Raw genomic sequence first — 288358 nt, forward strand, 5'->3', positions numbered from 1 at the left:
CACTTTTTAAATACCACATTTTAGCTGTCTTTAAGCCACACCCCAAAGCTTTGTGCTGAGGGGCTGAGAGCAGAAGAATAGCTTATATTTGTCTTCTCTTTGGCTTTTGATGAGGATAATAACTCCATCCTCCAAGCCTTTCACTCATTTTTGTTAAACATATTATAAATGGCTGCCTATTGCATTCTTAGCTCTGTAATACCATTCACTGTAAACGCGTTGGCCATGAAATGAGACGTGACACAGAATTTCAGCTTTCAAAAGACAATTTTCAGAGTATTAAATAAACAGCTGAATGTGTTTGCTGCATGTTTGATTCACAGTGAAGATTAAAGCTAGTTTAGTGTTGTTAAATCAACTGGGGAGGAAATATTTCATGACTGCTAAATTTTTAAAATAATTCACCCTTTCGATAGAATTAATTTAACATGAAGGCTTTAAATCGAACTCTTTATGCATATCAAGACATATGGAGGATATCTTGATCTTGGGAAAGACCTGTTCTCCCTCATGAGAAAATGGGACAGAGAGATAATGAATATTGAATGAGCATATCTACTTCAAGCAATCATCCTCATTGCCCAAATCCCATTGGCACACAAATCATCTGTATAGTTATGCCAAGTTAATTAAGATTTAGTATGTGGAATTAATCGAGTCATGCCATTGCAAATGTCTTTGATCAAGGCACCTGCACTGTCATATCTGTGATTAGGTTTATTACTATGAAAAGAGGAATGAAAATGATGACATAATACAGAAAATAATCACAATAAAAATGTGGAATCTTTACAGAAGGCTAAGGCCATCTGAATGAGACAGAGGAAAATGCTTTGACCCTCTTTAATTCAAAACAAACTAACAGTGATATCAAATGAAGATAGTAAAGGTTGTTATATTGCGTTGGTGTTTAGGTGAGTGGAATATAGTTTGGGGTTTTATCTGGGGAAATACTGTACCCACTCAGGCTTCTTGGACTTCCAGAGATAAGAAAAATTAGTGCGATTATAACTCGTTTTTCTCCTCAATGCCAACATTTTCCTTTCCATTGCCAGTTGTAATTGTGCCCTCCAGACATTTATACAGTGAGAGCAGAAAATGGTTGGCCAAAGGAAAAAAACAGCCCTGGCTCAACAAAATGCCCCAATGAGCCATTTGCTGGAGTTGTGACACATGAAGCAAAGCAATCACATTTTATTGAGTTAAGTTAATAAGGAAAGTGCTAAAAAGCAGGAATATGATCTCAGTTTTTATACAAAATCTCTGTGTGCATAATTTATGTTTAATTGTTGTGATAATTTATCACTTGTCAACTGTGAAAACACAATTACGCATGTAAGATACAAATACTGCAACTTTGAATACCATTTACTGCGGACTGAAAAAAGTCTTTATGCCATGAAGACACAAAGACAGATTAGAAGGCATGTTAGTATGTTAGTATGTTTTCTCTAGTAATGTCACAGTTTGTGTATGTGAGGTAAATGCAATCAGTGAAGGAAAAATGTAAATGTTGATTGTTCATACGTGTCGCTATGACAGTTTGTGTTCAGCCATTTCCAGTAATCAAGCTTATTTTCTAGAACTGATTTGATCAGTTTAAAACACATTAATTTACAGTACAAAGCTGGGTTTGCTGACAGTGGGCATCTTTCTGAGCTCATTTTGACCACTGTTTTTGTCATTATTATTGGAACACACACACAGTAGGCAAACAGAGGTGTGATCCAAACTCCTGTTTGAACGTGGCATGCTATGTCTTGACCACTGCCATGCATTTGAGCACAAACGAATGCATACAGCTATGTGTAGGTCAAGGTTAAACTTCATTTAGTTGCACATTTTAGTGCAGTTTAATTTGACTTTCTGTGTAATAACCACTGAAACAAAAAGGCAAATGTAACTCTTGGGTTGTGTTGTGATCCTGATTATAACTGGCTGAACCATTAGTTTCATAAATCCATCACAATATATTATTACCACCTGATGTGTTAGATAACGTTAATAAACTTTTAATTATATGTTTTGCAGTTCTCTTTGGAATCTGTCATTACTGCATTGAGCTGAATATGTTCATCTTGTTTTTGAGTAGCTGAAATATCATTTATGCATTAGAGGAAATATATTGTGTCGTTTATTACAGACCACTTAGACTACAAGTGTAGACAGGACATTTATTTTGAAATCCCTTAATCTTTTAAACTGCAAAATTATATCTATCAAAACATAATAGTAATGAAAGGATGTTACTCAATTAGAAAATTTGATTCTGAACAGTACACAGCAACAGTAACAACAATGACTAAAGAATAGAAAAATCGGTCAGGGATAACAAGCTGTTAATCACTCAACCATTACATTGTGGTTACATTATGTATAATATTATGTACTGGAATTTGTGTGAACCTGCACAAAATTGAGAATATGTGATGGTTATTATATTCAATTTCAATTCAATTTTATTTGTATAGCACTAAATCACAATACAAATCATCTCAAGGCACTTCAGAAAACAAAAAAACCCAACAAATCCATTATGAGCAAGCACTTGGTGACAGTGGAGGGTTGGGGTGAGTGGATAGAACAGAGAGAAAAGAACAGCAACAATAAACAACAAATAGACACTGCAGGTTGGTGGGGCCAATAACTGCACATCAGCGATATACAGCTCCAGGACCAGGGACACCTGCAGAAGTTACAGAGAGAGAGAGAGAACAGAGAGAGAGAGAACAGAGAGAGAGGGAGAGAGCACAAAGTTAGTGACATTCAATGGTGGAATATACATGTGAGGTGGGAGGAGAGGAAGAGAGGGGAGGGGAAAGGGGGGGGGTTAGGGTAGGGGAGCTCAGTGCACTGATGGTCCTTGGGCAGTCTAGGCCTATAGCAGCATAACTAAGGGAGGTCCAGGGTTACCTGAAGCCAGCCCTAACTATACGCTTTGTCAAAGAGGAAGGTTTTAAGTCTAGCCTTAAAAGTACAGAGAGTGTCTGCCTCCTGAACCCAGGCTGAGAGCTGGTTCCACAGGAGAGGAGCTTGATAACTAAAGGCTCTGCCTCCCATTCTGCTTTTGGAAACTCTGGGAACCACAAGTAGACCTGCACTCTGAGAGCGAAGTGGTCTATTGGGATAATATGGTACTATGAGGTCTTTAAGGTATGAAGGAGCTTGATTATGAAGGGATTTGTATGTGAGAAGAAGGATTTTCAATTCTATTCTATATTTTACAGGGAGCCAATGAAGAGAAGCCAATATAGGAGAAATATGATCTCTCTTGCTAGTTCCTGTCAGGACTCTGGCTGCGGCATTCTGGATTAACTGGAGGCTTTTTATGGAGATACTGGGACATCCAGATAGTAATGAGTTACAGTAATCTAGCCTTGAGGTAACAAATGCATGGACTAGTTTTTCTGCATCATATTGAGACAGGATGTTCCTAATTTTGTTTTGTTGAGTGACAGTTCTAGAAATTTGTTTTATGTGTGAGTTAAAGAACATGTCCTGGTCAAAAATAATTCCAATCGTGAAGGTGACTTTCTCGACATATTTCCCTCATTTTTCTTAACCTTTCTAAACTGATACTCTGATGCTATATCTTTACTTTGTTTAGGAATAAAAATCAATAATCACATAGAACATTATACTCTATATGCATTGACTGTATATTTCTTTGTTTCTGTATATCTTTGCAACAAGCACATTACCTTCTACAAAGTTTTAGTTTTTTTTTAAAGCTCATTGTTTTGGCATCTTGCCTTAATGAGATTGATCACGGTAAAGATGGAGACAGGAAATTGTGAAGACGTAGGAGACAGCAATGTGACCTGCAAATAAAGTGTGAGACCGGGGACACTGTGATCACACAGTCTGATCTACATCACGTTATTTACTGGAAACACTCATTTACACGCTCGACATGAAACAATAGTATTACTGGGATTTTCAGTACAGTGTCTCTTGAATAACTTTGAATATACAGAGGTTTAGGATGGTTTAGTTGCTTTGTGGACACCAGCTGGAAACTAGAAGAAATCACTTCTCTTTTGGGATGACAGCTTCTGCCTAAATAAACATTATTGCAAGCTGCTTTTCTTACAACAGATTGGACACTGTTATTGTCACTATCTACATTGTTTATAATCTATGGGTTAAAGACAGATTTTTTTGGGTAAACAAACCTAAAGGCTGCCAGATCATTTTGCTCTTTATATGTCCTATCTATTTATCCTAACATGCTACAAAATCTATTAAGCTTTTCCCCACAAGGTAAGTTCAAATGCCATTTCAAAGTTGTCATTATCCAAACCAGAGCAATAGAAAGACAATACTTTTTTTCTTTTTTTAACTTACATTGTAGTCAATTTTAAAATTAATACTTAATATTTTCTAAGCTGTTATGAAAGTTGGTTACCTTAATGCAAGAGGAATTAGGTTGGACCTTCAAGCAACTTTCATGTCCATTACTTGTAGTCAATAGAGTTCCTAAAATGATTGGAATATTGGCAGACTGCATATGAATAAAACAAATAAATAATTAATACACTGAACATGCAATTAAGATCCCTACTAACATTTTCCATATCAGCACAAGTTTACTTGCAAATTTCTAAATTTCTCAAGAAAGTCATATAGCGGTCAGTGAAGGAGATTTTGTGTCTGCATATCTGTACAACACACCAATTCTGCGAGGACAAGGAATATTACACCTATTGATAATAGGATGTCTGACCATTCAAATCTTGTAAAGGTACTGGCTTCTTAAATAATTCATGCCATCATGCCACACATTCATTGACTGACTTTACCACAAAATTCAGGACATAGTGGACCTCAGAAGGAGATTAGAGGGTTAGTTATCTTTTGGCTTAACCCAGAGTTTCTGGGATCACAATGTGGTCTGTCTTTTAACTGTAGATCACCATGGTAACCTATGCTAAACAGCTAGCCCACTTCAGAACAGGATAACTTCAGAGGATCATATAAATATCTGCCATCTACTGACTGATAAAAGGTTGTTAATTTCTTTAAATCATGACCACAATCATTCCATAACCTCATGTTTATTATTGTAAAAATGATGAGAGTCCTTCTACCTTTACAAAGTACTTATTTTAACTAAATTAATTAAATCATGATCTTCCCTAACTCTGAGTTGTTTTTGTTGCTAAACCTCACCAAACATTTCGTATAGTACTGTCACACTGTAAAAAGATTTTTTAGCAGTGATTAACAGTCAACATCTTAACATTTTCTGCAGCAAATTTGCTGAACCTATGAGTCGTATCAGAGGATAAAGAAAAACCTTTTGTATATCATAACTTTGATTCAAAGATATTACATGGAAACACTGAGTTACCACTTTAACCTGTCTTAAGCATTAAAAGGTGTAGAATAGCTTGTCCATCAGAGGGTTAAAGCAATCACAATGACAGAAACAAAATCTACAGTCCCTGCTCTGTGCAAAAGTACATTCCAAATTTCAACAAAAGCTCATATGAGTCTACAGCTTATGAACTCCAAAATGTTCCAAATTAAATAAAGAAATAGGACATTATGAAATAACTAATTTGAATAAAAACACACATTATTTAAATAAATATACACAATTTTATAATATGACCATGAACATATCTTTAAAATGTAGCTCATTATTATAAAATTTTAATTGTTTTAGAAATGTGCTCATTATTATGAAATTTTTCATTATGCGTGTTCACAGTAACAGAGTTTATTGCAAAACTATTTTTTAAACTGCAGCAGTTTTTATTTCAAAATGTTGTTTTTCTAATGTTGACTTTAATTTCACAATACTCTTCTGTGAGTAACACAATCTACCTTTTGTGCTGCTCCCTCTCCAAATAACTCCCTGATAACGTATTTAGTAGCTGGTAATGATAATATTTCGCCAACTGTGTGCGGCTTCTTTGCACGCGCAATGTGAAGGGATGCCAAATATGATGCTTTTAAAAACCTCTCAGGGACTGATGCTTGCTGCCGAAAATTACTAGCGCCCTCTTGCAGCCCACCTGGGGTCCGCGGACCCCAATTTGAAAACCCCTGTTGTAAACTATAACTCCTAGTGTAACACAAGTGAAAATACCACCCAAAAGAAAGAGCTATATAGTGTACCCCCACAAAATCGCGGTTCAGAGTTCGCGGCCTCAGTCATTTTTTCTTAGAACCTAACTAATAATTGTTCGCTGAAACCCCTGCAATTTATATAATTTTTCATGTGTTTTAACGCAAAATTATTAAGAACAATATAATTTACTGATTTGGGTCACTAATTTATTTACTAATAATGTATTAAGCTGAGTTTGAAATAAAATTAAAGTGTTTTGGGAGCATATTCAGGGGCATATTTATAGTTTTAACTGTAAAAATAGGCATTTTATGGACCACATCCAAAATGTGGGAATGTAAGTATTAATTTACAAATACTGAAAAATGTGTACCTGTCCTGTGAATATAGTATAGGCTACTGGTGCTGACCCAATCATCACAAAAATTAAAAGAAATATGTTGTCTCATCCAACATATTTATTTCTTCAAAAATGTCTGCAGCACTAATTAACTGAATACCGTTTTTGAATTGTTCCAAGAGAATTTCCTTACAGCAGAAAATTGTTTTTATTGTTACAATAATGCTATTTGCAGTTATACTGTACTTAAGCTGTGTGAATTACATGTTCATTTTATCATCAATAAATTTACTTTCGGCATGAGATACTTTGTAGATAAGTTTTTTTTTTACTGATTTTAAGTAGAATTTAATTACCTACCACTACTATAATCCAAAGATTCAATACATGAGTACATTTAGCTATTACCTTTAAAAAAACGTAAGGTATGCCATTCCAAATAATCCCACATACTACTGTTTTCAGAAAACATTCCACAAAACTTTGCTGAACTGTTCAGAATGTGAGGCTGTCATGGATAAATTGCGTGACATTACTGTTTGTGTGCCAGTCCAATCTAAGCCTCTGCAGCTGACTGAATCCATTGAGTGAGCTCTCTTTATTCAGTCTACCCATGTTTTTGCTTGGGTATTAGCTTGCTTTGGTCAGAGGCTGGTTCATTGTCTGCTAACTCTGCCCATCCTTGCATGATATGAATGAAGATTAGCATGGATTGTTTGAATAAACCATGCAGGGTTTGGTGTTAATGCGTCACAGTGGGAAATTACGTGAATGTCACTGCATGTATAAGTGAAATAAATGAGAAACACAATCTACCAGTAAGAGCTGGACTGTATATAGCTGCAACCAATCAAAAAGACGTTGATTTAAGTGAAATGGCTTTGTTCATTTGAGCGTGTTAAAATCAATACCTCCACATCATATTTTAGACCATTGGGTAGTTGATCTAGGCCACACAGTTTAGCCTTTTTTTTTGCTTTCCCTCTATGCAATATATCAAGAATGATTCATGTGGGCCGTGCAACAAACAATGCCATTCTAATTTATTATTTCTGCATGCTTTGCACCTTTGCTCAAGGTAGAGTTTTGGCAGGGTCATTGGATGTACCTGACCAAGGCAGACCATTGAGAGTCAAAAACATAATGCACATGACATGGATTGAAATGGATTGCAGTCTTATTTTATTCTCAAAACAACAAAGTATCAAACTGATTGCTAAAAATGCTGCACATACATTCCTGTGACTCATTCCTATTTTACTTGGACAAATGCTGCAGCCCTAATCGACTGAGGGGGTGCATGTGAACAAGCGCCTTAGCTCACCTCCTCCCTGTACTCTTGACTCTAATTAAGACCACATATCTTAGATTTTGCTGAGGTCAGGGAGGGGTTTTAATTTAAAAACCATTAAGACGTGCACATAGTCAGGACTTGTGTTGCATCCCAGCCAGATATAATTTTAATTAAGTCTTATCTTTGCCCAATTTCTCCAACATAAGACATCATCATAATTCCACAGTATGAGCCTATGGATAAACTAAACAACACTTTGGTAAATGTGATGGGCTGCTCATATGTTACAAGTGTTCACTCAGGCCTTTGCATAACAAATCATCTATGTTGGCTTGTACATTTTCTGGAATTTGAATCAGGGTTATAATGGTGTCTAGATGCTGTCTTAAAATGATGGAAACACAAGAAATGGGATATACACAAAGGACAGTGTGGATGATACATTTTAGTTTTAATGTTACCTCAAGGTCCACTTTCATTGTGCTTAGTTTTTGTGCTCTACTGCTGCAACTACCAGAAAGTGGGCAATAAAACCTCACACCTGCTAAAAGATAAAATTGTTTATCTGGCACTGTATCGTACATCGCACTTAGTGTTTATCTTAGAATGGCTATTATTGTGAAGTCAATTGCATATGAGATAAGATTGATGGACACACAACAGAATGCAGACAGTAAGCCTGCAAATCTGAGCCAGCATTGCTTTCGCACTTGCACAAACATTTGATACCAGACAAGAACAATGCCATGTGTCACTTGTATCTTTCCCCAGTCATGGCATCCAAAGCTGTCAGTGCGGTGTCATTTGTTGCCTCCCTTCCAATACCTTAACAGCATGCCAAATTGTTGTTAACGTAAAGAAATTATCTTGTTCAGTCTTCTCATGAGACTCAAAAGCTGTCACAGTAACTGAGTGCTGCTGTTAGATGTGCAGCAGAGTGCCACTCTCATCCCTAGTGGCCAGCAGTCTCTCTATGCATACAGATATGGACAGGGAGAGACAGTGCAGGACCACAGTGGTAAAGAAAGTGAATGTGGTTTGGTGAAGTTCAGACTGTCACACTAAAGTTATCTCTCCTCTTCAAACTAATCATCAAAGACATGAACTGAAAATGTCATTCACTTACAAAGTTAGTAAAAATGACTTCTTACAAAGACAGGGTTAGATGATTCCTAACAGCCTTTAAAAGAGGTTAGCAACAGCCACATGTATTCAATTTTACAACAATAGACAAAAATGACTTTTCAGATCAAAGGATCAGCTTCTGCTCTTGTAAGTCTACATGATGGTTATACAGCTTTTAATTAAAGACATCAATAGAGATCTCTCCAGGTGGAGGTCAATGGGACAATATTTAATCTATTTCATGTCATTTTGAATGTTCTTGACTTAAACTAAAGTCCCTGTAGCAGAATTTTCTTCTAAAGTTCATTATAGATTATTGCATGCCACACTTCTATTCATGAATATTCACAGGAAACATATAGGTAATCGCATACTAATCTGTAGGCCAATTTTTTGTTCAGCTCATTCAGTAAAATGTGTCATGATGCTCATGTGATTTTTGGCTTTATGGGTACTGACCGGGGGGATAGCGTGAAGTACAGTATATCTGAGGCTGCATAAACCTATTAGGGTTAAAAATGTGCAGTGTCTACAGCTACACTAGAATATAGCCTTGCTCCACAATTATGCTGTATCTCCTTCAAAAAAGCACATTTGTTATGCGTAAGTACACAATTCAAACAATGAAGGTCTTGAAACCAGATTGTAATATATTCCAAATACATTTTCATGGAGCATCAGATAGCCTGGAGCATTGTTTGTAACACATCCCTAGTTGAACTCCAGGTGATGTTAAGGAGACCAGAATAGATGTACATTAGCCCACAGACCTCCACTGAAAACTGTTTTACTACATGGAGCCAAATCAACTTCTTATTCTCTCATAAAGTGCCTTTTTTGAGAGATGATGAACATTTTCCTGACAGTTCACTTCCCTGGTCCTTGACCTGTTTCATGTTATGTTTGCCCAATAAATACACACTGGAGTCTCATTTGAACAGGTTTTGCCCCAAGGTCCCCTATTTTGCTCAATCATTCAAAGATGAATCAATAAAAACATGTGTCACGGTACTGATTGTTAACCTTATTAAAATGCATCCTCTGTCTGCTGTCTCAAGTCAGTTGCGTTACTGTGAAATTCAACAATTCGTAATTGTTCAGTAACCTCTGAGCCCCTGGTGCCCCTGCTGGTCATGCAGTCTGTCAGCCACAGCTCTAACTAGTGAGCCAGCAGGTCCATGGCTACTGTGCAGACTGCACATCAATGAAAACTAAATCAATAACCTATCTATGATTCTGTTATATTCATGGGTGTGTGCTAAAATGAAATTATAATAATTATAATAATGATGATGTTATGAGAGATTATCTATTACTTGCCAAATCACTATGACATCTCACTGTCCCCTGCAAACTTTCTTGTTTCAGGGACCTATGGTTTACCAGGTCCCTGGACCCAAGTTTGGGATCCAGCTAACCCCTATGAATGTTAGAATTTTGCAGAATACAGACTATATGGTCCTCATGGTACAGACAACTGATGATACCTGGCGATTAAGCGACATGGAGAGCGAGGTGTAGGAAGAGAGAGACACCGAGAGAGACAGAGAGAGAGAGGGAGAAACCGAGAGAGAGAGAGAGAGAGCGGGAGAGAGAGAGAGAGGGTACCTCAGGAGCTATAGCCTATTTAACGAAAAGAAACACTGACGTGAATTCAGCCGTTTTTGTTGAGTGTTCACGACAGAAAAATCCAGAGGGTGGATAAAGAAAAGCATACAAGGAGACCTGACTGATGCATCGTTGCGAGAGCATCCATTTCACGGCGATCACAGTTTGAAGCGGAGGAGGCGCTGCGCATATTTGCGAGAAACACGGTGCTTTTCTCAGTTTCCTAGAGCGGCTGGAGAGAGCAGGAGAGACTTTCCCCTGTGTTTATCGAGACAGACAGTATTTCATAACAAGCCTGTTTACTTGGAGCAAAACCAGGTCGACCACCGTTTCAGTAGGCAACAACAGCGTCTTGGTGGAGTGGAATTTGCGGTCCGTAGCTCAAGACGCAAAAGGAATATCATAGGGTTCAAGTTATCCTGGAAGTTGCGCAGTGACAGGAAAAATAAAAATCAAAAAGATGGGGATTTGTGGCTATTTAGCAGTGCCTGGGAGATGCCTTGTCGTCCTCGGACTTAGATTGTTATTCCTTGTACCTGCAGGAGTTCCAGCCAGAAGCGGAGATTCTGTATTAAAGGACAACATCACCGTCAGACAGGGGGACAGCGCCGTTTTAAAGTAAGTCTTTTCACTGTATTTCATTTTAGGATCATGTGCAGGCATGACTCACATCAGGCTGCCTCCTATATACGCCATGGACACTGACTCCTGCTTTAAACCATGTGTTGGTCCAAAGACCGGTGCAGTCGCTACAAAGGGTTATCATTAACCATGTAGACACGCAAGTGCTTGTTTTTACATGGGCCACAGCTACATGCGTGTCATTTGCAAGTTATGGTGTAACGTGCAAAACTCGGTGCGAAGCCTGATCATTGCCCTTGAATGTTATTGATCCATTTGGTTAATGTCTATTTGAGGATGCACAGAGCTACTCTAATTCAGCATTAGGGTGGCTTGTGTACGTATGATTTGATTAGCTTTATGCTACAAATCGAGGTATGTATGACTTTAATTTTCATCGCTGCGTTGTTTTAGTAACACTTCATAAAATGTTTTGGAAGACTGGAGTGTTCATCTGACCGCTTATTGCTCTGCTACTCCCTGAGACTATAGAGACTTGCTTTTACAACATATGTGGTAAATACAGTATATTTTCTTTGCATAGGGTTTTATTGAGAATTTTTAGTATATACAGTGTTTTTCATATCTTCTCTATGTATAGTATATAGCATATAGAATAGACCAGGTGTGCAGAAATTGAGAATCCCTGTGAAAGTATGTGAGATAGGGCCCCACTGCACCCACACATATAAATACACACATGCTCGTGCACACATACACACACACATACATGCACAGACAGCCTTACAGCATACAGAGGTTTATCATATGAACATACTATCAATTTTATTTCAATATGATACATTAAAAGGCAATGCTTGCTAAGATTATATATATGTATATATATGTATGTATGTATGTATGTATGTATGTATGTATGTATGTATCACTTAAATGTGGGTGTTGCTGTTGATTTTCAACATATGCTAAACAGTTAGGCTGTGAAACAGGCTGTGTTCAGTACTTCAAGTTGTCAGAGCAGGGCAGTAGAGTTCAGCTGGCTTCAGGCCAACTGTGATGTATTTGGACAAGTATTATTGTACACTCTGAAGACTGTCGACACAGATGAGCAGCTAAACAGCTTGCTGTTGCACCTTTGGTAGGTGAGATGGAATGTGATCATGTGCTATAGCTGCACCAGCTCACCATATACTGGAGAACATTTTAGTCTTCGTCTTTTCTCCTCTGCTATGTGTAGCATTAGAAAACAGACCTAGCCCCCTTCACCACTTTGTTAATCCTGTCTTTATTCTTAGTCATTTTAAATGTATGCGGATCTCCATTGATTACTAGAAGTTGTTAAGTTGTCTGTTGGATCCATTAAAACCACCTATTTCACTCTCCTTCTCCTGGAAGGTGACAGGCTGAATTCCACTCTGCCTATTTGTCCTGCTGGTGTTCAGCTACATATGGTGGACTCTACAGCATTTAGCAAAGCTCCTTTGGTAGCCTTATGTTCTCATTTTCTTTCTCTAAACTATACAAGTCCACAATATGGGAGTGCTCAAAGAACTTGTGGACCTGCCATGACCCTGAGTTGCATCTTAACAAAGAGTGTAGACCATGAGCTGACAGTATTGTTACCCTGGCCATCCCTGTGCTGCTTCACAGTGTATCCAATATGCTGTCCTGGAGGAAGATGAAGTGCTGCCTGTCAGTGAGCTAGTCAGTCCAAAATTTAGAATGCCATGCTATCCACCCTGCATTGCTTTGAGCTTCTCCAGGTCTGGATAGTGTTGAAAGCACCAAAGAAAACAGACATCATTCTCTTTCTGCTTTCCAGTCTCTGCAGATTGGAATAAGGCCTACAGAGCTAGTACAGTATATTGTATAATATCATTGTCCACACATTTTATAGGTCAGTGATATATGCCAGAAGCACCCTGAGGTTAAGGCTACGAGACCTGCTGCATTGCTAGTGCAGAACACCTCTAACTCTCTTATTAGTGAAGTGGCAGTGATGCAGAGGCTTGGAATGGCAGCAGACCAGTGAGGCTGGGACTCAGGGAGGTGGGTCAAGGTCAGCAAAAATTGGAGAGGAGTTCAGCTGTGTTGACCTTTGATTTGATCAACATAACACACTAAGACTTTACAGTGGCATTACAATATTCAGTGTTTTCATTTCTTCCTGTTCAACATTTTACTGATGAAATTGCAGCAATGATACACCTAATTTCTACCAGCATACACCTGTATTTCCATGTTTACAGCCTGCATTTTGCCACATTTTAAGCAACATTTTCTTGAAGCTAACAGAGTGCTCTGTAGTGATACATAAATTTAATTCCAGCCTGACCCAGTAAGCTGTTCAATCTTAGATTAGGAGTGGAAAACAGTGTTCTTAGCTCGTTCACAGAGACAAAATCAAGAGTTGAATGTTTTTAGGCCTGGGAAACTGCAACATTAGTGTGACCCTACCAATATACTTTTAATGAACAATTGTTTCATCTGAGCAATTTCCTGTAACTGGCATAATTCTTAGTGTTATTTTATTTGTACTGGGTTATGTTAGCATCTAAACAAAAAACAAAACAGTATTTTTCTCACATAAAGTGAACCACTGGCAACAGGAACTTATGCAGATGTGAGAGGCAGATTAATTAATATTGAACACAGCTTTAATAGCCCTTATAATTAGAAATAAAAAACATAAAATTATGCTAATATTTTATGCTCATCTGTACATGGATCATGGACTTACCTTTAAAATGGAATATTCAGGTACTAGTGATAATTATTTATCCTCTGACAATTTACGATACTGTGTGAATAATTGATTCTAGTTGCCTGTAATGATGGCAGTATTTGCATCAGTATCTAACTCTAATTAGCTAAAAGGTAGGAGGCTGGGTGACATACCTAATAGACATGTCTGGTCTTGAGGCAATGCTGGCAGTATACATCTAAGTGTAGTTCAATAAATGATATGTGGTAAGAATCAAACACCAAGTGTTGCGAGGAAGATGATGTCAGAATCTCATTGATATTAGTATTGTCATTGCTGTTACCAGGTGTGGAGCCAGACAGCATCGATCCCAGCAGTCAGTCAATGTAATGTCACATTACCAGTCGCTAATAGACATACAGGTGTACTGACCTTATTTGTTTAAACCTGCACAGTTAACACCCTCTGATAGATGTGAGCAGCCAAACACTTGCTTTTATTGCTTGGTAGATTGGGCACATAGATGTTCTTCGGATCCGTGACCCACCATCCATTAATGTACAGATGTATTAGTCATCTTTTTATTCAGCTAAAGTACACAGCATGGCTTTAACCAGTTAAACTCTGCTCAGATGCCCTCATGCTTTCATTGGCTGCCCTCGCTTTCCCCTGTTGCTATATTGCAGCCCTTCAACAAACATGGACATGGTATTACTGAAAACAGCAGAACCTACAAATCATAGAAATGTGTGTCCAAGTTTACTGGACACAGAGGACACAGAGGAAGTGAGAAAGGGAAAACAGCAGAGTTTAACATGTTAAATAGTAATGTTAATTATATGAGCAATCTTTGTTGTAAAATTACTTAAAGAAATACACAAGGAGCTTTCACCATCACCATCCAAAGTGCTATTTTGAGGAGGTATTAGAACATATGACATGTTGTTGATCAGTCTCTTGATAATGTATTTTTAATTCTTTCCAGTTAAATTTGTTCTATTTGTACCTTTTAATAAAGGGGAGTTTGTGTTTTATTTAAATAAATGTAAATGATATGATTGCATTTCTGTTATTATTACTTCTGTCACATCTGGTTTTACCTGCTGTTTATTTTCACCTGCAAGTGCTGAGCTTTACTAGCCCCCCAGCATGCAGATGTCCTGACCTCGAGTCCTTGCCAGTGAAACGACAAGGACAACAACTGTTCCTACGTTTCAAACTGATCATAGCCAGTTTGGTTTTTTGGGACACTGAAGGTGTGCAATACCTTTGGGCCATTTTGGTAATCTTTGCTCAGACACCTAAGTTGAGTTGCTTCAATCCCATGGGATCTGTCCATTTGCAAGAGTTACTGGCCTAACCACTTATCGGATCTTTATCCTTGCCTGTACTGACAGTCACAGTACAGTCATTGATGGATTGTATTGGACTGAACTGTCCTGCTTGGTAGCCCTCTCCAGCAGCGCCTTTTATTCCTTGTTTTTGGGCAAGCCACAAGCCACTGCTAGTATCCAGGATAATGGTACCAATCCTAGAGAAAAGTCTCTTCATTCATTTCTTTATACAGCAAGTCATTGAAAAGTAGTACCCAAGCGTATGTCAGTTGATGGTTACTGTTTTCACTGAATACCACTAGTTCCACTGCTGTGTCACTGAAAGGCCACTTTATATTTTGGCTGTCTGTGGCCTTTCTTCCAGGTCGACAGTTTAGCATCAGTGATGGCTGCTGACGCTTGACACAACATCTGTCTTATAAACCAGGGTGTGGAGAGCTGAGGTAAAGATACAGTTAAACCATAATTTGCACTCCGTTCTCCAAGAACTATACATTGTGACCTAAAAACCACCGTGGCATTAAAGCAAGTTTATCTTTATGTAATAAAGTTACACATTTTAAATGTAGGGTTCTGCTGTGCTGTGATTCTTTGGAAAGCAGAAATCACTAGTTTTTTGACCCAACATATGGACAAAAAAAGTTTTATATGTGTTTTGTACAATGATCATTACAGTTCTAGGCCAATAAGAAACCCTGTCAGTTTAACAATTATGTTGTTGAATGTAGAACTAATAAAAAACAATAATTGCATACAGCATCAAACCCTAAGAAAGGCAAGAATAAAACTCAGTGCTTTTTGCCATAAAAATATTTTTGTTTTTCTGTTTCGCCATTGTCTCCCTGTCTGAGAAATTCTTAACTTTTTCAATATTATGGATTTTGTTGAGACATAATTTTAGATTGCAATAGTCAAGAGTATTGATATTAAATTACCAGTTAACTTGGGTCTTAACAATTCCTAGGTGTTTTATATATCTCTTTCAGAAGTGATGAGAACTACTTTAATGAGCAAGTGAGTATTATTTCTAGCTCTCATTTTATTGTCTTCACTCAGCACTTATTACACAAGGTTCCTTGAAATATTCAGTGAACATATGCTTGGCATCCTAATCGAATGGCTGGTTTCAAATCAGAAGATACAAAGGCCTACCTTTAATTGTGACCTTTTCAGTGAGCTGTGTATAACTGTAATCCTGTTGGTTGTTCAGTAACAATATCATTAAATCTTCAAGGCTTTCACTGATTTCCAATACGTAACCAAGGACAAGTGTTTTATTTTTGTTTCACCACATACTGTACATCATTTAGTTTAGATAACTGAAACTGTAAAACTGCGTTCTTTTCCTCTTACTTTCAAATCAGGACTTGCACACAAAACCAAGGTTTTTTCTTGATGAAGGTTTTAGAGTATAAGAGCCACGTTAAATAATTTAGTGACAAAGCAAGCAACTGCTTTCACTGAATACGTTTCCAAAGGTCCATATATCTAACCTAGAGCGTTCGAGAGTTTTAAATGGTAGACTTCAAACAGGCATGGCATCTCTGCAATATGGAGTTTTCAAAAACATCAAATAAATTGTGCAGAATTACCAAAGCTGGGTCAAATGTTTAGCAAAACACATCTGTATCTCTTATGTTATAGACTGCCCTAATCTCTCTGAAATGTTTACAAGAATGAAAGAATTTTGATCTGACTTTCTGCTGTATAAGATTCCTTTTGTTTTGGATCAATTTATCATGACTGCAAGTCGCTAACTAGCTGTGGTATCTCTTGCTGATTGTACTTCAGACATTGACCTGAAACACTGCAGTGCACTCCTACTACAATAATTGGCAGTTAGGAAAAGAACTAAGACTGATTTTAGGATCATGTGCAGACAAGGGCATTTTGCAAAGGGAAGCCTAAGGGGAGGAAAATGGGAACAAACTGTGTTTTTTTTGCCCATGATCTTACCATGATGTATCACTTTAACCAATACTTTTCAGAAACCCTGTCATGAGCAAATGAGCCCAGATTTTCTTAAAGGGTAGATTTTATGCAGCTCTAAAAACAAAAGCCAAACAAACCAAAGCTTCAACAAGAACTAAGACAGAACAATAACTTTCTTGTTTAGTGAAGTGTAGGTGCTATGTTTTTTAGCAGTGCGTAAAAATAAGTCAGTCTAATTGCAAGAAAGATGATCTAACTTATTGCTTTGGGAATTAGTCATTTTACTAGATGCATATTTTATTATCCATATATTTCCTTGCATGTATCCTAAAACATGGTTCTTCTGAGTTTTAATCAAAATATATATAATATTTTACTTGTAGTTCAAGGGTTTTGGGTGTATTCCAACACACCATAAAAATCCTTACATAACCCTATACTTTTTATTTATTCATTGTGCCCTTAGCCCTTGTCTTTTTCTTCCTGTGCCACAGCTGCTAGGTTTGGTCTATATGGCCTTAGTAGTAGTTGAACAGAAACTGGTCAAGGATGTGTCACTGCAAATATTTCCATGACAACAAAAGGACTATACCATGTTTGATATATTTTATGTAACAAATTAATGTTGTTGTGATACCAAAATTATGACTTTGATACTAATACCTGCCTAACTATCTTGATGCCAATGCTGAAACCAAACCACAGAAACAGACTAAACCATTAGATAGTACATAGAACTTAACCACAGAGAAAAGCTCTTTTGACAATGTCAGCGCTGTAGAGAATATGAAAAAAGGACATAAAACAAAAGGAGTGAATTGTGTTAGTTACATTGGTGAGTTAACAGCTAAAAAGATTAAATTAGATTTGACAGTTGCACTTAATTTCCTTGTCAAACTCCAATAGTGACAAGATTTCACAAAATAAATGACACTCCTTTGATTTGGTATGTCATGGAGTTATGTTATCTATCACATTTGCTAATCGCTAACTTGTCGCTCTTTAAATTATTTCTACAAGTCAACATGTGCGTCGGTGAAGTGTGTTGCCAAGTTAGACATACTGGCCTCCTTAGTTTGTGTAGGTTTGAAACATCTTTTACTGACGGGCTGCAGTGTCCATGGGCTTGCGGCCATGTCTCACTTTTGTTCTACCATGAAAGCTGCCTACAGCGTACAGAGAGAAGCATGAGAATAAAAAGCAGGTGATACACTGAGTCTGCCTGAAGTGGAAGCAGAACATTGCACACATACAGCACTGCCTGCTGTCGCACAGCACATAACTTGGGATATACAGATCTTATTAAAACTGTCATTCAAGTATAGATACTTATAAAACAAGCTATTGTACTGCACTAAGTGGTTAAATCTAACATAAGGTTATAAAAGGAGGGGGTGGGGGGAAACCTAACATGGGGAGGCTTTTAAGTTCAAACTTTTGGAAGAGTCCTTCAGGTTTGCCCAATGTAATGGTCACAGGATGTTTGACTTATGACTTACTGACATAATAAAGTATTGTAGCTCACTCCACAGATCTGAAGATAGGGTCCTATTCCCCTGTCCCTTTCTCCAGTAGTCCAACAGGGTGACATCAGTCTTTTCTAGCATTCCCTGTACATCCATCTTACACAGCCTGGGTTTCAGCATCTTTTTGTTGTCGTAAATCACAGAGATAGTCATTAATTTTTAATATCCAGAAACCTATGCACTGTGCTGCAGTCCAACTAGAGCCTCTACTTCTGAGAGCCAGCCACATCCATTATAGCCTGTCTCTGCTGTCCCCTCTCTGTGCATGTTTGGCTGCACTTTTCTGATATCATTAATACTCATCAGCAACACCTTCCATTCATGCCACATTCTGCCAGGCAATTTATGCTCTACTGCTTTCACTCTTCTACCTACTTTTCTCCTTCCTCTTTTTTGGGACATTTTCATCCTTCTTACTCATCTGCCTCAAGACTTAATGCTCTGTATTGGCAAAAAGTATCCCCAAAGTTTCTCTGAAGCCAGGACTGCACAGTTATTGAGCTGATTATACTCTTGTGTCCAAGAAGTCAAAGTTTGGTGAGGACATTACTTTGTGTATTCAAATATACAACTATTCTATCTATCTATCTATCTATCTATCTATTAATTCCTTAACCAGGGTCACAGGGATCTGCTGGAGCCTATCCCAGCTCTCTTTGGGTAAAAGGCAGGGATACACCCTGGACAGGTCACCAGTCCATCACAGAGCCACATAGAGACAAACAACCTCACACACTCACACTCACTCCTATGGGAAATTTAGAGTCACCAATCAACCTATGTATATATATATATATATATATATATATATATATATAGGTTGATTGGTGACTATTATATATATATATATATGTGGTTATCTCTCATATGAGAGCGAACAGTTCAAAGAACTCAAATATCAACAACAGATATTAAAAGTCTGTATGTTTTAAAACTAAATTGCCAGTATTTTTGGCTTTGCATGGACTTGTGTTTTTTTTTTAACATACTAACTACAGTAACCAACATCATTCTCATCTATGACATTCAGATGTCCCTGTACCCTTTTCCAGCCCAATCTTTGGAAACATTGTAGTACTGATATTAGTATGGTAGGTCCTCACACAAGTGCAATGATGCATTTGACACACACTAGAACTATAGCTAGTGCAAAGCTTCAGTTAAATTACAGCATGGTAGATGCTAGCCTGAACCCTAACCTGTCTGTATGTCTGCCTGTCCCCATGCCCCACCAGTAAGAAAAGATTTGGTTATACTTTGGAGTGCTGAGCTGAATATATTTGCAAAATAATGAGTGAAAAGGGATTTTCTTCAATCCTTAAGGCTGTAAGACAGGAAGTTAATTTTAATATTCCCAATGTGTTATGTGAAGATAAGTATGTTGAGATCTTTTAATTAATGACTAAGTTAGCTCAATTACTGACCTCCCTATTGTAAATGGTTATATTTGATATATGTTGTTATCATTATGGGGGGCATATGGGAGCTTGTGTGCTGTTTCACGTAGTAATAGCTGTTATTTGTCCTTTTTGCTACCACAGTTCTTTCTGTTTAAGAATGTGACTCAGAGATTGAAAAAGTAGGACATCCTCTCCAGAGGTGATCAGGGTATTCCTAGAAAGGTTCTACACTTTGCATTAGCACACTCTTTGCTTGCTATGGCGAGGCGGGATGGCTTTTACAATTCAAAAATCAGTCTGCAGCACAACTAGAACCTTTAACTGCTTACTGAAGTCACTGGATTGCAGTTTTGCCCCTGCTTTAGGGCATGGTTGCAGGACTTCTGCAATGTTGGAATATTGCTTACATCAGTGCAGGCTTTCATGTGTAAGTACTGGAATATTAGTTGATGCACTGTTGTGCATTAATGCAGCTTGAAATATTGCATGCAATGTTTTTCATGTCTTCCACTTGAGATCTCCGTCATTTCAGAAATGAGATGTCTCCAACCATCTGTCAACACAAAGTACTGGCCTCCGGTGACCAGGCAACTCTAATTCTCCTGCCACTTCTCTGATCCTGGATACCAACCTTTAGTTCTTTAACAGAACAGATCCCCCTAATGGAAGAATATGGCAGAGAAAAGTGCCTCCCATTGATTCTGTTCCCTAGCCAATGCCGCCTCAAGGATAGTGCAGCTGAGCTATACTTAGAATCAAGGATGGGGCTGATGTAATATTGTTGTTCATTTATTGGTCTCAAAATGCTCTGTATGGGCAGTGTGGTGATGAGACTTAACTAATCCTGACGGAGCAATTTCACCATAAACCAAGCAGCTACAGTAGTCAATTAAGAGGAGAATGCAGTAAATATGGCTGTTAAATGGGACTTGGCTGCCAGCTTTAGCTTACAAGCTGATCACAGTCTGAAAGTCTTGCCATGAACATGTGTCTGTCATGTATCAAACAGTGCATTGCAGTCATTATGTTCAGATTAGCTACTTAATTATTGCTATCTAATGCCCAGGGCCTCTACTGTATATATGCTGTCTCCATTCACAGTATAATGACAGACATACTGAAAAGTCGACATGCTAGTTTGCTAAGTTTCTTAGCATGCAACTTGTTAAAGACATTTTGATTAACTTTTAGAAAAACTTTTAGGGAGGTATCTGTGAAACAGGTCTTTAAAGGCATTTTGGAAAATGCATTCCTGAGTAACTTTGCTTTGTACCTCCTTCCTTTCTATTTTAATACATATAGTTTGGGTGTGGTTGGTTTAGGTTCACTGAAATACCCTTAAATTTCTTATTGCACCCAGATTTCAGTATCTGAGGACAGGGAAGGAAAGAGAGAATTTGTCTCAGTCTGCCAGCCGATGGTGCTCATTATTAATCTAGATTTAACTGATGAGGAGTCATCTGGGAAGAATGTCATACTACATTAAACAAATAAGTGGCTGAAACCACTGGCTGTAATGAATTGATTTGCTTCACATTGATTCCCCCCTCCATGTCTTCTCCACTGTTAATCACATTTGGGAATCACGTTCATGTTCAGAATTTGTGCATTTATGGAATATTAAATATTATAAGTCAACTGAACATTAATGTGTTTGACTTTTACATCAATTTTTATACTTTTTTTTGGAAAGGTAACTGGGAATACTTTTCCAACTGCACAACAACTTCTATACCACCTTGCTTCACATTCACACAGTTAAACACTTTAACACTTGGGAGTTGCCCTACGGTCTTCTACTTTTGGCCACTGAGCAGCTCCAATAGAGCAGTCAGGAGTTCACTTCCTTGGTCAAGGACATATTTGAAGTGATTGTTGAGAAAGAGGAGAGTTAGGCAGCTTTTCTATGAGTTTTTGTAATGCATCACATCATGTGCAATATCTCTTGTATTCGAAAGAATACTAAGTGATGAAAGACTAGATGAAACACTAGAATACAGTCCAAAGAAATATCACAAAGCAGTCTCACTCTGAAAAATTAACACTAACACTTTGCAGAAAGGAATTGATTGTTAGGCCTCAGACTGAATCAGCCAGGTAATCTTGTAGAGTGTGCTAAAGAGAGATATATCTACATGTCTATATTCTACATAGCTGGTTTCAAAGTAAACTGTCTTCTAAAGGGGCAGCTGCTGAATGATCTATGTGAATACTCCTGTTCTCTTTATTTGTGACTGTCTGGCCATTAAGCCATTTTTCTGACCTGTGGAGTTCTGCAACCGTGTCACCAAACAAATTCTCTGGAGCGATTGCTTATATAATAAACAGAGGTCAGACTAGAGGAAAAAACAAGAAACTACTGTATAACATTTCTGACATACACTATTTAACTGTGGAAAATCAATATAGCCAATTTAGCAGCAGGCTTTTCTTGTTTATCAGAAATGGTCCACCTGAACCTGACCTGTTTTTTCTGTCTTTCTTTTGGAAGAATATTATCCCATAAAAGGTTTGAGCTTTCTCCTTGGTACTCACCATCATCTCTGCTCAAAGAAAGAACCTCCTCTGATGGGCACACTGGGAAGTTGTTTCACAATCTAATGCAAACTGTTGCTCCTGCCCAGCCATCAGCAGCTTAGACTGTTGTTTCACAAGTAACCTAAACCATGAAGCTGCTGATATAATATGTGATTAATCTCAACAATTGTCTGGGTTCACAATGTGATACAATAGTGTACTGTTCTGATATAAAGCAGTCACTTGATATATTAAGTAACAGCTCGGTTAGAGTCATAGTTTAACATGTTCACTGATTCACACTCGGGCAGTCTAGGCCTATAGCAACATAACTAAGGGATGGTTCAGGTATTAAATGTTCAATTTCGATGCCATAGGTCAGAACAAGATCAAGGGTGTGATTGAAACAGTGGGTGGGTTTATTAACGTTTTGAATGAAACCAATTGAATCTAATATAGAATTAAATGCAATGCTGAGACTATTATTTTCAACATCTACATGAATGTTAAAATCTCCCACTATAATGACTTTATCTGAACTAAGCACTAAATCAGCCAGGAAGTCTGGAAATTCAGTTAAAAACTCTGAGTAAGGGACAGGTGGACGGTACACAATGACAAGTAGAACTGGTTTTTGTGTTTTCAACATTAATTTTAGTGACCTCCGATTGGCGTAATCGGGTGTCATTGCTGCCGACTTGAATAACAATTTTTCCATATTTACGATTAGCCTTAGCCAGCAGCTTCAAATTTGACCCAATGTCGCCCACTCTAGCCCCAAGAATACATTTGACTATGGTCGCTGGTGTCTCTAGCTTCACGTTTCTGACTATGGACTTGCCAATTATCAGAGTCGGTTTCTCAGCGGGTGTGTTGCTGAGCGGGGAAAATCTATTAAAAATGTGATCCGTCAGGTGATGAGCCGTGGGCTTCTGCTTAGGAGTATGTTTCCGTCGGACCGTCACCGTGGCTAATTCTCCGGGCTGCTCTGGAGCTGCCCTTGGACCATTAACAGACCCTGAGCCTGACCTCGGTGGCTCCACACCGGCTAACGGGCTTTTGAAAGTGAAAAGTGAAGTGAAAGTGACTTATATGGCCAAGTATGCTCAGAATTTGTGCTCTGCATTTAACCCCCAACTGCACACACACAGCAGTGAACACACACACACCGTGAGCAGCGGGTAGCCAGTGCTGCAGCACCCAGCCTTGCTCACCTCACTCATGGACAGGGCGCTGGCTATTCTCTCCATGCCACCTGAGACTCGAACCTGCAATTTTCAGGTTCCAAGGCCAGTTCCCTATTCATTAGGCCACGACTGCCCACTTTTGTTCAAAGGTGTGGAGCCGCGCTTTCAAATCAGTGATCATGCCTCCAAAGCTAGCAGACCCTTACACTTATTACAGGTATCATTATCACTAAAGGAGGCAGAGGAATAACTAAACATGTGGCACACCGAGCAGGAGAAAGAGAGGAAGAAGCCATGTTACTAGCTAGCTAAGCTAACTGGTAGGTTAACAAACGCTGGCAGTCTGGGAATAGCAATAAATACCAGTCAAAGTAGAAAGGTACTTCACATTTCTGACTATGGAATCGCCAATTATCAGAGTCGGTTTCTCAGCGGGTGTGTCGCTGAGCGGGGAAAATCTAGAAACGTGAACAAGCAGGTGATGAGCCGTGGGCTTCTGCTTAGGAGTATGTTTCCGTTGGACCGTCACCCAGGCTAATTCTCATACTTATCATTCTCTGATACTATGGTGTCATAGCAAGTAAGACAGCTTCCAGCTGTTTCTTCAGTGTCAAACTACTACATATCTAATCAGCCTTTCCTTTCATTCCAGTGGTTCTACCATTTTCCTCTCTGCAACTGCTCACTGCATCACCGTGTGCCACAGCAAACAGTTACATCATTAGTTCTAACTACTGGATAAATACATTTGCTTCTAACTATAATCAGCTTTTTATTGACTAGTTGTTGCAGCCCTACTACTACTACTATTTCACTTCTGTGGCACAATAAAATGAATGAATGGAATTCAGCATTGTCATTGTAATGTGCACACATGCAATGCTCACAGGAGATGCAGAGTCAAGTAAGTCAAATTAAGACCTGAAACTCAGACAAATAAGTACATGAATGACAACTCCTGGCCCAGTGCATGTTCCCAGTCCCAGCTCTTATGGACCAGTGAAGGAAATCTAGCTCAGTACACAAGGCATGACATTAGCCGATTGAAGTGCAGTACATCCCTATGGTTGTTTTGAGAAGTTAATCTAAACAGGGGTGCGCTTTTCCTCACTACTGCACCTCTAGCTGCAGCTCTCTAGACTACAGGTTGCAGATGCATCATACTAGGATTTTCGGTGAAACGATCAAGAACACAATGACAAATGAAACCAGTCTTTCATAGCTTGAAGCTTATGCATTTGTGAATTTGTGTGAAGTACAAATATTTTGGCATTTCAAGCTGCAACTTTTTTCTACCATAAAAATAAAAGGAACACACTGTTGTCATTTAACAAACACAGAAACACAGAAACACAGAAAATGCATATTTGGCTGTAAGAAACAACAGTTGTGTTAAGAAGTGTGAGGTGCGGTGATGAAAGGGGAGAGGTAGGACCCGAATGCAGAACACAAAGTAGATTTTATTCCTGGATCTCCCAAGGCTCAGTCATAAATACAAAAAATCCCTGTCTGGGAACAAGACGCTACCCTGGCGAAGACGGGCAGGCAAACAGGTAAACCCTACAAACATGAAAAGAGAACAATTACAACTACTTTAACTAATGCTTTGACTATGAACAAAGGATAAGAGGGAGTATAAGTAGTTTCAGAACAAAGAACTAATTAAACACAGGTGAAAGTAATTTAGCTAATAAACATAAAGTTACCTGCGACTAATCTAGGGTGCAAGAGGAACTAAGGCACCAAAATAAAAGACAAACAAACGGAAACCTAAGACCATAACAAGTTATATGAAAATATTTTGATTATAGAAAGGATGATGTTGGTCATATTTTTTAGATATAGTATATATAAAAAATGTTGTTTATTTCCAGTATCATGCAGCTGTATTTTATTTAATGTATATTATACTGTACATTACACAATTGACACTATATAATGTGTATTTCTGACTTCTAATTAGAGTTTGATTGTGTTAATAAAAAAATATTAGTACATTATCAATTGGTGCTTTACATTAGCAGGGATAAAATATACATTGCCTGAAGACAGTTATTACAAACCAACCTCTATACTGCGTGCTTTCATTACTTTGTGCAGTACTAGTACTGTACATGTTTACTGTATTCTCTATGTTGTATGTGTAAAGTATCAGAAAAGATCTGAGCAGTGCATCTATATTAGAACAGATCACTGGTGTTGACCCACATATTTTGATTCCTGTTTTTGGATTCCTTTTTCAGGGCAGTTCAGTAAGAAGTACACTTTACATAATACATTTTATAGAGGTATGTTATTCATTGCTAGATTAGGGGCAGTAATAAGGTGTTCTATCACTAGTTAACTGGTAATCTTTATAGTTATGTTTTACTAAATTAATTTAGATCTGGATAAGTGTGGTTGGTGTTACAATAAAGGATTTTTTATGTGAAAACTTCTCTAAAAATGCATGGCTGATTTGTGCTTATATAGATCATTTACTAACTACCATTTTACTGAGATCAATAACATCACAGGATTGTTAAGACTGAATGTTTTTCACCAGGATACTGACTGTTATCTTTCTTTCTGTTAACTTCCACCTAGCAACACATGTGCATGCATTTTGATGTTATTAACCTTTAGTAGTAGTGTGTGGCAGGATAATATTCTGGTCTAAACTATAAGCCCGACAGGATCTAATTAAATTTTTCATATAGGCTACTATATAACCTTTACTTTTCACACTTTTGCAGTCTTGGCAGTCAAACCAAAGCCTAATGGTGTTCTTGAACCGCAATTAGACATAAGGAAGATATGGCTTTACAATGATCACTCAGTAAATGGATAGAAAATATGAAGTTAAGGGTTAAAGGCAAGTTATAAAGAGTACACATCTCACCCCAGTGTTATAAAAAGCAGAATGGTTACACTTAAAAAGATTCTTAATTTCCTGAACCTCAGAAAAAAAAACATATGCCAGAAAGTTAAGTCTTCAGAGGTTTTATACAGATGTGGATGAGTCCATTGTAAGATTATAGTTACATGTTCTTTTTGATTTAATTTCTGTTGCAACTAATGAACGACATGTGGCTGTCAGATATTTTATATATGAATCTGCAAAATAGATCATGAGATACAGTTGGCAACAATTTTGTGTTTTAAACAATATATACATACACTGAAAATATAGATAAAATAAATACATTCTTCATTCTATATCTTCCTATAATAATAGTGCTTTTGATTTTATGGCATTTTCTCTGCCTCATTTTTAAGCAGAATGTCATTTCAGGATTCAGGGAGAAAATTAGCCTCTTTGTGGGTGCTAAGGTTCCTCAGAAGGATAGTTTTTCTCTGTTGCCACAAAGACATTTTAATTTATTGTTTCAGTTAAAAATACAAACTTCAGATACCATATATGGTATCCTTTTCTTGGGTTATCCTTTTCACCTTCCCAGCAGGATCCCTTAACACAGCCTCTAAACATACCCCGTGTCTGCTTTCCAGAGGCCCTTTTAGGCTACCTCTTCCCAGAGCAGACATCTCTGTTACTGATTGGTAGTTACTAAAACACTTCACACCCTAAAAACCAAACCACAGATACCATATGCTCCCTCAGAAATAAGGTCACATGGCAATCTCAAGGAAATGAAGGATCATTAGGCAGCTCATTCATTCTGTCAGGAATAATAGAAATACAACACTTCAAATGTGGGCTAACATTTCAGCCGCACCAAGTAGCGATAGGGTAAACTAGCTTATCTGACAAGCAGAGGTTGTTAACCTTCACTACACTAAAGTGAAGAGTTTCAAATGTAATATAAAGACAGCTTGAAAAAGGTGAAGCAGACCTGTTGTCGGGATCAGTGACCAAACCCCAAAGGAGGAAATAAAGAAATCTGTGTTTGTGTGTGAAGAGGAGGAATACCTCCATTACTCATTTTGTCCCATTAAATTCAACAGCTCAGCCATACCAGTTTATCTCAGTCTCAGTTTATTTCAAATGAGCTTATCATTGACTTGATAGATATAAACAAATAGGATCTGAATAGGTGTGGCAGGAGAAAGATGACATTGACTAATTCTGAGTTATTTGCAGAAAATATTATTTTCAAATAGTAATTGACAGGTGTGGAAGTGGAGTAAATAATATTGGATATGTGAAAGGCCATAACAATGGCCAGACAGTAATGAGTGACGTGATTGACTGTTGCCAAGTCATCATGCTTTCTGGTATGCCTGGAAATCAGTGTTTTACTCCTGTTCAAAATGTGCTGTTTCAGCGTCTACTGAAACATTGCTTCCCTCCCAGTTTGTGCCTCTTATCAGCCACTTTGTGCAACAACACACCATGTGGGAAAATGATTTAAATTAGTTAAAACATCCGAACCACTATACTGCTGTCATACCATGAATATTTGCATAGGTCACAGCTGGCCTTAATCCTTCCTCCCCTTCCTGGAAAACCTCTGATTAAACTGCTCACCAGTACCACAGGACAGATACATATGTTGGAAACATTTAAAGTGCTAATGCTCTATGAACACAAGGTAGTTAATAATACAACAAATAATTACCATAAATTATTCATAATTATTCATTTGGTATTCATCTTTTCAAGGTCATTGGCACTGGTTAGTATATACAGCAAATGGATGCTACTGCATTGTCACAATTAATCATGAGAGACAGATAGCTGGTGGGCAGCCTCGATGCTCATGTCAAGGATTCCTCATCATTACAATGGTGGGTGCACACACAGTTTAGTGCTTAGTGGCAGTTTCATAATGGTCAGCACAGGCAATCGTTAACACTGTTAGAGTTGTTTCTTCTGGAAAATGGGTTAAAGCAAAGAAGAAAGATAGGGTTTATTAGTAATGTCAGAACTTACTGAAAAATGTCAGATGTTCAGCTACTAACTATCAAGAAAACATTGTGTCTCCAGCCACAAATAAAATTTAAACTCATATAAAGAACACGAGTGAGGGACAGTGCCCGCTGAAGTGGGAATGAATTACTCCTTCTTTACCCTGCTCTAAAATCATTTGATGCAGAACAGCTGTAGGTGGAGAGGAACAAGAGGTGCTTCATCAGCTAGAGTAACAGGGAGAATAATACCTGTAACCTAGGCATAATAATCTGAAAAATAGACAATTAGCAACATTTTGCACATTTCTTAATTCATAAAACTCTTTCTTCAGGTACTAGGTATTAATAGCATTTTAGCATTAAACAGAAAATATCACTGCTGCTTTTATAGGAAAAATTCCAACATCTGAAACCCATCTGAATCACAACTTAATTAAATATGCAGCTTGAATGTGAAGCAAATTAACTAAATAATACTCTTTGGTACATATCTTGTTTAACTAATCTAAAAATTCATGTTTCCATTGATTTAAAATCAATTCTTATGGTTAGAATATATTAAAAATATATTCTAATCATTTTTAGTAATAAACTTTACTGACACATTTTTAACAGCAAATTATTAAATGTGGTTTATATGGAAAGAAAAATGCTAAATGAGCAGGTTTACAAATGAAATGGTATAAATTCATTATTTATAATGATGTGCAAGTTTGATAAATGTTTCAGTGTGTGCATGCTCTATTTTTACTCAAAAAAAGAAAAAAAGCCAAGCTGCTGGAGACCTGTGTTTCATATAATTCTTAAAGAGTTTATGACTCCCATCACTACTTCTTAAGTGTCAAATCCAAGTTCTAAAAGCCCTACACCTAGCTTGCTAACTATAGCTTCAGCTCATTATTAGAAAAATGAAAAGACTACAACATTTCCCAGGTGTATGCTTAGGCTTTTATTACATCATAAGATTCTTCTTTATAAATTGCTCTCTAGTTTTAGGCCAAGACACATCTTTGACTTACTTTTACAATAAAAGAAAAAACAAAAAACAAAAAAAACAAGGGCAACACAGTGGCTGAGTGGTTAGCACTGTTGTCTCACAGCAAGAAGGCCCTGGGTTCACAACCTGTGAACAGTGTCTTGCAGTTAGCTGCACAAACTTGTTAGCATACAATGAAAAGGTGGTGGAGCTAAGTTTGTTCAAAGGGATTCACAGCACATCCAACAATTTGTGTTAATTATATCAAGACTGCATTAATATTAATGTTTCAAATTTTCTAGGAACTACTGTATCTTCTGCAAGGCCTTTATAGATATGCCAGATACTGTATTTTCATTTTAAATACATTTGTGTGATATTCAAAATATTCATAAATCATGAGCTTCTTGAGTGTTATGTTTTTAATATTTAATTTAATGTAATGTAGCAATATCCCTGAATATGTTGCCTTGTTCTATGGTAGAGGGAACCAAACCTAAATCTGCAGCTCTCCCCTTTGCCCACCCTTAAACCAGCAACAGTTCTCTTTGGTTTGACCTGCACAGTTTCTCCTGGTACTTTGCACCTTGGAGAAGCTGCTGCAGTTCTTCTATAGATTCAGGCTGTCCCAGTGTTTCTGTCTCTTAATTTGATCCCAGACTGACTCCACACTGCCCAGATCTGTGGGGGTCAAACCATCTGCTGTAGGACTCCTGGTTCTCCTTGCCCCCAAAAACAGTTCTTGTATGAACTATAATCGGTACTCTATGGACTTGTTGTCCTTCACAGGGGATGCACTATAAATCTGGGATCAGTCAGACACCTGATGGTGTCTAAAACATCTATCTAAAACATCTAATGACTAAAACATCTAATCTAAAACATCTAATGACAGGTAGTCTGACAGGTGGGCAATCCTATGGTTCACTTAGAAATAGAGTAACAAAATTAAATAGGTAAAGGAAAAAACAATATTATCAATTAAATTTGAGCAGTGTCATGAAAATTGTAAACAGTTATGGAGGACAATATATGAATTTATGAGTAGAGGTAACATGAGTAAAATGTCTTCGTATATTAATTTGAATGGCCCATTTATTACCAAACCTTTTGAAATAGCAAACTATTTCAATAATTACTACTGAAGCAGAGTAAATACAGTCAGAAATGAGATGCTCCCAGTGAGAGGTAAATTTTCCGAAACAATTATTAAAAATCAAATAATGTCTGTTAAAGACTGCTGCTTTGCTTTTATGTTACCCTATCAAGGGTCAGGCTAAGCCAATCCCAGCTGACATAGGGCAAGAGATGAGGTACACCCTGGACAGAGCAACAGTCTATCTCAGAGATGGCACATAAAGACCATTCACGGTGTATAAGGGGTGGACCTATATACTGTGACGTCACATGTAGCATTATGCACTGCGAGAATGAAGCTAATTCATTCGCCATCCATCTTCTTCCACGTAGCCGGGACCGGGTCGCGGGGGCAGTAGCCAAATCAGGGATACCCAGACTTCCTTCTCCCTGGACACTTCCTCCAGCTCTTCTGGGGGGACACCGAGGCGTTCCCAGGCCAGCCGGGAAACATAGTCCCTCCAGCGTGTCCTGGGTCTTCCCTGAGGCCTCCTCCCGGTGGGACATGCCCGGAACACCTCTCCACGGCGGCGCCCAGGAGGCATCTGAAACAGATGCCCGAGCCACCTCAACTGACTCCTCTCGATATGCAGGAGCAGCGGTTCTACTCCGAGCTCCTCCCGGGTGACCGAGCTCCTCACCCTATCTCTAAGGGAGCGCCCGGCCACCGTGCGGAGGAAGTTCATTTCAGCCGCTTGTATCCGCGATCTTGTCCTTTCGGTCATGACCCAAAGCTCATGACCATAGGTGAGGGTAGGAACGTAGATTGACCGGTAAATCGAGAGCTTCGCCTTCCGGCTTAGCTCCTTCTTCACCACAATGGACCGGTACACTGACCGCATTACTGCTGCTGATGCCCCGATCCGTCTGTCAATCCCGTGCTCCGTCCCTCCCTCACTCATGAATAAGACCCCGAGATACTTAAACTCCTCCACCTGAGGCAGGATCTCTCCCCTGGCCTGGAGATGGCAAACCATCTTTTTCCAGTTGAGTACCATGGCCTCGGACTTGGAGGTGCTGATTCTCATCCCAGCCGCTTCACACTCAGTTGCAAACCGCCCCAGCGCGCGCTGGAGATCCTGGCTCGATGGAGCCAACAGGACCTCATCATCTGCAAAAAGCAGAGATGAAATCCTGTGGTCCTTCAACTGGACTCCCTCTGGCCCCTGGCTGCGCCTAGAAATTCTGTTCATAAAATTAATGTACAGAACCGGTGACAAAGGGCAGCCCTGCTGGAGTCCAACGTGCACTGGGAACAGGTCTGACTTACTACCGGCAATGCGAACCAAGCTCCTGCTCCGTTTGTACAGAGACCGGATAGCCCTGAGCAAAGGGCCCCGGACCCCATACACCTGGAGCACCTCTCACAGGATGTCACGAGGGACCCGGTCGAATGCCTTCTCCAAGTCCACAAAACACATGTGGACTGGTTGGGCAAACTCCCATGAACCCTCGAGCACCCTCGAGAGGGTGTAGAGCTGGTCCAGTGTTCCAAGGCCAGGACGGAAACCGCATTGTTCCTCCTGGATCCGAGATTCGACCACCGGCCGGATCCTCCTCTCCAGCACCCTGGCATAGACCTTCCCCGGGAGGCTGAGGAGTGTGATCCCTCTATAGTTTTGCTGCCATCACCGCCTGGGAACACTTGGCCCGACGGTGCCCGTCAGCTTCTTCGGGAGTCCCACAAGCCAACCAAGCTTGGTAGGACTCCTTCTTCAGCTTGAAGGGCATCCCTTACCTCCGGTGTCCGGTGTTCGGGGATTGCCGCCACGACAGACACCCGAAACCTTACGGCCACAGCTCCTAGCCGCCGTGTCGACAATGGAGGTGGAAAACATGGTCCATTCGGACTCAATGTCCCCAGCCTCCCCTGGGATCTGGTAGAAACTCTCTTGGAGGTTGAGTTAAAGACTCCTCTGACAGCGGGTTCGGCCAGACATTCCCAGCAGTACGTTTGGGCGTGCCAAGTCTGTCCCGCTTCCTACTCCGCCAGTGGATCCAACTCACCACCAGGTGGTGATCAGTTGACAGCTCTGTCCCCAGTAGGAGCACCTTTCGGCACCCCCCCCCCCGAGAGACTCCAAAAAGGCTGGGTATTCTGCACTGTTGTTCGGCCCATAGGCCGAAACAACAGTGAGAGACCTATCCCTGACCTGAAGGCGCAGAGAAATGACCCTTTCACTCTGGGGGGAAGCTGGGGAGCTATGAGCAAGCCCACACCAGCTTGCCGCCTCTCACCGCGAGCAACTCCAGAGTAAAAGAGAGTCCAGCCCCTCTCAAGGAGCTGGGTTCCAGAGCCCCAGGCTGTGCGTGGAGGTGAGCCCGACTATCTCTAGTCGGTACCGCTTGACTTCCCGCACAAGCTCAGGCTCCTTCCCCCCCAGTAAGGTGACATTCCATGTCCCTAGAGCCAGTTTCAGCATCCAGGGATCGGGTCGCTGAAGTCCCCGTCCTCGACCATTGCCGATCCACTAAGCACCGGCCCCATATGGATCCTCCTGCGGGCGGTGGGTCCACAGAAGGGTGGCCCCATGTCGCTCTTTCGGGCTTTGCCTGGCTGGGCCCCATGGGGGGAGACCCAGCCACCAGGCGCTCGCCAACGGGCCGCAACCCCAGGCCTGGCTCCGTGGGTGGGGCTCCGGCTTTGCCATGCCGGGCGATGTCACGGTCCTCGGTTTTCGCTTCATAAGAGGTCAGTGAACTGCTCTTAGTCTGGTCCGTCACCTAGGACCTGTTTGCCTCTTCTGTCCTCTCAGTGTCCCACTTCTTCTTAGCTAACCTTTTCCTCTTAACACACTCCTGAACTTCCTCATTCCACCACCAAGTCTCCTTATCTGCTTTCCTCTTTCTAGATGAGACACCAAGTACCCTCCTACCTGTCTCCCTAATCACTTTAGCTGTAGCTGTGCAGTCATCTGGAAGAACCTCCTGACCTCCTGAGCCTGTTTCAGCTCCTCCCTGAAAGTCACACAACAGTCTTCCTTTTTCAACTTCCACCACTTCCTCACCACCAGAGTCATCGCACACACCACCATCCTATGCTGTCTGGCTACACTCTCCCCAACCACTACTTTGCAGTCACTGATCTCTTTCAGGTTGAGACATCTGCACAAGGTGTAATCAACTTGTGTGCTCCCGCTTCCACTCTTATATGTCACCCTATGCTACTCCCTTTTCTGGAAAAATGTGTTCACTATAGCCATTTCCATCCTTTTTGCGAAGTCTACCACCATCTGTCCTGCATTCCTGTCCTGCATACCAAACTGACCCATCACTTCCTCGTCACCTCTGTTTCCCTCACCAACATGTCCGTTGAAGTCTGCCCCAATCACCACTCTCTCACCACTAGGGATACCCTGAATCACCTCATCTATCTCCCTCCAGTCACATCCTACCTGTGGGGCATAACCACTGACAACATTCAGCATCACACCTTCAACTTCCAGCTTCAGACTCATCACCCTATCTGACACTGTCTTCACCTCCAGAACATTCCTAGCAAAATCCTCCTTCAGCAGAACTCCTACTCCATTCCTCTTTCCATCCACACCATGATAAAACAGCTTGAACCCTGCTCCTAATCTATAGGCCTTGCTACCATTCCACCTGGTCTCCTGAACATACAAGATATCCACTTTTCTTCTCTCCATCATATCAGCCAACTCTCTAGTTTTCCCTGACAAAGTCCCTGCATTCAAAGTCCCTACTCTAAGTCTTACACTCCTGCCCTTCCTCTTCTCTCTTTGCCTACGAACACGCCTTCCTCCTCTCCTTCTTTGACCAACAGTAGTCCAATTTCCACTGGTACCATGTAGGTCAACAGCACCAGTGGCGGTTGTTGTTAACCCAGGCCGTGACCGATGGAATTCATATTTGTGATTTGCTTGGGACTGGCACATGAAGACACTGGATTGTGCCCCCTTGTGGTTGTTTTATGCCAATGCTATGTACTATACACATATAAGTATTATTTATGTAATTGTCACTGTTGCTTCTGACTTGTCTTTTGATTCTGTTTGGATGTTTTATTAGGGATGAGGACAGAAAATTTGACTGGACACTTCAGATAGACAGACTCTACCTTACTTGTAGTACCTACCTTTGTTAAACTTTATATGTAAAGTACCTGTAAAACAAATAAATAAATACTCTATAATATATTACGTGTCTCATTTCTGCTGTTTGTTGTTTGACCATAAAGCATAAATGTAAGTCATTCAGAGCACTTCTAGTGCAGACATACTGCAGAATGATAGCATTCATGCAGTTCTGTAGTGCTAAATAACAACAGAGCAACTGGTGTAGCTTGTAGCGGGTGCCTGACATGAAACTGGATGATGTATAAAAGTTCATCTATGCTATTGTCTAGATATGGCTACTGCAATGTACCTTACTGTGGTCTAGGCAGGTGAAACATCCAAAGAGTACACACTATGTTGCTGCCTAAGGCTTCAACACATTCTAAGAGATGTAACCACATCACACTAAAACTTGCTGACCTTCTGATTACTTTAACCCCTGGCTTTTAGAATTTATTTCAATGTTTTACTGCTTGTTTTTAAAACGAAGTGGTCAGGTTCCTGCCTATATACTGCATTTGACTCTCTTGCAGAGCACTACTAATGGTTCCTAAATATTTACTTTTCTCTAAAGGTGACAGGTTTTTGCTGTCCCACGACTGCAGAACTGTGCCTGTGGAGATTAGGCAGGAAAACTGTTTTATTTTATTTTAATATACAGCTATCTTTATTTTTTAAAAGTGTGACTAAATGCTGCTAACTCACATCTTGGAGAGTGTCCAGTGACTGATTGAGCTTGTCACTGCTCTGTGTTGTTGTAGCCTAGCTGTGTTTTTTCTCCATTCTCCAAACTAGCTTAGTGTTTTATTTGAACACAGACAGACCAGAAGCAGTGTTGAATCCATGATCTCACTAAATATTTAAAATGCTTCTGCCTTTGAGAGTGTTTAGCTAAGCAATGTGTGTGCCTAAACATAACACAAGCATATTTAAAGGATTGTGATGTTAAAAGACTTCTGTGGTGGCCATTAGCAACAGACTGTTGTGTTAGCAGCTGACTTATCCATCCATCCATCCATTATCTATACCTGCTTATTCCTGTTTAGGGTCATAGATATCTGCTGGAGCCTATCCCAACTCTGTGGGTGAAAGGCAGGGGTACAGTCACCAATCAACCTGACATACATGTTTTTGGACAGAAAGGTCCCTGATGGGTTGTGAACCTGGGCTCTTCTTGCTGTGAGGCAACAGTGCTACTCACTAATCCAGCGTGCTGCCCATCTAATTTGTCATGACAGTTAATTCTCTCAATGTATGATCATGATGTCAGACCAACCTTTGGAGATGTAGCCTGAAGGGGGTCGGACGATCTCCTCCAACTGGGAACACATGGTGAGCGCTGCCGTGTAGTCGTCGGTGGCGTGCAGGACATCCCTCACGGCGCAGAGGAGTCCCGTTATAAAATCCTCCTCCTGCATTCTGTTATAAAACGTTGTGGGTGGTGGTGAAGGAAGAGAGGTGAGTACCCAAGATCATTCAGGGCGCAGGCACAAACACAATTTAGCTCCGCCACACGGCGGACAGACAGGCAGGCAAAATGCCACTCGGCATTATGAACACAAACAGAAAACCTTCCTTGCAACCAACATTACTTTATCATGTTAATGCTCCGACAGAGAACAAAGGAAACATGGGGTATATATGGACTAATAAACACAGGTGAACATAATCTTACTAATGAACCAAGCTACCTGGGAATAATACAGAACAGAAACAGGAAGTAACCAAAATAAGAGACCAAAACCGGAAACTCAGAATGCACATCATGACAAGTTGATTGTGACTTTTCAAATTTGGCCAAAGATTTTTGGTAATAAATCTGGAAACATATCTTTCTATAGGTCTGGGCCCAGGGTAGGTATTATAGCATACACAGAGACAAAGTGGTGTAATGCATTGGGAAAGCAGCTCAGTCACAACTTCTTCTACACTGGAGGAGCAGTACAACAAACACCCTATTTAAGGCAGAGAAAGGATGCATGCAGACACGGAAGGTTGTATTTAAAATTTGAGAGTGTTGATAGTTATACTCACTCTCTAAGACTAAGGTCTAAGCAGCGGAATTGTGAGATCTTGGTTGTGAAATGATGACTGAAATACTCCCCATTTGGAAAATGGAAGGCCGCTAAGGCTTCTGGGAGATGGAGTCTGAGACTGAAAAAGATCAATGACTACAGAGCAGGTAGTGAGTCTGGGTCAAAGGAGAGGTCTGCCAGGCTTTCTAGTGGAGAAAAGGTTAACTGACTTTAAGGATGAGAGGGTAACCAGATATAAGATTTTCAAAACTGCAGCGGGACCCCTTGACCTCTTTAATTTCTCTAGGAAGAGATTCATCAGGGTTGTTAAGGAGGAGGCTCAGAGCTTGTGTGATAAATTCCAGTGACCACATCCAATATACAGAATCCAGAGACAGGTCCAAAGGTTTAGGCAGAGATCAAAAATTAAGGCAAGAGGCAAAACTAGTCTAAAAGGGGAAGGTCAAAGAGGCTTAATCCATTAAGAAAAAGCAGGTACAGCAATCACACTTACTGTGCTGCTTTTCCACCTTGATGTCCTTTGTGTGGAGACACAGAAAATAAGAGTGAGTGTAGTGTGGACACTTTTCTCCTAAGAGGAACTACAGCATTGGTTGTCTTAGGAAGTCTCCTAAAAACAGACATTTATGCTCAAATGACGTAGTCCTACAGCAGTTGTAAGTGTAAGAGAAGCAAAAAAGGCATTCATTGACATTGTTAGGGGGATATAAAGTCCATGTAAAGAGGAGGTGGTGGATAGAATAGTCCACTAATCTAACAAAGAAGTCATTGTAACCCAAACAGTGATATTTCTGTAAACCTAATCATGCTCTTTAATTTGTAGTGCCTCCTTTATTTGGCACATGTAAGCGTGTATTTGTAATTCTATAGGCAAGGTCAAATGTTTTAATTTTACATTTAATTTGGAAGACCACCATTGGTGTTTCAGATGTGAAACCATAATCATATTCTAACTGGGTTTTGCAGAATTGTCTAACTTTTTTTTTTTTTTCAATTTTTAACATTTATTTATTTTTGTGGAGTGATAGAGGTACCTGTCTTTCAAGCTGCTACTCATGCAGTCAATCTCATTACACTTTGTTCTCTATAAAGGGCAACTTTCAGTTACTCCCAATTGGCAACTGGTGACAAATGAAAGGAAAAACTACAGTCAGGGGCTCTGTTCTGCTATGGGAGACAATGTGGCAATCACTGCAAATCAATACAAAGTTGTTCTGAGTGATCACCTTTATTCTACAGTGAAGAGGGAAATACTCAGGTGTACTTGTGCGTCTCCACCGGCACGAATTACACACCGCATTCCCCAGGATATTCCTCTCTAACGTGTGCTCACTATGCAACAAAATAGACGAGCTGACCCTGCAGATGAACACAAGCAAAGACTTTTCCTGTGTTTTGTGCTTCACAGAAATATGGCTGTGTGATCTTATACCGGACTCTGTGCTACAGCTGAGTGGACTGCAACTCTATAGAGTGGACAGACACACAGGGCTGTCCGGCAAAACATATAGCGATAGTACTGTCTCGGCACTGTTCCCCAGACCTGGAGGCCTTCACCATCAACTGCAAGCCCTTTTACTCGGCCCGTGAGTTCTCCTCATTCATTCTTGTCAGTGTTTACACCCGACCAGAGAGGGGAACATACTGGACCTCTGCTACTCCACCATCAGCGGTGCTTATCCTGCATTTCATTCCTGCATACAGGCAAAAATTAAACTCTGCAAAACTGTTGTAAGGACATCAAAGAAGTGGACCAGTGAGGCTGTGGGAGAACTTCAGTGGTGTTTGGACTGTACAGACTGGGATGTTTTTAGGTCTGCCACCAACAGTTTGGATGAGTACACAGACACTGATATCCTACATTAACTTGAGGACAGTGTCATTCCATCACGCACTAGGGTGAGTTATAACAATGACAAACCGTGCTTCACAGCTAAACTCAGCTAAACTCAGACAGCTCAGGTCAGAGAAAGAGACTGCATTCAGAATTGTGGACAAAGAAAAATACAAGGAGGCTAAGTACAGATTTAGCGAGGAGGTGAGAAGAGCTAAATCAGCGCATGGTGAGAGAATGGAACACCAATTCTCAGCCAGTGACTAACTCTGTCTGGAAAAGGCTTAAGGCGATCACCAGTTACAAGCCTAGAGCCCCCTACTCTGTGAACAACCTGTGCCTGGCCAACAGCCTGAATGAGTTCTTCTGCCGCTTTGAAAGACAATGGGACAGACCTGACCCTCTCCCCCCAAAGCCATTGATCAGCAGTGGCCCCATTTCCACTTCCATACCTGGTCACCCACACAGCTCCACAACTCAATGCCCCCCTCCCCCCACCCCTCACAAGTCTCTCCATCAAAGAGGGAGATGTGAATAGACTTTTTAAAAGACTATACCCCTGCAGGGCTACAGGCTCGGACTCTGTCTCCCCCTCCACCCTGAAACACTGTGCCAATTAGCTGTCTCCTGTATTCTTTCAGGAGTGAAGATGATGGCAGCTGAAGAGGTTTCACCTCCCTTCAAAGATGTTGGTGAACTTCAACATCATCGAATCTATCCTCATATCTTCCATCATGGTCTGGTTTGCTGCAGCCACGGCCAAGGACAAGGCCAAGCTGCAGCGTGTCATCCACTCTGCTGAGAAGGTGATCGGTTGCAGTCTCCCATCTCTCCAGGAGCTGTACGTCTCCAGCCAAGATTGCAGCCGACCCTTCTTATCCCAGACAAAGTGTCACATTTGGAGGGAATTGAGGACCAATAAATCACCCACACTGGTAACTCAGGTAAGAAAGCTGTTTTTATTCAGTGTATATTACAAGGTCTTTGAAGCAGGCGGAGATGATGACCAGAATGTAGGGAGGAGTGCTAGAAGGTTCTATGGTGGAGGCGGTTCAGATCTCGGCCAGTCCCGGTAGTACCGGTGCAGTTGGGAAGGATGTGGTGGATGAGCCGGGTGGTTTCCGCAGAGCAGAATCTGGCGGGTACAGGTCTCCCTGGTCAGGAGATCCGGAAATCTAAATGGACAGCTCGGAGGAGAGACAGGAGGTTAGAGCCTTGGCAATGTCTAGTTCCACAACGCACCCCAAAGTCCCTTGGGTCGGAACGTTCCTGTAGAAGCCTTGAGCAGAAACGTGCACGGTCAATTGCCCAATTGTACAGCCTTAAGAGTGTGAATATCATGAATGCTGGGTCTTGTTTGTTTTTTGAGTATCTACTGCACCTACTGGTAACTTGTTTGCCATGTAGCAATAAAAAATATACTAAAAACCTGGATTATTCTGGTTAGTCACATTGTACTGCTATTATTTTGAACAATACTGTATGTCTTTCAATGCAGCAAGGCTGAGGAGCTGAGGGTGGATTTCTGCAGGCACAGACACCCTTCACTGACACCAGTGAACACCCAGGGAACAGACATTGAGAGAGTGGAGTCTTATAAATACCTGGGTGTTCACCTCAATAATAAATTGGACTAATCATGTGACACAGATGCTCTTTATAAGAAAGGCCAGAGCAGACTCTACCTGCCCTAGGAGACTGAGGTCTTTTGGAGTCCAGGGGCCACTTATGAAGCCCTTTTTTGACACATTGGTGGCATCATCAATTTTTAATAGAGTGGTCTGCTGGGGCAGCAGCATCTTTACAGCAGACAGGAAGAGACTGTACAAACTGATCAAGATGGACAGCTCTCTACTGGGAAGTCCCCTAGGACCCAGTGCAGGTGGTGGGAGACAGGAGAGACAGAACGCATTCACCATGAATCATTCTTGAAGCAGACAACATCGAACAGTTTTTTTAAATATGGCCATGGATGGGGAATGTCTTGCTTTTCCGAATCTGCTGCATCGTCGTCAGACTCAGCAACACTCCCTGGATCCCTTTCTTCCTCCATGTCACACTGCAAGTTTTCTCTCTGTCATAACCTGTACACTCACTCGATTAACCTCTCTAGTTAGTTATGTCTTTTACATTGTGTTGTCATCCACAGAGGTTGAAAAAGTAACGAGCCTGTTTTGATAATGTAAGGAGTAGAAAATACAGATAATTGCATTTAAATGTAGGGAGTAAAAGTAAAAAGTTGTCAGAAAAATAAATACTCAAGTAAAGTACATCCATCCATCCATCTAGTTCCGCTAATCTGGGACCGGGTCCTGGGAGCAGTAGCCTAAGCAGGGATGCCCAGACTTCCTTCTCCCTTCTCCAGCTCATCTGGGGGGACACCGAGGCATTCCCAGGCCAGCCGAGTGACATAGCCCCTCCAGCGTGTCCTGGGTCTTCCCCAGGGCCTCATCCCAATGGGACATGCCTGGAACACCTCCCCAGGGAGGCGCCCAGGAGGCATCCGATACAGATGCCCGAGCAACCTCAGCTGGATCCTGTCGACGTGGAGGAGCAGCGGCTCTACTCTGAGCTCCTCCCGGATGACCGAGCTTCTCACCCTATCGCTAAGGGAGGCCCTGGCCACCCTGCGAAGTAAGCTCATTTCAGCCGCTTGTATCCAAGAGCTTGTCCTTTTGGTCATGACCCAAAGCAAGTAAAGTACAGATACTTGAAAAATCTACTTAACCCTCTGGGGTCTAAGGGTGTTTTGGGGCCCTAAACAAGTTTTGACATGACATTTGTGCTGTTTTCTGTTGCTTTTAAACATATTAATGGCTAAAGTCTGATAACACTGTAATCAGCAAAAACTGGGCTACAATAATATGTGAGCAGCATTTTTATACATGATTGTGTTTTTGAGAAAACAGCATTTATGCATGGTTAGTGAAAAAGTACAGTTTCAAATCACTGAAATATGGCCATAAAACACATACAGAAAATTGGTTCACAAGATTTTTGAGAACTGGATCTTGTAGCCTATAGTGTTTACTTTAAAAATCGTGTTCTCTCATTCACAGAAACCAATACACTGATTACACTTTTCTAAGGCTCTTTCTTAGTAGAAAAGACATATGCAGGGAGGCATGCATGATCATTAATAATTATGTGATTCACCGGATAAGACAGATAGTGAGCCTTTCAGTCAGGAATGTGGCTGAGAGGGAATTACTCCAATGCAATGCAATGCAGATGCTAACATTCATCATCTGAGTCAGGTTTTTCCTCTGAGGACAAAATAAACTCTTTGTCACTGTCTAGAACCATACAAAGCGCTTCTTCACCCACGTAGCATGCCATCATCCAAATGCACAGAAAAGTGAGTAAATACCATGATGAAGCTTGACGTTTTATGACATTTCTCAGGGGCGTGCACATAATTACCTGGCTCACCTCAGATTATTTCCATATGAACAGTCCGCTCAGTGCGAGGCAGGATCACATTAGCTATAATGTAGTGAGACAGGAGAAACTGTACCGCTTCTTACTTTCATACAGATTACATAAAAAGAGAAACATAAAAAATGTTTTTGACTTGAATTGTTTAATTTAAAAGAACACGTTTCAAGCTTTCTTTGAGCCAAGTATTGACCGAGATTCAGGTTGTTTGATTTACGTGTCTGTGAAGAGAGAATGCATGCTGTCTGCTTTCTTTATTTTACACAGTGTTTTGTTATTATTATGAGTGTATACAAATAAAACTAGACCCTTTACAGATTTGAATGATATATGGTTTTTATCTGTACAATCAAAACTGACAGAGTAATTTAAGTGTGTTTCGGCGTTATCAGAAGTGAGGGGTTAAGTACAGTAATAAAATATTTGTACTTCGTTATTTCCCACCTCTGGTCTTGGCACAACCATTGTTTTAATCCTTCACAAAATTCTTGATACTTGAAGCCAAAAAATAACATGTTAACATCTTGAATTTTAATTGACACAACAAAGGAATTCAGAATAAGCCTTCCAACAACCTTTGAATCTGTATAAAAAATTTGCTTATTCAAGTTAGTTTTTCTCAAAGCAGTTTGTGCCAGGACTAGAAAGTGTCTATTAAGTGTTTTAAATAAAAGTTGAATGAGCCTTGCAAAAAGACAGACATTGCAAACTAATGTACTATTTACATTACCAGTAGTATTATTAGACATATTTCTAGAGTTGATGTAGTTGGTGGTTTTTATTACAATGCCCATAACACTTTAGAAGATAAGATCAACTTTCATTCATCCCCAAGGGGAAATTAAATGCATTGTCCTTCCTTGTCTATACCTGTTACCCTATCAAGGGTCTGGCTAAGGCAATCCCAGCTGACATAGGGCAAGAGATGAGGTACACCCTGGACAGATCAACAGTCTATCTCAGAGATGGCACATGAAGACCATTCACGTTGTATAGGGGGTGGACCTATATACTGTGACGTCACCTGTAGCATTATGCACTGCAAGAATGAAGCTAATTCATTCGCCATTTTTGGCCATTATGAACGTTGCCATGTTGCTTTTGTGGAGCCAGAAGTACCATATTTGGACAACAAGGCATTCTCTAGAGAACGTTCCCATGGTGACCATGAGCTCCAACAGCAATCTGATCTGGCCTTAGCCATAAGGCTTAGCCTGAGGCTAAATATCAATATCTGTTATGCACAATTAATTCAACTATAAAATGGTGGGCATGATTTTTTAATTTTTTAATTTAATTGACTTAGTAATTGGCACTGATTTTTCAATGGAAGTCACTTGGAGCCAGGGCTATTTGGAGCCAACAGCTACTTCCTATATGGCTTGCTATGTCCACCCCTTCAACAGTCATTGATAGAGACAACACACTCACATTCCCCTACAGGCAATTTAGAGTCACCAGTCACACTAACCTGCATGTGTTTGGACTGTGCGAGGAGGCTGGAGTAGCCAAACAAAACCAACACATAAAGGCCCCAGGTTAAATGGGGTACAAACCCAGAACTTTGTTTCTGCGAGGTGACGGTGTAGTCTGGATAGCATTTTGGGAAATGAAACAAAAATGCTAGTATGAAAGTAAAAGCAGTTGGATTAATTTAATTACAAAATAGAAGGAATATGAGGGTAAGAATAAAATGTCTTATGCTTCAAACTTAAACAGGAAGCAAAATAATAGGATATAATGCATTTGTTGGAAACTATTACCAGCACAGTGTACTGAATGTATGATTGATTTAAAATGAGTGTGCATGCTCATTGCCAAAGTCACCTAGAGCAACAGTGTTGCTCACTAATGCGTTTTTAATACTTTGTGGACAACAATGATGCTCTATGGCACAGAGGAAGAAGCTGTATCAGGCTTTGGATACACACACAATATTGATATTAGTAGCAATATGTAGAGTAAGATGAGTAGTCAGTTACAGTAATTGATTAGTCCATCAACAGAAGATTAATTAATTGATAATTGATTATCTTTGAGTCATTTTACAAGTAAAATTTGATGGTTTCAGCAAGGTGTAAATGTGATACTTTTCTGTTTTTAATTTATTTTAACTTATGAAGACAGACAAATCTTTCCCAACTGAATTATGCACATAGTTTTGCTTAGGCTCCTATATTTATTAATTTACAATCTTTCAGTCTACTCGACCTTCATCAGGTATCTGGGGGATCATTCCAGTATTCCATCTATACAGATAGAGGTTCCCCTCACTTATGTAATCGATAAAGATTTGTCTGTCTGTAATTGTCCTTTGAAGCCTGTCTTGCTGTAAAAGTCAGAGACAATGCTGTGGGTCTCTGTATGAATGACTCAGATATACAAAGAAAATTACAGATATCAGCTAAACTCAGTAAGCCTTCCTATAGGAATATTTGAACACCCACTTCGTGATAATGGCTTATACAACTAAGACTTAATGGTCAACCAACTTATTTAGTAAAATTACACTCATTAAAGGGAACCTCTCTGTATACCTGCATGGTATGTAAGTATAACATTAATTAATACATTTTACAATATAGGTGATACAGTGAAGGATTTTCTCATGTTTTTGTTTATATGTAAAAAGTAATATTGTTGGGTTTCCTATTGTTGATGCAATTAGACACAATAGTGGAGAGGTCCAAACTCCAGAAATATTTGCAGTTCAAAGGCTTGTGGCCTTTGTCAGTGTAAAACACATTAAAGTAAAATGGGTATGAGATGAAAAAATAGACAGCTAATCATAAGTATAGAAACAAGCCCGGTATATGGTGATGTGGCAAGGAAGCAAGGGTGACACCTAGTTAAACAAGTGTCATATGCAGTGTGTATGTTCAGAATCTCCAACCTTTTCACAAGGTGCTAATTATTACAAATATCTTGGTGACCTGGTGACCAAGGTGTACCCCTGCCTTTCACCCAAAGAGAGTTGGGAGAGGTACCAGATAAGCAATAACCCTGGTTAAGGAATAAGGTATAGATAATGGATAGATGGATGGATCTTCAAAATGCAAACAGACAAAACAAAATGTAATAACATACAATATAATATTCAATATACTCAAGTCCAATCAAAAGAAGAGTAATAAACCCATAAGTAATAGATTTAAAAGCCCTCACACTAACTGAAAACTCCTGATTTATCTGGAAGTAAACTTTTAATGTAACAAATCTCAAATTGCTTCAACTTTTTCCTGAAAAAAAACCTTACCTTCTCATATTTTAGCAATGATCACCTTTGATAAGTAATGATAATGTGCTGTTTCAAGTTAACAGGAACTGCATATGCTGAATTTTTAAACTCCTAATACTGCTCCTGTGTTCCTAATGCATTTTTTAAGAGAACCAGATGGCAGTCCTAGCGATTGTTTTCCACATGGGAACCAAATCATCAGCATTGTAGCATAATCAAACAGCATTATATGTGTTTTCTTGCTTAAAAGATAACATTGTTTTGTAAATTAACATCTTTTGCAGACTTTTTAGACATCTTTTTTAGTTTACTGCTGGAGACTCCATAATGACAAAACAAGATATGCTGAGATATGATGGCTCTGAAAAGAGTGAAATACATTTTAAATTATTTTCTGAAGAAACAATTACTTGAGAAAATGATATTTATGATAGTTACAGTATTACTGCTGAGTTGAGCGCTTTCAATAGCCTCAAATTTTACCAGAGTTAAAATATAAGACCTTCACCAGCAGAGCACAGCTGCACAATGACATTTCAACATCCTCGTCAATATGCATTGAATGACTCAATGGCCACATATGTCTCTTTTCGCATTTTTACAGAAGGCTAAGGCTTTATCACCACGAGCGACTCCACCTGCATCTTCTCTCTTTATAAATATAGTAGTAAACACAGATGCTATGTCATGAAGTGTTAATCAACTCAATACTTGAGCTACAATTAAACCCACTATCAAATAAACATTTGCTTCTCCAGTAGTCCATGAGATTATTTGATTATGTATCTCTGTTTACAAATACGATACCTGCAAGTGAGAGTTATTGCTGTGTGTACAGAACACTGACACAGAGCAGCAAATGGGAAGTGTGTTTAATTTGTGTTGTGGGACAAATATGTTCTGGAGAAGCAGCGGATCAAAAGGAATTGACAACCCATAAAACTCATCTGGGAGTTGGCAGAAAGTTTACAGGTGCCAGATTTAGCCCTGGAACCTCATGTCCATCATGCAGTGTGAACCAAAAGCCTCGCCAGATCAAGACTTCAATTTAAAAGGAAATCATTTTGAAAAAAAAGTAATCTCTCACAGTTCTATCACTGCAGTGGTCTGTTGTTAGTCCTGCCAGCAATCACAGCCAATCCTTTCTCGAGAAGTTCAGCGTTTCTGGCAAGTTTAATAAAAATAGTCTGGGACCATTCTGTTATCTCTTGGATTTCTGCCGATTTAAGCTGTTCTCCACACACTTCACCACGTATGCTGGATGAGATTATATCTTGTACAAAGTCGAATACCTTTCCCCTGGTTGTTATGCCACACAAATCGCTCAAAAAGGTCACCAATACACACTACATACTTTAGCTGTCATCAGCTCACTTGCTACTTTAGTTTTACCAATTATAAATGTGTCTGAACGGCAAAAGTGTGAAAGTCTACTTAAGTGATTTGTATTATGCTCCATTCACTAAGCACTAAGTGGGACAAGGACTAAGTGAAGTGATTAATGATTTTAAAAAAATTTGTCATTCTGTCATCTGTCATACTATCCAGACTACACCATCACCTGACATGCTCTGTGACATCAGAATCATTTAATCACATTGAAATATTATTTTCCTGCATTGCTGCATTCAAATCTTGCCAGTTTAATTGGTAGATGTCTCATTGGGCAATCTTGTTTGTCTTACCTTTTTTGTTGTCTTTCCTTGCTGTAAGCAATTTAAAGATACAGTATGTAAAACTGCATTAACAGCATGATATTTTTGTAACGCTTTGCTTGCTACAGCAGATTCTGCTGAAACTTCCATCCTGTTATGACAGCACACAAGTGGATGATTGACTTGTAGGGTGGGTGTAGAATAAACTACAACATCTTTCTTTCACTCATCCTGATGAGAACAAGAAAGAGCCTTTCACTGAGAATGTGTGTGTGTGTTGACAAAAGATTATAATGCTACTTTTCTGAAACCGGATGATTTACCACATCAAGGAACATCTAGCATTTTGATAGAGACCTCTACAAGATATTTGATTTGTCTGTATGGCTCACAAATATTGCCAGTCAAAACAACAGGGGAATTGGAGAGGAACTCTCTGTACTTTTAAGGCTAGACTTAAAACCTTCCTCTTTGACAAAGCATATAGTTAGGGCTGGCTTCAGGCAACCCTGAACCATCCCTTAGTTAGTTATGCTGCTATAGGCCTAGACTGCCCGAGGACCATCGGTGCACTGAGCTCCCCTACCCTAACCCCCCCCCCCCCCCCTCTCCCACCTCATGTATATTCCACCATTGAATGTTACTAACCTTGTGCTCTCTCTCTCCCCTAGTTTGTGCTCTCTCCCTCCCTCTCTCTCTCTCTCTCTCTCTCTGTACCTTCTGCAGGTGTCCCTGGTCCTGGAGCTGTTTATCGCTGATGTGCAGTTACTGGCCCCACCAACTTGCAGTGTCTATTTGTTGTTTATTGTTGCTGTTCTTTTCTCTCTGCTCTATCCACTCACCCCAACCGGTTGAGGCAGATGGCCGCCCAAACTGAGCCCGGTTCTGCTGGAGGTTTTTTTCTTCCGTTAAAGGGAGTTTTTTCCTCTCCACTGTCGCCAAGTGCTTGCTCATAAGGGAATTGTTGGGTTTTTAGTTTTAGTTTTTGTAAAGTGCCTTGAGATGATTTGTATTGTGATTTGGCGCTATACAAATAAAATTGAATTGACTTGAATTGAATTTGAAACAGCTGGTCTCTTATTCTACAGCACAGCTATGTGTGCTGTGTCAGTTTGTGGATGATGATCTGTTCTGAAGAAAAAGAAAGCAGAGTCCTTTTCAGCATCTCAGCACAACCGTTTGAAATGCAGATGACAATGGCATATTGAAAAATTGAGGTCCTCTTGGGGTAGCAGGCGTCAGAGGCGCCATGTTTTAGTCCATGGAAAACTTTTGCATTCAGTGTGAAAAAATCATTATGCAGCTTTTTAATATTTTATCCTTCATTATGGCTTCCCATGTCTGTCAAAGAATTTCTGGCATTCTGGCCCTTCCTTTTTCTTGCTTGTTATGTATGTGGACAGTAAGTCTTTTTCTATGTTGTATTTATTTTAAATGTGATTTTAGATTTTTAGCTGGTTTGTTTGCATGGTCATGGAACACTGTTAGTAATTAACATTAACAAGGCATTTTTACCCCATGGCCATCAGCTTTACTGAACCAAACCTAAGCTCAATCCTTTGTTTTACGTCAGCAGTCACACAGGTGTCATAAACAGAGTACAATTTGTAGCTAAAACATCTGCAGTATGAAAATATTTTTAATTAGAAAAGAAAAACTGGAAAACTCCAATAGTCAGCTGTAATGCCTGCAATCTGAGCATTTCATGAGGTGGCAGTAACAGAGCTATGTTCAAACACCTAAAATATAAACATCACCAATAATGCAGCAGTAAGCAAAATTTCACATAATGTGAATGTTAAGCTTAAGCAGAAGAGAGACTGTGATGATATTACTCACTTCCAGTTTTACTACTACAGTAAGCTACACTAAATGGAAGTGAGCGACGTAACATATTTTACTTGTATTTTTACTTATTTTGTTAAAAAGCAAACAAAAACAAATGCTCCAGTTAGTGTAATTATCACTAGAGCCCTACAAAAATATATTTTGTTTACTGTAGTTTGAAAAAAAAAAAAACAAAATAACACATTAAGATAAAGCTTTGATAGAGGGGACTTGGTATTATTGTCCTCCAGGAGAGCTAGCTAGTTATTATTCATGACCCCTTTCAACCAAAGAGCTCAGATTAGCTTGAATGCATTCAAAAAGTAACAACATGAGCAACAAGAAATGCCCTCAGCATAAACTCAAACTGGGATTACAGAGGCAACAGTTCTGTAATGATACAACAGATATTTCTATAGAAAAGTCTCCAGAACATTCAATCAGTGCTGTTTTCTCTCTAATTAATAGGACAATTCAGTTCAATTCAATTCAATTTCAATTCAATTTTATTTGTATAGCGCCAAATCACAATACAAATCATCTCAAGACACTTTACAAAAACTAAAACTAACTCGCTCAGTGCACCGATGGTCCTCGGGCAGTCTAGGCCTATAGCAGCATAACTAAGGGATGGTTCAGGGTTGCCTGAAGCCAGCCCTAACTATATGCTTTGTCAAAGAGGAAGATTTTAAGTCTAGCCTTAAAAGCACAGAGAGTGTCTGCCTCCTGAACCCAGGCTGGGAGCTGGTTCCATAGGAGAGGAGCTTGATAACTAAAAGCTCTGCCTCCCAGTCTGCTTTTGGAAACTCTGGGAACCACAAGTAGACCTGCACTCTCAGAGCGAAGTGGTCTATTGGGATAATATGGTACTATGAGGTCTTTAAGGTATGAAGGAGCTTGATTATCAAGGGATTTGTATGTGAGAAGAAGGATTTTAAATTCTATTCTATATTTTACAGGGAGCCAATGAAGAGAAGCCAATATAGGAGAAATATGATCTCTCTTGCTAATTCCTGTCAGGACTCTGGCTGCGGCATTCTGGATTAATTGGAGGCTTTTTATGGAGATATTGGGACATCCAGATAGTAATGAATTACAGTAATCTAGCCTTGAGGTAACAAATGCATGGAATAGTTTTTCTGCATCATTTTGAGACAGGTTTAATAGATAGATATAACTGAGTGTCATCTGCATAGCAGTGGTAATTAATAGAGTGCTTCCTAATGATATATCCTAAAGGAAGCATGTACAGGGTGAACAGAATTGGTCCTAGCACGGAGCCTTGTGGAACTCCATAACTAACTTTTGTTCGTGTGGAAGGTTCATCATGGACATGAACAAACTGGAATCTGTCCGATAAATAGGATTGGAACCACTTTAACGCTGTTCCTCTGATACCAATCACATGCTCCAGTCTCTGTAATAAGATGTTGTGGTCAATGGTGTCGAATGCTGCACTAAGGTCTAGGAGGACAAGTATTGAAACAAGTCCATTATCTGAGGCTAAGAGAAGATCGTTGGTACCTTTCAACAGTACTGTTTCTGTACTATGATGTGCTCTAAATCCTGATTGAAAATCTTCAAATAGTTCATTCCTGTGTAAGTGGTCTGATAGCTGCTTAGCAACAGCTTTTTCTAGGATTTTAGAAATAAATGGCAGGTTGGATATTGGTCTATAATTAGCCAAGACTCCTGGATCAAGACTAGGCTTTTTGAGTAAAGGTTTGATTACTGCAGTCTTAAAGGCCTGTGGTGCGTAGCCTGATACTAGTGATAAATTTACCAAGTCCAATAAAGATGAGTTCATTAATGGCAGGGTGCCTTTAAGCAGTCTAGTCGGGATGGGGTCTAAGAGACACGTTGATGATTTCGATGAAGCAACTACTGATGTAAATTCAGAGAGATCTATGGGAGAGAAGCAGTCTAAACATAACTGAGGTCCTACAGATGATTCAAGAGCTACTGTAGTAGAAGATTCATTTATTACAGGTATAGGAAGCATCTGCTGAATTTTATCTCTAATAGTTGTGATTTTATTTGTAAAGAAACTCATAAATTCATCACTGCTGAGAGCTAAGGGAACACTGGGCTCAACAGAGCTGTGACTTTTTGTCAGCCTGGCTACAGTGCTGAAAAGAAACCTGGGATTGTTCTTATTTTCCTCTATTAGTGATGAATAGTATGCAGTTCTGGCTTTACGGAGAGCTTTTTTATCTGTTAGTAGACTGTTTTTCCAGGCTAGAAAAATTTCCTCTAAGTTTGTGGAACGCCACTTCCTTTCCAGCCTTCGTGATGCCTGCTTTAAGGTGCGAATATGTAAATTATACCATGGGGCTAGTCTTCTCTGATTCACTAACTTCTTTTTCAGAGGGGCTACAGAATCAAGCGTTTCACGCAGTGAGGTTACAGCGCTGTCAACAACATGATCAATTTGGTAGGGAGTGGGATTGAAGCAGCTGCCCTCCACTATGTTTATACTTGGCATAGATGTAAATAAAGATGGAATCATTTTCTTAAATTTATTAACAGCGTTGTCGGATAAACATCTGCTGTAGTGGAATTTTCTTCCAAACGCTGCATGATCCATCATTTTAAATTCAAAAGTTATTAAAGAATGATCTGACAAAACAGGATTTGGGGGAAAAACTATTAGATGTTCAATTTCGATGCCATAGGTCAGAACAAGATCAAGGGTGTGATTGAAACAGTGGGTGGATTTATTAACGTTTTGAATGAAACCAATTGAATCTAATATAGAATTAAATACAATGCTGAGGCTGTTATTTTCAACATCTACATGAATGTTAAAATCTCCCACTATAATGACTTTATCTGATCTAAGCACTAAATCAGACAGGAAGTCAGGAAATTCAGTTAAAAACTCCCTACTGAGTAAGGGACAGGTGGATGGTACACAATGACAAGTAGAACTGGTTTTTGTGTTTTCCAGTTTGGATGTGAGAGACTAAGAGTGAGGCTCTCAAATGAGTTATAATTGTTCTGAGGATGAAAGTTTAATAATAAGTTTGAGTGGAAGATTGTAGCTACTCCTCCACCTTGACCTGTGCTTCAAGGAACATGATAATTTTTATGACTGAGGGGGGTTGATTCATTCAGACTGACATATTCATCCTGCTGTAACCAGGTTTCAGTAAGATAAAGTAGGTCAATTTGGTGATCAGTTATCAAATCATTTATTAACAGAGATTTAGATTTAGAGACCTGATATTTATTAATCCACATTTGACAGTTCTGTTTTTCTGTTCAATAAGAGGAGTGGTCTTAATTTTTATTACGTTTTTATGAATAACTCCTCTTCTGTTAACTTCTGATTTATTTGATTTATATGTTCGAGGGGCAGACACAGTCTCTATGTGGTTTGAGGGGGGCGGCGGCTCTAAGGAAACTGCAGAGAGGCGTTTTAGACTGAGTCTCTGCATCCCGGCCCCCACCCTGGATTGTCAGGCTTTAGGTCGGCTAATAAACTCGGCCAAATTTCTAGAGATGAGAGCTGCACCATTCAAAGTGGGATGGATGCCGTCTCTCGCTATCAGACCGGGTTTTCCCCAGCAACCCAGGTGAAAAACAAACAAACAAAAAAAAGATATTAAACCACAGTTCTACTGTTCACTAAGATAAAGCTATAATTTAGGATGAACTGTAGGTTTGTACATGTAATTTAAATAACATTGTTATAATTGTATAGTTTTCATCAGTTTTTAGCTCCTGAAGAGACCAAAATAAACAATTAATGGCTTTTCCCGACTAACAAGTGTTTTACTGTGTGCAACTACAACATTACGTCTCTGTGCCACAACATGCCATTATTGCTGTGGAACTATTAAAACCCCATAAAACTCATAGGAGAGCCACATTGTTACAGAGTGACATATTCCTATATTACAACAAACATGGGCTGCGTAATTTATTATGAAACTACTCTGGAACAGCATCTTTGGAGAGCAGCTTGATATCAAGTGGAGATTACTAAGCATGCTGGAGGTGATGACGGTACTGCTTAGATGAATTAAAAAGTTACCTGATGTCTTTTTTATAGTTTTTTGGATGACAGTGATAATAGCTTTACAATGCTCTTGCTGCATAACAACCTGATAATTTTATTGTTGGCTGGGGTCTTTTCACAAAAATTGCATATTGCAGCACAACATATATATCCATTTTATTAACACCTATTCTTCTAGACAGGATAATTTCACATGTAAAACTACTTTCTCTCCATACAATCATAATTTACTGGCCTAGTACTGTATACTTGTATGTAATTACTATCCATTTCACTTTGATCCCACTTCAAGGAGCACCCTTAGCTTGTTGATGATTTGAAGTGGTTGACACAGGCATAGCTGGTCTTAAATGCCCGGGCAGGGTTGATAAATTACATGTCTGATGCTGGCAGACAGGTAAGATGACTATGTGCTCAAAGCTAGTGACCAGCTAAACCAGTATTCATGGCAAGAAAATGAATTTTAGTTTTTCTAACTATGGGTTGTGTGGGTCTTTTACACACACACTCACACACGCACACACACACACACACACACACATATATATATGTATGTATATATATATGTATATATAGCACAGTAGCTGGGACGATGTTTCCTGTGCACATACACTGACAAAAAAATGTATGTTTCATCGTCACTCTGTGGTGGTTTTAAAAAAAAAAACAATTATGTTTCTATTTGCATAATATAATGTTAATTTGCAACACATTTTCTCTGAAAGACAAAAGCATATGGAGGGTGAAAATCAGACTTAAGAGATGGGCAGTAATTGGAATAAAATAACCATTCTAAATAAAAAACAAGAACAAATGTGTTTGGAAATAATCAGGTTATGCACAGCTTATCAAAGCTTATGCAGTGCTTTTGCAGGCAAACTCATAAGATGAAGCCGACCTTTGTTGTTCAGACTTGACAAATGATAATTTTGTCATTTGGTCTGGAATTTTTCACATCATTTCACACATATCCTTGCTTAGAAGGCATAGCACTGGGATTTTCAGTTCTCTCAGTAACATGTGTGACTGAGGCAGAATAACTACAAGAGGTCTGAAATAGAAGCTGCTCTCCTCTCACAACTGTCAATTTAGCTAGGTCGGAGACAGCCAGATTTATCGGTGATACAGCTGCCCATCACCCCATACAATCAGTTTTCCTTATCTTTAATCAATCTGAATTACTGGAGACAGCATCTGATAACTTGAAGCAAATCCCTGTCCTGGGACATGAGCGGCCTAGGCTCCAGCTTGTACCACAATTTTCATTTCCATGGTTACTGGGAGAAAGTGACAGTGGGTGTGATATTTTCTGCAGATACATCCATCCACTGCAGGATAACCACAGTCTGTGATGGTAAAGTTGGTATGCTCATCTGTTCATGAGATCCAATATGCATATTTCTTTCTCCACCGCAGGTGCTGTGATCTGCGTTCTGCACTGCCCCTGAACATATTAATCAGATGAGGGGTGATATACCTAGATGTCTTATCTAAACAGTGGCAAGTGCACCTTCAGAGGTGATAATGAAAAACACTCTATCACCATATGCCATGAGTATGAGTAATTAATTTGAAATTAACAGGAGTGGGACTAGTGCAGACAGGTCTGGGAGGGGATCTTCAGCCTGTCTGTACACTGGCTAGCTGTTGGCAGGCTGCGCTCAATTGGATGGCTTCTTTTCTGATTCATCAGCTTTCGTTTGCTATTTCAAGTCCAGTGTTTTACCAGATGCTTCTTTCATGAAGAAACACCCACCGCTGCCAATCAAAACTTTAAGCTTTCACTAATTTCCCTACTCTGTGGTACAAACAACAGAATATCTTGCTTTGCCTGATAATATGTCATGTAAGTTGTGTTTACGGTGGAATTGGAGTGAAAAACTTTAAAAAATTTGAAAAAAAAAATTGCCAGCTATAAGGATATGTCTAAAAATTTAAGGCTTACTTATGTAAACATATGCTTATTTAATATACATTTTATGATATATGAAACATTACATTTTCTCTATTTTACATTGAGCTACTACATTTGTGTTTTGAAGTAACAAGGGAAGAAGGGCAGTAACAAGATATTTCAGATGCACACTTATAGACACATACACACCAGGGAACGAGAGGCAGACAGCTAATAACCCATTAAAAGAATAACTGTGGCTGCCAAAGCATATGAGTTCAAGCAGAGAAGACGAACACCAGAAGACCACTGTATCTGGTCTGGGCTCCAGGCTCCGGGCCGAGATGTCTCAATGCCTCACAACATGACCTCCATTTTACAGACAAATCAATCTGTGAACGACAGGCTAATTGCCAGGAAAGTCACAGCATGACCCATTAGCCCTCCCCCACATACACACACACACACACACACACACACACAGTGACATGACAAGACAGCACATGGTGTGGAAGAGCTTGTAGTTTGCTAAAAATATATAATAAAATAATATTACTTGTATCTTTAATTGGTAGTACTACTGTATTGCACACAGTTTTTGTTTCACTCTCTGCCCATCAAACCTAACTGGAATTTAAGACAGACAAGTCAGTCTTAAGATTTCAGATGAATAATGATTCCAAGTCACATTATCTGAAACTACACCCAAGTTGTATATGTACAGTATATGATAAATTACTTGAAAGGCCTAGTGGGATCATTTCAACTAAGAAATACATTTTATATTTTGTTATAGCCAGAGGTAAAATAATTCCCTGAACACGTTAGCTGGCTAGCAGGCTGTACTTTAACTTTTGAAATACAGCAAGTATTATTATCATAAGACTTTTCTATCATGCGATATGAAGCAGCAATACCCCTACAAAATAAGATGTAATTAAGGATTATTCTTAAAGAGCCAGTGAAGCTTATTAACTGCACCATTAGTTGATTAGTTTATTGGTTACCTTTAAGAAGTATTGCAAATGCAACTTCTTAAACACACATGTAACCATACAGCTAATGCTCTTAGAGACTTACAAGAGAAACCAACTAATGTTATTTAGTTCCCCGACTTTTGGTTAACGTTAGGTGGGAACAACATTTCTTTGGATAAGCATACCTTTGTCAGTTGTGTGCTGCAAACACAAGTCCAGTCCTTCCACGTTATTATGTTTACCCACAATTAGGATTAGCATTTGACCGTAGCACCCAACAGCACAGCAACACAACCTTTTCAGTAGCTGATGTAGCCTAAGTAGATTCATGTTTGACTCCAGTTCTCCTATGGTTTGCCTTCAACAACACAATGATGTAAGAGTCTATTGAAATTATCTAAAGTTTCTAACAAGGTAATCTGGTAGGACATTATATTTGTTTAGAGTTAATTAGTTAGGAACAGGCTCTATCAATTACTCTAAACCCAGTGACAACAATTAAATCTGAGCCTCAAGGAACAAACTGTAAATTTCATTCCCATTAAAATGACTTTCAAGCAATGGGCAGTAGATGTTATGCAGAGGAAGGTGGTTTCTGCTGTTCATGCCAGAATCAATAGACTAGACAGCTGCATACGTCCACAATGAACAAACTCACTGTCAAAGCATACTTCTCATTTTCTTAATCTCTCTCCTTCGTCATCGCTCCTCATTTATACATATACATATTTACATCATAAACAGCCAAATACAAGACACCTCTTCCAAATGTAGCACACACTGATGTGCAGTTTTCAAACACTTCTTGATCTAAGGACAGACCAGGCTTTCCAGCTGTGAAATAGCAACATGGCAGCACTCACTGAATTAAACAAGAATGTATGGATACCAATCAATAAAATCTTCGCATTTTCACCTTCACCAACGCTGTACAATGACTTGTGCTGTTATGCTCACAAGTCATTTTTTGGAAGTCCAAATCAAGTCTCAAGTCTCATGGTTGCAATGAACAATGCTGTACAGACTGCAAAGGTCTACAAAGCAAGTAACAAGCTAACATTAGATTAACTGATGTTGAGCATTAGATAGCCAATGTTAAGCTAAATCAAATATCAACTGACTGACCTCATGTTTAGATGTGGTGGATCCAGCATCTTTTATTTTTATATTGCTCACCTTGCATGTTACCATTCATTTGTTTAGGCTTTGCATGAAGTCATAATAACCAAACTTGATAACAAACCGTGTCAAATGTCCCAGCAAGTGCAGCCCCGGCAAGTGGACCAGACTTGCACTAATTCTGCCGTTTACAGTCACCTGTGGAAATGCACACCACGAATGGGTTGTGCTCACTACCAATAGAGGGTAACAACATGCCTTTTCTACATCTGCCACTCATTTACCAGAAGAAGAAAATAGTAAACACACTGCTTGTCAGCAATTGACATTTATGCATAAAATAAAATAAGTAAATATATAAACATTGTTCACGCGTCCCAAACATCAAATCCGAGTTGAGTCTTTTGAGGACGAGTCTCAAGTCAAGTCTCAAATTACTGTGTGTGCGTCTTAAGTGCAACTGGAGTGTTAAGTCGCAGATTTAGGGATTTGTGCCATTAAAGTAGTATTCATGAAGCTGTGAGAAAACATGTCTCTCTCGCCTCTGTAAAAGTTCTTTGTTCATAGCACCCCTCAGTTCAGGGTCCCCTTATCGGCCTGGCTCACTTCCGTTGTGTTCTCTCTTTTGCAGCGCGTTTCTCTTTTGCAGCGTTTCTCTTTTGCAGCGCGTTTCTCTTTTGCAGCATTTCTCTTTTGCAGCGCGTTTCTCTTTTGCAGCGTTTCTCTTTTGCAGCGCGTTTCTCTTTTGCAGCGCGTTTCTCTTTTGCAGTGTTTCTCTTTTGCAGCGCGTTTCTCTTTTGCAGTGTTTCTCTTTTGCAGCGTGTTTCTCTTTTGCAGCGTTTCTCTTTTGCAGCGTTTCTCTTTTGCAGCGTTTCTCTTTTGCAGCGTGTTTCTCTTTTGCAGCGCGTTTCTCTTTTGCAGTGTTTCTCTTTTGCAGCGCGTTTCTCTTTTGCAGTGTTTCTCTTTTGCAGTGTTTCTCTTTTGCAGCGCATTTCTCTTTTGCAGCGCGATTCTCTTTTGCAGCGTTTCTCTTTTGCAGCGTTTCTCTTTTGCAGCGTTTCTCTTTTGCAGCGCGTTTCTCTTTTGCAGCGCGTTTCTCTTTTGCAGCGTTTCTCTTTTGCAGCGTTTCTCTTTTGCAGCGCGTTTCTCTTTTGCAGCGTTTCTCTTGCAGCGTTTCTCTTTTGCAGCGCGTTTCTCTTTTGCAGCACACAGCGTGTTTCTCTTTTGCAGTGCGTTTCTCTTTTGCAGCGCGTTTGCCCTTGTGGGCCACCGTAGGGGGAATTTGCTTCAAGGATTTTTTGTAATCAAATTAATCGATTTCCTCAAGGATTCATTGCAGCTCTAATTCACATTTAGGGCTCTATATTCTTGTAGATATAATGCAGGCAGTAGTCCAAATGCGGGCTTGTGGCAGTGTGGGAGAAGAGGCATGGCTTAAACTGTGTTTATGCAGATTAGGTGGCACGGTGCAGTTCTGGTCCTCATTCTGAACCTGTATAGACACAAGGTAAAAGTAGTAAGTAAAAAGAAAAAGTAATAGCCAGGGTAATGAGAATATACACAGTACTAATAAGGTAATAAAAATGAACACTTATTATATATTACTTATATATATATATATATATATCAAAAAGTGCTAATTTATATATCCTATATATATATCATTTTATTTGTATGCCCCCAAATCACAATAGAATAATCTCTAGGCAAAAAAACCCAAACAATTTTACCACCCTCTGCTGGCAAGATTAAATGGTGGCTACTCAAGATGACTAAAATATGAAGCAAAAATTTTTTTTGCCTACTACATAATTCCATGTATTACATTGATACATATATCAATGTAATTCCATTTAAATATGTCTTAAATTTGAACCTAAAGTGTGTAAAATTTAAAAAAAATTGAATGAGAAAACATCCACATTTTTTACTAGTACTGTACATGGTGTATTGTAATTTTAAAAGCAGAAAACGGGTCAGATGTCAGATTTTGTCAACACGTTCTTGGAAGTTAGCTTGGTGTGTCAAAGCTCTAAAGGGCAATGCAGTGACTAAACTAAATTCAATTCAATTCAATTCAATTCAATTTTATTTGTATAGCGCCAAATCACAATACAAATCATCTCAAGGCACTTTACAAAAACTAAAACTAAAAACCCAACAATTCCCTTATGAGCAAGCACTTGGCGACAGTGGAGAGGAAAAAACTCCCTTTAACGGAAGAAAAAAACCTCCAGCAGAACCGGGCTCAGTTTGGGCGGCCATCTGCCTCGACCGGTTGGGGTGAGTGGATAGAGCAGAGAGAAAAGAACAGCAACAATAAACAACAAATAGACACTGCAAGTTGGTGGGGCCAGTAACTGCACATCAGCGATAAACAGCTCCAGGACCAGGGACACCTGCAGAAGGTACAGAGAGAGAGAGAGAGAGAGGGAGGGAGAGAGCACAAACTAGGGGAGAGAGAGAGCACAAGGTTAGTAACATTCAATGGTGGAATATACATGAGGTGGGAGAGAAGGGGGGGGGGGGAGCTCAGTGCACCGATGGTCCTCGGGCAGTCTAGGCCTATAGCAGCATAACTAACTAAGGGATGGTTCAGGGTTGCCTGAAGCCAGCCCTAACTATATGCTTTGTCAAAGAGGAAGGTTTTAAGTCTAGCCTTAAAAGTACAGAGAGTGTCTGCCTCCTGAACCCAGGCTGAGAGCTGGTTCCACAGGAGAGGAGCTTGATAGCTAAAGGCTCTGCCTCCCATTCTGCTTTTGAGAACTCTGGGAACCACAAGTAGGCCTGCACTCTGAGAGCGAAGTGGTCTATTGGGATAATATGGTACTATGAGGTCTTTAAGGTATGAAGGAGCTTGATTATGAAGGGATTTGTATGTGAGAAGAAGGATTTTCAATTCTATTCTATATTTTACAGGGAGCCAATGAAGAGAAGCCAATATAGGAGAAATATGATATCTCTTGCTAGTTCCTGTCAGGACTCTGGCTGCGGCATTCTGGATTAATTGGAGGCTTTTTATTAAGATATTAGGACATCCAGATAGTAATGAGTTACAGTAATCTAGCCTTGAGGAAACAAACGCATGGACTAGTTTTTCTGCATCATTTTGAGACAGGATGTTCCTAATTTTGGAAATGTTGCGCAGGTGAAAGAATGCAGTTCTAGAAATTTGTTTTATGTGTGAGTTAAAGGACATGTCCTGGTCAAAAATAACTCCAAGGTTTTTTACAGTAGTGCTGGAGGCCAGGGCTATGCCATCTAGAGTAGCTATAATTTTAGAAAAGTTATTTCTGAGATTTTTAGGCCCAAATATAATGACTTCTGTTTTCTCCGAGTTTAAAAGTAAAAAGTTACTGGTCATCCAAGCCTTTATGTCAGTTAGACAGGCTTGAAGTCTGGTTAACTGGTTTTTGTTAACAGGTTTAATAGATAGATATAACTGAGTGTCATCCGCATAGCAGTGGTAATTAATAGAGTGCTTCCTAATGATATATCCTAAAGGAAGCATGTACAGGGTGAACAGAATCGGTCCTAGCACAGAACCTTGTGGAACTCCATAACTAACTTTTGTCCGTGTGGAAGGTTCATCATGGACATGAACAAACTGGAATCTGTCCGATAAATAGGATTGGAACCACTTTAACGCTGTTCCTCTGATACCAATCACATGCTCCAGTCTCTGTAATAAGATGTTGTGGTCAATGGTGTCGAATGCTGCACTAAGGTCTAGGAGGACAAGTATCGAAACAAGTCCATTATCTGAGGCTAAGAGAAGATCGTTGGTAACTTTCAACAGTGCTGTTTCTGTACTATGATGTGCTCTAAATCCTGATTGGAAATCTTCAAATAGTTCATTCCTGTGTAAGTGGTCTGATAGCTGCTTAGCAACAGCTTTTTCTAGGATTTTAGAAATAAATGGCAGGTTGGATATTGGTCTATAATTAGCCAAGACACCTGGATCAAGACTAGGCTTTTTGAGTAAAGGTTTGATTACTGCAGTCTTAAAGGCCTGTGGTACGTAGCCTGATACTAGAGATAAATTTACCAAGTCCAATAAAGATGAGTTCATTAATGGCAGGGTGCCTTTAAGCAGTCTAGTCGGGATGGGGTCCAAGAGACACGTTGATGATTTCGATGAAGCAACTACTGATGTAAATTCAGAGAGATCTATAGGAGAGAAGCAGTCTAAACATAACTGAGGTCCTACAGATGATTCAAGAGCTACTGTAGTAAAAGATTCATTTATTGCAGGTATAGGAAGCATCTGCTGAATTTTATCTCTAATAGTTGTGATTTTATTTGTAAAGAAACTCATAAATTCATCACTGCTGAGAGCTAAGGGAACACTGGGCTCAACGGAGCTGTGACTTTTTGTCAGCCTGGCTACAGTGCTGAAAAGAAACCTGGGATTGTTCTTATTTTCCTCTATTAGTGATGAATAGTATGCAGTTCTGGCTTTACGGAGAGCTTTTTTATATGTTAGTAGACTGTTTTTCCAGGCAAGAAAAATTTCCTCTAAGTTTGTGGAACGCCACTTCCTTTCCAGCCTTCGTGATGCCTGCTTTAAGGTACGAACATGTAAATTATACCATGGGGCTAGTCTTCTCTGAATCACTAACTTCTTTTTCAGAGGGGCTACAGAATCAAGCGTTTCACGCAGTGAGGTTACAGCGCTGTCAACAACATGATCAATTTGGTAGGGAGTAGGATTAAGGCAGCTGCCCTCCACTATGTTTATACTTGGCATAGATGCAAATAAAGATGGAATCATTTTCTTAAATTTATTAACAGCGTTGTCGGATAAACATCTGCTGTAGTGGAATTTTCTTCCAGACGCTGCATGATCCATCATTTTAAATTCGAAAGTTATTAAAGAATGATCTGACAAAACAGGATTTGGGGGGAAAATTATTAGATGTTCAATTTCGATGCCATAGGTCAGAACAAGATCAAGGGTGTGATTAAAACAGTGGGTGGGTTTATTAACGTTTTGAATGAAACCAATTGAATCTAATATAGAATTAAATGCAATGCTGAGGCTGTTATTTTCAACATCTACATGAATGTTAAAATCTCCCACTATAATGACTTTATCTGATCTAAGCACTAAATCAGACAGGAAGTCAGGGAATTCAGTTAAAAACTCTGAGTAAGGAACAGGTGGACGGTACAAAATGACAAGTAGAACTGGTTTTTGTGTTTTCCAGTTTGGATGTGAGAGACTAAGAGTGAGGCTCTCAAATGAGTTATAATTGTTCTGAGGATGAAAGTTTAATAATAAGTTTGAGTGGAAGATTGCAGCTACTCCTCCACCTCGACCTGTGCTTCAAGGAACATGATAATTTTTATGACTGAGGGGGGTTGATTCATTCAGACTGACATATTCATCCTGCTGTAACCAGGTTTCAGTAAGATAAAGTAGGTCAATTTGGTGATCAGTTATCAAATCATTTACTAACAGAGATTTAGAAGAAAGAGACCTGATATTTATTAATCCACATTTGACAGTTCTGTTTTTCTGTTCAATAAGAGGAGTGGTCTTAATTTTTATTAAGTTTTTATGAATAACTCCTCTTCTGTTAACTTCTGATTTGTTTGATTTATATGTTCGAGGGGCAGACACAGTCTCTATGTGGTTTGAAGGGGGCGGCGGCTCTAAGGAAACTGCAGAGAAGCGTTTTAGACTGAGTCTCTGCATCCCGGTCCCCACCCTGGATTGTCAGGCTTTAGGTCGGCTAATAAACTCGGCCAAATTCCTAGAGATGAGAGCTGCACCATCCAAAGTGGGATGGATGCCATCTCTCGCTATCAGACCGGGTTTTCCCCAGAAAGTGGCCCAATTGTCTATGAAGCCCACATCGTTTGCTGGACACCACCTAGACAGCCAGCGACGGAACGACGACATGCGGCTAAACATGTCATCGCTGGTCAGATTGGGGAGGGGTCCAGAGAAAACTACGGAGTCCGACATTAATTTAGCAAAGTTACACACCGACTCAACATTAATTTTAGTGACCTCCGATTGGCGTAATCGGGTGTCATTGCTGCCGACGTGAATAACAATTTTCCCATATTTCCGATTAGCCTTAGCCAGCAGCTTCAGATTTGACTCAATGTCGCCCGCTCTGGCTCCAGGAAACATTTGACTATGGTCGCTGGTGTCTCTATTTTCACGTTCCTGACTATGGAATCGCCAATTATCAGAGTCGGTTTCTCAGCGGGTGTGTCGCTGAGCGGGGAAAATCTATTAGAAACGTGAACAGGCAGGTGATGAGCCGTGGGCTTCTGCTTAGGAGTATGTTTCCTTCGGACCGTCACCCAGGCTAATTCTCCGGGCTGCTCCGGAGCTGCCCTTGGACCGCTAACAGACCCTGAGCTCGGTGGCTCCACACCAGCTAACGGGGCTAGGCTAGCTGGCTTTAGTTCGAAGGTGCGGAGCCGCGCTTCCAAATCAGTGATCCTCGCCTCCAAGGCTAACAGAACCTTACACTTAATACAGGTATCATTATCGCTAAAGGAGGCAGAGGAATAACTAAACATGTGGCACACTGAGCAAGAAAGAGAGAGAGAGGGAGAGGCCATGTTAGCAAGCTAACTAGCTAGCTAAGCTAACCGGTAGGCCAACGAGCGCTAAGTCAGGAAATAGCAACAAACACCGGTCAAAACAGAAAGGTACCCGACCAGCACCGGAATGCAGCAGCCAGTGAACCGTTCAAAGTCTAGCCGGTTCCCAGGTGTGCCAAACCACAGCTAGTCTGCCGCCAGTCTGCAGACGAACCACACAACACACACAACACGACACGCCTGCAAGACAAAAGTGATTCGCTAGCAAGAGACATTAAGGGAAAATAAACAGACTAAAGGTTGACATTATGTAATATAATGCAATGTCTGAGTTAACCCCTACATGAGTAATCTAGATAAATATTACACATGCTTTACCAACATGATTCTGAAATAAAGTATTTTTATCGTTACATAATGTTACTTGTTTTGACTTTTTTCTGGACTAAAACCTGGTTACCTTGAAATGATGTTGATTGATATCGTCTGTTCCAAATGTTGATTTTAATAGCCAACGTATGGAAGATACGTGATGGACTGGTGACCTGTCCAGGGTGTACCCCTGCCAATCACCCAAAGAGAGCTGGGATAGGCTCCAGCAGATCCCTGTGACCGTAAATAGGAATATATAACGGATGGATGGACAGATGGAAAATAGAGTTAATTTCACATTTAGTCTGGAGCAAATGTTTTGATTTCATTCTTTTTGATTTTCAGATAGCTGAAAAAAGGAGCTGTTTTTAACTAAAAAGTCCTACTTTCCTTTTGTTCCACTATTCTTATTTATATAACCAGGACATTTAGTATGTTTGATTCTGACAAGTCGAAGCCCCAGGGCCATCAAACAAAGATAAAATGTTCAGTGTTGATGTCTGGGAAAAATTTTTTGAAAAGCTATGCACAATGGAGAATGTAGTCCTAATGTGTTTTTGTGAGCACCTGTCCACATGTCATCTGTATTTGCGATGCTTCCCAGCACCTCAGAAAAAGCTTTTTTTCTGTTTGGCTATTGTAAAACTGCCAGATTCTCTGCCCAGTGAAAGCGAACACATTGGCTTTCTAGTAGAATTTTCTCCAAAGAAGAGCGACTTTGTAATTGTCAGCAATATTGAGCCAAAAACATAATCAACTTTAGAATATACCCTGGCACTGGTGAACTGTCCCAGCATACAATGGTTTCCCCATGGACTGAAAGTAAACATGCACACACACAAAATCCTTTTAACTACAAGTACAAATGCATTACACACACAAATTAACATATCTAAACACTGAATGCCAGCTGCATAAAACTACTCACAATGCCCAAATGACCCCCCCCCCCCAAGTGTACATATATATATATATATATATATATATATACGTGTGTGTTTGTGTGTGTGTGTGTACCAGGCCATAATAGGGGATGGAGGAATTATTTCCCTTGTCCCATGGGCAATCTGGGGGGCTACAAATTGAAGATTGTTCAGTGTTGCTGTCTGGATTCCGTTTGCAGTCAAATCCCCCTTCACCCTGTGGTACAGCTTATCATTTTGCAATAACAATGTCAGAGAAAATAGTGCACCTGATGCTCAGCCCACCCTACCGCCAGATTCTTGTTATCTAGCATCATATTGTGTCACCACCTATATGAGTGAGTATGGTTGAAATTCCCAGCCCTGTATCAGACGGAAAATGTTGCTCTACAGTCTAAAAACCTTCACTAACATGGACAATGCTGGTTTGACAAAAGGATATACTTAACCCGTCTTTTAACGGAAATCTGCAGCAGCCCTTCACTTCTCAGTAAAGTCTATTCAGCTCTGCTCTGGGATTTTGGGAGCAGTTCCTCCTTAGGGCTCAGTTAAGGTTTGGATTAGAGGCTGTTGCTGAGTTCACCATGTGTGAGGCTCAGTCTGTTCAGCATCTGGATGGAGACAGTTGCTGTAATTTATATGCATTTCTCTTTCCTGAGGGGAAAAAAAATGTAATTTCCAATGTCACACATAACGAATGTTGGTTACACAGCACTTATTGTAGCTATTATAGCATTCTTGCATTATATTAAGTATCCACTATGAAAGGTTCTTACTGCACTTAAAAAAAAAAAAATCATTAGCCTGCTGATGAGCTGTTGACCCCTTACTTGTTCTCTGAAGCAGGTACAAGTTAGAAAAAACACAGCTCTCAGCTCCACAGGCCTGTAAGATATCAACACATCCAAAGCAAAACAATTTCAAAGAGAAACATAGGAAGTAGAAGAAAGCCACTGCAAAATTTGGTAAGGCACTGAAGCTGAAAACAAAAGGGCATCATCCCCTTTGCCTGTGCATCCTGCCAATCTGCCGCTGTCACCTCCTTGAGAAATCATCCTCTAGTCAATCAAAGACCCATTCAACCTTGGAGTATGAGTTAATACTAGGCCTGGCACTTTAACTGTGGCCGTCACACAGGTAATGCTGAGATGCGTCTCTTTGTGGATCATGGGTGGGCCTGAAAATTCAGTTTCTTCTGTCATTGAGTGGACATCATGCCTGCTGTTCTATTTAAGCTGTCAAGCACCGCAGCCTTAAAACAGGCCCAGATGGCTCCCTATGAGCCTTCCACAGTAAGATTGATGAGGGAAACCCTGGCAGAGTGAGGCCAACACAACCGAGCCTTTGTATTTTCCGGTACATACCATACCCATCATTTTCTTTCATTCCACGGTAGGATCAGCAACAGCAGATTAAATGACAGAATGAATCAGACCATTCATATTCGTTCAAGTGAATCTGTGTAACCATTCAGTGTAACCTGGAATTAATTAGGCACGCTTGTATTCCATCGCTGTAGGCTACTCTAGTACTGTGGACTAAATCATAATTGATATCTTCATGCAATATCTTACTTTATTACAATGGCAGATTGCAATTCTGTTATGCTTTTTATTGTCATTGTGCATACACTATAAATTACATTTTATATGTAAAGCAGGAAGTTGCTTCTGATAAAATACATGTAGTGTATATGTACACTTTAAATAATATAGAGATGATCGTGGTGTTTATTATTTCTACTAAAGCTTCACAAGGCACGGCATCTCAGTGCCATAATCTGAGAGGTCATCTGACAGATGACAAGAAAGAACTTCTTAACCTCTTACTAAAATTACATTTTTTGAGCATATAATGGTTTGTAGACATTTACAAAATAATTAAAACCATTACATTTATAGTGACTAAGCAGTTTATGAAATAACATTACAGTTAGTAACAAGTATCACAGAGAGCATAAAATAAATCTTAAACTTATTAAGAATTTCACTGTTAAATGAAGACTCACTTGTAGTCTGGTAACTCACAGGTAACGTCCTGTTGTAGTTCCTTTCTTGAAAAATGTAAAACAAAATTGGAAAAAACTCGCATTGCCACAGGGAGAACAAGCAAACTCCACACAGAAAGGATCCTGTGTGATCCAGTACTAACCACTGATCCACCATGTTGCCCTTAATGACTATGTTTTGTAATTTAAAAATAAGAATATATCACATATCTATTAAAATATTTTTCCTTCCACAAAAACTAATTTTTATCATAAAACATTTACTTCAAATACATTAGCAATAAAATTTGCTCTCTACTTTAAACTGATGTGCATTGTGATTCAACCTATGTTATAGTCAGCCTGTAAAAGCTTTTTGTCAATACTTTATTGAGAATAACTGTACAGCTAGTGTCAGGTCAGACCAAAAAACATTATACTCAAACAAACGTACCAACAGGAGCTGCAAAATACACTAAAAACAATTATCTATCATCCTATTTGTTTCTCATCTCTTGGTTACCTTGTTAAGCTTCCTTATCCATGAAAAAAATGGTTTTAATATTTTTGGTGTTGGCCTCTGGACCTTTTTTTGTCAGTATACCCCGCTATTTAAATAAAAAAAAAGTAAAATGAACCTCAAGAGAATCATATAACGAAATAAAAGGTTGTTGTGTTACCTGACTATTACTGAGGGGTATTAGAACACATCTCTTAAATAAATTAATTTAATTTATTTTTTGATTTTAATATTATTAACTGGTTTTTCTCAGGGATGCGCTCAAAGCTTTGCTTGTGTAAATCTGTAGATTCCAGGTATAGCTAGTTTGTGCATCACAGGCTGCCCAGATTTTCATGACGTACTTCCCTGGCTTACTGGGCATGTATTGCCGGAAGGGGCATTTTCCTTGGAAAGGGACAAGACACTTCTGGCCCAAGGTTGAACATCAGTGGAAGGAGCTGCACCCATTTCTCCCAGACATCCCTGATGGGGGCAAGCTTGTCAGATCTTGATCTGGCATCTCTGTTGTCAAATCTGAGGACTCTTGATATCATTTGAAAAGTCTGAAGTGACATTGTTGCCTGGAAAATATTTCTGCCTGTTGAAGCGTCCCAGAGACTATCAGTGGCTTCATTGCAGAATCAATACACTCCAGCAAGAAGAAGAAGACCAATATAAGCATCCATCAATGCCTTTCCATGTGTCGCCATGGACTTTTTTTCCTTGAATGTTTGTCATAGCAATGATGATTCTTTTTAGTGATAATGGCATAAATAGCTCAAAATATGTTTTGATGTCACTGACTCTTGTTACAGCAAACCTTGTGATTCCAGGGATCATTTTGATGACATTTGCTGCAGCTGCCCTGCCATGAACATCATGAGGTACTGAGCTCCAACAGATCTTCCCATTTTTGGACTTGAATCTGTCAGCGGGAGCAGCTTCACCACCAGTGAACTCCTCATCAGACTCATCAGATGTGTCTGTGTCTTCTGGATGATACTCCACATTGTCTTCCTCCTCAGAAACCAGCTCATCTGTATCGCTATGCCACTCTGTGTCCTCTTCCTCATTTTCACCAAAAAAAATGATAAAGAACTTGGCTCACTGTAAATCTTCTTCTCATTTTGGATGCTGCAAATTGGAGATGTGCACTCTGCAAGTCACCAACTCTATATTGAATTGACCTCACATGTCTGTACATGCCCATCTTTGTTTTGATTTTTTGCAGATATACTGGATAACAAGGCGAAATGAGAATCCCATTAAGCTCACATGATTGGGAAAGGTGCTGGCTGTCGGTGTGTTGGCTGACAGTACACTTATGATTTCAGTTTGGCTCTAATTATTGCTTAATAATCTTATTTTTATAACTGGGTCGGAAACGACCCAAACAATACAAATGTCATTATGTCAACTAGAGCACTTTATAATTTAGTGAAATCTTTTTTATTTTTTTTATTTTGTTGAAGTAGATGTTCCTGACAAAGTCAAAAAGCCTTAATGCAATAAACAAATGTATGCATTTTATGCATTTAAAACCTGAAACGGGTCGGTGCTGACCCTAACGCAAAAGGAAGGTTAAGTAGGCTGAGAGGATGTGACAGGCCACAGGTCAGTGTAATTGCGGTGATAATTAATATGTGAAGCCAGATGAAAAAGGAACAACAGGAAGTGGATTGAAAAAAACTGTGACTCTTGACATTTTCCTGCTACATGTAACTGACATAACTCAAAGGTTTTCTGCACAAACAACCATGAAAAACAAACTGAAGAGAAGCATTGAGAAGCATATTTTTTTTCTAATTGCTTTATATCATCACCTTTTACTAGTTGTTAATTCACTGTCCCATCTTAAACAAGACTTAGATCTGTGGATTGAGGGTGTGTGTGTAGCAATTCTTTACCTCCTCTTACCAAGCCAGCCTACAATTACGATAGCTGGGTTTTAACATATACTGTAGGAACACCTGGAATCGGACAATGATATATAAAATGGATAGAGTCCCCCTTTTAGTAACTGTGTCTGGGATGGGAAAGTGATGTGTGCATCTCTAGATTTAAACAGTGTGTTTAATATTTGAATTGCTTGCTGTGGTAGCCTGACCTAATTAATTTCCCTTCTTTCTCCTTCACCACAACAGGGATCAAAAAGCCTCCATATTTTTAAAGACGGGAATCATGAAGAATCAATCAGAAAACAGCACAGGTTACCTCTAGTCACCCTTTTCTATGTCATAATGTGTGCTTTAAGCCTGCATGACAGCTCAGATACTAAGATCATGTGACTAATGTGTTGTCTTTATGTCTTCCTTCATCAGTTCACTTTGACGTCACCACACGGTAAAGTGGCGTCATTCTGTGTATACCTATCCACTGTAGCTTTGTTACAAGGCCCTCTGCATCCAGTTTGACTGGGTACTCTAGGGCGTCTTTAATTAAGAGATCTCTATCTGAAATCCCACTGCCTCTCAGTTAGTAGTTCTTTAAATTATTCTCAAAGTTGTTAATCCAGAGGATATACAGTACTGAGCGTGGGTGGAGGGTGGGTAGGCTCTAGATTCTCTAACTAGTGTGATGTATAAGCACATAAATGAACATTCAGACCAAGGACCATTTTGTACCAAGATCATCAATATAATTATTTATTTGTATTCATTATCTATACATGCTTATTCCTATTCAATTCAATTCAATAAAGTGCTGTATTGTCATTATCAACACCGGCTATAAATAACAAAACATTGTTTGCACATCATACAGCTGATGATGTAAGAGAAGTGCAAAAGTGGTGCTGTCCAATAAATATTACTGTGATTACTACTTACTCAACAATGCAAAATCCAGGTCACAGTTTTTGTAGTGCTGTAGTGTGGTGTAGAATGATGGATAGGGTCAGAGAGGGGGGAGACTGTCCATTAAGCAGCCACACTCCCTGAGGGAAAAGGCTGTGAGCCAGTCTGGTGGTTCTGGTGCGTATGGACCTCTACTTTCTACCTGAGGGCAGTGGGTGGAGCAGGTGATGCGCAGGATGGTACTGATCGCGAAAGATGTTTTGCATTCGTTCCAGGTGGTATAGATTATGCTGATCTCCGGGAGAGTAGTTCCAATGATTTTCCCTGCTGTTTTGACCACCCAGTGGAGTGCCTGCTGATCAGCCTTCGTGCAGCTTGAAAACCACACTAAAAAACCATAGGTCAGTACACTGCTAATCGCACATTCATAAAAGTTCTTCATGAGCTGCTAGGGAATTTTGGCAGTATTCAATTTCCTCAGGTAAAAGAGGCGTTGTTGGGCCTCTGCAACAGCTGGAGGCAGTGTTGGTGCCCCAGAACAGGTCCTCTGTCACAGTCACACCCAGGAATTTGAAGTTGGTAACTCTCTCCAACACCTCACTGCCGATAGACAGGGGGATGGTTGTATTGTCCCCCTTGCAGAAATCCACAGTGATTTCCTTGGTCTTCCTGATGTTCAAGACCAAGTTATGGTTATCATATCATGATGCCAGATGTTGTACCTCATTTATGTATGCTGTCTCATTGTTATTGTTAATAAGGCTAAGTATTTAGGGTCACAGGGATCTGCTGGAGCCTATCCCAGCTCACAGAAAGGTAGGGGTACACCCTGGACAGGTCACCAGTTCATCACAGGGCCCAATATAATTATTAATGTTAATTCAATTCAGTTCAGTTCAATTCATTAGTGTAATGCTAAATCACAATACAATCATCTCAAGGCACATTATAAAAAACAAAAAACCCGACAAAGTGAAGTGGAAAAACTCCCTTTAACACGGGGCTCAGTTTGGGCGGCCACCTGTCTCAACCGGTGGGGTTAGTGGACAGAGGAGAGAGAAAAGAGCAGCAACAATAAACAATGAATAGGGCCTTTTTGGATGTATGAACCAAAAAAAAAAAAAAACAGAATGCATTTTTAAATACACATTCCCATCTAAATACTGCTGAGTACTGCACCAACACTAAAATATCAAAAGAAAAGTATAATAATTTTCTTTTCTTTCTTTCTTTCTAATAATTTTACTTGTCATTTAGCTCTTTAAAAGGGCTGGTCAAGAGGAAGGTTTGTTCACAGAATGTCTTATTAATAATCATCATGCCCATACAACAAAGAAATTACTGTTGTTTGCTGGTCTGTGTTCATTCCACCAAGTAAGTAAGCAAGCCATACTTGTGGAAGGCAGTAAAAGTTAGCATATCTTGTTGGCATTAGACCACCTCCTAATAATTTCAGAAAGATTTCTTTTTGACTATGTGCTCAGCTTATAGGGTAGTTTTTAAACAACAATCACATATTATACAATAATCATTTCTACACAGTGAACATGTTGATACCAAATTGGACTACTTAAACTACTGTATGCAACATGTCTGATATAATATTAATATAAATTAAAATGTGTTTGGATGAAAAAGGTACAGAAATTTAACTTCAACAGCATAAATTCACAACACAGTGGGCCAAAGTAGCATAAGCACCATTACATGTGGTATATTGGACATTGAATCCCAATTGATTAAAGGGCTATGAACCATCTGCCACCTTTTGAAGGCTGTACAAAGAGATTGATGATGTTTATCATGTTTTTATAAAACTCCAGAGGTGGCTTCAGAGCCAGCTCATAAATGGCTTGTAAATCGATATTTGTACGACAGACAAGGCAAAGCTGATGGAGGCATGATTTTAGTTCAACGTGTGTGTGTGTGTGTGTGTGTGCTTGCGTTATGGTCTGAATTTGAAGCATCTGCTACCAAGCACACCCATTCTAAGTGTGGAAATGAATGTACAATTGTAAACAATTTGTGAAATATTTCTACATGTTTAAGACTGGCAAAAACGTACACTGCATAAACATTGGCTGACTGAAATTTGAGTATAATTCAGAATTGATTTAGATTAATTCTTATTGCTTACTGAACTGTTCACCTCATCAGAACACCATTTATCCCCATTACATCTGCACCATTTTATGCAGATAAAGCCCTTTAATATTACCCACAGTGAATCACTGTTGTTTTGCATAGATAAGAAACCTTACACACACACACACACACACACACATATGTATATTTATATTTCAATTTACACAAACATTGGTGTGAGACATGTTTTATGTCATACATTTTAAAATGCAGCTTTAAGATATTTCTTAGATGGCTGCACCCTGAGATTTCCAAACCAATCTAAGGATTTCAGCTTATGTAACTGACGCTTCTACTGATGTATAAAATCCATCCTTTTGATAAAGAGATTATATACATATTGCATCAGAGTTTCTGACTCTCAAACACAAAGTAATCTCTTGTAACCTCCAATCCAATCCCTGCTCATATTGAATAACTATGTATACCAATCAATCAGAGCATGCACAAAAATTTGGATCACCTGCATCACCTCTTTCTAAGGCCTCATGCTTCACAAATGTGATCTGCAAACACAGTCCAGACTACAGTGATATTAAAAGAATCTTACAGATAAAATATTAATATTAATATTATTATCTTTCTTTAACTTTGCCACATTTGTCCATTCTCTCTCGCATATGTATTTGAAAAGGCTGTCTGTCATTTTTTTTAATAACTGGCATGTGTTGTTCAAAATTACATTTATCCCCCTAATGAACCTGCAAGTTTTTTCTTTGTCCAGAAAAACATTCAATTCAATTCAATTCAATTTTATTTAACATAAGCAGTGAATTACAGACCAATACCTTCAGATGTCAGTGTCATGTAAAAAAACGAAAGAAAGAAAAAAACTCTCTCTTTACATAAATAGCTGCAAACTTTCAGAACTTTTTTTCTAACTTGGGGGCTGATAGCACTGCACTAATCCACATGACATGGCTCATTTCACTTAAGACAAGCACATGGATTTAGAGCCGGGTGCTTAGTGTCCCAAAACTTTGAAAGTGCATTGGAAAGACAGACTACTATCAGGGATTACAAAGGTGGCACTGCCCTTGTTCCAGAGCTAATTTTATCAGCTGTACTACCATGTTCAGGAAGCATTCTATTTTATTTTCCAGGCAAATGTGCCACCTGTGAGGCAGACAAATGTGTGCAATAGACTTTGTGGAGAACAACATCATTGACCCTGCGCTGCCTCACAGCTATAGATTTTCCTCCAGTGTGAGCTCTATATCCATGAGGGCACAAACAAGGCCAGCCAATGATTAATTTAAGCACTTTTGTACCTGTTTAAGTATTGATATAGTGGGGCACCTTGCCAGAATATTTCATATGTCACAAAACTATCATACTATTTGTCCATACTAAAATGGATGCATTACCTCTTATTTACAACATCTAGTAGCACTCTGTCTTTCTGCAGTTACTATGGACGAGACAAAGAAATTTCTGAACAAAATTTGCTCCATCCCTGTTTGTGGGTTCCTCCACAATTTCTTTGAAATGGATTTCTACAAGACAGAAACACCATCAGGTGAAGAAATAAAACTCAGTAGATACACTGTGTAATATAAAGGCAGCACACAGACAGCCTGGTTCTAGTAATGGTTCACCCTTACACATTCAAGCAGTGGATGGTCTCTTAAAAGTTCAGCCCTGTGGTACTTTACACCAAATGATGTTAAGCTACTTGGTTATGAAGATTCTCATTGTTGTTTTTGGGTTCACTAAAACTGGAAACCACTAAAGAGAAATGCTTTTTTTTTTTTTTTTGCTCTATGCCCATGCAAGCTAAACATTTAATGCAGGAGATATACATAAGATATACTTAAGTATATAAGTATACTTAAGATATACATGTATATACAGTGTACAGTGGGTACGGAAAGTATTCAGACCCCTTTAAATTTTTCACTCTTTGTGTCATTGCAGCCATTTGCCAAAATCCAAAAAGTTCATTTTATTTCTCATTAATGTACACTCAGCACCCCATCTTGACAGAAAAAACCAGAAATGTAGAAATTTTTGCAAATTTATTAAGAAAGAAAAACTGAAATATCACATGGTCATAAGTATTCAGACCCTGTGCTCAGTATTGAGTAGAAGCACCCTTTTGAGCTAGTACAGCCATGAGTCTTCTTGGGAATGATGCAACATGTTTTTCACACCTGGATTTGGGGATCCTCTGCCATTCTTCCTTGCAGATCCTCTCCAGTTCTGTCAGGTTGGATGATGAACGTTGGTGGACAGCCATTTTCAGGTCTCTCCAGAGATGCTCAATTGGGTTTAGGTCAGGGCTCTGGTTGGGCCAGTCAGGAACGGTCACAGAGTTGTTCCGAAGCCACTCCTTTGTTATTTTAGCTGTGTGTTCAGGGTCATTGTCCTGTTGAAAGGTGAACCTTCGGCCCAGTCTGAGGTCCTGAGCACTCTGGAAGAGGTTTTCTTCCAGGATATCGCTGTACTTGGCCGCATTCATCTTTCCTTCAATTGCAACCAGTCGTCCTGTCCCTGCAGCTGAAAAACACCCCCACAACATGATGCTCCCACCACCATGTTTCACTGTAGGGATTGTATTGGGCAGGTGATGAGCAGTGCCTGGTTTTCTCCACACATACCGCTTAGAATTAACGCCAAAAAGTTCAATCTTGGTCTCATCAGACCAGAGAATCTTATTTCTCATAGTCTGGGAGTCCTTCATGTGTTTTTTGGCAAACTCTATGCAGGCTTTCATGTGTCTTGCACTAAGGAGAGGCTTCCGTCGGGCCACTCTGCCATAAAGCCCCGACTGGTGGAGGGCTGCAGTGATAGTTGACTTTGTGGAACTTTCTCCCATCTCCCTACAGCATCTCTGGAGCTCAGCCACAGTGATCTTTGGGTTCTTCTTTACCTCTCTCACCAAGGCTCTTCTCCCACGATTGCTCAGTTGGGCTGGACGGCCAGGTCTAGGAAGAGTTCTGGTCGTCCCAAACTTTTTCCATTTGAGGATTATGGAGGCCACTGTGCTCTTAGGAACCTTGAGTGCTGCAGAAATTCTTTTGTAACCTTGGCCAGATCTGTGCCTTGCCACAATTCTGTCTCTGAGCTCCTTGGGCGGTTCCTTCGACCTCATGAGTCTCATTTGCTCTGACATGCACTGTGAGCTGTAAGGTCTTATATAGACAGGTGTGTGCCTTTCCTAATCAAGTCCAATCAGTTTAATTAAACACAGCTGGACTCCAATGAAGGAGCAGAACCATCTCAAGGAGGATCAGAAGAAATGGACAGCATGTGAGTTAAATATGAGTGTCACTGCAAAGGGTCTGAATACTTATGACCATGTGATATTTCAGTTTTTCTTTTTTAATAAATTTGCAAAAATTTCTACATTTCTGTTTTTTTCTGTCAAGATGGGGTGCTGAGTGTACATTAATGAGAAATAAAATGAACTTTTTGGATTTTGGCAAATGGCTGCAATGACACAAAGAGTGAAAAATTTAAAGGGGTCTGAATACTTTCCGTACACACTGTGTATATATATATATATATATATATATATATATATATATATATATATATATATATAAGTGTGTGCGTGTATCTTGAATAGTCTTCTGATATGTAAGCATGCTACAATTAATGTTCTGATATATGACATAAAATGATAGAATTGGTCAGTACAATTGTAATTAACAAGTATTTTCATAATTAAATAGTCATGTTAGTTATTTTCTGAAAATGCTTAACACTTCATAGATCTAGCTCGTACAATGCAATCATGTGCTGAATCTGTGTTTTATATTGTTGCAAGTTGATTACTGTTGGTTTTGGTCGTTTGGTGTGCAACTTGATGGGGTCCAGTAAATTTTGGCATATTTCAAAAACAATTAGCTAAGAACATAATCAGCAACAATAATAATAATAATGATGATCTGACTTAATACCAGAATACACTGAATTCTACTAAGCACTGAATGGCCTCTCTTTGGTAAGCAATGCACTGCAATTTGTACACTGAACAGACCAGTCCATTACATTCTGCGTAATGATCCATTCAGTTTAGAAATTTCTCAAAACAATAGTCCAATACCACATACCACGCTTCATGGTATGTGGTACAAAGGCCAAGGTAACCTTTCTGTGGCCCCACATCACTTTTATGAAGTGAGGAAGATGTTTACTAAAAGCCTGTCACATAGCCATAAACTCAATTATAGTTGAAGCTATATTGAAATATATGTCCATCCATTTGTTATATAGGCAGAAATAGCAGAAATACCAATTATAAGAGACTTCCGTTTTGTTAAAGGCTAACTCAAAACTGTGATATACTCAACCACAGCTTGTATTTACCGTTAAATTTGATATAGTCAGTATACAACAGAATGTGTATCTGCATGTACTGAAGCTGTACTGGACCGTAATCTGTGTATAACAATGCATGACAGTGTGCACTTGATGGGTTCCCAGCCCTGTAATTAAACCTTTATGGCCGTGATAGCTTTGACCCCCACAGAAGCCAAGTGTGTCGTCTCCAATTGACAGCTATAAATTTAGTGCAGAGTCAAAGGGGTCACTGTCAACAGTCTGCTTTTCATGGTTCTCATTATCCTCAATGCCAAGTAAGGGACATCGGACAGACAGTAGAAGGTTAAATGTCCATAGCCTCAATATTCATGCCATGAAGCCCTGATATTGAAATTGGACTTGTCTTCCATGAGTTATGCTGCTTTATTTTCGCAAAATGGAGAGTAGAGGAGAGTTCCATTTAGCTGCTGCTACAGAAACATCCTGCAGTTTCATTTTGAATGTTTAACACTGTGCTGTCTGAGATAAGTGGGCCATGTGTCATAATTATCATCTCCCAGCGAGTATACTATTAGCAGCATACACACTGTTTTTTCTCCTGAAAGGAACAAATAATAATGATAGAATAATGATATTGAAATTCAATGCTCAAATTTATTCCATCTTTCCAAAAGTCTAGAGGCCCATTAAATGCTACACAGATCAGCCTATTTCTTAGGCTAGGTTAAATGCAGAGCTTTTGTATCATAGCCAAGATATTTGTTTGATTTATCCTTGCCTCTTTAAACATGTACACAAGGGCAGTTTCTCATTGACATGAGGAAATTGCTAATTACTGCTCTCTAATCTCTACCACTTTACTCCTGCATTTCAAAACCCTTTATGAGCTGCATACAGAAGTTCTCAAGTAAATACATAGAGTATGCTCAAATAGTATGGTGCTGTACTTATCTAATTTCTTATGATGATGACTATAAACCATGTGTTGATAGTTAACACATCACAGAATAAAACATCACAGAAAAAAGTCTCAATTTTGACTGATGAACCATATTAAACTGACACTAAGGTTCATTTTTTGTGTACTTTTAATACATTTACTATTGACAGATGTATATTCATGCCCAAAAATTGACCACATTTTGTAGTCATAGCTAAAAAGTCTCTGAGGCAGAGGTCTTTCTACATGATCTGGTTTCAAATGTGGACAAAAAGTCTTGACTTTTCATATTCCTGTGTATAGAGGGGAACTGACTGCATCATATTGGCAGACAAAAATATTGACTGGAAAATTACCAAGATTGGCAGCATGGTGGCTCGGTTGAAGACTAATACAAAGCAGCTTCTGGGTTTGAATCTGACAAAGTAGCAAAGATGCTTTCCAAAGCCAAGCATATCTTTTTAGGGTGATTGTTGTTGGGGTATTAGCCCCTGACTGACAGAAATAAAAGCATACATACTGTGCACTGTGATGATTGAAACAAGTTTTTTTTTATACTGCACTCCAATGACTGATGGCTCACCATGTGCTACCAGCTTAAGCTTTTATCCTGTTGATATGTAGACACTAATGCAGGGGGAACATAAAATGGCTTTTTGACAGTTCAACTATGAGACTGACTATTTAACCTAGGCCATATAACAAATGATCTAAATGACCCAATTCCAAGCTGCATCTTTAATGGTTTTTACTCATACTTATCTTTTTCGGGCATTTGTAATATCTCTGGCTGTTTGATACAGAATCTGGTGAACTGGGATAATAAAGCAAAAACCACAGTTTTTTCCATTGTCACTTACATGGCAACACATTACACATGTACAGTGTGCTACATGGTAATAAACCTGTTTATTTTCTCTTGGTTTATTTATTTGGTGGCATTGTTCAAGGTTATCCACTATTTTCATAGCAGGAGTCATTCTTATCACTAATATAGACGTGCTAATTAGATACTGTTAATTGATGTACTTACACTGTTACGTGTTGGTGGTGCTGAGAGAAGAAGGAGAGGTAGGACCCAAATGCAGGATGAGAAACAAGCCTTTATTTACTCCTGGGAATTCCAGGGCCCAGACACAAAGAAAATGACAGTACCGCATGAAACGGTAACCTAAAATATCCGAATGGAACGGAACACAAACTTTAACTGAATGTGATGGTAGCAGAAAATGGCAGCAGCAACAAAACACACAGTAGCACTACCAATGCTTTTGCAACACAAAAGGGGAAGCAGGGTACATAAATAGGAGGAGTAACAAAAGGTAGTTAAACACAGGTGAAAACTCTTGGGGCAATCAACACAAAGCTGCCGAGGACCAGTGCAGGGGGAAAATTGGAAGTCTCTACACAGTAAAGGTCCCCGGCAGGAAGTCCTAAAGGGGGATCATGACAGTACGGGAGGACGGCCTCTGAGGCGGACGAAGGTCTGGGCCGTTTGGGAGGACGGCCTCTGGGGTGGACGAAGGTCCGGGGCCGTTCGGGAGGACAGCCTCTGGGGCGAACGAAGGCGGCAATGGGAATGCTGAAAACACTGGCTGAGGAGGCGGCACTGGGGATCCTAGCTGCTGCGGCGCTGGCTGAGGCGGCGGTACTAGAGACTCTGGCTGATTGGGCTGCACTGGGGACTCTGGCTGAGTGGACCGGGATGGCGAGTGCTCGTCCGGCAGAGACTCGTCTGGCTGTGGCTTGAGAGGCAGAGGCTCATGCGCCGCTGAAGGCTCAGGCTGCTGTGGCTCTGGAAACTCAGGTACTCAGGGGAGAAGCCTGCCGGAAACTCAGATGAAGGGCTGGCTGGAGACTGAGGTGAGGGACTAGCCAGAGACTCAGGGTAGAGACCTGCTGGAGACTCAGATGAGGGACCAGCTGGAAATGGGAAGAGGATCTCAGTGGGAACGTTGTCGTCGACACGCTGAGGGTCTGGGATCCTGGACGGAACCTCAGTGGGGGCGCTGTCGTCCGCGCTCTGAGGTGCGGGACGCAAGACTGGAGCCTCAGCGGGGACATGGACGTCGGTGCCCTGAGACTCAGGAGTCAGGAATGGAGCCTCTGGAAGCAGGGGCACTGGAGACTGGGACACTGGAAACTGAGACGCTGGAGAAGGGGACGCTGGCAACCGGGGTGCTGAAGTCAGGAGGATTGGAGACTGGGCCTCAGCGTGGGCACCTTCACTAGGACCCCGAGGGACTGAGACTGGAATCTGGTGTGGAATCTCAGCAGGAACAGCCACGTTGATGCGCTGAGGCTCTGGGATCTGCCTCTTTGGACGGCGGCGACTCCATCATTGTTCTGTCTGCTGCGGTGCTGGGTTCTCGAGCTACTGCAGCGCTGGACGATCAGGCGGGGAGGAGGCAGCTCTGGATTCCTGCAGCGGGGAGGTAGCTCTGGACTCCAGCGGCGAGGAGGCAGCTCTGGGCTCAGCTGGGGGAAGAAAGAGAATATGAGGCAACCCAGACTGAGAGAGATGAATCTCAGGCTGAAAGAGGTGAAACAGCTCAGGCTGAGGGAAACTAATGGACTCAGTCTGAGAGGGTAAAGACTCAGGCTGAGTGAGTGAGGTCTCAGAATGAGGGGAAGAAACCTCAGACTGAGGGAGAGAAACCTCAGACTGAGGAAGTGAAAATTCAGGCTGAGGTGGAAAGGCCTCTGACTGAGGGGGAGAGAGCTCAGACTGCGGGAGGGAAGACTCAGACTGAGGGAAAGGAATCTCAGGCTGAGGAGGAAAATACCCCGGCTGGGTGAAAGGATCCCTAGGCTGAGGTAGAGAGTACTCAATCTGGGAGGAAAGAAGCCCAGGCTGATGGGGAGAGGCCTCAGACTGAGGGAAAGGAACCTCAGGCTGATGGAGAAAGTACTCAGACTGGGGAGAAATCAGAGAGTGAGAAATCAGACTGGGAAGTTGCGAATAGCCTGTGAGATAATAGCCTCAGAGAATAGCCTCAGGCTGAGGGAAAGAGAGCTCAGACTGAGGGAGGAAACACTGGATGACATGCCTGAGATTATGTTGACCCCCTACCCTGTCACCATCGGGTAGTGGGTGCGCTGCTACTAGCTGGGACGGGAGCAAGGTCCCATGGAGCCTGGGGCTACACTTTTAGCTCCTGCGAGATGGCGCACACTACTGCTGGCGTTAATGACTGAGGAGCTGGGGATGAGGATGGGAAAGCTGGCGGGGAAACCTGGAACAAGGCGAGAGAGCGACACATTTCCCAGGCTACATCGATGGGAGCCAGCTGGTCCAGGCACTCCTCCATCACCGATCGAATGGTGGCCACGAGGGCGAGCATTTGGTCAGCCCTCTCCCTCATCATGAAGCTGGGCGGATACGTGAGGCTTCTTGTCAGTACTGAGCAATAATCAAAAATATCCAGGTATCCCCAGGTGTTCTGGATAACGTCCGCCAGAGTTTCTAGGAACCCGGAGATCAGTCGGTCCTCCTTTATTGAGTCCGCTGGGTCCTTATCTGGCGGAAGCTTCTGTTATGTGTTGGTGGAGCTGGAGAGAAGAAGGAGAGGTAGGACCCAAATGAAGGACGAGAAACAAGCCTTTATTTACTCCTGGGAATTCCAGGGCCCAGAAACAAAGAAAATGACAGTACCGGATGAAACGGTAACATAAAATATCCGAATGGAACGGAACACAAACTATAACCAAATGTGGGGGGGGGGGGGGGTGGAACAGTTCTCCAGGACAGTTCTATCTAAGCAACAAAGCAAAAATGCCACTGCTGGGACCAGGAGGGGAAGGAGAGGCAATGCAGACTGTTAATGGCAATGCAGACTGTTAATCCTCATGCAGATTGCTATTTCTCAGTGCCTTAATGACCATACATCTTATGGACCCCTTTTTGTAATTTTGTAATATTAAATTATTGATGTTTTATGGGCAGCACAGTAGGTTAATAGGTTAGTAGGTTAGTGGTTAGCATAGTTGCCTCACAGCAAGAAGGTCCTTGGTTCGCAACCTGGCCTTTCTGTGTGGAGTTTGCATGTTCTCCCTGTACTTGCATGGGTTTACTCCAGGTACTCTGGTTTCCCCCCACAGAGAGGTTGATTGGTGACTCTAAATTGCCCATAGGAGTGAGTGTGAGTGTGTGTGGTTGTTCGTCTCTGTGTGTCTCTATGTGGCCCTGTGATGGACTGGTGACCTGTCCAGGGTGTACTCCTGCCTTTCACCCAAAGAGAGCTGGGATGGGCTCCAGCAGATCCTTGTGACCCTGGTTAAGGAATAAGTGGGTATAGATATTGGATGGATGTTTTTATCATGTTGTGATTATGTGTTCAATCTATGTGTGTATGTGAGCAGCAGGCTATATAATTTCCTTCGGGATTAATAAAATACATATCTATCTATTGATCCATCTATGAGTATCTCAAATTTGGAGCTGGAAGATGGGTAAAATTGCTCTGAAATAAAATTATATAAATGCAGTCCTTTCACTTTTCAGTCTGTGTACAAGTCAAACTGTACACACATGCAAAATTCAAAAAAATGTATTGACTACAAACTGCAATTTTACACAGTATTTCATGTTAAAATGAATTTTAATATGATATATATTTTAATATGAGTGTTTTTAGATTACCACAGGAACCACTGTTGCCTTCACCTTCCACATTTATTTGTCAAATTTCTCATGTTCCTTCCCAGTCACTTGGGATTGTTACATCTGTCACTACGGCCTTGTGCTCCTGTTTGTTCACTACTACTATGTCCGGTTGGTTAGCCATTACCAGTCCCACAGGATCTTAGCTTGGTCATTCTCACCCACTTTCGGGGTGTTTGCCACTCTGATCTTGAGACCTCCAGCCCATACTCGGCTTCTGTATGTTTCTCTACACTATACCACTTCATTGTGGTGTTCAATGTACAATCTGACTGCTAGCATCTTACATCGTGCTGTTATGTGCTGGATTGTCTCAGGGGTATCCTTGCACAGCCTGCCCCTGGGGTCCTGCTGTGCTGCCATGATTAGTGCATCTGTGCTGGAGATATACATACTGCATCTGGTTTATTCTCCTTGCTTCTATTTCTCTGATGTACCTCTTATCGTGGATGGCCAGAGTCTTTGCTTGGCAGTTTCCAATGCCTCAGTTATGGACAGTTTGTTGTACCTTTTCGGTAAACCTTTCTTTGTAACATCTTTCTCCAGTTCTGATAGTTGGCTAACTTCTCTTCGAGCTACCTGGATCTTGTATTCCAACCTCTTCCTCTATGGAGGATACTACTTCTTAAGGCAGTTCATCTTGTTCATGTCATAGCCAAGCATCTCACCTGTAGTGTATATCAGCTTCTTGGTCTCAGTGACGGTAGCCATAGGGATTGTTTGTATCGCTGCATTCACATCTTCTGCAAGACTTTCAAAAGGTACTTCACTTGGTCTTGGTAAGTGGCATCTGAGGTTCCAGATATCCATTCTCGCCATGATCTTCAATCTCAGATCACCTGTTCTTGTGTTCAACTTGCAAGCTTACTACTGGGGCATGGTACCCAATCTCAGAGTCTGTGGGTGATGATGACATCTCCCCTCTGAAATGTTGTCCTGGCTCCCCCTTGCTGTAGCATTTGTGTTGTACCTTGTCAATCGCTACAAGATTGCGTAATTTTGCAGAACACATCCTATCTTTTCCAGTTTAGTGCATCTACACAACATGTTAGTCAACATATGTGCTTTTAAATACACTGCAATTAAAATAAAGCTAATAAACAGCTCATTGTTGAAGTCACATAACTCATTTTCATGTTTTCCTTTTAAATGTTGCATAAATGAAGCTATACACAGAGAGATGGACACCCAGTAAGCTATGTGTTAAAAATACATGAGGGCTAAACAGAAAAAGTGAAGTGAATTAAATAATCTTTCCACTATATGGAGGCTGTTATAATCAAAACAATGGCAAAATCTATCTAATAGAGGACTTTAGTTTCCACAGTGCTATTTGATTTCTTGCTTTAATGGGGCCTTTTTTGTTTCCTCATTTAGGGTCATGTTGTGTCTCATAAATCTAATATTGATTCTCAGCACATACATGACAAAGAAAACTGCTAATTATTAAAACAAAACTGGAGTTAAGGCCATCTCTTGCCCCTACTATTTTTAAATAATATGCACATCACAGTTTTGCTTCTACATGTCAGTTTTTTTGTATTCATGTGATGAAGTGTTCATGTTTCACAGTTACTAAATGAGCAGCTCAAATCTCACTGACCATTAGTAGGCTTCATGAAACCATCATATTCTTTTTCAGTTAATTTGGCTCCTTAAAGACAGGTTTTTTACTGTAAGCTCCTCTTTTCTGATCTACTTATATGAAACACTCCCCACCTCTGTTCGATTAGCAGGGTCGACACTATTGTAGATCAGTAATTTATGATGATACCTTTATTCAAGCTAACATTTGTAATGAACCTATCAGCAAAATATTCAAAGTATTTCTGATTCACATCTTGACTTTGATGGACCACTATGTGATAGAACTAGAATCCTACGTGGCTGTCTCCTCTGACCCCGCATTTCTGCTGGAAATGACAGTATGAGTAATGCTATTCATTCAGTGTGGCCCATTGGACTGAAGGCTAGGCATTGTGTGGTGAGAAAACAATAATCTGTCTTTAATATGAATTCTTTGTCACCCGTTCTGTCCCAGGGACTCTGCAGGGCAGGATTTCCACCGTGTCATAACCTTGTCTTTTTCAGGCACATTTTCTAAACTGCTTTCCAGAGAATGCTAAACATATGCAAATTTGAGACTTGGCTGAAATTCATGGTAAATGGGAATTTTTACAGGTGCTGACATTTCAGGCAGTGTAGCGTGATGCACATTACAGAGTACATTCACTTCATATTTGGCAGTTGTTGGCTCTTCTGTTGCATACTGTGCAGGCAAATATTGTATTTAATCCTCATATCTCATAAACACACAGCATTTCACACAATAGATTTGACTTCCTTGTGACTACTTTTAGGTCAGCAAGGCCACAAGTGTCAACTATACTGACAGCCTGTATTAAACTTTACCTGTATGCCCATGAGGGGTGACGGAGCTGCATCACAGATATATCTGTTTTCAGTGTCTTTTTTAGTATGCAGTCGTCATAGTAGCATTGTGGGCAAAGAGTAGATGTGTATTATTTTTTACTGAATGCTGCTGAGAAAGGAGGGCGCACTTCTGGTTACTCCTTTTGTGTCTGGCACCTGAAATATTAATGTGACAGTGGTGTGCCAAAAAAAAAAAAATAAATAAAAAAAAGATTTTGGGAAAATAATAGCAGGGAGCATAGTTGGGTGGGTGAGCAGAATGTTAACAGTGTTTATGTGATTGTAATTCTGGAGATTCTTCTGTATATCAAGAGCTTGCAGTTGATACATTCTTGCGACATGCTCTGAGAGTTTAGCTAAGAAATTTTGAAAATATTACCACATGAGGAGAGCGCATTCTATTGTCATGTTTGTTCTAGTTTCCAGTAGTCATTTCCATTTCCAGTGTGCACAATTGTCCATGTTGCTATTGACAACAGTGTTGCCTTGATGAATATCCAAACCAGCATTTGACTTTCCCATTCACCCATGGCTGCTACTTTAACCAGTCAACAAATACTTTTACTGTGAAATTGTAAACCCACTTACAAATGCTGACAGCTGTATTCAGTAAAGTGCCAACACATTTGAGTAAATGTGTCTGGACACCATGACAGGCTTCATGGTGTGTTGTGCAATAGAATAAGATAAAATACACACCAACAAATCAAGTTTTTAGGACGACAGAAGCAAATGAGGACATATGAGTGCATCCAGGGTAAATAGTAGATTTGGATGTGTGGTAAAAATTGACAGGTCCTTTAATATACACTGGATAAATAGTACAGTAATACATAAGAAATCACTATAGCCACAATCAGGTTATGAATGAATCTTTGGCATAGGAACATATTTCTTTTTGTTATGATATGAATTTTTAACATACCTCAATACCAGTGTATGTCACACAAGGGTCAGAAAGATGAGGGGGCCCTTCTCACTTCTCACTGTTGCACTGCTAAACACGCAGGGTGAGGGCATAGCTGTCGTTGTGACAGTGAAGATGCAGAGGACAGATGAGAAAACGAGAAAATTTCCAGAACTGACACAGCTGACACAGAAGAACTTGTGCCAAAAAGAGGAGCTATGTCTGTTTGGAGGTACTTTGGTTTCAAAAAATCCGACCTCAACCAAACAACATTTTTTTGGAAATGCTGTCAGGCAATTTGCTCCACCACCTTAGCCGCAAGCATATCCAGTCATGCATGAAAAAAACATACTGTCATTTACGATGAACTTGGTATAATTTTGAAAAATACTGTCATATAAATTTTTGGTCATACTGCCCAGCACTGCACCAAAAGGAAATCCCGGTAGTCTGAGGGTGTTTTGGGGCCCTGGACAAGTTTTGACATGCCCTGACATTTGTGCTTTTTTCAGTTGCTTTTAAACATATTGTCTGATAACACTGTAATCAGCACAAACTGGGCTACAATAATAAGTGAGCAGCTTGTTTATACATGATAGTGTTTTTGAGAAAACTGTGTTTTTGCATGGTTAGTGAAAAACTACAATTTTTAAGTCACTGAAATAAGACCATAAAACACATACAGAACATTGGTTCACAAGACTTTTGAGAAATGCATCTTGTAGTCTAAAGTGTTTGCTTCACAATGATGTGAAAGTCATCTTGTTCACTCATTCACAGAAAACAATATACTGATTTAAATTTTCTACGACACTTTTTGTTTAGAAAGGGCATATGCAAGAAGGTGTGTCTGATCATGAATAGTCATGTGATTTACCTGAGAAGACAAAGACGCACTCAAAGAACCACAGAATGAGCCTTTCGGTCAATGTGGCTGAGAGGGGATTAGTGCAACACAATACAATACAATGTGGATCCAAACGTTTGTCATTTCCTGTTTTTCCTCTGAGGAGAATGTAAATTCTTCGTTTCTGTCTGGAACATACGAAACGCTTCTTCACCCGCATAGTGTGCCATCATCCAAACGCACAGAAAAAGTGAGTAAATTGTATTTTATGTCATTTCTCAGGGGTGTGCACATAATTACCTGGTTCACCTCAGATTATTTCCATGTGAACAGTGCGCTCAGTGCGAGGCGGGATCAAATTAGCTGTATTGAGGTGAGACAGGAGAAAACGTACTTCTCCTTACGTTCATATGGATTAAATAAAAAGTGATGATTTGTTTTCGACTTGAACTGTTTCATTTCAAAGAAAACATTTCAAGCTTTCTAGCCATATATGTCTTATTTTTATGAGGCAAGTATTCACTGAGATTCTGGTTGTTTTATTTACGTGTCTGTGAAGAAAGATGACAGAGAGAGAAGACAGAGCGCACCCTGTCTGCTTTCTTTATTTAACAAAAGCACAGTGTTTTGTTGTTATTATGAGGGTGTACAATTAAAACTAGACCCTTTACAGATTTGAATGATATATTGCTCTTATCTGTATGATCAAAATTGATGAAGTAATTTAAGTTTGTTTCGGCGTTATTGGGAGAAGATGCCACAAAATGTGTCAGCGCATTTGTCAACCCCTGAGGGTTAATAAGTTAGTCAGTAGTAAGAATAGTCAGTAGTCAGTCATCATCTTCCATTGTCTAAGGTGTTGTAGAGCCTGATGGCAGTGGGGATGAAGGATTTCCTGTATGGTACAGTCCTGCAGCTCAGTGAGGTGAGTCATCCACTGCAGCTGCTTCTCTGCTCCATTGGGATGTTGTGAAGGGGATGGTCAGTGTATTGCAGGATGGTCTCTACCTTTGTCTGTGAGCATCTCTCCACCACAGCCTCCAGTGAGTCCAGCCTCATTCCAGTCCCTGAACCAGCTTTTTGCACCAGTTTGTCCAGTTGCCATGCATCCTTCTGCTTTATGCTGCCTCCCCAGCAGACTGCAGCATAAAACAGCAAACTTACTACCATGGTTTGGTAAAACATGCAGCATCTTCCTGCAGATGTCAAAGGACCTAAGCTTACATAGTTTTTTCTGCCCTTTTTTATATATAGAACGTCTGTGTTCAGTGACCAGTCCAACTTATTGTCGAGGTGCACACCTAGATATTTGTAGGCTGGCACCACCTCAGTGTCCACACCACAGATGTTGACTGGATAAGGAGGGGGTTTAGACCTTTGAAAATCTACCAGTATGAGGGAGGTTTTGTGAGTTCAATCACTGAAGAATTTAATCAGGCCTCTGTACTCCTCTTCCCGTCCATTCCTGATGCATGCAACAATCGCAGTATCGTCAGAATATTTCTGAATGTAGTAACACTCAGAAATGTAAGTCTGCCAAAACAGTCCCCTATGGAGACTCTGTGCTGCTCAAAACTCTGTATATATATATATATGTGTGTCTGTAATATATATTTATTATGTCTGTTTTTTTTAATGATTAACAATTTTAGTTCATGTTGCTGCTGATAAAGCATTGTTCAACAGATCAAATTCAGAAGATACAGTATATTTAAGTCACCCACATATTATGAAATTCCCTACAGAGTGTTATTTGAATGCCAAGGATCAGCAGAGAGAACATCAGCTAGAGAATTACAAAGTGATACTCTTCAGACTTTTAGTGAAAAAGAGAAATGCCTAACTAATGTTACTGTAAACATGCAGTAAACAGCAAAGATTTCTAATGATTAGTCTTTGGAACTGAATAGATGGAGTACACTGTAAGATTTTCAATGAGTAGGATGAAAAAATTGTACTCTCTACAATGAAGGTTTATACCGAACAATTTTCCACTTCCAGCAAAGACCTAAACACAGTTTTTTTCTCATCTTATCTTATGGAGCAAGTATTTCATCACCATGGTGATGTTTTACTCATCACCTACAGACAGACAACAGAAATCTGCAGCCTTGTGAGCTTTTACTTGAGCATACTGGGGCTTGACGTGATTCTGCTTTAAAAATAAAAAACAGCCTGGTTTTTATCAGGATAGAATTACAATACCAACTGGAAATGTTAGGATAGTATTAGTAGTAACGCAATGTGAGAGTGAACTGTGAACATGGAGGCTCTTACCAATCAGGTAAAATTACAAACATGAACGTCTCATTACATCCTAAGTTGTCTCCCTTGAATCACTGCTACTAGTTATGATATTTGAATTAGTTAGTTTTATCCTACGGATGATGTGTTGTTGCAATAGTAATCCTCTTGCCTCTAAGAATGAAAAGTACCACACAGAAAGGTAATACATACAAATAAATTAATAGTAGGTAATAGTAATCAAGAAAATACCAACTATATGTCATAATAAAATGAGGCTTGATTTCATGGAAATACCCAGGATAATGGCTTTAAAAAAAAATAGAAATGCCAGCCTCATGGTGGCACCCAAAGATAAGTCTACTGACAACCACTGAGGACCATAAACATCATATTATGTACAAAAGTATAGTCAGAATCAGAATCGGTTTTATTGCCAGGTACAGCAAAGAACACTTTACAGTACTAGGAATTTGTCTTGGTGTGTGGTGCAGGCATATATACAGGTAAGGAGTAAGGAGTACACAGTTTTATAATAAACTAGAAAAAAGAATAAAGAATAAAAATAAAAGAACATAAAATAAATACTATGTATATACAGAAAAGTGAAGAGAATAAAAACAAAAAACAAGGCAAAGTAGAGCGCACCATCCTGAGTGACAGGGTAAATCTGCGTCACCATCTTGTTGGTCCATTGCAGTCCATTGAATAGTTGTTGAGATGTTTCATTCTAGACAAAAGTGGTGGACAGACTGACTGACCAACTGATATGGCTGTCCCCATTGCCATGCATGACTTATAACAAGAGAAGAAAGAGTGTGGAGAGAGTGTGAAAAAAATACTGGGATGATCCTTTAATCATCCACTTACTGTCTTACGATACTGATAGGGTTGACCTCTAAAGAGAGCATGAAGGATTTCTTTTGAAATACAACTCAAAGTACCATCACAAGTACCATCACTGAGCACAAATCATTTTGGCATGAAGAGTATTTGAGAAGTTGAGTGGTACTATTGGACAGCTTTTGACAGTGCCACCCACTGTTGGTCTATTTCCAAGAAATGGATCTCACATGTGCAGCCAATTTAAAAGCTGTCGGCAGTCTGATGTTAAGGTTTGAGACCTATGTGACATCTTGTCAGCAAGGTATCTTAGCTGGGGAAAACCCTGTCAAATCTATTAACCCCACATGAAGGTTGTTGCTGAGAACTGATCTGTGATGTTTTTATTTTTTTTGTTTGTTTTTTAGGTTAATGCAGATGATTACCCTTCACTGCATTATGATTATGAAGGAAATTCCCTATATATATATATATATATATATATATATATATATATATATATAAATATACTCTCTTTAGATTATTTATTTTAGATTATATTATATATATTTATATATATTATATTTTAGATTTTAGATTTTAGTTTTGACTTCCTACTTTACCCAAAATTCATCTTGTTATCATTTAGTGAATGTGTCTGGTACTCTTTCAAATTATTTAGAGGAGACATCACACACATTTTCAATTTCATTTTTTTTATTGCTAGGGTTTTCTATAGAATGTTTATAGAATGTTGCTTTCAAGTAAGTGCCCTGACCACACTACAATCAAGTGACTTTTACCTTAATGAGGTAGCAACTTATAGTGAACTACATTTGACTGTATTATATACAATGTAAACATGACAAGATGAAACTGCACATATTACAAGTCACTTACTCATGTACTTGAAAAACTGCCCATTCAGTATCTATACAGTCTTACTTAATTAATTGGTTCCAGTGTTTTTTGACATAAGACGGACCAAATGAATGAATGAATGAACATCTAATGCAGCATCTGCTCTGAGTGACGCCAAACATTGACGGTGCATACAGGGTTAGGGTTCTACAAATGCTAACGCTGCCAAACAGAGAATTGGTGTACGTAAGCAAAATTTGGCAGCGGCGCACATGTACAGAATTTTCATTCCTCTTATTGCCATATGTCGACTTTATCGGTGACGTAAATTTGCGTCACTTGATAAATCCTGAACTGTGATTTACTCTATAAGGCTCAGACTTACACCATGTAAGTCTGAGTTTGACAGAAGTAGAAACGGCATAAGAAAGGGTATGACTGTACTGTGTCCATGTCGCAGAGTAAACACTTAAGTTTTCTTCTACTTGCTAAGTTTTTGCTACTTACAATATAAAGTAAGTATATTTATTACATTTAAGTTAATGATATCACCAATAAATAAAGTCTTTATGAAACAAAGTAACCCGGCCTTTCTGTGTGGAGTTTGCATGTTCTCCCTGTGCTTGCGTGGGTTTTCTCCAGGTACTCCGGTTTCCTCCCACAGTCCAAAAACATGTATGTCAGGTTGATTGGTGACTCTAAATTGCCCATAGGAGTGAGTGTGAGTGCGTGAGGTTGTTTGTCTCTATGTGGCCCTGTGATGGACTGGTGACCTGTCTAGGGTGTGTACCCCTGCCTTTCATAGCATACTATGTATTTATATATAGTCATTTATTCATGAAATTGTTTAAATGGAAATTGATCATTTACATTCAAAGCAAGAGAAACATCATAAACTAAACAAAATGTAATTTATCAATGAAGCCTATAAATATTACAGTTTTTCATCACAGGTGAAATGAATAGTAAAGGTTAATATCTGTCAAAAACTAATCCCACTAAAATCACACAAGGACTATTTACACCTATTCTATTATACTCTCATGATTTGAGAATCTTGATGAAATGGCCAAATTTCCCTAATACCATTTCCCAGTGTAGATGCCAAGAAAGAGCTATTTTACCTATGTAAGTCCACCCCTTACTACTACTGCTTCTGCTACTAGTGGCCCTGCACCAGAAAGGTGAATAAAATAAAAAAGAAGAAAAAAATATCAGTGAGGGCACAAACAAACATCACTGTGGTGAAACGGCCCTGTCCATGTCATTGCCCTTCTGTCTGTGCGTGCAATAACGGGGATGGAATTAGGGCTGAGTTCTATTTACAACCATGAGAAACAAGCAGGCTCAGAAACCAAATGTTGTGTTCTGCCTGTCTATCTCTTCTGCTCTGTTTCAGTAATATGGACAGTGCAGCACCCACACATCCACCCACTACACCCAACTAACAGCACTGTTCTTGGGTCTGAAACAGCAGCTATTTTTATACACACATAAAGCTTAAACCGGGGAGCAAAAAAAGTACAACTTAAGTAAGACACCACTTACAGGTTTTAGCTAACCGTCTGAGATTTGCCAGAGATTTAACTTGTATATTAAGTAATACATCCCATGCTTAGCTCTTTACTTGCACATTATGCTACCAAGTCTAGCGCAGACATTCCTATGGAGGGATGTATAACTATAATATGCCTAGAAAGCGATGGCAAATCCAAATGGCTTATTAAATCCCACAATTTGCGACAGACAGTCCACACAAAGGGTTGGGATGTCTAAGTACACAATTTTTGGGTCAGTAGCCATAGCAGAGACCTCAAACAGTGATTTTTTTAAATTGGATATGTCCCAGAGGATGGAGCCAAAACACCAAAGGGACAGCATAAGTATCGGGAATAGACTCAATTTCCAGTCAGGTGTTGTGTATATATTCTGGTCTGCTGAGTCTCCTGTCAGTGGAGAAATTGGTATCTCTTCCTTTTATATGATTGATTTCCTTCCTGTATCCCCATGGAACAGTGGTGCCATTGTAGCTGAGAAGAAAATGTCTGGATGCAGCATTGCCTATGTTCCTTTTATTTCCACAAATCTGAAAACACAACCAAACAACTAAATAGACCCAGGAGTGTAGAGTGGTTTAGGACACTGTATGTGCTTTTTAAAAACACACTTTACTGACAGTGCATACAGTAAATGGCATATCCATCCAGAAATCACTGTGTAATTTACTAAGGTTGCGAAATGTCTGTTGTACAACAGTTTGCTCTCACGACTCATAACTTGTAGTCATTGTTGCTCTACTTTCAGATATTCAACTGCAGCATGTATTTCTCATTTTAGCTGTGTTGACTGTGATGTACAGACCATGTTGTAAACAATTTTGTAAAGCTCAATATACTTTTATGACAGTGTATTTCTGCACAAACGAGGCCAAGTAACATAACCATGTCTCACAATGTGGGAATACAGTACTAGCACTTTGAAGTGTCACTCTCTGCCACAGTAAGTTGCCACTTTCACTGTCTGTACCACAGCATGACATGTGTTACACTATAATGTCTGTAGGTAGCGCTCAGCTTACACTACCATGTACAACACCCTGCATAACTTCATAGGCTTACTTACAAACTGAAGCAAAGAAAAAGTCCTGTGGCCAGGGTTTGCTGTAAACTGGGATTATTGTGTGTAGATATTTTTTACTTTGCTTTAATAGTTTGGACATTTTCGCTTGACTTCATGAGGACAATCAGCCAGTCCTCCTTATTGTTCAACTAAACTGAAAATGTAGATGTGTTCTAATGAATGTGTTTGATTGTTTGTTTGCTGGTTGTTAATATTCTGACTTATATATTTTGAATGAATAATGCTGTGCAGAGTTCAATCTCGTTTGAAGCTGAAATCTGAAGATTAATATAAGAATTATTTAGTTACTTTTAGGTGTGAGACTCTGCATGTAATAAATCATTAAGCATATAAAATTCAGCTATAGCCAGAAAACTGACTGTTGTGCTGGGATATCAGATATTTTGGCAGTTTGTACATGTATACTCAACAAAATCACCCACACCCACACTGAAATGTTTTTAAAATGTGAAAACATATATACACATCAAGACATATATACAGTGGGTACGGAAAGTATTCAGACCCCTTTAAATTTTTCACTCTTTGTGTCATTGCAGCCATTTGCCAAAATCCAAAAAGTTCATTTTATTTCTCATTAATGTACACTCAGCACCCCATCTTGACAGAAAAAAACAGAAATGTAGAAATTTTTGCAAATTTATTAAAAAAGAAAAACTGAAATATCACATGGTCATAAGTATTCAGACCCTTTGCAGTGACACTCATATTTAACTCACATGCTGTCCATTTCTTCTGATCCTCCTGGAGATGGTTCTGCTCCTTCATTGGAGTCCAGCTGTGTTTAATTAAACTGATTGGACTTGATTAGGAAAGGCACACACCTGTCTATATAAGACCTTACAGCTCACAGTGCATGTCAGAGCAAATGAGAATCATGAGGTCGAAGGAACTGCCCAAGGAGCTCAGAGACAGAATTGTGGCAAGGCACAGATCTGGCCAAGGTTACAAAAGAATTTCTGCAGCACTCAAGGTTCCTAAGAGCACAGTGGCCTCCATAATCCTCAAATGGAAAAAGTTTGGGACGACCAGAACTCTTCCTAGACCTGGCCGTCCAGCCAAACTGAGCAATCGTGGGAGAAGAGCCTTGGTGAGAGAGGTAAAGAAGAACCCAAAGATCACTGTGGCTGAGCTCCAGAGATGCTGTAGGGAGATGGGAGAAAGTTCCACAAAGTCAACTATCACTGCAGCCCTCCACCAGTCGGGGCTTTATGGTAGAGTGGCCCGACGGAAGCCTCTCCTTAGTGCAAGACACATGAAAGCCTGCATAGAGTTTGCCAAAAAACACATGAAGGACTCCCAGACTATGAGAAATAAGATTCTCTGGTCTGATGAGACCAAGATTGAACTTTTTGGCGTTAATTCTAAGTGGTATGTGTGGAGAAAACCAGGCACTGCTCATCACCTGCCCAATACAATCCCTAAAGTGAAACATGGTGGTGGGAGCATCATGTTGTGGGGGTGTTTTTCAGCTGCAGGGACAGGACGACTGGTTGCAATTGAAGGAAAGATGAATGCGGCCAAGTACAGAGATATCCTGGAAGAAAACCTCTTCCAGAGTGCTCAGGACCTCAGACTGGGCCTAAGGTTCACCTTTCAACAGGACAATGACCCTAAGCACACAGCTAAAATAACAAAGGAGTGGCTTCGGAACAACTCTGTGACCGTTCTCGACTGGCCCAGCCAGAGCCCTGACCTAAACCCAATTGAGCATCTCTGGAGAGACCTGAAAATGGCTGTCCACCAACGTTCACCATCCAACCTGACAGAACTGGAGAGGATCTGCAAGGAAGAATGGCAGAGGATCCCCAAATCCAGGTGTGAAACACTTGTTGCATCATTCCCAAGAAGACTCATGGCTGTACTAGCTCAAAAGGGTGCTTCTACTCAATACTGAGCACAGGGTCTGAATACTTATGACCATGTGATATTTCAGTTTTTCTTTCTTAATAAATTTGCAAAAATTTCTACATTTCTGTTTGTTCCTGTCACGATGGGGTGCTGAGTGTACATTAATGAGAAATAAAATGAACTTTTTTGATTTTGGCAAATGGCTGCAATGACACAAAGAGTGAAAAATTTAAAGGGGTCTGAATACTTTCCGTACCCACTGTATATATATATATATATATATATACACATAAAGACATATATATATATATATATATATATATATATATTAGGAGTGGGAACATTTACAAATGATCATGAATGAGAACAATTTTAAAGTGTGTACACTTTTTTTCCATATGAGAACCTAATGTTACTACCCAGCCTGTGAATTACAATACCCCCTGAAGGGTGGGGTGGCGATAACAAGTAACCTAACCTAAATAACCTAAGTTTTTGGTGATGTTGTAAAGATCCAAATGCTTGGAATAATACGTCAATAGCAAAACATTAAAACACATGCAATGCCTTCTAAAACCATTGTAACAAGCTATTTCCACACTGGAGACCCTGCATACAATAAACCTTTAAGAAAATTACATTTAAGCTACAGTCTGTTTAAAAGATCAGATATTTAGATTCATATATTCTTATGGAGCCTGTAAAGGGACATCAGAGGGGGAAAAAAATTGGAGAGACTTTCTCATGCTACCGAAAAACAAACTCTGCACTTTGCATTGACAGCAAGCAAATTAACTGCAACTTTCACCACAAGAGGGCACTTTGGGACTGCAAAAGGAAAATGAAACATGATAGTTTACCTCAGATGATGTCTAAAAATTTAAATATGTAATTATGTCTGTTTTTATTTCTTTATGTAATGTTTAATGGACAGGAAAACCAAGCAGCCACTCAAGCCCACTGCCATCTCAGACACACATAAGTCTTTCATTCAATGCCTTTTGATGATGTTGGCAGTCATACATAAGGCCATAAAACACATACAGAACATTGGTTCACAAGACTTTTGAGAACTGGATCTTGTAGCCTGGAGTGTTTGCTTCAAAATGATGTGAAAATCATCTTATTCACTCATTCACAGAAAACAATTCACTGATTTAAATTTTCTAAGACACTTTTTGTTTAGAAAGGACATATGCAGGAAGGTGATCATGAATAATCATGTGATTTACCTGAGAAGACAAAGACCCACAGAATGAGCTGCATAATGAGTATTTCAGTCAGGAATGTGGCTGAGAGGGAATTAGTGCAATACAATGCGAATGCAAACATTCCTCATCTGAGTTGAGTTTTTCCTCTGAGTAAATTCTTCGTCGCTGTCCAGAACCATCCGAAGCGCTTCTTCACCCACGTAGCGTGACATCACCCAAAAGTGCAGAAAAAGTGAGTAAATTCTATGATGAAGGTTGACATTTTATGTCATTTATCGGGGGCGTGTACAGAACTACCTGGCTCACCTCAGACTCTTTCCATATGAACAGTGCGCTTAGTGTGAGGCAGGATCACATTAGCTATAATAAGGTGAGACACGAGAAACTATCACTCCTTACGTTCATACGGATAAAATAAAAAGAGATAATTTGTTTTCAACTGGAATTGTTTCATTTAAAAGAAGACTATTTTTATGAGGCAAATATTCGCTGAGATTCAGGTTGTTTTATTTACGTGTCTGTGAAGAGGGATGACAGAGACAGAGAAGACAGAGAGCGCACCCTGTCTGGTTTCTTTATTTTACAAAAGCCCAACATTTTGTTGTTATTATGAGTGTATACAATAAAAGTAGACCTTTTACAGATTCAAATGATATATTATATTACATTATATGATATATCTGTACAATTAAAACTGATGGAGTAATTTAAGTTCGTTGGTAAATGTTTGCATTCCCTGGTAAAGGTGGAGGAGTAGCATCTGTGTTCAGATCCAGCTTCCACTGCAGACAAACCCCATTAAGCACTTTCTCCTATTTTGAGCTGCAACTATTTCAGTTATAACTCACTATGCCTCAATTGTGCGCGCTTATTTACTGCCCACCCAGGTTTAATTCAAACTTTATTCAGGACTTTTCTGACTTTTTAACAGGGATTATTTTGAGAACTGACCATTTTTTAATTGTGGGTGATGTTTTCACATTCACGTGTGCTGTGACTCAAAAGCCACTGTTCAAGGAATTCTTAAACCTTATTTATTCTTTTAAAGCTTACACAGTGGGTAACTGGTCCTACCCACAAAAAGGGACACACCCTGGACCTGGTGTTATCACACGGTTTGGATGTCTGCATCAAAGAGATATGTAGTACACAAATGTCTGACCTGTCCAGTCGTGTTTACGTTTAGTCTGCCCTGCTCCAAGAAAAAACCATGTGCTATGTCTCGCCGTCGGCGCATGCTGACTGAGGGTCAGTTTTCTGAGACTTTTAAAACTGTTGTTCCTGTAGTACTGTCTGACTCTTTTTCCTTGAGCGCAGATGAATTGACTGTCACTATTTTGGACTTAGTAGCACCATTTACAATAAAGCGTTCCAAGCCTGCGTCAGAGCCGTGAGCCAGTGACACCATTCGTGCGCCCAGATGCAAACGTAGGCATGCTGAGAGTAAATGGAAAAAGGGCAAACTTCAAATGTCCCTAGGGATTCAGATGCTCCAGAACACAGCTGCTTGTCTGCTCACAGGTACCAGGAAATATGAACATATCTCACCGATATTGGCCTCATTGCACTGGCTCCCTGTCAGCTACAGGATTCATTTTAAGATTTTATTGATTGTTTTTAAATGCTTAAATGCCCCCCTTGTACCTGACAGAACTGTTGTCTCTAGACCTTCCTTCCAGAACGTTAAGGTCAACAAACCATCTGCTCTTGGACATAAAAACAAGAGACAGAGCCTTTGCTGCTTCTGCTCCTTGACTTTGGAACAATCTACCCCTAAATATTGGAATGACTGAGTTCTGAAACAGTTTTAATACAAGTTGAGCGCTACCTTTGTTTTATTAATTTTAGATGTTTTTATTCAGTTTATTATTATTGTTCAATATTATACATGTATTATGTGCTATACAAACAAATTTGACCTTGACCAATTGTTTCAAAAATTGCAGCATTCAACACTGAAAGATGGACATGCATCTTCAAAACAGTATCCCTTTGTCACCAGACAGATCTGAAAAAGAGGTCCGCTATGTGAAATTAAGATGAATCAACGTGCTTCAGGATGTGCTGAATGTGTGAATGTGAATGTCTTCATTGGAACCTGACATACTTTGATCTTAAAATGGAGTTACAAAATGAGAGAGCTGTTGACAGTGAAGGTGTATCAATAAGGGTGTACTCTGCTTTCTGGATAAATTTTTTGGAACAGTGTGAGGATGAGGTGTGCCCAGACTGCGACCAGACAATTCTGAGAAGGAATTACAAGCTTAAATGCGGAGATGTTGGTTCGACTCCTGGACCTGGCCGTTGTGTGTTCTGCATGTCTCCCCTTGTTCCCTCCCTGCATTTCCTGTCACCTGTCTCCACTGTCCTGTCAAATAAAGGCAAAAAATAACTTTAAAATCAAAATAAAAAGCACTGCAGGGCAATATGTGGATATAGCACATCAAGACGGCGCCGCGAACAGCTGCCTCAGTCTGGAGCTCTCCAGTTGTTTTGTTATTTTTGTTAGTTTGTCCTGCACTTTGTTTCTGTAACTTATTAAGTTTCACTCGGGCTGAACTGCTAAGCATTCGGCAGCACTCCCAGGATATTTTTCCTCCAATTTTTGTACACTCGGACGTTTTGTGGAGCGTTTTAGTTGGCGGAGCGGCTGCGCTTCTCAGAAAGCGCAAACGCAGGAAGCGCGCTGGTGCGTTGGTGAAACTTCGTGAGCGCGGCCTCAGGACAGCACTGCCCAGCATACATCTGGCGAACCTCCACTCTCTACCCAACAAGATGGACGAAATACACCTGCTAACCCGGATAAACAAGGACTTTTCGAACTCTGCTGCTCTGTGTTTCACGGAGACCTGAAACAGCGCGCTCCATCTGCCCGGATTCCAGCTGATCAGAGCGGACCGCAAGTCAGACGCAACGGGGAAATCGTGCGGTGGTGGGACATGCTTTTACATCAATGAGAGGTGGTGTACAGATGTAACAGTGTTGAAGAAGATCTGCTGTCCTGATCTGGAAGCGCTTTTCATTAACTGTAAACCCTTCTACTCGCCGCGGGAGTTTTCCTCGTGCGTTCTGATCATTGTTTACATTCCCCCGCAAGCGTGCGTGTGCGACGCGCTGCATCTGCTGGCTGAGGAGATCGCAAACACGGAGCAGCAGCACCCGGACTCTGTTTTAATCATCCTCGGAGACTTTAATAAAGCACACTTGAGCCACGAACTGCCCAAATTCAAGCAGCACATCAAGTGCCCCACCAGAGAGGGGAATACTCTGGACCACTGCTACACCACAATAAAGGATGCATATCACGCCGTCCCCAGAGCAGTTTTAGGACTCTCTGACCACTGTCTGGTCCACCTCATACCAACATACAGGCAAAAGCCCAAATCTGCTAAGCCTGTAGTGAGAACTGTTAGGAGATAGACCAGGGAAACAGAGCAGGAGCTACAAGCTTGCTTTGAATGCACTGACTGGAGTGTTTTTGAAGCTGCTGCCACAAACCTGGACGAACTCAGACTCTGTTACATCTTACATCAGTTTCTGTGAGGATATGTTCATTCCCACATAGACCTTCTTAACATACAACAATGACAAACCGTGTTTCTCTGGAAAACTCAGACAGCTTCGTCAAGCCAAAGGAGATGCCTACAGAAGTGGTGATCGTGTCTTGTATAATCAGGCCAGGAACACAGAGATCATAGGAGATCAGAGCAGCTAAGAGGAGCTACTCCAAAAAGCTGGAAAACCAGTTTACAGCTAATGACTCTACTTCAGTGTGGAGAGGCCTGAGGACAATAACCAACTACAGGACATCATCCCCCTCCTCAATAGGCAATCAAACACTGGTGAACGATCTGAATGAGTTCTATTGCAGATTTAAATCACCCCTCTCCGACTCTGATTGTCTTCCAGAGCAACCCTTAACATCTTTAACACCTTCAACCATTAACCCCCTCTCCCCCGCTCCTATACTTCAGACCAGTGTGGACGATGTGTGTCGGCTCTTCAGGAAGTAGAAGAGAAAGAAAGCACCAGGGCCAGATGGGGTTTCACCAACATGCCTCAGAACCTGTGCTGACCAGCTGGCTCCCATCTTCCCTCTGATCTTCAACAGATCACTGGGGCTGTGTGAAGTCCCTGTATGCTTCAAACGCTCCACCATCATTCCCATCCCCAAGAAGCCAAAAATCACAGGACTCAATGACTACAGACCGGTGGCTCTGACATCTGTGGTCATGAAGTCCTTTGAGAGACTGGTGTTGGCCCACCTGAAGAGCATCACTGGACCCTTCCTGGACCCCCTGCAAGTTTGCCTACCGATCCAATCGGTCCGTGGATGATGCAGTCAATATGGGGCTGCACTACATCCTGCAACATCTGGACAAACCAGGGACTTATGTGACGATTCTGTTTGTGGACTTCAGCTCGGCGTTCAACACCATCATTCCATCACTCCTCCAGAATAAACTCTCCCAGCTCTCCGTTCCTGACTCTACCTGTCAGTGGATTACAAGCTTCCTGACAGATAGGCAACAGCTAGTGAGGATGGGGAAATTTACTTCTGGCTCCTACGTCACCAGCACAGGCGCACCCCAGGGGTGTGTTCTCTCCCCTCTACACAAACGACTGCACCTCCCGTGACTCCTCTGTGAGACTCCTGAAATTTGCAGATGACACCACTGTCATTGGTCTCATCCAGGACGGTGAGGACTGCATACAGACAGGAGGTGGAGCAGCTGGCTCTCTGGTGCAGTCACAACAACCTGGAGCTAAACACGCTCAAAACAGTGGAGATGGTTGTGGACTTCAGGAGAAATGCCCCCATCCACCCCCCTCTCACCATCATGAACAGCACTGTAGCATCAGTGGAGTCATTCAGGTTCCTGGGCACCACCATCTCTCAGGACCTGAAGTGGAGCTTGCACATCGACTCCAACGTGAAAAAGGCCCAGCAGAGGTTGTACTTCCTGCGCCAGCTGAAGAAGTTAAACCTCCCACAGATGCTGCTGACCCAGTTCTACTCAGCGGTCATCGAGTCTGTCCTGTGCTCCTCCATCACTGTCTGGTTTAGCACCACCTCTAAATCAGACATCTGAAGACTCCAGAGGACAGTTCGGACCGCAGAGAAGGTCATCGGTGTTCCCCTACCCACCCTCACCTCCAGAGTGAGGAAAAGAGCTCAGAAAATCACTCTGGATGCCACCCACCCGAGCCACCACCTCTTCCAGCTCTTACCCTCTGGCCGGCGCTTCAGAGCTCCAAACATCAAGACAGCCCGGCACAAAGGAAGCTTTTTCCCTCAGGCCATCCAACTCTTAAACTCATAGGTCTCCACCATTCCCTTCTACCACCTGCACTATGACACTGGCACCTTTTTGCTCTTTGCACACCAATTAGTTCCCCTTTCATTCTGTCTTCAGGTTATCTGTGCATTTTTCTTTAGTTTGTAGCATTTCTGTAGCATTATGTTTATTGTTTGACCCTTTGTAGCATTTGTATTTATGTCTGTTTGCACTGGAGTACCCCCCTGTACCTAAACAAATTCCTTGTGTGTGCACACACTTGGCAATAAAGCTCATTCTGATTCTGATTCTGATATGGATGAAACTGCTGAGGAAGACTTATGAGACTTGTTTGCCAGAATGGTGGGTCTGCCTCTCACCTCAGCCTCCAGCCAGCCTCTCACTTGAGTTTAAGTCCAGCTTTTCACCTGAGTCTCAAGCAAGCCCCTTGTCTCAGTCTCTGGCTTGCTTCTCACCTCAGTCTCTGGCCAGCATCTCACCTGAGTCTGCCCTGGACCACTCCTCACCCAAGGGGCTGTCCTTCAAAACCACCACGAGTTCCGGTGCACCTCAGGGGCCGACCTCCTGAGCAGCCCCAGAACTCTGTGCACCTGGGGGGCAGCCCCAGATACTTAACTGCCTGCCAGGTTTACCTCTCGGCCCACCCAGCCTCTTGGAACATTATGGGGGAAGAACCCCGGACTTCGACCCAGTTCCCTCCCACCCAGCCTGGACTCTGTGTTTGGACTTTTGGGCCATCCGGAGTCGGCCCTTGTTTCCTGTTGGACTTTTATTTTGATGTCTAGTTTCCTTTAGTGCCTATGGGGATGTTAGGTAGCTTTATGTTTATTAGGGAAATTAGTTTCACCTGTTCAAAAACACATCTGGCCAACAAGTGAAGCAGATGTTGTCACGAGTGCATTTTGCAGTGTGGTGTGAAAAGGAACCAAAATGGCTGAAAAAGCTACAATGTGTTTTTTAAGTTTCACCTTTGTACCCCATAGACTAATTTTCTGCTTTGCTTCTCAATAATAGAAAACTGTCAACTTTGTAATTTGCAAAAAATGTTGTAAGGCAAAATGAGCCCTACTTTCTCGACCATGCAAATATGATACTGTATATTTGCTTTATTTTCCTATAATTTAAGTTTTATCATCTTCATATGTAAGATTTTATTCAATTACCAGTGGAAATTTTCATTATTATTATTAATATTATCAGTAACTTGAAATTCATCTAAATCTGTAGACCCACTAAGATTAAGTGAAATGTGTTGTTTTGGTTCTTCTGGTGTTTGTAAGATCATTTTGCAGCAAATAATTACATAAATCTGCTAAAGCATTTAGCTGACGAGCTCCTACTATACACAGTTGATTAGTGTCATAAACTGTTAATTTTGAATTATCATTTCGTATTTTGTCTCTAAGGAAACATTGTTCTACAGGGAGATGAGCTGAGAATATATGAACCAGATGACCACATTGTTAGACTTCATTACTCACATTCAAAAAGATATTGTTTATTTACTATAAAGACTCTGGAAGTCTTGTGTTCATGTTTAAGTATTACTTTTTCATACTTTCATACTTTTTGGCATACAGGTAAAAGATAACTCATCCTGGTGAAAAAGCAAATTAAAAAGTAAGAGAACAGTCAAACTAATATCACTATCACAATTGGTGTTTTTTGACGAAGGATATATCTTTATTCAGAAGTCACAGTGCTTATGTTGCTGTCTGCCTAGCTACTGTCAAGCAGCTCCATCTCATCATGTATTACTGAACATATAATCTAATATACACGCACTATTAACAATTAACTACCCCATGGCCATGACAATAAAAAAATCAGATCAAAACATCAAGGGAGGCATACAATATTTGTATTGTAAGTGCATTTATGATATATTATGTGGGCCTTAATTTAATACTGGTGTAGTGCAAACCTGATAATACATTTGCAGATTACCTTGACAATACCCATGAAGCAGAACTGAATTAGATTTTTATCCAAATATCCACTGTTGAACAAACCACGGTCCTTCAGATCAACAAACAGAGAGATGTAGAACTCCATGCACTGCTTCCTGAGGAAACGTAGCTGTCAATAGCAGAACCGTCATGTATACTTTGTCATGATTCCCCTTTGGGACTTCTGCCAGGGAACTCTTATTTTCTAAGAGACTTCCTTTTCCCTCGCACGGGTCCCCAGCAGCTTCACTTTAGTATTGGAGTTAATTGTTTTCACCTGTGTCTAATCACCTTTTCTGTTCTCCCTACATATACCTCCCTTGTTCCTTTGTTCTCAACCGAAGCATGTGAATAGAAGAGAATCAGAATCAGAATGAGCTTTATTGCCAAGTGAGTGCACACACACACACACACACAAGGAATTTGTTTAGGTACAGGGGGGGTACTCCAGTGTAAACAGACATAAATACAAATGCTACAAAGGGTCAAACAGTAAACATAAATGCTACAGAAATGCTACAAAAAAACTAAAAGACTAAGAGAAAAATGCACAGATAACCTGAGAAACAGGATGAAAGGGGAACTAACTAAGAAGCATGTGAATAGTGAATAGTGACCAGTTTGCCGAAGCAAGAGTTATTCTCCCTAGAATAGTTTTTGTCAACCGTCTCATTCAGTCTTTGCTGAGTTTACGACGACCATCTCATTAGGTCTTCCTCTTGTTACCGTTTCATTTGGTATTCTTGTGTTTTGTATTTTTGTTTTGCCCTGGAAATCCCAGGAGGAAATAAACCTCTGTTCGTTCTGCATTTGAGTCCTGCAGCCTCTCCTTCTCTCCAGCACCTCCGCACTCACCATCTTCCACCCACATAACAGAATGCTTTGGCCAAAGACGGACCCAGCAGGACCAGCTGAAGAAATGTTCCCCGAGCTGCGTTTGAGGGACAGCGTCACCGCCCTCTGGCTTTGTTTGGGTTTAGCCCCGGACTACTCGCTGGCACTCATGGCGTGTGACCAACAGCAGTGGGGTCTGCTGCACGTGCCACCCGACACCTCCAGTAGGAGTGTTGGGAGGGCGTCCCAGCTCTTCTCCTCCCTGCATGCTCTGCTGGAGGAAGGCAGGGAGCAGCAACTCCCCTTCCAGGGCGTCAGGAGCCAGTGCCTCACGGCTCTTCAGTCCCCTTCACTGGTGATGCAGCTCTCCACACCCTCGGCTCCTCCCGATTCTCCGGACCGGGAGGCCACTCGCCTCAGTCCAAGCTCCGTTTCCTTTTCAGACAAGGGCGCCACTCGCCCCAGTCCAATCTCTTCCTTTTCTCAGTCCGAGTTTGTTTTTTCTTCTTTGTCCTCTCTCCCTCAGCCTAAGCCTCCTTCTCTCGGTTTCCCTCAGTGTGAGCCTCCTTCTCTCGGTTTCCCTCAGTCTGAGCCTCCTTCTCTCGGTTTTCCTCCTCGGCCTGAGCCTTTTGTTTCCCCTCAGCCTGAGGCCTTTTCTCTTTCTCTCTCTCTCCCAGCCTGGACCCTCTCTCTCTCTCTCTCGTCCCCAGCCTGGACCCTCTCTCTCTCTCTCTCGTCCCCAGCCTGGACCCTCTCTCTCTCTCTCATCCCCAGCCTGGACCACCTCTCTCTCTCACTCTCTCTCCCAGCCTTGTTCTCCTCTCTCTCTCACTCTCTCTCCCAGCCTGGTTCTCCTCTTGCTCCTCCTCTTCCCCAGCCAGATTCTACGGGTCAGCAGAGTCGCCACCGACAGCGTCGTCGTCGGAGAGGGGCGTTTTTATTTTATTTTGCCCTGGAAATCCCAGGAGGAAATAAACCTCTGTTCGTTCTGCATTTGGGTCCACATAGCAAACAGTTTCAGTTTGTCATATGAGTCCAAATGCCAAAAACAATTTGGCTGTTTAGCAAAATATCTCTGGTGATGCAGACGTCTGTTTTTTCAGAGTTCAACCCCCCTCAGGTCTAGTTCGCTTAGAATTAAGCAGATGTCTTCTATCCTGACGTGCATTCCATGCTCCTTGCATTTTGTGTACATCCATCTATAATCATAGAGCTGCCCAGACTCCTGTAACTGTTTGTGGATAAAAGTAATCACCTGATCCAAGCTGGTGTATCCCCTACACCGAAAGAGATGACAAAAATTCAAATTTAGTTTTGTATTCTGTCTTTCCAAGACTATATAACTGTGCCGAATGGCAAGCAAACTTTTAATGTCCTTGTAATACAGTCCAAGGTTAAAATACAGCTTTCTTGGGAGCTCAAGTTTATTCCTTTGGAGCACGAGTTAGCTTCTTTGAAGCATGAGAAAGTCTCTCACTTGTACGGTTTTAATGCACCGCATTGTTTTTTAATGGACTTTTCATTCAAATTAGTTAGTTAATTATCCAAGCCATGGGACCAAAAATGGATTTCCAGATGTATTACCAAAGATCGTCGGACAAATTTGAATAAAGTATAGTAAGTAACTATATATCATATGAAAGCAGAACGTCTCACGATTCAAATGGTATAAAGCAATTAAGGATTGAATTATAACAGTGACTACAGTTTCTTAATGTTCAACAAGAGTACAAATATTGGGAAAACACCAGTTCTTAATTTTCCTGTCGTATTAGTTCATACATGTACTGAAACATCAAGTGTGACTGACGTATGTTGTAGCCAATGAAAAGCCCTTTCCAACGATGTGTCACACTATTGTGGGCAAAGGGCAGGGGGGATTTAGATGGCCCGCAGGCTTACAGAATGTTTCCCTGACAACGCTGGGTATGCAGTGGGCGAAGCTACGGGGGGAAGGGGAGTCATATTACATATTTTACAGTGCGAAATAATAAACTGGAAAGTGTTTGCTTTAAACGACACCAAGGTCATAAATATAACCCTTAAAATGTAAAGACAACAGCTAGTTTTTGGGTAATTTGGGTATGTATTGTTCGGCCGTGTGACAAAAAAGGGGCGGGGTAGCTAAAGTTAAAATTAATGTTAAAAATTGACCCCTGACATACTGCCTGAACAAAACTCAAATCTTGAATCGAACTTAAGCTGCTGCTTTGACAGCGCAACGCTTTTTACCTTCACCATCGTCCCCAACAGTCAGCTGCTGTTTCTTATAAGGGTGACAGAGGGTGATTGAAAAAGTTGACCATAAAATAGTAATTTGGGAGAGTTGACAATACTTTTGCTGATAAAATGAAAGATGCTTTAATACTGTAAATTCTGCAAACTGTACATAGTGTTTACTACTACTTAGTAACTTATGGTGCTGTACTCCATGTCTAATAGATTTTTGACTCGACATGAAACTTGGAGTAACTGATTATAATTATTAATCTGAGGCAGTACCTGTATATTTGCATACCAATAAACAGGCTAATAGGTTTTGCAACACCTGGTGTCAGAAAGGACTGCATGTTGGATTTTTTTAGCATAGTGCAAAATTAAAACCACTGCATTCCTGACGCAAAGCCACTGCAGGGCACTACAAACTTACCATGGTTAAAAAAGTGACACTTCGAAATTCTACATTCTGTATTTGTTGCTGTTTTTTCAGATGTATTTTGTTGCTTGTGAGCACCAAAACCATGATCCATTCTTCACACTGAAGAGATCCATGCCTAAATCTTGACAAATCACACTAAATTTATAATATCTGGATAAATAGAGTAATACCTCCAGGTAAGTGATAAGTGGGTCAAATTCCCATTTAAGGGTCAAAGACACACGTGACAGTCAGTGGCCTGAATCCCACAATCAGCTGGGAATAAGTTTCCCACTGAAAAAATGCTCTTCTTACAGCTACTAGTAACTGACATGGTGCCCTAACCTGCACCTAACCTCAGGTTACGCCACAGGACTGACTAAGCACCCAGCAGAGGAGGACTGAACTGAACAGCTACCATTGTGCACCATTACTGATATACGTAAACCAGGACAAAGCTGGACACAGCATGTCCTCTCAACAAACTTCTCCATGCCTCACCATGTTCACAGAATAACTACAGGAGAAGACTAATAACATGAATGAAAAAGCTTCCTTTATGCTGCACCTTCACCTTCAGGCTTTTCTCCTTTGCAGTGACTTGGCATGCATTCAACAAAATCCTACAGCACCCCTGCTGCACCTGCCAGGGAAATAGCAGGATGAGATAAGCTTTTATATTTACATTTTATGACCTATTTTATTCCAATTCTCAGGAAATACAAAGTTGGGTGCTCTTTCAGCTGAGGTTTGTGAAGGGGTTTTCTTGTTGTGCTAGTCCATTCATCCATCTTCTGTACCCGCTTTTTCCTGAAAGCCAGGGTCACAAAAATAATATTGTAATAACTTCTACAATTGTGTAGGTTTGGTTTTAGCATTAGTCTTGTGTATGTACCGTTAATAGGGATTGTACTATGTATGTATTATGTGTGTGTGTATGAGTACTTATCTTCTTTCTTTTACTGTGTGAATACATACTGTTCTTCTAAACTCACCTTTGATTCACCTGATATCCTATAGAATTTTCTATATGTCAGAGTGCAGCCACTGCTACTAGGACTTTTTCAGTAACATCAGGCTTTGATTACAGCTTTGTACACTCAGCATTCTCTCAAGCAGCTTCATTAAGTATTCTCCTACTCACATATACTGAGCACTCGCTGACTGCCTTTTTCACTCTCTGGTCCAACTCATTCCAAACCATCTCAGCTGGGCTTAGATCAGGTGTCAGTGGAGGCCGGGTCATCTGATGCAGCACTGCATCACTCTCATTCTTGGTCAGATAGCATTAACACAGAGATGTGTTCTAGGTCATTCTAAAACTAATTATAGTCCCACTAACCACAAACCAGATGGGCTGACATGTCACTGCAGAATGCAGCTTAAATGTATCTTAACCACCACTCCTCCTCACGCATGCTTCATGGTGGGAACATTACATCCAGATACCATCCAATTACCTGCTTCACACAAAGACACAGTGACTGATACCAAAAATCTCAGATTCGGGCTCCTCAGAAGAAATTACAGACTTCCATAGTTCTAATAACCATTCCTTGTATTTCTTGGCCACAGAAATCCTCTTATTCTTGTAGATCTTTCTCAGTAGTGGCTCCTTTGCAGAAGGCTGGTAACACTGATTACCTTAAAATGGTGCTGGTTGCATTGTGCTGTGAGGGGGGCTTCTCAGCAGCAGGTCTTTGAAGAAAACCTGCTCCAGAGTGCAGTGACCTGAGACCAGGTGACAGTTCATCTTTTATCATGATAGTGACCTGAAGCAACACAGCATTAGAGTTAACTGGGAAAATTGTATTCATTTAAAGTTAAACGTGTGTAGAAGGTGAAGGCTTTTCTCAAGCCAGTTCAAAATTAAAATTCAAAATAGTGTGATAGTGTGGCAATTACCCTAATACAACCAACATTTTTGACAGATCTGTATATCTGGATTATTTTTCTTTGACTGTGAATTTGAAATAAATGTAATGGTGAGATCCTGAGAAAGTAATGCAGGACTACTAACTAAAAACTCTCAACTTTCTCTCCTTCTTTCCTTTGACAGGACAACTAGCTATAGGCCGTCCTACTTCATGGCAATAAAAGCACTCCCTGTTTTCAAAGGAACCATGATTTTCATGACACCTTTTTTTCACATTTTGTTTTTTTTTTATGATCTGGCAGATAATGCACTTTCCCAACGCCCAGACAGAAAAGCAACTCAGTGTGTCAACACAAATTCATTAGCTAGGACAACAGCCTTGGTCAAAGAGTCCACCTTCTGTTCATTCAAATATACCACTATTTTCTCTGGAAGACAATTCCTACAACTCACGAAGCTGATCAAAATTAGACACTTTACTGGCTGTGCACCACTTATCAAATAATGTAGACTTTTTGCACACAATCCACATATGTTTGGTTGGCAAATTTTTCTCAGGACCTATATTTTTGCCCATATGCCTCAGGAACAAGTTCATAGGCACACAACACTGTGGTCTTAACAACATCAGAATTCATAGTGTCTTCAATGGAGAAACTCCAGCACACTTCCAGGGTTTTTCCCATGAGCTTACGCTGGAGAAGAAAACTGCACAAATCTTTTGGCCACCTAAACGTTGCAGCAATGCATTCAAATGCACTGAAATATGAATCTACTTCACGCTCCCTAAACGGAGGTACTAAGGCAATATGTTATTAATATCAAACTAATCAGAAGGAGCAGTTGGAGGAGTCATCTTAATAGGAGTGGAAGGTAAACGTTTAGTAGAATTTTCAAGCTCCAAGGCAGAGATTATACAGAGGTGCATGAGCTCAACCTCACAGTTCTTAGTTTCCAGATCCACCTCTTTAAGGCAGAGGGCCAGCTTTAAATCTGATGTGTCTACTCACATCTACCTGACCCAGTTAGCAGTAGCAGCCACTCCTCCCACTTCTGCTCGCAACCCTATAGGAGCATCACCAACCTGAGATGTAGGACTTACCACTACCTTCTCCACCAACTTCCCTAACAATATGGTTTTAATCTCAGCCTTACATGCATTCAGTGGGACTGTAATATCAAAAAAATTAGCAATCAGAAACAAATCAGCTTTTGTGCATCTCTCCAACTTTTATCTCAAATGCCATATTCCCAATCTCAATACAAAGAAAAAACTGCCAACCAAAAGTAACAGTGAAGCCAGTTGCCAATCACTGTAGAAGAAATGGATGGATGACCGCCCCAATTTAATGTTACACCCTTGTCTAGGGGGAAAAGTGTGCAACATAAAAACAGGTTTGCTTTCTCCCCGTTACTTAAACTAAAATTTGCATACTCAGTTGTAACTTGGAAAAACAAGAAGATTATATATTACTCTAAGGTGCTATGTAACAAAACTGACATTGGATGGTTGTAAGTTCTGCAGAACAAATGGCTGATGTCCATCTCTTCCTGGAACAGGAATCAAATAGGGCAACCTAATTTTACACACAACACACAGCAACTTTCAGAATACAGAGTACTCACTCTCACACAAAAACACAGGCAAATGAAACAATATATGGCCTAGGCCATAACATGTGTCACTTAAAAGTGCACAAAATAGGTAAGTGATGGTGTAGGAATTAGGAAGTGATGAGGAACTACCAAGTAAACACCCAGGATGATGTGTCACTTTACTTGAGGGTGCACAAAAGAAGTAAGTAATGGTGAGGTAATCATGAAGTAACTCATACATAGGTACTCAGTGTGATGCGTTTCCTTGAGGGTGTACAGAAAGAGTGACATGAGTTTAAGTATGAATGAGTGGTTACTACAGTTTCTGCCACACAGTAGCAGAGGTGATCAGGAACAGCTTAACAAGGTGCTCTTTATTCCGTTTTCAAATACTTATGAACTAATAATTAACTACTGATTCATTGATATAGTATTTCACAGCCTGTTCCATAGTAACTCATCTACTATGAGCTACTAGAACTACTCATTAACAGATCATTAACTGTAATTAGCCCAAACTGGGCTACAATAATATGTGAGGAGCATGTTTATACATGATTATATTTTTGAGAAAACAGCATTTATGCACGGTTAGTGAAAAACTAAAATTTTTAAGTCACTGAAATAAGGGGGGCAGCATGGTGGTTAGCACTGTTGCCTCACAGCAAGAAGGTCGTGGGTTTGTAACCCGGCCTTTCTGTGTGGAGTTTGCATGTTCTCCCCATGCTTGCGTGGGTTTACTCATGTGGGTTTACCTATATCTCTAACATGTATGTGTGTTTGTGTGTGTTTTATTCTCTTTTTCCTTCTGTCAGGTGCAATGTGGACAGTAAAGTATCACGGGTGGCATGGCTGAATCGCACCACCATTCTATTCGCAGGGAATGAGAAGTGGTCTCTAGATCCTCGTGTCATCCTGATGGAAAACACAGCAGTCACAGAGTACAGTATCAAGATCCAAAATGTTGATGTCCATGACGAGGGGCCCTATGTCTGCTCAATCCTCACAAACAGGAAACCAAAATCCACAAAAGTGCATCTCATTGTTCAAGGTAAGATGCTGACCTTTTCTGACCTTGTGTCACCATATTTGGCTAGAACAATTGATCAAAGTGTCAAATGAGATCAATGCTGGAACTGTCTTGTCTGTTGGTTTCTTTGCTAGTTTGGCTGTTCATTGTTCTGGGAGGAGCATTGTAATTTGGAGTTGGAGTCTTCACCGAATCAAATACGAAACCTTCCTTCTTCTCTTTTAGGAGGGTGTAAATAGATTCAGCAAGCATTACACCTGGTGATGAAACCAATCTTGATTTCATTTTAGGTTGCTGATAGATATTGATTTAAGGCAGAGTATGTTGAAAAATATCCTGACTCAGTTTCATTGCAAAATTCTACTACATCAACTGTCAGCCCTGAGACTTTTGTTTATCTTGTATGATGGAATCAATTTCCTTCAGACTGAGTTTCCACAAACAATTAGCACCACCGCTCTGGGTTTGGCTTTGAGCTCAGGATCATGTGGCTGTACTGAATCGACATATAATTAAAATTTTTGATTTTGTAGGTGTGTCAGAATCTTCATGTTGAATCACACTATATAAAAAAAGACATTTCCTTTGATGCATCTGGGAACTGAAGTGATTTGATATGTGTCTGTATCAACAACAACAAAAAAAAAAACCCAAAAAGAATAGAATGTTTGTCTTTAAACTCTTTTTTTCATTTTCAAAGACATCACAGCTACCAATTACCATTCATGAAAGTACTATGGATATGAAATACTATGGAATATTTTTCATGCTGTATAATTGATATTGCAACATTCAGTTAATACTGTAAAACATCAGGCTATGGTTTCAGTCAACCAATAGCAGTGGCGCCCCCAGAAAATTTTCACAGGGTTGGCCCAAGGGGGGCCAGAGAAAATCTTGGGGTGGCACACCAAACTGGGTCTCTGAGTGGTAACTCAGACTGAGTTCAGCTCGTGGCTGTCGATGCATGTTCCTCGACTCTTTTCCATTAGAAGGACAATATACATCAAACACTTTTACCTCAATTTTGAGAAACACACAATATTTTGAAAAAACACGTTTCATAATTTTTAAAACAGCTTGATTTATTGTAGCTGTTTGTGTCTGTAAATTGACAACCACCGTGGTCAGCACGCACATTGACTAAAATAGCTCATAGACATTGTCAGCGTCTGCTAACGCTACTCTCTCAACTGTTTAAAAATCATACTAAAAACACATGATAACATTATGGCCGACACTACCTAAAATTAATATTACAGCATTAATTTACTTACTGGTTAGCTTTCTGGACTGGCTTCAACTCGCATTCTGCTAGCTGCCAGTGTTAGCCTGCCACAGAATCTTCAGACAGAGAGAAGATTCTGAAAACAGACAACCTAGAGAGGAAATTAGAGTGAAAATGTGTGAGGTGACTAAATTCATTTATTACAGATTACAAAAAAGTGTGCGTTCTAATTAATATACCTTATGGATGTCGGAGGCAACGCTTCTTCTTCTTCTGACTGCTTCTGCTTCTTCTTCTGTTGAAGCACTAAATGCCTTTTGGGACATTATCGCCCCCCCCCACAGGTGGAGGTTGGATTTGCTGTTATCAGTCAGTTGAAATTGGTGGGCAGCAGCACAGGGTTGTATATATATTCTCTTCATGAATCATTTACTTATGATTTATTTATTTTTTCATTTAGGCTTTGCATTTATGTCTTGTTTGAAGATGACTGTATGGTTTGTATGCACTGAATATGATTTATTAAAAGAGTGGATCTTCTCTGGGTGGCCCTATTTATACTTTACCATGGATTTTATCTTTCTTCTTTCCTGACCTCAAATAACCCAACCATCCAAAAGCTTCCAAGCTCTCACTTAAAACTAAAAGCAGACATAAGATCCGTGGAATGGCCAATGCTGGTCTTTGATACAGCAAGAAAGTGCTGGTTGTGCTCTGTGTTCACACCAAAGGAGGGATGCACCTGCTCCCACAGTCAGTGTGCATGTGAGAGCAACTACACTTGTATGACTGTCAGTTGATGGAGACTTGTGCTTGAGGCTGGCCACTAGGGTTGTTTTCCACAGTCCCATTGAGTTTCTTATGAAGGTTCTTAGAGTCCTGTTGATGTTGTATAGCTCCAGGCATTCCAGGTTCCATGTGTGAGGCATTGAGTGGTAGGCAGTGCACAGGTTGGTCTGTCTGGTCTTACAGTCTCTAGTGACTGCTTTATTGCTTTATGTACCAGTAGTTGATGTTTTGCTCCCCTTGTGTCCTTATTCAATTCAATTCAATTCAATTTTATTTGTATAGCGCCAAATCACAATACAAATCATCTCAAGGGACTTTACAAAAACTAAAACTAAAAACCCAACAATTCCCTTATGAGCAAGCACTTGGCGACAGTGGAGAGGAAAAAACTCCCTTTAACGGAAGAAAAAAACCTCCAGCAGAACCGGGCTCAGTTTGGGCGGCCATCTGCCTCGACCGGTTGGGGTGAGTGGATAGAGCAGAGAGAAAAGAACAGCAACAATAAACAACAAATAGACACTGCAAGTTGGTGGGGCCAGTAACTGCACATCAGCGATAAACAGCTCCAGGACCAGGGACACCTGCAGAAGGTACAGAGAGAGAGAGAGAGAGAGAGAGAGAGGGAGGGAGAGAGCACAAACTAGGGGAGAGAGAGAGCACAAGGTTAGTAACATTCAATGGTGGAATATACATGAGGTGGGAGAGAAGGGGGGGGGGGGGAGCTCAGTGCACCGATGGTCCTCGGGCAGTCTAGGCCTATAGCAGCATAACTAACTAAGGGATGGTTCAGGGTTGCCTGAAGCCAGCCCTAACTATATGCTTTGTCAAAGAGGAAGGTTTTAAGTCTAGCCTTAAAAGTACAGAGAGTGTCTGCCTCCTGAACCCAGGCTGAGAGCTGGTTCCACAGGAGAGGAGCTTGATAGCTAAAGGCTCTGCCTCCCATTCTGCTTTTGAGAACTCTGGGAACCACAAGTAGGCCTGCACTCTGAGAGCGAAGTGGTCTATTGGGATAATATGGTACTATGAGGTCTTTAAGGTATGAAGGAGCTTGATTATGAAGGGATTTGTATGTGAGAAGAAGGATTTTCAATTCTATTCTATATTTTACAGGGAGCCAATGAAGAGAAGCCAATATAGGAGAAATATGATATCTCTTGCTAGTTCCTGTCAGGACTCTGGCTGCGGCATTCTGGATTAATTGGAGGCTTTTTATTAAGATATTAGGACATCCAGATAGTAATGAGTTACAGTAATCTAGCCTTGAGGAAACAAATACATGGACTAGTTTTTCTGCATCATTTTGAGACAGGATGTTCCTAATTTTGGAAATGTTGCGCAGGTGAAAGAATGCAGTTCTAGAAATTTGTTTTATGTGTGAGTTAAAGGACATGTCCTGGTCAAAAATAACTCCAAGGTTTTTTACAGTAGTGCTGGAGGCCAGGGCTATGCCATCTAGAGTAGCTATAATTTTAGAAAAGTTATTTCTGAGATTTTTAGGCCCAAATATAATGACTTCTGTTTTCTCCGAGTTTAAAAGTAAAAAGTTACTGGTCATCCAGGCCTTTATGTCAGTTAGACAGGCTTGAAGTCTGGTTAACTGGTTTGTGTTAACAGGTTTAATAGATAGATATAACTGAGTGTCATCCGCATAGCAGTGGTAATTAATAGAGTGCTTCCTAATGATATATCCTAAAGGAAGCATGTACAGGGTGAACAGAATCGGTCCTAGCACAGAACCTTGTGGAACTCCATAACTAACTTTTGTCCGTGTGGAAGGTTCATCATGGACATGAACAAACTGGAATCTGTCCGATAAATAGGATTGGAACCACTTTAACGCTGTTCCTCTGATACCAATCACATGCTCCAGTCTCTGTAATAAGATGTTGTGGTCAATGGTGTCGAATGCTGCACTAAGGTCTAGGAGGACAAGTATCGAAACAAGTCCATTATCTGAGGCTAAGAGAAGATCGTTGGTAACTTTCAACAGTGCTGTTTCTGTACTATGATGTGCTCTAAATCCTGATTGGAAATCTTCAAATAGTTCATTCCTGTGTAAGTGATTCTGATTTGTTTGATTTATATGTTCGAGGGGCAGACACAGTCTCTATGTGGTTTGAAGGGGGCGGCGGCTCTAAGGAAACTGCAGAGAAGCGTTTTAGACTGAGTCTCTGCATCCCGGTCCCCACCCTGGATTGTCAGGCTTTAGGTCGGCTAAGAAACTCGGCCAAATTCCTAGAGATGAGAGCTGCACCATTCAAAGTGGGATGGATGCCATCTCTCGCTATCAGACCGGGTTTTCCCCAGAAAGTGGCCCAATTGTCTATGAAGCCCACATCGTTTGCTGGACACCTCCTAGACAGCCAGCGACGGAACGATGACATGCGGCTAAACATGTCATCGCTGGTCAGATTGGGGAGGGGTCCAGAGAAAACTACGGAGTCCGACATTAATTTAGCAAAGTTACACACCGACTCAACATTAATTTTAGTGACCTCCGATTGGCGTAATCGGGTGTCATTGCTGCCGACGTGAATAACAATTTTCCCATATTTACGATTAGCCTTAGCCAGCAGCTTCAGATTTGACTCGATGTCGCCCGCTCTGGCCCCAGGAATACATTTGACTATGGTCGCTGGTGTCTCTAGCTTCACGTTCCTGACTATGGAATCGCCAATTATCAGAGTCGGTTTCTCAGCGGGTGTGTCGCTGAGCGGGGAAAATCTATTAGAAACATGAACAGGCAGGTGATGAGCCGTGGGCTTCTGCTTAGGAGTATGTTTCCTTTGGACCGTCACCCAGGCTAATTCTCCGGGCTGCTCCGGAGCTGCCCTTGGACCGCTAACAGACCCTGAGCTCGGTGGCTCCACACCAGCTAACGGGGCTATTACGTTACCTATTCCTTTCTGGGAAGGGAAGGAAGGTTGTCAGGACTGAAGGAGTTGAACTTTAAGAAGGCAGCATAGTGGATGTTGAGGGAAGCTACAAGTACCTTGGAATCCCACAGGCAAATGGGAACCTAGAAGAAGCCACAAAGAAAGTCGCCACAGCCAAATACCTACAGAGATTAAGACAAGTCCTAAGAAGTCAGCAAAATGGGAAGAACAAGGTCCAAGCCATCAACACCTACACCCTGCCTGCCATGAGATACCCCGCTGGCATAATAAGCTGGCCAAAAGAGGACATAGAAGCCACTGATGTCAAGACAAGGAAGCTCCTCACAATGCATGGAGGGTTTCACCCCAAATCCAGCACCCTGAGACTGTACACTAAGAGGAAGGAAGGAGGCTGAAGACTGGTGACCATCAGAGCCATCATCTGAGATGAAACAGCAAAGATCCATGAGTACATCAGGAAGATGGCCCCAAGCGATGGAATACGTAGTAAATATCTCAGGTAACAGAAACCCGATGCAGAGGAAGAAGAGCAAGAACCATCATGGCAGGACAAACCCCGGCATGTACCACCGACAGATACAAGAAGTGGCTGATATCGAAAAGTCCTGGCTGGAAAAAGCTGGACTGAAAGACAGCTCAGAGGCACTGATCGTAGCAGCACAAGAACAGGCCCTGAGCACAAGATCGATAGAGGCCGGGGTCTACCACACCAGGCAGGACCCCAGGTGCAGGCTGTGCAAAGATGCCCCTGAGACAATCCAGCACATAACAGCAGGTTGTAAGATGCTAGCAGGCAGAGCGTACATGGAACGCCATAACCAAGTGGCCGGCATAGTGTACAGGAACATCTGTGCCGAGTATGGGCTGGAGGTCACAAGGTCAAAATGGGACACACCTCCACAGGTGGTGGAGAATGACCGAGCTAAGATCCTGTGGGACTTCCAGATAAAGACTGACAAACAGACAGACTGGTGATGGCTAACCAACCAGACAGACATAATAGTGGTGGACAAACAGCAGAAGAAAGCCGTAGTGGTAGATGTAGCGATCCCAAGTGACAGCAACATCAGAAAGAAGGAACATGAGAAGCTGGAGAAATACCAAGGGCTTAAAGAAGAGCTAGAAAAGATGTGGAAGGTGAAGGCAACAGTGGTCCCTGTGGTAATCAGCACCCTCGGGGCTGTGACCCCCAAACTGGGAGAGTGGCTCCAACAGATCCCAGGAACAACATCAGAGATCTCAGTCCAGAAGAGCGTAGTGCTAGGAACAGCTAAGATACTGCGAAGAACCCTCAAACTCCCAGGCCTCTGGTAGAGGACCCGAGATTGAGGAAGACACACACACACCACCCATAGGGGTGAGAAGGGAAATTTTTTTTTTTTTTTTTTTTATAGAGAGAGAGAGAGAGTTGCATTTTTAAACAACTTATAAAACTCATTATCTCTGAGAATTCAAAGTCATTGAAGTTTTGGAAAAATACACCTATGTCAGGTTAGATTGCCAAAATCCTGACAACATAAACATTGTCTGGTTTCCTTTTGTCACTCTTCAGCAAATATTCAAAATGGTGAATAGCTGTTACCAAGTAAACGTACAATAGGTTATTATCTCTTCACAACAGACTTATGCATAGGTGTATATATTGAATTCATCATCAACTGGGCTGTAAAAAAATAAAGAAATAAAACAGCATTTTTGGGAATACATTTTTAATCAAAGCTAATAAAAAAACGGGTAAAGCAACTGTAAAATCTATTTCTCATTTCTCTCATGTTTTCAAATAAAAAACAGTGATGCTTTCATTTGAAGACATATGAGTAGCTTTTCAAGGCTTTGTCACTGATATCTCTGTGAACCCTGACTGCACTATTGTTTTTCTGACATTACAAGGTGGTGAAACTGGAAAGAGGCCAAGTATAATAATTGATTCCTATACCTTTTGTACTGTATTATAATGCAAGAGTAGTAGGCGGTTCTGCTATTTAACTGGGTACAGGGACACAGTTTATTACTCACTTAATAAATATGTGTTAACATACAGTGATACCACTTATTATCCAAACTTTGTGCGTTTTGTGTTGCAAGAACATATGTATGTCACACCCTGGAGTTCCAAATGAATGCAGCACTGCCACCTTCATGGCAAAGACACATTAGGAAGTCCATAGGGAATGTGGGTGGTTCTTTTCGTCCCCACAGGCGCTCTCTTCTCTGACACCTCCGAAATGGAGATTGGTGTTGAACCTGTACACATAGGACTCTGGAGGCTAACATCAATCAGCTCACTGACCTTGTCAGCTGATCCCCGCAGGAATATAGGGCATCCACTTTCATGGCCACTGCACATAGGGAGTGGGCTGATTTCAGTTAAGTCACACTACAACAAAGAATAATATCTTGCATTACTTTGCAATGCATAGTGTAGGGGTTTCAGGGAGCAGAAGTGGCAGAGAAGCAAAGACTCTGAATCAACCACAAGTGGTTGTTACATTGTGATCTTTATGGACTTTGGTTCTGTTCCTTTAATGAGCATGGAGCTTTATTACTTCCCCCTTATGGACAGTCTCTGAAACTTGTGTATCTTGTGTTAAGACAAGGGGTAGTTCTGCTTTTGAACTATTTTGTTGTTCACCTAGATCTAAGTTGCTGTTCCTAAGAAACACGAATATACCTTGTTATTGTCATAATGTTTACTAGAAATAACACCAAGACATGGCTTCAGCTAGCAGATAACATTTTTGTTTTTTGCACATGCCTTTTTGTGTCCCAGCCGGCCTGTAACATCTGAAGTTTTGCCCCTGACTTCACTGCATGCTGGTTCAAACTCTAAGCACAGGAAGTACATGCGGTGTTCACACCATGCAGTCTGCTCTCTTTCTCTGTCTCATCCATTGTTCACTGATACCTTTCATGATGACAGACTGAGCAGGTCACTGAAGAAGGACCCTGTATTTTGCCTTGTGCTGTAGCTTTATCCTAGCTAAACCCAAACCAATAAAGGTTGTTTCCTCCAAATATAATCACATTTGTATAGTTTATTTTTGTCATACAAGCTGCTGTAAAAAATTAACATGCCCCCATTTGTAATGTGTATGTGCTGACAAGGGTATTATGTTCCTATTCAACCTCTCATAGTTTTGTAAAATCAATGCCTATAGGATACTAATTACACATTAATCGCTTTAAGATGATGAAACATTCCAGGGTACAGTCTGAATCAGAAGCACACAGAAGGAATGTTTTGTTTTATTTTATTATTTTTGAATGCTGCAAATAAATAATAACATGACTCAGTTCTGAGATATTGAAAGTCCAGCTACAGATTCGATGCTGGATAATGATGCATTAAGTGAACCTCCAAAAAAACAATATTATTTTTAGATATTTTGGATATTTTAGATATCTGTTTAGATATTTGTTTGTTCTCTACTGTCCATGTGATATGTTACTGTATGTGCACCAATGGCACAATTTTTTTTTGTTATATGTCAGATATTGTGGGTTGTTGAGAGGAACAAGATGAATTGCCTCACTCCTCCAGTCAGTATTGCTCTTCATCTAACCTTTTTGCACATAGTGTGCTGTGCCTATAAGAAGAAGGAACAGCTGGTGTAATTGGATATACAATGACCTTGTGGTCAAAACATATGCTTCTATAGGAATTCATGCCCAGTAATTGCAATAAATGCATACTGTCAACACTGAAATAAATGAGGGATGTTTCTTACTTTAACACTCTACATTGCTGGGTACTTACTGAGCTCAGTGCACTGTAATGTTGCATTTAATTTGGTGCCTTTGAGCACATGGGAAAAGTCATTACCTCCTATAACTACTGTAGTAAAGTAATTTCATCTAAGCAAGTCTGGTTATAACATTGAGTTGCTGTCGAAGCTGGATCATTAACTCAATGGACAAATGTGATTTGTTAAGCAAAGTTATCAATATGGCTAATTTAGTCTCAGTCATAGCACAGCAGAACATCAATTAACTTTTTTTTCCTTTGCTCATTTAAGCAGAGCTGCTGCCAATGCTTAGAAAATGAAACCTGCCATTTTAAAAGTGATAAAGTTATGGAGATGTTAAATAATAGTATTAAATATATTATACATTTTATCTCATTCCTCAAGGATAATTTGTAGCACTATTGTTACAATGTACATATAAATACACCCTACCTGTTCAACTGTAACACTGTTACAGGTGCCAATCTTGATCTTCCTTCAGTAAATATCAGTCAGTGGTGACACATAAAATTAGTTCTTAAGCAATTTGGCCTCAGACACAGACTGGGATATTACCTTGGTGTTTGTTTAATTAAAATAAACTGGAGTTAGTTTTTACAGCAATTGCTCATGGTAGTTTTTTGACATCCATGGGTGTTAAACACCACAGTGTAGAGTGTCATTTTAAAGTGAATAAATTGTCAGCAATAGAATCCTTTTTATTTTATTCTTTATCACTGTTTCAGAGCACCGATCACCTGAGATCACCATGAAGGATCATATAAAAATTATGCACTTAACTGGTATGGTTTCTGAATTTCAGCCTGTTTCTGTACAAAAGAACTGCTAAATTTGTTAATCAACTGAGTCTAAAATCTCATCATCTTGATCACACAGAGAATTGTACCCACCTGTTTGAAGAGTGCCACTATCAACCCAGTGCCTAAAAAGTCAAACACTGCCTGCCTTAATGACAACCAACCAGTGGCCCTCACACCAATAGTCACAAAATGTTTTGAAAAGCTTGTTCTGCAGCAGATTAAGGCTCACCTCCATGCAGACTTAGACCCCCTACAGTTTACAGAACCAATCACAAGACTGAGGATGCCATCTCCACTCTATTACACCTCATCCTGTCACGCCTAGTTGGAAAACCAGCAGGACAGTAGCCCTTGGTGACCCCTGACCTAGAGGGTAAAAACACCTATGCCAGGCTCCTCTTCATTGACTGTTCCTTTCAACACCATCACTCTAACACAGTTGGTGGTAAAGCTGAGCCTGCTTGGGGTGGACTCTGGTACCTGCAGCTGAACCCATCCATCTTCTACCGCTTATCCGGGGCCGGATCGCGGGGGCAGTAGCCGAATCAGGGATACCCAGACTTCTCCCTGGACACTTCCTCCAGCTCTTGCGGGGGGACACCGAGGCGTTCCCAGGCCAGCCGGGAGACATAGTCCCTCCAGCGTGTCCTGGGTCTTCCCCGGGGCCTCCTCCCGGTGGGACATGCCCGGAACACCTCCCCAGGAAGGCACCCAGGAGGCATCCGAAACAGATGCCCGAGCCACCTCAACTGACTCCTGTCGATGTGGAGGAGCAGCAGCTCTACTCCGAGCTCCTCCCGGTTGACCGAGCTCCTCACCCTATCTCTAAGGGAGAACCCGGCCACCCTGCGAAGGAAGCTCATTTCAGCCACTTGTATCCGCGATCTCGTTCTTTCGGTCATGACCCAGAGCTCATGACCATAGGTGAGAGTAGGAACGTAGATTGACCGGTAAATCGAGGGCCCCGGACCCCATACTCCTGGAGCACCTCCCACAGGATGTCATGAGGGACCTGGTCGAATGCCTTCTCCAAGTCCACAAACCACATGTGGACTGGTTGGGCAAACTCCCATGAACCCTCGAGCACCCTCGAGAGTGTGTAGAGCTGGTCCAGTGTTCCACGCCCAGGACGGAAACCACATTGTTCCTCCTGGATCCGAGGTTCGACCACCGGCCGGATCCTCCTCTCCAGCACCCTGGCATAGGCCTTCCCCGGGAGGTTGAGGAGTGTGATCCCTCTGTAGTTGGAACACACCCTCCGGTCCCCCTTCTTAAAAAGAGGAACCACCACCCCGGTCTGCCAATTCAGGGGTACTGTCCCCGAACGCCACGCGATGTTGTACAGGCGTGTCAACCATGACAGCCCAACAACATCCAAAGACTTGAGGTACTCGGGACGGATCTCATCCACCCCCGGTGCTTTGCCACTGAGGAGCTGGCAGCTGAACCCTCGATTTCGTAATGCAGAGAGTCAAAGTGGACAATCTCACTTTGAGGACTACAAAGTGACGACACAGTGAGCAGAAGAAACTGACTCCCCTGCTCTTCAGCCTTCTCATCCACAATTGTACCGGCACATTTATTAACCAACCACATTGTCAAGTTTGCTGATGACATGACTAGTGGGTCTGGTCAATGAAAACGATGAGAGTGAATACAGGAAGGAGTTGGAAAAACTGGGACTGTGGTGTGGTGCACACAATCTCCATCTCAATGTGGACAAAACAAAAGAGATAGTGATTGACTTCAAGAGCCACCATCTACCACTTGTCATCAATGGCACCAATATGGAGAGAGAGTGTTCATCTCAGTTTATTGTTGAGGTGAACACCCAGGTACTTATAAGACTCTACTCTCTCAGTGTCTGTTCCCTGGATGTTCACTGATGTTGGTGAGAAGTGTCTGTGGAAAACCCACTACCAGCTCCTTGCTCTTCCCTGCGTTGATTTGGAGATGGTCCTGAGCTTCTCCAGGTGAGAATGATCTCTGTGCAGGAAGTATATGACGTCATGTCATCCACCCTGATGCCAGGCTGGCAAATAAACCGAAGCGGGTCCGTAGCTGAGTAACCAGAGGGCAGAGATAGACAAGGACCAGCCTCTCCAGTGTCTTCATCAAGCATGATGTCAGTCTCACTGGGCTGCAGCTGTTCAGGTCCTTTGGGTGACATGTCTCTCGTACTGGTACCACACTGTCTTATGAAAGATTTGAATTCAGAAATGTAAAGATGTCTGAGTCATTGGCTGCCAACAACAATATCAATGTCAACAATATACACCCATTCAGCATAAGCTTCTCTCGTCCATCTAGTTTGTTGTCATCACAGTTAACAGCTAAGGTGGCTCTATTCACTGTAGAGTTTACTTCAGTTATGGATGAGCAATGTGTGCTTGGTGTGATTGAGTCAGTAAAGTGTCTGGTGGTATTTACACAAATTCTCTGCCACCTGTGTCATATCAGCATCACATCAGCTGGCCATCACAATACCAGCAGACTTTAGCCTCTTTTCTCAACATACCGTAATGTAAATAATAGGTTTGTTTTACCCTGAGCCTAAAACATTTCACTCTGCATTACACTCATCTCAAAACTGTAATATTGTACAGTACTTACAGGACTGTTTAGCAAATTTAAACATATATGTTTTGAACATTATTATGTCTAGTTTAAGGAGGTGGATGGAAAAGTTAAATACAGAGTTCTGTATGCACATTTATGTAGCAAATTTAAATATATATATGTACATGAAGGTTTATTGTCTGGTTTATGAATTATGAATATCATGAACCATCTTAATAATTTGGGGCACCAGATTCTTTAGACGGTGGATCAACCAATCAATTCATGAGTAATACAAGATATCAGTCGACAATCTGCGGGAGAGTTCTTTCGATTCAGTGACGTATTTACTGTGTGAAATATCATTAATGATGCCAGTCAGTTGTCTTTTTAAGATTTATTCAGCTATGTACAATATATACATGCTATTTACATAGGGGGGAAATGGAGGGAGAATTGATCTGAGAAATTAGCTGAATTAAAAAATTAAACATAACAGTAACAGTAGGTTGTTTGTGTCAGTGGTGGAAAAGATATCTTGAAATTAATTTATGTTCTGTGTTTGAGTCTGAGGTCAACACATAGTTTAGGAGGAAGCTCTAGTAATTATGGAGACCAACTGAGATTAGCCACCATAGCCACAAGTTATTTGCTTGTCCTCGGGTTTACTGAAGCTCGATCCGTTCCGATGTGAGCTGGTCAGACTGCAGTCTGCCGGTTGGTTTCTAGGAGGGACGTAGGTGTTCCCCGGAATCCATGGCTGCAGGCCTGGAGTCCATTCATCCAACAACATAAATGAAAATCAATAAAACTTCAGATAGTTATATGGATTAACTACAAGCATGACTAACTGATAAACAATAGCACAGCTTCTATATCACACCGTGGTCTGACAATGATGTTGTGTATAAGCCTGGTCACACGTTACATATTTAACAAGATGTGACGGAGTAGCCCCATCAGCTGCCCAGAGGAGACAGTAACACCTACAATTACGCATGCACATGCATACACACATACACTATATACTCCTGTTGATTTATCTGATTATGTACGTTCAGTTGGTATCTACAGATTACATATCCATCAGTCATAGCAGTCGTCATGGGTGCACACTTGACACTGTTGAACCATTTAATCAGTACCCATAACATTGACCATAGTACAGACTTTTCTCCATTAGTCATCGTCATTTCTCATTCCCCACAGCCAAACTGAGAACTTCCATATGCCATATGCGTGGGAAGCTGAGCACGACGTCATGATGATGTTGCTGAGAGACAGCCTTGTGAAATGGAGTTAATTACCAGAGGGGAGGAGCTTCAGGTTTAAAAAGAGAGGCTTTCTCTTCACATGAGGAGAGTAGGTGTGTGTTGGTGAATGGAGAGTGTGGAGTTGCAGTAAGCAGAGTGTGTCAGACAGTACCTAGCAGGTACCCATCTAGTTATTGTTTATGGTGTACATAGGGTTTTTTTTTGTTGTTTTGTTATTCACTTGTGGGCAGACAAGCACAATAAAAGTCACTTAAAATCAGCTACGACTATGCCATCGTCTTTGGTTTATTGTTTGACGAATCCATGACACAGAAATATAAAGACAGGATATGAAGACCAGTTCATAAGCAATTGTATAATTTTCAGGTCTTGTCTGAAAAGGGAGTAGTTCTAAAGCAATTTATGGCAGGGGTAAAGCACCAAAAAGGGGGTTTCTTTATGAACAGCCAGTGATCTGCTCTTTATCAAATGGAGTCTTGATAGTGCAGTGCTTGTTGGCGAGGGCCTGTACCATCCCCTGTTGTTTACCTTAGTGGGTCACAAAGAGTTTCATAGTCATAAATTGTCAGAGGGATATCACTCCTGTGACCATATTCTGCTGCTTTAGGTCCGCTACAGTTGTATATTTGTGGTGGTTTATGACCAGTGCAAGCACTGCTCTGACGGTTTCATGTTGTTCTGACATTTGCTTTGACCGACTGTGTGATATTTTGGGTCCTAGCATAAAGCACACTGTACACAGGTAAGAGGAAATGCAAAAAACCGGTGGGAAGCTCAATGTGGACAAGGCAGCGTAAAGCAAGTTGTTGGTATTTTTTTGGAGAACGGGTTGTAGACTTTGTATTGCAACTATAAGACAACCCTGTCTCCTGAATTTTAAATCCATACCCAGAACCGATTTACCAATTACATTGAGGCTGGGATGTGATCGCTTACTGTATCCCTTTCAGGTTGTTAGCTTTCTGTTTTCATACAAAAAATACAAACTCAAAATGGCCAACACGAGCCAGTCTTTCTTATGATAAACTACCCCAGGAGAAAAACACTGAATAGAAAAAACTGAAAATGTTTAATTTGACACCATGAGCTCTGTTGCCTGTTTAGCTAAATTTTGTTATAGTATCAAATCAAACAATAATGCAAGTCACATGAATACTTGCATCAAATTATAAGCTCAGTCAGAGGACACCTTATTGTATATAGTAATAATAAAGGCTGTAAATGGGAAATTCTGACCTTTCAGTGTTAATCAGGTTTTGAGTTATAACCCATTATGATGATACCATCAGTGTTAATTTAACCCTATGGGGTCTAAGGGTGTTTTGGGGCCATGGACAAGTTTTGACATGCCCTGACATTTGTGCTTTTTTCAGTTGCTTTTAAACATATTAATGGCTAAAGTCTGACAAGCTGATATATCGCTGATGTGCAGTTACTGGCCCCACCAACCTGCAGTGTCTGTTTGTTGTTTATTGTTGCTGTTCTTTTCTCTCTGCTCTATCCACTTACCCCAACCGGTCGAGGCAGATGGCCTGGTGAGCCTGGTTCTGCTGGAGGTTTTTTCTTCCTCTCCACTGTCGCCAAGTGCTTGCTCATAAGGGACTTGGGTTTTTAGTTTTAGTTTTTGTAAAGTGCCTTGAGATGATTTGTATTGTGATTTGGCACTATACAAATAAAACTGAATTGAATTGGATTGAATTGATAACACTGTAATCAGCACAAACTGGGCTACAATAATATGTGAGCAGCAAGTTTATACATGATTGTGTTTTTGAGAAAACAATGTTTATGCATGGTTAGTGAAAAACTACAATTTTTAAGTCACTGAAATAAGACCATAAAACACATACAGAATAAGTCTTTTAAGAACTGCATCTTGTAGCCAAATGTGTTTGCTTCACAATGATGTGAAAGTCATCTTGTTCACTCATTCACAGAAAACAATACACTGATTTAAATTTTCTAAGACACTTTTTTGTTTAGAAAAGACATATGCAGGAAGATCATGAATAGTCATGCGATTTACCTGAGAAGACAAAGACCCGCACAAAGACCCGCATAATGACCCTTTCAGTCAGGAATGTGGCTGAGAGGGAATTACTGCAATGCAATGCAGATGCAAACGTTCGTCATCTTAGTCATATTTTTCCTCTTTGAGGCTGATGTGCTGGAAGAGCAAGTGTAAGGATCTGAGCAACAGGGTCCAAACTGTGACTGCTGGATGATTGGGTCAGATCATTTCAAATACAGCAGCTACTGTTGTGCGTTGCATGTATGCGGTGATTACTCATCATCAGGAATCCCTCGATACAAGTATGATAATCCACTAGAGTCATTTATGCACCCTTTGATGACTTAGAAGACCGATGAGAGAGGGTAGGGTTGCTCACAGACTGAACAGATGAAGGAGGAGTTGGCTGATGGAGTAACCCTTTCCCGCTCCTTTCAACTCTGTTGTCTCTCCTCAGCCCTGCTGCACTTGGCCTGCTCAAAGACCACAACACCCTTGTGAATCACACTTCTCCATCATGACAGATCTGAAGCAAGCTCTTCCCATCTCTCTGTACTGATCTTACGGGCTTTTCAGGGTAGCCCTGACTTTGTCCTTAAAACGCTTCCTCTGCCCTCCCAGTGACCTTGCACCTAAGTGGAGTTCGCCGTAGAGGACCTACTTTGGAAGTTTTCCAGTCAGAGGACATGTCGTGACAAGCAAAATTGATTTTGTACTACCATGGCCTCTATGCTTGTACAGTTAGCTTCCTCCAGAAAGCTGCTATTCATTCATCGATCCATCCCAGCTGATGCCCAGAATATGTGTTGCAGGATTCCAAGCTGTAAAGGAGGGAAGGTAACACTACCGCCTTGTATACTATTACCTTGGTATCAGAGGCCTTGTTCAGATGATGTTTTCTCTTGAAGTTACTGGGCTGTAAAGATCTTATCAGTTGTTCCCGTTAGCTCGAAAGACGCACAGCAACTCTGGAAGGAAAGTTTCAGCGTGTGGTTGTGGACAATTGGCTAGGACTCGAGCAATGATCTTGCCCACGATGGCAAGGAGGGAGATGCCACGATAGTTACCACAGTCAGATTTGTCTCGTTTCTTAAAGATCCTGACCATGTTTGTATCCTGTAGGTCTGGTGTTTTTCCCCCTTTCTGCCAGATAAGAACAATAAGTTGATGAATACAGCATTCTAACTCAACCCATCCATGCTTAAAAGCTGCTGCTATTCCATCAATGTCTGGATCATTGCCATCCTTCATATGAGTTATCACAGTTCATACCTCGACAAAGCTAGGTTCATGGAAGAAGGTAGCCTGGTCTGAGCTGTCACATTTTCTTTTACATCATGTGGATGCCCAGGTGCATGTGTGCCATGTTTACCTGAGGAAAAGATGTGCCGGAAAAAACAAGTCCAATCCATGTCTTGGTGTAGGACACCAGAGGACACATTTAGAGGTGCTTTGGAGGGTCAGAGCAGGACCTACTCAATATTAGGCAGGTGGTGTTAATCTTGTAGCTGATCAGTGTTTGTTACTGCATGTGTATTTATTTCTTAAACTCAGCTCTATACACTCTCACAGCAACATTACCAGAAGCACTTCACTATGCTGATGGAGTTGCAGATATTTTTCAATCATAATTTCAGTCTTTGGAATTTGTGGAATGGTTGTTTTTGCTGCAGCATCTAATTACACAGTGTAATGGGAAATAAACCAGCCCTGCAATTTTCTTGATTTAAGTACTCTATGTATACATATATAGTATATTACTTTTTCTTGAACTTTAATTTGTTTATTATTCCATGTTTTGATACATAGTCTACATTCCCCTGAAGCTGCTTCTCTGCATTAACAATAAATACAAATCTGCAAACATTTTGGGTCTAGGTTAGGTTACACAGCCGGTGGAATATGACACATATGAAGTAGGTTTATGTGGCATTTCCTTGCCCTCAGTTGATCAGTTAGGAAAAAGTACAAAAGACAAGCAAATGAGTAATCTAATGAAATCCCAATGAAAGAAGACACTGGTGGAGAGCAAGAGTGACAGAGTGTTAGGTCTGGGTTCCAGCAGCTTACAGGGAAGAATCACTTTGGTGAAAGGTACAGGTACAGGCTTAGCAGAGTCAAACACTACCTTCATGAGAAATCTTAAGTGGTGACAGTGCATGTCTAATGACGTGGATTTAGAAATAAAATGTGATAGTTTGTGACCTTTAGAAGTGCTACATGTCCTACATTAAGCCAGATAAATCTGTAAACATGTACATGTTTCTCTTTCAATTTTGACTGTCCAGACTAAAATTTAATTTTTTCTAAAACTGAGCCAAAACTTTGTCCTTGTGTTTCATGTGTTCTCTGCCATGTTCTCTGTCATAAATCCAATCTTTAGATTCTTCTTTTACTACTATATAAAACAAAGTCCAGAGCGAAAACCAGATAGTATTCCATTCTTCTTCGCAAGATGTTGTTGTGTGTGTATGTGTGTGTACTTAACAGGGGTAAAGTAGGAGGAGAATCATCCATTTTAGTGTTTAAATCTTGACAGAAGAAATAAGTTGAAACACCTACCTGTGGGTGCATGGAACAAAACTGTTTTAGAATTTACCTGGCCTAATATGGACATAGTTAAAAGCCTTGTCACTACACTACAATATAATTTTAAAAAATCCCATCCATACAAGTGCTGTGTAAAAAAATCTTTGTTCTCATGAAAATGAAAATGCATAATGTTGTCAAGAGCATGCCAAACCAACAGACAGCAATATAAACACAACTGTAGCAGTGAATGAAGGGTATTCTGATGCCTCTATTAATCAGGTGGGAGAATAACTCTCTATGGATATGTGCATAGTGTATATAAAATGTCCAGGTAACAATGTTTATATCACCACTTGTTTGGGTATGTCTGCCATTGCACAAAATCATTTGAAAAGGAGATACTGTTGCACACTGACATTACAAGTGGAAAACTCGATCTTCCGTGTGCAGATGAACACCATAAATAGTGTTTCTCAGTATCACCCTGGAAGACGTTTTCCAAAAGATGCATTTTCATTTAACTAAAATGCATTTTCATCTATGGACCAAAGGTTTGGTCTTGCAATAGATTATACAACACAGTGGTTGTACACACTTGATTGACAAAAATCATAATATGTTTAGATAGCTGGGTAGAGTGCTCAAAGACCAAGCTGCTGGTTTGAGAAACTTGCCATAACTTTGCATTAAAGAAGAGTTGTCACACTAAAATACTAATTATTGTTTGTAATGCTTTATTCTCCTAGCCATTTGCCAGAGAGTTTATTAAAGGTGCCAGGAGTTGTGGTACCATACACCTAGATTTTCAGTGTATATGGCTTCCACTGTAAGTTGTTAATGCATCTGGCTCTCAGCAGTGTTGCCACTTTGCCAACATGGGTCCTGACCATGGGGAGCCTTTACATGGCTGATGCTTCACATGTTTGCTGTGGTGGGAAGCTATTTGATTCATATGCCCATTTGAAGACATCAGTTTGAGAGAAACATATGCTGTCTCATAAACAGAATGCACGAGTGTCATGATATATTATGAAGAAAGTGTTATTAAATTCAATTATAAAATGGTCTACATTATTATCCTCTTTAGATACTGTATGTGTAATGATGTGGCTCTTTGTTTTTTTTCTGATTAGAGCCCAAGCCTGTCTCTGTCATAAAGAAAAGGAGAAAAGCGAAAGCCTTGGTTCTTTCAATTCAATGCACACTAGTCTAATAAGCTGCAGGGCTCATTATAGAGAGGAGTGAGGTTTCTCCCTTTCTTGCAAAATGCAAGTAATGAGGCATTTGAAATATTCCACAACATTACAGTAACTGAATTGGAGAGTAAGCCCTATAAACTTTGCTTGTGTAACACATTTAAAAGTGCTTGTTCTTCCTGATGCTGGTGGGGATTTCACTTTCAATTTCTTACCCACTGAGGTCATTGGCTATTTGGCCAGGCACTGTTTTTATTTTCCTGTTATATGCACCATATCCTGTAATGTACATATACAAGGATGTAAAACCTCCTTCCTTTTGTTTCATTCGAATAAATTATTGGCTGTTTTATATTCAACAGTACTATTAATTAGAGACATTTTTATAACCCTATTGCAGTTTGTGCTACTCTGGAGCCTAATTGTGGGATATGTACTCATACTAATCGTGCCACCTGATTATACTGCAATGTTTTCAGTACATGAAAAAGCATCAAAACTCAACAATGCTACATTCATCTGGTGTGTAGTCAGTCTGTCTTAAAAGTTAGCTATATTTGAGCTGATGGAGCTCATTGCTAAGAAGATTATCCCCTGTTTTTGAGGCGTGAAGCAGCTTAGCCATACATCCCTCTGGACAGGAAACCAGTCCATTGGAGGGGCTCAACACACATCAATCTTTAAACGGAAACTGCCAAACAGAGAAGCATGACTCCCTTTTTTTAATTCTTCAGTGTACCCAACAGCATTCACAGCATTAGGACAGACACTGAGCAGTGTTGATGTTGATCTACCTCTAAGAAGCCATCTGTTCAAATTTGGTGCACCAGGCCAGGAGGCAGTTTTGTTGTTTGTGTTGTTGATCTGAAACTGCATTTTCCTTGGCAGACCACATCTTGTATGATTTTGCTTATCTGCCTAAGCTTAATTATTAAAGCAGATTATTAAATACAGCAACCCTGTCTTCTTGTTCAATGCAGAGTAAACTCAATCATCCACAAAATCTGTCTATGCAAATGCAAATTCCAACAGTGTGGTTAGTATACAGAGTACAGATGTGCTTACACTATTAGTGTAGGTTTTGTCACTGAAACGTGTAAATACGAGTTATGTGCAACCTGTGTAGGTACCTATATAAGTGTGTTGCACCACAAATTGCCACCTGACACTGATAGTATGAGATCGTCATTCTTTAATAAATAAAATGCTCTGTCCCATATTGAATCAGTGCAGGATTTTTAACTATTTACTGTCCACAATAGTGAAAATATGTTATTAAGTAAAACTGAAATAAAAAAGAATCTGCACATACACACAATATCTGCTCTGTTTATGCAACACAACTAGTTTCTAACACTACATGTTAATGCAAGAAGCTAGTGGAGTAGTGGAAACAAAGCAGAGACAAAGAGAGATTGTGGTGACTGCAGGATGGACATTCATAGTGTTTAATGCTCCTTTTTGAAAAAGACTAAACCCACGTTTGATACAGAACAAACATGTCACTAAATTAGCAATGTAGTTCACTGCTGTATGTTTATGGCACCGACCAATAAGCTAAACCAGGTTCACAGCATTCACCTACATTACAATGAGTACATAAAATTATCTGATGGTTATAGTTTGTATGTATCTTGCAAATGTGGAAAAATGACAAAATCATAAAAACCACCAGTCTTATCCTTTAACACAAATTTTTGTATCCCTGCACATTGTTTCTTAAACACATTCTTCCTTTAATTTATTTAATTACTTGTACATATCTTCATAGCCTAATTAGTTTACAGTACGTTTTTCTCACTTTATGTATTGTAACTAGTTCACAATACAAATTTCTCATATGTGGAAACCTACTTAGTAATAAACCTATTCCTGATTCTGACTCTGAATCGCAAGTGAAAATGCACTAACTCTACATTAGAGTTAAAATGTTTATGTAGTCACCTCGAATTCCTTAATAATGACACTGTGAATACTAGAACTTAATGCACTATAGGACAAAATTCAGATTGATTAGCTGATACTGGCCCTGTGATGGACTGGTGAACTGTACAAGGTGTACCCCTGCTTTTGACCCAAAGAGAGCTGGGATAAGCCCCAGCAGATCCCTGTGACCCTGGTTAAGGAATAAGCGGGTATGGATGGATTCAATTCAGTTCAATTCAATTCAGTTTTATTTGTATAGCGTCAAATCACAATACAAATCATCTCAAGGCACTTTACAAAAACTAAAATTAAAAACCCAACAAATCCCTTATGAACAAGCACTTGGCGACAGTGGAGAGGAAAAACTCCCTTTAACGGAAGAAAAAACCTCCAGCAGAACCAGGCTCAGTTTGGGCGGCCATCTGCCTGGACCGGTTGGAGTGAGTGGATAGAGCAGAGAGAAAAGAACAGCAACAATAAACAACAAACAGACACTGCAGGTTGGTGGGGCCAGTAACTGCACATCAGCGATATACAGCTCCAGGACCAGGGACACCTGCAGAAGGTACAGATAGAGAGAACAGAGAGAGAGGGAGAGAGAGAGCACAAACTAGGGGAGAGAGAGAGCACAAGGTTAGTGACATTCAATGGTGGAATATACATGTGAGGTGGGAGGAGAGCAAGAGAGAGGAGGGGAAGGAGGAGGGGGGGGGGGGGGGGGGGGTTAGGGTAGGGGAGCTCAGTGCACTGATGGTCCTCGGGCAGTCTAGGCCTATAGCAGCATAACTAAGGGATGGTTCAGGGTTGCCTGAAGCCAGCCCTAACTATATGCTTTGTCAAAGAGGAAGGTTTTAAGTCTAGCCTTAAAAGTACAGCGAGTGTCCGCCTCCTGAACCCAGGCTGGGAGCTGGTTCCATAGAAGAGGAGCTTGATAGCTAAAGGCTCTGCCTCCCATTCTACTTTTGGAAACTCTGGGAACCACAAGTAGACCTGCACTCTGAGAGCGAAATGCTCTATTGGGATATGATACTATGAGGTCTTTAAGGTATGAAGGCGCTTGATCACAATGGGATTTGTATGTGAGAAGAAGGATTTTAAATTCTATTCTTACAGGGAGCCAATGAAGAGTAGCTAACAGAAATATGATCTCTCTTGCTAGTTCCTGTCAGGACTCTGGCTGCAGCATTCTGAATTACCTGGAGGATTTTTATGGAGTTACTGGACATCCAGATAGTAATGAGTTACAGTAATCTAGCCTTGAGGTAACAAATGCATGGACTAGTTTTTCTGCATCATTTTGAGACAGAGCTATTTCTGAGGTTTTTAGGCCCAAATACAATAACTTCTGTTTTCTCTGAATTTAAAAGTTACTGGTCATCCAGGCCTTCATGTCAGTTAGACACGCTTGAAGTCTGGTTAACTGGTTTGTGTTATCAGGTTTTATAGACAGATACAGCTGAGTGTCATCTGCATAGCAGTGGTAATTAAGAGTGCTTCCTAATAACATTGCCTAAAGGAAGCATGTACAAGGTGAACAGAATCGGTCCTAGCACAGAACCTTGTGGAACTCCATAACTAGCTGTTGTTCATGTGGAAGGTTCGTCATGGACATGAACAAACTAGAATCTGTCCGATAAATAGGATTGGAACCATTTAGCACTGTTGCCTCACAGCAAGGTTCGCAACCCAGCTTTTCTGTGTGGAGTTTGCATGTTCTCCCTGTGCTTGCGTGGGTTTACTCCGGGTACTCCGGTTTCCTCCCACAGTCCAAAAAAAAAAAACATACCTGTCAGGTTGATCAGTGACTCTAATTTTTTTTTTTTGGCTAGGGACTTGGACTTGTAACCTGAAAATTGCAGGTTCGAGTGTCAGGTCCAGCAGGAATTGTCGGTGGCACAGAGTGAATAGCCAGTGCCCTGTCCACCTTCAATACCACCCTTGAGCAAGGCACTGGAACCCCAACTGCTCCCCGGGTGCCACAGCATTGCCCACTGCTCGGGGGTGTGTGTGCACGGTGTGTGTGTGTTCACTGCTGTGTGTGTGCACTTGGGTGGGTTAAATACAGAGCACAAATTCTGAGTATGGGTCACCATACTTGGCCAAATAAGTCACTTTCACTTTCACTTTAACTGAAGCTTTGGAGATCACCATAAATATAGAGACAGCGGACAGAGATGCATGCCAGCTGAGAGGTGCAGGGAGTGAAAGTGCTGGGCCTACAAACATTCACAAGGTGAGGATGCAGGAAAAAAAAAAACTTGCTACAGATGCAAAGAAAAAACCATAATGCAAATGAGTGCCATTTCAAAGAGGATAAATGCCACAATTGTGGGAAGACTGGGCACCTCAAAAAGGCTTGCCGCTTAAAGAGACAAGATGAGACACCAAGCAGGGGGGCAGCAAAAGCAGAACAGCAAATACGTGGAGGCTGAAGATGACGCAGATTTGGAAGTATTTTCTATATTGACTGTGACAAATGAAGATGCTGAGCTGTATAAAGACATATTTTCTGTAAGTGGTGTTGATAAGATTGAGACAGGAGCTGCCAGGAGTGTCATGTCACAACAAACATACAGGGAGAATTTTTCACATCTAGGAAGAATTTTTCACATCTAAGTCAAGCTTAGAGCATATTGCTGCTTAGAGCTAATAATATGTATCTAATAAGTCCATACTAACTAAATAAATTGCTAAAAAGTGCAATTTTTTTTACACATATTTTTCTAAAGACAGAATTTCATAGCTGTATCCTGTAAATATAAAAAAGTTGTACAGTCATTTCACACCAGCCATTTAATTTTGAGTGTGTCCATAACTTAGTTTTTGAGATACACTCATTCTTATAAACTGTCAGAAAAACAAAAATAAAATGTGCATTGTGTACAATGTGCAAAAAGACATGTACATCAAAGTACAGCACAGGAATAATTATATACAGAAAGGCATAATTTTAAAAAAGACATACGTCTGGTGTGTGTGGGCCATGTGTGTCTAAGTGTTTCTGTGAAATAGCAAAATACAGATCGACCATGAGAGTGCCAGTGTGAGTGCATACGAAAGAAGTGTTTCCTAGGGAAAAACTACAATTCCCGGGAAAAGACAGAGCTTTCTTTTCACGGGTAGACCACATGATCTACCGCTCTGGTGACCACATGATAGCTCATGCTCACAACGTGATCACGTGTATTCCAACGTAGGAATGTGACCAGCGGTCTGGATTATAATAACTTTATAGTGTGCACTCTTTACTAGATTTCTGCAAACCCATTACTCAAGAGTAAACAGAGCTCTGGGACATGTTGAATGTGTGATATGTAAGTGTAACTCCTCCGGTTTCATATGCAAAAATAATTATTGCTCTATCTTATTTGGTTGCAATTCTACAGCCATTTTAAAAACATTAAAAACAGATATGCAAATGAGGTGCTCTCATCATTTTTAAAGGATTAAAGAGGAGCACTGAAAATGTGTTGGAAAAGTATGCTGAAGTTTTTAAAGAGAAGTTGGGGACCCTCAAAGATGTAAAGGCCTCCATTATAGTCAAACCTGAGGTAACCTCCAAACACATCATCTGGGCAGAACCTTTTTCTTGTGTGGTGCTATATTATTATTGTGTGTTTGGTCAGAAATTTGATGTGGACATGGTTAATGCAGAAAGCGGAAATGTTATTCCCACTTTTTCCGCTGGCAGTTGTCATAGTAATGGATAGTTTTGAGGAACAGCTGGCAGAGCCAGTGAGCAAGTATGAAAATTTTTATAACACATTTTTTAAGGCATATAAAGAGGTAGCCCGACCATGTATGGAGGAGAGCGTCTGTCGTAAAAGATGGCAATATCTATCCGATATCTTATCCTGTGTTGTAGTTTCTGTCAGATTCCCACAATGCTTAGCATGCGTGACATGGGCTGCAGTGGAAGGGGCTTTCCATGAGTTCTGCATTTGAGTTTCTTGTGGAGTATGAAATGTGCTGGTGAGCTACCCACCTTGAACATCTGGGTTGAGATTCCATTTCAATGTAATGAATGTAATGTAATGTAATGAGGTTGGGTGCATGTATTGTGAACGATGCTGCCAGTGACGCATTTTCCATGAGACATACAAGGTAATCCCTGCAAACAGTAGGAGTTTTATATTGATCTAGTGGCATGATAAGAACAGGCATTATTTATCTTTCAGCTGAAGCACTGCCACTGCTGTTATTGTTTTTGTCCTGTTTCTTCAATTGTCTTGTTTTTCTCTGCTGTAGAAAGATTGTTTTTGTTGGATCTTAGACTTGGATTGTATCAGTCATGTAACGTTAAGTAATGACAGATTATCTTTTTTCTGTGTGTGACAAGTATTGTAGGACACAGGCATTTGACTCATTTATTTGTGTGTGTGTTTATGTGTTTTCGGTGAGTGTTTCATCCCTGGTTATTGGCCTCTCTCCTCATGTTGTGGTTACGTGCATCAGCCTCAACTCCCATGTTACATGCTTTGCTGCTTATGACTTTTAAACTGTTGTGTTGTTTTAAATTCAGCTACTTAATATAATTAAAGTGTCTATATATTTTTACTATTGTGATTATAGTTTGATATATTGTTTGTAATAAATTAGACAATGTTGTGTTGAAACCCTTTGTCTCCAGCTATTCCTGACTGTCCTGTGTAGTTGATTTTGATTTTGACTCAGCAGGCTATATTGTTAGCTTAAAAGCTTGAAGCTGTTAGAGTTGAACTGAGCAAAACTCAGTAAGCCTTGGGCCACACATAAAAATAAATAAAATCAAAATAAATTGCTAAATATCTTAAACACTGTCTGTTAAAAAAATACACTTGGTTCAATCCTGCAAACATTTATCTTTTTAAACACTCTAGACAGAACACCAGAACATGAGAAATGCAAATGCAGAAGAACTTGCCTAAAAATATATAAAACTTGATTAGGAAGGTGAGTTAATAGGTGTCATAGTTCACCAGAGGAGAGATAGCCTACCTTTTCATCAGCAGACTCTATTTTAGAAGTCTGCTCCAAGTGCCCAGGCTTTGAAACAGAATAGTGATGTGAAGCTGGCAGGCACAGCAGATTGATTTGACATATTACTTAATGCCTCAAGTTTGCCTGTAGCGAGAAGAAATACTTGTTAAAATCACAATCTGACACTTCCTATCTATCTAGGGCTTAACAATAATGCCCTGAATTTGCAATTATTAGTTTTGGCTACTTGAAATGTTGATCCATTTCAGTGTACATATTGACTGTAAATCTGTGTTGTTCTCATTGGACCGTAAGCCTCATTTGAGGAGGGAGCTCAGAATATGAAAATAATATCACATGATAAACCACATTCCCATCCCATTGATTAATCCCATTTTGAGGCCCTCTGCTGTGCTTAGCATGCCAAGAGTAGAGTTTCTATTACAGCCTGAAAAGTGTATATTTTAATACTGGAAGCTCAGATTACATGGAGACTCATGTATATGACCTTTATAAGACAAGCAAAACAACAATCCAAACTCACCACTTCAGCAGGCCGAACCTGATACTTTGTATGCATTTTAGGAATACAGTATTTAAAAGTCCTATTGTGTTGAATGAATATATGTTCCTGGACTTCCTTCCTCTTTGACGTTTAAGTGACTCAGTCAGAATCTTACAGTACCCCTTTTCCTTTTGCCTTAGATTTTTGTCTTCAACCTGACCAGTTCTGGTCATGAACTATGGATTTTTTAAGTTGGAAAGGAGGTGAATACCTTTATCTTTGGTAGATGGTAGTTTTTTTGTAATTAACAAGGTGCTGACTTCAAACCAAATTTGGTTCCAAAAAGGATACGGCCATCAGCACACACCATTTTGTGACCTAGCTGATAATAAATTCCGTACTCAACAACAGCCACAACTTTCAAAGTTTAGACTACAGAATAAAGATAGAAAACAGTACTTTTGCTTAATTTTCTGTCCCTACCCCATGCCTTTACCTGCTTTGAAATATATTTAAAATGTTCAGCAAGATAGTCTTTCTGTGCAATGCAGGATGCATTACATTTTCTTTTGGACCAAACCTTAAAATCTTTTGTTTGAAACCATGGCTGCAGGTATGTACAGTATTGTTCAAAATAATAGCAGTACAATGTGACTAACCAGAATAATCCAGGTTTTTAGTATACTGTATTTTTTATTGCTACATGGAAAACAAGTTACCAGTAGGTGCAGTAGATTCTCAGAAAACAAACAAGACCCAGCATTCATGATATGCTCTTAAGGCTGTGCAATTGGGCAATTAGTTGAAAGGGGTGTGTTCAAAAAAATAGCAGTGTGGCATTCAATCAGTGAGGTCATCAATTTTGTGAAAAAACAGGTGTGAATCAGGTGGCCCCTATTTAAGAATGAAGCCAGCACTTGTTGAAAATGCATTTGAAAGCCTGAGGAAAATGGGTCGTTCAAGACATTGACGTACATGACATTGACAAGACGTACTTTGATTAAAAAGTTGATTGTAGAGGGGAAAACCTATAAAGAGGTGCAAAAAATTATAGGCTGTTCAGCTAAAATGATCTCCAATGCCTTAAAATGGGGCAAAGGGCAAAACCAGAGAGACGTGAAAGAAAACGGAAGACAACCATCAAAATGGATCGAAGAATAACCAGAATGGCAAAGGCTCAGCCAATGATCAGCTCCAGGATGATCAAAGACAGTCTGGAGTTACCTGTAAGTACTGTGACAGTTAGAAGACGTCTGTGTGAAGCTAATCTATTTTCAAGAATCCCCTGCAAAGTTCCTCTGTTAAAAAAAGGCATGTGCAGAAGAGGTTACAATTTGCCAAAGAACACATTAACTGGCCTAAAGAGAAATGGAGGAACATTTTGTGGACTGATGAGAGTAAAATTGTTCTTTTTGGGTCCAAGGGCCATAGACAGTTTGTGAGACGACCCCCAAACTCTGAATTCAAGCCACAGTACACAGTGAAGACAGTGAAGCATGGTGGTGCAAGCATCGTGATATGGGCATGTTTCTCCTACTATGGTGTTGGGCCTATTTATCGCGTACCAGGGATCATGGATCAGTTTGCATATGTCAAAATACTTGAAGAGGTCATGTTGACTTATGCTGAAGAGGACATGCCCTTGAAATGGTTGTTTCAACAAGGCAATGACTCCAAACACACTATAAGTTATAAAAAACTGTGGTCATACAACTAAATATTAGTTTAGTGATTCACAGGATTGCTAAATCCTAGAAACAAAAACGTTTGTACAAAATAGTTTTGAGTTTGTACAGTCAACGGCAGACACTGCTATTTTTTTTAACACACCCCTTTCAACTAATTGCCCAATTGCACAGCCTTAAAAGCGTGCATATCATGAATGCTGGGTCATGTTTGTTTTCTGAGTATCTACTGCACCTACTGGTAACTTGTTTGCCATGTAGCAATAAAAAATATACTAAAAACCTGGATTATTCTGGTTAGTCACATGGTACTGCTATTATTTTGAACAATACTGTAAAGGACAAGGATGTGGAATAGGCTAAGCATATGTAAAGGGAAACACATTTTGAGCAAATGTTATCACAACAGTGACTATCTCTGCCTCTTTACATTCCTAAAGTACATGTTCATATTACACTCTGATTTAATATGTAGACTGACTGACATGTTGGAAATACAATGAATGCTGTTTGTGTATGAAATCATTCACTCCATGAAAAAAAATCAACTAGATCTTATTACAGTTGTTAAGTTAACTGTTGACCTACAGGGTGCCAGTGGAAATTGGACTACTGTTGGTCAAAGAAGGAGAGGAGGAAGGCGTGTTTGTAGGCAAAGAGAGAAGAGGAAGGGCAGGAGTGTAGGACTTAGAGTAGGGACTTTGAATGTATGGACTTTGTCAGGGAAAACTAGAGAGTTGGCTGATATGATGGAAAGAAGAAAGGTGGATATCTTGTGTGTTCAGGAGACCAGGTGGAAAGGTAGCAAGGCCTATAGATTAGGAGCAGGGTTCAAGCTGTTTTATCATGGTGTGGATGGAAAGAGGAATGGAGTAGGAGTTCTCCTGAAGGAGGATTTTGCTAGGAATGTTCTGGAGGTGAAGACAGTGTCAGATAGGGTGATGAGTCTGAAGCTGGAAGTTAAAGGTGTGATGCTGAATGTTGTCAGTGGTTATGCCCCACAGGTAGGATGTGAGTTAGAAGAGAAGGAGAAATTCTGGAGGGAGATGGATGAGGTGATTCAGGGTATCCCTAGTGGTGAGAGAGTGGTGATTGGGGCAGATGTCAACGGACATGTTGGTGAGGGAAACGGAGGTGATGAGGAAGTGATGGGTAAGTTTGATATGCAGGACAGGAATGCAGAAGGACAGATGGTGGTAGATCTCTCAGAAAGGATGGAAATGGCTGTAGTGAACACATTTTTCCAGAAAAGGGAGGAGCATAGGGTGACATATAAGAGTGGAGCCAGGAGCACACAAGTTGATTACATCTTGTGCAGACATTCAATTCAATTCAGTTCAATTCAATTCAATTCAATTCAATTCAATTTTATTTGTATAGCGCCAAATCACAATACAAATCATCTCAAGGCACTTTACAAAAGCTAAAACTAAAAACCCAACAAATCCCTTATGAGCAAGCACTTGGCGACAGTGGAGAGGAAAAACTCCCTTTAACGGAAGAAAAAACCTCCAGCAGAACCGGGCTCAGTAACTGCAAAGTAGTGGCTGGGGAGAGTGTAGTCAGACAGCATAGGATGGTGGTGTGTGAGATGACTCTGGTGACGAAGATGATGAGGACAAGAGCAGAGCAGAGGACCAAGTGATGGAAGTTGAAAAAGGAAGAGTTTTGTGTGGCTTTCAGGGAGGAGCTGAAAAAGGCTCTTGGAGGTCAGGAGGTTCTTCCAGATGACTGGACAGCTACAGCTGAAGTTATCAGGGAGACAGGCAGGAGGGTACTTGGTGTGTCATCTGGAAAGTGGAAAGCAGATAAAGAGACTTGCTGGTGGAATGAGGAAGTTCAGGACTGTGTTAAAAGGTTAGCTAAGAAGAAGTGGGACACTGAGAGGACAGAAGAGAACAGACAGGAGTACAGGGAGATGCAGCGTAAAGTGAAGGTAGAGGTGGCAAAGGCCAAACAAAGGGCGTATGAGGATTTGTACGATAGGTTGGACACTAAGGAGGGAGAGGTGGATTTGTACAGGTTGGCGAGGCAGAGAGATATATGGGAAGGATGTGAGGTTAGGGTGATTAAGGACAGGAGTGGAAATGTGTTGACAGGTGCCACAAGTGTGATGGAAAGATGGAAGGAATACTTTGAAGAGTTGATGAATGAGGAAAATGTTAGAGAGCACAGAATAGAAGAGGTGTTGTGGAGCAGGAAGTAGCAAAGATCAGTAAGGATGAAGTGAGGAAGGCGTTGAAGAGGAGGAAGAGTGGAAAGGAAGTTGGTCCTGACAACATACCTGTGGAGGTATGGAAGTGTTTAGGAGAGGTTGTCTGCAGTGTAATACATAATTCTGTGTAATTGAAACCTGTTGTGCACAAATGTGGATCAACTGTTCCCACAGACAAAAAGGACATTCCTTGTTTGGAGTAGTAGTTATGGAGCATTACGAAAAAGCAAAAACAAAAGCAATAACGAAACAAGCACATTCTCAAGGTTTTTGGATATGTTGCATGTTCAGGCTGGAAATAAAAGAGAATGGTGTCTTGATTGTGTCCTGAGGAAACTCAGACCGAGTATCCCCATATATGTATGTATGGACATCATTTTTTTTCAAGAAGGGTTTTATGTTCAAAGGCAATATCTGGTTATTATATGTATTCATTCCACCTAACTACAAATAGGGAGAAGAAATCTAAAATGAAAGCCAAACCAAAGCTTGGATTTTAGGACATTAATGGTGCCAGTTCAATGGGAAAGGAGTGGCCTGAAAAGATCTGGAGATACTGGGACTAGTAAGGGCTTCTAGATAACATGAGGACGTCTTAACTATCACTATCAAATTGCTAATAAAATTATTTCAAGGCACTTCACATATTGACCCAGCAAATCCCTTTTGATCATGGAGAGGAAAGCTCCTTTTAATGGAAGAAACCTCCAGCAGAAATAGACTCAGTTCAGGCAGCCATTTGCCTTGACCAGTTGGGATGAGTTCACTGAGAAGACAGAAAACAACATCAAGAAATAACAAAAGAGCATTGCACATACTGGTGGAACAAGTAACAGCACATCAGAGATACAACTCCATGACCAGGGATACCTGCAGAAAGGTGGGGAGGAGAAGGACAACTGAGAGGAGAAACCACAAACTACACAAACTGTCTAGAATGAGAAACAGGAGACAGAGTCAGCAATGACATTAGTGTGGCCAGCTTGGTGCGAAGCCAGAATTGATACATCAGAGACAACCAGGTAAGGCAGCAGATGAAGGGAATGAGTGTCACTTCAGCCCATATGGATGATGCTAACAGCAAGACTGACAGAGAGGAGGACTGATTTTCTTGATAGAAGTGCAGTGATGACAATGAGGTAGATTTTGTTCAGAAAAGCGAGCCCAGCCAACTGACTCTACAGTGATGCAAAGCTAACAGCTGTCGTCTCCTTGGACATATCCCACCTAAGTGACCAGGTCTATTGCAAAACATGACATTCAGGGATGCGTTTCCCGTGGCGAGTGAGCACAGTTTTGGTTAGGTCTGTGCAATTAATTGAATTATGATTTTAATTTCATGTCTCAACGATCACAAAAACTATGTAATCGAGAAAAAACGATTATTCTGTTTTTCAAGTTATTTTGACCTGCGTTCTTAATGATCCACATGCCCTTTACGCCTGAACTCTCTCAGCTTATAACAAGTCACGTATGTGGTATCTGGTGGCATTTAAAAATCAGCACGAGTTGAAGATGGTTGAAAGAGAGCAGCCACAGAAATCTTTGGTCAACAAAAGATGTTGCTTGGAACAGTTTGGATTTGAAGAAGCAGACATGGATCAAAAACCTATTACGTGCAAGATTTGCTATGCGGTGATGTTGGTACCGCTATTTATATATTTGAATGTATTTTATATTATTTGTTTTAAGGAGAATTCATTGTTTTGCTCAAACATATTTCCAAAGTCACTAAATAATCATGTAAAATAATTGTGATTTCAATAATGACCAAAATAATCGTGATTATGATTTTTTCCATAATTGAGCAGCCCTAGTTTTGATTGACAGTAGGTGCGGATGATGACAAGCTTTGCGTAAGATTCTTGTTATCCATCTGAATCAGGACATGACAGTCACTCCATAATGTTGAAAATGTTGAAACACTTTCCATAGCTCCAGCCCATTTATGGGTGCTGCTCATCAGGCAATCATAGCACCCTCATGGCTCGATGAATGAGTGTAACTGCACTGTTGTAAGCTAACGTTAGCTCTTGCATGGACAGCCGCTGCAAGAAGCATTGACTGCTGAGGGTAAGGGGCCCAGCCGGCATGCTCTGCCCTGTGTGTCTATGTAGTGGGGATGCAGATCATCCACGAATATGCAGCTGAACCCACACTTGGTCCCGAACCTGTCACCACCATTGCCATATGAAAACCATCTTACAGGAATGAAAAAATTTCAGTCAGAATACCAAATCCAAATCCCACCCAAACCGCCACTGATATATTGGTAGCGTGGATGTGATGAGATCAGGCCCCAACCCAGGTAGGCATAGACAGGTTTTTTCTTCAGTGCTTAGTAGGAGGGATGGGATAAGTCCCATTAGCGATAGCCCAGTGCACTGCGCACCAAAGAGACAACTTAGGGCAGTCTCTTGAGTCCATTTTCTTATTAATTACTGTCTGTAACACCTTGACTATTATGGTCTGGTAATTTGAGTTCCTGTGATGGACTTTTATTTTGGTGTCTGTTTTCCTGTCCTGCCTGACTTAGCATCCAGGTAACTTTATGTTCATTAGTATGATTAGTTACACTTGTCTTTGTGACTTTGTTAGACACCCATATAGAAGAAGAAGAAGAAGAAGAAGTACTTTATTGATCCCCAAGGGGAAATTCAGTTGTTACAGCAGTTATTAAATTTGAGATTATTTAAATTATATTGATTAATAGTAATTCATAAAGTAATTAATAAAGTAATTAACTATTTATTTGGGGGGGTTTGTGTCACGAAACGAGGGTGTGGTGTGAAGGAGGAGAGGTGCAGGACCCAAATGCAGGACCAAGGAACTCTATTAGTCCTGGGATCTCCAGGACAAACTCAAAAAACACAACACTTGGTACCGGATGAGACGGTCAAAAACAAGGAAAGACCGGGTGAGACGGTCGTCATACAAAAACACACACTGGCATCAACTTACTTCGCTCATTCGTTAATGATCCGGCGGGGAACAAAGGGACGAGGGAGGTATAAATAGGCGAAACCCAAAAGGTAATCAAACACAGGTGAACATAACGGGGACAGGTGAAACTCATGAACACAATTACACATAAAGCTGCCAGAGACTAGAACGGGGAGAAAACAGGAAGTCAATACAAAATACGAGTCCTCTGGCAGGAAGTCCCCAGAGGGACTCATGACAGTTTGTGTGTGTGTGTGTGTGTGTGTATGTGAGTGTGTTATTGTTTATACTGAGGAATTATAGAGTCTTTTGGCCGTGGACACAAAAGACTTCCTGAATCTTTCAGTCTTGGCTTTAGGGGGAATTAGTCTGTGGCTGAATGAACTTCCCATTCGCCACAGTTCCTCATGAAGTGGGTGGGCAGGATTGTCCAATATGGAGTTTATTTTGTCCACCATCCTCCTCTCTGCCACAGCCTCCAGACTGTCCAGATCAACTTATTTAGTCTGTTGGCCTCACCAGCCTTGATGCGACAGTGCACTCGCTACTACAGACTGATAGAACATCTTCAGTAGCTTGTTGCACATACCAAAAGAACAGTCTCCTGAGGAAGAACAGTCTGCTTTGTCCTTTCTTGAAGAGTGCATCTGTATTGTTTGACCAGTCCAGTTCGTTGTTAATGTGGACTCCAAGGTATTTGTAGGAGTCCACAATCTCTACTTCGTCTCCAAGGATGGAGACAGGGACTGGGGTCTTCCTGTTCCTCATAAAGTCCACCAGTTCTCTGGTTTTCTTGATATTGAGCTTTAGACAGTTGTTGTTACACCAATCAACAAAGCTTTTTATCAAGTGTCTGTATTCCTCATCGTTATTATTTTTGATGCATCCAAAGATTGAAGAGTCATCAGAGAACTTTTGGAGGTGACAGGTTCCTGAGTTGTAGCGGAAGTCTGAGGTGTAGAGTGTAAATGGTGGTGCTAGTACAGTTCTTTGAGGTGCACCGGTGCTGCTCATCACCACATCAGATATGCAGCCATCTAAGCGAACAAACTGTGGCTGCCCAGTGAGGTAGTCTTTGATCCACTCCACCATATCTGCGGGAACTTCCATATCCTGCATCTTTGCACTTAGCAGGTGGGGCTGAATAGTGTTGAAAGCACTTGAAAGTCAAAAAACATGGCTCTTACAGTGTTGCCCTGCCTCTCCAGATGGGAGTATGCTCTGTACATTAAGAAGATGATGGCATCTTCCACTCCGATGTGTTCTTGATATGCAAACTGCAAGGGGTCCAGAAATTCAGACACGTGGGACCTCAGGTGTTGCAGGACCAGTCTCTCAAACACTTTTATGACATGTGATGTTAGCGCTACTGGTCTGAAGTCACTAAGGGTACTGGGATGGGTTCTTTTTGGTAATGGGACAATACAGGAGGTTTTCCATAACTTAGGCACCATTTTGAGCCTCAGAGAGAGGTTGAAGAGTTTCTGAAAAACCTCTGCAAACTGTCCAGCACACCTTAAGTACTCTGGGACTGATCTCATCTGGTCCCTTTGCTTTGTTGGCCTTTAGTTTAGCTAGTTCCTTCCTCACCTGTTCTGTGGCAAAGGCTGGGCCTGTGTATTGTGTTGATGAGGAGTCAGATGATGAGGGCAGGGGCGGAGTTATTGGAGGTTAGGTATACTTCAATGTTGTATGGCTGCTGATAGAGGAGATAGTATCAGTGGGCAATGGGGAGGCAGCGTTGGCAGAGATTTTGGGTGGGGTGATGTGAAGAGACCCCAAGGCATCAGCTAAGGTGGTGTAGGGAGGAGGGATGGTGTGTGAGGACAATGGATCAGAGTAAGAAGCAGAGGTGGTGTCAAATCTATTAAAGAACAGGTTAAGTTCATTAGCAAACTTTGAGTCTCCTTCCACAGCAGTGTGCGACTTCCTATAACCAGTCATTATTTTCATCCCATTCCACACCTCTTTGATATTGTTCTGTCTCAACTTGTGCTCTACTCTGTCTCTATAGAGCTGCTTTGCCTCCCTCAGCTTCCTCTTGAGTTCCTTCTGTGCGGCTCGGAGTTCCTCCTTGTCTCTTGCCATGAACACCCTCTTCTTCTTGTTGAGGACGCCTTTAATGTCCTTATTTATCCATGGCCTATTACTGGGTGAAAGAACGAACTTTTTTGGATGGAACAATATTGTCCTCACAGAAGTGGATGTAATCTGTGATGCAGTGAGAGATGCCGTCGATGTCCTCACCATGAGCGTCCATGAAAAGGTCCCAGTTTGTAACCCTGAAGCACTCCTGCAGGGCCTCCTCAGCATCCTTTGACCAAACTTTCACATACCTCTTGGTGGCAGACTGCTGTCTTACTACAGGCTTGTATGTTGGTACTAAATATATTAAGTTGTGGTCTGATCCACCAAGTGGGGGTAGGGCTGAAGAGCTGTATGCCTCCTTCATATTGGCATAAAGGAGATCAAGAATCTTATTTTCTCATGTTGGACAGTCCACATACTGTTTGAAGTTGGTCAGAGTTCCCGAAATACTGACATGGTTAAAATCCCCATTAATTCGTATAAGGGCACTGGGGTGTTTTGTTTGGAGACCAGCGACAACTGTGTGGATGATGTCACATGCACTCTGTGCTGCAGCTGATGGAGGAATGTAAACAGTCACAACAATGGCGTGTGAAAACTCACGGGCAGGTAGTTGGCCTCAGTCCAACGACCAACAGCTCAATGTCTGGAGTACAGATACAGTCTTTCACTGTTACATGTCCAGGGTTGCACCATTTGGAGTTAACAAAAACTGCGAGACCACCTCCTCTTTTCTTGCCGCTCTGTTTGCCTCTGTCCGCTCGCACTAGCGAGAACCCAGGCAGTTCAAGCGAGCTGTCCGGTATATTTTTATTCAGCCAGGTCTCGGTGAAGCAAAGCAAGCTACATTCTCTGTACTCTTGCTGGCTGCTAGCTAAAGCTGTAAGTTCATCCACTTTGTTGCAGAGTGACCTCACATTCCCCATAATAATTTTTGGGAGAAATGGTTTAAATCTCCTACGTTTTTCTCGATGCTTCACTCCTGCTCTACAGCCCCTCCTGCGCCTCCTCAGGTCTTGGGGGATTTCAGGTTTTATACCAAGAAGCAGACTTGTTCCCTTGAGAGCTAACAGTTGCTCCTTTGTATAGATGCCGTTGCGACAGAAACGTATATTTTCTGATGCAGTTTCCATAATCTCCATATGTCTTTCCACAGGAATTCGAAAAACCCAACCCATCCATTTCACTTATCAGAGAGAAAGCATATATCTTGATTTGACTTGGATTAACAGATGATAATTCAGTAAAAAACTTGCAAAAAACAAACAGAGGAGCTGCTATAACAGGCTGCCACCTAACAGGCGCCATTCTATAGACTTGCCCTGTTTCTTTGTTCCTTGCTGGAGTATTGTGTTGAGTCTTCCTAGTTGTTCGTTTGGAACCTGAGTTGAGTGAGTTTTTGAGTCTGTGATTCCTGAGTTCTCTGTGCCTGTATCCATCCATGCCTGAGCTGAGTCTTTGTCCTGTTCAGTGTCTGCACTGTACAAATCCTTCCAAACATGACAGAATACTACAGCCAGAATTGGACCCAGCGGACATTAAATGGAAGACTCCCGAGGAAGAGTTTATCTTAGGGTTCCTCTGCGTCTTCCAAGACTTTCTCCAAGCCTCCAATGACTACGCAGAGGCACTCAATTCGTGTTCCTGGCTGGAACAGGTTCTTCTGCTGGCTAGCTAGCCAGAATTCCTAGCCCCGCAGCCTCGGCGAAGAGGCTGTCTCAGTATCCATGGAACACAAAACTAGATTTGCCTTGCACACAGTAATTACCTAGCAAAACCCCATCATTGTTTCAGTATTTACATTGGATCACATCTGAGTGTTATAGGGGCTGTGGTTTGTTTTCACTGGTATTATTCTGTAAGCACACAGTATCTTTTTTTGAGGCAACAGGACTGTAAAGGAGTCAATATAAATTTCATGTTGGGAAGACATAAAAAGCTTCATTACTGTGTGTGTCCTGATATCTCTCCACTTTTCTCTCCTGTCAACAGAGTTTACACAGCGTGAATTTCCTTATTTGTGTGATTATTATAGTGAGGGCCAAGACACCTCCAAATTCAGAAGATGTTCCACTGTCTTAAAGGTGTAAGTCAAGTTAGCTGAAAGACATTGGCCGAAATAAAACAGCATATGGACAAAGTACTCTGTGTGATATAACTTTACTGTAAGAATCTGCTACTCGAGCCTACACAACTGTTAGCACCTCAAGCAACAAGTATTGCCAGCTTCACACCAGTGGATTCTTTAACAGCTGTATGCAGATTGTTGTTGCTTCCTAACCCTGCCGGATGTGAGAGGTCATAATAGACTTTATACAGAGCACGCTCCATGGCGGTTCTAAAGAATAATGATGCATTTCTTTTCAAAACTCTTGTTTTTCATAACACCACAGATATTGGGGGGTCTCACACAGGTATAAAATCATTGGGGAACTCATAAGCATGAAAAAGCATAAGTATGATGCATAATAGTAAAATGAAAACATTCAGCTTCTTAAATTAAGTTTGTCATTCTCCTTTAAAGAATTGTCAATGTACTGTCAATGTATAAATATAAAGTGGGCACGGTTCAGCATCCTCACTGCAGTGACCAGGCAGCATTGCTGGTGGGTGGGTGGGACCCCTTGCCTATGTTTTAGTTTGCCAGTATATCTCCACAAAAGGTAACAGGCAAAGAATCACAAAACAAGCACTAAACAAAGTTCAGGGATTGTTGTCTCTCTTTGTCAAAACTCTCAGCACATTTTGTATGTGAAAAGGCAATAGGAAGTGGATACAAAGTGTTCACACTAGGAAAGTATAGCACTCTATCCTTTCAGGCAAAGTGTTGTTGACAAATTGATGAAAGTTCAGCAATTTAGCAACCTGTGCATGATGTGGCATATAGTCTTTTGTTGGTTTCCTATAAAGAGAGGCTGATGTTACACAGTCATCTGGCTGCTTCGTCTGCCCCCATAATTTTCTTTTTTTGCGCCGAAATAAAATAAAAAAAAAAAAAAAGTGACATAAGCAACAACATTATTTTGGTTAGGGGTAGGGGAAAAAGAACATGCTCTCATATCTTCATTATGTTAATCAAAAATGTAGTCCAGTGAAAAATATTTGCCTTACAAAATGTATTTTCTGGTGCAATTTATTTGTGTTTAGCTTTTGCAGTTTAGACAGGTTTGGTCCTAAAAGTAAATATAGTCCTTGTCCAAGTATGTTCAATTTCTTTATTTTTTTCATATTTGCCTTTTTACAGGGGCAGCACAGTGGCTTAGTGGTTAGTACTGTATCCTCAAGTAAGTCATGTTCTCCCTGTGCTTGTGTGGATTTTCTCCAGGTACTCTGGTATCCTCCCACAGTCCTAAAACATGTATAGTATCAGTCAAAATTTTGGACACACTTTCTCATTCAATTCAATGGTAAAGTGTGTCCAAACTTTTGACTGGTAGTGTAGGCCAGGTTGATTGGTGACTCTAAATTGCCCATACAAGTGAGTGTGAGCATGTGTGGTTGTTTGTCTCTATGTGGCCCTGTGATAGACTGGTGACCCTGCCTTTCACCCAAAGAGATCCAGCAGATCTCTGTGACCCTAAATAGAAATAAGTGGGTATAGCTAATGAATGGATGGATGGATGTCTTTTCAATTATAAACACAGAACACACTCTAAAGACACAGTTTTACCTAGTGCATGTGAATAAAAAAATGACACTTTGAACCAATTTAAACAGGAGAGCAGCTGATATATGTATATGGTTAATACAAGTAAAAAGTGTAAATTGAGGTGAACATTTTTTATTCGGTCAAGATGCTTATATGTTGCATGCTGGAGCTAGGAAAAAATTCCCCAGGTGCAGGGTCTTAGTAGGAGGGATCGACAAGAATTTTCAGGTTGATTTTGTCGATCACCAAAAAGTGAATATACAACAAAGAATGACACCTTTTAACATATACTGATGTATTTTCTAAATATGCTCAGGTGAGATGTCTTACATCAAAGACGGGCCTCGCTGTAACAAAAGTGTTTAAGGATATTCTGTGTGAGGAACGCGTGCCTCTGAAACTACAAACGGATGCAGGCAGTGAGTTTTACAACAAGCAGTTTCAGCACCTGATGAAAGATTTTAAAATCACACATTTCTCTACACTAAACGAAACTAAAGCGAATATAGTAAAGTGGTTCAACCGGACAAAGCTGAATGTGGCGCTATTTAACATCTGCAAATTCTCGTGGATATATTGATAAAATAAATGACCTCGTCAGAGTGTATAATAATTCATACCACAGATCTATAAAGAGGACGCCTGCTATGGTGAATAAAGGCCAACGAGAAGACGGTGTTTAATACATAAACTCCTTCAGTGGGGGGCAGTGTTGGGGTTAATAGATCCTTTTCACGCTCACACTGCCTTGCAAGTGACAAATATCTCTGAAGAATGCCTGCATACTTTTTATCTTTCTCATAAACATCCGTGTCCGATGTTTGTCTGTCTTATGGTTTCATTGTTCTGCTGTTGCTGCTGTTTTAACAATTCCAGCTCATAGAGAGTGACCAATGGTGAGTGGTATGGCAGCTCCTAGTAGGGGCAGTAGAAATCCGCCGGACTGGATAATGAGCTTCCTTTTTTAAAAACTTGCTACTTTTCTATCCGCTACCAGCCTGGTTACCGATTTCCACTTTTTCAGCTGTTTGTACTGCCGGTCAGTCAGAGGAATGTTCCCTCTTAACACATTGAGCGCTATTTCAGACAGAGCTTTGATAAAATCGTCTCCACTGTTACTTATAATTTCTCTGCATAAGGGGTGACATCATTACTTCAGCTTTATGGGAAATTTGTTCTAAGTCTTAAATAATCAGGCGTTTTGGCTTTATAATCAATAAGCAGATAGCTGTAAGGACTACTGGTCGCATCATTAAATGCTTCTAAAAATATTTGGCGTTACTGGGAAACATCTGCTGGCCTATCAGTGTGACCTGATATTTATCTCTAAGGTTTTCAAATAAAACCAGATAGATGGTGTTTAAACTAATAGTGCGGCTGGACTTGCCCTGTATAAACAAATTCTGGACTAAATACAACTCAAATTCCTATGGTGTGCATATTTTGTGAACACATTTTGAACATCCAGATTATTACTGGCGTCATTCATCAGGTCATCTATAATCAGTAAATTATTTTTGCCTGGAGGCAACAGAGAATAGTCGCACAATGACTCTGGCAGGCTGTTGACAAAATGTATGTCTCTCATTTTCAGGAGCTGGTTGTACACAGGTTTGCCAACATGAGTATATGTAAACAGAACTGTCAAATCTATGTGAAATTTTCAATCACACTTTTGACAAAAAAGGCTTACTACTGTTTGACTCACGACCATGCTGAATGGATGATCAAACTTAAAATGTTTATCCAAACTGTCAAACTCTAATTTAATATCCATAAGGCCGAGTTGTGTAGTTACAGGCAATACGCTGCGTTTGTTGTACACAACTCTGACCTTCTTTACAACAATGTCGTTCTTCAGGTGAAATTTTTTTTATCATGCTTGTTGGTATCCAAAACGGCTGCCTGATTTCTGGTCAGTGACAAACGACTTCACAAGCCCCGCCAGTGACTCATGAGTCACAACAGCAGCATTAGCAGAATTCAACGTTACACCTTCACACTTGACCTGTCTCTTCCCTCTCTGCGTGTGGTAGGGCGACCCGACACAAACTCACCACACCAAACTCCACACCATCCTCACCACCACTCACTTCGTCTAGATGTAAAGATCACAATCAGTATCACAATACAGAACTCGTTGCTGCAACTTGTCCAGCAAAAGTGGGCTCAGTCTGACCGGTGTGATCCTGGAAACAAGAAATGAAGGATGCACACGTAATGTCCTGGGCAGGCGCAACCTGACCGCCGCAGGGCCCAGGACCTTGGTTATGGGGAACGGTCCAAAGAACCTAGGTGCGAGTTTGGTACACCCTCCCTTGAGCGGGATATCTTTAGAGGAGAGCCATACCTTCTGACCTGGCGTGTACCGGGGGGCAGGCCGCCGCTTCCTGTACCCGTACACCACCTGGAAAGGGGAGAGCTTAGTGGCGGTAGAAGTTAGCGTATTGTGAGCATACTCTACCCATGATAGATTCCGAGCCCAAGAATTTGGGTCCCTCGAGCAGAGCACACGCAGTCCGGTCTCCAGGTCCTGGTTTAAACGCTCGGCCTGGCCGTTGGTTTGTGGATGGAAACCAGACGACAAACTAATTGATATTCCCAAGAGGTTGCAGAACTCCTTCCAGAATCGAGCAACGAACTGGGGTCCCCGGTCAGACATGATGTTCTGGGGTATCCCATGGAGCCTGAAAACATGGTCGATGAAAACTTGGGCCAGGGTAGCTGCGGAGGGTAACTTTGGGAGAGGAATGAAATGTACCATTTTAGAAAAACGGTCCACCACCGTCAGAATAGTTGTCATACCAGAGGAAGCGGGCAGTCCAGTGACAAAATCCATAGACAGTTGTGACCATGGCCGCCTCGGAATGGGGAGAGGCCGGAAGAGTCCCGCCGGGGCTTGACTGGAGGCTTTGGCCTGTGCACAGTCCGGGCGGGCCAGGACGTATTCCTTGATGTCCTTCCGTATGTTAGGCCACCAAAACCGCTGTAATGCGACCTGGGTGGTTCGTCCCACTCCTGGGTGCACATGGAGGTGAGAGGCGTGGCAGAACTGAAGAACCTGGGAGCGGAACTGGACAGGGACAAACAGGCACTGGGGGGGGGGGCAAGAAGATGGTGCAGGGTTACCTGAATTGCCCCGAACGATCTCTCGTTCGATTGCCAGCTGAGCTGCTTCCAGGCGGGTTGATTCGGGCAGAATGTACTTTGTCTCTTCCAACCGCTCGGCTGGCGCATGTAGACGAGAGAGGGCGTCGGGCTTATTGTTCCTGGAACCTGGGCGGAAAGACAGGACAAAATTAAACCTTTCAAAAAAGACAGCCCACCGTGCCTGGCGTGCATTCAGCCTCTTCGCCGTCTTGAGGTACTCCAGGTTTTCATGGTCCGTTAAAACCGTGAAGGGAAATTTCGCTCCCTCCAACCAGTGACGCCATTCCTCTAATGCCAGTTTCACAGCCAATAGCTCTCGGTTCCCCACGTCCTTTCAGCCGACAACAGTTTCCTGGAAAAAAAAGCACAGGGATACAGTGCTGTGTCCAACGGGTCCCGTTGTGAAATAACTGTCCCGACGCCAGTATCAGAGGCGTCCACTTCAAGGACGAAAGGTAAGTTATGGTTTGGGAGCCGGAGAATCGGGGCAGACGTGAACTTGAACTTTAGGGCCTGGAAGGCCCCCCTGGCAGCTGGAGTCCACTTGAAGGGTACACGGGGCGAGGTGAGCTGGTGCAGCGGGGTTGCAGTCATGCTGTAGCCCCTAATGAACCTGCGGTAAAAGTTTGCAAAGCCCAGGGACCTCTGTAACTGCTTCCGTGTCGCTGGTTCCGGCCAATCCCTTACCGCCTGGACCTTGGTGGGATCCATGGACACGCGTTCCGGCTCTATCACGAAACCCAGGAACGACGTCTTCTCCGTGTGGAACTCACACTTCTCCACCTTGACGTATAGTCGGTTCTGTAATAACCTTCGGAGCACCGTTCTAACATGATGAATATGATCGGCCTCAGACTGGGAGTAAATGAGAATGTCGCCTAAGTATACGAAGACGAATTTATTCAACATATCTCACAACACATCATTGACCATCTTTTGGAACACTGCCGGGGCATTGGTGAATCCAAAGGGCATCACTAAGTACTCGTAATGACCGTCTGGGACGTTAAACGCAGTCTTCCACTCATCCCCTTTGCGGATCCAGACCAAGTGGTAGGGGTTGCGGAGGTCGAGCTTGGTGAAGACTCAAGCCCCCCGAATGAGCTCCAAGGCCGACGACAGGTGCGGCAGAGGGTAGGGATTCCTGATGGTGATTCTGTTCAGGCCTCTATAATCAATACACGGGCGTAGGCCACCATCCCGTTTCTCCACGAAAAAGAATCCTGCCCCAGCCGGTGACCTACATGGTCGGATAATGCCTGCTGCCAAAGCTTCCTGAATGTAGACCTGCATGGCCTGATTCCCCACTATATATAGCAGGATGGTGAAGTTTGGGTTCAGGAGCCCCTGCCCGCCGGGGAGAGGGCGGCGAGGCTGGTAGAGGAACGGCGGCCCCGTCTCGAACCACTAAGGCTTGAAGAACCTGGGTCAGCTGGAAAGAAACCTGTTCGACGGATTGGCCGATGTTAAGAAGCTTATCTTCGTGCACCTGGATGGCAGTTTCGATCCCGGCGCACCATGAAGACTGCGGAAGTGCTGGCTGGTCCATGCTGTTTTAGTGGCCGGATCGTGCTGTCATGACCCCCCATCAACTAGGAAACCAGGATGGAGAAGCAACAACAGTAGCACAGTCTGTAAAGGAACTTTATTCTTTCAGCCAAGCTTACGCTGAAGGGGGGGTGGAAACGAAAAACACTCCTCGGCTTGGTAGGTGGGGAATCTCGATCCAAGAAGGGAAAACTTCTCCAAAAAGCTGAACCGGTGAAAAACACAATCCAGGAGCTGGTCTCTCCGTGGACCCGTAAACTGGGTCGGTCACTTGCCGTCCGTAACTTCTTCTAATTTGTTGGAGCGATCGTATCCTTCTGGCTGAAGAACTCAGACGATCCGGCAACTGTCAGTGACTGGGGAGTGATATAAGAACTGCGGGCAGAAGAGCACAAGCAGGTGAGAATCATCACTTCATCAGCAGGGTGGAAGCGCGGACTGGATTCCCAAGCGTGGGAACTTCGAAATAAAAGCACTGCCCCGGAAGACAAGCTGCCGGCAAAGTTGCCGGACATTACATCCTCGATATATTTTTGCTGTTCCTCTAGAGTTTTGATGTGTGTGGGATAACCAGAGGCCTCATGTTTGCATTTCAGAAATGTCTTAACATATTCCTTGAACAACATGTTAGTCTTGTCTGGAAAATGCCACACTTCATCGATGCAGGGAATCCGGTATCCCTTATCAAGCTCAAAAGACACTCATATACCTAACAGCTGTCTTTCACTGTCACTGTGGTTGCACTCGCTGACCTGGTTCAACTCTTCAGCATATGTACGGCACAAGGGAAACATTAGTTTGTGATGATACCTGTAGGGCAAGACAGGATGGTACAGACCTCTAAGTGGTAACACAGTGCATTTGACAAGGCCGAAATAATTTTCAATACTGTCAAAATTGCCTACTATTACCTGCGGATACCCTATAGAGTAATCTTTTTTGGACTGAACCATGGTATAGAGACTGGTAAAATCATAGTAATTAACTTTTTCACCATCTTCACATGAACTATAAATGTATATCCTTTATATCTTCTACATCTGTAGCGTTTGACAAGTGCAGCCACACAGTTAATACCGGCGAAACAAAATGGAAAGGGCTCACCAGGCATTCCCATGGCACATACAAAATTGGCCTCATGCCTGCCGTCACAGAATCTGGTTTCAAAATCATACAGTATATACTTTTCAGTGGGTTTCTTCTTTAAGGGGAGTGGCATGTATGAAACACTGGTGTACACCTTCTGATCTGAGAGCTCCACAATGGCCACAGTGGGGGGCTACACATTTGTGAGTGGACAACCTCTTGCAACTCCTGTAAATTTTGCCACACTCCTCACAGTATTTCATAGTCTCACATGGTATCATTCAGTGATTTGGGTCTGGTATTCTGTGTTTCTGGTTGCAATGCTCAGATTTGCAAATGCGTTTACAGTCATCACATTTAACAGTTGACACACTGTGAAACACATTACACAGATGCTTGCAAATATGTTAACAGGAGTGCCTCACATGTGCTATAACTTGTTACTTGATAACACAGGGGATCACACATAGGTGTCTGAGACCTACAGACAATAGACAATTGTAAACGGCAACAAAAGACAATAAAAAAATTTAAAATACCAAATTCAACCATTCTATTCGAAACATACCCTATATAAAACACCTTTTTTGCACCATCACACAGCACATATCCCAAAGTATCTGACCAAAAACGTTATTAATAAAACCTATTCAACTCTTCTCTCTTGTTAAAAAATGAAGAAGAATAAATAAATAAAGCAGTCCTACCTTCTTCACTCTCATATCCTGCGGGCACTTCGTCCACGACTGTTCTTGATACATCATCTATTGAATTATGCTTTTTTCAAATACAATGATAGAATTTCAATGCAAATGATGTCTTTCTCCTCTCTCTCTCTATAAAACTTCGAATAACATCAAACAAAAAAGATTACTGACCTGAGGGGAAGATCAGCATGTTTCCTCTGTTTACTAACATATGCCATGAAAAAAAGGGCAGCACAGAACGGAGTAATTTAAGTTTGTTTTGGCATTATCAGGAAAAGATGCCACAAAACGTGCAAGCGCGTTCGTCGAGCCCTGAGGGTTAATACCATGTAGCTTTATGTTTAGTTAGCTGGTGTGTTTTCACTTGTTTTCTATTAGCTCTTGGTTTTGAAGGTATAAATACCTCCTCCCTTCCTTTGTCCCTTGTTTGAGTATTGATGCATGTTACTGTAATGAGAGGTTTGCTAACGTAACTGTCAGTGTTCATGAGGAAGAAGTTTTTGAGAGTGGAGGGTTAAAATCTCCCACTATGACTTTATCTGAACTAAGCACTAAATCAGACAGGGAGTCTGGAAATTCAGTTAAAAACTCTGAGTAAGGGACAGGTGGACAGTACAAAATGACAAGTAGAACTGGTCTTTGTGTTTTCCAGTTTGGATGTGAGAGGCTAAGAGTGAGGCTCTCAAATTAATTATAACTGTTCTGAGGATGAAAGTTTAATAAGTTTGAGTGGAAGTTTGCATCTACTTCTACACCTCTAACTTCTGGTTTATATAATTTAGATGTTTGAGGAGTAGACAGTCTCTATGTGTTTTGCTCTAAGGAAACTGCAAAGAGGCATTTTAGACTGAGTCCGACATTTTTTTGGCAAAGTTACACACCGACTCAACATTAATTTTAGTGACCTCCGATTGGCATAATTGGGTGTCATTGCTGCTGATGTGAATAACAGTTTTTCCATATTTACGATTAGCCTTAGCCAGCAGCTTCAAATATGACTCGTTGTCACCCGCTCTGGCCCCAGGAATACATTTGACTATGGTTGCTGCAGTCTCTAACTTCATGTTTCTGACTATGGAATCACCAATTATCAGAGTTGGTTTCTCAGCAGGTGTCAAAATCTGTTAGAAATGTGAAGAGGCAGGTGATCAGCCATGAGCTTCTGCTTAGGAGTATGTTTCCGTCAGACCGTCAACCAGGCTAATTCTCCAGGCTGCTCCGGAGCTGCCATTGGACAGCTAACAGACCCTGAGCTTGGTGGCTCCACATCTTTTAATGGGGCTGGGCTAGTTGGCTTTTGTTCATAGGTACGGAGCTGTGCTTCTAATTCAGTAATCCTCACCTCCAAAGCTACCAGAACCTTGCACTTATTACAAGTATTGTTATCACTAACAGAGGCAGAGGAATAACTAAACGTGTGGCACATGTGAGCAGGAGAGAGAGGGAGAGGGAGAAGCCATACTACCAGCTAGCTAAGCTAACTGGTAGGCTAACGAGTGCTAAGTCTAGAAATGGCAAGAAATACTAAACAAAACAGAAAGGTACTTGACTAGTACAGGAGTATGTAGTCGTTAATGAATTGTTCAGAGACTTTAGTTAGTTTTTAGATGTGTTAGACTAAACCTAGTCTGTTGCTAATCCATAGATGAACTGTACAGCGCACACAGCACAACACACTTGCAACAGGAAGTCAATTCACTTACCAGGAAACAGTGTCACAGGGGTCACCTACAGTATTAGTCTTTCCTGTCCTGCTATCTAACCATGTTTCTGTTAAAAACATAAAATCATGATTGCAAGAGGAAATAAAATTATTTATTAAAAATTATCTGTTACATAAAGATCTGACATTGAGCACTGCAAGTTTAGCCACTCTATGACTTTTGACTGGAGTTATAGCACTAGGGGAGAGGGCTTTCTCCCTGGGCCTCAGGTCGATAAGTAGTTTATTTTGTCTATAAGTCCTGGAACAGCAGAAGCCCTGGATGTCCTGGTCCAGGGGTTTTCAAATTTTTTAATTCCATGAACCCCACAAATATGATGACTCCTTGCAGGAGACTCCCTTGCCTAAAGTATAAACACTATGTATTTTAAGTAGACTATAAACATGTAAGCTAATATTTTCTAATGTAAAGACATATTGCAATTCATATTACAATAAACAGACAACTGAAATTCTAACACAGTGAGACCAGTCTATTGAATTGTCCGTCATGAATTGATCCATCATATTAAAGATGTCCTGCCCCGTCGTTCTGCCTTTAAGGGGTTTACAAAACAGACGTTCCTTGATAAATTTGTCCTTACCGATGAAACGTATACAGATCATTAGCTGTGCTTGATTAGCTACATCAGCACTTTCATCCAACTGCAGCACAAAGTATTCACTGGCTTGCAGTTGTTTTAAATGTTGCGATGCAACATCATTAGTCATCTCACCTATACGTCTGCTCACTATTGTCTGACAATGGCACACAGTCTAACTTTCGTGCTGCTTTCGGCCCAAACACAGCTCCTGATGTTTGAAATAGTCCGTTGATTTTCCTGCCTCATTGGGATGTTTCTGTTGTAGATGTGTGAGTTTGAATGGTTTCATGCACTCGGAGAGAATCTCTTGACAGAGAACACACTGTGGTCTCTCGACTCCCTGCTTTAACATGTAGGTAAAACCAAATGCAATGTAAAATTTCTCATATTTTCTAGTTTTTACCTTAGTGTCTGCCTTAGTTTCATCAGATTTACACAAACTGCTTGCAGGTTCGGGATTGTTCAAAAATCTTTCCATCATTTTTAGAGCATGTACATGGCCGCTAATTGCTCCGTTCAAATTTGCCTACTGTAAAATGCAAAACGTTAAAAGCGCAAAATATTTTGGTGTAAATACATTACAAGGATCCACTCATATAAATCACAAAACTATATATAGATTTGGTTATTAATAGTCTCTGGATAAAAAATAAATTATTTCAAACAAAATCTTAAGTAAATCGTAAGTTTTTTTATTTCTGTCGTTTTTCGCAGACCCCCTAGTGCCCTTTTGCGGCCCAAGTGGGGTCCGCAGATGCCAGTTTGAAAACTCCTGTCCTAGTCAGGGTCTTTGGTCTGAGAAGCAGTGGGGAGTGGAGGGGGTCTAACAGGGGTGCTCTGTGGAAAGACAGGTGTGAGTGTTGGCTGAGGTGGTGGAACTGGTGGAGTTTTAATTGATGGAGAGACAGAGGTTGTGTTCCCGGGTGGCAAAGGGGGTGGTGTTTGCTGGGGGGATGAATTCACTGGTGTTGATGATAATACCCAGGACCTTGCCAGGTAAGGGTAAGGGGCACCATTTTAATTCCTGATTTCATCAAGGTTTCAAAACGATTTGGAAATCCCATTGGTGAAGCTGGTGACGGAATGGACAGTAACGAGTCTGCAGAGATTGTGGATGCAGCTGGGGGGGCCCAGGGCAGTGGAGGGGCCACCAATGGAAGTGCTGTCGAGGGGGGTTTCTTGACTGATGAGGGGTCCATTGCTGGTGAGGTCTGAGTGCTTTCTTCACTCCTCTCTTCTCTCAGTGGAGCTCTTGGCTGTTCACACGATCGTCCAGACCCAGTCTGGTGCCTCAGAGAGTGGAGAAGGTTATCCGTTAGCCATCTCACTCCACTTCTGCTCAGGTATGGGCCCTTTCCCTTGAACAGGTCGTCACATTGCCAAAACAAGTTGAAATTATCAATGAAATGCACTTCTCTTATCTCACATGCCTTGTACAGCCACATGTTCAGTGCAAGCAGCTGACTGAATTTATTAATCCACTGATTAATAAATTCAGTTTGTCAAGTTTCTCTAATAATTTAGTGAAATCCTGTTTTAAAACCTCTGATTCTCCCTTTCTGGTGTCCACTGCATGCACATGCAGGATCAGTTGTTTGACTTCTTGGTGTTTTGAGACGACCTGGTGGTGCCGCTATATTCTGCTGTTGTTTATGTCACTGATAGCAGCGTCTCCATGCAGCAGGATAACTCTGTACTTCACATTTGGCACAGATTCTTTGTCAGTGTCTCTCTGACTAGTTCCATGGCTCCCATTTTTAAAATTATTGCTTTTTTGTTTTTGTTTCTCAGTAACAGGAGTAACAGCATCTTGCTCATTATAATTTAGATCAGATAGTGAAAAGAAAATCTGTTTCTGAGCTGTATGTTTGGTGATGCTACATATGCCCCTGGGGTGCCATCATTCTTCTTTTTAATTCTGTGTCACTTTGATTTGGCACCAAGTTTCTGCCAGGTGGCTTCATTCTGATCAATTCCCACTTCTGAACATTTTGGGAAAGACACTGTATCGTCCAGGTTCAAAGTAGCATTTTGGTCAGCATAGCATTTATTACTGATAGTAGATTTTGCCTTCTTACCATTGGGTCTGAAGAGGAGCGTGTTGTGAAGTCCTTTTTCAGATACCAAAGTGAGGATCTTCATTTGTAACACACTGACTTACTGAAGATATATCCGGAAGTTTTGGCACAATGTGTCTTCTTTTCCAGACATGTTGAAAAATAAACGATCCGTGGCTATAGTCACTCAATAGGCCAGATTAGTTATTAAAAGCAAAAGTAAAAGTCCAGTTAAAAGAGGCTAAAATAATGTTTAAAAGAATAAAATCATTGGATAAAAATAAAAAGGAATAAAAGCAAAGTAAGGCTGGCAGGAGCAAGCAGAAAAGTCAGAAGGAGGAAGTGACTAGTGCATCCTTGCGTGCTCCAGGCATCCTGAGAACCCATTTATGCCCACTGTCTGCACTGTGGTGTCAACAAGGTTGTTTTTCAGTAAGAACGCTGATAGTTTTTGAGCCACAGTGCTGAAGAAAATTTTCCCTTCAACACTGAGCAGGGTGATCTGGCAGAACTGGTTGATGGTTGAAGAGTTCTCCTTGGGAATGAAGATCCCTCCTGCCCTTCACCATACCTTTGGTGTGATGGCCTTTTTCCATGCCACTTTCATTTGGTGCCAGAGGTACTTCAACAGGCCAGGTGTATTCTTATACACCCTATATGGAATGCCATTGGGCCCAGGGGCTGAGACTGACCTGTCCACTTTACTACTTTACTCTATGTAACGGCTCTTGTATCCAGCTGGTGCACTGGTGATTGGATAACAGTAGAAGCAGTAGTACTAATCTTGTAGGGAACCATCACAATTAAGTGAATAAATGGACATTTAGACCAATGAAAAGCCAGTGAGGTATGTTATAGTGTAGAAGAGTGAGGAACTTATGACACTTAATTTGTGGCTACAATCTCACCAGATGTACTTAATCAAGAACTCGCGAAAGATGCATGGTGAAGAAAATCAGTCATGAGTAACACCACAACAAGCCAGAGAATTTGTCAGTTAATTTCATACTAATTGAGTCCCCAACCCACATTTATTTTGAACCTCATCACGGTTCTTATCTGTTATGGGATGGATTCTTCAGTTCCGGTTTTGGACTTTTATTTTGGTTAGCTTCCTGTGCTCCTTAGGTTAGTTATAGGTTGCTTTGTGTTGCATTAGGTAAATTACTTTCACCTGTGTTTAATTAATATTTTGTTCTGAATGTATTTATACCTTCTGTGTTTCTTTGTTCTTCGTCACAGCATTAGTTATAGTTGTCATTAGTTATGGTTAATGATCTGTTCTTGTGTGTTCATGAAGAAGCTGTTGTTTTACATTGAGTGGCGGACATATTGTTGCCTGCCTCCCCGCCGAGTGGCGGAGATATTGATGTCTGACTGCTCGCCAAGTGGCGGCAAAATTAAATGTATTTTACCTGAGCCTGGTCGATCCAGGCTTAATAAGTGTGTGTCCTGCACTCGATTCCTCTCCTCTCCTACTCCATCCTGCACCGCACCCACACATCATAATAATGCTCATGTGTCAATAATTAAGCTAAAAACATCAATCATGATTTTCTTTCTCCCTTCAGTGCCCGCAAGGATTACTAACATATCAAAGGACATCACAGTGAATGAGGGCAGCAATGTCAATCTTATGTGCCTGGCAGTCGGTCGACCTGAGGCCAACATTGTATGGAAGCATCATTCACCAAGAGGTAAGCCACAAGGGTTTTCATTTTATTTTAATCTTCCTACACATTCTGGCTTTTATCAAATCATGGGAGGAATTCTGTGCATTTGTAAAATGGAGATGTGTGGAGCCCTACGATGGACTGGTGATCTGTTCAGGGTGTACCCCTGCCATCCACCCGAAAGAGAGCTGGGATAGGCTCCAGCAGATCCCTGTTACCCTGGTTAAGGAATAAGCGGGTATAGATAATGGATGGATGGAGATGTGTGGATTGTTATGGGAAAGTGATTACTGATTAGATATGATATAGAAATAATCTTTGTTTATTATTTAGAGTCACAAATGTGCTAAGATGACAAATGTAGCTTCAGTTTGTTAAATGTCATGAGTGAGGTATAGAATGTGATGTTATATAAAATTATAAGATTTATTGTATGATTTTACCATCCATCCATCCATCCATCCATTCATTCATCCATCTTCTTCCACTTATCCGGGGCTGGGTGATTTTTACCACATTTGTTTTAATCTAAAATCTGTTTTAAAATCCTTACCTCAATAGAATTTCATAATTTTTGTTTTACTGTTAAAGGTAATTCAGAATTTTCACATTACAAATGTGTCATGCATGTTTAAAGGTGACTGCACTACTTCTCCTACACAAGTGGCCTGATGTCAACATTCCCACACAACACACACCTCTAACACTTGCTTCATATAAATATTCGCCTACCTGCAGAATAGCTATTTACCTCCAGCCATATGAATCTTTAGCTTTTGAGTTCACATAGCCACAAGGAGCTTCATGATGAATAATGCCATAATTTACTCTACTGACCGAAGCCTTGTATTTTTTTTTAACTTGGTAGAAATGTGGGGTGAAAGCTGCACAACTTGTAGCCTGACAGGACTTAATACCAAAGCCAAAACTGGTTGGTTCTGTTGTGTTGGGACCTCACAACCTGAAGGGAAGCCAAGAAGCTCTGTTTGCCTCTATGTGTCTGCATGTATGTGTTTTCTGTGTTCTGTGTCTGTACCATGCCTCCCACTAAGCATTCAGAAGTGAGTCATGCTCTGCTTCTCCATAGGATCAGATGTTCAGCCTCCAACATGACATGAATGCTTTCAGCCCCAGCTGTTCCACATTATCTAGAGCCAACAAAATTTGGATGTCACAGTCCGTGCAGTGGCCCTCCACCACTTTAGAGATAGAGAGATACTTTATTCATCCCCATAGGGGAAATTCAGATTGTCCTGGGGCTCTTATATTTACATATACACAGAATGATACTATACACAAAATCATATAAAGGCACCCAGTCAATAACATATAGCATTAATATCTTATCAACAGTTGCTGTTAAAGTCAAATGGGTGATGGAACAAAGGATCTCCTCAACCTCTCAGTTCTGCAGCGCTGTGAGATGAGCCTCCCACTGCAGCTGCTACTCTGTTTAGTCAGTATGTCTGGAGGGGGTGTTTATTATTGTCAATTATAGCAAGCCGCTTCCTCCACATCTGCTGCTCCACCACAGTTCTGAGAGGGTCCAGCCCCCTGCCTAGCACAGAACTGGCCTTTGTTTCACTTACAGTTCCTGTCCATAATGGCACTCCTCTAACAGACAACCGCAAAGAACAGCATACTTGGCATGACTGTGTAGTAGAACATGCATAGCATGTCACTGCAGACATAGTAGGAACTGAGCCGTCTCAGGAAGAAAGCGGCTCAGCCCTTTCCTGTACACTGCATCCACATTGGCAGACCACTCCTGTTTTTCATCTATTTCATAATTTTTTAAAATTTTATTTGTTTTATTTTATTTCCCAGTAGTTACACATACTATCATGATCTCCTTGCAATCTGTTGAAGTGTATTGTAATTAAATAAAATTAAAAAACAGCTTTAATGACCACCAACTGAATGGTGCCATATATATAACACCACACATGGGGGCTGAGCTCAATACATATCAAAGAATTTGGAAGAATTATAAATTAAAAGCTAATATTACTAACAGTTACATATTTAAGTGGGTAGTATTATTTCTGTCAAATACAAGCTGCTATGGGAGGCTGTGTGTGGTGTAGTGAATGCGCAGATGCTGGTTCAACTCCCAGACCAGGTGTCCTTCGTGCTGCATGTCCTCTCATACTGTCCCTCCTGCATTTCCTATCCTTTCTCTAATGTCCTCTATGATAAAGGCAAAAATATAACTTTAAATACAAGCTGTACTAGAGACCTGTCAATGTAGCAGTTGGTGTGTTGATAATACAGGCTGATAAAAGTGACATAATCTAATGTTCCATTAATGCTGATATCCTTTTGTTCCATACACCACTTCTCTCACAACAAGCAAGTGGAGCATAACTGGAGAGCAAACATTCTGAAAAGACGCAAACAGCATGAATGTGTAAAAGTCACTCCTCACTAACAACCTTACCAACAGCAGCAAATATAGTGACAAATGAAGCAACAGAATCACACTTCATTCAAAATAGTATGCACCATCTGTAGCCCGAGAGCTGATGTTGTATTTATGTGTATATGTGTTGTCAACAGGAAAGGTATTAGGTTATCTTACTTGACATTTTGCAGAGTTGCACTAATGAAAAGAGATGCTTTTTGGGGGGATATTTTGGGCAGCCAAAGAAACTTTTGCTGGGAGTCAGAATCTTAAATGTTTTTCCTACAGTGTGGCATTTTCCCAACTAGCTCACCGCTTGCTTTTTGTTTGTTACCAGCAATAATGGACTGCTCCCTCAAAGTATAGTGTTGGTGCCTGTTAGTACAGCACTAAAGTGAGCAGCCTTCTCCTTCAGTTAAACAGCATTTCTAGAAAATGTCAAATCTGCTATGTAGCCTTCCTTGCCGTTTGATCATTGTTTTTTATGCCATATCATTTAAAATGTTCACACTCAGATTGTGTGGAAAATGAGCAAATGTACTGTTACAGTCAATGATGCAAAAAAGATGCCTCTACTTTCACTATAACAACTGTGAAAGTTCACCTGTAAATGTAGAAGAATATGGAAATATATGACCAATATTAAATTTGTCTAATTTGAGCATTCAAGAAAATGTAAACTGCTTTATTGCCAGATTTGCTGTTACTATTTTATATGAATCCCTGAAGAAAATGAATTAAGACTATAAAAAAGATGTGCATGTCAGTGAATCCTCCATTAAAAATGGTGGCATAAGTATTGAGCAAAGAGTAGTATCCCATGAATGTATAGCCTCTATGGTTGTTTACTTAATAATATATGTATGTTTCAGTTTCAGTTTAGTTTATTTGCCATTTGTAGGAAGGAAAACCACATTGGAAAATATCCTATATCCTGTCAATTTAAGTCTCACCCTTTTTTGTGCACCGCAAGATTTAGTCCTCATTTCCACTCAGTGGGGACTACATAAATTATTCTGCAGGGTCCACTAAATCGCTGGCCGCTGGCCACTCAAAACATTAGAAGACATGGTTGGAGAAAACTGTTTAAGGGACAATGCAATATGGATCCCTTTAACCTGAATACAACAGTAGGATTAAAATGTCTGTGGGATTGCTCTTTAAGCATAGCTGTGCGATGCCATGTCAATGATCCTGTCTACCACAGTGCAAAAACTGTAATAGCAGGTAAATAAATTGACCATCATAGTCCAGTTTGACCAGCGTTTGGTCAGCAGAGACTGGATGCAGGAAGATGGAAATCTTTAACATTTAACCAAAACCATTATCTTTACCTAACTTAACCCTAACCACAGGTCATTCCCATGATATAAAACTATCAGAAAACTTTCAGAATTAAAGTCCTTATTTTCGCATGCCCATTAACAGCCATTGAGTTGAGTGTGCTACAAAAAGTTAGCAATTGTATTTACAATGCTACCTTTTAACTTTGAAGTCTGAGAAAACACTGAAATGTGGACATACTATTATGTGGTTATACTTCAAGTTTGAAACAGTATTATTTTTTGGTCCCTGCAGAACTGACTTCATTTTCCATTTATGAATAATGTTTCGAAATTTCAGATTTTGAGTCTTGACAAGTAAATTGTGAGGCAAAAGCTTACATGACGTCTGGAGGCCAATCGTTTGATGAAAGACTGACAGAACCACAGCAGCAAAGACAGATGTTGTCAACTTGTGATTAGACTCCCAATGAGCTGAGCTGAAAGGCAAGCAATTTGCAGTGATGTTGCCTTCCAATAGGAACAATACTCCAACATTGCCTGGTGACACTGGTGAAGGAGTTCTCACCGGGAGAAGAAAAAGCATGTTTGCAGGTGTTTCTTACAAAAAAAGAAAAATTCTTAGAAAAATTACATTGCATGACACTTCACAGTGTGCTTCCCATACTGGAAAGAAAGCCTTGCATGTATTCTGTTCTTTGTATAGAGTATAGAAGACACAGGCCTGTGTAATTATAGGTTTCATCAAATTTACCATATTGGGGTTGTGTGCTTTTGGTAGTAAGGTCTATGATATAGACTCAGACCACAGATAGACTTGATAAATGTAGTAGTTGTTTGATAGATGTACTCCTTGTTTATAGGTGTTTCTAGATTGAACAATTATCATTTATCATTCCTTTTAATTTGGTAATATTTTAATGAGTCCTATTAAAATGGAACTTTAAGGTCAGACTCAGAGGTTTGCAAAATATCTAGATTCAACTCTAAAGCTAACAAATCTATTTTCTTTTATCATTCTCATTAGCAAAGAACAATGTACAAAACATTCTGTATCATCTTCTTATTTTAGGTCAGCAATGACCATTAGTATAAAAGCTCATTACTGCCCCAAACTACAGTATTTTACGTGACCCTCGCTTGCTTCAGACACTTATGTGCGACTTCTATAGCAGTTGTGTTGTTTGGCCCTCGTTTTTACAAACAAAAAGAAACACCTTAAAATGTATATGACTATTGCAAGACCTAATTTGGGGCAGTTGTCGCTTAAGGGCTAGAGAGTCGGACTTGTGACCTAAAAGTTGTGGGTTCAAGTCTCAGGACCGGCAGGAATTGTTGGTGGGGCGGAGCGAATAGCGCTCTCCACCTTCAATACCACGACTGAGGTGATTCCCTTGAGCAAAGCACCAACTGCTTCCTGGGCGCTGCAGCAATGGCTGCAGGTGTGTGTTCATGGTGTGTGTGCACTTGGGTGGGTTAAAATGTAGAGGGGAATTTCCCAGTTTTGGGATTAATAAAAGTAGTTCTTAACCTCCTAAGACCTGAGCTTTGGTTTGGCTTGCATTTTAGATTTCTTCTAGCTATTTGGGGTTTGGTGGAACCAATAAATATAACAACCAAATATTATCTTTGAACATGAAGCACTTGTAATTTGTGTACAACAGGCTTCAGTTACACAGAATTAATTAAGGCAAGGCAAGGCAAATTTATTTGTATAGCACCATTCATACGCTACACAATTCAAAGTACCAAAGTATTATGATGCAGACAACGTAAAATGTGATGTCCACGTATGTGGACGCTAAGTCCTAGGAGGTTAATCTTAAGGACTTTATTTTAGGTTTTTAGGTCAACTGAGGTTGCACAAGCCAGTGCCATCTTTGAGTTGTCCCAAGCCTGAATAAATGAGGAGGGTTGGGTCAGGAAGGGCATCCGGTGTAAAGCTTGTGCCAAATCAGTCATGTAGATCAATTGATTGGCTGTGGTGACCCCTAACAGGAGCAGCTGACAGAAAAAAAAAAATAAGTAGCAGGTCTAGCACTCTGACAGATTTGTCAGTGGGGAAGACTTGGTGTCTTGTTGCTGAAGACCTGGCAATCAGCACACATGCAATGATTCAGACCACTGGATCAGTATTGGTCCCGGTTCTGACTACATAATGCAGATGTGGTTATCAGCCAGACTGTACTGAGCTTTTAAATACAGTTTTTTGTTGATGACTTGATTAAGTTCCATGATTAAGAGTTAGATGAATTCTGTCACAGCAGGCAGCAACTCAATTTTTGCATCACGCAATCCTTGGTGCAAAATGTTGTCTTATTTAGTTCACCACAGTGAGGTAGCTGTAGTACAACTTTTAAAATTCGGAGACCCAAGCAATGCAATCAGATAGGTATGTAGTATTAGCACATAATCTGAGTTTAGGCAGCAGGTATCAGGACAGAAAAAGTCTGGTTAGTGCATCCCTAACATTTTTTTTTAGAAATAAATAACTAACTTTACAAAGTATTCAGACCCTTAACTCAGTTCTTTGCCGAAGCCCCTGCTGCTGAGATATTTGTTTTCTAGCTAAAAGTCTTCTTGGATAAGTCTACAAGTTTTTTACCCCTGGATTTGGGAAGTTTATCCAGTTCTTCGTGGAAGGTTCTTTCGAGCTCCATCAGACTCGGTAGTATTATCCAGGTGACGAGAAATATCTGGTATCCCCAGACATAATGTTTGGAGTCCTACCCAAAGAGCTTAGTTTTTCTCTATGCTCATTTGTCATAGGCCTCAAAGTGACCTCTGTCTGTCCTTTCTCTCTGACTGATGGAGTACTGCTGAGATGGTCATCTTTTAGGAGGTCCTACATCTGTGTGGAGGATAAGCCCTTTCTTAAGCTCTGTTAGTCTGATTAATGGAGTGCTGGTGAGATGATCATGCTTCCAGCAGGTCCTTCATCTCTGGAAAAAATATCTAACACTGTTAGAGGGACCATTTGCTTCTCAGTCACCTCAGTCTGACTGACAGTCTTCATGCTCTAAACATTGTGGTTTCACACTTCTTCCATCTCATAATTACAGAAATTACTTTAGAAATGTTTTTTATACTATTTGTGTATGTAGGTGTACAATAATTAGTGATCATAACCTACATTTTTATTACCAAATCTCTTTTGAAGTCCATTTCAAGAAGTGAAATATCTTTCAAAACACACACTGTAAATTCGTATGCAGGCTTATCCCAATAATTACATTATTGACTTATCGATTATATTATATATATATATATATATATATATATATATAATGGACATGACTTCAATAGTTTTTGCTCACCTAGATATTGTTTGTTTACACCAGAATGAATGACATCAACATTTCAGGAGTTGTGCTGCTTCTGTCCTCCTGTGTTTTCTCTGTCAGTTGTTTCTAGAGTGAAAATATGTACCTTCACAAGTCCACGTTACGTTTTTTATAATAATAATACGTTTTTTTCATAGGCCTCTTTTACAGCAACTGCAGAAGTTTAACCAGAGATTCTGAAACAAGTACAAATGGGCTTTGTTTATAAGTCGAATTCCACCACTCCAGTGTGGGAACATTTTGGCTTTAAACCTAATGAAAGAGGAGAGCCCATTGATGTGAACAAGCCAGTGAGTCCACTTTGTTTAAAAACAGAAACAATCTAACAGCTGATTTAAAACTTAACCATCCCCATCCTGTTTTCTGAGCTGTGAGCAAAAACCACAGCTGGAGAGGAGGATGGGACATTCACAACAACTGGCTATTACAGGTGCCTTTGAATGACATTACAAATATAAAAGTGACAATACAAGATGTGCACACTGACAGATAGTGCACCTCACCATATAACCAAAGAGATGCAGCCATTGTGTGATCTTATTGTATTGGTTTTATTAATTTCAGATATTTAATTTTTATGAAATTCCATTATCTACTTAGAATCAAAAGTTCTGTGTTCTTTGGAAGGGTGTACTTGTGTTAATATGCAATCATTTTATCATTGGCATGAAATTCAGTTCACTTCAATTCAGTTTTATTTGTATAGCGCCAAATCACAATACAATCATCTCAAGGCACTTTACAAAAAAAAAAAAAAAACCCAACAAATCGCTTATGTGCAAGCACTTGGAAACAGTGGAGAGGAAAAACTCCCTTTAACAGAAGAAAAAACCTCCAGCAGAACCGGGCTCAGTTTGGGCGGCCATCTGCCTCGACAGGTTGGGGTGAGTGGATAGAGGAGAGAGAAATGAGCAGCAACAATAAACAACAAATAGACACTGCAGGTGTCTAGGTGTCAGGACTCCTGACAAACCAGTCCTGTGGGCAGTCGTGGCCTAATGATAGATAGAGAGTCACTTGTAACCCGAAAGCTGCGGGTTCAAGTCTCAGGACCAGCAGGAATTGTCGGTGGGGCGGAGTGAATAGCCAGCGCTCTCTGCACCTTCAATACCACAACTGAGGGGAGACCCTTGAGCAAGGCAACGAACCCCCAATTGCTCCCCGGGCGCCGCAGCAATGGCTGCCCACTGCTCCTGTTGTGTGTTTACGGTGTGTGTGTGTTCACTGTGAACTTTGGGTGGGTAATGCAATTTCCCCATTGTGCAACTAATAAGGGTAAATAACTTAACTTAACCAACAGTTCGGTGGGGCCAGTAACTCCACATCAAAAAGCAGCTTTGTCAAAAAGGAAGGTTTTAAGTCTAGCCTAAAGTACAGAGAGTGTCTGCCTCCTGATCCCAGACTAGGAACTGGTTCCACAGGAGAGGAGCTTGATAGCTAAAGGCTCTGCCTCCCATTCTGCTTTTGGAAATTCTGGGAACCACAAGTAGACCTGCACTCTGACTCTGAGAGTGAAGTGGTCTATTGGGATAATATGGTACTATGAGGTCTTAAAGTATGAAGGAGCTTGATCATGAAGGAATTTGTATGGGGAAATGGTCTTAAAATGTCAATAGCAGTGGGATTATTTTTTTGGACAATATATTGTCAATCAAAAATAGATATGACAGGCCTACTCACACGGATATTTTGGATGTAATACTGAATTCCGTTCACCTACAGTAGATGAAGCATGTGTTCTGCAATCACTTCACCACAAAAATACTGCCTATTATGAAATATCACATAATTTGTTAAGGCATCACGGTGGATGAGTGGTTAGCACTGTTGCCTCACAGCAAGAAGGTCATGGGTTCACAACCTGGCCTTTTTGTGTGGAGTTTGCATGTTTTCTCCGTGCTTACGTGGGTTTACCCTGGGTACTCCGGTTTCCTTCCACAAAAACATGCATGTTAGGTTGATTGGTGATTCTAAATTGCCCATAGGAGTGAGTCTAAGTGTGTGTGGTTGTATGGATGGATGGATGGACATAATTTGTTAAAGACAGCAATAGCCAGGGCTATGACAGTAAAATGATATGTTTCAAGAAGGTACATGGTCTAATTTGACAGTGCTGTCATTAGGGCCCGAACACTGGAGGTGCGAAGCTCTATTGTTTCTGTAAGGATTATTATTATGGCATGGTATACGTGATGACAAAATGTTGCAGATGTCAAATTGTGAGGATATTTTTGATATGTTGAAATATGATGAAATGGAGTTACGATGAATTTGCATATCTCGCCTAATAAACAGGAAATGTGTCATAAATTCACCATGCATCATTTGAAAAGCATCGAACCTCACTGGTTATTGAGAATAATGACTATGATGATATACATATGTGCAACATAACAGAATGACATAACGCAACATAACGCCACCACCTGGTAACAGAAAGAATGGCTTTTTAACCGGTCTTGACTATTCATTTTGACATGGTGTTCTTGTGGTTGAAATAAAGTTTCAGCTACCAAACTTGGTAGGTATTTAGAATGCCCAATGATGACCTATTTTTGTATAAACTGCTATAGCCACACCAAACAAGAATTGAGGTATTTGGGATATTAACATACTGCTATTATACCATACATCACATTTGTATCAATTTTGGTATATATAATGTCAGTATATTACTGATGTTGAATTGCAAACAATTATTTTGATATGTTGTAACATGACAAAATAGTGTTATACTGAATTTCGATACTCCACCAAATAAACAGCAAATGTGTCATACATTTAAAATGCATTCCTTGATAAACACCACACTTCAGTGGTTCCTGAGAATAACTATGGTGATATACACATGTGCAGCTTATCATTATCATTATCATTATTTTGGCTTAAATCATCTGGAGTGCCTAAGTAGGAACACTCATTCTACGTATTTTAATTTTGCTACTGCTGGTACTTAACTTGTAAGGTTTGTCGCTTCAGGATTCCTGGCTGAGGGCAAAAGTAAATAAGTTAAATAAGTTACATTAAATTTTTGATTCAAGGGAACAGAACCACTAGTTTGTACTATAATGCTTTCTAATAACAGTGCTCTGTTGAAGGAACTAATAGAAATATTAGGGTTTGCAGATTACTAGGCACTACTACTCCACAGAGAAGGCCATTTTTTATCAATAGTAATTTTCCACCGCAGTTACTTTCACTTCACTTCACTATCTTTAATTTGGACAAAACATAAAATAAAAACTTAACATCATATAAAGCAGTTTCATACAAAAGAGAAAAAAAAAACAGTGGTTTGCTTTTTGCAGCAATCAAGTTGTCATCAGCTATCAAGATCAAATGCCAGCTATCATATGAAATGTCATCAAGGACAAACCCTTGGTTCTCAGGCTCTAGCAGTGCCTCAATCAATAAGGTTTGTGTCCAATTATCTAATTTAATGAAGACAGTGGCCATTATTCATTTTCAAATATACTTATGAAATAGTAATTACCTTATTATTCATTATTATATTCTCTCCCAGGTTGTTAGTCTCTAGTAACTTATCTGGTATTTAGTCTTTGATTCAGAACAGTTCATTATGGTCAGTCCTCAGTAACTATTTTTACTTTTGTGTATCATATTATAGAGTCTTATTGAATCACAGTGCATTTAAATTGAATAATTTTGGGGGGGCTTTTCTCCTACAAAACTTGGGTGCCTGATTGCTACACAATAAAGAATTAATTGGTACAGAGACTCAGCTGCGCTTTACACAACTAGGCTTTATCACTGCTGAAATGATAAAAAAAATCCTTTAACATGCATAGCATTTTTTACTTTAAAAGGAGGAGTTGGAGAGCTCTCTGCAGCTTATAACAACATAACATAAACACAAAATAAAAACTGTAAGCTATTTGTATGGTAGCATTGAGAAATATATGTAATGTGATATGCCTTTGTTTGTAGTATCAGACCTTTACCACCTACAGTCTTGAAGGGTGGTGAAGCAGAGTAAGCTTATGTGTCCTGTATGAATGTAGGAATTAAATTAAACAGGAATCTGTAATACTTGTTCTTTTTGACTATGACTTTTTCATAAGCTTAGCTCATATTGATAAGCAACAGCCATGGTAAGGGTTGAGTAAAGATGCTAATGCAGATGCTGCTAAAAAACAAGCAACTCATATAGTTATATAGGCTAAGAGGACATGTTGTAGGAATAAGCGGGTATAGATAAAGGATGGATGGATTGATGTACATGTTGTTGATAAAAAGACACCCAATCCAGCTCACCAATCAAATGAAGTCTCGCCACATCTTACTACATAGGATGTATGTATGTATGTATGCTTCTGAGCTGTTATTTGGGCAGCTGTGATTTTCAGTGAGCAGCGTGTCTCCTCTTGAATCATCTATTTAGCAGTTTCAGCAGTCTCCCACTCTCTCTCTCTCTCTCACACACACAGACACACACACACACGGGAAAATATGACTGCATAGATTAACTAGGAGCAGTGTTTTTAACTCAATACGTAAGTGGTATATAGTTCACTTTACCAAGATTTTTCTTTTCTTTGGTTTAGAGGTACATAGGGAGGATCTTTGAATGTTTGTGCTAGGAATTCTTGTTTGCCATTTTCTTTTAATTTATCTTCTTAGTCTTTTTATTTATTTATTTATTTATTCATTCATTCATTCATTTAACTCTTTGTTGCTGCCTCTTTTGTTATTTTTTTAAAATAACTTTATTTACCAAAACTCATCTGGTTTTATTTTAGCCAGACTTTCTAGGTCAAATAGTTAACCATGAAATACAAGGGTTCTATGCTTTAAAAATGAAAAAGAACTGTGTGGAGCATAGATTAATGGAGTTTTACTAATAATCATGTATATGATTACACATGATTATACATGACTACATATTCATTCATATATTTATATATGTGTGTGTGTGTGTGTGTGTGTGTAGAGAGAGTGAACTAAATATATATATATTTAGAGAGAGAGAGAGAATATACAGCTCTTGGTTGAATGTAGAGAACTGTCAGCAAATGGCAACTGCTATCGCAACTAGAACTTGAAGAGAAACAACACAAATGCTATGGTGAAGGACAGCCAGGCCAAACAATACCATCCCACCCAAAATTGTCTACCAAGCCCTAATAACAAGTCCCCACATGCTCAACACAAGAGCAGCTGACCTGAGATTGAAGATCATGAGTAAGCTGGACACTTGGAACCTTCGCAGCCAGTTACCAAGACTAAGTGATGTACCCTTTGAAAGTCTACTAGAAGATGTGAATGCCGCATTACGAACAATCCCTACTGGGACCATCACTGAGACCAACAGGCTGTTATACACCACGGCAGCAGTGATTCTTGAGATGCTTAGTCATAAGACAAACATCACCACTAGGGAGCAGTATCTTGCATGGAGAAGGAGTTAGAGACAAAAATAAGGGCAACACAGAGAGAAGTTAGCCGACTATCAGAACTGCAGAGGTGGGATGAAGAAAGAGTTAGGTAACAAGTACAACAAGCTGTCCATACCAGAGGCCCTGGAGACTGCCAAGCAATGACTCACAGCCCTGGCCACATGCCTGAAGAGGTACAGTAGAGAAATACAAGCAAGGAGAATAAACAGGGTGTTCTCCACCAAACCACCCAAAGTGTACTCTCAGTGGAGACTGAACAAGAGAAGGAGGCATCACATAACACCAATGCCCAGTGGCTGGTGGAGCTGAGAGCAGACCACAGCAACCTCTCTGAACAGGATCCTGTAACCATCACAATGGCAGATATCCAAGGGAGCAGTCCTATCCAACTACCACTTGATAACCTGCCTCTGCACAACATGAAGCTCCTGTCAGGCATCATAGCGGCTAAGATGAGTAAGCACGTGGCTCTATACATGTGCAAGGTCCAGAAAGGAATGGGTAAGAACACCAGAGGAGCAAAACATCAACTACTGGTAGGTAAAACAATCGCACGAGGGAGGGACTGCACATCGTATTTTTTTTTAGCCTGGTCCAAGATTAAAGCTACTGTGTTAAATTAAAGGTAAAACTATTCCAAACCAAATATTCCAAATTAAAGGTAAACCTGTTGCCTGCTAATGCAGAGTTGTCCATAATGACTGTTACTATATGTATTTTATGTTTTGTGAATATACAGTGGGTACGGAAAGTATTCAGACCCCTTTAAATTTTTCACTCTTTGTGTCATTCTCATTAATGTACAATCAGCACCCCATCTTGACAGAAAAAAACAGAAATGTAGAAATTTTTGCAAATTTATTAAAAAAAAAACTGAAATATCACATGGTCATAAGTATTCAGACCCTTTGCAGTGACACTCATATTTAACTCACATGCTGTCCATTTCTTCTGAGCCTCCTTGAGATGGTTCTGCTCCTTCATTGGAGTCCAGCTGTGTTTAATTAAACTGACTGGACTTGATTAGGAAAGGCACACACCTGTCTATATAAGACCTTACAGCTCACAGTGCATGTCAGAGCAAATAAGAATCATGAGGTCGAAGGAACTGCCCAAGGAGCTCAGAGACAGAATTGTGGCAAGACACAGATCTGGCCAAGGTTACAAAAGAATTTCTGCAGCACTCAAGGTTCCTAAGAGCACAGTGGCCTCCATAATCCTCAAATGGAAAAAGTTTGGGACGACCAGAACTCTTCCTAGACCTGGCCGTCCAGTCAAACTGAGCAATCGTGGGAGAAGAGCCTTGGTGAGAGAGATAAAGAAGAACCCAAAGATCACTGTGGCTGAGCTCCAGAGATGCAGTAGGGAGATGGGAGAAAGTTCCACAAAGTCAGCTATCACTGCAGCCCTCCACTAGTCGGGGCTTTATGGCAGAATGGCCCGACGGAAGCCTCTCCTCAGTGCAAGACACATGAAAGCCTGCATAGAGTTTGCCAAAAAACACATGAAGGACTCCCAGACTATGAGAAATAAGATTCTCTGGTCTGATGAGACCAAGATTGAACTTTTTGTTAATTCTAAGCGGTATGTGTGGAGAAAACCAGGCACTGCTCATCACCTGTCCAATACAATCCCTACAGTGAAATATGGTGGTGGGAGCATCATGTTGTGGGGGTGTTTTTCAGCTGCAGGGACAGGACGACTGGTTGCAATAGAAGGAAAGACGAATGCGGCCAAGTACAGAGATATCCTGGAAGAAATCCTCTTCTTGGTGCTCAGGACCTCAGACTGGGCTGAAGGTTCACCTTTCAACAGGACAATGACCCTAAACACACAGCTAAAATAACAAAGGAGTAGCTTCGGAACAACTCTGTGACCGTTCTCTACTGGCCCAGCCAGAGCCCTGACCTAAACCCAATTGAGCATCTCTGGAGAGACCTGAAAATGGCTGTCCACCAACGTTCACCATCCAACCTGACAGAACTGGAGAGGATCCCCAAATCCAGGTGCTGAGCAAAAACTTGATGCATCATTCCCAAGAAGACTCATGGCTGTACTAGCTCAAAAGGGTGCTTCTACTCAATACTGAGCACAGGGTCTGAATACTTATGACCATGTGATATTTCAGTTTTTCTTTCTTAATAAATTTGCAAAAATTTCTACATTTCTGTTTTTTTCTGTCAAGATGGGGTGCTGAGTGTACATTAATGAGAAATAAAATGAACTTTTTTTGAAAGAGTGAAAAATTTAAAGGGGTCTGAATACTTTCCGTACCCACTGTATGAGTGCAACACTACGGAGCCCCCGAAGGGACATGGAAGAAAAAAAATAAAATCGTAATCCCGAGAAACTTTTGCGAGATCCCGAGAAACTTTCTCATTGTAAATCTACTTCCGGGTCAGACTGTCTTCATGGAAACGACAATGGAAAGAATACAAGTGTGGGAGCAGTTCGTAGAGTTTTATTTTGAGCTAGGGCTCAAATACAGAGACATTAAATCAGTGCTTGGCAGTAAACACGGTTTTTACCTAAGTGAGAGACACCTGAAGAGAATACTTAACAAAAGGGGTTATTCTCGTCGTAAAACGTTCTCCGAACTGGCGGACTTGGTTGATTTCGTTAGCAACGAACTGCAGTATTCCTAACGTCTCAGACGACGGAATTACGTTAGTAGCCTTGCTTGCCTTAATGACACTCCTCTGGGATCCAACTCCTTCAAAACCAAGCGCACATCCTCCTTCCTCACACGCAGTCCGTGTTCTCGGCATTTAGCTAGCGTACATCCAACGGTACCCGTGAAGTTGCCCGGAGTACTGCAGTTCGTTAGCTCAAAATAAAACTCTACTGACTGCTCCCACACTTGTATTCTTTCCATTGTTGTCGTTTCCATGGAGACAGTCTGACCCGGAAGTAGATTTACAATGAGTAAATTTCTCGGGATCTCGCAAAAGTTTCTCGGGATTACGATTTTATTTTTTTTCTCCCATGTCCCTTCGGGGGCTCCGTACAACACAGAGTATTTGAGCCCACAAAGCTGAAAAAAAGTATATTTTGGGTCAGCCCTCTGTACATGCATTGTAACCAACTGATTACATTAACAGTCATGTAGACTGAAAAACGTCGTGTAATAATTGTAACTTTTTTTTTTTTTTTGGTAAACCACAGCTCGCTGAACATGCTAGTGCAAAATGCAGCTCCTAGACTTGTCACTCAAACCCAGAAAAGAGAACACACTAGTCAGCTCTTAGCATCATTACACTGGCTATCAATTTGGTTGAGTGTTGATTTTGATAACTCTTCACAGACAGGCTTCAGATTATATTTCAGAGTTACTCTTCCCTTACTGCTGTTCACAGCCCTAGGTCCTCAGAGAGGTTCCTGCTACCTGTCCTTGTGTCTAGATTTAAGACTAGAGTGGATCATTCCTTTGTTGCTAGAGCACCTAGCCTCTGCAATGACCTGCCCGTGGAGCTCAGACTCACCAAATAACTATCTTCTTTAAAATCGTTTCATCAGTTAGGTTTTATATGCGCTGTCCTCTTAATATCTTCGTTCTCTAAAATTTGTAACATTTGTTTTCACTGATTTCTGGCTTTTGCAATTTGAGTAATTTTTGCAATTTCAGTAATTTGCAATTTGTTTCCTAGTAGTTGTTTTTTATCAACCTTATTTCCAGAAACAGCTGCTTCCCGTGAAAAAGCTCTGAAAAGCCCACTAAACATCACCAAACAGCTAGTAGCTAGGGGACAGCTTAGGGGAAATTTCAACAGCATTGTATTGTTCAATAAAAAAGTTCAATTCTTTACTGATAATATGCCTTGTTCTTTTATTTATTTATGGCAGTGCACTTCAAGTTTAAGTGTTACTATCCATCAAAAATTACAGAGAAGGACTCATACCAACTCAAATATGCAGATCTGTGAATACACAATATTACACATTTTTGTAATGTCTTTATATGGGTAATACAGTCCAAGTTCTAATGGTGCAAACTTTGAGAACATATAAATATAAAACATATTTCATATGGCATACAGGTAACACTTAACTCATCCTGGTGAAAAAGCAAATTAAAAAGTAAGAGAGCAGTCAAACTGATACCACTATCACAATTGGTGTTTTTAGACAAAGGATATATATTTATTCGGAAGTCACAGTGCTTATGTTGCTGTCTGCCTAGCTACTGTATGTTCATTGATTAATGATGAGCCATTTGTCACTGACAAAGCAATTGGTGTACATGTCTTTCATGCACAACTTTGCATCCATGGAGCTTACATTGATGTATTCATGGCAGAACCCCTCTCTTCAGTAATAAAAGCAGCTCCATCTCATCATGTATTACTGAACATATAGTCTAATACACACACTATTAACAATTAACCACCCCATGGCCATGACAATAAAAAAATCAGATCAAAACATCAAGGGAGCCATACAATATTTGTATTGTAAGTGCATTTATGATGTATTATGTGGGCCTTAATTTAATACTGGAGTATTGCAAACCTGATAATACATTTGTAGATTACCTTGACAATACCCATGAAGCAGAAGTGAATTAGATTTTTATCCAAATATCCACTGTTGAACAAACCACAGTCCTTCAGATCAACAAACAGAGATGTAGAACTCCATGCACTGCTTCCTGAGGAAACATAACTGTCAATAGCAGAACCGTCATGTATATTGCAACGGAGAAAACAAATTCTCTGACTTTAACATTCTCTGTGCCCCCATAACCTCTGACAATCCTGGGATAGTCTCCTGATATGAAGGCCTTTCTCTCACGGCCTCCATATAGTAGCCTCCATCAACTTCTGGGTCACTGCCTGTAGTAAATACGTTCAGCTATATGATTGATACACATAGCAAACAGTTTCAGTTTGTCATATGAGTTCAAATGCCAAAAACAATTTGGCTGTTTAGCAAAATATCTCTGGTGATGCAGACGTCTGTTTCTTGAGAGTTCAACCCTTCTCAGGTCTAGTTCGCTTAGAATTAAGCAGATGTCTTCTATTCTGACACGCAATCCATGCTCCTTGCATTTTGTGTACATCCATCTATAATCATGGAGCTGTCCAGACTCCTGTAACTCTCCCCAGATGGCCAAAAAAAATCAGGTACTGTATATCCTTACATTAGAAAAATGAAGTGAAATGTTAAATATGATGATTAAAAATGTTAATCAATTGTATTGCTACTATTTCCAATGAGATATTTTACATATATGATGTATTGTTTATGTGTTAGAGGTGGCAAAGTAGCATGCAATTGTGAATGTATTGCATACCAATGTGTGTGTGTGCTTCACTCAAAGTTTCATTCCACCTCCCACACAAAGTGCAAAAGGCTGTGTGAAAAAAGTGTCAAGCGTTAAGGTATAGGTGGGAGTTATGAAAAAGGGAGAGGGTCTGAGTGCAGTGAGTCGAAGAATGACCCAGTGAAGAAATGCTGAGGAGGAACAGAGGGGCACAAGGGGTAAAGGAAAAATTAGTGCATCAAGGAACTTGCAATTTGCTCTTAGCAGTGTGTTAACTGGTGTGTTTTGCAGGTTATATCCTTCAGAAAGTTTCAGAAAGAGGCAGACTCTTGGCTGGAATGCCTTCCACTTTTATTTCCCGGGCAATTAATCACAAAACCAATGTGAGTATTTCCTCCTCAAAAATATATCATCAACAATGTAGTAGGTGGACATTTGAACTCAAGCCTGCTTTCCTTTTTTAGACTGGAAGAGGGGTACGGATGTTCTGCACTGTCCTATCTTTTGAGGATTAGGTTAAATGTTTCCTGAGTAATTGCTATGTAGTCTATAAATTGCTGAAATACCATTGTTGTGGAGGACTTTTATTCAGTGGAAGCAAGGATCTGCTTGAATTTATTTGAATGAGATGCTTGCTTGTTTGAAAAACATGTCAGTGATAAGCTTGTCAATAGCAGCTTTACAGTTTGCTTTGTAAAACTGGGGTATTATCAGTGAAATTAAGGGGTAATTTTGCTGTACCACAAATTTCTGCTAAGGACATGACTCCTTTAATATTTGCCTTCACAGTAGTGACTTGCCAATGTTTGAAGCCTTCAGTGGGAAAGCTGCTGCCATTGAAATGCAACTGGGATTATTGGAGGTTTTTCCTCTCCTGCTCAATGAACTGTGCTAGGCAGAGATAACAAATAATTTAGGCATGAAGGACACAAGACTCTTCATAAAACCTTAACCTGTTCCACTGCCTGAGGTGTGTTTTTTTTTTAAATTTATTTTAACAAACACAAAACAAGATAACACATATTGCCCAACACACAACAGTGTCCTGGCAACAGGACTGCAAACAAAAACATGCAACAGGACCGACAGAGAACAGGGAGGAAACTGAAAATAAATAAATACCTCAGGAGATTCCAAACATCAGTCTATCACAAATAGAGGCATTTATGCTGTCCAGATATGATGTCCAAATACAATTAAAAGTATCTGTTGTAGAGTGAATAAAACATGTTAAAGGTTCCAGAGGAATAATCGCTCTAATAACTAAGTGCCATCTTTTTACAGAAGGTGGTTTGTCACTGATCCACGACATTAGTAAATTCTTCCTGGCAGGAAAAGTTTACAGGCTAAAAATTTTTGATTCTTATTACTGATAATCTTACAGGGAAAGCCCAGGATTAGAGACAAAGGGCCAGGAACCAAGGCCAACCCTAATATGTTCTTTAATTGACTACTATATTGGACCAATAGGTCTGGATTACATGACAATCCCATACACAATGAATATAATCTCCTATGTTGAATTTACATTTAGGGCAGAGTGATGAGTGAGCCTAATTTGTATTTATGTCTTAAATAAGGTGTAATGTGTATTCTGTGAAGGATCCTAAGATGAACAGCTCTTGCCCTGATGCAAACTGAGAGCCTATTGGCTAGAGACCAAACCATCTCCCATTCCTCCTCTGGGATGTCCACCCCAAGCTCTCTTTCTAATCTGAGGGGTGAAGTATTAATTGTACCATAAGAACACAGAGCTTTGTAGAAGAAGGAAATCAACTTTTGTCTAGGAGGATTCAGGAGAATCTTCTGAGTTACTGAAAATGAATATTTGGAAATAAACGTAGTTCATTTTTGAATATTTAATCTCTAATTTGAAAAAATCGAAGAAAATGTTGCCTAGGTAAATTATATCTTGAGATTATGATATCAAAGGACAGTAGTGAGCCCTCCTCAAAAAGATCACCTAACTTACTTATACCATAAACAGGTCAAAGGTTAACCCCCAGGGGTTGACAAATACGCCGGCGCATTTTGTGGCATCTTCTCCTGATGACGCCGAAACAAACATAAATTACTATCATATATCATCATATATGCTATTTTGATCATAAAGATAAGAGCAATATATCATTCGGATCTGTAAAGGGTCTACTTTTCTTTGTATACACTCATAACAACATCAAAACACTGTGCTTTTGTAAAATAAAGGAAGCAGACAGGGTGTGCTCTCTGTCTTCTCTGTCTCTGTCATCTCTCTTCACAGACACGGAAATAAAACAACCAGAGTCTCAGTGAATACTTGCCTCATAAAAATAAGAAATATATGGCTTGATATATAAAGCTTGAAATGTTTTCTTTTAAATGAAACAATTCATTTATGAATGTAACGAGCGGTACATTTTCTCGTCTCACCTCATTATAGCTAATGTGATCCTGCCTCGCACTGAGCGCACTGTTCATATGGAAATAATCTGAAGTAAGCCAGGTAGTTCTGTACACGCCCCCGAGAAATGACATCAAACGTCATCATAGAATTTACTCACTTGCTCACTTACTTGACTGAAAGCCTCATTGTGCGGGTCTTTTGTCTTCTCAGGTAAATCAGATGACTTTCCTGGTGAGACACACCTTCCTGCATATGCCTTTTCTAAACTAAAAGTTCTTAGAAAACTTAAATCAGTGTATTGTTTTCTGTGAATGAGTGAACAAGATGACTTTCACATCACTTTGAAGCAAACACTTTACACTACAAGATGCATTTCATAAAAGTCTTGTGAGCCAATGTTCTGTATGTGTTTTATGGTCTTATTTCAGTGACTTAAAAATTGTAGTTTTTCACTAACCATGCATAAATGCTGTTTTCTCAAAAACACAATCATGTATAAACTTGCTGCTCACATATTGTAGCCCACTTTGTGCTAATTACAGTGTTATCAGACTTTAGTGTCGTGATTTTAGGGAATTGAGGACCAATATTAATATGTTTAAAAAGCAACTGAAAAAAGCACAAATGTTTGGGCATGTCAAAACCTGTCCAGGGCCCCAAAACACCCTTAGACCCCAGAGAGTTAAAACCAGAGTCCATAGTGCTTGGCAAGGAGTCTGGATTGTTCAGAATTGGCAAAAGGGGAGAGGTTGTGTCAACCCTGTCTTCCAGTCTTTGGATAGCGTGCCATGCTTTGAGAGTATTACACACTAAAGAATTATCACACAGAGCTCTCCTCAGCTCAGAATTATGAACAAATAAGTTTTGTAAATGGTGTTTGGACTGTGAAGATTCAAGACCAAGCCAAACTGATTTAGGGTCTTCTTTAAGCCATTAAATTATGAATTGAATCTGGCGAGCCAACTGAAATAGTCTAAAATTTGGGAGATCTAGGCTGCCCTTTGCACTAGGGAGTTGGAGATTTCAACCTGGGTTTTGTTTTGATCCAGATAAATGAACTTAACCACCCATTCAACTCTTTTGTAACCTTACTAGACAATAAGATAGAAATCATTTGCATTGGATAGAGTAAACAAGGCAGGATATTAATTTTTATCAAGGCAACCTGTCCTAGCCAAGACAGAGGGAAAGTCATACACCTGGTCAAATCATCTCGAATTTTTCCAAGCACTGGTGTGAAATTGGCTTTATACAATTGCTTCAAAATGATGTGAAAGACATCTTGTTCACTCATTCACAGAAAACAATACACTGATTTAAATTTTCTAAGACACCTTTTGTTTAGAAAGGGCATATGCAGGAAGTTGTGTCTGATCATGAATAATCATGTGATTTACCTGAAGACAAAGACCCGCATAATGAGCCTATGAATCAGGAATGTGGCTGAGAGGGAATTACTACACTACAATGTAGATGCAAACGTTCGTCATCTGAGTTGTGTTTTTCCTCTGAGGACAAAGTAAACTCTTCGTCGCTGTCTGGAGCATACAAAGCTCTTCTTCACCTGTGTAGCATGCCATCATCCAAACGCACAGAAAAAGTGAGTTAATTGTATGATTAAGTTTGAAGTTTTATGTCATTTCTCGGGGGCGTGTACAGAACTACCTGGCTCACCTCAGATTATTTCCATATGAACAGTGCGCTCAGTGTGAGGCAGGATCAAATTAGCTGTAATGAGGTGAGACAGGAGAAAACGTACATCTCCCTACGTTCATACGGATTCAATAAAAAGTGATGATTTGTTTTCGACTTGAATTGTTTAATTTAAAAGAAAACATTTCAAGCTTTCTAGCCATATGTTTCTTATTTTTATGAGGCAACTATTCAATGAGATTTTGGTTGTTTTATTTATGTTTCTGTGAAGAGAGATGACAGAGAGCGCACCCTGTCTGTTTTCTTTATTTAACAAAAGCACAGCATTTTGTTGTTATTATGAGCATATACAACTAAAACTAGACCCTTTACAGATTCAAATGATAAATTACTCCGTCAGTTTTCATTGTAAAGATAAAAGCAATATAAGTTTGTTTCAACGTTATCAGGAGATCGTACAGACACAGTAATCCTGTCTCTTTACATGTCTGTGAATGACCAGCATTCACTATCACAGATGACACAATGATGCAGTGCAGCAAAGGTTGAAGCTGGTTGAACTTTCTTTTCAGAGCCCCTTGTATGACATATTGCATCACCAGACTTGATTCTCTTAATTAACTGAGAGGACTTCATTTTTTTCTTTCCTTGCACAACCAAGCAAGACCTGCTGATGACTAAACAGATATTGATGTAAAAGAACAAATCAGCTTTGAGGAATAATCAAAACTATGGTTAGAAAGCTAGGAGAAGGTGTGAGGAACGTTATTTTAGGGCATTTAGTTTAAAAAGTGAGTCAGTCAACTGAGAAAATAATGCTCATGATAGTACCTCAGATTGTGCTTGAGACTTGAAGACATGAATGAATGAGAGACGTATATTTATTAAACAGGGAGAGTGTAACTGAATGCACTGTGGGTAATGTTATGATCCAGTGCTTTTGGTGCTTGTGTTGTGAAAGTGGAATATAACAGCCAATTTCTATTTATTTTTATAATTTTTCTGTGACATGTTCATTAATGAATAATAGTATAATGCTAAAATATTACAATGGGATATAGTACAGTATTAGTAGAGAGAGCAAAATAAAGCTTGAAATCATCCAAATGTAAGAAAAAATGGCTTACAGTCAGAAAGTAAAGTGAAACTGGATCATTTGGCAAGATGCATGTTTGCAGATAATTTTTTGGTGATGGACTACAGATGTCTATGTACTTGCAAAAGGGAAGGTTGAACAGTTTAGATTTTAACCACACCTTGTGCAAACTTTAACTGGTCCCAGATGCAGAAGCAGGTGTCTTTAACAGATCTAATCAATAATTCAACAGTTTCTTGGTGAAGCCCAGATGGAAGATGTCTTTCAGTGTCTGCCAGTAAATTTAGGTTTCATAAAAACAAAACAGCAAATAAATAAATAAATACCTTGTAAACTACAACTCTGGACACTTTTGAAATCCTTCACACCACAGTAAGGCTTGTTGTATTAGTACATAAAACAGGTCACCTCTGACCTAAAATGTGTAATTATTTAAAAATTTAAAAAAAAATCTGATGATTGGCCATTTTTTACAGTCGGAGCTACAGCACTTGCACTTCTTAACTTCAGGTCTCAAAGTCTTTTAATTAACTTTAATTTGAAAGGGCTTGATGAGGGAAAGCTATTGATTGATCGTTGTTCTCAGGAAAGGTCATTTGAAATGAAGGAGACAAATGATGGGGGATCGTGGCGCGTGAATGCTCAGTTCAATTACATTATCTTATGACGCAGCAGGAGGTGGTGTTGGGGGGACTTTAAGTGGAATAAACAGAACATTCTGGGGAGTTAACATGACCCATCACTCAAGGAACATGGAAGAAAGGGAAAAAATTAATCTGCTATATTCAGCGCAGTGTGGAGGACATCTTTACTCCAGGCTGCTGATGTAATTCAACCTCATATCATTTCATATCATTTCGTGACATAGTCATGGTATTTAATCTATTGTTTCGTGCACACAGACACGATTTTTCCAATTTTTCGTAACAGCAAGCATGACTTTTAAACTATTTTTATTTTTATTACAATTGTCTTTCATTCCTTCTCCACGGATTTTTCCTCTGTCAATCAGAATCCAGGACCAAACGTTATATCACCCACCGTGTAGTCAGGTGATTTTATCCTTGTTTATCCTTGTTTTCCTATTCTAATAGCCTATTATTTGGTTGCTCTTATGATTTTTATTTATGATTTTATTGTATTTACGTGTCTAGTAATCACGTTTCTTTTTAATTTCTTAACCAATTACGATTTGCGCTGTTTCTGATGCTATTTCGTATGAACAACTCGTGTTTTTTAATGTTTTATTCTTCAAAAGTATTTCTCCTGGGTTTGACGGGTCAAATTTAGCAGGAAGTATGTAGACTACACTGCCCAGGAGGGTTGTCAACAGTTATCATGGTGATGGCGCCAGCTACTGCCACAAACCAACGACAAGGCCTCATTTCCTCGAAACGACTTTCCCAGTAAGTTGGTGGCCAATATTAGCCTGCTACATGATTAGCTTAAATGTTTTTTTGTTTTGTATTTGTTTTACATGAAATGCATTTCTTTGCAATACCTGCATGGTTTGCTCGGTAGAACACTTATAATTGCCATTATCTGCAAAGAACATCTGAAATGTGGCTTGTTGGCAGGCCAGCTAATGTGTATCATAGGCTAACACTAGCTTATGATTAATGAGTTAACGTTATAGCGTTGCCATGACTACAGTACAGGACTGCTCAAGGCCCATGCTTTGATGCTCCATGCAGCAGAGTGGCCATAGCATATATATATATATATATATATATATATATATATATATGTATGTGTATATATATAAAAAAAAAAATTCCCTTCTCATATATATATATATATATATGTATATATATATATAAAAAAATTTCCCTTCTTACCCCTACGGGTGGTGTGTGTCTTCCTCAATCTGGGGTCCTCTACAAGAGGCCTGAGAGTTTGAGGGTCCTTCGCAGTATCTTAGCTATTCCTAGCACAGTCATCAGCAGGTCTTGCTTAACTGATGTTGTTCCTGGGATCTGTTGGAGCCACTCTCCCAGTTTGGGGGTCACAGCCCTGAGGGTGCCGATTACCATGGGGACCACTGTTGCCTTCACCTGTTCTTTCAGCCCTTGGTATTTCTCCAGCTTATCATGTTCCTTCTTTCTGATGTTGCTATCACTTGGGACTGGTGTACCTCTTTAGGCATGTGGCCAGGGCTGTGAGTCATTGCTTGGCAGTCTCCAGGGCCTCAGGTATGGACAGCTTGTTGTACGTCTTACCCAATTTCATCCCACTTCTCTGCAGTTCTGATAGTCGGCTAACGTCTCTCCATGTTGCCCTTATTTTTGCCTCCAAGCTCCTTCTCCATGCATGATACTGCTCCTTGGTTGTGGTGTATATTTTGTGGACAAGCATCTCAAGGATCACTGTTGCCGTGGCGTATATCAGCTTGTTGGTCTCAGTGATGGTCACAGTAGGAATTGTTCGTAATGCTGCATTCACATCTTCCAGTAGACTTTCAAAGGGTACTTCACAGTCTTGGTAACCGGCTACGGAGGTTCCAGGTGTCCATCTTACTCACAATTTTCAATCTCAGGTCAGCTGAGCACACTGTCAGAACTGCAGAGAAGGGGGATGAAGTTGGGTAAGAAATACAGCAGGCTGTCCATACCAGAGGCCCTGGAGAGTGCCAAACAACGACTCACAGCCCTGGCCACACGCCTGAAGAGGTACACCAGAGAAATAGAAGCACGGAGAATAAACAGGATGTTCTCCACCGAACCATCCAAGGTGTACTCTCAGTGGGAGGGCAGTAACACGAGGGCCGACCCACCAAGGCTGGAGACTGAACGATACTGGAAAAACATATGGGAGAGGGAGGCATCACATAACACCAATGCCCAGTGGCTGGCAGACCTGAGAGCAGACCACAGCAGCCTCCCTGAACAGGAACCAGTAACCATCGCAACGGCAGATATCCGAGAAAGGGTCTCAAACATGAAGAACTGGACAGCACCGGGGCCTGACATGATCTACACCTACTGGCTAAAGAAGCTAACTGCCCTCCATGAGCACCTGGCAGCTCAAATGAACCAGCTGCTAATGGATGGGACTCACCCAGAGTGGCTAACTGAAGGCAGGACAGTCCTGATCCTGAAGGACCCCCAAAAGGGAGCAGTCCCATCCAACTACCGTCCGATAACCTGCCTCTGCACAACATGGAAGCTCCTGTCGGGCATCATAGCAGCTAAGATGAGTAGGCACATGGCTCAATACATAAGCAGGGCCCAGAAAGGAAGGGGTAAGGACACCAGGGGGGCAAAACATCAACTACTGGTGGATAAAGCGGTCGCTCGAGACTGTAAGACCAGGCAGACCATCCTGTGCACCGCCTGTATTGACTACAAGAAAGCCTACGACTCAATGCCTCACACGTGGATCCTGGAATGCCTGGAGCTGTACAACATCAATAGGACCCTAAGAACCTTCATAAGGAACTCAATGGGACTGTGGAAAATAACCCTAGTAGCCAACCTCAAGCCGATAGCACAAGTCTCCATCAAGTGTGGCATCTACCAAGGAGATGCTCTGTCCCTGCTGCTGTTCTGCATAGGCCTGAACCCCCTCAGCCAGATCATCACTAAGACGGGCTTCGGATACCGACTGCGAAATGGGGCAAATATCAGCCACCTCCTGTACATGGATGACATCAAGCTGTATGCCAAGACTGAGCGAGACATCGACTCACTGATCCATACCACCAGGATATACAGCAACGACATTGGAATGTCATTCGGACTGGACAAGTGTGGTCGAATGATAACAAAGAGAGGGAAGGTTGTCAGGACTGAAGGAGTTGAACTCCCAGAAGGCAGCATAGTGGATGTTGAGGGGAGCTACAAGTACCTTGGAATCCCACAGGCAAATGGGAACCAAGAAGAAGCCGCAAGGAAAGCAGCCACAGCCAAATACCTACAGAGAGTAAGGCAAGTCCTAAGAAGTCAGCTAAATGGGAAGAACAAGGTCCAAGCCATCAACACCTACGCCCTGCCGGTCATCAGATATCCCGCTGGCATAATAAGCTGGCCAAAAGAGGACATAGAAGCCACTGATGTCAAGACAAGGAAGCTCTTCACAATGCATGGAGGAGTTCACCCCAAATCCAGCATCCTGAGACTGTACGCTAAGAGGAAGCAAGGAGGCCGGGGACTGGTGAGCGTCAGAGCCACCATCCAAGATGAAACAGCCAAGATCCATGAGTACATCAGGAAGATGGCCCCAAGCGATGGAATACTTAGTGAATATCTCAGGCAACAGAAGCCCGATGCAGAGGAAGAAGAGCAAGAACCATCATGGCAGGACAAACCCCTGCAGGGCATGTACCACCGACAGATACAAGAAGTGGCTGATATCGAAAAGTCCTACCGATGGCTGGAAAAAGCTGGACTGAAAGACAGCACAGAGGCACTAATCATAGCAGCACAAGAACAGGCCCTGAGCACAAGATCGATAGAGGCCGGGGTCTACCACACCAGGCAGGACCCCAGGTGCAGGCTGTGCAAAGATGCCCCTGAGACAATCCAGCACATAACAGCAGGTTGTAAGATGCTAGCAGGCAGAGCGTACATGGAATGCCATAACCAAGTGGCCGGCATAGTGTACAGGAACATCTGTGCCGAGTATGGGCTGGAGGTCCCAAGGTCAAAATGGGACACACCTCCAAAGATGAGGGAGAATGACCGAGCTAAGATCCTGTGGGACTTCCAGATACAGACCGACAAACAGGTGATGGCTAACCAACCGGACATAGTAGTGGTGGACAAACAGCAGAAGAAAGCCGTAGTGGTAGATGTAGCAATCCCAAGTGACAGCAACATCAGAAAGAAGGAACATGAGAAGCTGGAGAAATACCAAGGGCTTAAAGAAGAGCTAGAAAGGATGTGGAAGGTGAAGGCAACAGTGGTCCCCGTGGTAATCGGCACCCTCGGGGCTGTGACCCCCAAACTGGGAGTGTGGCTCCAACAGATCCCAGGAACAACATCAGAGATCTCAGTCCAGAAGAGCTCAGTGCTAGGAACTGCTAAGATACTGCGAAGAACCCTCAAACTCCCAGGCCTCTGGTAGAGGACCCGAGATTGAGGAAGACACACACACCACCCATAGGGGTGAGAAGGGAAATTTGTTTTTTTTATATATATATAAAAAAATGTCCCTATATACATATATATATATATATATATATATATATATATATATATATATATATATATGCGCCTCAAAAATACGTGGAGTCACAAAAGAATTGTAATGACACTGGGTTGTGTAATTCACTTAATAGCTTAGATAGAGAAAATAGACACACACGGAGCGCATACAGTAGAACAAACAAAATCCTGTTAGCTAAGGTACATAAAGGGGTACACTGGGGTCTAAATGCTTCTCACAATTTGCACAATTTTTTGTTTCACAACAACATAAAGGAAAACCTATTTTATAAGGCAACTTATTGGCTGTCAGGAAACACGGGAAGAGTATGAATGGATATTATGTTGTTGCAGACCAGCAGTAGTGATAGCACCTTTTGTTAAAATGAGAAATGGAGAAGGCTATGAGATACTGGCAATTATTGCAATGTCGTTTATTTGAAATATGGCATTATTATATGCACCATGGTCACTCATAAATATGATAATGACAGCATTCATTAGACTGCTTCATGTCAGCCAGATATTGATTTACAGGTAATAAGACCAAACTGTGGTAACGTTATTTCAATCTTCCTTCAACTGTATGGATATTTTAATCATTAAAAGTAGAGGGTTGCTGAGTTAATTAAAATACATTTCCCCCATGGTGGCATGTCACACTCAGTGCTGCTAGATGGTACTAAGAAGGCAAAGGTTATTCACATTCACTTTGCAAGTGTATTTATGGAGCACTTTTCCACAACTTTTGTTTTTCTGTTTATCATTTGTCAAATGTTTAAACAACCTACATACTGGCAAAGCCATTTTTTCATAATTAAGTCTTTTTCTTGCCATAATTAGGGCATTGTGAAACAAAGTGTAACCATTTTTCAATATAGAATTTGTTATGCTCTGCTGAGAAAGCAAAATTTTTATAGCCATATATCAAATTAGACTGTCCCCATTCTGTCAACATGTGAGAAACTGAGCCAAGAAAGTAGAAGTACATTTTTGGCTGTGAATGGATTTTTGTTCTTTTACATGGTGAGAATATGGGTCACAAGCAAGTAAGATTCCATGCTCTTCCTTTAAATTAGAAGCAATGAACTGATATAATTAATCTCTCATTTGTTCCAGAGTTTGGCATTTGTGATACATTTCAACTCAATCCAACTGATTACTATTTTGCAGCTCTGGTGATAACCTCATGTGCAATTTTGTATTTCCTGGCAAAATAGTTGCCCTGTCTTCCCAAAGGGTACTTGCTGTAGTGCAGGGTTATAATTTTCTACCACTTCTTTCAGAAATTCTGAAAGCAAAGGATTTTTTAAGGATTTTTTTCTGCTGAATGTGGGAAGCACTTGTGAAACGTGGGAGTTGTAATGAGCAGAGGAGTTTGTTGCAATGGCTTACCTGTTGCAAAGTAAATCCATGCATGTTGATCTGATGATGCCTCTCACGGCTTAATATATACTTGCCTGAGGAGTAAAGGGAAGTGTGTTATGTCAGAACAATGTCAGACTTGTGATACAGCTTGATGCCATGCTGTCAAAGCAATGGTACTGATTAATCTTGTTACATGAGGAAGACTCAGAATAAGGACAAATGCTTTGTTTTAAAAGTACTGTCAATCAAAGCAGAATTATTGTTATTAAAAAAGTTCAATTCCAGTTACTTTAATTCATGTTTTAATTATGCATGTGAATAGATTAAATTATGAATTGACTATTAAAGTAATTACACTTTTCTTCCTCCTACATTTGTATTAAACAGGTATAAACTTACATTTTCCAGACTAAGTAAATTTGTCAGTGAATGGAGTACTAGGAGTATAGTACTCATCATCAAAAACACAACTGAAATGACACTACTGTGATTATTTACTTTGCAAACACAATCCTGTCTATAAACAAATTATGTTTATATACTGTTAATTTGCAATAACAAATATGTTTCAGAGAAATGTAATGCCATTGGAAAGGCAACATTTTTATATGTATACATATGTATGTATATATACATAGTTTTACATTATGAAGGGCATACTGTACAGTATTTGCAAGATAGGCTTGCTTCTACGAGGTCAACCTTGAGTCTGTGAGTAAATGTTAGTCTATGACTCCTTTTTTACATCTCAAAATGTCCAGATAGAATTTTGATGATCAGAAGCATAAAATGTGTTTTAAGAACCATTTGCTTTTTTAAGTCAATTATGGCAGCACTCTGTCAGTGGGTTCACTATTTCTTGATAAAGTGGCTAATTCTGTGTTATACGCAGGATTTCTCAGTACTAGGTTGAAGCTTTTATGACAGACCCTCTGACAGTATGGCTGTTCTAACCCTGCAGGGAGAACAGGACATCTGTAGAGAGGTGAGAAATGTTACATGCTAACTGACTGTCACACACTGGGCTTCAAGAGAACAGATGACAGTCACTTATCCATGTAGGTGCTGTCAGAAGCTCAGTTCAGAGGGTAAGTTGAGATTAAATGGACCCTCTCCTGTAGGGTCTTTGGAGTGGCATCACCAAGTAATTTTCTCCTAGCGATTTCTGTTTGATTAAACCATGTTCAACTGTCACAGAGGAAACAGCCACTGTCTGGGTAAATGTAATTGAAATTGTGATAATTTCAAATTGTGACTAGAGTCAAGCAATGCTTATCATCATTGTGTGATTGTGATTGTGTGACATCAGTGCCTTGACAAAAAGGTTAATCTTTGGTTCAAATGAACATTATGGCGCTGTGTCCATCCTGAGAGCAATTCATCATTCAGTCTATAGCAGCCTGCATAAATACATAGGTATGTGATGTAATGGATGCCTGCTTTCCATGCTACAGCCCTCTCACCTGACTCTGGATTTTAGCCTAAATTTCCTTTGTTCTAATCCAAGGCAACTGCACAGTAATACTCCTGGGCATTTTTTCATTACAATTCCTGTAGGTTTCAAAGGAGCACAAATATTAATGAACTGTTCAATAGACTCAGGCTGTTCGGTCCCTAAAGCAATGGTTAATGGCTTGTGATGTCTTCTGAGAGTTCCCTAAAACCTTCTCAACTTAGGTTCTTCTATCAGATAATTACTGAGACACCCTAAGCTGCATTTTTTTAATATGTATTATGAAACCAGTCACACACCTGATGAAGCCTGAACACAGTGCTTATTCCCAGTTCACGTCATGTTTCTTTTCATCTCACATGTAACCACCAACTCCACATACTTTCTTTGTCAAATCCCACAAGGGTACAACTGAGACGGTGTGCATGAATGCCTCACTGGTGGCTCTTTATTAATTATCATCAGCTAGAATTATCAGGTTGATGCAACACAGGCTTGGGAATTCCACACCGTCACAGAATTTCATGAAATTTTCGCTCTTTGCACTAGCAGTTGATAAGTGTAGACAAATTCTATACAGTATGACGATTGTGTCTGTAGCATGTGAGAAAGTAACAGTCGATCACCAAATAGGTCAGCATTCAAAGTGTCTGCATTCAAAAGGGGCTGTTATTTGTATGACAGGATCCTTTTCTAGAGTTTGTTCAGTCATTCACTGGATAGAATACATGGTCCCTGCTGAACATTTGAGGTAGATGTGTCTGGGATCCTCTGCAAGATATTTGTCAGTTACAGTCTACAGATAGTTTCACATTCTGTGTGTGTGGTTTTGATAGCACTATCGTTGACAAGTGTTAACAAATGCCAGTTTTCCTCCTCAGCCAGTACTAATGAGATAGGACCTGTGTTCAATCAGCAGTGAGCTAGAAGTAGGAAACCTAAAGGGCTCAGGAAGTATATTTAAAAAAACACTAGGGAAGGTAAAAATAAAAGGTAAATGAATTGATTTTGATAAGGCAAACATTAGATTGTTTATTATTTGTAGTGTTATTCACGCATTGGCATACAAAATGTCCAATGCAGAAATTATGACATTCATAACAGATGGCCTACATATTCACATTAACAGGAACTGTTACTGCAGAACTTTACCCTTAATGTGAGCTTAGAATAGAACATATGAGAATTTAAAAAATAGTCTAAAAGAGTAGTTTGCAATACTTAAAACTTATGATGCTTTTATTTATATTATACAGGAGCACATATAGACAATTAAAGCATATTCTGCCCTGCCGTGGTTTGTTTCCTGTGAGTTTCCTCCTCCAGCTGACATGTACAATATCTTCTATATATTACAGAGATAAAACTAGTGTGCTTTGGCCGATATAGTTTGGACAAGGCACATACACACACATTAATAGTCCCTGCCTGCCAAAGGTTTGGAGAGCTCCTCCTGTCCACATGACAAAATGTGCATGAGCACTGACTCCAAATTTTCCCAAGTTAGTTAGCTTCACTGCCATCAGGGTGTTTCTACATATGGATGTGTGAGAAGCAAAATGGAAAGCACTTTGGATAATAGTACTATAGGGTCCTATGTCCTGAGTTAGTGTTGCCTTGATTTTTCCCTAAACATCATTATAATAGGACAACTTGTTCAAGGAGCAGATTTGGCAGGGACATGAAATCAAAAACATTGACAGTGAATATTTTCCCCATATGTTTAATTATATGGCAGCATGGTTTGGTGATCAGCACTGATGCCTCACAGCAAGAATGTTCCTGGTTTTGAAACTCAGCCTTTCTATGTGGAGTTTGCATGTTCTCTCCATGCTGCATGTATGTCAGGTTGATTGGTGACTCTAAATTGCCCATAGGAGTGAATAGTGGGTGAGGTTGTTTGTCTCTATGTGGCCCTGTGATGGACTGGTGACCTGTCCAGGGTGGACTCCTGCCTTTCACCCAGAGAGAGCTGGGATAGGCTCCAGCAGATGATGGATGGATGGATGTTTATGTTTACTATGCTAATAATGGTTTACAGGATTGAACAGTTAACCTCTAAGAAAAGAAATGAAAGAATTTGTGAAAATTTTAAAAAAAAGTTATTTCTTAATAGTAACAGTGAATGAATGTTACAGATGCAGATGGTATTTTAATACTCTGCTTTTTACCGACAGCTGTAAAGTCTTTTAATGGCTGCCACGAGATGGTGTTGGTTTGTTATCATATTGTTCACATTTCCTGGAAATTAAAATTGTAAAAACACAATGGCAAGGGAGTGAAAAGGCTGATAAAGGAAACTGAGTTAACTAGTCTGGAATCATTTCATATGTTTTAGAATGAGACGGGGATGTCTGCATTTTAGACAATGCTTGACAACACCCACTCTCCTTATCCCACACAGAAATTGTTCTGATATGCAGTTAATAATTACCTGCTTTTTATCAGATGCTTATGTGTTCTCATTATAATAAGTATGTAGAATTTAAGTATGTGGTAATCTTCAAACTGCTGAAAAAACAAACAGGTGTGTTGATGGACAAGTGTGTGTAATGTTCACTCCACTGTGACGACTTACCAAGTTGTACAATCCTTTCTGTGATTGTTGTAAACCACTGTGCTCTGGTTTGGCACCTAAGAAACTTTGCACACATAAGTCAGTTCCAACTGGACCTCCACTTCTCATGAGTGCATCAAGCAACATATCTCTCATATCAACGTCACCCTTTGCATTGTTTTAATGCAGTGCAATTGTCTGTGCAAATCCATGCTTACTAATGGCTCATATGCTAATCAAGTAGATTAATGGTGCTGGTTTTTAAGGTGTTGGTAAGTCACGGAGCCGAGCTAACATACACAGAATTATAAAAAGTGATCAGAGGGATATACAGTATGTACAGTGCACGTATATAGAATCTTCTAGTATTTCCCATGCACACGGACAAATCCCCCACTTGAAGTACACATGTTATTGGCTTGAATGAGCCAAATAAAGTCAGTACTCTTTAGAGATATTACTGATGGTGCTTGTAATGAAGCCTGCCCCTGTTTGTTAAAAAAATCAATTTTAAAAGTGCCCTTTTATGTTGCATTTGATGTGTAGTGCTCCTGGTGCTGGGTTGCAAATGCTCTAATGCTTTTGAGAAAGATTTAAACTGTTCTTTTTTTAATAACATTTTGACCAAATAGGCTTATAGCTAAAATGTCTAACATTCATTTTGAGAACAATACACCATCCTCAGTATCATACATCAAAGCAGATTTTCAGGGTAACTGTACTGTTTTAAATACTTTTACCAGTGAAAACAAATTTTTCTGCATGGGTCATTTTTTCTTAAAATACAGTATGTCTAGGGCCTGTATATTGTACATGCACACAGTGCAGGTAACACATTTGGGTTTAATAATATAATTGAGTATCATGATGTTACAAAGCACATTATATTCTTTATTTAAAATTTTGTGAAAAACACGAGACAAAGTTTTTTGAATGTTTAAATGAAACACCTAATATTTAACATTCTGAATGCAATCACATGTTGTTTGATGTTAAATATTGTGGTGTAGAAATATGAAGTCTCATTAATAAATGTATATGTACGCTCTATCCAGCAGAAAAAGCATTCAGTTTAGGCTGCATGGACATAAGTAGTCCTTAGGCACTCCCAGTGTTTTCACTGAAGCTTGTTGCTTAATAAATACAGCAAATACAGCAGTCTTTTAATTAGTCTGCCTACAGAGAAGTCACAATTGTCTAAGGAAAACCTATTTTAGGCATCTCATCCAGGGAGTATTTCATATCGCAATTAGAGCTGTTGCCAACAGTGATGGTCAGTATTTTATTATGAAATCAATTCCACCAGAGACTGTAACAATTGCTTGAATGTTACAATGCAGCATGTCAGAATTAATTAGCAATAATGTGTGGTGCCAGTGACTGAGGTAGAAGACAGAATCCTGAGAGCAGACTGGAACAGAAACAGGGGATGATGTTGATGAAAACTGAGTCTGGCGTACCAGATGCAGGCATACTTTAAATCACACAGCAAACCTAATAATCTTGATTTGTTTTTTTTTTTTTCTAATTAGTGTATACAGGAAACATACACTTTAACACCTTTCTTATTATACCAGATTTATTTATATGAAAAATCAACCTGTGGTGGTTGCCTGAAGGGGAGAGTGGCATCATTTGACAAGTACTTTTCCTCCATACTGAAAACATTGATCCATTATCTATACTGATTATCCTGTCAAGGGTCACAGGGGTTTGGGTGGCGGCTGGTGGCAGTCCCAGGTGACACTGTGGGCTGCACCATGTACAGATCACCCATCAATGACAGTCAAACACTCACACTCACATTCACAACTACATGCAGTTTGGAGTCACCAATTAATCTAATCAGTGTGACAGTGTAATCAGACAGTTCACTGCCAACAAAAGGCAGAAGTAATAACTAATATAAAAGTGGGATATAATTATATATACAGCTCACATGATAAAGTCAGTATAATTTACATCTTGGCAGTACTAATTCTATCAGTACAACAGCAGCACCATGTATACACTCCACCACTCCAAGTATCTCCATTTAGCAGAGATACTTCATTCATTTCATTCACTAATTAATTCCAATTCTTCTTGAGTTACTTTTTCGAGCCTGTTAACTTTTGATCAGTGAAACTCAACAATTCCTTATCAAGGCAAAACCAGCAAATTAAAACAGGAGCAGATCACAATAAGGGAGGCTTTCACTTAAATCTGAACAAAATGTGGAAATCTGAAACTGACCCTGTGTCATATATTAGGGTGCATATAATGGGTTTATTCTGTGATGGTGAGGTAAATAAAGACCCTGGTTACTAATTTGGAAACTGCTGAATTAAAGACAGCAAACACCATCTTATTTTGACAGAAAACAGGGAAATATGATAAATAAAATAACTATCGAAGACTTGAGAGGTGACTAATACAATAGATTATTAAAATTCTTTCTAAACATTATTAATTCAAATTTTATATTTTATGTTCTAGAGAATTCTTTTATGAGATTAAGTTTTATTTTCTTTCTAATTTGGCATAGTCAACTTAGCACTTGGCGAAAGCAGGGTGTAGACATCCCTGGTGTCACCACCTTCTTCCTATGGTGTTACATCCATCCATCCATCCATCCATCTTCTATACCCGCTTTTCCTGTTCAGGGTCACGGGGATCTGCTGGAGCCTATCCCAGCTCTCTCTCGGGTGGAAGGCAGGGGTACACCCTGGACAGGTCACCAGTCTGTCGCATATGGTGTTACATCAATGTCATAATTAGACGCCACAAAAACACAGGGTGAAAAATATAGACCTGCACGTTATAATAGTTTGTCAGATACCAGTTCACTTTAAACCCATCAACACACTAAGACAGAGACTGGTTCACCCTAAACACTGAAACAAAAGAGGAGCAATGTAGTATATGCTGTTCAGTGTAAGGAAGAATGCTCAGAACTCTACATTGGAGAAACCAAACAACCACTTAACAGGAGGATGGCCCAGCACAGGAGGAGCAGCTCCTCAGGACCACAGTCAGCTGTATATCTCCATTTAACCCTCAGGGTCGACAACTGTGCCAGCGCGTTTTGTGGCATCTTCTCCTGATAATGCCGAAACCAACTTAAATTACCCCGTCAGTTTTGATCGTACAGATAAGAGCAATATATCATTTGAATCTGTAAAGGGTCTATTTTTATTTGTATACATTAATAATAACAAAATGCTGTGCTTTTGTAAAATAAAGAAAGCAGACAGGGTGCGGTCTCTGCACCTCTCTTCACAGACACATAAATAAAACAACCTGAATCTCAGCGAATACTTGTCTCATAAAAATGAGAAATATATGCCTAGAAACCTTGAAAGAATAACATAATTTTAAATGAAACAAATTCAAGTTGAAAACAAATCTCTTTTTATGTAATCCGTATGAAAGTAAGGAGCGGCACGGTTTCTCCTGTCTCACCTCATTATAGCTAATGTGATCGCACTGAGTGCACTGTTCATATGGAAATAATCTGAGGTGAGCCAGTTAATTACGTGCATGTCCTTGAGAAATGGCATAAAACGTCAAGTTTCATCATAGAATTTACTCACTTTTTCTGTGCGTTTGGATGATGGCATGTTATGCAGGTGAAGAAGCGCGTGATATGGTTCCAGACAACGATGAAGAGTTTACTTTGTCCTCAGAGGAAAAAACGTGACTCAGATGATGAATGTTTGTTGCACTAATTCCCTCTCAGCCACATTGCTGACTGAATGGCTCATTATGCAGCTCATTGTGCGGGTCTTTGTCTTCTCAGGTGAATCACATGATTATTCATGATCAAACACACCTTCCTGCAAATGTCTTTTCTAAACAAAAAGTATCTTAGAAAATTTAAATCCGTGTATTGTTTTCTGTGAGTGAAAGATGATTTTCACATAATTTTAAAGCAAACGCTCTAGGCTACAAGATGCAGTTCTCAAAAGTCTTGTGAACCAATGTTCTGTATGTGTTTTATGGTCTTATTTCAGTGACTTAAAAATTGTAGTTTTTCACTAACCATGCATAAATGGTTTTCTCAAAAACACAATCATGTAAAAACTTGCTGCTCACATATTATTGTAGCCCAGTTTGTGCTGATTACAGTGTTATCAGACTTTAGCCATTAATATGTTTAAAAGCAACTGAAAAAAACACAAATGTTTGGGCATGTCAAAACTTGACCAGAGCCCCAAAATACCCTTAGACCCCAGAGGGTTAAAAGATACGGGTTTGAGAGAGGGGTCAGAGAAGCTATATATGTTCAAGTGGAAAAACTTCAACCTACCAGGCTGCTCTTCCATCCATTCTCAGGAAATTAAGGAACACATCAAATGTCTTCAAGGGAGGACACACTCTGCAGCCAGTTGGTGAATCAGAGGGATCACATGAGTCTACTATTAGATCCTAACAACCCTCACCTGAGCTCACTTCTATTGTTTACCTACGAAGCTATTCAGGCCAGGTGTGAAGTGAAACCAACTCAGGCATGTGGGTCTAACGACTCTCACTCCATTTGCATAGCTCACCTAATGAGCCTATGGGACGAGGGATGGAGTGAGAGCAACCTGAAAGATAAATTGGAGTTTCCATACCAGCTTTCTCTTACACTGATGAAGCTACTCGGATGAGTAGCGAAACGTTTCGACCTAAATACTAGAAGTCCAGTTGCCATGACTCAACCTCTAGATTTATTTCCCAAACCTAACCAAGATGTTTTATTTCCTAAATATATTTGAGTAGTTGTCGTGCTTAAACATAAGGACATAACTTACGTAATGATGACAATGAAGAGCTGTAGGATAAAAATGACCTATTGAACCTACCAATAGGTGAGTAGGGACCTACTGACCTATATAAATAGGACTGATGTATGCTGATAACACCTATTCAATAGTAAGACAACAGTCAAACCGGGTGAGTCGGTCAACACTGACCCTCCTGATGCATTGGTTGAAGAGGAGATGAGCGTAATGCAGATGAAAAGATTGATGAGCACCCCTCACTGTATTTAACCTTTTTTGGTTATTTGACAGGTAGAGCAGTCTGATACCTGATGCGCTTTAAGAGATTGGTTTTGAGTCAGAGTACCTGTTTATTTGCACAATTGCAATATTAGTGTTGATGAAAAGAAGGATGTTTGTTGCACAAAAATACATGACATGCATTCACAATATATTTGTCATGTTATTTTTATGGCACTTTAATTTCAAATGTATGTTAAACAGGGCAGTAAAATAAATGAAATGTAGTTTTCTAAATGTCATGTGTTGACATGCCTTATTTTTTATGCACTGCAAAGTAACTTTTACTTTGAGTAAATTTTTACCTGAGTAGATTTTTACACTGATAATGATAATACTATAATATAGATAAAGCACAGAGCATATTAAACCTACACTCGTTTGTCCCATCTTGGATGTCTGGAGAAGTTGTCCATCAATCATCCAATGTATAGTCAAACACAAAAGCAACCAACAGCATTTACTGACAGAAACGTCCATGAGCCCAGCCCCAAACTGTCAAAACCACCCTCATGTTTTGTCACGCACACAGAACAGTCGAGGGAAATCTACTTGGCGAGGGAGGAGAACTATCAAATGGAGAGGGGAAAAACATTTGACGAGGAAAAAAACACATTTTGAGTGTGATATTATTATGAACATAGGTGCAGCTCTTCTTTCTGTGCACGCAAATAACACATTTGTGCTCACATGTTTTTGTGCCCTTTAGTTATGGCATTGATGCAATGTAATTTTATTTCCACCAGTGACTAACTTCCCTGAAAAGGGATAACAGACAGATGTTCATGCTCTGTCCTCCGTATCTCAACCTGAGTGTACTCTGGTCAGGTGTCATGGACTTTTAGCCACATCACCACCAGTTTATTTAGTGAGTGCAGTCAGGGCCAAGTAAGGCCACAGTGGCACCTTCCCACTATTAACAAAGCACCAGTTATAGTCAGCAACAGAAACCCAGATAAACACTAAGAGTTCCAGTGCCTAAGATGTTTACACACATCCTTAGCTTAGCTGTAGATTTTACTGCAGAGTTCTAAACTAGCTGAGTTACCAGCCTCATGAACATGTTGTGATAGAATTCACGTTAAAAATTATATTATATATATTATGTATTTAATTGATCCAATTTTCACTAAGGACATTTGCAACCAGTAATCACATTTTCAAAATCTGGAGTTTCTTGTTTCACAACACATTATAGCCTATATGTTATATAACACATATTTCTATTGGGTCTTTATTGCTTTTTCCTATGGAGTGTTGCACAGACTTGAACATATAACAAAAAATTCTAAAAAAAATTAATTTTAAGTAAATTGAATGGCCCAAACTTGTAAATAAAGACATACATACATAAATACGATACCTAAATAAAAATAAATTAAAAAGACACTGTTTTATAATTTTTTAAATATATGTTTACTAATAAATTCTGTATTATAAATCATTGCTTTTATTCTGCAACTTTTTTCCTTTATCATTTGTTTACAGTTGTCAGTAGCTTAATTTATAAGAAATAAAAAATATAAGATAACGCTCACTGAACTAATCTGAATCTGTACATGTATGTGATTCTTGTAGAGAACAAATGCAAATATTAAATGTTTACATTTATGAATCTCTTTGCTCAGATTGAAAGGTATATCAGCTGTCACATAACCTTTTGTGTCCACAGTCAGGTGAAACTGAGTCAGTCCCTTTCTATACAAACAGATGGTAATTGAGTGAAGGCCTGGTGGTTAATATTTAGGGGGCATGCTAAACGACCACTCAAGCTTTAAAGGGCATATGGTACAAGTCATACAGGAATTAAATGGCTGGCAGGAACAGAAGGCCAATATCTTCTTCACCTTTTAAGCTGACAAAACAGCCTTTGCATAATATATTACATTGCACATTGTAATGGTGAAGAGGTGACAACATTGCTAACTATTAGTTTGCGCAGTGGAAGCTTCTCGAGCTGGTACAGTGTACTTAATACCTGCAGTTACATATTTAAATCCAGTAATTATGATGGGTGTCAAAGGGGATTACATAATTTTAAAATGATATGCTCATGTAATGCTTCTACATAAAAGAAGCAGACGTAACGCCACTGCCTGCTAAATTTGACATGTCCTCCCTGGTATAAATATTCTGACGCCAGCTGCTGCTCAGTGTGAAAATAAGATAACTCTTCAATGTGTGAAAACTGCACATCAGCAATATACAGCCCCAGGACTGGGGACACCTGCAGAAGGTACAGAGAGACAAGAGAGAGAGAGGGAGAGAGCACAAACTAGGGGAGAGAGAGAGCATAAGGTTAGTGACATTCAATGGTGGAATATTCATGAGGTGGGAGGAGAGAAGGGGGGGGGGGGTAGGGTAGGGGAGCTCAGTGCACCGATGGTCCTCGGGCAGTCTAGGCCTATAGCAGCATAACTAAGGGATGGTTCAGGGTTGCCAGCCCTAACTATATGCTTTGTCAAAGAGGAAGGTTTTAAGTCTAGCCTTAAAAGTACAGAGAGTGTCTGCCTCCTGAACCCAGGCTGGGAGCTGGTTCCACAGGAGAGGAGCTTGATAGCTAAAGGCTCTGCCTCCCATTCTGCTTTTGAGAACTCTGGGAACCACAAGTAGACCTGCACTCTGAGAGCGAAGTGGTCTATTGGGATAATATGGTACTATGAGGTCTTTAAGGTATCAAGGAGCTTGATTATGAAGGGATTTGTATGTGAGAAGAAGGATTTTAAATTCTATTCTGTATTTTACAGGGAGCCAATGAAGAGAAGCTAATATAGGAGAAATATGATCTCTCCTGCTAGTTCCTGTCAGGACTCTGGCTGCGGCATTCTGGATTAACTGGAGGCTTTTTATGGAGATACTGGGACATCCAGATAGTAATGAGTTACAGTAATCTAGCCTTTAAGTGACAAATGCATGGACTAGTTTTTCTGCATCATTTTGAGACAGGAAGCTCTTAATTTTGGAAATGTGGCGCAGGTGAAAGAATGCAGTTCTAGAGATTTGTTTTATGTGTGAGTTAAAGGACATGTCCTGGTCAAAAATAACTCCAAGGTTTTTTACAGTAGTGCTGGAGGCCAGGGTTATGCCATCTAGAGTAGCTATAATTTTAGAAAAGTTATTTCTGAGATTTTTTGGCCCAAATATAATGACTTCTGTTTTCTCTGAGTTTAAAAGTAAAAAGTTACTGGTCATCCAGGCCTTTATGTCAGTTAGACAGGCTTGAAGTCTGGTGACCAGTTAAGTCCTGTATAGACTGCACGTTTTGCTGTTTTGGTGTGTCGTATGCCATTTTCAGGATTGTATTACACACAGAGGTGTTTTTTTTTACAAGCTACAGCCTCCAGAATGATCATACAACTGAATCAGCACCTATATAAACCAGTCTGAACAAAAACTGAAGATCTCACATTCAAGAACTTGGATGTATTACAGTTTAATTGAACTGTATTTAGGTGTTCTGAATAAAAAGTGGTAAAACCCGTCTTACAACTTTGTGGATTCTGAGGCACTAATCATCAATCAAACTTTCTTTCTCATTTGTTTTTGAATTTCTTTGGATCTCGGCATGATGTCTGGCTTTTGAGGATCTTTTGGTCTACTTGCCTTTGTCAGGCAGGTCCTATTTAAGTGATTTCTTGATTGCGAACAGGTGTGGCAGTAATCAGGCCTGGATATGGCTAGAGGAATTGAACTCAGGTGTGATAAACCACAGTTAAGTTATGTTTTAACAAGGGGGCAAACACTTTTTCACACAGGGCCATGTAATTTTGGATTTTGTTTTCCCTTAATAATAAAAACCTTCATTTAAAAACTGCATGATGTGTTTACTTGTGTTATCTTTGACTAATATTTAAATTTGTTTGATGAACTGAAACATTAAAGTGTGACAAAAAAACAAGAAAGCAGGAAGGGGGCCAACACTTTTTCACACCACTGTATGTATCTGAAAATAGGCTACTGTAGATAGGGCCAGTGACAAATTTTACACAACATCTAAAATTATCACAGCAATGTGAAAAGCAAATTTTCAAAGCATGATATCAGTTTTTTTTCTCTCCCTTTGGGAGAAAACTTTATGACTTTAAACTAAATAGAGAAAAAAAGCACACATTTACCTAGGAGTGAAAAGTATGTTTTTTCCTCTTTTTATAGGTCTAACAATAAAGGCAATTCTGTCATGTGTTTTCTTTAATGCATGCAGCTATATCCTGTAATTTGAATAACACTTCTACCTACCTTTTATTCCCTGTAGATGTGACATGAGTGTGTTTTAGGTTTGATAGATGTTATTATATTGTGTCTCTCGTGTGGAAGGTGTAAGATTTGGTTGCCACCAGTTTCTAAGACAACTACAGAGCTAATTACACTTCCTGTTGGGACATTTTGATGTAAAAATATCAGTGGTTTTGTTTCCAAATGGCATGCTGTTGGGTGTGATAAGAACAGAAATTAGAGCAGGGCACATGAGCAAAAAACTCTCTCTGATAGTACAGATTTTTTAAAACACGTATTTTTCATGTACATAAGTATACAGAGATAGTTTTCCTTTTTCTCACAGTGCTCACAACAGTTGTAGTAAAAGCAAAAAATTAAAACTTCTACTCAAATGTGCCTATTTCTTGATGACATATACCTGCTCTCGGATGGAAGTAGAATGAAAAATGGGCATGAAGGGAGGCTTGGAAACCATTGATTGTGGTAGTACTGTGTGTGTAATGCAAGACAACTGGCATTCACTGTATACTGTTGTATACATGTATATGTGTCATGTTTTTAGAGGGACTGTAACAGGGCCCAAGGTTGCAGACAGCAAAACATTACTGAATGCCAAAACAAGGGGAAAAACCCAACTCAGGCAGGCAGGCACAGAAAACATGGCAAACTCAAAGTCCGGGGTAACATAAACGAGAACACTCCGTAACTTAGTAAACTCATCAAACTTAGTATACTCGCTAAACTCAGCCACTCAGCAAACTCAGTATTAACAGTATTAGTTAAACATGGTATGATTTACATTAAGAATGATAGGGGTTATTGTTAAAGAGACACTGTGGGAGCATGTGTGATCCATTACAGTTAGTGGTACTCCTAGCTTGTTCATACAGTATATGTCTTAGTAGCTGTTAACACTGTTATGCTGTGCCATTGTAGACTGAATAATGCTGATGTAAAAAATGTAAATATATTGATTTAGTTATAGTTTAATAATACTACTGCCACTATATCAATGAAATGCCTGTTCTCACTTCTAAACACTATGTTTAGTCTCTTAGTAGTATATTGCATATATATGTCTGAGTTAATGTGATCAACTGTGATGGACTGGTGACCTGTCCAGGGTGTACCCCTGCCTTTCACCCAAAGAGAGCTGGAATAGGCTCCAGCAGATCCCTGTGGCCCTGGTTAGAAATAAGCAGGTGTAGATAATGGATGGATGGGTGAATGGATGTTGTATTCTGTTTCTGCAAACCACACACCCATATATACACACATATACACCCTCATCTATACAACCCAGTCTATTCTGCCAGACACTACAAGTTCTTCAGATAAACTGGTGAAGACAAATTCTGCATCAGAAGTGTGTTATGAAATTCATTCATCTAGGTCGAGTAACGTTAGACAAGTCCTCCGATGCCAGGACATGGGGTGGATGAAGTGGTGTGTCCTTCTCCTCTCTCAGGTTTCCTAAATGTCAACACTCACTCCAAACTTTGTTTCAGATGCAGACTTTATTACCTGCACTTTGAAGTCTGCAGTATAGCTCTTTCTTTTGGGCAGCATTTTCACTTGGATTACATTCGGAGTGTGAACATCAGCATTTTTACTTTTTTCAGTGGTACGATATTATCTTCAGTTGAGTCAACAGTGCTATCACACCAGTGACTATTTGAGAAAATTACTGTAAATATACACATATAAGTCGCTTTGCTGTATTAGTTGCAGTACAGGCCAGAGGAGTAAAAAAAAAAAAGTGACTTATAGTCCAGAAAATACATTAAGTGGACTGTATTCTCTTGCCTCCTTTGAGCCCACAGTTCCAAATAATATGGCCACACTGGGCCTCATATTGTAGCAGTTTTTTTACTCCCAGGGGAAGCAGTGAAAGGAGAGTGAAGGATGTCTAAGCAGGTCATCAAGACAAGATAAAGACAATGGCAGATACAATTAAACTTTACTGTGTCCTTCAACACCCACACTAACACCCCAGGCAAAGTATGGGTGGAATGTGACAGAAAAGGTGAGGGAAAGGCCAGTGGTTGGTGTCAGCAGGAAACTAGTCCTGAGGGAGACACTATGCTCTGTGGATCAGCGGGAGTGTGTAGCCATCAAATGGACCATAGACCGTTTCAGGTACTGTCTGCTGGGTAAAGAATTCAGCTTTAAAGAATGACCACAGGGCTCTGCAATAGTTAGAAACCTTGAAACTATAGAATTACCTTATGGCGGTTGTCAGCACTGACACACTGCTTCACATCAAATGTCTTCAATTATCTCTTTTTGGGCAAGTGACTTCCTGTCTCACATTACTGTTCACTGAAAAGGACAGACCTACTCCCACACCCACACATACAGGTTCTGTAGTCTCTGTCTTCTACCAAAATATGGCTATAAATGAATATACAGAAATTACATTTTAGGTTATTGTTCCTGCTTCTTTGATTAAAGATGTTGCTCCTCAGTATTGATGTTAACACTTACATGGTGTGATTGTTTTTTTTTAATCTTATCTTTGAGTTACCAAAAAAGTCCGTATCGATCTTATCATTCTAATTCATACTTAAAGCTGTGGCCGGTTATATATTGAGCAGTATACGTGAACACTGTCTGATTTAACAATGACTTTATTTTGAAGTAGATAATTAAACTAGTTATTTTGGTTAACTTTCAAAGATCTCATTCTCACAAGATTTTTATACAAAGACACACATTTTGTTGTTTTTATTGTTTGTTTATTTTTGAATTAAGTAATTAACCCTTGTCTGTATATTCTCAATTGGAGTCACAAATCTGTGTGCATTACACTATAATGATACTCCATGAATCTTAGCTCACAGCCACTATGTCTTTTCCTGATTTTTCTTTCTCTGCTTGTGTCAGAGCCAAAAGCACCTGCAGCACTGCACAGCTGACTGCAGAATACAGGGCCACATTTACACAGGCTGTGGCATCTGTTGTTCAGTTGTGACCTACAGTGGTAGCGGTTCAAAGTGTCAGTAAGTTGCCACTTTTACCAAAACTTTTCATCATTTGACCCACAACATGTTATGTGTTACACTATAATGTCTGTAGGTGGCGCTGAGCTTACACTCACATGTACTGCACCCTGCACATACACAAAGCATTATCCATAATTGACTAATGAATGTGTACTTAGAAACTGACTCCATTAGGACAATCAGCCAACCCTACTTAACATTCCTATGCAACTAAACCAGTTTTAAATTAATACTAAATTGTGTCTATATGTGGACAGTAGAAACATATAAACACTTTTTAGTGGTACATTATTTAACACACAGCATTAGTCCTCTCTTGCAAATTTCTTAACACTTGTCATGTTCCCAGTGTTGAACTTTTAGGTCTCCTTCCTTTGTTGCCTGGGTTTAGCTCAGGTAGTTTCATGTTTAATTATGTTGAGTGGTTTCACCTGTGTCTGTCTGGTTCCCCAGGTGTTCTCCGCCCTTGTCAGTGGCACCCCCAGAAAATTTTCACAGGGGTGGCCAGAGGGAGACCAGAGAAAATCTTGGGGTGGCACACCAAACTGGGCCTATAAGTGGACTCTTTTCCATTAAAAAGACAATATACATCAAACACCTTTACCTCAATTTTGAGAAACACACAAACATTTTGAAAACAACACGTAACATCATTTTTTAAGACAGCTTGATTTATTGTAGCTGTTTGTATCTATATCATAATTAATATACCTTATGGATTTCCGGCGGGATGCTGCTTCTTCTTTTTCTACTGCTCAAGTATTAAACGCCTTTTGGGACATTATCACCCCCCCACAGGTGGAGGTTGGATTTGCTGTTACCAGTCAGTTGAAATTGGTGGGCAGCAGCGCAGGCTTGTATATATATTCTCTTCATGAATCATTTACTTATGATTTATTTATTTAGTCATTTAGGCTTTGCTTTTATGTCTTGATTGAAGATGACTGTATAGTTTGTATGCACTGAATATTATTTATTAAAAGCTTCTCTGGGGGGCCCAGTGGGGTGGCCAGCAGTTTAACAGGGGGCACCATTGGCCTCCGTGTCTCTCTCCCTTTCTGTGTTGTGTATGTGGTTGTCTTAGGCAACTAGGTGATTGACCTCACCTGGTTGTAATTACTCATTAGTGCAAGAGAATATAGAGCTGCTCTCTGCTTCACTTAGTTGCTGGATTGTCCTGAAGCTTCCAGGCATTCCTCATGAGTCCCTACGTTCCCCTGTATTCCTTGTGTTCCCAGTGTCTGTATCCTTCGTGTTTCCAGTGTTAGTATTCCTGGCACCTCCCATGTGCTTTAGTGTGTGTTGGTTGAACTTATCTGAGTCAATAAAGCTCCTTGTCTGCACATTGGTTCCGATCATTTAATATATGGCTCCCTGCCGTGACAACACTTTTTCATTTGCTTCACACATTTTTCACAGCCTTTTTCAAAACATTTACCACCGATCTCACTGAAAGACCCCAAACTCTGTTGGATTAACTATGTTGAACAAAAGGAAAACATCTATTAACTAATAGAAAGAACTTAAGCATAATTATGAATATCTATTGCAGTTGTGTTTACACAACTCTGCAATCAGCAATCAGTCCTCTTCCATCTATAAAAGATGCCTCTTCTGTGTTGCTATTTGCAAACATGGATCAAAGAGGTGAAAGGCGTGAAAGGAAAGTAAGAGGCCATGGAAGTGGGGTCAGAGGAGCTGCAGCAAAAGGACAAAAAAGAGCTCAAGTTTACAATGAAATTTGGGCAACAATTATTGACCATGTCATTAATCATGGCTTGTCCTGTAGAGATGCTCGACAAAGGGTACAGCCCATTCTGACACATGCATATTTTGGCTATTTTGTAATACTTTTGTTTTTTTTTAGATATTTCCACTCATAAGTTTCCTTTGAGGTGGCTTTTTTTACAGTAATACTATAAAAAATATATAGTATCAAACTATTTATAGTATTTGACTATATTCCACACTTATCAGTTTGAACAGTGTAATTTCATATTGAGAGCTGTGTTTTGTATTTTATTCTCCAATGTGTAGGGATTGATTGAATAAATAATTTGACCCCATGCAGTGTCTAGTGGAAATAATTGCTTTTGTTGCATATGTTTAAAGTTTTGAGTGTTAAAACATTTTGCAAACAAAATTAGTAATTTTGGCCAGTGAGCTTCAGTTTCAGCCTGTGTGTTAACTGTTTTGAAAATGTGATGTCAGAGTAGACAAATGTGTCTAATCAATTGAGAAAAACTGTAAAAGCAATTCACACCTTTCAGGTGGGAGACCATTGACATTATAATGCACCCTCATCCCGTACTTCTCTGTTGAATTGTTCGTTACACTATGAGAGAAGTGAGAAAGGGCATAAACATGCTGTGCAGTAGTAGTTGGATAGACTGAAAGACAGCTGCAGTGGTAACTTCATTAATTATCTAAATATTGTTAAATATCTCTACATTAGTTTTATTTTACACAGCCAAAGAATGTGCATATAGGATGGAATGTAAGACAGACAATAAACACAGATACACATGTGGCAAGGGTAGGGGTTATTATTTAAATAATTCTGATAATATATATGTGTTAAAATAAACCTTTACTTAGTGGCGATTTCACTTTTCCACCGACAACGCCACCCTGGGAACAACCCAGGGAAAACAGGTCACACAGGTACGTTTCAACTGCTAGTTCAGAGACCAGGTATCCATCAGTAAAAATAAGAATTTTATTAACAATAATTTCTTAAGCAAAAGAAATTAAAATTTATTGATCATGATATTAATTATAAATTAGCTAAGTAAACTATAGGAGGGAAGCTCACCCATGGATTGAGGGGAGACCAAGAGAGAGAGACAACACACAAAAGAAGAAGCGCCCCCAGCACATGCGCACAGTAAAACACACTAAAACAGAAGCTGGGTGTTACTAAAACCAGCCACGAAGCACCACCACCAAAGTTCCACACCAATACCCCTGTGATCCTCTTCTCCTAAAACGAGAGACACAAAAATTAAAAATAAGCAAACAATAATAAACAAAAAGAGAAAACAATAAATCCTATGCTTAACTTTAAAAGAACTCTTCAGTAGTTCAATAAAGAAAACATTACCTTCTGCACAATAATTAAAACACAAAGGCACAATATATTAAAGCGCGTGGCTGCAGTCCAGATGACCACGAACCCTTGAGGCAACAGTTCATACTGTACTGTACTGACGGCCGATGCCGTAGGCCTACATCAAACAGTGCAGAAAGAAATCCACTCCACAAGCTTCGGGGATCGGAACCAGAGCTTTGGCAGAATCAAGCAAACAAAACAGTAGCTCCTATTATTGGAAACAAAGTATATTAGTAAATGCTATAATTGTGATGAATTTCTCTGCTAACTGGCAGAAACACATACCCTGGAAGGCCGCTCCAATCACAACAGAGGAAAGGCACATCTAATAGGTCGACCAACGGGAGGCACTTGCACTACTGGCACTGCAATCAATAATTGATTTTTTTTAAAGCAGATTGTGTTAAAAATAACCCATACCAACTACCAGTTTCATACCTGAAGCCGGTGTCCCGACGAAACACACTACCTGCCGAGGCATGCTATTTTGCGAGTCTGCGCATGCGCGGAGTAGATATCTGGTTCGGCTTTTCCATGCCTATAAATCCATGCTACCTTGCTGTGGAAATTCATTTCGCAAAGATTTTGGCTGGTGGTAAGTATTATTTAAACTTTCTTATTCCTCATTTTGACCTGTAAACATATAAATATTTGTATGTACATTTTCAGCAATAAGGAATTAGCTGATATTAACGTGCAGCGAGTGTTATCTTTAAACAAGCGTCTCTCGTTATAAATGCGTATGTTGCTGCACCTTTTAAGACCATGTTTAATTTAAAACTTAACCACATTAAAAATTGTGTGCTGTTCATTCTTTACCCAATACAGCTATTTGTTCATTACTTTTTCTTGATTAAGCCAATCATATTTTTTACTATTAAATGGGGAGAAACAAACTTAACAACTCCTCAGTATATTTAAGGTATTTCTTTTGTAGGTTTTTTTCTTGTTATCGTCATGTCAGCTATTTAAGCAATTTGCCTTGTAAATACTTTTCTTGTTATAACGAGATATGTATCATGTAATAACAATAAAAACACTGCTGTGTCATAAAGTTATCCCGTCTCTCTGCATAGCTATGGAGAACAGGTGGGACGAATTGTACGAGTTCATCTCTCTGGGAACATACCCATCTGGGTATAACAAGTCCCAAAGATTAAATCTTAGGAGGTACGCCTCCAAATTCACAGTAAAGGGTGAGTACCTGAAATACATTCAAATGTAACTAGTGTCTCAGCAAGATAGCACAAACATTTGTGTTTTGTATGATCAATTTACTCACAAATGTGTGTGCGTATTACCATAGAATTTTGATCATTGTGGAGTCTTTTGTACTTTATGCCTTTTTATTGATTTTGTTTCAGGTGCAGTGTGATTCCTGTAATGGTTGGGCACATTTTGAATGTGCCCAATATCACAAAGACAGTGGTGCACCATATCTTTTTAAAAAATGTAAAAAATAAATGTATATAAAAATAAATGTGTGTATATAATATATATATGTATATATATATATATATATATATATATATAAATAAATGTACAGTTGTGCCAGATTCAGACTGTCTTCAAAATTGTCTTTTGTGTCCAAAGCTGTTCTGCTATTGATTGACATATTTCCTATGAATAATTTTCAAAGACTCTTACACAGGTTTTATTAAGTAGTGAATATTTAAAACATGCTCCCAAAATTCTTACAGTTCAGATGGAGTGAGTGTTAGTTAAATACGAAGTGAAATTTGTACTAGGAGCTTAATTCGTTAGGGTAAATGGACTGTCAAATCATGCTACCTGTGGTAAAATATAAGATTTTACCACAGGTAGCATGATTCGTTAGGGTAAATGGACTGTCAAATCATGCTACCCTTGCCCACTTAGTTAATAATACAGGGGTAGCATGTTTCGATAGGGTAGCGCGACTCGACAGAGTCCGCAAACGATTCGCGCTGCGGTAGCATTTTTCGACAAAGCAGCAAGACGACAGAACAGGTGTAAGACGCTGACGATTCTTGCTGACAGCGCATGCGTGAAGCCAAAGAGAGAGCGTGAGTTGTACTGCACCCCTAGTGGTGATTGGCTATCCTAGTTCTAACAGGTAAAAGTGGAAAATTAGCCCTGCTACACACACAGCACAGTGCTGTACAGCACAGTAGTTCATATCAAAATAAACACAAGAGCTGTGAGTGTGGCTCCAGAGGGTCCAGTTAGAATACTTCATTACAGAGATAACACTGTTTTGTTGTTGTGTGTGCCTAACACATAATGTGCACATAATCTACAACTTCTGTCAGTAGAAGAAGATCTTAGTAGTCTTCTACTGAATCAATCACTGATCAGTTTGCTATATTCAAGGAAACACAGCTTTAAGCAGTCTATGTTATCACAATAAAATTTGTTTATAGAGTCACCACTAGAGCTTTGTTTTGGCAATTTTCTGTAGAGCGTAAAGATTTCAGTAACCACCGCACACCCTTCCTACACACAGACACACACACCTACTGTCAATAAAACTGAAAATATTCATCTTATCAAACATAAATGATGGAAATAACCAATACAGTTTCAGCATGTCACAAATTAATGCACGTGACAAAATTTCTGTGCACTTTGGATATAATGTTTCCACTTATTTTTACCAGTTATGCATCAGCCTCTTCTTTGTAAATTACTGTATACCTTGGAAAAACCACTGCATAAATGTAGAGAAAATGTGGATGCAGATATTTAATAATAGTAATTAATGAGTTTATGCCATTACATGTGCAATATGGGCCCTGCTGCCACACAGCAAAATTTCTAGTATTATATAAACTCTGAGAATGTTTATTTAACACTAAAAAGTGTTTGAATGTTTATACTGTCCACATATTAACAGTTAGTGTTAACTGGTGATTTTGCTGTGCATGTGTCAGTCTATATGACTGTTTCTGTTTTTTTTGTTTGTATTATTATAATTAATAAAGTTAAGAGATAATTAATCATGACTCAGGCTGGAATCAAACTTCCGCTGTCAGTGTAACACTTTGTACCTTCACCATCCTCCAATAATCAGCTGCAAACTACTGTTTCACAGGACACAGGGTGACTGAAAAAGCAGAGTAAAATAGTAATTTGGGAAAGTTGATTTAAAGTAGACAGTCACTATAGTGTTACACTGTTACACCTGAAGGCTCCCCTCTCTGTGGTCAGCAATATAATGTTTTAATGAAGCCCAGGTGACAATATTTTTGCTGACAAAATAAAAGACAACATATGTGTCCCAACCCGCACTGGTGCGGTGATGTCTGGTGAAGTCTGCCTCCCTGTTTCTCTGGATTTTACTTTTCAATGGAATATTGTTTGAACACTGTTTTTGGATTACCTGTGAAATACTTTGGATAGTTCTCCCTGCTTTTGTAGGCGTTAAGTGTTTTACCAATGGATTTCCCCCTCACGAGGGGTGTAACCCAGAATGCAGATTTAACAAATTCTGAACTTAGCCCTGAACTCTGTTTTGATTAACCCAGAGATGGGAAACTGAGTTTTCAGTTCCAGAACAACTGATTAGTCAGCTGAGTTAGTTCATCCCATTCTGTGTTTAACACTGAGGTAACCATGTGCACATATCACCCAAGAAATTCACATAAGAAATTCTTATGGGAAAGGAAAAACATTTTTAAAATTTAAAATTTTCAGTTTTTCCATATTTCATGGATAGCAATCAAGATAAAAACTTTATTTGACTGTAGAGAGAGAGAAGTAGCAATGTAGAAAACTGAATTCAATTTTCCAATGTTCTCTTTGTTTGGTTGCAAGGAGAAAATTGAACTCATTACAGTGTTACCTGGAATTTATGCAGTCTTGAATACGTAAGCACAATTTATGAAAAAAAAGTTTCAACCCTACATTAATGAAACATCCATCCATCCATTTTCTTCTGCTTATTTGGGGCCGGGTCACACGGGCAGTAGCCTAAGCAGTGATGCCCAGACTTCCTTTTCCCTGGTCATATCCTCCAGTTCTTCCCAGAGGAATAAAGCTGATGAGTCACACAATGAAGTTATGGGAAAGAGTAGTGGAGGCTAGGTTGAGGTCAGAAGTGAGCATTTGTGAGCAGCAGTATGGTTTCATGCCAAGAAAGAGCACCACAGATGCAATATTTGCTTTGAGAATGCTAATGGAGAAGTATAGAGAAGACCAGTAGGAGCTGCATTATGTCTTTGTAGATTTGGAAAAAGCGTATGACAGGTGGCAAAGGGGGGAGTTGTGGTTTTGTATGACGAAGTCTGGAGTGGCAGAGAAGTATGTTTGAGTGGTGCAGGACATGTATGAGAGCTGTAAGACAGTGGTGAGGTGTGCTGTAGGGGTGACAGAGGAGTTCAAGGTGGAGGTGGGACTGCACCAAGGATCGGCTTTGAGCCTCTTCTTGTTTGCTGTGGTGATGGACAGGCTGACAGATGAGGTTAGACAGGAATCTCCGTGGCCCATGATGTTTGCAGATGACATTGTCATCTGTAGTGAGAGCAGGGAGCAGGTGGAGGAAAATCTAGAGAGGTGGAGGTTTGCTCTGGAAAGGAGAGGAATGAAGCAGAGTCGCAGTAAAACAGAGTACATGTGTGTAAATGAGAGGGACTCAAGTAGAACGATGAGGTTACAGAGAGTAGAGGTGAAGAAGGTGGATGATTTTAAGTACCTAGGGTCAACAGTCCAGAGCAACGGAGAGTGTGGAAAAGAAGTGAAGAAACGTGTGCAAGCAGGTTGGAACGGGTGGAGGAAAGTGTCAGGTGTGATGTGTGACAAAAGAGTGTCAGCAAGAATGAAAGGAAAGGTGTACAAGACAGTGGTGAGACCAGCAATGTTGTCTGGTTTAGAGACAGTGGCACTGAGAAAAAGACAGGAGGCAGAGCTGGAGGTAGCAGAGCTGAAAATGTTGAGGTTGGATAGGATCAGGAGTGAGTACATCAGTAGATGTTTTAGATCATCTTGTTAGATGTTTTGGAGAAAAAGCCAGGGAAGCCAGATTGAGATGGTTTGGACATGTTCAGAGGAGGGACAGTGAATACATTGGTAAAAGAATGCTGAGGTTAGAGCTGCCAGGAAGGAGGCCTAGAGGAAGACCAAAGAGGAGGTTCTTGGATGTAGTGAAGGAGGACATGAGGATAGTTGGTGTGGGTGAGGAGGATACAGAGGATAGGGTTGAATGTAGGCAGATGATTTGCTGTGGCGACCCCTGAAGGGAGCAGCCAAAATGAGAAGAAGATATCCTCCAGTTCTTTGGGGGGGGGGACACCTAGGCATTCCCAGGCCAGCCGAGAGACATAGTCACTCCAGAGTGTCCTGGGTCTTCCCCAGGACCTCCATGCCCAAGCCACCTCAGCTGGTTCCTCTCAATGGATGTGGAGGAGCAGCGGCTTTACTCCAAGCGCCTCCTGGGTGCTTGAGCTCACCCTATCTCTAAGGGAGCGCCCGGCCACCCTGCGTAGGAAGCTCATTTCAGCCGCTTGCAACCGCCTGTCCTTTGGTCATGACCCACAGCTCATGACCATAGGTGAGAGCAGGAGCGTAGATTGACTGGTATATTGTGAACTCCGCCTTTTGGCTCAGCTGCTTCTTTGCCACAAAGCAGGGTAAGCTGCAGACTCTTGACTTTAAATTATCCCTGTCTCTGGAATAGAAAACTCTTGAGCTTCCCTCATCTCAGGGTTAAACTACTCTGAGTTTTCACTAAACCCACTTTCTGGAATAACCCCCTTGTGTAACAGATTATACCTAATTATCTGGTGTTGTACCTGTATGTTTGCACATGGACAAGACAGTTTTTTGACACATGGCGGCAGAAAGGAAAACTGCATGTTGGATTTTTTTAGACTAGTGCACAGTTTAAACCACAGATGTTCATTATATTATTAATTCATTCATGTTCATTCTTGATGATGACCCTGTTCAACGCGGCACCACAAACACGCCGCAGAGCAAAGGTATGACATTTTAAATCACAACTGTATTCTGCCCCAAACACATGCACAGTATGGTGCAGCAGGCTGGAGTCACAGTGTGTGTCATTTTACAAAATAGGTACACAAATAATAGACAAGACGTACAGCGATTCATTGCATTTTGTTATGTAACAATGAAAAGCAATTCTGCACTATTTTATGGGGAAACAAATGAAAAATCTGAAGTAAAGGAACGTTGTGCTCAGGGAATCCAGAAATCTGCATTGTCAACAACCTTGAAAGACTGAGCATCTCCAGCTTTGCCTGCACCTCTATGAGGTTGTACTTAGAGCTTTGCTAAGATTTACTAACTTAGCTGTAGCATGTTAACATTGGCAATAACCACTGGGAATGTTTGTGCAATGGTGTGATGTAGCCTTTTTTGTTTGTTTGTTTTATTTTTTTGTCAGAGTGCGTCTTACAAATTTTGTGAAAGATTCCTACTTGTAAAATGTTGCTAAGGTACAATTCTGTTAGGAATTTCAATTCTGTTACTCCAAAATGCTGATTACTGTACATACTTTTAGTACCAAAGACTTTCTTCTTAAAATAAAATGGGTGCCTGTTAGCCTCTAACAATAGGTTACAACAAGATCTCTAACAATTTGCCCTTTTTTGTTTTAAAATACCATCTATCCATCCATTATCTATACACCCTTATTTGTATTCAGGGATCTGCTATCCCAGCTCTCTTTGGGTGAAAGGCAGGGGTACACCCTGGACAGGTCACCAGTCCATCACAGGGTGTTTTAAAATACCTTTTCACAATTTTTTAAAAAATGAATTAGTTATAAGATCTTTTTACTTCGTTCTTTTTTTACAGTCTTTTCTATTCTAGTGCTTCTAATTGGACTGCAGTAATCTTCCTACAGTATCTGAACAGGGTGGCATCTAGGCAACAGAGCTCCGTAAGCTACTATCTGCTGTTGCTGAGGTATTCTACAGAGGGCTTTTAGATGCCAGCCAGTACTTTAATGGCTTTGTCATGCTATAGTGCTGGAATTATGGCTATTGCTACAGTCCACTGATGTAGGTGCTGGCGATGATGGTGATTATTTTCATATTCATTCATCCAGAGTAATATGTGATGATTATGACTTATGTTACTTATATGCATTTGGCTGCGTAAGTTAGATTAATTAACAATACATATATCGCAAGCATGTCTGGTCATTATCTTACATTATCTTACATTTTATGTAGACTTCTACATTGTGTCAATATTGTGTGTTTCTCAACAGGAATCAATAGTATATTGGTCATATTCTCTCCTGCGTTATGTTCCTGATACGATGCTGATATGTTACTGCTAACATTGGCATAATGAATGTACGCACACACACAATCACACAGTGTCATCTGCTAGCTGAGTGGGAACCAACAGAAACCCACACACCAGTAGTTACTTTCATTGGTTGTGACAAAAAGCAAAATAAAGCTGGGACTCAGGCTGAATATTTCCCAGTTTTGAATGGGAAATAAGAGACTATTCTTTCATGCGACTAAGAAACTTTTTTCAGACCCAAGCAAAAATTTTATGCATAATATAATCTAGTATCATATTTTTCTGACACATATGTTGGTTTTTAAATTGAATAGTTTCGAAGCATCACTAATTTTATAAATTCTGAATAATTGCCAGCTAGGATCAAAGTCAGATAAATATTCCTGTATTTATCTCTGTCGGTTCTGCCTTAAAGAAGAACTATGTCAGATCTCATCAGTAACAGGTTGTCAGAATTTAGGACAACATTTACTAGTTGTTATACTTAAATGTACCTGGATTATCAAGAAGACTTGCCCTTTAATTATAGGGTTTAGAGGCATCCTATACTAAAATAAACAATGAGTCAATATGAACATAATAATGTGTATTACAAAGCCAATTAAGTAATTATATTGTAATTTGACAGTCAACCCCCTTCCACCCTTAGTTGTCATTAAAGCTGTCACAGAGTACTAGCTATTAACTTAAAGGTATTTCATCATTCAGTCTGCCTAATATGGTTATCCATGATGAAAATGTTCAATTACCTGTCCTAGTAGTTCCCCTGTTCCTGTGCAACAAGATTCTCCTCCCTGGCCCACAACCTTTACAGTGAATCCCCAGCCAACTGCAACTGTGTGTGCAGCCAAGGACTTGGAAAACATAATGATATTATGCTAATGCAAAGATACTGCTGGATTGACATTTCTGCTGATTGGGATTAGTGCCCCTATCCATTTTCCCACCCACACAGCAATAGCTTAAGGTCTCTCTGTCACCAGAACATGCTTTTAACATTGCTGGTGTCAGGGGTAATTTGTGGTGTTACTCAAGTGAGCTTGTTTCGTTGCAATTGGTTTATTTGCTTTGTGTAATGAGTGCATGCCCTGAGCTGTCTGCCTTCTGGAGACATTTGGAGACTGTAAATTACAAATGAGGGAACCAACTGCTGGTTGGTTGATGTGAATTTATTGTTCTTTTTAAATTATGGTCTTCACAATACTGTTGTCATCTACATGCTACAAAAATAACTTTTCACTCATTACCTTTTAACATGTCCATGATGTATTAATTCATCAGTGAGTTTCAATTCAGCTAGTCAGTCTGGTAAAAACAGTTTTATAACTCTAGAAAAGTTATTTTTATGTACAAAAAAAGTGGCCAATCTCAGTAGTTCTCATTCTCTAAATATAGGGGAAAACTACATAGTACCAGTAGATGCATATCACTCATACACGCTAAACCCAGGCCTCTCCTATTGGCTATAGTAAATATGACAGGAGCAAAAGTATAATGAAGCTGAGATGTGGTATAAAAACAATAAAGTTACCTTGGGAGGAAGTCACGGTGGAACTTTGGAACCTTTCAACCAGAAGGCAGCTACTCATTTTCTGATTGTTACATGTGTGATTTTAGTAAGTGATTGTAGTAATTGAATGGGCAACGCAAAATTAGTTTCAGCAACCCTAAAAAAGTAATAATAATTATGATCGATAATGATATAATGATGACCTATTATTAACTAATGCTAGAGCTTTGAAATGTGGTAATGTTGTAAACTTGTTTTGTAACCACCACGAACATTAAAAAAAAACAGGAAGGGAAGAAAATAGCAGTGGATTTCATGGTGAAGATTCAAATTACAAGAAGTTGAAAAGTTAACCTTAGCAAATACAGTTGTTGACTGTTCTGAAATTGGCTCATTATTACTGTGACTTAAAGAGTGTGTAATTCCAGTTCCATCATGTGTATATTATCAAACAATGTTAACTGACTTGGCTTCACACTTGCCAGGTAATGAACTAACACAATTGATGCACTTCATTACTTCAGTGATGAAATCTTGATTCTTCTTTTCCTTTCAGCTGTTCCCTTCAAGGGTCACCACAGCGAATCATCTGCCTCCATTTAACCCTATCCTCTGTATCCTCCTTACCCACGCCAACTATCCTCATGTCCTCCTTCACTAAATCTAAGAACCTCCTCTTTGGTCTTCCTCTAGGCCTCCTTCCTGGCAGCTCTAACCTCAGCATCCTTTTATCAATGTATTCACTGTCCGTCCCCTGAACATGTCCAAACCATCTCAATCTGGCTTCCCTGGCTTTTTCTCCAAAACATCTAACAAGAGCTGTCCCTCTGATGTCCTCATTCCTGATCCTATCCATCCTCGTCACTCCCAGAGAGAACCTCAACATCTTCAGCTCTGCTACCTCCAGCTCTGCCTCCTGTCTTTTTCTCAGTGCCACTGTCTCTAAACCATACAACATTGCTGGTCTCACCACTGTCTTGTACACCTTTCCTTTCATTCTTGCTGACACTCTTTTATCACACATCACACCTGACACTTTCCTCCACCCGTTCCAACCTGCTTGCACACGTTTCTTCACTTCTTTTCCACACTCTCCGTTGCTCTGGACTGTTGACCCTAGGTACTTAAAATCCTCCACCTTCTTCACCTCTACTCTCTGTAACCTCATCGTTCTACTTGAGTCCCTCTCATTTACACACATGTACTCTGTTTTACTGCGGCTCAGCTTCATTCTTCTCCTTTCCAGAGCAAACCTCCACCTCTCTAGATTTTCCTCCACCTGCTCCCTGCTCTCACTACAGATGACAATGTCATCTGCAAACATCATGGGCCACGGAGATTCCTGTCTAACCTCATCTGTCAGTCTGTCCATCGCCACAGCAAACAAGAAGAGGCTCAAAGCCGATCCTTGGTGCAGTCCCACCTCCACCTTGAACTCGTCTTACAGCTCTCATACATGTCCTGCACCACTCGAACATACTTCTCTGCCACTCCAGACTTCCTCATACAAAACCACAGCTCCTCTCTCGGCACCCTGTCATACGCTTTTTCCAAATCTACAAAGACACAATGCAGCTCCTTCTGGCCTTCTCTGTACTTCTCCATTAGCATTCTCAAAGCAAATATTGCATCTGTGGTGCTCTTTCTTGGCATGAAACCATACTGCTGCTCACAAATGCTCACTTCTGACCTCAGCCTAGCCTCCACTACTCTTTCCCATAACTTCATTGTGTGACTCATCAGCTTTATTCCTCTGTAGTTTCCACAACTCAGCACATCTCCCTTGTTCTTAAAGATGGGCACTAGTACATTTCTCCATTCCTCAGGCATCCTCTCACTCTCCAAGATCTTGTTAAGTAGCCCAGTCAAAAACTCTACTGCCACCTCTCCTAAACACTTCCATACCTCCACAGGTATGTCGTCAGGACCAACTGCCTTTCCACTCTTCATCCTCTTTAACGCCTTCCTCACTGATATTTGCTACTTCCTGCTCCACAACAGTCACCTCTTCTACTCTGTGCTCTCTAACATTTTCCTCATTCATCAACTCTTCAAAGTATTCCTTCCATCTTTCCATCACACTTGTGGCACCTGTCAACACATTTCCATCCCTGTCCTTAATCACCCTAACCTGCTGCACATCTTTCCCTTTACTGTCTCTCTGTCTTGTATGTCTTTGTACATGTATGTCAGGTTGATTGGTGACTCTAAATTGCCCATAGGAGTGAGTGTGAGTGTGTGAGGTTGTTTGTCTATATGTGGCCCTGTGATGGACTGGTGACCTGTCCAGATCATAACCCTGCCTTTCACCCAAAGAGAGCTGGAATAGGTTCCAGCAGATCCCTGGATTATTCACAGAACAGGGGCCTATAGAGTATAACTGCTGGATTTTGTGGGGCCCGCTGGGCAGTGGAGGCTGCTATAATTGTCACCACCTTGCACCCCACTAGTGATGGCACTGGTGGGCTTATTTTCAGACAAAATACCAAAAGTACCATATATTTTGTGAAAAATTTGTTTTTAATGGACTTAAGCAGATTTATAGTGTAGCTTCCAGTATTTTCATTTTAACACAACTTCAAATATAATAAAATGTAACTTTTAAAAAGTATACTCAAATGTACTTTTAGAAAATATAGAATTTTTTTTTTGTCACTTTTCAATTGGGTTCATCTGTGCTATTTAGAATTATGAGTGGGAGAAAGTAACATCCGCCCTGTGGCGGTTGATGTGACAAGATTGGCTAAATTGTAAGGGTTGTCAGCTAATTTACTTCACCTGGGCCTCCAGGACTATAAATATTGGCCCATGCCTATGCCACCTTCCATTCTGGTTGACATCCACTTGGAATTACTACTTTTGGTTTTGTGTTGTTAGTTTTAATAAATACCTTTTCTTTAATTATGAAAATCTTTTGCATAGATTGTGTAATTTGTTTAGAACAAAATTACATAACAGTCAATGGAAACCAAAATCATCAACTCACGGAGGGCTGTTTTTAAAATCACAATGAAAATCAAAGTAAAAATTTAAAATCACAGTTGTGACAGTTTACTCACAGCAACTCATAAGGTGACCCAAGTGTATATGGCCCCTGCATTCCAACAGGGGCATCCTTGTGTTTCAGTATAAAAATGCTCGTGATGAGTCTGCAAATGGTGTCCTGGGGAGAGGTCCTCTCAGACTTTAATCAGAGCATCAGTGAACTCCTGGACAGTCTTCGGCGGTATAGTACTTCATGGAGTCAGATGCATTGAGACAAAATGTGCCGTAGGTGCCTAATGGGATTTAGGTCAGGGGAACGTCAGGGCCAGTCAACATCATTGCCATCATCATCCAGGAACTGCTACATACTCTGTCCACATGAGGACAGGCATTGTCTGCACCAGGAGAAATCCAGGGCCTATTGCACCAGGGTAAGATCTGACTGCCACTCTGAGGATTTCATCCTGGCACATCACAGCAGTCAGGGTACTGTTGGGTATGACATAGATGTCTGTGTTGTCCTCCAAAAATATACCCTCTCCAGACCATCACTGACCCACCACCAAACTGGTCATGCTCGATGACGTTTCAGGCAGGATAACATTCAACACAGCATCTCCGGACTTTTTCATTCCCATCACATGTACTCTGTAAACCTGCTTTTATCTGTGAAGAGAACAGGCCAATAGCAGACCTGACAATTCTGGTGTTCTCTGGTGAATGCCAGTTAAGATCCATTGTGGTGGGGTGTGAGCACAGGTTGTACTAGAGGACATGGGTCCTCAAACCGCCCACATGGAGTGTGTTTCTAAGAGTCAGAATCATACCCACCAGTCACCTGCTGTAGCTCATTCTGTAGCGCTTTTGCCTCCTTTTCTTCCTTGCACAAAGGAGCAGATACCAGTCCTGCTGCTGGGCTGTTGTAGTTACTGGGCTAGCTCTGCAATCTGTTTGGGCTGCAGGTACTGCCAAATGCTAGCATTAGTGACAAAGACACTAGCAAAACACAAAGCTAAAGAAGAATCAATGAGGAAGGATAACGAGAGACAGCATTATTCTGTGGCCTCGACATGCAAACCCTGGTCTAGAGGTTGTCTTGCATTTGCCACTCCATTTCACCTGCTGCTACTTTCTTTTACACCAAAGCAGATGAAACTGATTCACAATCACATGGACACATTGATATCCCTGAAGTTTAATTGACTTGGTATTACAGTGTAATGATTGTTCATTTTGTGTGCAGTTTACGGTATATTGTGATACGTGTTCTTTAGAAGGAATTTTTACTGTGGTTTTTGTTTAAATAAAAATATTTAAATGGATAATTCTGAGGACTGCATAAGTGCTAACCATAGAGTAAATACACCTTCAGAGAAATGAGTGGTTTCATCACTTTTACTGAAGATATATCTATTCTATTACAAGCTGCTGTAGCTTATTTAAGAAATGTAATTCTATTGAGGTCAGTACAGGTTAGACTTAATAAATAATGTGTGTATTTTCCTCTGTTTCCTTCCCTTTCTACAGGCACCCATAAATTTGTGACTGAGGGGGAGAATCTGGAACTGACAGCCATTACCAAGGAGCAGTCAGGAACATATGAATGTATTGCTTCTAATGACATCTCAAGTCCTGATGTCAGGACAGTGGAAGTGACCATCAACTGTAAGGGTCAAAACTATCACATTCATGGTGAAACCATAAGGGGGAGCATAACAATCAGGACACAGAAAAGCCAACTGGATATATACTTAAGTAAACCTTGATGATGAAAATGTACAAGCCTGAGGGTTACTCTTCATGAGCCATTTTGATTGCAGTCCTGATTGTGGCATGACTTTAATTAATCAATGTTTAATTAATTAAAATTAATTTAGATATTTACAAAGTCAGAACAGACTTTTCAGAGGCACAAACCTTTTTTCTAGGCATTATTTTTTTTTAATTTTTTTTTTTTTTTTTTTTTTACTGTTTTGCTGTAGTTCTCATGTTAAAATAACAAACTGTTGAAGTATTGCATACACAGTTACACTCATGAGCAAGGCCGTCGCTAGTAGGGTGAAAGGTGGTGACAATTATAGGGGCCCCCACTGCCCAGGGGGCCCCACAAAATAGAGCAGTTAGACTCTATAGGCCCCTGTTCTGTGAATAATTCTAATATTTATATTAGTTGTATGCCAGAGATTTTAATGAAAATCATAGAAACATGCAATTTGATGGAAGACGTTTTCCAAATATCTGCTCTTCACCCCTCCCTAAAAATGGATTAGTTTGATACGAGGTATTTATTAATTATTCAGTTAGTGACAAACATCTGAGGGACCCAATAAATCGTAAGTCCCACCCTAGCTTGTGAATAGGACCAATCAGTGTTGACACGGCCGCTGAAGTTAGAGATGAACTTGGTGGAAGAGAAGGAGACTGACTGACTGATTAAAAATGAAACAATAAATCAGGGTACCAGAAATGCCATGAAGAAGAGGAGGGAGGCCAGAAGAGCTGCTGTATCCCAGTTGATCAGCATTCTTTATGGCAGGTTAATGTAGCCTATTGTCAATTCGCTGCCCAATTTATTTTTGTGGTAAATTCTACTGCTGTCGGGCGGGTAATGACATTTTTTTCATTACTGGGTGGGGGCCCACAACAATGTTTTTTCAGGGGGAACCCGAATCTTCTAGCTACAGCTCTGCTCATGAGGCTTTGTGTTTTCAAATTATGGATATTTCAGGATGGCCGAGGGAAGACTCCTCTGGATGCTGTCCCAAATAATTTATAAAAAACCCATCTGCCAGTCTCTATCTGTATATCACTGTCAGCTCACATTTAAATAAACAGAACTACAAGGCAGCCCTACATACAAAGTACTTTGCCTGTCTTTTATAAATGAAGTTATTTATTGCACTTTGTTTTACAGATCCTCCCTTCATTTCTAAAGCAAGGAGTATGGGTACTTCAGTTGGACAAAAAGGAGTCCTGCAATGTGAAGCTTCCGCTGTTCCAAGGGCAGATTTTGAGTGGTACAAAGAAGACCGCAGGCAAGTTTTTCCTCTGAGCTGTGTGATTTCTACAGGATTATAATTGTTTGAAGTCAGAATTACAGACACATATAGGTATCTTTTCTGCTGTAGGCTGGTGACTTACTTTATTTGAAATAAGACAGACTGGATCATCTTTGTTGATAAGTGATGGGTTTACACTTGCCCTTGTTTCAGATTAGATTGTGCTTTGATGTAATGAGATAATCTTTCATGGCCTGCATTTTTCTTCTCTCTATGGTAAATGTTTTAATCACATTATTTAAAAAATAAGAAGAAGAAAGCAGGCATGGTCACCAAAAGCATCATTATTTCTACACAGTGTATTTCAGTGCAACACGGAGCTTGAGAGGATATTATAGTATAATGCAGGCATTTCCAGCTGCAGGCTGGACAGTGAAAAGATGTTTATGTTCCAGCCCTAGAGCTGCAAAGTTGATATAAATGCTGGCTATGTTGCACTGTTAAACGGTCCCTGACGGTGACAACAGTATTGCTCGTCAGTCCCAACAGACAAAAGCACTTCTTAAGAAAAAAAAGATGGAGATGCTGATAAAATAAATAAATAGCATACACCAACATGAAATTTGATAATAAAATAGCAGTAGAGAAATAGGAAGCAGTGGGTGAAATAGAAGGAAGGTTGTTGTGCACTGAAGGATGAAGTGCACAAATCTATGTACAGTTACTTCAAAAAAGGCAGTGAGCTGTGTTCAGAGTTTGGGATAGAATAACAAAGGATATGTTTGTTTTTCACAGTCTGCAGGTGTAAATGTATTTATAATTTCATGCAGATATAAATCTTAGGCACATGTACTAGAGATTTGACAAAATGCCTAAGCAAACAGACACATGGCCTCTCTGTGGATTCAAGAAAATAGTCCTTCCTTACTTTCCTGGCCAATAGCTGAACCCATCAATGTTGCTCCACTTTTTTTTACAGGCTCTTCAATGGACTAAATGGGGTTAAGATAGAGACTCAAGGTAAACAGTCGATGCTCATCTTTTTCAATGTCTCAGAAGAAGATTATGGAAACTACACTTGTGTTGCCACGAACATCATGGGAATTACTAATGCCAGCATAATCCTCTACGGTAACAAGACAAATGTTAAAAAATAAACACACTAATGTGAATAAAAGTATTTAGTTATTCTAATGAATTTTCAAATGCACTGTTTTTATTGTCGATGTTTTCATGCTAGCAGCAAGGTCACCCATGTTGTGCCCTGATTTACTTTTTCATTTACAATGAGAACATTATTGGTTGTCTATCCTTCAGTAGTAACAAATAGCTATCCTTGTAGGGTAGTTCATAAGGCCAGTAATGAAAGCCATTATGATAATGTTAGTTGTAATTGTTATCTTAAAGATTTAATGAATAACATAGACTTTGTATCTGAATATCTTCTGGTCTCCCTTGGTGTACCACCGGCCAATATTTATCAAAACACACTTAATGAGATAAAATGACTGAGTCTGACTCCCATTTTTGGTCACAATGCCCCATGACTTTCAGATCACGCTATTAATAAGCTTAAGTCATCTAATCTGAACCCAGAATTAGACATGCTAACCCTGAAGTAAATGTATCATTCTCCTCCAGGTCCTGGTGCGATGCATGATGTGAATGGAGCTGCCGTGTTGCCCCGTTGTTCTGTATGTCTTCTGCTGACGGTAACCTTAATCTACCTGCTGAAGTTCTGATGTGAAATGTGACAACCTTCAAGTTTTTTCAGCATTGAACAGCAAGAACAGACTGTTAGTACAATTAGAAGGATGCAGATCCAAGAGTTCCAGTGGTTCGCCTTTAGTTTCCTTTCTTTTTAATTTCTGGCTTTGCATCAGAGTCTGTTCTCTACTGGCTCACCAAGAGTGAGGTAACAATCCCAGTAAGGGAAAATTTAAATGATGCACTAATTTGATGATGTAGATCACTACAGAGTCTGTGTCTCCTGAAACCTTTTTGTATGTGAAAGCGAAAGAGGAAAAAAAATATATACATGTAACTGTTGATAGTGTTGATATGACTGTTTATTGCCCAATATTGAAGTGTACATTGATATTATTATTATTCTTGTGTCATGTCCTGTTCAATATCTGTACAATATCATGAAGCTTTTTTAAGTAAATAACTAAGGGGAAAAATGCAATCTAATTGTTGAATTTTACTGTATTTTTACAGTTGTATGCAAAACAGAAAACCCTATCATTCTGAATAATAAGTAGTACATCATGATTATTTCAAAGTCCTACAGGATAGTGCATCTAAGTTTTCTTTTCATTTTAGTGTGTGTAGAAAATGTACAAATGTATACAGACAATTCCTGCACTGTTTTTTTTTTTTCACTTTTTTTTAGCTTATCCATTCAATGGCATTTTTGATACCTCTCATCATGGTGTCATAGCAGCTTCATGGCATATTCATACTTAAAGTACACAAACTCTGAAGTGAGATTTTCAGACTCTAAACATTCATGTTAAGTGTAATTTAGGACAGATGTGTTGGTCAGTGTGCCACTTTATTCTCTGCAGTGAAAAATCCAATTAAATGCTTAGAATTGAAGCTTGTTTAATATAATTATTAACCTCCAGATAATGCTGATATTGTTAAAGTGTCAGGTTAGTGGTTGATCTAATTAGCAATTTGACATTGAACTTACCACTAAGTGGTGCTTGTAATATAGGAAACTAATCTGAATTTGTAAAAGTACATTTTCCAAATGATGTTTTGGGCTTTTTAACATTTGTCTTAGTGGTACAACTGATAAAATTTGCTAAATGGTAAATTTTAACAACATTTTAGTGAAAATACATTCATATTTAATAACTAGCCTTGACAGAAAGTTTCCTCAAGCTTTCTTGGCTAAGCAGTAACTGACTTTTATGCAATTGAGGCTAGTTTGGAATTACAGAGCCAAATAAATTGCAGCAGATCACAAATCCTGTTAGTGTGAATTAGTTTTTTTTTGGTTTGTTTGTTTATTTATTTTTGGTTTGTTCATTCTAGTTAGGTCCAATAGCCTACTTAATACTAATAAATGGTTAAAATATGCATCCACTTTGATGTACTAAAGTTCATTACAATTACAACCAACAAGAATGTTATAGTTAGTAATTATGACAAAAGTCAGTTGAGAGTTTATAGAGTGACAGTCCACATTAAAAGGAGGTTTAAGTGGATGGGTGGTCAGCAAACACAAGACTTTCCTACTGCAGACTGGGTATTGATTCCAGTCTGAGACATTTTGTTTTTCATCCATGACTTAACCTAACCATGGGTTTAGTATTGTAACCAGGTCAATAAATTGTTTAACTCAAACCACATCAATTTTGTGCCTAAACCTAATGAAATAATAACTGTCCCACAGTCCTGTTTATGAATGTTGGAGGAACCATGGCACAAAAAAAAAAAAGCAGGCGCTTATTATTTTATCTCCAGATCCATCCATCTTCTATACCCGCTTTTTCCTGAAAGCCAGGGTCACGGGGATCTGCTGGAGCCTATCCCAGCTCTCTCTCGGGTGAAAGGCAGGGGTACACCCTGGACAGGTCACCAGTCCATCACAGGGCCACATAGAGACACACAAAGACAGACAACCTCACACACTCACACTCACTCCTATGGGCAATTTAGAGTCACCAATCAACCTAACGTGCATGTTTTTGGACTGTGGGAGGAAACCCACGCAAGCACGGGGAGAACATGCAAACTCCACACAGAAAGGCCGGGTTGTTGATTGATTCTTATTATTAAGTAGTTGTTTTGAGGCAGAAATGCACTGCACTACACTTCATTACCACACTATAATAACAAACTTTAAACAAAAGAAAAAAACAGTGGTCCATTCTTTTATTTACTTTTCTCACCTTTTTAAAATATTAATTGTTATTATCAAGTTGGATATGCATATGTCAGTTAACCAAAATTTGTGTTTTATATCTATTGCCTAGGTATTTTTAAGTTGAATGTTAAGACTTGGAATAGCTGGTTAAACTAACTGGATTTAGAATCTATCCAATTTGAATAAACCTGTGTTTTTGATATTTTCATCTAAAACCTGGCACACAACACTAGTCCACATCTAAACAAGAACTGACAAAAGCATGCATACTGATAAACAGCAGGACATTAAAGTCTGCTTCAGTGAATGTTCCATGTAGCTGCTATGAAGCTTTTTTTTCAGGTGCTATGAATGTGTGCTTTTAACCTGGTTTACCCCAAGATAAACGGCAGGTGCTGCTGTGAAGGGAAGACTGTTGTGTTCTGTAGTTGGCCAATGCATTTTCAAAGGACATTTTTCAGCCTGCCTCAGACTGAATTTGCCAGTGACAGAAATATACTTACAGCACAACTGACAATGTGATGTTCTACTATTGTCCAGTTCATGCCTGTGTGTACTGTAAGAAGTGTGTTGAACACAAAACAGCAAGGATGAGTTTGATGTATATGGGAATGCTTTTTTGTACTGACATGTTATGTGCTCGTGATGATGGTGACCCAGTCAGTTGCAGACTATGTCACAGGAAATGATTAGCAGTTTGTAAAATCCCATAGATAGATGGCACTCAAATGTCTGCAAAATCGAAGTTGAAGATTATTGTAACCCATTTCATCTCTGATAGATGAACAAATAACTGATGTCAATAAACTTGAATTAATTTGTTTAAAATCCCCATTAAACAAAACTGATACTGGAAATTATTTAGGGTATAAGGTTTATGACAACATAAATATTTGTAATTTGTTCTTATGTCTTAAGGATTTTAGATTTACATATTCTGTATAAACCTCCTAAAACATAATTCTATGGCCATTTTAAAGTTGCTACTATTTGCAATTAAGCTTTATTTATCCTAGTTTAAACTGTTTAGTTTATAATGTGTCATTCCATTACTGGCTGTATTGCTGATCTGTTTTATGTTTTTCAACCTTCTGAAGATTCAGCATACAGTAGTCACTATTGTGATATACAGTATAGTCATCATCTCATCAAAAACAGCAAGTTTCACAAACTATGATAGGCAAATGTGATGCTAGATGATAAGAAACACATACTATTTCACACAATAGTCATGAATGACACACACACAGTACATACAATAATGTTAGCTTAATTAGATAACTGGTGTTAATTTGTGACATGATAATAAGACATACTCTTTCACACAGTACTTATGAATGACACACATTTCTGAGGTAAAAAATTAAGATAATACATGTATTAGATCTTGCTTTGTAAAATCTTTTTAAGACGTGACACTTATGATATGGTCTGTGTGGTCCACTAAATATATACAGTATTCCTGACAGTCACAGTTGATAAGAATCAAAGGTTCCCATGAAATTCCATAGGAAATGAATGGGGGACATTTTTGACCCATCTATGGAAGCTTGGGTGGAGTAATTCAAAAACTAAAATTTCATAAAATGTATAAAAGGTAAGTTCAAAATTTTAATGGCATGATATCAATAACATGTTTTTTTAGGAATAGCTGGAATATGAAATGATAAGATCACCTTGCAAGAAAACAACCTCACCAGGTCATTTTTGACACACTTATGCATCTAAGGGTTAATGTATGTGAGACCAAAAGGGAGAAAAAGAATCAGAGTTGGATTCTATGCCTGAATTCAGTGCTCTGAGCATGGAATTGGAACATTCAGGGAAATCTACGATTGGTCTTTGGTTAAGCCTTTCCTTTGGGTATAGGCCACTGTTTGATCTTCTGATATGATTGCTCTCAAACCAAAATTGCTGTCTTCAAATCTTGACACAAAACATGCAGTGGAATGCAGTACATTAAAGAGAAAGAGCATAGGAGAGAGGCAGAAAGTTGTATGTACTGTTATACACGACAACAATACAATGCTCTTTGATCAGTGCTGCAAACAGGCATTCAGCACATGGGAAATCATCCTACGCTGTTCCACTAGCATTCAACTGGTGCACAATATTCAGCCTAAGCATCGATTACACACATAAAACAGAAGATAGCTAACTTACCTGTATGTTGGATCTGTGTGATCATTCCTACCATCAGCAGCATGTGTGCATCGGTCCTTTATTTCTCAGTTTGCTTTGAGTGGTGCTGGGCTAAAGGAGGCTCTAGGCTAAGATATTTGCATCTGTCGATCCACGGAGACCTAGTTTGTGGCCTCCTAACTTGTGTGATTCAAATGGAGCAGCTGACTTAAAAAATATCTAAGGTACCAGATGCTAAAAGGACACTTCTCACTGGTGGGCCACTGTACGAGTGTATGGGACGCTCAGTGGGTTCAGTGGTAAATAGACCTGAGAGGTAGCAACGTTGACTAGCAGCACACTTTTTTGGAGCTGTAAAACTGCATCATGCAGCATAGTCAGATGTAACTCAGTACAGTTAGTACAGGTTCTTTTCAGAGTACAGCTGTCTGGATTATGAGTCCGCCCACATTTCCAACAGCGCTTCTCTTTGGATATCCACTGGACTATTTGCTCTGTAGTATCTTAAACTTGGGACACACATTAAGGAAGTGGTCCTTGGTGTTACAGTACGGGCAGAAGGGTTGAATTTTAGAGGGAGTCTTAGATTTCGTCTGTCTCTGCAAGGCTGAACTGGCATCATCTGAGTACAAGATGGATGTGGATCGAGAAGGTACTGACCTTTGCTGATCTTTCTTGGTAGATCTAGCCATATCAGTCTGATACATGGTAGCTGCTTAATTGGAAATGCACTTCGCTTGTGACTTCATCTGCAGCCATACAATCAGATCAGGTAATGTATAAGTGTGGTCTGTGCCAGCTTGCGAAATACCTCATCTGAAAAAGTACTCCATGAACCCATTGCAATATGATGGTGGCATCTTGCACAACAATCGATCAACATGAGAGGCACAGCGCAGCTCATATTCATTTGGGCCTTCCAAAGTTCTGAGCATCCATACTAGTGTTTGGATAGATAGGGAGAAAGAGTCAAAAGCTTCAGCATCACCGAGCTTGACTGCTGGTGCATTCAGGATGACACCTAGTTCGGACTGAACCAGTTGATGTAGTTGGCTGTATTTATCCTGCAGTGCTTGCAGTACGGTCGTGTAGGGTCTGGGGTCATAAATATATGCGTTGGCCAACTAGAGAACGCTGGGGAGTTTTAAATGACTTAAAAAGACCTGATATTTGTAATGTTCACTCAAATGAAGCTGGTTATTCATTACGTTGTCTAAGGCCATCTTCAATAGTGCAAAGTCACTTTCTCGGCCACTATCGAAGTATGGGATAGCTGGCTTTGGGCCCCCGTAAACTGAGGCAGCTAACATTTCCAGACCAGGTCGTTGGGCTGGAAAGGGGTACATCACTGCCTGATTATGAGAGGCGTCAGATAGGGGGACAGGATCCAGTACTGCTGTCCACAGAGGGCTGGGATGCGTGGCCTGGTAGGACTGAGTCTGTAAGGGAGCCCCTGATGTTACAGGAACTGTAGATTGGACTGTAGGCAGGACACTGACAGAAGCTGTCTGACTATAGGTGACAGAGGTATCTGAGTAATGGTGCGGCCTGGCCGTGACAGCTAGGTTAAAAAGTAAAGGGGCTGTATTATCTGGCCTAGACATTAAGGTGGGCGGTGCAGTAACTAGTCAGGCGGATGATCGTGTAAATATGTTGGCCTGGGTTACCTCGGCTGCTGAGGTGACAGAACTGAACAGAGGTTCAGCTACTGAAGCAGTAGTGTGTACTGCAGGTAATATAGGGGAAAGCATTACTGATGACACAGGTCAGATTAGGTTAGATTAGAACAGATTAGATTAGATTGACTCGAATGTCTCCATGTCCCTGCCAATAATGTGTCAGGCTTTCCGGATCAGTTTGTTGATCTGAACATCCTTCTTGGTGGTGCTGCTCCCCCAATTGGCTACAGCAAAGTAGAGGGCACTCCACCACAGACTGGTACAAGAGCTCCAGCATCCTGCCGCATACATTAAAGGACCCAAGCTTCCTCAGAAAGTAGAGTCTACTCATGATCCTCACAGCATGACCGTTGTCCCTCCAGTCCAGCCTGCTGTTCAAGAGCCCCAAGGTATTTGTAGTGAGTAACAGGGGGTAAAATGACTAGGCGTCACTTGGGCAGATGGTTTAAAATCAGTGGTAGCAGCAGCTGTGTGCTGTTGAGTGCTTACCTCAGACAGAGGATCAACAGCTAGGCTGGACTGTGAAGCAGCAACATTAACAGCTTGAGATTCCTGTTTAAGAAGTATACAAACATATTAAGCAAACTCAAGCTCATTTTGAATCCTTTTGAGATGCCGCCGGCTCTTTACCTGCCTAGCTAGTAACTTTCTAGCCTTAGTGGCTTGTTACTGTCTATACTGTGCTTCTGTGGTCTAGCCTAACAAGTATTTATTTACTGAGATTAAGGGTAAGGTTGTGTGTTTAGTTTGTGGAGAACAGATAGATGTGTTCAAGGATTACAACTGGAATCGTCATTACGAGACTAAACATGCTGAGAAATACAAGAACTTCACCAATACAGAGCGGGTACATCTAAAGCTCTTCTAGCTAAGCTGCAAAAGCAACAAGGCTTCACACATCTAGGGATGCAGTCAAGACCAGCTTTGTGACATACCACAAAATCGCAACAGCAAACAGTAAGCCTTTCTCTGATGTGGAGTTTGTCAAAGAATGTTTGGTGGACTCTACAGTGCTAATATGCTCTGAGAAAAAAGAAGCGTTTGCGAATGTGTCCCTCTCCAGGCAAACCATAACAAGAAGGATTGAGGATATCGCGGGAAATCTGGAGCTTCAGCTGCAAAGCAAAGTGGACAATTTGACGTTTTCTCCTTGGCTCTGGACAAGAGCTGCGATGTCTGCGACACAGCCCAGTTACTTATCTTTTTATGTGGGATAACAAAAGACTTTGAGATGACGGAGGAGCTGGCAGCTATGCAGTCAATAAAAAGGACTACTAAAGGGAGTGATTTCTTCAGAGTGGTAAATGCATGCATGGACAAGCTGGGACTAAAATGGGGCAATCTGGCAGGTGTTACAACCGATGGTTGTCCAAATCTAACGGGAAAAATGTTGGACTTTTGAAGCAGATGCAAGATAAAGTGACTGAAATAAACCCAGAACAGAAATTGATGTTTCTGCATTGCATTATACATCAGGAAGTCTTGTTGGTGCTAAAAAAATCAATCATGTTATTGATGCTGTAACTAAAATAGTTAACTTCATCAGGACAGGAGCATTGAATCACAGGCAATTTGTTGCAGTTATCGAGGAACATGATAGTGACATAGGCTACCACACAGTTGTCAGATGGCTCAGCCTGGACAAGATGCTCAAAAGAGTATGGGACCTGAGAGCAGAGATTCAGGAGGTTTGTGAGAAGAAAGGCAGGGGCATCCCAGAGCTCTCCGATGCAGACAGTATGGCTGATCTGGCTTTTGCGGTGATGTGTCTTTGTACTAATGAAAAGAGCAGTAGCTTGAAGATTCGGGAAAAAAAATGACAGTACCTGTCCGACAGTGGTAGACAGTACTGTTCCCACGAAAATAAATCGGACAGTGAAATGACAATAGGCTACATTAAATTACTCAGAGGATGCTGGTTCTCTTTGGATCTAACGTAACTGTGTCCAATTCAGCCAATTTTAGCTAACATTCTATTAAAATTTTTCTTAAAATACTAATATATTTGATCACATGATGTTTCCAGCTGAATTAGTAGCATATAATTAAAGTGTAGTTATTACCTTTCTAACCATATATAGTTTTATGCATCTACATAACATTTGTTGTTACCGGAGATCAGAAAAGTGCCCTATCGCGGTTGTTTTCGCCATTTGCAACAATTGTCCAATTCCAACCGGGCACATCTGCTCGCTGCATCCACTTTGTCCTGCTGATTTTAAGGGGTTATTAGCTTGTCCCTCACCTGACTGACTTTACCACAATACAATTAATAATTAAGGCTGCAAATTACTGATAAGATTGCATGCTCTGATAATTACAGATTACGCCATGAAAGCATGTTGATTTTAATCTTCCTGTCTCATACTTGCTGTTTGATCTGATCATTTTTTTCCTATTTAAGTCTCTTAAATAATATACAACATATAAAATATAAAAATTATATGATCACACACTTACTAGAGAGGGGCAAGAAACACACAGCAAGTAGCAGAGCAATTTTTGCAGTGTTGCTGTAAATAAAAGGACCGTATTAAAATGTTAACAACCCAAGTCACATGACAAGCAAATATAGATGAAATTATCTATTTAGATAAAATATTTTAAAAAAAACAACAACAATCAATAAAACAATAAAAAAAAAAAAGTTTAAATGTCCTGGCACCAGTAGCAGCAATAATCTTGTTCCAGCTCCTCCTCCTCCCAGCCCACACAAATGATGTGGAACCATTTGTGGCAGTTGTCACACGGGACCCACAACACCAATTCCTCTGAACTTCCTGGGGGTTCAGGCTTCCTGCATTGGCCACACCGCCACACATCTTGCTTCTGTCTCCTTTTCTGAGCAGTATGACTTACTTACAGAAAGAAGCATAAGTTAGATAACTATTATGGTCTGAAATGCAATCTGTTAAGTTTATTTTTACTATTTCAATTCAATTTATAGCACTTGGAAACAGTGCAGAGGAAAAACTCCCTTTAACAGAAGAAGAAACCTCCAGCAGAACCGGGCTCAGTTTGGGCGGCCATCTGCCTCGACAGTTTGGGGTGAGTGGATAGAGGAGAGAGAAAAGAACAGCAACAATAAACAACAAATAGACACTGCAAGTTGGTGGGACCAGTAACTGCACATCAGCAATATACAGCTCCAGGACCAGGGACACCTGCAGAAGGTACAGAGAGAGAGAACAGAGAGAGAGGGAGAGAGCACAAACTAGGGGAGAGAGAGAGCACAAAGTTAGTGACATTCAATGGTGGAATATACAGGAGGTGAGAGGAGAGGAAGAGAGGGGAGGGGAAGGGAAAAGGAGGGGAGGGTTAGGGTAGGGGAGCTCAGTATAGCCGCAACTATACGCTTTGTCAAAAAGGAAAGTTTTAAAAGTACAGAGAGTGTCTGCCTCCTGAACCCAGACTAGGAGCTGGTTCCACAGGAGAGGAACTTGATAGCTAAAGGCCATTCTACTTTTGGAAACTCTGGGAACCACAAGTAGACCTGCACTCTGAGAGCGAAGTGGTCTATTGGGATAATATGGTACTATGAGGTCTTTAAGGTATGAAGGAGCTTGATTATGAAAAGATTTGTATGTGAGAAGAAGGATTTTAAATTCTATTCTATATTTTACAGGGAGCCAATGAAGAGAAGCCAATATAGGAGAAATATGATCTCTCTTGCTAGTTCCTGTCAGGACTCTGGCTGCAGCATTCTGGATTAACTGGAGGCTTTTTATGGAGATACTGGGACATCCAGATATTAATGAGTTATAGCCTATCCTAGCCTTGAGGTAACAAATGCATGGACTAGTTTTTCTGCATCATTTTGAGACAGGATGTTCCTAATCTTTATTAAAATACATTCAGTTTTCTCTTTGGCATAGTTTTTAAAGACTCAAGATAAGCCTGTAAAAGTTTTTGCATGATCGACCTTTTAAAAACATTTTTAGTATCTAACGCACATTGTTCCGCATAGATCAATTTCCTTAAATGTAATTTGGCAAAACAAAGATAAGAGGCCATTTTGAGCTATAATCTCATGGGTTTAGTTGAGTGACATGTGATGACATCACTCAGAAGACCCCTGAAGACCAATGAAGTTGGAGGAAAGTTTAAAATTTTCTCCTCAATTTAAGTTAATTTCACCTTTTCCAAGTGTGGTAGGGTTTGTCACAGATTTGGGTGTCATTCGGTCAAACTTCAAAAAAGTAACACTTATTAACAACATTTAACAATTTTCCTCCGACTTCATTGGTCTTCAGGGGTCTTCTGAGTGATGTCATCAGATGTCACTTAACTAAACCCATGAGATTATAGCTCAAAATGGCCTCTTTTTTTGCCAAATGACATTTAAGGAAATAGATCGTTGCGGAACAATGTTCATTAGATACTAAAAATGTTTTTAAAAGGTCTATCATGCAAATACTTTTACAGGCTTATCTCAAGACTTTAAAAAATATGCCAAAGAGAAAAATTTTTGTCATTTTACCAGCAGTTGTCTTCATTAACTTTGAGGACTGTTTTACTTAAGAACTGAATCTAAAATGCTAAAACTTAGAAGTATTATCATTTTGTTTGTAAGATGTAGGACATTATAAAATTGTTAGAAAATGTTATAAAGTGAATGAAAGGTTGACATTTTTGTATCTTTTGTGTTGTTTAGAATTATATTCATTCAATATCAGATTTCTGTATATTTATGTTATCAGTAGATTTATGTAGTGCATATTGCAATTGCACTATGTCATTTGGTAAAACAAAATGTGTCGTACAGTAAAACATTGAAAAATTTCTGGGAAATGTATAAAATATTGCATTAATTAACATAAATAATGAAAATAAAGAAGGAAACTTAACACATTATGAAGTTTTATATGATTTCAAAGCATTTTTACCTCTAGTGGAAAAAGTTTGGAACAAATGTTGACAAATGATATTGATTAACCTTAAAAGCCAAAAAATGCAATATTTCTAGTTAAAGTGTGGAAATTCTGTAAGTGGCTATGAATTACTTGTAAATCAACACTTGCATTTTGCATTATTTATGATTGTATAATTGACATTAAATTTAATATCATATAGAATATCAATTGTTCTGTTTTGCCAAATTACATTTCAAGAAGTGCATAACATTAAATGCAATGAAATGCCTTTTATTATATATTTTTATAAGGCGCACATACTGAAATGAAAAATACATGTGGATGTACACAGGAAATGATGAAACTGACTTGCTGTTTCATTTTTATTTTTTTGCCATTTTGAAATTCTAAAATGTCACTGACCCATATATACATATATATATAAATGGCGTATTGCTCTGTAAATGTGTGTGTGTGTGTGTGTGTGTGTGTGTGTGTGTGTGTGTGTGTGTGTGTGTGTGTGTGTGTGTGTGTGTGTGCGTGTGCATAGATGAGTTTCAGGTTGCTAAAAGAGTGAGACACTCCTCATCATACAAGGCCCTGGGGACAGAGAGGCATAAGAATAGCCCTGTTGAAACGCCACCTGGTGTTGATGAGTACGAACTCGGTGTTGTGGGCATCAGAGACAGCCTATGTAGCACAGCTCCTGGAGAATCTGAATTCAGCACAACAATTTTTCTCCAGTTACATTTCAAGGTGATGTGAATTCCTTATTTTCAACACTAAACTTTACTGACTTGCTCAGTGAGTGTGGGTCAAGTCAGGGTTTGACACAGCAGTCTGAGAGCTCCCTCTCACATACACCCTGTGTAACCCCACCCGCTGATCTGAGGGCTGTAGGGTAAGTGTCAGCACCAGATGCTGATACAGCTGCTTGCGGCCATTCTTCTTCCTCACCATGTCCAAATAGAGAGCCAGATGCTGTTGCAGTCGGTACGGGTGGTGAAGGAGCTGCACACATTTCTGTAGACTTTGAGGCATTCATAGTCGATTATTTGTCATCCTCCCCCCCAGTCTACAACTAGTGGGTCAGACACATGGGATTCAGAACCTTCTTCCCCACAGTCAGACAGTGAATGTGATGCTAACAATTCTTATTCTTCTTCAGCTAGTGAGTCAGACACAATCAGTTCTGTATCTTCTACTTCAGAGACTAATACAGGTGCTGTAGCCACAGGGTCTGTTACAGTACATGAGCAGCCTGTTGCTGCAGCAGGTGCATCTGATGTAGCAACACAGGCTAGTGGTGAAAACACATTCTTTGTACTGCAAAACATCACAAAACTGTTATCGAACATCTGTGCTAGTCTGAGAGGGTTAGATGAAAAGTGTAGCAGGTTGGATTGTCTACATGTTTACGTTTGATAGAAACAAGACACCCCTCTATTTTTTGTTAATTGTGAACTGGTGGCTGTGTATTTTGTACCTACTCTGGTGTAGTAGCATTTTTAAGACAGTAGAGGGCGCTACTGCTCGGTGGATCCACTGGGAGGAACACTGGTTAGCGGCCTGGCTGAGTGCTTCAGTATTAAACGAGCACGGGCTTTGGCAAGGCGTTTATTTCTGTTCCTCTTGACTAATCCACAGGTACTGTAAAACTTATTCATACTCCGGGTTGTTTAAATGCGAGCATGTAAAATGCGTTTGTGATGATTTTCGTGCCATTCTGAGACGTTTAAGATGTGTTTGAAGTTGGTAACTAATAGGAGAAAGTTGTATATTTCCTACCGACATCTGTATGGTTAGCTGTAGCATCGTAGCGTTGTATTAACGGAGAGGCAGTGTGAATGCTCTGTAACAGGGAAATATGTGTTTTCAATGTTTTAAAAAGTGCTGGTTAGCTAGTTTGGTTACTTACTAGAACCGTAATGTCACCTTACAGGTGTTTTGTAGAGAAGCATGGTTGTAGTGATTCCCAGCCGCCATTATATGGGCAATGAGACCAAATGGCGCCCGTGAACATATTGGAGAAAGCATATCGATGTTAAAATCCAGGACAATTGGTTAAATGTGAGATATGTCATAAATGTTTACCTTTATTTATGTTTTAAAGAAATTTAACATTTTTTAAAGTATTTTCCTTATTTTTGCACTTTGAGGTACATGTTTATGCACCTTTTCATCTCTTGTTTAATTTAACTGTTTACCTTTTGTGTTAATGTGAATACGTTTTGATATAATTTGTATAATGACATGAAATATTATTGAGAGAAACTGAGTATTAAACGAGCATTGTTTTGGCAAGACATTTATGTCTGTTCCTCTTGACTAATCCACAGATCCACAGTGCCTTATGGCTTGTGTATCACTTGCTGCCTGACACAGATTTCCCATAGGTCTGGCGCCGGTAACAAAAGCATAATTGTTTGAATGGCAGGGTAGAGCAGTTTCTCTCATCTCATGCAAAGTTAGTCAACATTAGCGACACAACAGCAGCCTGAACATAACAGAAACACAGCAGCTAATTAGCACAATCTTAGACTAAATACAATAGTTTTAAAAAATGGTTGTCAAGCCCACAACCCTCAGTCTCCAATGTCACACGATGAATTTCTACGCGAGTCCTGTAGAGACGCATGAGAAAAATACACATTTTATGCATATGTTGAACACTCCGCCATTACCAAACTCTGAATACCTCAATGTAGCACTATGCCCTGCCGATGTTCTCAGATGGTCTGGAAACACACATATGACATCATAACAGCCCAAAAGAAAAATCAATCGTCTCCCATGGTGTGCTGTGTCTAAACGTGGTATCTTAGCAACTGTGGAACAGGGGCAGGAGGACCCGGCCTTTGAGCATACTGCTGATCAGAGCATGCTATGTGATGTTGTTGACTCAGTGACTTCAGAGCCTCCGCGGCAGCCGCAGAGCCCTCTTCAGCAGCAGTCACAGACCCCGCCATCTACTAGTTTTGCACATGACCATCTGTCCATGGTCAGTACCCCACTGTATGAACCAGGTGTCATCAGTGTTAGGGACATTCCTACCTACGATGCCCTGGAGCTAAGGCAGCCTATTTTCAAGACATAGACCTTGACAACAACCCCGAACAGGTACCTGCACTCATTAGGGACAGGCTGGTTGATATAATAAACAGAGCCATAGAGGTATCATGACAGGGCAGAGTGTTGAATGTAGTACTGAGGTCCATCCCTGGTTAGCGATGTACAAGTTGTTTTGAGGCATGATGACGACTATGATGTGGATGTTTTTACGGATGAGGTGGCCCAGGTGATCCAGAGTAATGACGACTCACTGACAGATGACGACCTTGAGTTTGTGGTAAGCGTAGCACAGCAGAGCAGCGGCGGTGGTACATGGCTGAGGCTGGGTCGTGTGACTTCTGATGATATTTGCCAAGAAAGGGTAAGCATCTGTACAGCCCTAATAATGATGCCTCAGACAATAATTTATGTTTCAGTATGTCACTCAAAAAACCCCTCTATCGGGGATGTGGAAATTTTACACAGTGCTAAAGAACTACACAGCACCGTAGCTCTCCACCACACACAGCAGGTAGCTTTTAGCGACGTCACTAGATTTGAGAGAATTAGGGGTAAAAATTATAATTTTTCATCATAGTGGGGGTAGAAAATGGCCTGTCTGCTTCCAGAAACATATCGCCCCTCCTCCATAGACCATTTGGTTGAACTTGCATGACAAACATTATCTAATAACAGACCCTAAGGGCTTTTTCGGGACCTCGTATGTCTGCGTGTACTGTTACAACACATATGAGTCCCCCCTTCTGCATAATTGTAAACACCTGTGTAATGTTTGCTTCACACTGTGCATACAGCACCCCAGCCTCACTGTTAAATGTGAGGACCGTAAACGAATCTGTAAATCCCAGCACTGTTTCCAGAAACACAAATCACCAGACCCAAAACACGGTGTGATAACACAGGTTTGATAACTAATCACCAAATTGACCTACTCTCTCACTGAAACCTGGCTACAGCAGGATGAATATGTCAGTCTGAATGAATCAACCCCCCTCAGTCATAAAAATTATCATGTTCCTCGAAGCACAGGTCGAGGTGGTGGAGTAGCTGCAATCTTCCACTCAAACTTATTAAACTTTCATCCCCAGAACAGTTATAACTCATTTGAGAGCCTCACTCTTAGTCTCTCACATCCAAACTGGAAAACACAAAAACCAGTTCTACTTGTCATTGTGTACCGTCCACCTGTCCCTTACTCAGAGTTTTTAACTGAATTTCCAGACTTCCTATCTGATTTAGTGCTTAGTTCAGATAAAGTCATTATAGTGGAAGATTTTAACATTCATGTAGATGTTGAAAATAACAGTCTCAGCACTGCATTTAATTCTATATTAGATTCAATTGGTTTCACTCAAAATGTTAATAAACCCACCCACTGTTTCAATCACACCCTTGATCTTGTTCTGACCCATGGCATCGAAATGGAACATTTAATAGTTTTTCCCCAAAATCCTATTTTGTCAGATCATTCTTTACTAACTTTTGAATTTAAGATGATGGATCATGCAGCATTTGGAAGAAAATTCCACTACAGCAGATGTTTATCTGACAACGTTGTTAATAAATTTAAGAAAATGATTCCATCTTTATTTACATCTATGCCATGTGCCAACACAGTGGAGGGCAGCTGCCTCAATCCCACTCCCTAACAAATTGATCATATTGTTGACAGTGCTGTAGCCTCACTGCGTGAAACGCTTGATAATGTGGCCGCTCTGAAAAAGAAGTTAGTCAATCAATCAATCAATCAAGAGATTAGCTCCATGGTACAGTTTACATATTCGTACCTTAAAGCAAGCATCACAAAGGCTGGAAAGGAAGTGGCGTCCACAAATTTAGAGGAATTTTTTTATCCAGCCTGGTTAAAAAAGCTCTCTGTAAAGCCAGAACTGCATACTATTCATCACTAATAGAGGAACATAAGAACAATCCCAGGTTTCTTTTCAGCACTGTAGCCAGGCTGACAGAAAGTCACAGCTCTGTTGTGCTCAGTGTTCCCTTAGCTCTCAGCAGTGATGACTTTATGAGTTTCTTTACAAATAAAATCACAACTATTAGAGATAAAATTCAGCAGATGCAGTTATGTTTAGACTGATTCTCTCCCATAGAGCTCTCTGAATTCACATCAGTAGTTGCTTCATCTAAATCACAGGTGTCAAACCCAGGCCAAATCTGGCCCGAGGTGTAATTATATTTGGCCCGTGAGATCATATCAAATGTGTATTAGAGCTGGCCCGCCGGTATATAGCATATATACCGCTAATACTACAAATCCCAGAATGCTTTGTTAGTGCGTTGGCGCGTTAGTCGAGACCACCAAGCACCCCCTCCTTTTCTGTTGACAGTCATTAGCATCCATGCTACCAGTCACCTCGGACAAAATTAATCCACCCCTCCCCAAAAATGGCCAAACGAAAGATGGAAAACAGGAACTTTCAAGACAGGTGGGGGGCAGATTATATGTTCACGAATATAAAGGACAGAACTGTTTGTCTTGTGTGCGGAGCCACCATGGCTGTAACGAAAGGATATAACATAAGAAGACACTATGAAACAAAACACCACGACAAGTACAAGGACCTGGACGTAAAGCACAAGCTCCAGAAGGTAGAGGAGATGAAAAAAAGTCTGGTTTCACGGCAGACTATGTTCACAAAAGCAAAATCACAAAGTGAGGCTGCTCTAAAGGCTAGTTTTACTGTGGTAGAAGAGATTGCAAAATCAGCCTTTTAATGAGGGAGAGTTTGTCAAAAAGTGCAGTGAAACACTGGGGATGAGCATACATGTGAGCTCGCCACCAATCTACACGAACAGCTGCTGGAAAAGGGAAAAGATTTTATCGCATACTCTCTTGCTGTGGATGAGAGCAGTGACACATCTGATACTGCCCAGCTGTCAATCTTCATCTGTGGAGTGGACTCGAGTCTGTGCGTTACAGAGGACTTTTTGGGATGTCACAGACATGTAATGAGGTGAGGGCTTTTAACCCTCTGGGGTTTGAGGGGGTTTTGGGACCCTGGACAAATTTTGACATGTCCTGACATTTGTGCTTTTGTCGGTGTCTTTTAAACATATTAATGTCTAAAGTCTGATAACACTGTAATCAGCACAAAATGGGCTACAATAATATATGAGCAGAAAGTTTATACATGATTGTGTTTTTGAGAAAAAAGTGTTTATGCATGGTTAGTGAAAAACTACAATTTTTTAGTCACTGAAATAAGTCTATAAAACACAACAGAACATTGGTTCACAAGACTTTGGAGACCTGTATGTTGTAGGCTAAAGTGTTTACTTCACAGTCTTGTGAAAGTCATCTTGTTCACACATTCACAGTAAACAATACACTGCTTTAAATTTTCTAAGACACTTTTTGTCCAGAAAGGCCATATGCAAGAAGGTGTGTCTCAGGATGAATAGTCCTGAAAAAGACCTGAAAAGACAAAAGATGCACTCAATGACCAGGCAAAGACGCGCATAATGACTTCTCCTTATGTTCATACGGATTAAATAAAAAGTGATGATTTGTTTTCGACTTACTTGTATTGTTTTATTTAAAAGAAAACATTTCCAGCTGTCTAGCCATGTAATTCTTATTTTTATGAGGCAAGTATTCGCTGAGATTCTGGTTGTTTTATTTACACGTCTGTGAAGAGAAATGACAGACAGAAAAGACAGCGCACCCTGTCGGCTTTCTTTATTTAAAAAAAGCACAACCTTTTGTTATTATGATGGTATACAACTAAAACTAGACCCTTTACAGATTTGAACGATATATTTCTTTTATCTTGTACGGTCAGAATTGACGGAGTAATTTAAGTTTGTTTCGGCGTTATCAGGAGAAGATGCATCAAAACGCGCCGCCGCGTGCGTCGACCCCAGAGGGTTAAAACCAAGTTGTGGGACACTCAGATGCTGCAAGGAAACTTGGGTCATTTTCCGTGCTGCCAAACCATGAGAAATCCTGAGGATTTCCTCAACTCAGAGCATAATGCGACATTGATGCACTCGCATCTAAGACGAGATGCCAGGTATCTGGCTTGAACCAATGTGCATCAGAGTAAAACAGAATGTAGCAAATTGAGCTTGAATGAATGTTGTCTTTATGCACTTTTTCTACTCCAAGGCATGGCCTGTTAATAGTTGAAAGATTGCATTTTCATTGAAGGAAATTATTATTTGTGGTTTTTTTGTTGTTGGCCTGTGAAAAAAGAGTTACATTAAAAAGGAACTCGAAAGGCTACAGATAGACATAAGAAACAAATACCACTGAGTTTTATTTCAAATTTAACTTCTCATGTGTTTATTAAGCTTTGCTTGTTCCAGATTCAGTGTTTACGCAAAACTAAAGTTTGTTTCCATATGAAAAGGTTCGACATTACATATCTGGAGAGAAGGAAAAACATGCACAATTGCAGTCAATTTTTCAATAAATATTGAGTTTGGCCCGCCACTTTGTCCCAGTTTTTAATTTTGGCCCACTGTGAATTTGAGTTTGACACCCCTGACCTAAATCATCACTGTGTCTCTTAGACCCCATCCCAACTAGACTGCTTAAAGACACCCTGGCATTAATTAACTCATCCTTATTAGACTTAGTAAATTTATCTCCAGTATCAGGCTACGTACCACAGGCCTTTAAGACTGCAGTAATCAAACCCTTACTCAAAAAGCCAAGTCTTGATCCAAGAGTCTTGGTTAATTATAGACCAATATCCAACCTACCATTTATTTCTAAAATGCTTGAAAAAGATTTTGAGCAGCTATCAGACCACTTACACAGGAATGAACTATTTGAAGATTTTCATTCAGGATTTAGAGCACATCATAGTACAGAAACAGCACTGTTAAAAGTCACCCACGATCTTCTCTTAGCCTCAGATAATGGACTTGTTTCTATACGTGTGCTCCTAGACCTTAGTGCAGCATTCGACACCATTGACCACAACATCTTATTACAGAGACTGGAGCATGTGATTGGTATCAGAGGAACAGCGTTAAAGTGGTTCCAATCCTATATATCGGACAGATTCCAGTTTGTTCATGTCCATGATGAACCTTCCACACGAACAAAAGTTAGTTATGGAGTTCCACAAGGCTCTGTGCTAGGACCGATTCTGTTCACCCTGTACATGCTTCCTTTAGGATATGTCATTAGGAAGCACTCTATTAATTACCACTGCTATGCAGATGACACTCAGCTGTATCTATCTATGAAATCTGTTAACACAAACCAGTTAACCAGACTTCAAGCGTGTCTAACTGACATAAAGGCCTGGATGACCAGTAACTTTTAAATTCAGAGAAAACAGAAGTTATTGTATTTGGGACTAAAAACTTCAGAAATATATAGCTACTTTAGATGGCATAGCCCTGACCTCCAGCACTACTGTGAAAAACCTTGGATTTATTTTGGACCAGGACATGTCTTTTATCTCACACATAAATCTCTAAAACTGCCTTCTTTCACCTGCGTAACATTGCCAAAATCAGGAACATCCTGTCTCAAGATGACGCAGAAAAACCAGTCCATGCATTTGTTACCTCAAGGCTAGATTACTGTAACTCATTACTATCTTGATGTCCCAGTATCTCCATAAAAAGCCTCCAGTTAATCCAGAATGCTGCAGCCAAAGTCCTGACAGAAACTAGCAAGAGAGATCATATTTCTCCTATATTAGCTTATCTACATTGGCTCCCTGTAAAATCCAGAATAAAATTTAAAATCCTTCTTCCCACATACAAATCCCTTCATGATCAAGCTCCTTCATACCTTATAGACCTCATAGTACCATATTATTCCAATAGACCATTTTCACTAGAGCTTAGATCGGTCCCAAAAAATGAAACCCGACCCTACCCAAGCCCGTGCACCTTGTATCCGAGCCCGGCCCGGTCCAACACATTAACCATAATTATGAGCCTGAGCCCGATTCAAACTCGACAATATTTTTATACGTGGGCCGTTATAATAGACGTTCTCAACTACAATTCTGAGTTGTTTGACACGTGTTGCAAATTGTGCAACTTTGTAGGCCTACACGTGTTGCTTAGGCCTACTTTGCTAAAATGTTCGTATAATATTTCTAATTATGGCATAGCTCCCCACCCAATTAATGTAAAGTAATGATAAAAAAAAAACACAAATGCTTAATCACGGCCCGGCCCGAGGATAGTGGCAGGAAATATCGGCCCACGAGCCGGGTCGGGTCAAGTCCGGGCTCGGGCTCAGGCAGAGAATCTGAACTCTAAATGTCACTAACCTTGTGCTCTCTCTCTCCCCTAGTTTGTGCTCTCTCCCTCTCTCTTTGTTCTCTCTGTACCTTTTGCAGGTGTCCCTGGTCCTGGAGCTGTATATCGCTGATGTGCAGTTACTGGCCCCACCAACTTGCAGTGTCTATTTGTTGTTTATTGTTGCTGTTCTTTTCTCTCTGCTCTATCCACTCACCCCAACCGGTCGAGGCAGATGGCCGACCAAACTGAGCCCGGTTCTGCTGGAGGTTTCTTCTTCTGTTAAAGGGAGTTTTTCCTCTCCACTGTCGCCAACTGCTTGCTCATAAAGGATTTGTAGGGTTTTTTGTTTTTGTAAAGTGGCTTGAGATGATTTGTATTGTGATTTGGGGTTATACAAATAAAATTGAATTGAATATCATGGTCGGAGCAGGATGAGGTCAGTATCAATAAGCCAACGATCAGAGGCACACATTTGTATGATTTAATCAAAAGAGTTACAGCACCATACTGTTTCAGGAACTTTGGCACCTCAGGGATGGACTCCATTTTTAAAAACATTGGCAAATCTGAATGTGTCGTAATCAGCTGTAACAAACACTCATGCCCGCAGAGTTATTGAAGAGTATAAATCATGGAAAGACTATGAATCTAGTCCTTCACACCAGCATCACCACCAACACCCCACCTTTTTCGGTGAAAGAAAAACAGGCCTATGGCCTGTGTACGTCGATCCAGGAGGGCTCCTCTACACAGACCTAACACAGCATTCTGGGTGCAATATGGATTTTTATTTGAAATAGTTTTCAACCTACTGATAGTATTTGAAGTGTTGTTTTACCCTAGTAAGTATATATATATATGAAATCATGTTTTTTATCCTAGTGATTGTATTTTTATTTGAAATCATGAAGGTATTTGAAATATTGATATTATTAATGTATTTGAAATAATGTTTGACATTATGAATGTATATGAAATAATCTTTTTATCCTAGTGATTGTATTTTTTATTTGACATGAATGTATTTGAAATATTGATTGACACTGGATGTGTACAATGATTATTTTCTTTTATGGGGAATAAAAAATAAAAAACACTGAAATATATTATTTTATATTTTATTATTTTAAGCATCTCATAAATGCACATTGGACACAGGTGAAGTGTTGCACAGGTGCAGGTCTGATTTTATTAACAAAGCGCAAAACCTGGGTGTCATTGAGGGTAAGATCAGTGCTATATTTGTTAATAAACATGTAAGATATTCCTTTTTGTACATGCCATAGGAAAAACACAGTGTTGTCCGCAGGTTACAGAGAGGGGAGGGAGACTGCACCTGGCTGTCGAAATAAAGCACCCTGCTGGCATTTTTCAGGTGAAAGTTGATTATATAAGGCTGGAAACTGTCTGGCGAATGACTATAGCTGTCAAAAAATCATGCTTGGCAATTGACTGTAAAATATATGGCCAGCCAGTGCTCACCAGGTAGGTATGCAGGGTCAGTGTTTACAATCAACGCAGCAGGACATCGTGATATTTTGAGCCTGGCCAGCTGGTCACACGGCAACACCCCTACAAAATCAGTGTTCTTACTAATTATCCTTCTGACGGTACAAGTCAGTTCAATGGTGTTCATGATATGGTGTGTTGTACAGTGGTTTAGTAATACTTAACCAACACTTGTCTGCTTTTTGATATCTCGATGACTGAATCAAACACTGCATAACAGATCATGTTAACAGTGCACTGGAGCGGGGTTCGGAACCGTGCCTCCAACCTCACATTCCAGGTCTTAGGGACACGTTTCCCGCCCCGCCGCCGTCTGCTTCAAAATTAAAACAGAATAATGTATAACCTATGCCATAAGCATCTCTTGAGCTGACCAACGGTCAGTCTTTAAGATGCCATCCTATAGTCTGAATCAGCTGATAATACTCCCTGGCGTGCTGGTTGCGATTTCCAACACAGGAGAGGGTCCTTGTACAAGCTCTTTGGAATTTCAATTAAAAGCATATATTTTTGAAAGAAGTCTTCTCTGCTTTTTCAATAAAAGAACATAATTTGGTGACCCTGACTTGATTTGAGACAGGTAGAATTGAGGAGAATTGCTGACTAAGTGGAGCAGACCTGCAGTCAACTCACTTGGCTGGCCAAAATAATAAGGTAAGCAGAAACCTGTTGTAATAAATAACCGAATTCTGCTAAATTGATATTATCCAAATTAATGTGAGTTGATTGGAGGTAAGCAACGACAGTGAAAATTGTAATTAAAATTGGTCAGTGGAAATTAATTCATGATAATTGTATGTGGATTAACAGATAAATAATTGAAATTCCAAACTAAATATTAACAGGGGTTTGGAGGTGCAGGGTATAGTCGAAACCTAAAGACCCAAAGGTTGGCGGCCTGCTGGGTTGAAGTCCCCTGGCTGAATTTCCTAAAGTATAACGAAATGAGGGTTAGAGTCCCTGGAAATTGTTGTATATGAAATTGTATGTGTTAATTTGAGGTATTGATGAGAAATTATGTATTGTGTATTGCTTATTTAATTCTCCATGTGAAGCAGCGGGAGGGTGGAAACCTAACGGTGCTAACACAAGCCCTCTGATCATTTGAAGTAACACAGAATTTGTTGTGTGTGTGTGGAAAAGATAGGTTTGAGGAAGTTAGTGGGCAGAAGCATAAAAACGGAATAACAGAGCTGAGAGAGGAAGAAAGCTGTGACTGCCAGGGTGGGGCATAAGTGAGACAAAGTACAGAGAAAGTGAGTGGGGGAGGTGAATGATTTGAGTAGGGGCTTCTGAGAAGGTCTGTATTTGACAGGGACAGAGGCAACGCAATGTAAATAGTAAAACACCAATCCCATGTCATAATTATTACATAACATCACACATTTAAAGGGGGAGACCAAAATAAAATAAAATAAATTAAATTTAACAAATAAAATTGAATAAATAAATAAAATATTAAATAAATTCAAATGGGAGACCAATGGCCTGAAAACCAAGACCAACTAAAAGATTGGATGATTTCGAAAGTGGCTGCAATGGAGTGGGGCAACGGAGACTTCCTTACCCAGTCATGGGAATATTGAGAATGCTCTAGGAAAGCTGCATAACAAAGAAGGAAGAAACAAAAGGACAGAGGGACACTGCACAGCCATCTCCAACTACTCCAACACCAGAACTCAGCTGTGTGGATTGTCACCTTTTTGGGAAGAGAGATCTCTGGCAAAGGACACAAACTCACCTCGGCCCACCTCACTCCCTCCTGAATCACGGGAAGCCCATTACGGTCCAACAGATTGCTGAGATCTTTCATGCAACCAAACTAAACTGGATAGAAGCCTTGCCTGTCCTGTATGTCAATGCGTACCTCCCTGGGGTCCTAAACACACCTTACCCATCACGAGTTGCTGACTGGTCACCTGATGCCTGGCCCGTGCAGGGATCTTCCGGGGGTCCCTGGGTTGGATGTGTGGCAGATTGACTGTGATGAGTACATGAAAGCAGTAACTAATGTCTTAAAAGTCTTGTCTGTACAGGTGCAGAGGGCTGAAAGAGACCAGGAGGCAACTCCAGAACCAATTCCAGCAATACAGGTAGGGAACTGGGTACGGGTAAAAGTCCACAAACGAAAGTGGACTGGACCATTCGTGGTTGAGTGTACCTCTCACTCGGTTCAGGCTGTGTTCCACAGCAGTCTGCACTGTTTGTACAAATGCCTCTGTTGTGTTTCCGGGTTGTGCGTCCATAGTCTCTGTTGTGTTTCCGGGTCGTGCGTCCATGTTCTAGTACTGGGCTCGCTCTGATGAAGTCATAATACCGCAACACAGCTCAGTCAATGACAGGGGACCATCAATCTCTTTTTTAAAAGTATACAGAAATTAAAAACATTGTTAAGCCACAGGATGCTAGTTAAAATACACCAATCATACATACATATACACACACACTTGGCGCATATACAGTATACATCCGCACAAATTAAACCGTCGTTACCTACCGTTAAGTGTTACAGGTTCTGCTCCGTGCTTTGTAGAACTGCCATAGCCCCATCACTTTCCATAGCATCAAAGCACAGATGTTTTCTAATACCGTCAAAATTTCTGCTCACTTTATTCAGCTTGATGGCTTCGTCAATCTTGATAAACACTCCCTGCCACCACAAACTAATCATGCCACTGAATAAAGAACCACTCTTTAAAGTATAGCACGCATTTGCTATGCGTAATGGGAAATGGATGAGAGGACCAATTGGCATGACTGGGCTGTGCAGAGATGCGCTCACGGTCCTCACACACTCTCAAAAATATAGTCATCCGCGCACACTTCATAACAGTCTGCCACTATGCTATACAGCTCACACTATGCTATACAGCTCAGGCCCTGTCCCACTGTGACACATACACTCGGTCATCAGCTCCCCTACAGTTGAGGTCCTGACAAATCACATCACGAAACAGCATCCAGTCCTTCAACGACATACTATGCGCACCCCTAATCCCCCACTCTTCCCCGCCACATTTCTTCTACAGACAACGACACACTACCGTTACAATATTTAATCTTATAAACATTTCCTCCTCCTCCTTCATACAATTGTATGCACGGTTGCGCTACATCTTTCACCACTCTCCTGAAACTCCTGTCATTTTCAATTTTCACCACCCACAACCACCCCCAACCAATGACAATTAGCACAGCCTAAAAAAGGAGGAGAAATTAATGACATTTATTTTATTGGTTCATGATGTCACGTGGTCATATGAGCGAATACTCCCACAGTAGTGTGGGTAACAACGGGTGCGGCCCAGGAAGATGCTGATGGGGTTGGCAGAGATGGTGAGGTCCCACACCGTGGCCCAGACGGCATGACCCGTGACCAGTCAATGGCGAATGGGTCCAGAGGGTAAAGGACACCTCTTGAACCCTGCCACTATAACCCTGCGATCTTTAAGCCTCTCATAAGAGTATCTTAGGACCATTGAAAACTCTTTTTTGGAAACCAAAAAAGAGTGGCTTACTGCTGGCAGATCTACTGTAACACCAGAGAAATCCGCTTTCAAGGGTCCGAAGAAACTCACAGCAAGAGGCTGTAGGATGTGAGAAGTGTGTGGTGGCAGAGAATGACCCCCTCCCTCTGTGCTGCCCAGACCAGCTCTGGATCCATGTGGAACTGATGACCGTCCATGACCAGCAGCAGTGGGCGTTCCTGGGTGGTGAACTTGAGGAAGTGCCTGACAAACCACTTCCTAAACTTCCCATAATAAAAAGAAGAGATACAAAGAAAACAGTTGTAAATATATCAGTAAATGACAAGGATTCAGTTACTAAGTAACTGGTTAATTAACATACAAGTTTTGCCGATTCTATTAGGAGATAAAGTAAACAGTGACCAGCAGATGGTACGATTGTTGCGTATACTACACATTGTGACCAGAAAACGAGCAACGTCATCAAATTTGACATTTCAGTAGTGAACAAACCGGGTGATAGGTAACTAGAAAAACAATCATTTGTATTCTACTGGAAATACACATATTACTAGGCTCAAAGCCTGGTACGAAAGCATTTGGTTTCACTTCAATTTTACTTTTGTTTTGTAACGCAGTTTAAAATGTGTGCAATTTGCGGGCAAATATTGATATTCAGAACAATACTATAGATTACAAACACAAATTATATTTATGCAAATATATGGCAACTCACCTGTAGTCATATACACACTGGGGAAAAACATACAAAGTTGAGTGAACAGTCCAGCCAGCCTGGGTTGCAACCTGCTGCGGTCAAGACCAAAAATGTCCCCTTCTAACTGAGCTACGTATACTACATGCCACTAGGGGGCTTGGTTAGGGCTTTCTCACAGCCACAGTTGCGTTTTCACTGGTGGTCACAGCTGAGGTATTCAGACAGATCTAACTGCTGCACCTCCGGTGTGGCCAACTGCAATTAAATATATTTGGACAATTTAAAAGTAAATTAAATGTGCAGATCATAATAAAAAGAGAGCTATTTCTGTCCTCTGAGTTAGAACTCGATCTGCACCCCAACAGCATCCATTCTTAATAAACATGAATATTCAGTGTCACTGCTGTCAGACCTAAAAGGGATTTATACAGTTTCAGCAATATGGCATCATTATCTATATGTGTTAGATACTGGGCAACTTCCAGAGTAACTGCCTTATCAGAGAAAAGCTGTAAATAGAGCACAAAGAAAGGATAACTTTGCTAGCTGTGGTGTCAGTCAAATTGTCTGTTCAGGCTTTGTGCTCTTAAGTGACAGGAGATGCACTCAAACGACAAATCTGAGATATTAATGCAAATTCTTTCCTCAATATTTGAGGTACTGTATGCATGATATTATATGTCTCCACAAACTACTAGTGTGATTACATCACTCTGTATTGAGGACATTCATTATGACTTTGTATGACCTTGTAGTTTCATAATTAAAATCAGCACAAATTTCATAGTTATAAGCCAATTCATACATTCCAGGCAAAGTTGAATAAACTTGTCTTCTGAAAAGGTTCTTGACAGGAAGACTTTATGACAGCTTGTTCTTTTGCTCAGAATACTGTCAGCAGGAGAGTAAAAATAATTCAGATTTTACTGATATAGCTTGTTAAAAGTCCAATGTAATAAAACTATCCTTCATGCTATCCAGTATTTTCTGGCATATTTTTAAAAATAACTGCATTAATTTGCTGTTACATCTCTTCAGTCTCCTTTGTCACAAATATGAGATATAGTAGGAACAGAGGTCTTTCAGATATAACAAATATTATGTGGAATGCAAACATATAAAATAAGGTGCTTTTTTTTGTAGACAAAACACTTTAAGCTTTGGGTGGCTGTGGCTCAGGGGGTAGAGCAGGTTGACCATGAACCTGTCATGAGTCCCCTTTTGGGACTTCCTGCCGGGGGACCTTTATGCTGAAGAGACTTCCTGTGTTCCCCCTGCTCTGGTCCCTGGCAGTTTTACTTAGTTATTTGTGTGCATTAGTTTCACCTGTGTGTAATTATCTTTTGTGTTCCCCCTATATATACCTCCTCTCTTCCTTTGTTTCCTGCTGAAACATTAGTCAAGTGACAGAGACTGGTTTGTAGATGAGTGTGTTTTTGTGACGGCCGTCTCACCTGGTCTTTCATAGTTTTTACTGTCTCATCTGGTTCCCTTGGTTTTTGTATTTTATTTTGCCCTGGAGTTCCCAGGAGGAAATAAAGCTCTTTGACCTGCATTTGGGTCCTGCCGCCTCTCCTTCTCTCCCGCATCTCCACTCTGACACCAGCGTATGACAGAACCAGAGGGCTGGTGGCTCGATCCTTGGCTTCCCTGGTCCACAGGCCAAAGTTTCCTTTAGCAAGACACTGAACCCCAAGTTGCCCTTGGTGTATGAATGTTTGAGCATTAATGTGAGCGAGTGGGTGAATGGACAAATAGTGTAAAAGTGCTTTGAGTACACTATACAAGTATAAGACCATTTAAACTGGAGTAAAAGTCAACTTAGGAGGAGCGGGACTAGGGGACCTGGGAACCAGGAAATCATGGAGCCAGGAAAAATGGGGCAGGGAAGCAGGAGCCAAAGGTAAGACTGGAGCCCAGAGACATGGGATACAGGAACAGGGAGAGACGTAGGAGATTCAGGGGAGCATGAAGACTCACAGAAAAAACAGGAACCAAGGAAACAGACCAGGGAAGCTGGGGTCCAGGGATGCGGAACACAGGAACTAGGAGATTTAAGAGAGTGTGGCCACTCACCGGGAAGTGGGATGCGGGAAAGAGGAGTAATAGAGGGCAGCGGGAGTAACAATGGTCAGGTCACTATAGGCTCACAGTCTCTCACAGTGAAGGCAGTTTGGCAGTCCTCATAGTCAGGCTGACCTCACAGTAGTATGATCTCAATCTTGCAGTATGAACTGGCAAAGAACAGAAAAACGGGGCTGGTATATATACACACCCATGCTGGAGACAATTATACACAGGTGAGATTAATCAAAGGAGATTAATATAAAGCTACCTGAGATTAACATAGGTGACACGAGAAATACAAACAAAAAATAAAAGTCCAAAACAGGAAACTGGACTTGACATGAGCATGGATCATGACATGGATAAGTGTGGTCAGATGATAATGTTGGATGACCGTTGGATGAGCAATAAAGACAGTGCAGACAGACTTTTTTTTCCCAGAATATATTTAATAATAATAATAATAATAATACATTTTATTTCATGGCGCCTTTCAAACTCTCAAGGTCACCTTACAGAGAGAAAAAGGAAGCATACAGCATGAAATACATAGAGTGCATTAAAACAACAATAAAATCAACAATGCATTAACAGAAGGCCAGAAAGTAAAGGCAAAAGTGCGGGAAGTGGGCGATGTACAGCAAGAGCAAATTGAAACACAGAAACCCAGATGACAGAACAACAAATATGCAACAATATGAGACAATATGAAATAGGCGGAGGGTGGTAGAACATCACGGGCTGCTTTGAGAAGTTAAGACAGTTAGGTGGAAAACGCTATACGGAACAGATACGTTTTGAGTGATGATTTAAAAGTTGATAAGTCCGGAGACGACCGGATGCGATGAGGGAGAATGTTCCAAAGGCGGGGCGCAGTGTGGCTGAAGGATCTAGCGCCCATGGTGGCCAGGCGCACTGTAGGGGTGCAGAGGAACGGAGAGTACGAGGCGGAGAATAGATGTGAAGTAGATCAGTGATGTATGGTGGGGCAATAGAGTGGAGGGCTTTGTAGGTGAGAAGGAGGATTTTATAGTTTATACAGAAGGACACAGGGAGCCAGTGAAGTTGTTTAAGGACAGGGGTAATATGATGTGAGAATGGAGTTCTGGTGATGATTCGGGCAGCAGAGTTCTGGACAAGTTGAAGTTTATGAAGTGATTTGAGAGGTAGACCAGTGAGGAGTGAGTTACAGTAATCCAAACGAGAGGTGACAAAGGCATTAACGAGTATGGCCGTGCTATCGATGGTGAGTGAAGAATGGATGCGGTTTATGTTACGGAGATGGGAGTAGGCCGACCGGGTAGTGGTATTGCTATGCTGACTGAAGGAGAGAGTACCGTCTAGGATGACACCCAGGCTTTTAACTTGGGGGGAGGGGAGGACAGTATTGTTGTCAATTAAAATGGAGAAGGTGCTGGTTTTAGAAAGGGTGGATTTGGTGCCCACGAGGAGAATTTCAGTTTTGTCGGGGTTGAGTTTCAAAAAGTTATGGGTGAACCAGGATTTGATATTATGTAAGCAGGTAAGGAGGGAGGGAGGGGGGAGGGTAGAAGATGGAGCAGCAGAGAGGTAGAGCTGGGTGTCGTCTGCATAACAGTGGAAATTGATGTTATGTTGCCTAAAGATATGTCCGAGAGGAAGGAGATAAATAATGAAGAGGAGGGGCCCCAGGACAGAGCCCTGGGGCACGCCACAACTGACAGTAGAGGGCTGGGAGTGGAAGTTCTGGAGATAGACGGACTGGGTGCGGTCAGAGAGGTAGGAGGTGAACCATGAGAGGACCGAGCCGGCTATGCCGATGGAAGCAAGGCGATGGAGGAGAATATTGTGCGAGATGGTGTCAAAAGCTGCAGTTAGGTCAAGGAGGATGAGGATGGAGACAAGGCCAGAGTCTGCGGCTACTAGGAGGTCGTTGGTGATTTTGACCAGGGCAGTTTCAGTGCTGTGAAGATGGCGGAAACCAGATTGAAAGTGTTCGTATAAGCTATTGGCGGCAAGGTGGGTATGGACCTGGTAGTGGACAACTTTTTCAAGAATTTTAGAGAGGAACGGGAGATTGGAGATAGGGCGGAAGTTGTTAAGGTTCGCAGGATCGAGGCCAGGTTTTTTTAGGATTGGTGTGATGATGGCTGTCTTGAGTGATGGGGGTACGATGCCAGAATTGAGGGAAGTGTGAATAATGTGGGTAAGATGAGGAAGGAGAGAGGGGAGACAGAGCTTGACGAGGCTGGTTGGTAGGGGGTCAAGTTTACAGGTTGAGGGTTTGGATTTGAGGATCAGTGAAGAGATAACCGTGGTGGGTGGAATGATAAAACTCGAAAGCGGGGAGGATACTGATAGACAGGGTAGGGTACAGTGGAGGCAGTTCGCAGTGTCACAGATGGGGGGAAATTGCTGGTGTATATTTTCGATTTTTGATGAGAAGAAATCCAGGAAGTTATTGCACAAGGTGGTGGAGAGTGAGGGGAAGAGAGGAGTATCGGGAGGGCCCAATAAATTTTTGACAGTGGAGAAGAGGGAACGCGTGGAGCCAGAGGCGGATACAATAACAGAGGCATAGAAGTCAGATTTTGTTTGGGTAATGGTTTGCTTGTACTTCAGTATGTGGTTTAGGTATAAGTCCTTGTGGGTGGATGAACCGGTTTTTTTGAAGAGACGTTCAAGGCGACGGGCTTGGGTTTTGAGGAGGCGGAGTTCGGGGGTGTACCATGGAGCAGAGTGCGTAAAGGATACAGATCTAGTTTTGAGTGGGGCGAAGGTGTCGAGTAGATTTCGTAGCTCACGGTTGAAATTGGATAACATGTTGGAGAGGGGCGGTGTATAATTAGAACATGAAAGGTTGTTGAGAGCAGCAGTGAAGGAGGGGAGGTCGATGTTCTTTAAGTTACGGAAGGTGATGGTGCGGGAGAGGTGGGTTTTGAAGATAGGTAGTTTGGAGTTAAAGCAGACTAGTTTGTGGTCGGAGAAGGAGGTGTCGAGGGTAGAACATGACTGAGCTGTGACGCCAGAGCAGCAGACTAAGTCAAGGGTGTGGCCTAGAGAATGTGTTGGGGAGGTGATGTATTGTTGGAGCCCAAAGCTGTCCAGACAGGAAATGAAGTCTTTTGTTGTGGTGTTGTTGGGATTGTCGAAGTGGATGTTAAAATCACCAAGAAGAATTATGTTGGCTGACAGAGAGATGAGGTTGGCTAAGAGGTCAGACAGTTCATCCAGGAAGGTCGGGTTAGGTTTTGGTGGGCGGTAGATAGTGGCCAAGAAGGTTGGTGTGTGACCGTGAATACGTGCTATGAGAGCTTCAAAGGACTGAAAGGTGACAGTGGGGTGGATGGATATTTTGTATTTAAGGTTGAACAGTATGGCGAGGCCGCCACCGCGTCCCGAGAGGCGTGGATGGGTGAGATATGTGAAACCAGGAGGAATAGATTGATTAAGTTCAGTGAAGTCGTTGGGCTGCTGCCAGGTTTCAGTTAAGCACAGGATGTCGAGATTGTGTTTTAGAATAATGTCAAAGATGAGGGATGCTTTTTGAGAGAGGGAGCGAACGTTAAGTAGCCCAAAATGAGTGTTATGGAAAGGTGTAGAGTCCATGTGTCTGGGGATGTTAGCTAGAACAGAGTGGTTGATCAGGCGTATGCCAGGTTTCCTCGGCTGAGGTCAGGAGGATGACCAGATGGAGGGGATTGGTAGTATGGAGTCAGATAGTCAGGCTTGTGGGACAGAATGGACAGGTTGTCCAGTGTTAGCGTGTGGGGTACAGTGAACTGCATGTTGAATGTTGGTGGAAAGTATATGGGAGCCCAGGCGGTTGGGATGCAGACCATCTCCTGCAAAGAAGGCAGGTCGGTTCCAGAAGAGGTTGAAGTTGTCGATGAATTGGAGATTGTAGGACAGGGAGACAGACTTGAGCCAGGTGTTGAGACTGAGGATTCTGCTGAAGCGGCCAGAGCCTCTTCCAAACGTGGGGATGGGACCAGACATAAAAATAGTCTTACCACAGTTGCTTAGGAGGTGGAGGAGAGAGAGAAAATCCTTTTTAGTTAGTTCAGACTGGTGGAGTGACGTGTCACAAGTTCCGATATGAACAATCATTCTAATGATGGAAGACGGAAGTGTTGGCAGTAATCCAGGAAGCATGGCCAAGATGTCTGAGGTCGTAGCTCCAGGGAAACAGTGAGTAGTGGCGTTGAAAAAGCGTACATTCCTTATAATTGAGTCTCTGATGATTAACGTGGTTGGGGGGAAAAGGGGGTGTGGAGAAGACGCCAGTAGTTGGCCGTTTGAGTCGTGTCGTCTTGCTGACTGGCGGGGAGGCGGGGCGGTGACATCAGGTGCTGAGGTGGAAGATGGAGGCGGCAGTTCGGTTGGTCCGTAGCTAGGGTGCCCGTGAGTGTGCCTGAGCACGGCCTCGCGAAGGATCCTACGGCGCACTGATGTAGTAGCTGAGCGGGATGGAGACTGTTTTCCGCCGTGGCAACGGGCTTCGCGAGGAGCACTTGGACTAAGGCGGGGGCAGCGGGTGTCGTCAGAGGGGAGCGAGAGCAGGTGACGGCGCCGAACGACATTGGCGGGTGACGGGTGTTGTTGGGATACCGGAGCGGATTGGCAGATGAGACAGTATGTAGGTCCGGAGTGGCAGAAGACAGAGGTGCAAATCGATTGGAGAGGTCTAGGGAGGGACGCGGAGACCCGTGGTGATATTTTTTCCGCCCACGAACCGCAACCTCGGTCCAGGAGGACCGAAGACATGGTGTAGAAGAGTAGGAGGGTCGTGGACAGGTTGACGGGTCCCATGGGGCAGTGTCCTGGAGAGTGAAGGTAAGTGTGGAGATCTTCCTCGACTGCTCGAGGGCAATGTCCCTGAAGCTAGTCAGTATGGAGTCTTTCTGTTGGAGATCGTGAGAGAGGCGGCGTATTTCCTGCTTTAATTTTGTGATTTCATTGTTTGCTAGGCGGAGTAGTAGATTGGCATTGTCCGAGTTGATATTGTCAGGTAGTGTTGGCGTTGTTGTTGTTGTTCTTGGTGTTGATGGCGTTGTAGGTGCCTCACTGATTGTGTCGGTCGCCATCTTGTCGGTCGCCATCTTGTCTTCCTTCTTGCAAGAAAGGAGCAATACAGAATAGAACACAATCAATCAGTCTTCCCCAGTTGTTCCCCTGTTGCTCAGCTCCTATTAGGCTGAGGCCTCTACTTATACAGACATGCAAAGTAAATGCAAATAATCATTCACATAATCAGATAATTAAGTCTGTGCTTCCCTATTGTTCTACAAAGTGATTCCCTAATAAGGCTATATTCTAAAACTCTATATTCTCATTCAACAGTTAACCCTCCATCCTGGGTGTGCTCTCTTATACTTGTCCCTTCCTCACACCTAGTGTCCTAAGGAACCTTTCTCCCAGATACTCCTTACCAACATCCTTGAGAACACTGTGTCCCTTAGTGTCAGACTATACTAGGTCAGAAAGAACATAAACATCAGATGTGATTATGAAAACACTAGCCTTGGTGAACTCTGAATCAACCTGTAAATGAAAACCTGTGAAACCTGAAAAACCAACAATAGAGTAAGAAACAATAAAAATCATCATCAGTAATAATAATCGATCACTCAAACTCATTTTTCCATTTCATTTCCCTCCTCTGGATCATATATTGATCCATAGACTGACCACAACATCAGAAGTACAAATACTAAAATGTTTCAATGTACCTTGTTCAAAAGGTCATAGAAATTTAGCAGTGTTGTTTTTGCGGAATACAGACATCCATGAGTTTAAAGGTAAGCAAAGTCAGAGGGAATAATACTCATATACTTGTAAAATGAATAGAATGATTAGATCTATGAAATCTTGGTTCATTAAGCAAAACCCTCTAAGGGAACTCGATAAAAATGTAATCAGTAAAGATAACAATATTATGTTTAGTGTCTCTTTGCGTGTAGGCTGGTGTTTCAGCCAAGTATCCAGAAGTCGTAGTCTGTTCCGAAGAGGTAGGAGTCCCTCCGTGTCCATCATAGGTTGCTCAAGGCAACTCGTATATGGGTTTTCTCTGGAACATGTATGTGTAATATGTGTCAGACACCGTTGCAGCTAGGGTGGCATTCAGCTTGCACCCTAAGCTGTGTTGGTCAGCGCAGCCTCACCTTGTATCAGTGTGTGTATGGTGAGTGGTTTAGTCTTGCTGTCCACTTTCCGGTTTGACTTGATGGTCTCCAGGTGATCTGACCTGCAGTGTTCTCTGCTGGTCCTCCGACCTTTCTGCAGTGGCTGGCGTGAATCCAGGTGGCACTTTCTGCAACTTTCGCTGCCGTGTGAGTTGTTAACAGCACCTGAAAAGGCCCATTCCACTTCCTGCATTTCCAGTATTTGGGTCTGAGCTCCTTTACGATGATCCAATCCCCCGGTTTGAAGGGGTGCAGGGGACCATCAGCTGGATGAGGGAGTGCTGCTTTCACCTGTTGTGAGATCTTAGACAGATTGCCAGACAAAGATTTACAATACTGCAACACATCATATTCACACCAAGTGGTAGAGGGAAGAGGTCTGGTTTACGGATTTATGCCCATGTGTGGTGGACTTCCAAACAGAATTTCAAAGGGACTGAGATTTCCCCTGTGTCTTTGTCTCATTCTCATATACATGACCACCAATGGTAGGGCTTTTAGGGCTTGAAGAGAAACTTTGCAGAGCTGAGAGGGAGAGAGGTGGAGAGTCAGCAGACAAACAGATAGTGTCAAGTGGGAATGGTCTTAAAGCTGTGGCCTTTGAATTGAATTGAATTGAATTTGTGGTTGCCCCTGGAAACAGAGTCATCACCCTTAGTGTGAGATGCACATTTGCAGACAGCTATTTGTTTAGGCAACAGCAATGCATCAAGAAGATCTGCAGCTTTATCATGATGAAGAATAGGTTTTCCATCAGATTTTAAAAAGTTCCTGTGACGCCAAAGAGCACAATAGTCATTTGTTATGCCAAACATATCTAGAATCTACCCAAATAGTCACAGATTTATCCTCTGCCAATTTACATGCTTCTGTGAGAGCCACTAAAAGCAGCCTGAGCTGAGTAGTGTGATGGTAACAGACCAGATGTCAAAACAGCATGTTGAGAACAGACAGCATAACCAACATGAGCAGTACCAGTGTCAGAATCTCTGAAAGTTGAACCATCTGTAAACAGAATGAGGTCAGGATTGGTTAGTGGGGTCTCTTTGAGGTTGGGTCGTGGTGAGCAGACCTATTGGAAGGAAGCAACACAATTATGAGGCTCTCCATCATCAGGAGTTGGAAGGAGAGTTGCAGGATTCAAAACAGTACAATGTTTCACTGTGATGTTAGGCATGTCAAAAAGAACAGTGTTGTATCTTAGCCACCTTGCAGTGGAAAGGTGAGAGGTTTTCTGTTCTAACAGGATCAGTGAAACGGCATGTGGAACCAACAGAGTGAGATCAGAATATCCCACAATGTCACGTGATGATACAACTGCCTTTTCTGCTGCAGCATGAAGACAGTGAGGAAGACCAGCAGCAACAGGATCCAGTTTATGTGAAAAATAAGTGTAGCAAATTTAAATACTGTATATACATGTATTGAACATGGTTTATTATATCTAGTATATGAATTATGAAAATCATAAACCATCTTAATAATTTGGGGCACCAGATCCTTTTTGGTGGATCAACCAGTCAATTAATTAACCATACTTGATATCAGTCTACAATCTGAGGGAGAGTTCTCCTGATTCAGTGATGTATTTACTGTGTGAAATATCATTAATGATGCCAGTCAGTTGTCTTTTTTAAGATTTATGCAGCTATTTACAATATATACATGCTATTTACATAGGGGGAAACAGGGAGAACTGATTTGAGAAACTAGCTGAATTAACCAATAAAATATAAGAGTCTAACAGTAGGTTGTTTGCAAAAGAAATCTTGAAATTCCTTTATGATCTGTGTTTGAGTCTGAGGTCTAAACATAGTTTAGGAGGAAGCTCTAGTAATTATGGAGACCAACTGAGATTAGTGTGAGACAACCAGCACAGGGACAATGTCTTTGTTTCTCCTCTGCTGGGCAGTAAAACAATCTCTACTTCATGGTTCTCCTGTAGCTCTATTTCTGAGAGTCTTTCTTCTCAGAGCAGGAGGATCTTGAGAGTCTGGACATCTCTTAACTTTCTCTGAATCTGTCTGGAACTTTGTCCATTTTTGTTCTCTTTGGGGTGTTCAGTTCTCCAGAGTTCAGTTGCAAGAGTTCATTCTCAAGTCTGCTTCAAGTTCCAGTTCTGGTTTGGTTCTTGTTCTTTTCTCTTCATTTTCTCATTTCAGTTGTTTTCTTTTTCTTCTCTGGTGTGTCTGTGTAATGTGTTTTTGTGTCTTGCCGCGCTGGGTGGGGGAATCCAACTGGTTCGTCCTTCATTCTGCATAACACGATGTGATTGGTCCAGGAAGTGCTCCATATTTGGTTCAGTCTCCTGACTGTGATGGGCAGTCTCACTAATCTGTGAATCATGAGATTATGCTATTCTTTAAGTGTAAGTTTTAAGACTGTTTCCTAAGAGGGGGACATAATTTCTTTTTCCACCCAGCAAAGTTTAAACACATGACAAACTTAACTAATCAGAGTCAGTCAAAATAGTTCAGTAAAAACATAAATGAAATTCAATAAAATGTCATAGTTATATAGAGATTAACTACAAATGGGAATGACATAAACAATAGCACAGCTTCTATATCACACCATAGTCTGACAATGATACTCTGTAGGTCTGGTCACACATGTCACATGTTTATCAAAAATATAAGCAGCAATATAAGGACAGGATATGAAGACCAGTTCATAAGTGATTGTATAGTTTTCAGGTCTTGCCTGAAAAGTAAATAGTTCTAAGGTATTTACGGCAGGAGGTGAGCAGGGGGAGTCTGTTCGTTAACAGGGGCTCTCTTTGTGAGGGCCGTTGGCCTGCTCTTTCTCAAAAGGGAGTCTTGACATTGCAGTACTTGTACCATCCCTGGTTGTTTATTTTAGTGGGTCACAAAATTTCATAGTCATAAATTGCCAGAGGATATCACTCCTGCCTAAATCAGGAATGTGACCATATTATCCTGCCTTTGGTTTGCTACATATGCCACAGGTCTAAGTTTTCCACCATGCTACTGTAAAAGCATAGATGACATAAAACAGTTTTTCTCATCAACAGTCTGCACAAAAGGCTGAGTGGGATCAGGAAGCCCAAGTGTTGGAGCAATTTGCAAAACCAGTTTCATGTCTATAAACACTTCCTCTGCTTCAGGTGTCCAGGTAACAGTGTCATGTGGCTGAAGTGATTTGCCATGGATTAGTGGGCTCAATGGAGCTTCCATAACAGCATAATTAGGAATGAAATTCCTGCAATAGGATCACATGCCCAAAAATGACATCATCTGCTTCCTTGTTTGAGGTTTAGAAAGGGTTTGAATTACTGTCACTCTTTTGGGGGACAGAGACTTCCCCTCTGCAGTAATCACATGACCAAGGAAAATCAGTTCACTCTGTACAAACTGAGGTTTAGAAAAACTGACCTTGTGGCCCTCTGCAGCCAAATGTTTCAACAAAACAACTGTGTCTGCCTCACATTGCTCTTGAGTGGGTGCCCACACCATAACATCATCAACATACTGCAGCAAGGCACTGTTAGGAGACAAAACAAGGCTGCGTCTCAGTGCCCCATTGAAGATAGTAGGGCTTTCAAAATAACAGACGAGTGCATGTCCATGTTTTCCCTTGAAACTGAAAAGCAAACCAAAATTGACTGTCTGAGTCAACGGCACACTGAAGAAAGCATTAGCCAAGTCAACAACTGAAAACCACTGAGCTGATGAAGGCACCTTTGAAAGAATAGTGTACGGGTTAGGCACATTATTAACGCAAGGCTGCACAGCATCATTCACTGCCTGTGACTGGTTCACAGTTCTTGATAAGGCCTACATCATATTTATGTTTTGCCCAGAGTGTACCCCGGCACTGTCTGCAGTTTAGATTTGGATAGAGAGATGTGTGGAACTGAGTTAGAAACAGAAAAGAGTCTCTCCTGCTCATCCAACAGAGAGACTGAGTGCACATCGATTGGTCAACCAATAGGAGAGTAGTAGCCAATTTATCAGCTGATTTTCTCTCCCAGAATTTTTCGAATGCCAAATCAGAACCAACTGACACATGTGCTGTACAATGTATGTAACTCTCCTACAGTCATAAACTCTGTGTTCTCTGTGATTATGAGTTATGTCAATCAAGTTTGCAGACAATGTGGATTGTTGTAACTTCCATTCGTATACATACATCAAAGAATCTGAACTGTGACTGGCCATGTGTGTAGTCAGTAGGTCCGCATTGGTCGCAACTTAGACACCTTCTGGTGTTAAAATCAAAGAAATGCCCAATTTAATCATCAAATCTCTCCCTAGCAAATTTACATGATTGGGAAATCTCAGTTGGTATTGTCTTTTTCTTCATCAGTTTTGCTTCTGCTTCCGTTAACCTTTCCTCCAATTTCTCCAATTGGTTTTTACTCAAAGAACCTCCCTCAGGGAACCCATAATAATTATTTATCCATATTTGTAGGCATGCCAAGGCTTTGTCACCATATTTACCCCTCATGATACCGACTATTGGACCATGCTGACCCACATTCGTAGGTCTCCTACTTTCAGTTTGCCCCATCCCTGATGGACTAAATGTATCTCAACACAGACTATCTGCGGAGATGTTCCTGAGTCCCGGACTCTTATGTCTAGGATCGAATAGACTACAGTCTGTCATGATCCGTATTTTGTGTTTCCTGTTTTGTACTTTTATTTTGAAGGATCATGATGGACCTAGTTTTGTTCTGTTTTGTTTGTCTTTACTTTGACCTGATTATTGTTATTGTGTTCACCTGTCTCTCTAGAACTGCCCAGCACTGCCAAGAACTGCCTTTGTTTTCCTGGGTTTAGTTAAGTAGCCATTTTACTTTGTGCATGCATTTTTTCCCTCCTCATGTCTCATGTTCATGTTTAGTTCCCTTCGTTCATGCCTTAGTCTTGTCCTGCTTTGTCCCTGTAATTCATGTTCATGTGTTTCCATGTGAGTCTGGTGTGTCCTCGAATGCGTGTGTGACCCAGACCTTCCTGCTTTTGTCCCTGTAATTCATGTTTATGTTTCCCTGTGGTCTGGTGAGTCTCCCTCAGTGCGTGTGTGACCCAGACCCTCATGCCTTGTTCCCTTTCCCATGTTCCTGTCTCCCTGTAGTCTGGTGTGTCCCCGAGTGCGTGTGTGACCCAGACTTTCATGTCTTGTTCCCCTGAATTCCTGTCTGTATACCTGTAGTCTGGTGTGTCCCCGAGTGCTTGTGTTGTAAGGTCCCGAGCCCTCTGACTTCCGGGAGGTCCCTTATTTTGAAATGCCAGCAGGATCTGACCTCTACCCACGACTATCATCCTTGATGAGTTAATTGTCTTCACCTGTCCTCTGTTCTTTTTCCCATCTGATAAATAGGGGCTGTCGGCCCCTGGAGTACCGCCAGGTTGTCTGCCGTCATTACCGGACCGAACCGCACGCCTTTGAACGCCCTCCATGTCCTCACCTACTCTGGGATTTCCACGTCGTTCATGATCAGGAAAGTGATTCCTTCTGTTTGTTTTTTCCTGGCGTTTCCTGCCTTTGTTGCCTCTGCTCAGGACTCCGAAGTCACGGATTACCCAGAAGTTAAAAGGCTGTTGTTTTTCTTTTGTTTAAGAGACTTGGTCCTGACCCCGGACGAATACGGTCGGAGTTCGTCTGGTCACCCATTCTAGTTTTGTTCATTGAGCTCTGTGAGGAAGGGACGGAGAAGACAGGACCTTCAGCTCCACCTCCTGGTCAAGCCCTAGTATTGCTTTGTGTCAAATAAAATCCTATTTTCAAACTACTAAACAGTCTACCAGTGTGAATGAACTGTGCTCCCTATTTCCTGTACCTGGAATCATGACATGTGTGACCCAGACTTCCATGCATTATTTCTCATGAATTCCTGTCTATATCTCCCTGTAGTCTGGTGTGTCCCTGAGAGTGTGTGTGACCCAGACTCTCAGAAGACCTGGCAGTGGCGATCAGGGCAGATGCACACAGTCCTCCATCTCTACACTGTTTATCAGGGGAGGTTGATCCTGAAGATTGATTCAGGGTGTACCGTCCCCTGTACCTTTTTCCCCGACGACCACTTGACAGATTCTTGCTGGGGCCTCCAAAATTGTTTCGGCAAAAACCGTTGGATGAGCAATAGAGTGCAGACAAATTGTCTTTTTCAGAATATATTTCTTGCAAGAAAGGAGCAAAGAGTTCTTCCCCAGTTGCTCAGCTCCTATTAGGCTGAGGCCACTACTTATACAGACATGCAAAGTAAATGCAAATAATTATTCACATAATCAGATAATTAAGTCTGTACTTCAGAAATACATCAGAAAGAAGGAACATGAGAAGACTTTCAGGGGCTGAAAGAAGAGCTAGAAAAGATGGGGAAGGTGAAGGCAACAGTGGTCACCATGGTAATCGGCACCCTCGGGGCTGTGACCCCCAAACTGGGAGAGTGGCTCCAACACTACCAGATCCCAGGAACAACATCAGAGCTCTCAGTTCAGAAGAGCGCAGTGCTAGGAACAGCTAAGATACTGCGAATAACCCCAAAACTCCAAGGCCTCTGGTAGAGGACCTGAGATTGAGGAAGACACACACACAGGGAAATGTGAGAAGGGAAATTCATATATATATATATATATATATATATATATATATAAAATATTGGACTTATATATTATATTATTGTTGTCAACAGCTAGAGAATTTACCCACAGCACTAAAGAAACACTTGCTGTAAAATAACCTTCACTCAAAAACAGAGCAAAACACTCTGCAGACAGAAAACATCACCTGTAAAAATAAAGACATCAGATACAGTCCATACTACAAGAATTTGAAAGGAATGCTGATGTATTGCATGGCCTTCACTCTGGTCTTTCTTTGTGCAAACTCTCCAACCGCATGATTAAATCAAACTCTCTGATGACTCCTCTTTGCCAGCGCTAAAAAAACTGACACATCTTTTAGTCATAGGAATCTCATTTTGAATTTAGAAGCCCCACATCTTGGCTTCTAAATTGTGGAAATATTTGGCAGTCTTTCAGGTTTCCTTTTGTCCTTGTACTTTTTTGTGTTTGTTTTTCTGCCTGTTTAACCTTGTATATAATTTTATATTTTATAACCAACATCCACAAACATGCACACATTGAACCTTGGCTGCTATAAGCACACTATAAAAAAGGTCTTGTTAACTCAACTCAAGTTCCTGCATAAATAAAAGTTATTGTTATTATAAGCCACAGAACTCTTGGTGCAACACTACACAGTTATTGGCCTTTGATCCAACATACAAACACTCCAGTCACCCTATAAAATTTCATGAAAGCTTTTTTGAATTAATGTATTATTTGGCTTTACCAGGCTATTGTCAGATGAGATGAAACCATGTTTGCATGCTTAAGATAAGCCCATGAATGCACCACTTAATCTGTGAATATAATAAGAATATGACGTGTTTACTGGCTGTCTGATGAAGTACTGAGTACTGTGGGCATAGTTTTGGATGTCTGTGTGTGTGGGCACAGCTGGCTAAATGTGCAGTTCAAGGCCATGGCAGGAGTGCAGGGAGTGAGGTCCCCAGTCAGCCATGTGGCCAGTGTCTGCCTGAGTCATCTCCATATCAGGGAATCTGTGCATGCAGCTGAAGTACGATACATCATTCTCCATCCTACACATACTTTTGATGTTGTCTTTGTTGTTTTCTCATTGCTGTTCCCACTTGTATGAGTGAGATAGATAGTAGGTGAAGTTACTCGGGTCACAATGGGGAACCAACTGTTGGGTCTTTCACGATTTAGAAAGATGTAGTCAACAACACTATTTTTGTCTGTTTTTCTCAAACCAGTATGTACTTTTTTCCCAATAAAATGTAGGTGTTGCCATGACTGATAGGCAAAAGCTGCTTATCTCACTTAAGAAAAAAATAGGACTGTCATTGTTAACGTGTTAACACATGCGATTAATCTAAAAATTTTAGCACATTTTTTTATCGTAAATTATTTGTCTGACAAGGTTTGACCCCAACTTCTTGCCGTCATTGCAATATGGATGGATATCTATCATTGTGTGATAAGGGTAAGTTACAGCGAATGATACGCTACTTAATATGATTAATATGATGGCAGAAGACACGATGCCTGGTCTGCTGAACGGCAAATTTCATTATAATAAGCTTCCAGATGGAAGTTTGGATCTGTTTCCCTTAACTAGATAGACATGCATTTCTTTAATTCAACACATTTACAGGTAAATCCAAGTATTTTAAATTAGCGATAAAATTTTTTAATTGTCAGCATTAGAATAAAATAAGTGTATTGCTTTTTTACTAAATTACTATGAAATCATTACTATTATTTGTCTATTTCATAACATGCTTCATATATAACCTCCCATTGCTGTTAACCTCCCATATATAACCTCCCACAGCTAGACACTTTTCCTAACATATGCGCAATAATTAGCAGTATGATAAAGTTGCGTTAAGAAAAATTACCATAGTTGTCTCATTTAAAGCAATGGATGATTTTGAAAACAAATCAGTACAACATACTTCCAAAATCAACTTTGTCATTTTGAATGTGGATTGTGATGACATCAGTCAAAGAACTGGATTAAAGAAATGTTTAAATGAGTGTGTTTGATGCTTGGATTTCGCTCTTTCTGTCTGGTGAAAAAACACATATAATTCAGTGCATCCTTCAACATTCTGGGTGTCATCAGCTGAGAGATGTCATATAAATACACTCAGATCCCTGCCCTTGAGTGTGTGCTTGTCTTCAGGTGGAACAACAACATCAGTCACTGCCAGCAACTTGGTGGCACATTCATTTCTCAGGGTTTTGAGCAGAGTATCCCTTGATACCTGCAGGGATGGAGGGATCACCTTCATCTTTTGAATTTGTGAATGGTGAGTTTTCCTCTCTGCTGTGACCTGACCAGCTGCTGAAGTTTCATAGAATTAGTTGTTTTATTTATTTATTCTAATTAAAAAGAAGTGAAAAGAACCCCTCTGCCAGCTGCTAAATTGGGGGTGAAAATATTTTACTTTTGGGCCTCAGAGTACTTTATTTTCTTGGTTATTTCAATAAACTTCACTAGGTGATCCCTTCTCCTTTGCTGTTTCTTAGGAGAAATATGTCATGGGGAAGTGTGCATTTGGGAGGGAAAATGGATTCCACTAAATATCAGCAGATTCTGTCCTGTAGTCAGTCAAGAAAGTCAAAGTGAAAAGTACCTGGTTTCAACAGAAAGTTCGAAAGAGGTCGAAAGCAAATTTCAGAAGTAATTCAAGAAAGACCAGCTGCAACTTTTGGAACGACCCTCATAGTCCCTGACCTGAACATCAGTGAAAATTTGCACCTGTGTGGGTAAGAGAGTCTAAAAATATCTCAGAACTGATCAGTAGGAAGAGTGGCTAAAAAATCTAGATCAACAACAGAAACACTCTTAGGTGCTGAAAAGAAGTGTTTGCAAGCTCAGATATTTGCCAAAGGCAGGATTATTTGTTAATCTTGGGAGAAGTTATGAAAAAAATTGTGCACTCTTATTCTGAAATAAAGACAGCACCAGAACACAGCTGGCCAGCATATCTCATTCTGTGCTTTACCTATTTTCTCACTTTGTGGAAATTGTTATTTCTGCATATTTAGTTTTGCAGTTGAACCATATGTTATGCTGTGTAATGACTAAGTAGATTTAAGCATGATTTATAAATAATCTTATACTACTATAACTTAAATACTATAGATTAAAAACTTTCTCAAGCTTGCAGTAATTGGTGCAATTCAGATATATACAATCTCTATTTCCAAAATGCAAATATAAATTAGTACAAGTAAAAAAACAGTCTCCATTATGGATTTATATGGGTTTATATAAAGGCACCTCTTTATATCTTTGTTTTTGTACAGCTGAGGATATCAGGTTATTTTGTCATGAAATGTTTTTATTATTTTCTAGTAAAATTCCACTTTTAATGATTACACCTACAGAGTGCAATGATTTCTCAATAACTGATGTTCTCTCTTCTATATTTTGTCCTGTATATCTAATAAAATGAGACATTTGCATCTGAAAATGCGTTAATCAATGCAGATTCATCCTTAAAAATATTGCTCACTATCCAGGTAAGAGACATTTGCAAGTTTAGACTTGTTGCTACGACAACTACAGCTTTTCAAGGTCTTAAAGAACCAACAGTATGTCAGATATTCAACAATCCAGTCAGTCTAACTCAGTTATCAGAACAGGCTCTTGGGCTCAAAATGATAGACACAGCTTTTGAATGACCTCAACTCATCACCTCAGACAAAACAAGAAAAAGAAAATCCAGCCTCTGTCGTATTTAACAGGACAAGTTGACTCTTAGTTTTGATTTAAAAGTTTTTACATTTAAATTACTTCACCTAGCATGTCTTTATAGCACTATTCAAAGTGACGACTTTCATCATCATCAGTGATTACAGTCAAAGCCAAATTTAATGTAAATCCAGATGTCTCCTGTTTAATAAATGAAAACATGCTTCAAATAGGCACTATTTCTAGTGTGAGCCTGCTAATAATGCTAAAATGTCACACTATTCAGTGCTGTTTGATTGATCATTGACGTGTGCCTCTGGAAAAATATCTCTTTTTGCATTACACACACATTTACTTTATGCAAGAATTCTGACAACTAGTTCAGCATTAAGGCATCTTCCAAATGTGCAACAGCATGGCACATCACAATTTGGGATTTTCTATTGTTCTTCTCTCACAGATTCTTTCTTGACTGAGTTGGGCTGGGGGGAGTTTGTCAGCAGTTATCTTCAAGTTAGTCCACAAATTCTCAATAGGAAATCTGGGCTTTGACCAGGGCCTCTTAAAGACTTCCACATGATTGTTTGAAGCCTTTCCAATTTTAATTTGGCTGGGGTTCAGTGTTCTGTTATGCAGCCTGAGCCAGATGTGTGTGTGTTGTGTATGTCCTCACGAACTGTATATTCATACCTAGTCATTTGAATATGAGTTAGCCATCTCATGGAAATTTGAATGCAATTAGGAGGAAAATTGTAAAGAAGTTGAGTACTCACTAACTAAAATGCTTTTCATTTTTAATTAATTTCAGAAGAAAAAATAGATCTTTTCCCCTTAAAAACTGTTGTGTTTTAAATTCAGGGTGTAATACCACAAAAAGTAATAAAAGTAGAAGTGCTGATGTTCACATCTTTCCTGAAGTCATAGTAGAATCAGTATTGTCCTATAAATTCTCCAACATCACTGGTAAAAGCATTAATAAATGGGGGCAACTTGTAATTTTAGATTACTGTTACGTGCTGTGCAGTGGCTATGGTCTGTGGCTGTGTGTTGTAGATGTGTTTCTGTGTCCTCTCTAGGTCAAAATGTCCATTGGCCAGTCCATTCCTAATAATTCCTCTGATTGGCTGTGGGAGAGGCCAATCACCTTTGTGGTTATTCTAGGAAAGAAGAGGAAGTACAAGATAAGAGGAGAGGAGCTTGAGCAAGAGAGACACCTGATCACTAACAGAGTTGCTACAGACAGCATGTGTGTGAGGGACACTTGAGCTTTGTATCTTTGTGTGCTAAGTTGGTTTGTTGGTTGGTTGTGGCTGTGGCTGTGACCTTGGCTATGGGCTTGTGTGCTGTGTTTGGGAGATGTGAGGTGAGGAACCCAGGTAAGACAGGGTTCAGGCTCAAGAGGTGGGTTTTTCTGTTTTATCCTTTTCATTGTTTGGCACCAGCCTTGCATTTTCCCGATCCTCTTGTTGTTGTATTTGGAAAATGTTGAGTTCTTCATGTGATAATGAATCCAATTTGCCCAACACAGCTGAGTTTCTGCTGTCTTTATTCATCCTCTAGCTGCCATTGTTCCACCCCCTTTTTTCCAGCCATTATCTCAGAGATTACCCTAAAAACATTTTTTATTTGTTCAACTTTAACTTGTATATTTGAAACTATTCTTGAACATAGATAATGTTTGCCAGTGCAAAGAAATATGATTTCTAAACAGAAATTCAGAGCATTAACGGAGCAGAGAAGACGAGTGGTGCTGAAGACGGCAAAAGTAGGTAGATATTAGGTGCTGGTAAGGTGGTGGGTGTGTGTGTGTGGATCAGAAGCCTGTTTCATGCAGCAGTGGGCAGCAGGGATGCGCTGCTTGTCCAACAGAAAGTGCTGGGGAGAAGGAGCTGTGAAGCTGTGAACGTGTTGCCAAGGAGCTTCTTGAATAAACAGCCTGTGAAGAACAGACAGAGGAGAAGGTGAGAGAAAACAAAAAAAAGGCAGAGCAGAGCCCTCCTGTGTGTGTGTGTGTGTGTGTGTATGTGTGTGTGTGTGTAGAGGGAAGGGGAGAGGGGGGAGTGTCTGTGTGGAGGGTGAGAGCCAAACTGGTAGCTGACATACAGGCTTGGTGTGAGAGATTATAGGGAATGGACACTCTGGAGCAGAGATCTCTGCCAAGGAGCTGCAGCTTCCCGGCAGGAGGCATCAGTGGTGAAATACTTTGGAGCCTTTACAGCAGTCATACAAAGACAAGGAGCGCATGGTAGACATGGTACAAATCAAACAGAAAGTGCCTGGAGGACCACACTGGAGATGAAGGAAGGGAAAATGAAAGTTAAAGATTGTCCAATCATTTTGCAGTAGTGTCAGTGTAACAGAGCTGCGTGTACTTTAGCTCACTGTACATCAGTAATATAAAAATGGTGTGTTTCACCGGGGCACAAGGATGGGGGTCAAAAATGGGTGTGTCTGTATGAACATATGGAAATCATAAAACGATAAATCAATCACTAGGCGGCCCTAGTTGCTATTGGTAGTGCGGTGACGTGCAAACTGCGTATGTGTGTGTCATGTCACGTCTGGTTGTCCCTGTATTTAATCCCTATGTTAAGTTCTGTGTGGGTCCTTTTTTCTGAGGTAATTGTTAGTAAAACAGAGGAAACATGCTGATCTACCCCTCCGGTATGTAGGCTCTTTGATTTTATAGAGATGAAGTTTTATAGAGACAGTGGGGGTTCGTTTGCATTGCAATTGTATTATTGTATTTGAAAAAAGCATAATCCTGTATCAAGAGCGCTTATGGACAGTGTACCAGCTGCACAGGCGTGTTAAAGGTAAGCCTGTTTAAATGTATTTATTCAACAACATTTTTATCAACTTACACACGTTTTTTTCACTCTGACAGAAAAAACCAGAAATGTAGAAATTTTTGCAAATTTATTAAAAAAGAAAAACTGAAATATCACATGGTCATAAGTATTCAGACCCTGTGCTCAGTATTGAGTAGAAGCACCCTTTTGAGCTAGTACAGCCATGAGTCCTCTTGGGAATGATGCAACAAGTTTTTCACACCTGGATTTCGGGATCCTCTGCCATTCTTCCTTGCAGATCCTCTCCAGTTCTGTCAGGTTGGATGGTGAACGTTGGTGGACATCCATTTTCAGGTCTCTCCAGAGATGCTCAATTGGGTTTAGGTCAGGGCTCCGGCTGGGCCACTCAAGAACGGTCACAGAGTTGTTCCGAAGCAACTCCTTTGTTATTTTAGCTGTGTGCTTAGGGTCATTGTCCTGTTGAAAGGTGAACCTTCGGCCCAGTGTGAGGTCCTGAGCACTCTGGAAGAGGTTTTCTTCCAGATATCGCTGTACATCGCATTCATCTTTCCTTCAATTGCAACCAATCGTCCTGTCCCTGCAGCTGAAAAACACTCCCACAACATGATGCTCCCACCACCATGTTTCACTGTAGGGATTGTATTGGGCAGGTGATGAGCAGTGCCTGGTTTTCTCCACACACACCGCTTAGAATTAATGCCAAAAAGTTCAATCTTGGTCTCATCAGACCAGAGAATCTTATTTCTCATAGTCTGGGAGTCCTTCATGTGTTTTTTTGGCAAACTCTATGCAGGCTTTCATGTGTCTTGCACTGAGGAGAGGCTTCCGTCGGGCCACTCTGCCATAAAGCCCCGACTGGTGGAGGGCTGCAGTGATAGTTGACTTTGTGGAACTTTCTCCCATCTCCCTACTGCATCTCTGGAGCTCAGCCACAGTGATCTTTGGGTTCTTCTTTACCTCTCTCATCAAGGTTCTTCTCCCACAATTGCTCAGTTTGGCTGGACGGCCAGGTTTAGGAAGAGTTCTGGTCGTCCAGCCAAACTTTTTCCATTTGAGGATTATGGAGGCCACTGTGCTCTTAGGAACCTTGAGTGCTGCAGAAATTCTTTTGTAACCTTGGCCAGATCTGTGCCTTTCCACAGTTCTGTCTCTGAGCTCCTTGAGCTGTTCCTTCGACCTCATGATTCTCATTTGCTCTAACATGCACTGTGAGCTGTAAGGTCTTATATAGACAGGTGTGTGCCTTTCCTAATCAAGTCCAATCAGTTTAATTAAACACAGCTGGACTCCAATGAAGGACCAGAACCATCTCAAGGAGGATCAGAAGAAATGGACAGCATGTGAGTTAAATATGAGTGTCACTGCAAAGGGTCTGAATACTTATGACCATGTGATATTTCAGTTTTTCTTTTTTAATAAATTTGCAAAAATTTCTACATTTCTGGTTTTTTTCTGTCAAGATGGGGTGCTGAGTGTACATTAATGAGAAATAAAATGAACTTTTTTGATTTTGGCAAATGGCTGCAATGACACAAAAAGTGAAAAATTTAAAGGGGTCTGAATGCAGAGACTCAGTCTAAAACGCTTCTCTGCAGTTTCCTTAGAGCCGCCGCCCCCTTCAAACCACATAGAGACTGTGTCTGCCCCTCGAACATATAAATCAAATAAATCAGAAGTTAACAGAAGAGGAGTTATTCATAAAAACTTAATAAAAATTAAGACCACTCCTCTTATTGAACAGAAAAACAGAACTGTCAAATGTGGATTATTAAATATTAGGTCCCTTTCTTCTAAATCTCAGTTAGTAAATGATTTGATAACTGATCACCAAATTGACCTATCTTATCTTACTGAAACCTGGTTACAGCAGGATGAATATGTCAGTCTGAATGAATCAACCCCCCTCAGTCATAAAAATTATCATGTTCCTCGAAGCACAGGTCGAGGTGGAGGAGTAGCTGCAATCTTCCACTCAAACTTATTATTAAACTTTCATCCTCAGAACAGTTATAACTCATTTGAGAGCCTCACTCTTAGTCTCTCACATACAAACTGGAAAACACAAAAACCAGTTCTACTTGTCATTTTGTACCGTCCACCTGTTCCTTACTCAGAGTTTTTAACTGAATTCCCTGACTTCCTGTCTGATTTAGTGCTTAGATCAGATAAAGTCATTATAGTGGGAGATTTTAACATTCATGTACAGTGGGTACGGAAAGTATTCAGACCCCTTTAAATTTTTCATTCTTTGTGTCATTGCAGCCATTTGCCAAAATCAAAAAAGTTCATTTTATTTCTCATTAATGTACACTCAGCACCCCATCTTGACAGAAAAAAACTGAAATGTAGAAATTTTTGCAAATTTATTAAAAAAGAAAAACTGAAATATCACATGGTCATAAGTATTCAGACCCTTTGCAGTGACACTCATATTTAACTCACATGCTGTCCATTTCTTCTGATCCTCCTTGAGATGGTTCTGCTCCTTCACTGGAGTCCAGCTGTGTTTAATTAAATTGATTGGACTTGATTAGGAAAGGCACACACCTGTCTATATAAGACCTTACAGCTCACAGTGCATGTCAGAGCAAATGAGAATCATGAGGTCGAAGGAACTGCCCAAGGAGCTCAGAGACAGAATTGTGGCAAGGCACAGATCTGGCCAAGGTTACAAAAGAATTTCTGCAGCACTCAAGGTTCCTAAGAGCACAGTGGCCCCCATAATCCTCAAATGGAAAAAGTTTGGAATGACCAGAACTCTTCCTAGACCTGGCCGTCCAGCCAAACTGAGCAATCGTGGGAGAAGAGCCTTGGTGAGAGAGGTAAAGAAGAACCCAAAGATCACTGTGGCTGAGCTCCAGAGATGCAGTAGGGAGATGGGAGAAAGTTCCACAAAGTCAACTATCACTGCAGCCCTCCACCAGTCGGGGCTTTATGGCAGAGTGGCCCGACGGAAGCTTCTCCTCAGTGCAAGACACATGAAAGCCCACATAGAGTTTGCCAAAAGACACATGAAGGACTCCCAGACTATGAGAAATAAGATTCTCTGGTCTGATGAGACCAAGATTGAACTTTTTGGCGTTAATTCTAAGTGGTATGTGTGGAGAAAACCAGGCACTGCTCATCCCCTGTCCAATACAATCCCTACAGTGAAACATGGTGGTGGGAGCATCATGTTGTGGGGGTGTTTTTCAGCAGCAGGGACAGGACGACTGGTTGCAATTGAAGGAAACATGAATGCGGCCAAGTACAGAGATATCCTGGAAGAAAACCTCTTCCAGAGTGCTCAGGACCTCAGACTGGGCTGAAGGTTCACCTTTCAACAGGACAATGACCCTAAGCACACAGCTAAAATAACAAAGGAGTGGCTTTGGAACAACTCTGTGACCGTTCTTGACTGGCCCAGCCAGAGCCCTGACCTAAACCCAATTGAGCATCTCTGGAGAGACCTGAAAATGGCTGTCCACCAACGTTCACCATCCAACCTGACAGAACTGGAGAGGATCTGCAAGGAAGAATGGCAAAGGATCCCCAAATCCAGGTGTGAAAAACTTGTTGCATCATTCCCAAGAAGACTCATGGCTGTACTAGCTCAAAAGGGTGCTTCTACTCAATACTGAGCACAGGGTCTGAATACTTATGACCATGTGATATTTCAGTTTTTCTTTTGTAATAAATTTGCAAAAATTTCTACATTTCTGTTTTTTTCTGTCAAGATGGGGTGCTGAGTGTACATTAATGAGAAATAAAATGAACTTTTTTGATTTTGGCAAATGGCTGCAATGACACAAAGAGTGAAACATTTAAAGGGGTCTGAATACTTTCCGTACCCACTGTAGATGTTGAAAATAACAGCCTCAGCATTGCATTTAATTCTATATTAGATTCAATTGGTTTCATTCAAAACGTTAATAAACCCACCCACTGTTTTAATCACACCCTTGATCTTGTTCTGACCTATGGCATCGAAATTGAACATCTAATAATTTTCCCCCCAAATCCTGTTTTGTCAGATCATTCTTTAATAACTTTCGAATTTAAAATGATGGATCATGCAGCGTCTGGAAGAAAATTCCACTACAGCAGATGTTTATCCGACAACGCTGTTAATAAATTTAAGAAAATGATTCCATCTTTATTTGCATCTATGCCAAGTATAAACATAGTGGAGGGCAGCTGCCTTAATCCTACTCCCTACCAAATTGATCATGTTGTTGACAGCGCTGTAACCTCACTGCGTGAAACGCTTGATTCTGTAGCCCCTCTGAAAAAGAAGTTAGTGATTCAGAGAAGACTAGCCCCATGGTATAATTTACATGTTCGTACCTTAAAGCAGGCATCACGAAGGCTGGAAAGGAAGTGGCGTTCCACAAACTTAGAGGAAATTTTTCTAGCCTGGAAAAACAGTCTACTAACATATAAAAAAGCTCTCCGTAAAGCCAGAACTGCATACTATTCATCACTAATAGAGGAAAATAAGAACAATCCCAGGTTTCTTTTCAACAATGTAGCCAGGCTGACAAAAAGTCACAGCTCTGTTGAGCCCAGTGTTCCCTTAGCTCTCAGCAGTGATGAATTTATGAGTTTCTTTACAAATAAAATCACAACTATTAGAGATAAAATTCAGCAGATGATTCCTATACCTGCAATAAATGAATCTCCTACTACAGTAGCTCTTGAATCATCTGTAGGACCTCAGTTATGTTTAGACTGCTTCTCTCCCATAGATCTCTCTGAATTTACATCAGTAGTTGCTTCATCGAAATCATCAACGTGTCTCTTGGACCCCATCCCGACTAGACTGCTTAAAGGCACCCTGCCATTAATGAACTCATCTTTATTGGACTTGGTAAATTTATCTCTAGTATCAGGCTACGTACCACAGGCCTTTAAGACTGCAGTAATCAAACCTTTACTCAAAAAGCCTAGTCTTGATCCAGGAGTTTTGGCTAATTATAGACCAATATCCAACCTGCCATTTATTTCTAAAATCCTAGAAAAAGCTGTTGCTAAGCAGCTATCAGACCACTTACACAGGAATGAACTATTTGAAGATTTCCAATCAGGATTTAGAGCACATCATAGTACAGAAACAGCACTGTTGAAAGTTACCAACGATCTTCTCTTAGCCTCAGATAATGGACTTGTTTCGATACTTGTCCTCGTAGACCTTAGTGCAGCATTCGACACTATTGACCACAACATCTTATTACAGAGACTGGAGCATGTGATTGGTATCAGAGGAACAGCGTTAAAGTGGTTCCAATCCTATTTATCGGACAGATTCCAGTTTGTTCATGTCCATGATGAACCTTCCACACGAACAAAAGTTAGTTATGGAGTTCCACAAGGTTCTGTGCTAGGACCGATTCTGTTCACCCTGTACATGCTTCCTTTAGGATATATCATTAGGAAGCACTCTATTAATTACCATTGCTATGCGGATGACACTCAGTTATATCTATCTATTAAACCTGTTAACACAAACCAGTTAATCAGACTTCAAGCCTGTCTAACTGACATAAAGGCCTGGATGACCAGTAACTTTTTATTTTTAAACTCGGAGAAAACAGAAGTCATTATATTTGGGCCTAAAAATCTCAGAAATAACTTTTCTAAAATTATAGCTACTCTAGATGGCATAGCCCTGGCCTCCAGCACTACTGTAAAAAACCTTGGAGTTATTTTTGACCAGGACATGTCCTTTAACTCACACATAAAACAAATTTCTAGAACTGCATTCTTTCACCTGCGCAACATTTCCAAAATTAGGAACATCCTGTCTCAAAATGATGCAGAAAAACTAGTCCATGCATTTGTTACCTCAAGGCTAGATTACTGTAACTCATTACTATCTGGATGTCCTAATATCTTAATAAAAAGCCTCCAATTAATCCAGAATGCCGCAGCCAGAGTCCTGACAGGAACTAGCAAGAGAGATCATATTTCTCCTATATTGGCTTCTCTTCATTGGCTCCCTGTAAAATATAGAATAGAATTTAAAATCCTTCTTCTCACATACAAATCCCTTCATAATCAAGCTCCTTCATACCTTAAAGACCTCATAGTATCATATTATCCCAATAGACCACTTCGCTCTCAGAGTGCAGGCCTACTTGTGGTTCCCAGAGTTCTCAAAAGCAGAATGGGAGGCAGAGCCTTTAGCTATCAATCTCCTCTCCTGTGGAACCAGCTCTCAGCCTGGGTTCAGGAGGCAGACACTCTGTACTTTTAAGGCTAGACTTAAAACCTTCCTCTTTGACAAAGCATATAGTTAGGGCTGGCTTCAGGCAACCCTGAACCATCCCTTAGTTATGCTGCTATAGGCCTAGACTGCCCGAGGACCATCGGTACACTGAGCTCCCCTACCCTAACCCCCCCCCCCCTCTTCTCTCCCACCTCATGTATATTCCACCATTGAATGTTACTAACCTTGTGCTCTCTCTCTCCCCTAGTTTGTGCTCTCTCCCTCCCTCTCTCTCTCTCTCTCTCTGTACCTTCTGCAGGTGTCCCTGGTCCTGGAGCTGTTTATCGCTGATGTGCAGTTACTGGCCCCACCAACTTGCAGTGTCTATTTGTTGTTTAGAGAGAGAGGGCTGGCAGGTGCTGAACATGTGTCAGCATAGATAACTAACGGGGAAGATAAGAGAGAGAATGAATAAGAGAAACAGGTGTTTTTATATCACGCGGGGAGCGTGCAATGCATCGGCTCACATCTATCCAAAGAAAAAAATATGGAACTACAGAACCCAACTAGCCAAGGCTACACATGTAGATGAGACTTATGTGGCTCAGCTTTTTCCAAAACGATGCAGAAATATGGATGAAAGAGGGTCAGAGTGACAACCATGTTAAAATATCAACACATCTGGCCCACTATAAGACCATAGATGCAGTTGTCCATGAATTCAATACGGCATGTCTGTCCCAATTATCACACTCATTGGGCATAAAGATATGGTACAATTACAACACCGATGGAATTTCCATAACAGGCGCAGAGGGGACTGTCGTGAGATTTAAAGGGCGCCTAGCTGAAATACTAGGAGTTGAGCCGAACAGACAAGTGACTATTCGTCCAGGAAATCAAGCATTTACGGCCCCCTACTCAGCAGATATTCATGCAGCAATATATATTTTTATACAGTGGGTACGGAAAATATTCAGACCCCTTTAAATTTTTCACTCTTTGCGTCATTGCAGCCATTTGCCAAAATCAAAAAAGTTCATTTTATTTCTCATTAATGTACACTCAGCACCCCATCTTGACAGAAAAAATACAAATGTAGAAATTTTTGCAAATTTATTAAAAAAGAAAAACTGAAGGGAAGGCAGTTGTAAAACTTCACTTCAGACCTGCAGTGTTGTGAAATAGACAGAAAAGATGACGATGTGCGTGCCTTACAACAGGGGTTAAGAGAATCCCTGGGGTTCTGGCTGTGAGCCACAGCTCCAAGAAGCAGAAGAAGAAGAAGAATGAGGCTAAAAGGGCTGGTAGGGGGTGTAACACGACCAGAAAGAAAACAAATGGGCAGAAACACAGAACTACGCATCACTACAGCAGTACTGCTAAAGACATATTTTAAACATGTCTTCCACAAACAATCCTCTGAAAATTTTATTTGGGTTTTTAGGCCCAAATACAATAACTTCTGTTTTCTCTTAATTTAAAAGTAGAAAGTTACTGGTCATCCAGGCCTTTATGTCAGTTAGACACGCTTGAAATCTGATTAACTGGTTTGTGTTAACAGGTTTAATAGATAGCAGTGGTAATTAATAGAGTGCTTCCTAAAGCATGTACGGGGTGAACAGAATCGGTCCGCGCACAGAGCGTTGTGGAACTCCAAAACTAACTTTTGTGTGTGTGGAAGGTTCATTATGGACATGAACAAACTGGAATCTGTCCAATAAATAGGATTGGAACCATTTTAATGCTGTTCCTCTGATACCAGTCACATGCCCCAGTCTCTGTAATAAGATGTTGTGGTCAATAGTGTCGAATGCAGCACTAAGGTATAGAAGTATAGAAACAAGTCCATTATCTGAGGCTAAGAGAAGATCGTTGGTGACTTTTAACAATGCTGTTTCTGTACTATGATGTGATCTAAATCCTGATTGAAAATCTTCAAATAGTTAATTCCTGTGTAAGTGGTCTGATAGCTGTTTAGCAACAGCTTTTTCTAGGATTTTAGAAATAAATGGTAGGTTGGATATTGGTCTATAATTAGCCAAAACTCCTGGATCAAGACTAGGCTTTTTGAGTAAGGGTTTGTTTACTGCAGTCTTAATGACCTGTGGTACGTAGCCTGATACTAGAGATAAATTTACCAAGTCCAATAAAGATGAGTTCATTAATGGCAGGGTGTCTTTAAGCAGTCTAGTCGGGATGGGGTCTAAGAGACACGTTGATGATTTCGATGAAGCAACTACTGATGTAAATTCAGAGAGATCTATGGGAGAGAAGCAGTCTAAACATAACTGAGGTCTTACAGATGATTCAAGAGCTACTGTAGTAGAAGACTAATTGCAGAGACTTATTGATTTATTGCAGGTATAGGAATCATCTGCTGAATTTTATCTCTAATAGTTGTGATTTTATTTGTAAAGAAACTCATAAATTCATCACTGCTGAGAGCTAAGGGAACACTGGGCTCAACAGAGCTGTGACTTTTTGTCAGCCTGGCTACATTGTTGAAAAGAAACCTGGGATTGTTCTTATTTTCCTCTATTAGTGATGAATAGTATGCAGTTCTGGCTTTACGGAGAGCTTTTTTGAGGTACGAATATGTAAATTACACCATATACCTTATATACATGATGCAACAAGCACTCCTGATTATGAAGCCAAAACGCCTGATTATTTGAGACTTAGAACAAATTTGTTGTCCTTATAACCAGTTGTGTGCATCCTCAGAAAGCTGAAGTAACCCCATACACAGAGAAATTTGGCATTGTTGGCGCTCTTGCATAAATCAGCACCGAGGCAGAGGCGTACCATCATAAGTAACAGTGGAGATGACTTTATAAAAGCGCTGTGTGAAATAGTACTCAGTGTGTTAAGGGGGAACATTCCTCTGACTGACCAGCAGTACAAACAGATAAAAAAAGTGCAAATCTGTAATCAGGCTGGTAGAGGATAGAAAAGTAGCTAGTTTTAGAAAAAGGAAACTCATTAACCAGTCTGGCGGATTTTTACTGCCCCTTTTAGGAGCCGCGATAACATTCATTTTTAGCCTTATCAGAATCAGAATGAGCTTTATTGCCAAGTGTGTGTGAATGGGTGCACATGCACACAAGGAATTTGTTTTGGTACTGGGGGGGGGTGGCTCCAGTGTAAACAGACATAAATATAAAATGCTACAACAATTAACAGTAAACATAAATGCTAAAAGTAAACACTGCACAGATAATAAAAAGTAAACAAATTGGAGGATTTTACAACAGAGCAAATGGTCACTGACTTAAACCAATGTGGGGGTTGAATGTTTGCTTGACCCTTTCATGGTATGTGGTTCTGTCTGTTTATTGGTTTAGTGTTTTAGGGTAGAAGGTTGTAAATAACTGTCAACAATTTGTTTCTTTGATGGTAAGAAGACTGAAGATAGTACCTGAACAAACATGTGGAGTCTGTTCAAGATTAGTCCACCCCTTTCTGTCAAAGTGTATATAAACCTGGTGTTGTAAAACAGAGGCAGAGGACTTCTGCAAGGACGTCCTCTCTGGGCCCGTGATTAAACCTAAGATGATTCATCACACTTGTGGTTGTTTTCTGAGAATTAGCAACTCTCAAACTTAAAGAAATTTCTACCACAGTGTGCTTACAAAAGGTGCAACCTAAAAACAGAATGTAAAGAGAACTAATTTAGTGAGCAAAGAGCAAAAAAGGTTCCAGTGTCATAGTGCAGGTAGTAGAAGGGAATGGTGGAGTGCTATGAGTTTCAGAGTTGGATGGCCTGAGGGAAGACGCTTGGAGGTGGGTAGGGGAACACCGATGATCTTCTCAGCAGTCCGAACTGTCCTCTGGAGTCTCCGGATGTCAGATTTAGAGTCAGAGCTAAACCAGACGGTGATGGAGCAGCATAGGACAGACTCAATGACCGCTGCGTAGAACTGGGTCTAGAACAGGATGTAGAACAGTCCCATGTTGACTGCATCATCCGCAGACTGATTGGATCGGTAGGCAAACGGCAGGGGGTCCAGGTGGGCCAACACCAGTGTCTTAGTCTCTCAAAGGACTTCATGACCACAGATTTCAGAGCCACCAGTCTGTAGTCATTGAGTCCTGTGATTTTTGGCTTCTTGGGGATGGGGATGATGGTGGACCGTTTGAACCATGCAGGGACTTCACACAGCTCCAGTGATCTGTTGAAGATCAAAGAGAAGATGGGAGCTAGCTGGTGAAACCCTATCTGGTCCTGGTGCTTTCCTTCTCTTCTGCTTCCTGAAGAGCCGACACACATCATCCTCACTGATCTGAAGTATAGGAGCCGGGGAGAGGGGGTTAATGGGGGGGGGGGGGGTGATTCAAATATAAAATAAAACTCATTCAGATTGTTCACCAGGGTTTGATTGCCCATTGAGGAGGGGGATGATGTCCTGTAGTTGGTTATTGTCCTCAGGCCTCTCCACACTGAAGCAGAGCCGTTAGCTGAAAACTGGTTTTGGAGTAGCTCCTCTTAGCTGCTCTGATGTCCTTATTCAGTGTGTTCCTTGCCTGATTGTACAAAACACGATCTCCACTTCTGTAGGCATCTCCTTTGGCTTGACGAAGCTGTTTGAGTTTTCCAGAGAACCACAGTTTGTCGTCAGGTCTGTGGCAGCAGCTTCAAAAACACTCCAATCAGTGCATTCAAAGCAGGCTTTTAGCTCCTTCTCTGCTTCCCTGGACCATCTTTTAACAGACCTCACTACAGGCTTAGCAGATTTGAGCTTTTGCCTGTATGTTGGTATGAGGTGTACCAGACAGTGGTCAGAGAGTCCTAAAGCTGCCCTGGGGACGGCGTGATATGCATCCTTTATAGTAGTGTAGCAGTGGTCCAGAATATTCCCCTCTCTGGTGGGGCACTTGACGTGCTGCTTGAATTTGGGCAGTTTGTGGCTCAAGTGTGCTTTATTAAAGTCTCCAAGAGTGATAAAAGCAGAGTCCAGGTGCTGCTGCGCCATGTTTGTGACACGCTGCATCAGCTGGCTGGGGAAAGCCAGCTGATGCAGCGTGTCACACATGCGTACTTGCGGGGGAATGTAAGCACTGACCAGAATGCATTAAGCCAGGTTTCTGTGAAACACAGAGCAGCAGAGTTCAAAAAGTCCTTGTTTGTCTGGGTAAGCAGATGTATTTCGTCCATTTTGTTGGGTAGGGAGCAGAGATTCGCCAGATGTATGCTGGGCAGTGCTGTCCTGAGGCCGCGCTGATGAAGTTTCGCCGACGCACCAGCGTGCTTTCCTCGTTTGCACTTTCTGAGAAGCGCAGCCGCTCCGCCAACTAGAACACTCCAGAAAACATCCGAATATACAAAAATTGGAGGAAAAGTATCCTGGGAGTGCTGCCGAATGTTTAGCATTTCGTCTTGAGTGAAACTTATTAATACGAAATACGGTAATACGAAATACTTTTTAGAGGCTTTCAACTATGCCACAAGTGCTTCTTACAGCTGGTGTAACAGAGATGAAAATATAATGAATTAATATCTTGGTTATGACAGTGGTTATAGTATGTAACTGGTATATAAGCACTGCTAGAGTGTATTTGGTAAACTAGATTGGAAATATGTGTGGATAAAAACCATTACTGCTATATTAACTACACTCATTAGCATATTAAGTTAGTGCTAGCTTGCGGGCTAGCTTGTTACGGCATGGTCATGATGCTACATGTAATTGTGTCATTTTTGCCCTGTCTAGACCCAAGTCGCAGTTACAACACACGTTTGAAGGAAACTGTGTGTTTGTCTTTTGTACCAGGTAGGCTCAATGTAAATGTGAAATGTGTTTTTATTTTTTAAGCTGTTCTTTTCAGTATTACAGATTGTGTTGTTCAGTACATTGTTGTATGATGTTCTAAAATTTTCTGTTAATGTAAAAATACTACTATACGATCACGTGTAAATGAAAAGAAAAGCAAGTGATGTCTGGTTGGTGACCCAAGTCGCAGTTACAACACACGTTTGAAGGAAACTGTGTGTTTGTCTTTTGTACCAGTTGCCAGTAAAGACCGATTGAGAGCAATCCCGTGTCGGTGCCATTCTTCTACAACATCACACCGGCAGCTTCGCAACCACAGGAATATTGAAAACGGTGGCGGTGCACACCGGGACCGTATCGGCCGTTACACTACTTACTCATTGATTATAAAGCCAAAACACCCGATTATCTGAGACTCAGATCAAATCTGCTCTCCACACAGCCGGTTGTCTACATCGCTAGAAAGCTAAAGTAACAATGTCGCTCAGCGTGCAGAGAAATTTGGCACTGCTGGAGTTATTGCATAAATCAGGATCAAGACAGCGTAGGCTCATCATAACTAACAGCACCGACAACTTGCAAAATGCAAGCAACTTGGAAAAATGCAGAACACATTTTGTTGGAGATGCAGTTTCATGGTCGGACCAGGGTGAGCTCACTATCAACAAGCAGACAATTAGGGGTACATATCTGTATGATTTAATAAAAAGAGTCACAGCCCCCCTATCGTGTGTCTGCAAGTTTGGTGCCTCAGGGTTGGACTCAATTTTTAAAAACACTGGCAAGCCCAAATGTACCATTATCTGCTGTATCAAACACTCAAGCCCGTAGAGATATTGAAGAAATTAAATCTGGTAAAGACAATGACTATAGTCCTTCACACCATCACTGCTGTTAGGACCAGGTAAGCGTGGACCCAAGAGCAGAGGAGAGGCAGTACCAGGAGGTCGGAGCTGAAACTTTTATTCTCCACACAGGGAGGTTGCATACAGTGGTTACACAGATTATTAGGTATACGTAGGTTAGAAAGTCGTCGCCTTCCAGTGGGACTGGGAAACTTCTGACGCCAGCCATCAGTCAGGCCGAGGCTTAAGTAGTCCTAGATGACGGGCTGGTAGATGGTCGGCTCCTCAGGCCTCAGGTGTTCCTGGTTGTCTAGATTGCAGACACACCCACACAGCCACACCCATAGACACACACGCATACCAGGGAAAACAGAACTAAACAGAAAACCAAGTCAGACAGTGTCAGGCCTTAACAGAGCCCCCCCTCAACGATCGCCTCTGGGCGGTCGGCCGGGCCGGCTAGGCTGGGTTAGGCCAACCTAGGTGCCCTGGGTTACGGGCATAAAAGTCCCTAAGGAGGGAGTCATCCAGGATCTGAGATTTAGGGATCCAGCTCCTCTCTTCCGGGCCATACCCCTCCCAATCAACTAGGAACTGGAAGCCCCTGCCCCACCGCCGGACCCGCAGGAGCCGACGCACGGAGTAGACTGGTTCTCCATCAACCAGGCGTGGGGGAGGTGGTGGGGGCTCCGCCGGGGGATGAAGCGGGCTGGTAGTAACCGGTTTGACCGCTGAGACGTGGAACGTGGGGTGGATCTTCATGGT

At 40.6% G+C, this 288358-nt stretch overlaps 1 protein-coding gene and 1 long non-coding RNA gene across 2 annotated transcripts; one reads left to right on the plus strand and one right to left on the minus strand.

The window, feature by feature from the left end:
• Window positions 1–10445: 10445 nt before the first annotated feature.
• Window positions 10446–228272, plus strand: opcml (opioid binding protein/cell adhesion molecule-like). Its single transcript, XM_026329262.2, has 7 exons — window positions 10446–11064; window positions 110701–110936; window positions 162344–162469; window positions 224455–224592; window positions 225842–225962; window positions 226906–227057; window positions 227568–228272. Exons 1-7 carry the CDS (start codon window positions 10907–10909, stop codon window positions 227666–227668), a joined length of 1032 nt encoding a protein of 343 aa, XP_026185047.1. The 5' UTR covers window positions 10446–10906; the 3' UTR covers window positions 227669–228272.
• Window positions 97867–112437, minus strand: LOC113143559 (uncharacterized). The gene is made up of 3 exons (XR_003297044.1): window positions 112383–112437; window positions 112193–112294; window positions 97867–98060 (listed from the first exon to the last, which is right to left on the minus strand). It is a non-coding gene; the product is annotated as an uncharacterized LOC113143559 (long non-coding RNA).
• Window positions 228273–288358: the final 60086 nt, after the last annotated feature.

The sequence above is a fragment of the Mastacembelus armatus genome, chromosome 14 (assembly GCF_900324485.2).
Source record: "Mastacembelus armatus chromosome 14, fMasArm1.2, whole genome shotgun sequence".
NCBI classification, from domain to species: Eukaryota; Metazoa; Chordata; class Actinopteri; order Synbranchiformes; family Mastacembelidae; genus Mastacembelus; species Mastacembelus armatus.

Coding starts and splice junctions, on each gene's coding strand:
- opcml (XM_026329262.2), top strand. CDS start 10,907: ATGGGGATTTGTGGCTATTTAGCAGTGCCTGGGAGATGCCTTGTCGTC. Junction 110,937..162,343: donor AGTGCATCTCATTGTTCAAG/GTAAGATGCTGA, acceptor TTCTCCCTTCAG/TGCCCGCAAGGATTACTAAC. Junction 227,058..227,567: donor TGCCAGCATAATCCTCTACG/GTAACAAGACAA, acceptor ATTCTCCTCCAG/GTCCTGGTGCGATGCATGAT.